At 47.0% G+C, this 288,358-nt stretch overlaps 1 protein-coding gene across 3 annotated transcripts; it reads left to right on the top strand.

Moving 5' to 3' along the window:
* The first annotated feature begins 14,430 nt into the window (after positions 1–14,430).
* mycn (MYCN proto-oncogene, bHLH transcription factor) lies at positions 14,431–21,211 on the top strand. Of its 3 annotated transcripts, none has more exons than XM_038800236.1 (3): positions 14,431–15,135; positions 16,006–16,790; positions 19,880–21,211. In XM_038800236.1, exons 2-3 carry the CDS (start codon positions 16,010–16,012, stop codon positions 20,521–20,523), a joined length of 1,425 nt encoding a protein of 474 aa, XP_038656164.1. In that variant the 5' UTR covers positions 14,431–15,135; positions 16,006–16,009; the 3' UTR covers positions 20,524–21,211. The 3 variants fall into 3 exon arrangements, with proteins under 3 accessions (XP_038656164.1, XP_038656163.1, XP_038656165.1); XM_038800235.1 differs by lacking the exon at positions 14,431–15,135 and adding an exon at positions 15,213–15,737; XM_038800237.1 differs by lacking the exon at positions 14,431–15,135 and adding an exon at positions 15,214–15,719.
* The last annotated feature ends 267,147 nt before the right edge of the window (positions 21,212–288,358 follow it).

The following is a 288,358-nucleotide window of genomic DNA, read 5'->3' as shown; positions in this document are numbered from 1 at the left end:
GGAACACCGCGGCACCTCGGACTCCCCTCCCTTCCGTCCCAGGTGCATCTGGTGGGCAACGGGCAGGACAGGCTGGCAGCTCGCCATCCCAGTCGCCCGAGCCGCAGCCTGGCCAATTTAGGCCAGGCCGCCCCAGGAAACGGACGCCAAAGGGATAATGAGTCACAGGGCAGGAATCACAGGAGTCCACACAGGGCACAGACGAGTTATAGGGGCGAGGGCACGTCTATGGACTGTTTGTAATTAAAATCACTTTCACACATACTAATCTGCCTTTGTGCTCTATCCGAAGCGTGCGGGGGTGTGGTATGAGGTGACCGCCAGTGTGTGTGTGAGGGGTGGTAATTACATCGGCCCCAGGTGAGTGTGCCCCCCCCCCTCTCCCCGGGTCGCCCTCGCCATACCCCTGGGCAGAGGACGGGACCGTGCGCTTCAGTGTCACGGCCACATGCAGGGATGGTCCAGGTGGAGGGTGGTACCGTGGCCATGGGTCAGATATTGTCCAACGATGTAGAGCCAGGAGCTCATCGCAGAGCGTGTCATCATCATCCTCCATGGCCTGCAATAGACACGTTTCCACCGGCGACCATGTGAGCCCGGCCTGTTGTGCCGCAGGTGGATGTGCAATGGAGGGGTGGTGTGCATGCGGATGGGGTGGGGGTGGTTGGTGGTGGGTGGGTGGTGGGAGGTGAGAGTGTTGGTGGTGGTCGGTGGGTAGGGAGGGTAGTCGGCTGGTGCTGTGGTGTGCGGTCTATGCCCATACTCGCCGATTCCCACGTCCCCTAGTTAGTGAACCGGGCGGCTATCAGCCTGTCCCGTGCCCGCTGGCCCAGCCGGTAACGGTGGGCAGCCTCCTGTCCATGTCCAGCCCATTGGTCCTGACCATTGCCCCCATCCTCCTCATCTAGGGGAGGACTGCGCCACGTCCTGCTGCTCCTCCACTCCCCCCTCCTCTGCCTGCGGCACATCGCCCCTCTGCTGGGCTATGTTGTGCAGGACGCAGCAGACCACAACGATGCGGCCGACCCTATCTGGCGGGTACTGGAGGACATGTCATCATTGCCCATACACCCCCCTCCCCCCCCCCCCCCCCCACCCCCGCCACAGTCAGCTGCCATGTGCAGCATGGGCGCAACTGTTGGAGGCTGGCACCTGGCCAGGCGGACGACCTCTTCCCCCTCCCCGGCACTCACCCTCTCCCCCCTCCCCGGCCCTCTCCACACCTCCCCGGCACTCACCCTCTTCCCCCTCCCCGGCACTCACCCTCTTCCCCCTCCCCGGCACTCACCCTCTCCCCCCCTCCCCGGCCCTCTCCCCCCCTCCTCGGCACTCACCCTCTTCCCCCTCCCCGGCACTCACCCTCTTCCCCCTCCCCGGCACTCACCCTGTCCCCCTCCCCGGCACTCACCCTCTCCCCCCCACCCCGGCACTCGCCTTCTCACCCCCTCCCCGGCACTCACCCTCTCCCCCCTCCCCGGTACTCACCCTCTTCCCCCTCCCCGCACTCACCCTCCTCCCCCCTCCCCGGCCCTCTCCACACCTCCCCGGCACTCACCCTCTTCCCCCTCCCCGGCACTCACCCTCTTCCCCCCCTTCCCGGCACTCACCCTCTCCCCCCTCCCCGGCCCTCTCCCCCCCTCCCCGGCACCACCCTCTTCCCCCTCCCCCACTCACCCTCTTCCCCCTCCCCGGCACTCACCCTGTCCCCCCTCCCCGGCACTCACCCTCTCCCCCCCACCCCGCACTCGCCTTCTCACCCCCTCCCCGGCCTCACCCTCTCCCCCTCCCCGTACTCACCCCCTCTTCCCCCTCCCTGGCACTCACCCTCTCCCCCCTCCCCCCTCCCCGGCACTCACCCTCTCCCCGGCACTCACCCTCTCCCCCCTCCCCCGGCACTCACCCCCCCCCCCGCACTCACCCCCTCCCCCCTCCCCAGCACTCACCCTCTCTCCCTGGCACTCACCCTCTCCCCTCTCCCCATCACTCACCCCTCCCCTCCTCCCCCCTCGCCCTCTCCCCCCTCCCCGGCACTCACCCTCTCTCCCCCCCCCGCCCTGGCACTCACCCCCCCTCCCCGGCACTCACCCTCTCCCCCCTCCCCGGCACTCACCCTCTCCCCCCTCCCCGGCACTCACCCTCTCCCCCCTCCCCGGCACTCACCCCCGTCCCCGGCACTCACCCACTCCCCCACTCCCTGGCACTCACCCCCCTCCCCGCACTCACCCTCTCCCCCCCTCCCGGCACTCACCCTCTCCCCCCCTCCCCGGCACTCACCCTCTCCCCCCTCCCCGGCACTCACCCCCGTCCCCGCCACTCACCCACTCCCCACTCCCCAGCACTCACCCTCTCTCCCCGGCACTCACCCTCTCCCCCCTCCCCCCTCCCCATCACTCACCTCTCCCCCCTCCCCGGCACTCGCCCTCTCCCCCCTCCCCGGCACTCACCCTCTCCCCCTCCCCGGCACTTACCCCCCTCCCCGGCACTCACCCTCTCCCCCCTCCCCGGCACTCACCCTCTCCCCCCTCCCCGCACTCGTCCCCCTCCCCGGCACTCACCCACTCCCCCCTCCCCGGCACTCACCCTCTCCCCCCTCCCCGGCACTCGCCCCCTCCCCGGCACTCACCCTCTCCCCCCTCCCCGCACTCACCCTCTCCCCGCACTCACCCTCCCCCCCACCCCGGCACTCACCCCCCTCCCCGGCACTCACCCCCCTCCCCTACTCTCCCCCCTCCCCCCTCACCGGCACTCACCCTCTCGCCCCTCCCCGGCACTCGCCCTCTCCCCCCTCCCCGGCACCCGACCCCCCTCCCCGGCACTCGCCCTCTCGCCCATCCCCGGCACTCACCCCCCTCCCCATCACTCACCCTCTCCCCCTTCCCCGGCACTCGCCCTCTCGCCCCTCCCCGGCACTCGCCCTCTCCCCCCTCCCCGGCACCCGGCCCCCCTCCCCGGCACTCGCCCTCTCGCCCATCCCCGGCACTCACCCTCTCCCCCCATCATTCACCCCCCTCCCCGGCAGTCCACCCTCTCCCCCCTCCCCGGCACTCACCCTCTCTCCCCGGCACTCACCCCCCTCCCCGGCACTCACCCTCTCCCCCCCTCCCTGGCACTTGCCCTCTCCCCCCCTCACCGGCCCTCACACTCTCACCCCCTCCCCGGCACTCACCCTCCTCCCCGGCACTCAGTCCCCCCTCCCCGCACTCACCCTCTCCCCCCTCCCCGGCACTCACCCTCTCCCCCCTCCTCGGCACTCACCCTCCCTCCCCGGCACTCACCCCTCTCCCCCCTCCCCAGCACTCACCCTCTCCCCCCTCCCTGGCACTCACCCTCTCTCCCCGGCACTCACCCCCCTCCCCGGCACTCACCCTCTCACCCTCTCCCCGGCACTCGCCCTCTCCCCCCCCCTCACCGGACCTCACCCTCTCACCCCCTCCCCGGCACTCACCCTCCTCCCCGGCACTCGCCCTCTCCCCCCCTCCCCGCACTCGCCTCTCCCCCTCCCCAGCACTCACCCTCTCCCCCCTCCCCAGCACTCACCCCTCCCCCCCTCCCCGGCACTCACCCCCCCTCCCCGGCACTCACCCACTCCCCCCTCCCCAGCACTCCCCCTCCTCCCCGGCACTCACCCCTCCCCCCCTCCCCAGCACTCTCCCCCTCCCATCACTCACCCTCTCCCCTCCTCCCCGGCACTCGCCCTCTCCCCCCCTCCCCGGCACCACCCTCTCCCCCCTCCCCGGCACTCACCCTCTCCCCCCTCCTCGGCACTGACCCTCCCTCCCCGGCACTCACCCTTTCCCCCCTCCCCGGCACTCACCCTCTCCCCCTCCCCAGCACTCACCCTCTCCCCCCTCCCCGGGCACTCACCCTCTCTCCCCGGCACTCACCCTCCCTCCCCGGCACTCACCCTTTCCCCCCTCCCCGGCACTCACCCTCTCCCCCCTCCCCAGCACTCACTATCTCCCCCCTCCCCGGCACTCACCCTCTCTCCCCGGCACTCACCCCCCTCCCCGGCACTCACACTCTCCCCCTCTCCCCGGCACTCGCCCTCTCCCCCCCCCTCACCGGTCCTCACCCTCTCACCCCCTCCCCGGCACTCAGTCCCCCCTCCCCGACACTCACCCTCTCCCCCCTCCTCGGCACTCACCCTCCCTCCCCGGCACTCACCCTCTCCCCCCTCCCCGGCACTCACCCTCTCCCCCCTCCCCAGCACTCCCCCTCCTCCCCCCTCCCCGGCACTCACCCTCCCTCCCCGGCACTCGCCCTCTCCCCCCTCCCCAGCACTCACCCTTTCCCCCTCCCCAAGCACTCGCCCTCTGCCCCCTCCCCGGCACTCGCCCCCCCTCCCCGGCACTCACCCTCTCCCCCCTCCCCGGCACTCACCCTCTTTCCCCCTCCCTGGCACTTACCCTCTCCCCCCTCCCCGGCCCTCACCCTCTCCCCCCCTCCCGGCACTCACCCCCTCCCCGGCACTCACCCTCTCCCTCCTCCCCGGCACTCACCATCTCTCCCCCCCCGGCACACCCTCTCCCACCTCCCCGGCACTCACCCCCCTCCCGGGCACTCACCCTCTCCCCCCCTCCCTGGCACTCACCCTCTCCCCCCCTCCCCGGCACTCACCCTCTCTCCCCGGCACTCACCCCCCTCCCTGGCACTCGCCCTCTCCCCCCTCCCCAGCACACCCCCCTCCCCGGCACTCACCCTCTCTCCCCGGCACTCACCCCCCTCCCCAGCACTCACCCTCTCCCCCCTCCCTGGCACTCACCCTCTCCCCCCCTCCCCGGCACTCACCCTCTCCCCCCTCCCCGGCACTCGCCCTCTCACCCCTCCCCGGCACTCGCCCCTCTCGCCCCTCCCCGGCACTCGCCCTCTCGACCATCCCCAGCACTCACCCTCACCCTCTCTCCACGGCACTCACTCATTCCCCCCTCCCCATCACTCACCCTCTCCCCGCTCCCCGGCACTCACCCTCTCCCCCCTTCCCGGCACTCGCCCTCTCGTCCCACCCCGGCACTCACCCTCACCCCCCTCCCCGGCACTCACCGGCTCTCCACGGCACTCACCCAATCCCCCCTCCCCGGCACACCCCCCTCCACGGCATTGACCCTCACCCCCTCCCCGGCACTCACCCTCTGCCCCTCCCCGGCACTCATCCTCTCTCCCCGGCACTCACCCCCCTCTCCGGCACACCCTCACCCCCCTCCCCGTCATTCGCCCTCTCCCCCCCACCCCCCCTTCCTCCCCCTGCCCCTCACCAGAACTTTCAACTTTGCTGGGGCATGTATCAAGTGATATTGTGTTGTTAGCCCATTATGCACCCTGCCTGGTTATCCTTTCCACTGCTATAGAGATCATTGTGGAGAGCTGAAAGAAAACCATTGCATAATGTGTTTTAAATAGTGATCTTAACTTTGCACTTCTTTATGTTCTTCCCATTCTGCTCTGGATGCTTGCTTCCAAGCCTCAACGAGGGCTAGAGTTCAACAGATTAAAACCTGTTCTCAATGTAGAAGATGGATTCATCTTCCTTTATAGTAATCCTTAATGAAGCTTTATTTGACTTCTGTGTCTCAGATGATTTTCACCTTTCTTTGTTCCAGAAAGTATTGTTTCACTTGTCCAGGTTATTTAGCTAAGAATTCCTGTTTATTTGGGGAATGAACAAACAACTCTCTTCCACTTACTTTGGGGGCGATTCTCCGCTGCGCGGACCAAGTGCCCGCGCCATCGTGAACGCCGTCACATTTCACGACGGCGCGAATAGGGCCTGGGCACGACCTATTCTGGCGCCCTCAGTTGGGGCAGCCCAATCCTGCGCATGCGCAGTTTGCCGCGCCACCCTGCGCATGCCCGGGGAACTTCTTACGCGCACCGGCCCTGACGCAATATGGCGTGGGTGTTCAGGGGCTGACCACTGCGGAATGTAGGCCCGGTGGGGGGGAAGAGGCGGGCCCGCCAATTGGTGGGCCTCGATTGCGGGCCAGACCCCTTCGAAGAACCCCCCTGGTGAAGGAGCTCCCCCCCCCCACAGACCAGCCCCCGAAACGTTCCCGCAGAGTTCCCGCCGGCAGCGACCAGGGGAGGACGGCACCGGCGGGACCCTATTGTGTCGGAGCAGCTGCTCAGCCCATTCGGGCCGGAGAATCACCGCTCGCTGTTTGCGGCGATACTCCGAGCGGCCCGGCGCGATTCACGCGGCGCTGGTTTCTGGGGGGTGGGAGAATCGCATGCGGGGGTCGGGGGCGGCATGGCACGATTCGCGCGGAGCCCTGGCTATTCTCCCAGCCCGCATTGGGGGAGGGGGGGGGGTGAATACCGCCCTTTAAATTTGGAGGATGGGCAGACAAAAGCAGCAGAATATCAGATGAGCTGAACGTTATGGAGGGAGGACGAGGATAGGAGGCCGGCTGAGGAGCATCGACAAAGTCAAGTTTAGAGGTGACAGTAGGAAAGGACATTAATGAATAAGGACATTAACAATAGTTGAGCTAAGGTAGAATGGGAGGTCAGAGATGTTATGGCGATAAAAGCAAACGGTCTTTGTGGTGGAGAGAATTTACTGTTGGATCTCAGCTTGAGGTCAAATAGGACATGAAGCTTGCAAGAAACCAGGTATGATGTGAAATGGGGTGCCAATTTGCTATTAGCCATTTTGTACTACCAATGATAACTAATTTCACCCCAATATATTTTATAGTCTTCTTCTTCAGTAATCACTCACTATGAGTATGATTGTCCACCTAAGAAACTCCGTGTCACTGGTCATGGCATCTGTGGGTCATTGCCTGGCTGGTGAGCCTGAGCCAAGAGTGCATCTTCGACCACGCACTTGGCAGGTGTTTCCAGAATGTGGGTCTGGTCCTTGGACTAAAGATCGCGGGTATTCCTTTCTCAGGCTGCTTTTCCAGACCTCCTCTTGCAGTTAGATTTGTGTCCCTTCAGTCAGGACATTCCTCCAAGTAGGTCTCATCTGAGCAAGGGTCTCTCAGGTGTTGCCTTTCTTGAGGTAAGCCTTCAGGGTGCCTTTGAAGCACTTCCTTTGTCCTCCTCTTGTTCGGGAGTCTTCCTTCAGCTGGGCGATGAAGATTTGCTTTGGAAGTCAAGACTCTTGACATCTTAAGCACATGGCTGGCCCAGTGGAGTTGGATTTGGATGATCATGACCTCAGTGCTGGTTGTCTTGGCTCCTTCAAGGCCACTGATGTTAGTATGCCTGTCCTTCCAGCATTGCTGGTACCTCTCCAGAACCTTAAGGTAGAATCTGTAAGTGTTGCATGTTTCTGAGCCATATAGAAGACTTGGGAAGATGATTGCCTTGTACAGCAGGATCTTTGTATTAGCACAGATGTGGCAGTTATCAAAGACTCTTGTCCTCAGGCACAGAAGACTGCACTCATGGATTGGATACCGATGCACTATCAATTACGACGAGAGTAGAGAGTAATCGAGGCTTTATTAAGCAGAGATGTGTTGCCTGCTGCAGCTGCTACTAGAAATGGTAGCAGCTCGGTGCGCACACACATTTATACTCCACCTACTGGGTGGAAGCAGCAGGCAGGGATCTACCCCCGTACCTGTAGTACAGGAGCCTTATTGTATTACCTCTAATACCCGTATTATACAAACAGTGGTGACTACCACAGATACGATGTTGAATTTCCTCATCGGTGTCTGTCTTAGATGAGAGGTGGCTCCCCGGTTGGGGAAATGTTCCACATCTGGGAGGGTTTCTCCATTGATCTTGATGGGGGCGCGGGACTGGATCTTGCCTTGGGGCGGGTTGGTAAAGGATTTGAGTCTTCTTGAGGTTGAGGCTGAGACCGATACTTCGGAATGCTTCGCGAAGGCATCAAGCATGGCTTGGACAGCCTCTTCTGAGAGATGGCGATGTCATCCGCACATGGAAGTTTTTATAGTACAGTATATATTAAGCATACCTAACTTATTGCAGCAAAAAATAATTAATTCACAACTGCTGTGGAATCTATTGATGTAAGTAATATTCTTATGTAGAGGTCTTTTTTAATATTATTTATTATTGTCACAAGTAGGCTTACATTAACACTGCAGTGAAGTTACTGTGAAAATCCCCAAGTCGCCACATTCCGCGCCTGTTCGGGTACACTGAGGGAGAATTCAGAATGTCCAATTCACCTAACAGCACATCTTTTGGGTCTTGTGGGAGGAAACCAGAGCACCCGGAGGAAACCCACGCAGACAAGGGAGAACGTGCAGACACGGCACAGACAGTGACCCAAACCGGGAATCGAACCTGGGACCCTGGCGCTGTGAAGCAACAGTGGTAATCATTGTGCTACCATCCCGCCCGTCCTTTTCGTCCTTTTCTTGCCATCTATGTGAAGCTGCCTGGCAAATGTTTCTTCAAAGCCTGCAGGCAGACTCTTGGATTTGAAGATAACACCTTCAAGGAAGCGACTGGAACCTGACAGATTTAAATAACTGTCTGTTAGATTCATAAAGTAATCAAACAAAGACATATCTGACAAATCTCAGATGAGGCTTGGATTTGAATCGAATAGCTTTGTCCCTCTCCCAGGCATCAAGCACAGTCAAACTGACTAACATCTTCAACAATTAAATCAGTTTAAACTGAGAAGGAAGCTGGGGTTTTAACCCTTTTGTTACTGCGATAAATTAAAGAAAAATGCTTCACTGTTACCAGACTCTCATTGCCATCATATGAATGGACTATATAATTCTCTAGGTTTTAAGAGAACACTACTCTGACAAATACAGCATGCAAACAGCCACCTTCCCCTATGGGCAGATGTCAGAAATATTCACCACAAAGAACAGTTGAGAGAGAGGAACTTTCAACAGTTTGCATTCCAAATATTCCTGCCCAAACAATCAGATTTGACCCGGTTGGGAAAATTCTTTTTAAAAAATGGATCTAGGTGATTTAGCCAAATGTAACAGTCAAATGGACAGAACTCTGGTACAGATCTCTGAAATAAGCAAAGATTCATTGAATCCCAGTTCACTCATGACTGAACATAGTGTTGTTGATCATTTGTGTACAAGTTTAGTTCCAACACATATTTTACCTTCACTTGCACTTAACAAGTGTCCAGTGAAATTCTAAGCACAGGGATTCAATGAGGAAATTGTTTTTTTCTCAATACGTTGTGATATTAAAGAAGTTTTACACACATTGCCAATGCCTAGTTTTCAGCAAGGCTTCGGTCATGGAATAACCAAGAAGAACCAAGTTAAGAACCTCTGCTGCTACACCACAATGTCAGCCATCAAAACACATTCCTGATGCAGCATTTAATGTAACAACAGCTGCACACAATTTTCAATGTGTCTTTTGAGTATGATGATACACTTTCATTACTGACACATCATCATGCTCTCCTCGATTGATGAACCGAGCTTTGCCAGAATCTTTACCTTTACATTTTTAAAATGTTTTAACAAGAATATTTGAAAACGAAACACTGACACATATTGAATACCTTCTTTTTTCAACGTTAGATATTAGAAATATGAAAATGTATATATTCAGTCTAAATGGTCTTACAAAATCAATGACTTACAGCATGCCTGACTATTACTTTTAGTGGTTAATTATGGAAGTGTGATATCATAGGCCCCTGGCTCATGTTGATAGCGTATCCGGTGCATTAGTAATTAAATATATGCTTTGTCACTTCTATTTTGTTTGCATTGTGACCTTAACTGCCTTCTGAAGGTAGATGATTCTGTACATGTGATTGGGAAGTGAGAGATTGATGTATGATTATGTTCATGTGGTTAGGTATCACTTACACTGGAGATGTCCCTTCCAGCTACAAAAGACAATGGTGCAAGCACTTCGAAAAATGTTATTAATGCCGGTCTGAATAGTTTGTGAAATATAATACACTGTGACTTCACCTGCTGTGAAAAATTGAGTTGATAGGAGCATCTAACATTCCTATGTAGGGGAACATTGAGTATAGTTTTTCTTTCTAATTTTCTAACTGGTGGTTTTGATGCGAGGCTTGACTTGGCGACTGTACAACTTCAAGATTTAAAATGAGATGGCGGGGAGGGAGATAATATAGCTCAGTAGAAAATGTCCAGCAACAAGGGTGGCAAGTGTTCTAAGCAGCTACCTCTTACCTAAACAAATGCACACCTCTCATAACCTACTGGTTAATCATCTCTCACTTGAAAAGCCAAAGATCAGATATACCTTTTGCTGGCTAGATACCAGAATGAAATTTTTTCTTATCTGATTGTTTGCAGATATACTACACTCAGCACGTTTAAAATGTTTACATTGCACAAGTTATTCCAATAAAACACCTCAGGTGGTTAGAAAAAGCTTTACCATCAGAACGAAGGTAGAGATAGGGAGATTGAGCAGTTCTGTCCAGTTGAATTGTGACTTCTGGTGCCTGGTGAGGGAGCAGTGTTAATAATGGGTCCAGACAAACTGCGGCCCGAACTGTTGAACAGAAAACAGCAGGAAGCAAGAATAAAATAGCTAAAGACAAACTTTGACATTTGGTAATGTTTAGTGCATAAAGCAATGAAACTGATTAATGACTAGTGTTGCAAAGCATTTCAACTGTGAAACATTAGCAAAACATCCTGCCCTGAATATCAGTAAATATAGTTTCTGGCGTACAGAGAAAAACTCAGACAATACATGTGAGACAGAAACAAAAACAACAGCCTACTGGTGAGCCATGAGCAGTGGGACAATGGCTCACATGTACTATTTTGGGCCATCAGGAGGAGCTGCTGAATGAAGGCCCGCTGCTTCTCTAGAGAAAGAAGGGCACAATCAAAGTAAGGACCAGCATGCGTTCTCCTCACACTACCTTTTTAACTGGACTGGCAGAGATCAAGAGCAGCTTGTTTGACTTCCTAGGTAAGACATTGTTGACGACAGGGAAACCTACAAATGACTAAAAAGTAAATACAACGTTGGAAATGAAAATTCACTGAAATACATTTGATATTAAAAGATCCGATGGCATTATTACAAAGAAGAGCAGGGGAATTATTCCCGGTGTCCTTACAAATTTCTTATACAAAACACAAAAACATTATCTATTCATTATCACAACGCTCTTTGTGGGAGCTTGCTGTACGCAAACTGGCTGCTGCATTTCCTACATTATGACTGAGTAACACTTCAAAAGTCCTTCAGTGGCTGTAAATGCTCCAGGTCATCCATTGTCATGAAAGGCGCTATAGAAATGCAAGTCTTTCATTGTTTATTTAAGTAATAACAGATATAGACACCGAGGGGGGAGTTTTCCGGTCCTGTTGTGCCCAGCACAAATCCCGCAATGTCAGGAAAATTGTGGCAGATCCCTGAAACGAGATTTGCACTGGGCGTCAAACAGTGGGTGATGTTCCCGTGTCCTCCCGGCAGGTGTACTCTGATTCACACTCTCGCTGGATGTGAACTAGGTTAGCATATTAAATATATAATTTAAATATGCAAAATTTGCTTTGAGTCGCATACTCCCAGTTATTCCAATCTCCAACCCGCTGGTGCAATGTGAAGCCGGCCAAATCACTACTGTCCTCTACAAACGGAGCCAAATGGGACGACCATGCTCAGGGGCTCAGAGACCATTGTAGCCCCTACATGGGGACATGACGGGTAGCACGGTAGCATGGTGGTTAGCATAAATGCTTCACAGCTCCAGGGTCCCAGGTTCGATTCCCAGCTGGGTTACTGTCTGTGCGGAGTCTGCACGTCCTCCCCGTGTGTGCGTGGGTTTTCTCCGGGTGCTCCGGTTTCCTCCCACAGTCCAAAGATGTGCGGGTTAGGTTGATTGGCTGTGCTAAATTGCCCTTAGTGTCCTAAAAAATAAGGTTAATGGGGGGGGGGGGGTTGTTGGGTTACGTGGATAGGTTGACTTGAGTAGGGTGATCATTGCTCGGCACAACATCGAGGGCCGAAGGGCCTGTTCTGTGCTGTACTGTTCTATCTATCTATCTATGACAGGGAAGAGCCCTGGCACAGCCCAATGGAACCCTGGCAGTGCTAATCTGGCACTGTCAGGCTGGCACTGATAGTTTTCCAGGGGGAAACACTGCCAAGGGGGAATCTGAAGGAGGGTCTTTGGTGACCCCATAGCAGGATGTCATTTACCTGGGGGAGGTGGAGGGAGGATTGTTCCTGGCGATTGGGGATTCGGGCAGATACCGACGATTGGGGGTGGGTGGCCTGATGCTGGTGATTGGGGTCCTTGCTGGCGAGAAGGAGGGCTCTTTGCCGGCGAGAAGGGAGGGTGCATGTCTGCAGCATTGTTCTGAAATTGGGGCACCATTTAAAAACGGCGAACTGATCTCTGTGGATCTGGGCTTGCCAGCGCATCTCGTTCATGGCGCAAATCACCCCATCTCCCAAAAAATGACTAAGTGCAAGATGTATGGTGTAATTCGTATCAATTTCCGTACCTGAACACTTTCTGGGAAAATTCCACTTCAAATTTGTAGAAACTTTTTTTTAATTTACAGATTCCAAACTGATTTGAAGCCGGACTGATATAGATTAGATTATAATATGAATGCTGCCAAAGCAGGTTTCTCATCAGAACTGGATTATCATTAAAGACCAGTTGAAACAATTGTATATGTCCACATGTTTCTGTTTTTCCAGTACATTCAGGAGACTACTCGGAATAGGCAACGGAGTGTGGCGGAGGGGATTTTCACAATAACTTCATTGCAGTATTAATGTAAGCCTACTCGTGACACTAATAAAGATTATTATAAACATTATTTTAAGAATATATATCCAAGAACAAAGTAGAGAGCAATCAAGCCATCTTTGTGAAAGGTAGTAAACATTTTTGGAAAAATTAGAAAGTAATGCATCATTTTAATACTATAATGTCCTCAGGACGATGTGTTTTACCTCAGCCCACCTAATTGTTTCCCACATTCAGAAACAAATTCAAAATGTCACCAACTTTTTTTCATGGTGACATCTGGATTAGTTTAATTAAGGCAGCTGTTCTACAACACGTCTAAGATGAACATGCATTTCAATCCATACCACTGGACTGACCATTCTACTGTCCCTCTGGCAAATTATAAACTATTCTGGTGTTGGTGAATTGCCACTGGTATGTGCCTGATGTATGTATCCTAACTACATGAACTACCATGCAACTTTGCACTAAAGTGGAGATAAACACAACCATATCCCAGCAGTAGATGGTGCGCAACAACAACTTACATTCATATTATGCCTTTAATGTAGTCAAAGTATTTCATAGGACTTAACAACATTTGGCACCAAGTCACATAAGGAGATATTGGCACAGGTGACCAAAAGCTATTTTAAGGAGTAGCGAGATGGCTGGACTTTGGAGACGGGTGGATATTAGAATTTAGCACCGAGACTGAAGGCGGGGCCACCAGTAATGGCGCGATTAAAATCGGGGGCCTGGCATTGATGCGATATTTTCTCGGCTTCATAATTACACCAAACTGTTGGAATGCAAATCAGGTGTCAACATCTGAACTGATTGAAGTGAAGCAGTGTGGTTACTTGGTGTCAGGTTAGACCTCACATTGAATTACAGATATCCTTTCCACTACAGCAGTGTCAGTCCAGAGTTCGAGTGTGAGTACCCTGAGGCAGACATCAGTTTGGCCACTGATTTCAGAGCTGTTGATAGTATCTCGTTATCATGGCTTCCATTGTTCCGCCGAGCACCTCAACACCGGCTGGCTGAAGTTAAACTGCAGTTTGAGCTCACTTTGACAACAATGCATTCCGAGGTCAGACTGGCTATTTAACTCCTGAACTGCATTGTACCAACTGAAATTACAAACATCAATGCAAAAGCTGTAGTAACCTAATTTGCTCAGAAAAGTGGAAGATAGCCATAAAAAATAGAAATAAGCGCACTGGACATATTTCGCGCGTGTTACAGCAGGGTACACGTCAAAGACAGTAAAGCTTTGAACTCATGAAAAGGCTGCATTTAAAGGCAAAGCCTTTCTTTTAAAAATAATTGATCTTAAACGATTGTTACCCCTTCCCGTCCGCCCAAATTCGGACATTTCAATTGAAACGTCTCTCCTGGCAACTGTCACTCAAATATTCTCCAAAATGTAACAACTGTATCTCATTATTTCTCTTTCGGTGTTAAAATAAATTAGCAATCTCATTTTACTGTCTCAAATCTAGTTCCTGCTGAGATCGTGCAAATCATGACAACGTTTGTGGGTTGTATCTGCCTCATAAAGAGCAGAATTTTGCAGAATTTAAAAAAAGATGGTAATGTAACATGTAACTGTTTTCCCCCCTTTTTCAAGGTGGGTTTGTTACGAAGCCTATTAAACAGAGCTGGATGGATGGAACATGCTGTTCTTTTATGCTGAATGTATCCAATGCACGTTTCCACTAGATGTCGCGGCGCTGCGCTATGTCCAGCTCAGTTTTCCCGCAAAGGGCTCAGTGTCCGATTGATTTTAGATTCTTGTTTTACCAATTGCATTTCTTATTTGCAACAATTTCACGTTGCAACCTTCTACTTTGCATCCGTAATTTAGTCACCGCCCCCCGCTCCTCTCCACCACCCCCAACTCTCTGTGTCTGCATGATTAATAACTTCCCTTTGAGCTCGGTGCGATAGTCCCTTGGAGCTATTCCTGTTGTAAATCAGAGTGATTGACAGTCAGCCTCCTGAACCACTCTACATGATACCGCCCTTCCACAAAACAAAACGGTATAAGGGAGGAGAGGGGAAGATATGTACGTGTCGGTGATCTGACTAACTGTAGTAATGCAAATTTATGAATATTGCAGGGTTAAATGAAACCCCACTGCAGAGCCTGAGAGTGTGCATTATCCATACATATATGGGAAATAATAACAATTATTTTCGCGCCAAATCGCGGCTCCTCCCCTATGTAAATTAGAGGGGTTGGGCACAGTGGTTTTTCTTTTCGGGTCCTTCCAGTTTTTTTTCCCGGATAATAATATCCAGCACTGCATCCAAGTTACACTGACAGACTTCTCTGTCTGCTCTGAGGGAATGATCAGCATCTAATGCGAGGCTCTTAACAGCTGGATCTGTCCAGAAACGTCCCCAATATTTCAGATCGTCGTGGAGCGCTTCAATTTCTCTCGAAACGCCAGTGAAAGGTGAGATTTCTTTCTCGCAGAATGATGAAAGGGCATGTGTAGATGTTTAACGTGTGTGTGTGTTTATATGTACATATTTGAATGGGAGCCGGATCACTCTATGCATTCATTAGAAATGCACAGAATGTAGGTCAAACCATTTCATGCAGCAGTGATCACAGCCCGCCCTGGAGGAATCTGCAGACTCCCCCACCCCCTAACCAATTTGGGCTTTAAATTCTAAAACCAGTCTTGTCTTTTCGATTTGGAGTGCCCTTTGTAATTTAAAATGACGGTTTAATTTCCGACTGCCCCTGCTTGTCGTTTGGGGACAGTCAAGTCAGTAGGTGTGTTACTGCCCTGTCCTCGATAAAGGCGTTAATCCCCACGGTGCTTCATTGTAAGTGGGTTGTAAAGTCCCAGCACCGGCAGCGCCTTTTGTTAATGCTGGAAGTCAGTCAGAGGCACAAGCAGGATCGTGCTCGGAGCACAGGGACCACTGTGTACAAATACAGGAGCCCACCTTCAAAATGCAAAACCCTCTCATTTCCGAAGCCTGGAGAAAACAATAATCTGTTGCATTTTACTGACAAGTCATTGTGAAGGTTCGAAGCCATGCGAGGGTGGGCGTCTTTTTGCCAGTATTGCTTTTTATTTTGATTCTCTTCCCCCCTCCGTCCCCGTTCCCCAGCGATATGATTTAAACGTTGTGTGGCGCCCAGCACTAACGTAGGGCTGATTTCCATGCTGAATGACTGCTATAGGCTTGTTATAATTGCTCTTTGCCTTATTGCTCATTGTTGACTTTATAATTATTATTTTTTTCTCCCTCCCCCTTTTGCCATAATTGCAGACTTATTCTTGTTTTTGTTTTCTTTTTGCAAATTAAAGAAAGATGCCTGGGATCATGTCATCCAGCAGCTCATCCTCGCCCAGCTCCTCTTCTTCCCCCTCCACCTCCTCTGCATCCTCTTCCATCCGCCCTCTCTGCAAGAACTACGATCTGGAGTATGACTCCTACCAGCCCTATTTCTACCCGGACGACTACGGCCCCGAGGCGGATTTCTACCCACCCAGCGAGGACATCTGGAAGAAGTTCGAGCTGCTGCCCACCCCCCCGCTGTCGCCCAGCCGGGCGGGCAGGTGCCGGGGGGGCAGCGAGGACTGGGTGTCCGAGCTGCTGCTGCTGGACGGGGATGGCGAGGCGGAGGAGCCGGGCGGCGGCGGCGGGGGGCTGCACTGCTGCCGGGCGGGGGGCCGGAGCCACCTGAGCGCCATCGTCCTGCAGGACTGCATGTGGAGCGGCTTCTCGGCCCGGGAGAAGCTGGAGAAGGTGGTGAGCGAGAAGCTGAGCGCGGCCCAGGCGGCTCAGCAGGGCAAGGCTGCGGCGGCGGCGGCAGCTCCCAGCGGCGGGGCTCCGGCTGGCGGCCCGGCCGGGGGGGAGAGCAGCGCCGCCAGCGGCAGAGGCTGCACCGCCCTGGGGGCAGAGGGCTCGGCCTCCGCCGGCAGTCTCCCCGGCCACGCCGAGCTCCGCCACCCCGCCAGCCAGTGCGTGGACCCTGCTGTCGTCTTCCCCTTTCCGCTGAACCAGGACGCGGCTTCTTCCCGGGGAGGAGCGGCCGCTGACGGCACCGCATCGCTGGGCAGCTCCGGCAACGAGACCCCCAGTGACTCTGGTAAGTGTCTGAACAACTGCTACAAAACACACCCGCCAACCTGGGGAGAGGGAGGAGGGGGGGGATCTTCCTGCATTGCACTTGTGACCAAACCCCCCCCCCCCCCCCAATCCCATCCCTTTCTGCCGTGCCTTTGTGAAACACCAACTTTTGGCCCTGTGCCAACTGCTGGGTGCAGTGCTCGGCTGCCCTGTAACACAAGCGGATCAAATGCAGTGTTTGGATCGTAGACAGCGGTAATTCCGTGCAAAACCCCGAATGCAATTTTAAAAATCAACTCTGTTCTATTCCCGACCTAATATCACATGCGAGAGACACTGGTGCTGGCAGACTCTGCAGTGTTTGTGTCCAAAAATAAACGTCCAACCCCCAGACAGTTCTCAAACAAGGTGCCAGTCTTGTTATTACCGCTGCTATCCACCCCTCCCCTCTCATCCCATATCAGCTGATGACTGTCTCTCTTGGAGGGGAGAGCGCAGGGAATGCAGCAGCACTGCAGATCACAAAGGCTTTAATCCACCAGCGTAATTAAATGGCAGAAACGTTAATGCATACAGATCCATTAAGGGTTTCAGCTGCCACCTTCTTGCGTTCATTTCATCAGCCTGTCTGAATGGTGTTGTCTGGCATTGGGGGTGTTCCTCAGTTTTGAACGATCAGACTGAAATTCAAAATTGAGAGATTGGCCTGGCAGTTCCCCAGCAGGCGGCAGTGTGCCTCAGTTATCTTTGGTCCAAGACACATTTGATTGCCATCATTTTTTTTTCACTGCTGTTCAAAAAAATGAAACAATTTGTTTTGTTTTTTCCAGGAATAAATGAAGGAAGGATTTTTTTTATGTAGGTTAATTTTATGATTAATAATTTTATTTTAACATTTGAGTTTGCAGCAAGATTTTTTCCCCCCAATGTGTATAGTATTTCCTTCCTGGAGATTGTTGAATAATGTGCCCTTGGCTATTGATTGCTGCAGAGAAAAGCTGCCAGATGTGATAGTTGCAGAACCTGGGCACTTTTGTACTGAAATAGCCCCATTAATCAAGAGTAATCTCAGAAGGCCATGGGGAATGGAGTTCCTGGAATTCCACGGCATGGCTTTGAAATTCTGAAGTTCCATAAACATGCAATCAGCAAACGTAACCCCTGAGAGTTTTACTTAACCTAGGGATTTAACATTTGAAAGTAGTAGCAGATTTAAAGAAAAGAGTAGATAGGAGGGGGCCACCCTGTAGCAAGTCCACAGGCTTTTCCTGGAAGCTTATCTCTGAAAATTGCTGAATCTCTGTAAGAACAATGAGAATGTTCTTCTTTGCCACCTTCTAATCATTAATTAATGAGCTGTATCAATGGTCCCGAGGCCTCTGTGTTTGAATAAGTGTGTATCATGTAACCTCACATATAATGTGTGAAGTTTAATTAATTTGCATCTATTTTAAGTTGTTGATATTAACTTATCTTAATGCTCTGATTTAGGATTCATCCAGCAATGAGACAAAACACTAACATTTCCAAACCTAAATGCCCACACAGTTCAAATAGGATAAACCAGCAATCAAGAATTAAAAGCAGATCTTGAGCTGAACTGCTTGGACTTCAAGGGCCAGATGGTCCTAGCTCAAGGGCTGTATATGCAGTTTTGATATCCCTAATCTATATTAATTATTTATTAGAGAAAGCCCAAATCTATTTATGTTGCAGGATAGGAATGATCCCAGGCTTTCTATGTTTAGTAATAGTGGTTTATATTAGTGGTTTGCCAGATGGCAAAATTGGCTCATATTATGGAATGATAAAGGAAATAAATGGGTCTGCTTTTATATGTCCTTGAACTTCATGATCTCATGTTAGTGTAGCTTATTTTGTTTTAACAAATAGCTCATTAAAATTGTTGTGGTGAGTATTGCTGATGTTCTTGGGTAAAACTACACATGCTTCTGCTTACAGCTTTCTGACAGCTTCTTCCCAACAGCTGTCTACTGAATAACTTGGCTCTAGGAAATGAAAGTGCTTTGTCCTGTCATCTCGGGCAAGTCCGTGAATTAGCCCTTGGTTTCTGCAGTAATTGTCTGAGGCAGATCTCTTTAATGCTGTACAGGATGTGGATGTGAATCAGCAATTATGATTAATGTGTTAATAAAATGGTTTTGATCTGTGTTGATCCCCACTTTCCTCCTTCATGTTACTGTGTTTTTACAGACAGTTCAGTCATGGCCTTCTATTTTAACTAACAGACAATTTGTCTGGAATAACAGAAATTCTTTCACAAAATATACAACTGAAACAACAGTTCCTAGAACTAATTGAACATATTTTTTAAAATGTTACATATATTGACCCAAGAAGTTTCTATATGTTACAAAACTTTTCAAAGTGAAGTTGGGGGAGTATGGAGTTATGGGTGTAATTAATAAATATTCTTTATTTTTCTTTAATTCATGCATGTAATCTCCACTTCACAAAAGTCAAATATTTTTGTCCTTCATTATTTGAAAGGAAAAAAAGTATTTACCACTAACAGTTATAGGAAAGAGACATTTTGATTGTGGCATTTGTTATCTGCCGATCACAGAATTCCTGCAGTGCAAAAGGAGGCCATTCAGTCCATCAAATCTGCACTGACCCTCTGAAAGAGCATCACACCCCAGGCCCACTCCCCTCACCCTATCCCTGTAACCCCAACAACCCTTTGAACACTTGGGGGCAATTTAGCATGGCCAATCCACCTAACCTGCACGTCTTTGGACTGTGGGAGGAAACTGGAACCTGGTGGAAACCTATGTAGACAGGAAAGAATGAAAACTCCACACAGTCACCCGAGGCCGGAATTGAACCCGGTCCATGAAGCTGTGAGGCAGCAGTGCTAGTCACTGTGCCGCCGTACCGCCAACATTGGTTGCCTTTTCCTCATTATATGGACAGGCTATTCTTGATTAAAAGGGATTTCCTTTGTTAGCCGTGTTTATCATATTGAGCTTATGTATATGTTTTCCTAAGGATTCATTTTGTCATATTACCTCCTTGTTTTTTCTATAGTAGTTGGAACGCTGAATCATTCTGTTTCTGACTTTATTTGCTTTCAAATGTTTACAGAGGAAGATGAGGATGACGATGAAGAGGAGGAGGAAGAAGAAGAAGATGAGGAGGAAGAAGAAGAAGAGGAGGAGGAAGAGGAAGAAATTGATGTGGTGACAGTTGAAAAGCGGCGGTCATCATCGAACAAACACGTGACCACCCTTACTGTGACTGTGCGCCCCCACAGCTTGAGCAGTGGGCCATCGAAGAACCACAATGCCTCTCTGCTGAAAAGGTGTGCCCCGATACACCAGCAGCACAACTATGCTGCGCCATCGCCCTACACAGAGTGTGATGAGATGCCGCCTCTGAAGAAAGTGAAAAGTGAGCCCGTGCGTCTCGCCAAGCAAGTGGCCCCTTCTAGATCCAAGAGCGTGAGCCCCCGTGGATCTGACTCCGAAGACAATGAGCGGCGGCGCACTCACAACATTCTTGAGCGCCAGCGGCGGAATGACCTACGCTCCAGCTTCCTTACCTTGCGGGACCAAATACCAGAACTTGTGAAAAACGACAAGGCAGCAAAAGTCATCATTCTGAAAAAGGCCACTGAATACGTGCGGGCTCTCCAGTCTGAAGAGCAGAAACTGTTGTCAGAAAAAGAGAAATTGAAAGCCAAGCAACAGCTGCTGGTAAAGAGACTGGAGGGAATAAGGACTCGCTAGGTTAAGGCTGTCCCAATTGATTGAATGCCACTTTTGCACATTTTAGACGTCAAGAATGTTTCGGAATTTTTTTCTGGTTTTCAATCCAGCCGCATTTAAACATGGACAACATACTTCTAAAACCTTAGAAGTACATGTGCTTGTGAATGGAGATCCTTTTTGAGAGGGCTTTAGTGATTGCCTATTTCAAAACCTATGTAAATACCAGTTTAGCAATCGCCTTTTTCATGTGATGGTCTGGGTTAAGAGAAATAAAGCCACAGCCTATGCTGCCGTTTTTTGGACTGGAATTTTATACAGAATAATACCTCAACGTTTGAGGAGCATGAAATTTTCCTATAAAGACTTCTTGTTAATCCTTGTTATGTACTGTACTAATTCTTACACTGCCTGTATCCTTAGTGTGATGCTGATACATGACTAAATTTGATACCTATATTTTCGTATGAAAATGAGTTGTGAAAGGTTTGAGTAGATATTACTTTATCACTTTTTTGACTAAAATTTCTTTTGTACAGAAATTACTATATATGCCTTTACCTAGCCTCTCTCTGTTTGTGTTGCTGTTGGGTTCATAGAACTGGGTAATTGGCTGAGTTACGTGTTTTTCATGATGTACATATAGTGCTGCAACTTATAGCACTTTTGAAATACCTCAAGTTTATCAAAATAAATCCTATGAAACTAACTATCTTGTGATTGTGTGTGTGTAGCTTTGGGACTGACTGGTTGTCTGGCTATGCTGTTTGAAGCTAAAGTACCTCCAAAATACAGTTAGTGGTCTTGACAAACTAATTGTACAATTCTGTTCATCATCTAAAGCAAGTCTTGTGTCAGTGCTCTTATTTAGTTGTGTGAAAGATTTAATTACTGCAGGTGAACGATCCCAATCTCTGGTACGTGAAGTTTCTGAGAATGAGAAATGGCATCTACTCCACTTTGGTGGAATGAGTGAGAATGCAATCCAGGGCCAGGTAGAATGCAGGCCACAACCTAATTTGTGAATGCTGCCTGTGCTTGAAAATGTTAACTTGTTGGCAGAATGAGAGTCTGTAGGTAACAGTGTACTTTAGGAAGCAAAGCTTTTTAAAAATCCGTTGAAAAGGCATGTTACAGCATTGTGTTTTTTGAACATAATTTTATTTCCCAATCCCGTTTAGGCCAGGGTGCCAGATCAGAGCTGTTTAAAAGACTCAGAATTGACCCTATATTTAAGAGAAAAAGAACATCTGCAGAAACTTGTGCTCACTGAACCATACACGCCTGGCAGTTTGTGTGAAAACTTTGTTCACAGGGCTCAGGTCATTACTGGAGTTGTTACTGATCACAAGTGCGAACAATAGATCATGGCATTTAATATGGTACATTGGTATAAATGGATTGGGGGTAAGGGTGCTAAATGGCTGCTCTTAAAACATCTCTATAGTCTATTGCTTATGTCTTGAGTGAAAGTGGTTTTCTGTTTGACCACAAGGAAGTTGCATTAATTGCATTTCCTGCTTTATATCAATGTTGCGCAAGCTTTGAACTTTCACTAACTTGCACTTCCTGAAAAGCAGATACATGCAAATCGCAACAGTAAGTTAGAACAGACATGAGGAGAAACACAACAGCATTCATCAGACTGCTTTTAGGCTAGGATTGTGCACAACAGGGCAGCACAATGGCGCAGTGGTTAGCATTGCTGCCTCACTGAGCCGAGGTCCCAGGTTCGATTCCAGCCCCGGGACACTGTCCGTGTGGAGTTTGCACACTCCCCGTGTTTGCGTGGGTTTCGCCCTCAACCCAAAGATGTCTAGGGTAGGTGGATTGGCCACGCTAAATTGCCCCTTAATTGGAAAAAATGAATTGGGTACTCGTAAATTTATTTAAAAAAAGGATTGTGCGCAACTACCATAATGTGTCCTTTATTTCACATAACCTTTATAAGCTTGTGTCCTCAAGCATCACAGTTTATCACCTGTATTAATGTAAAAAATCATACATGTATGACAGAATAGCATTACATCTCACAAAAACTCTGCCCGAGTCATACTGAAACGATTATGTTGATGGTTTTTCTTCCTGTTTGCTTTTAAGATTACATAACTGGCCACAGAAATATGCATTATTGAGTATTGTCTCCCTAATTGACCAGATATTGCAGGAAGCCACAGTTGCCTGTGAAATTACTAAGTTATGAACACATGAATCAAAAACATTCACCTCAGTTATCTGGGCATTGAGCCTGTGGGCAGAATCATGATAGGACCATTTTCTGGGAAGAACAACCTTTCCAACCGAGCAGGCCTGAATGGAAGTGAGTGAGGACATGCACAAGCAGCAGTGTGCCCCTCCAACCCTGGAGACTGCTCAAAGAGGATCTGAGACATCAGGAAGACTTAACAGGTATCAATGCCCACACTTCTACTTGCCCAGCATTCTCCTACATAGAACTCTGCGGTCAACCTGCCTAACAGCTGCACTCATTCTCTCCAGGCACCTAGCATTCCGATTTGAACAGCCAAGACTAACACTCCCTCTCCTATCCTTGCTTCACTGTCACCCTCCTCAAATAGTGTTCCTCCTCTGCACACAAACCATTATGAGTGCTCACACCTTCCTGGTTTTCTGTCTGCAACAGAAGAAAGCACACAACCTGGCAAGAGGCAGGTATCTAGTGATTACCACCTCGTTGAATTGGCAATACGTGCCCATCTGATCCACTGGGAAGGAGGCCTTGTTCAAGGAAGTTGCAGATGTCAACAGCAGCCTTCTATGAAAGCCTGAACTTCCTGAGGCATTCGTGGCACTTAAGGATGTAATTGTGTGAGATTGGGTTCAGGGCAGATATACAATTGGAAAATTGCAGTTATGAGGAAAGATTAGATAGGCTGGGGTTGTTCTTCCCAGAACAGGAAACTGAAGGAAGATTTGATCGAGATGAAACAATTGTGGAGGGCCTGGATAGAGTGAGTGGGTTAGGTTAATTAACTTAACAGTGAGGTCAATGACTAGGGGGCATGGATTTAAAGTGATTGTAGATGGGTTACATGGGAGATGAGGGGGAAAAAAATCACCCAGAGGATTTTAGGGATTTGGAACTCACTGCCCAAAGGGTAACAGGCAGAAACCCTCTACTCTTGAAAAAGTATCTGGATATCACCTGAAGTGCTTCGTTCCAAATACTGGAAAGTGGGATTAGGCTGGGTGGCTAATTTTGTGACTGGTAGATACGATGGGCCAAGTGGCCTCTTTCTGTACCTTAAACCTATTATAATTTATTGATTCTATGGCACTCATGTGGGCTGATTCTCTGCTTGGAGACCCTGTGTTGAGGGTCTCACCTTTCAGCTGGCTCTCCAGGTCTATTCCCTCTGCCCAGTGGAGGCTGATCAGGCCGAGGAAAGGGCAGAAAGTGCCACTGCTATTTTTGTTCCTGCTCTGTTACCTAGCTACTGATTGCACTCCTCAACCTGACAACAATCTAAGATTAAGGGGCAGCACGGTAGTATTGTGGATAGCACAATGGCTTCACAGCTCCAGGGTCCCAGGTTCGATTCCGGCTTGGGTCACTGTCTGTGCGGAGTCTGCACATCCTCCCCGTGTGTGCGTGGGTTTCCTCCGGGTGCTCCGGTTTCCTCCCACAGTCCAAATATGTGCAGGTTAGGTGGATTGGCCATGATAAATTGCCCTTAGTGTCCAAAATTGCCCTTAGTGTTGGGTGGGGTTACTGGGTTATTGGGATAGGGGGAGGTGTTGACCTTGGGTAGGGTGCTCTTTCCAAGAGCTGGTGCAGACTTGATGGGCCAAATGGCCTCCTTCTACACTGTAAATTCTATGATTAAGCCAGCCTGTTTGCAACCTAGATGTCACATTTGACCCCGAGATGAGCTTGCCATCTCTAAAACCGCTTATTTCGAACTCCATGGTATTCCCTGATTTCACCCGTCTCAGCTCATCTGTCTGTTGGCTGAACATTTGTGCCTTTGTTACCTCAAGTCTTGATTATTCAAATATCCTGCTGCTGGTCACCGACATTCTACTCTTCATAAACTTGACATCATCCATAAACTCTGCTGTCCGTGTCTTAACTCGCAGCAATTCTCACCCCCCTTTTACCCAGTGCATTGGCTCCAAGTCCAGCAATATCTTGATTTTAAAATTCTTATCCTTGTTTTCTAATTCTTCCACTGTCTTACCCTTCCCTCTCTCCAACCCCAACCCTGCAAGGTGTCTGTGCTCCCCTAGTTCTAGCCACATTGTGCATCCTCCATTGATGTACTATTGGTCATTGTGTCTTCAGTTGCCTGGGCCTCAAGCTCTTGAATTCTCTCCCAACAACTATTTCGCTTTTCTCCTTTAAGATTGTCTTTGAAAGCTACCTCTGACCAGGCTTTTGGTCATTTGACCTAATATCATTATCTGGCTCAGTGCAGTGCTTTGTTTTACAATGCTCCTGCTAATCAGCTTGGAACGTCTCATGTTTAAGGCGCTATCTAAATACAAATTGTTGTTGCTGCTGATGGAGGTGTTGGTGTTGGGAAGTCCCTGAGTATGACCCAAGCAGAGATGAAATTTCGAGCTGCATAAATTACCCTCATGTCATGCTGAAGGCTGGCAGCATGGACGTGCAACTGAATGTGAGGCAAATGCTGGACAGGCAAAGTGCCTTCGATGAAGCTGACAATCACCTGTCAATCAGTGAAAGCTTTGAACCACAGGCCTCTCACCTGGCTATGTAACTGACCATAACTTTCTCAGCCTGTTGAATTGATTGAGAAGTTTTTTCCACTCTGCCATCTCTGAGCTGCCGATTGGACCCACTGCTGGACAATTAAAAAGGAAGGAATCCATTCACAAAATTGTTTTGAATTCACTTCTCAAGTACCTTTGTTGGCGTCCCACCTCAGCTGCAAGGGATTCGGACATCCCTACCAACACGCCCCTGGAAAGACAGAAGGAGACAGCAAAAGGTCAGAATAGTGGTCCGATGACATTTTCTGTAGTCTTCTTCACCACCTCTCCCCCTTCTCTCCCACCCGGCCCTCCACACTGCCTTCCAAACCACCTCTCCCAGACTTGGGAAGCTGCCACCCAAACTATCTGCTTTTTAAATATATCCTGTCTGCCAGTAAGGGACATTTCTTTAAAATCATCCTCAAAGCTTTCAAAGCACCTTCGCTTATATGAACTACTTATGAAGATGTGCATCTAATATGCACACAAAAACAAAAGCACATTGTATCAATCAAGAAGGTTCATCCATAGTCTCTGCTGATATCTCTTGACATGTCGGGTGCTACAGTTAGCCTCAGTATTGCTTGGTGTAGGGAGTAAAAATGGGCTCAGATTCTTGTTTATTCCCCATTCATCTGCTAAAGATTGCAGCACTTATAACCAATCCGAGAGTTTCAGATGGATTTTACTACAAGGTGTTGATATCCAGGCATGCTACGGCCTCACCAATGACTTTAAGGAGTCACTGATAGCAAAACATTTGAGGAGTTTTGTCTGTCTGAGCTAAATTTACGCAACGGAGAGATACCATCTCCTGGGGGCAACTTCTTCATTCTTTTTACAGGCCCCAATAAGAGCAGATGGCAAGACAAATGGTGATAAAGGAAGAATGCTGTTGGCGAGTTTAAAGCACTTTAACACCAGATGGTTCAGAGACAGAAAGTTGCTAAAGGACACAAATGATCTTGTCCACAATTTGAAGAACTTTTGTTTATATTGTGGCAAGAAACAACAAGAACCCACAAAACAGTTGTTGCTCCTAAGTTGCTTTTATGCTGGTATTGTTTTGGTTTGGAGCCTAGGATTTCTACATCTGTTACCCTGCTTCTGGTATTTCCACTGTTGAGGCTGGTTCCTTATCCAATGGAAGACTGGATCCATGGCACACTGCCAGAAGAGCTGGATTTAGCAGCATTATGTCCAGGGAGCCTGCTCGCCGAATCCTTGAGCCTGAACAAAAACAGCTCCAGTATAAAATCAGCTTCATTGTAATACTTACCAAAGGTTAAAGTTTTGTTGAAGCATTCCTGAAAATGGCTCAGTTTCCAGCAGAGAACAGAATGAAAAAGGGGTAAAAACTTGTTCCTTTTGGGATCCATACTTTCTTCCTACCTGGTAATTCCCTGCGGACTGAAGTGGTTCCACCCACATCAGGGATAAGTAGGTACATCCCATGCAAGTGAGCAGGGAAGGATCTATGCAAGCCCAAGCCTCATTTTCCTCTTTGAACACTGGATGTGAATCCAACTGAAGAAGCCTTCAGATAAAGTTTGTCTTTCATCCAGGCTTCTTAGATCAGGGGATTTGAGGTGCACCGGGGTAACCCATACTGGAGTCAGGTACAAGGCAAATACTTCCTTTTGCAGGAGGCAGGGAAAGGATTGGGTCTGGAGGTCTTTATCCAAAAACAGCCATTCCCTGAAATGGCAATAAAAAAGGGGGCTTACCTTGGGTTCTGATGTCTTTGCTGTCCGTGGCATAAAATAATAAAACAAAAAGATTTTGAAGGGATGCTGTGTGAATAGTAGCTCAATGCTAACATTTTCTATCTTCATTTCAAGGATTAAGACATGAGCTAACACTTTCTGTCTTAATTTCAAGGTTAAAGACATATTTTCTATGGATGTGTCTATCAGCATGAAATTAGGACAAGCAGTCCAGGAAAATGATTTATGTTATAAGGTTCATCCTTCACTACCTTGTCTCTCATTCCTCATTCTGTCAGTGCCAGTTCAGCCTTTGCTACTACACTAACAGAGCAATTGCCAGCTCTGCTACCCACTCACCAGCTTGCCTTCGCACTGAAAATCATGGCCAGGGTGGGATTTACTATTAGTCTACTGCTGGTTCCTATTCAGTGAAAAGAGCCGATCGGGCAGCCCGTTCTTTTGATATTACAGTAATAGTAGCTTGCTGCTCTGCCAAAGTTTAAAGAAGTAGAGGAAGATAGGCTTCCCACCTGTCACCAGTACAAAGCAGAGCCATGTAAGCTGACCTGTTGGAGGCTGTCTCACTTACATTAACTGCAAAATCAGGCTAGCACCAACACTGTTAAACACTGCGCTGTTTCCATCTGTAAATACTTTCAGCACCTACCTATGTGTGACAGGTGTTTAATTATCCGATGAGTGCAGGTAAATGCATCTTTAAAGAGGAACAACTGAATGAAAAACTGTTGAACAAACCTTTTATTTGTTTGTTTGTAAACACTTGACGTGACGATGCATCACAATATACTGTTTCCACATAACACTGTCATAGTACATGGCATTTCTTTTAATTTAATTTTTTTTAAATTATAATTAGTGCTGGTCTATTATCTATTCTGCTTTTTTAAAATTACTTGGATCACCTTACTTTGTGCCAAATATTAGTGAAATATCAACAGTATAGCTAATTAGCTGTTAAGTTCCCAAATTGCAAATGTTGCTGGTGGACTTCCATTCTATATTTAGAAATGTAACTGCAGATGGGTTAAATTTATCAGCCTTAATCAGATCTTCCAACAGAATAATACAATAGTGTTTATCCAAAGAACACTTGTTTCCCTTTCGTGTTTGTAACAAGGATTCTGAATTGTGGTGTGGAAATTATTTTTAAAGTTAAAGAAATAAAGCCTTGGAAGTATGACAAGAAGTGAGCACATATATTCTTTTGGAAGTTAAAAACGCGTAACCCAAGGGTTTGTGAAAAAAAATGGCCTGCTCTCGCTGCAGTTTGCTAGCATATTGTTAGGCCCTGTCACCTTGGTAATGGCAGCTGTTGTTGAAGGACAGGAATTGGCTCAGTTCCCTCAGTCGCCTGTCTGTTTGTGTTCAATACACGTGATCTGCAAGATAATCACACTCTCTGCTGTAGCTGGTGCCATGCCAGACTATGTTAATAAAAGGAGCACGAGGATAGTGTTTACCAACATCGGCCACATGGCTCCTTCTGTAACTTGCCCCGGCCCATTCTGGAGGGTCATTGGCACATTCTGAATGAAGCCTCAGAGAACAGTCACTGCTCAGGCACTGCTGAAGATTCTGAGTAAAATTGACTATTAAATCAGAAATATGGATAACAAAGTATTATTTTTCACATATCTTGTGAAAATCTTTGTAGTTACATTATTGCATACATAGAATACAGATCACACAAGCATTTGTTCAGCTCTTTTTTGACTTGAAAGGTGGATTGAAATAATCTTCAAAATAATAATAACCACGAACACTGATGCAGAAGCCTTTTGGAATAGGCTTCTGAGAGCCTAAATGTAAACTTTCCCGATTAACTCTTTGAGCACAAGGATCATGTATTGGCAACATTTACTAAACCTGTTTCACAAATCAAATTTAGTTTATTTTTCACAGCACACCTGCAAAAAGAAACATTTGATACCTCTTCTTAAGGTAACATTGCAGATGTATTGTTTATTATGGATATTAAAAATTATTGCACAATTAATTTTAGTTCTTAAAGGGTTAATACTAATCTGTAAGGTCATGTCTTTTACTGTAGTTTCAATTTAATTGCACCAAGAAAAATACAGTGTGCACTTGTGATACTATTTCTAATGACTTTTCATTTGTGCCATAGTCTTGAGCTTTAACCCCTGCCTTCTATACCCCTGGTGTATAGTTCCTTCTGCACACATTACTATATAGGCTGTTTATCATCTGGAATTTTATTATTAAGTAATTTCATAATGCTATATTTTATAAACATTCACAGAAGCAACTTTATAGCCCTTTTTGTTATCATGGGATATGGACACTACTGGCAAAAGCCAGCATTTATTGCCTGTTCCTAATTGCTCCCAGGAAGGTAGATGTCTTATAGATTTAAGCACCACCTTAGTTATGGCCTTTGTACACTTCCAAGAGGGTTAAAACTTGGAGGAAAACATATCTTTTTGGTTTAAGCGACGCTTTAAATTGTTAATGAGGTGGCAAATGAGTCTCAGGACAGCTTAAAAGAAACCCATAGTAGGGAAAGACAACTGAACAAAACGTCATCAATAAATGAAGTGGCGAGGAACTCGGATGCTTTTCCATTTTTATTCAGCAAATCGCAAGATCTCCACAAAGGAAGGAGAATAAAAGCGGGAAATCAATCTGTTTTAAATCTATTGAGAGGCTTAAACAGTTATTTAAAAACCAACATCATAAAATAGAAACAGATTAAGAAGGTCAGACATCCCATCTTCGCTCCGTGCAAAAATAAATTCAGCTACAGCATTCGGTAGTTTCAAAAATAATTGTTGGGATTCTGCCTTCATCATGCTTCCAAGAAGTCAATTCCATCCTTTGATGGCTCTTTGTTTGAAGAGCTTCCGAGCACTCGTTCTAATTTTGAATCTGTGCCCCTTGTTTTACTGTGATAGTTGAAGTTCGCCTAGTGTCCGTGCTAACGCTCATCCCTCAATCCAACTCGAAATCCAGATTATCTGGCCACTTATCTCCTTACTTTCCTTACTTTCCTCAGGTCAGATCCCTCCGTAGCCTTGTCCTTCCCTAAACCTAATCTTCGACAGCACCAAAGCATTCCTAAAACCGTGGGCGGGATTTTCCAGCCCTCACAATCCCCAGTTGTAGTATTTTCCAGTGGTCGGCAATTGTTCAGCTATGGAAAGTTCCAGTCCTGCCGACGTCCACGGGAATTTGAGTGCCCCCACCCTCCGCTGCCGGGGAATGTACTGCGGAGGATTGCCATTGGCAGGACCGGATGATCCTGTCGGCGGGAAGGGCCGGAAAATTTCAGCCTGTGTTACATTGGTCTCTGAGCATCCCACACCTTCTTGCCCCATCATTGGTAGTTGCGCTTTCAGCCACCAAGGCCCTAAGCTCTGGAATCCCCTTCTAAATCTCTCCACCTCGCTATTTCTTTCCTTCTTCTTTAAGACACTTCGTAAAATCCTGTTCATGGACAAAGCTAGTCACCTATATTTTTTGGTTTAGCATGTTTTTTGCCTCTCACACCCGCGTGATGCACCTTGGGATGCTTTCCTAAATTAAAACAATATATAATTGCAAGTTGTTGATGAGAGTAAATTGGCAGCCTGTTTCACACCCCACTTGATTTTATTTCCCAAATTTGAATCCCCCCCCCCCCCCCCTGCCCCCCGCCCCACTGCTTCTGCTGCTGAACAGATACGAGACAATGTCATTTAGTCAGCACAGCCACTATAGAAGAAGCTGTGGGGCCATTTCAGGGCCTACAGCTCAAGAATGTACAGGAATACTTGAGTCCCAGGGATTTTGCGCTGGGACCCACGATGTAGCCACCACATTTATTCCTTCCATAGAGCAGTCACTTGGAGCAAGTCATGTTAACAGTGGAAAGGGTCACAAACGAAAGGGAAACATCAAGGGGGAAAAAACACTAAATTGATGTACATGTGACACAGAGTAGGGGAAATATATTTGCTCCACTTTACTTGACTTTTATCTGGAGAATTATTTTCTGAATGCGTGGATGATGGTAGTAATAGGTTAAAAATATGCATGGATGGTATTTGAGAAAGTGTAGTGTATATGTTATCTTCAAATCAACTTGCTGAGAAATACCAATTCATTGGGTTACAGGTTTTTAAATATAGGTTATACATTTTCTCACCAGAACTGACACATCCCAATTACCCAGGTCCAGAGTACTTAGGCTCATATTGTAAGCCTAAGCTTCGGAATCCTGAATTGTGTGCAGTAACGGTATAAGATATTGGAGTACATTGCACCATTCTCCTAATAGTGGCATTGATCCATACCCTTTCCTTTTTGATAGTGGTTCTTCAGAGATGGAGTTTCTGCAGTGATTGCTTGTCTTTCTGTGACCCAACCACGATATGCACTGAGCTCTAGATATATGAAAACTTGTTTATGCACCCAATATCTTACAGCAGCCACCATCCCATTTGTCACTGACCTTATGAAAGGCATCTGATTTGGTAAGATCTACAACTTGCAATATGCCAGTCACCTTAACATTCAAGGCTTTGTGTCCAATACCATTGGTTCAACTTATTGAAGAGCAACTGCCAACCCAGATCTTCATGTGAAAGGCTTTAGTAGAAAAATCTGTCTATTGTGCGGTTGTTTCCCCACCAGGGTGTTGAGTTACTAAATGGAACATTCTGGAGCCCCCCCCCCCCCCCCCCCCCCCCCCCCCCCCCCCCGGCAAGTGCTTTTCCTTTTCCTTGTTAATCCATTTAACAACTTGTTCTTGCATTGTTCACAGGTGATGGAAGAAGCATTTAGATTGCATGCCTAGAACTATTCGTTTTATACACCATAAATGCACCCTGTTTGGGATTTTGTTATTATTGGAGAAAGACAATGAGCAAAGCAGATATTTTCCCTTCTTGGCATAGTTTGGAAGGACTATGCTCAGACACTGAGATTGATCAAGAAGAGGGCATATAACATTTGCATTTTCTCCTCAACCCCTCAAGGTGTTATCTTCATCCATTCAAGGCTTTGCAGTGCTTGGCGGGGTCCAAAACTTTATATCCCACTGCTTCATTCAGAATGGTGCGACATGTACATGGGGCAGCACAGTAGCACAGTGGTTTGCATGGCTGCCTCACAGCTCCATGGTCCCAGGTTCAATTCCAGCCTCGGGTGACTGTGTGGAATCTCTATGTTCACCCATGTCTGCGTGGGTTTCCTCTGGGTGCTCCAGAGTTTCCTCCCACAGTCCAAAGAGGTGCAGGTTAGGTGGATTGCCTATGCTAAATTGCCCCATCGTGTCCAAAGGTTAGGTGGATTACGAGGATGGGGTGGAGGCGTGGGCTTAAGTATGGTGCTCTTTCCAAGGGCTGGTGCAGACTTGATGGGCCGAATGGCCTCCTTCTGCACTGTAAATCCTATGATACTTGGTGCACTTAATCCCTTGGTGATTCTTCCAGTAATACATTATCTGCAAAGGTAGAGGTGTAGTTTTTGAGAAATGCCTGAAGCAAAAGGCCGTCCTGCATGATACACTACATCAGTTACAATAAAATCAGCTGGTAAGCGGCGTTACCTCAATTTTCAGAGGTATGATTTGGAGCCCTATCCACCCTAACAGATCTCAGACAGAAGTACACACCCCAGGTGAATCCAAGACTTGGCCAGGTACTCACATTGCTTCCAGCTTCAACACGAGTTCCTCATGAGGCACAGGGTCCTCTGAAAATGGATGAAACTAATGTAGGTGCTAGTCTCTTCAGGCTTACAACCTACAGTCCCACAATAAGCCATAACCTATATGTTTCTTGGAAGAATGAATTCCTGCTGGCGCCTCTCTGGTTATTAACATCAACAACTCTATCTGCTTTAGATACGCTTTTGATTTTGGTGGCTTGATGCCTTACATTGAGGAATGCACTTGTACTGTCCATTATCAAATCACTGGTGAGTTTAACCTGGGAAGTGGGAACTCAATATTTACTATCCACTTGCATCCTGAAATGGATTGTTTCTGACATATGGACACCTCTCTAATACTTCAGGAAATGGATCACTGACACTTCAGTGAGACTTGATTCGATCAACATATTTGAGCTGCTTTAATTTGCAGAAAGTGAATGTGCAGAGTAACAGTTAAAATCAAATCGCATCCTAATCTAATTAACCTTTGTTCCAAGAGAGAGCGCTTTGTGAACAGAATGTCCCATGAACTGAGTCTTAAGTCGGGAATTTGGTGGAAATGGGATCTGTCTGGTGAGTATTTCTCAAACTGTAATTTAGATTCACAGTTCGAACCTGATTGAGAATTTTAAAACTGCAAGCTAGTTGAGATCCGAGTTCACAAACGTTGCCTGGGAGCTCGTGGCAGTTAACTGTCAATCAACTGGAAGGGGTTGACTGACTATGTGTTTAACTACTTAACAAATGTAACTTTAGAGTGAGCTATAAACTCTGAAGTTTTTCATGAAGGCCCCGCCTTCTCAACCTTGCCCCTCGCCTGAGGTGTGGTGATCCTCAGGTTGAATCACCACCAGTCAGCTCTCCCCCTCAAAGGGGAAAGCAGCCGATGGTCATCTGGGATTATGATGACTTTATTTTACTTTTATACAAGTAGGCAGTGTTTGCTGCTACCCAGAGTGTTGTGTGAACAGAGTGCCAAGTGGGGAATTTGGTGTCGAGAGGAAAGGAGGTGCTGCTGCTGTTGCTTTTTATTCTTTTATTTCACCTCCATTTGCTGAAGGGTGTTTTTCTTTTGTCATCAAGCTGGGAGACTGTAACTTGCTATTACTTTAGCATGCTAGTTACCAATTTAGTTAATTAATCAAATAACTAAACAAGATTGGACAGACATTGCAGGGCAGGTGGTGTAAGTACAGCGTGTGGGATTTTGTCGTGCATACTGCTGTGCTTGACAACCAAATCTGCGGCAATTGTCTGCAGCCGGGCAACTCCGGCTCAGAGTTATTGAGCTGGGGATTGAGCTGCAGACATTGTGGGGGAATCAGTGATGGAGAGCTACCTGGATGCTGTGTTCCAGGAGGTATTCCCACCCTTTTGGTTGAGTAGAACTTCCAAGGACAAGAGATTGTTGTAGTATAAAGGGTTAACAGATGGAACAGGCTGATACATAATGAAGCTGATGATGCACTACTGATACCAGTCAGTCATGTATAGACTATCTGTGCCTCTCTGTCGAGATGGGTTTGAATCATTCCTGGGAACAATGTGCCAACCATGTAACCTGCAGCACTACACTACATGTAGCACAAATAAGTATATGTTAAGCAGATACCAGAATATGTCTACAGTCTGTCCACTAACTAAATCTCATGCCTGGAGTCCAAGGTAGAAGGACACATCTCAGAACATAGAGGCAGTGGTGAGGCATTGAGGTGAAAAAAAAAACGATGTTATCGAAAGAACAACAAAGCGAAGGAACTTTTGAAAGCAGTTGGCAGAAGGTGAAGGCACACTGGAGAGGTAACAATGACCATACCTGGTGAGCAGGTCGCACGGAGAGACCAGCACCGGAAGTGGTGGAAATGCCATTTTCTCTAGTACCCAGCATAAAAGGGAGTCAGAGTTTTAAGTTAGTTCTTTTCTTTATGCAGTAGTTCCAGTAGCAGATGACATTCTCTTAAAGCAGGATATGCAGCAATGCACTGCGGATTTTGAGTCTGTTCTTAAAGCCTTAGAGACCTATCTCAGCCTGAAACTAAACATAGCAATGAAACAAGTATGTTTTTTTAAATAAATTTAGAGTACGCAATTCATTTTTTCCAATTAAGGGGCAATTTAGCGTGGCCAATCCACCTAACCTGCACATCTTTGGGTTGTGGAGGCGACACCAACGCTAACGCGGGGAGAATGTGCAAACTCCACACGGACAGCGACCCAGAGCCGGGATCATACCTGGGACCTCGGAGCCATGAGGCAGCAATGCTAACCACTGCGCCACCGTGCTGCCCCATGCAAGCATGTTTTAACCAATGGTCACAATGACTTGAGAAATTGATTGAATTATTTCTAATCAACCAATATTGCCTTGCTAGTTCTTGCAGATAGGGAATGCTGAAAGATGAGCCAACCGTGATGGCTTAGTTGTGGGTTTCTGGGATGAGAAACTCTTAACTTTCCGCAGATCAATGATGATCTTACTTTGGATCAAGTGGTCCAGAGAGACAGGCCGAGCGTTTAATCGGGCTATGCCTTGGGGTGACTCCGAGGCTTCACATGACTCCGTAGATTGGGCAGGCCCACGAGGCAGTGGCCCCACCCAGGAAAATCTGGCAAACGAGGTGACAGGCCAGGAAACTCATGGCGGCAGCCATTTTGACATGCTTGCGTTGTGGCATGTAAAACCAGCAGAGACGCAAGGTCTGCCCAGAAGCGGGTGCGGAATGATACCAGTGTGAGAAACGTGGACATTTGAAGCATTTCTGGGAACCCAATAATTTTATTTTTTTATGTTTTTATTCAGGATTTTAATTTTATATAGTACAAAAAAACAAGTCCGCGTAGACCAGATACAATTTACAAAAGCCAAACATTGGATCTAACCTCCAATTCCCCCTGTCATTTGTAATTGTATTTAAAAATAGTTTATTGAATTTTTACATCTGTACACTATACAATAGGCGAGCAAGATGGCTTGTATGTGCAATTCTGTGACTGTTGCTCCTATGGCTTTGTTGGGGCGGCCCTCTGGCCCCCTCCTCGGTCTTCTCCCGTGTCTCCTCCTGATGTTTCACTGGGTTCCTCCTTACTGCCCCCCTCCCTCCCTTATCCTATCTGGTATGTGTGGTCCTATCTGCCCTCACTGGCCCTCCTCCCTTCCTATCCGCTATTGGCCTCGAACAGGTCTTGGAACAGGCTGATGAATGGCCCCCACGCTTTGTGGACCTTTCTGGACCTCGGATGGCGTATTTGATCTCCAGGTGGAGAAATTCTGCCAGGTCTGCCAGCCAGTCTGCAGCTGTAGCTAGTGCTGCTGATCGCCAGCCGAGCAGGATTCTCCAGCATGCGATTAGGGAAGCAAAAGCAAGGCCATATGAAGTTCTGGTTGGTCCGATACGCCGAAGACTGCCACCCTCGGACCCGGTTCCACCTTCACCCTCACAAATGTGGACATCGCCTCGAAGAAAGTTGTCCAGAACCCGACAAGTCTGGGGCAGGCCCAGAAAATGTGGGCATGGTTGGCCGTACCTCCCTGGCATTGTTCATATTTGTCCTCTGCCTCCGAGACGAACCTGCTCATTTGGGTTCTGGTTAGGTGCACTGTGCACCACATGAGGCTTAGCCTTGCACAGGAGGAGATGGAGTTGGCCCTGCTCAGTGCTTTGCTCCAGAGTCTCCTCTGTACTTCCGTCCCTAGTTCGCTCTCCCATTTCTGTCTTCCTCCATCTAGTCCTCGCCCTTTCTAACAGTCATCCCGCACATGTCCCCATAGTTCCCCTTCTCCCTACTGTCCACGTCCAGCAGTTCCTCCAGCAATGTGTATCTCGGGACCCTAGCGTACCTCGTTTCCTTGCGGAGAAAGTTTTTAACTTGTAAATGTCGAAGCCCCTGTCCATTCAGTGGCTACAGCTTTTCCGTCAGCTCGTCCAGGGGTGCAAGTGTGTACCCCATGTACAAGTCCCTAATCACTCGGGTCCCACAGATGGGGGCCATGGAGGACATCTTGGTTCAGCCGAAGTGCTGTCTCATCTGGTTCCAAGTTTTTAACGTAGCTACCACCATTGGGCTGGTTGTGTACTTTGCCGGGCGGGGAATGGGAGTGCTTGGAGGGTCATTCCTGTGCAGGAGGACTCCTCTAGCCTTACCCATTGCTCTGCTCCTTTACCCGCCCCTTATTGTCTCGGCCGTGGCTGGTCAGTGGTAGTATTGCAGGTTTGGAAGGGTCAGGTCACCGGTGGTTTTCCTCCTCTGCAGTGTATTTTTGGGGATTCTAGGATTCTTCTCCCCGCCCCCACATACACAAACGCGATGATCATATTGCCTATCCCTTGGAAAAAGGCCTTGGGGATGAAGATCGGTATGACTCTGAACAGGAAGAGAAACCTTGGCAGCACATTCATCTTGATCGTCCACACCCTTCCCACCAGAGGAAGCGGGAGTACATTCCATCTCTGTAGGTCCTTTTTGACTTCCTCTGCCAGACTGGTCAGATTCTATTGGTGGATCTGTGTCCAGTCATGGGCTATCTGAATCCCCAGGTAGTGGAATTTGTTTTAGACTAGTTTGAATGATCGACCGTCCAGCTCCGTCCCTCCCCCGTTCGAGTTCACTGGGAACACCTCACTCTTGCCCAGCTTGGATTTGTAGCCTGCGAAGGTCCAGAACTCTTCCAGGAGCCTCATGATTTCCTTAAAGCCGTTCTGTGGGTCCGAGATGTAGAGGAGCCTGTCATCCCCATAGAGTGAGACTCTCGGCTCTCTGCCTCCTCTTCAGTCTTGCGGGGTGAACAGGAGCAGGGATAGTGGGCATTCTTGCCTTGTGCCTCTGTGAACTGGAAGTACACAGAGCTGGTGGTGTTGGTCCGAACGCTCGCCTTTGGTGTGTTACACAGGAGTTTTACCCATGAGGTGAACCCCGTCCATAGCACAAACCATTCCAGTACCTCTATGAGGTACTTCAATTTGACTTTGTCGAAGGCCTCTGGTATTCTCTCCCCAGATGGGGTTAGTATCACATTCAGCAGCCGACTGATGTTCACAGTTAGCTATCTACTCTTGACAAAGCCTGTCTGGTCGTCTGCGACCACATCCGATACACAGTCTTCCAGTCTCCTGGCCGGGACTTTGGCGAGTATTTTTGCTAAACAGCAAAATGGGATGCCAAGGCCCCAGGTTCGACCCCAGCTCTGGGTCACTGTCCGTGTGGAGTTTGCACATTCTCCCTGTGTTTGTGTGGGTTTCACACCGACAACCCAAAGATGTGCAGGGTAGGTGGAATGGCCACTCTAAATTGCCCCTTAATTGGAAAAAATGAATTGGATACTCTAAATTTTAATTTTACAAAATCAGCAAAATGGGTCTATATGCATTCTATCGTGGCAGCCAATCAACCCCGGGGGACCCAAGTGCTACGACTGCGGACAGACAAAACACCCCCGGCAGCGCTGCCCGGTGCGGAGCGCGCTCTGCAAGGCCTGCAGGAAGAAAGGACATTTCACTACTGTGTGCCAGGCCTGCTCGATCGCCGTTATTGTCCCTGCACCCCCCATGTACGACCCGTGGGTGCCGCCATCTTCCTCGCCTCAGGCCACGTGCGGCCCGTGGGCACCGCCATCTTTCATGCCACCCGCCGTGGGCACCACCATCTTCACCACCTAAGGGACCCCTGCTCGTTGGGCACCTCATCTGGCCACTCATCGCCTGCAACCGCCGTCGACCAGATGCGTCTTGCCTCCATCACGATCAACCAGTCCCGATCGCACAACGGGAAATGGACCGAATGGTTGACCTGGTGAGTGGACCAAATCATAGCCCTTGAGCTTCATCATCATCTGCTGTAAACGCGGAGACATCTCATCAACACCTTTTTTGATGATATTTATGAATGGTCTGTGATCCGTTTCGATACATAGTTTTGAAATTTCGTGATGCATATGACGAGGCCAAGGCACTCTTTTTTAATTTGCATGTATCTTTGCTCCATGGGAGTCATTGATCAAGACGCATACGCACTGGATTGCAAGATCTCGCGGTCATCCTTCTGTAGGAGGACTGCGCCAATAGCCTGTTTGCTGCTGTCAGTGGAGATCTTCATCTCTCTCATGGAGCAGTGGTCAGGACTGCCTTCATGTCCTGCCACTCCACTGCATGATCCGGCGTCCATTGAAAATCAACATTCTTTTTTATTAGGTTCCTTAGAACTAGTGTGCGACTTGATAAGTTGCGAATGAACTTTCCCATGAAGTTGACCACACCGAGCATTCACATAATTGCCTTCTTGTCCATTGGAACTGGCAATAGCCTTGATCTTGTATAACCCCAATAGCCTTGATCTTGTCTGGATCCAGTCGAATTCCTTCTTGCGATATTATGTCACCTAAGAACTTTAACTTGTGGATTCCAAACTTACACTTGTCACGACTCAATTTGAGACCATCGTGCTGAACTCTGTCACTCTCTTGAGCCTTTTTATATGCTGTTCTGGGGTGTTGGGCCAAATGATTATGTCATCCACATATACTCATACCCCTGGAATGCCCTCAATAACATGGCTCTATGAAATATCTCAGATGCCGATATTATACCAAGCGGTAGCCGATTAAAGCAGTACCTTCTGAAAGGCGTATTAAATGTGCATAGCTTACGGCTTGATGTATCCAATTTGAGTTGCCAAAAGCCTCTAGAGGCGTCCAACTTGGTAAATAGCTTAACATTAGCCATTTCGGAAATTATTTCTTCCCTCTTGGGTATTTGGTAGTATTTCCTCATAATGTTAGTGTTCATATCTTTTGGATCGCTACAGATCCTTAAGTCTCCGTTAGGCTTCCGGACGCAAACAATTGAACTGGCCCAGTCTGTCGGTTGCGTAACCTTGGAGATGATATCCTGCTGTTGCGTGCGATCAATCTCGGTCTTGAGCCACTCTCGTAATGGAGCCGACATTCGTCTTGGCGCATGTATCACCAGTTTGGCATCCTTTTTTAACTTAATCGAATAGGTAAAGGGTAAGGTGCCTATTCGAGAGAAGACATGAGCATACTTGTCCAAAGGTTGCCTGTGGCATGCCCTTCACCCTATCGGGTATACACATTTTAAGGTTCAATTTTTCGCAAGCATCCACCCCAATTAGCGATGACTTATCACCTTCCACTATCTCGAAGTCGATGGGTATCTCCATGTCCCCATTTCTAGCAACGAGATGTCAGGAACCTCTTGTGACTATAGTGTTACCACTGGAATCAGTGAGCCGACAAGTAGATTTCTTTATCAGAGGTGTCCTATAAACTTGTCTTAAAGTATTCTCTGCGCTCCTGTATCAATTTTGAGTGGTTTATCTTTGCCATTAATTACTAATGATACAATCCACTCCTTCATTTTCTCGGAGAGCTCCTGTACTGGTCTGTCCTTGTGATCCAGCACATTAATCCTAGTGACTGCTTCTATCATGAAAGTATCCTGGTGCATATACGATGAGCAATCGTCTCTATCAGGCAAGATATTGGATTTTTTTCTCTTCACTCTTAACACTTTGGATCCTTTTGAAGTCATTGTAGGAAATTTTAAATTTGGTTACTGTTTTCTTTGCATTAATGGCAGATTGGTAAAGATTAGCATAAGAAGATTGAAGAAACAATCAAGAAGCTACAAAACTCTGAAAATCTTCATCGAAGATGAATTGGAAGATAGAAGGTCTCATAAGCCTGACCACGTAAGGACAAACGGTAAACTAATCCAAAACGGGACATTCTTTAAACAGCAGTTTGAAGGTTTATTTTATGCCTCCTGCGTGAGAAAGTGCCTCTGATCAAAGAAAGATTGCACTCCTATTAAATTTGGCTGGACCGCAAGCATTAGAACTGTATAATTAATTTGAATTTACTGATGAGGACAAAACAAAATATCCTTTGGATCTCCTTTGGATCGCAGCATGCAACATGCAAAGCATCCTTTGGACACAGATCACATGATGTTCTTCAACCTCAGAGGGCCATGCACCCAGATCAATGATGCAGTGTCTGGGTCTATTGGGTAAGGCTGTTTCATACAAGGTGGAGGAGAATCCTTTTGCTATGCTGCACAGAACCATCTCATCATCCTCTCCCTGTTAATCTTGCAGGCAACATGAGCATACAACAGCCATAAGAGCAAAAATAATCTGTGGTGACACCCCATTGCTCCGGGCTATATGTGTTTTGCAGGAGAGGGCCATGGGGTTTCTAGGGCACCACCCAGAGAATATGTGGGTGATCGCAAATCCTCCATTGCTGGAGCACAGGGCTGTGGAGGTGATATTCTTGGGAATAGTTAGTGGTGGTGGATCTTGGGAATGGTCATGTTTGGGAGTGATGTTTGATTGTGAAAGGATGACACCCAATCCACTAAAGGGGCCTAGTCTGACAGCATGCTGAACATTGGATATAATGTTCAGAGAGTCAGTGAAGAATGATGAGAGACTTCATACCTTGCTCTCATAAGCGTCCCTTGTTTCCACAGGCCCCAGATCCCAACCAAGGAACAGAGCAGTACCTTGGGCAGCAGGAAGGGGAAACCTTGGGCTTGATTCTCTGCACCCCGACGCCAAAATCGCGTTTGGCGATGGGAGCGGAGAATCCGATTTCCCGCACGAAATCGGGACCGGCACCGATTCTGCTATTCTCCAGTCCCCCAAAAGCGGCGTACTCGGGGAGTACACCGCGCTGAGTATCCACCGCCTCAGGCTATTGCCTGAGGCCTGCCCTGCTATTCTCCGTCCCAGATGGGCCAAATTCCCGACGGCGTGTTTCGAATGTGGTCCTGTCATTCAGCAAATGGACAAAAGAAATAGGAGAGCATGACCATATCTCGGCGATCAAACGCATATGCTCCACCCATGCGAGAGTGGTTAAGCTCAATGAAAGACACATATTGAAGCACCTGGAGTGCATGGAGGAACAGCATCATACCCTGCGCAGTGTACATGCCAGTCTTTCTTTCTATAGCCTGGACCAGTTAATTCAGAACCTGAGTGCTAAAGCCTGTTGAGTATGTGAGTACCAAGATCAGGATTCTTGCACCGATGACCCAATGATGATTGATGGGGATGTCTGTGCCCCAGCAGCAGACATGTTCAAGCCAGCAGGTGAGCACACCAAGACCTGAGGTGATCTCAGGGAAGATGAGAGTTCCATGCAGATGGAGGGAATCTCACCATCCTCCGCTCTTTTGTCAGGGGGAGCATCTGTGAGTCAGGGCTAATTGTCTCAGATGCAGGCAACCCAGCTGTAGGATGACTACTACAGTCCTCACAACGGCATAACCAAATACATGAACAGGCTGCCTCCACCTCCTCCAAGGTAACAAGGGGGGCACTGTGTAGCAGTGCACATGTTCGCAGGACACTGCATCACCTAGAGCATGGAGTGGGTCACTGTGCTGTGTAATCCATGTGTGTAAATAGGAAAACTGTCTGATACAATACTATAGTAGCATAACTGGTTTATGCAATGGTTGGCATTCTAACAATTGCTTACTATTTAGATATAAATCATCACGTTCTCACCGACAGCAGTAGAGAGTGCAGCCAGGAGACCTATATGTGCCAACTGCATTGGGAAAGATGTTGGCATCGATGCTGGCCATGTGAATGCTCAGGCAGAATCCATTGCCAAGCATGTGTTCCATCATCAGCTACTCAAGGTGCTCTCAGATGAACTGAAGGCCCCTTGCAACTGGGACATCCCACATGGATTCCTCACTATGTTTACAAGCCTGTCCATTTCCATGCTCCATTTCATCACTGTGGTTCAGCCCCCATGACCTCTGAATCTGTGGGCCCTTCTTCTTCAACTTCCACCTGATCCTCTTTATCCTAGGATATGGGGCCTTCTTCATCCTCTACCTCCTTCAGCACCAAACTCTTCTGCTGCATCATGTTGCTGCAGCCAGCTGCTCTACCTGAATGGCCCGCAGGTTGGAGGGACCTGCAACCATATCCTGTGAATTACTTTCTTGGAGGATAGATTAGTCAAACCCATCTGAATGGACTGACACCACATTGGTGGCAGATTTGTCCAAGGCTCTGCGTGTTCAGGGTCCACAACCTGCTCCCCCCACCCCCCCGTCATATTAAAGGTGCATATGACAGGTGCGTCATATTAAAGACTGCTCTGCGATGACATAGTGTATACAAGCTCATACTCTGTTAAAGTTTCAAAATGGCTGCTTCAGCAGTCTTTAATATGACGCACCTGACATCCATCTCCATGTGTATAAAGACGTGGTCTGGGAGGGCAGCACGTGTGTTAGCCCTGCTGCCTCACGGCACTGAGATCCCAGGTTCAATCCGGAGTTTGCACATTGTTCCCGTGTCTGTGTGGGTTTCGCCCCCACAACCCAAAAGATGTGCCAGGTGGGTGGATTGGTCACACTAAAGTGGAAAAAATGAATTGGGTTCTCTGAATTTCGAAACAAAAAAAAGATGTGGTCCGCATAATCTTCGACACTGGTGAAAATGGCCAACGCCGGAAATGGGGGTGAGAATTCACTCTGCCTCCTTTTTGTCTGCCTGACATGTTTTGACCCCACTTGGGGACTGGAAAAATCAGGCCCACACTTACAAGGAGGACAAGGTAGGGAAATAAAGATACTTTCATTGAACTAGTTCATGAGGGCCTTGAACCTCTTAAGCAGATCCCATCGCCTTATCTCTCCATTCAGCTTGGCCATTACTACAGCCTCTTGGGACAAGGGATAATATAGTACAAGGTTCGCTCTGGACCTTGAGATGCTCTTGGGGTCTGCTAGAAAATGACAGATTTTTTTTTTTTTTTTTTTTAATTTAGATTACCCAATTATTTTTTCCAATTAAGGGGCAATTTAGCTTGGCCAATCCACCTACTCTGCACATTTTTGGGTTGTGGGGGCGAAACCCACGCAGACACGGGGAGAATGTGCAAACTCCACACGAACAGTGACCCAGAGTTGGGATCGAACCTGGGACCTCAGCGCCGTGAGGCAGCTGTGCTAACCACTAGGCCACCGTGCTGCCCGAAAATGACAGATTTGATTGTCATTGGCATTCGTCTATGTCCTTTTTGGCTGTGATCAACAACAAACCTCAGTAGTTGAAACAGGCACGTTGGATCATTTTTGTGCAATTGCACACACTTATGAATAAATACAACGCACTGATCCTTTTCCATCTCTAATAATCCTTATTACCCCACAACACGCTACATCATTATGCACATTTGCAGCAGCTCTTGGTTGCTCTGAAGAGGCTTCAAATACCATTTCAAAAGCCTCTGATTTTGCCTCACAGCACTTATTCTTTTTTGTAGTTACCTCTAAAGGTTGTTTCTTTGTGGATGAAAGGCCTGCACACTTTAACTTCAGTATGTTTATTACTGCTGTTACTGAGGCAAGAAAATCATTGGTTCTATTATCTGCTGTGGAGAGTGCACTATTGGCAGTCATTACAGACCCTATCCCAGGCTTTATGGTCAGAGTGTCTTGGTTAACATCACAAATCCTGTCAGCATCACGACTTGGCAATCATCCTCTGTTTTGGGGCCAGTATCCTACTCAAGGCAGAGAAGAGGCATATTCTTAATGAAGATAAGGAAATGGTGGGAAATTATAGGGTGTCTTTTGGGAATGTCGATTGCCTTGAGCATTCAAAGTTTCATCAAGCTTTGGAATTCACCTGCGGTTAAGGATCTATAAATCATGCGGGTATAGACAGCGTTTACTATATACCCATTTAATCAACTGATGTGTTTGCAATTTTATCAAATTATTAACACAACTTTAAATTATAAATGATAATGTATATACTTATTACCATTGTATTTATACTTAGAAAGCTACAATTAAACATTAAAAACGTGTTTGGACCAATCTGGGCTTTGTTTTGTGGGATTTCTGCATTCCTCCAAAGCTGTATACTTTTGACTCCAAAAGGAGCTTCAAGCTTGTAAGTACATCTTTAGATGGGCTTGCTCATTACTTCTCATCATTGACTGGAATTTGCCAGATAGTAAGTAGATTGGAGAAGATCTTGAAGCAGCAGTGTTCTTTACTGCTTTTCTACAATTCACCAGTCGCATAGAATCAGTTTAGCATCTAGAGAGGCACATAACTTGAGTATGTGTTTGTTAATAGGGTAGCTCATCTTTAGCTGCTTTTTCAAATTCTTCCCAAAAACCCCCAATAACCTGCTGCTCTTCCTTGGCCTTGACAATTTGCAAAACTTGAACTTAAGGACAAGCCACATAAAAATTCACAAGAAACACTCATTTCAGAGTCATATCATAATAGTCAAACATCTCATAATGTAGTTAGTGATGCGCATGACTGGATGAACAGGATCCTTACTGAGTACTATCTAGAAACCCAGTCAAGGAAATGACTTGGCAGAGTCAGCAGGGAAGGAAGACTTTGTTGAGCTGTGAAGGGACATGAGAAGTGTAGAATAAGTGTCAGGAACTTACCTTTGAACCAGTATCGCTAAAACAAATTAGTTAGTCATTCATCTCATTGTTGTTTGTGGGACCTTGAATGTATGCAAATTGACTGCAATGTTTCACTACATTTCCGCAGTGACTGCCCTTCAACAGGACCTCAAGTACTTTGGTATATTCTGAGATCTGAAAAGGTATTACACTTTCATGTCTATTGCAAGGTGCTGGGTCAAAGATCAGAAACATGACCTGGGCTCATTTACATCTCAATCCAAAGGCCCAGATTTTGGAATTCGGTCTCCAATGCCTTCCCATATCACTTTTTTTTTTAAAGGCTTTTTTAATGAATTGCTTTTATTTATCTTAACTATTTTATCTCATGATGTCTGAGGGTCATTTCTGCCCTTTTAATGGTTAAAAATGTATCTTTAAACCAGGTTTTATTCCCTCCTATGGGTCATATTTTTTACTTAAACATTATTTTCAGGATCATGAAATCATATCCATCTTAAAGATTCTATATACAGCAAAATTTACATTTGACGCAAAGTAACTTGTCGGCATTACAAATTATAGAATCCTTAAAGTGTAGCCTTGTCCAAAACTGAATGGCTGAATGTTGTCTTCATTTTCCCCGAGAGCAACACCATTCCAAATCTCATTATCATTTACATGGATGCACCTATATCTCAGTAAACATTTAACTGCAATTAATCCTGTATGGTCCGTGCTTTCATAGCTGTAGTATATCCATATACATAGGATGGTCAAGGAGGCATGTTTATCAATGTTATTGTTATTCTTTTTTTTAAATATAAATTTAGAGTTCCCAATTTTTTTTTCCAATTAAGGGGCAATTTAGAATGGCCAATCCACCTAACCTGCACATCGTTGGGTTATGGGGGTGAAACCCACCCAGACACGGGGAGAATGTGCAAACTCCACACAGACAGTGACCCAGGGCCGGGATTCAAACCCAAGTCCTCAGCGCAATGTTATTGTTATTCTAATTCTTTTGATTAATATTCATGGTCTGCTACAAAGCAGTCCTGTTCAAGCATTCATACAATGCAAATATGTAATTAATAATCAAAAATAGAAGGATCATTCTGATGTAAACAAAACCTTTGACAAATGACTTATAGTTGCTATTTCACATCAGTTCTTAAGAGTTACATGGCTCAGAATGTACAACAGACCAATGGCTGATTAGAGCATTCAATAGAATGATATCAAGAATTAGAGCAGAAATTATAAATGAAAGTTGGGAGACGCAGGTTAAAGGGGTATCAAACACAGGTTCTGAAAAAAGGTACGATTTCGAGACATTAAATAGCGAAGACGTATGTTTTTAAATGATAAATTTAGAGCACCCAATTATTTTGTTTTTCCAATTAAGGGGCAATTTAGTGTGGCCTAATCTGCTAATCACCTAATCACCTAATCTGCACATCTTTGGTTTGTGGGGGTGAAACCCGCGCAGACATGGGGAAAATGTGCAAACTCCACATGGACAGTGACCCAGGGCCGGGATTCAAACCCTGGTCCTCAGCGCCGCAGTCCCAGTGCTAATCACTGCGCCACATGCCGCCCATGTGAAGACGTATTTCTACTGTTTGGAAAATTGGTAACAAGCGGACATAAATTCAGAGTTATCACTAAAATAATGTTAAATGAAAAATATTCAAAAAGGTAGCTGGAATATGAAATGCATTGCAATAAGCTACTATTGATTCAAACATAATAAAATTGAAAAGGAAGAACATAAAATAATATAGGAAAGGTCGGAGAAGAGGAATAGAATTGATAGGTCGAGTTGATGGAGTGGAACCTGCACAAGCCTCGTGGGCTGAAGGTATCCTTTCTCTACTGTACTTCCAGTAGATCTGTAATTCTGACAACAATAATAATAATACACACTGTTTGTCTCTCTGCAATCATCCAATTGTTAAAGACATCTTCAGGTGTAATACCAATCAAAACATATGAGAAAGTCTCACATTTTACAGCTGGGAGTCAATATTAACTCTCCTCCTCTACTGATACCACCCCGACACACACACACACACACACACAGACACACTCCAGAATTACCAGCTCAAAGTTGCACTGTTCCTGCCCAGTATCATAGATACATAGAAGATAGTAGCAGGAGGATGCCTTTTGGCCCTTCGAGCCTGCTCTGCCATTCATCACGATCATGGCTAATCATCCAACTCAATAGCCTAATCCTGCTTTCTCTCTATAGCCTTCGAAGGGCCAAAAGGCCTCCTCCTGCTCCTATGTTCTATGTATCCCATTGTCCCCAAGTGCTATATCTAGCCGCCTCTTGAATATATTCAAAGTTTTAGCATCAACTACTTCCTGTGGTAATGAATTCCACAGGCTTACCACTCTTTGTGTGAAGAAATGTCTCCTCATCTCGGTCCGAAATGGTTTACCCTGAATCCTCAGACTGTGACCTCTGGTTCTGGACACACCCATCATTGGTAACATCTTCCTTGCATCTACCCTGTCTAGTCCCGTTAAAATTTTATAAGTCTCTATGAGTTCCCCCTTCATGTTTCTGAACTCCAGCGAGAATAATCCCAACCTAGTCAATCTCTCCTCATAAGAAAGTCCCGCCATCCCTGGAATTAGTCTGGTAAACCTTGACTGCACTGCCTCGAGTCCAAGAACATCCTTCCTCAGAGAAGGAGACCAAACTGCACACAATACTCCAGGTGTGGCCTCACCAAGGCCCTGTATAATTGCAGCAACATCCCTGCTTCTATACTCAAAACCCTCGCAATGAAGGCCAACATACCATTAGCCTTCTTTACCGTCTGCTGCACCTGCATGGTTACCAGGTGCACTGCTGCACAAGGAACCCATGTCCCACTGCACTCTACCCTCTCCCAATTTAAAACCATTCAGGTAGTAATCTGCCTTCCTGTTTTTGCTTCCAAAGTGAATAACCTCGCACTTATCCAAATTATACTGCATCTGCCATTGATTTGCCCACTGCCCAACCTGTCCAGATCATGCTGTAGGATCCTTGCATGTTCATCACAATTCACCCTCCCACCTAACTTGGTATTCTATTCATATTCCCTTCATTGAATTTCAGGTCAACCAATGCTTCTGTTATGGGCAGGCATGGAAAGGTGAAAGTTACAGCCCAATAATGTGAACTCCTCCACATCTATTTTTACTGCAACCTGTGGGGAGGCCTACACAGGAGAATGGCCAGTCGAGATCACAGTAATTTTTATGTTTCGTCTTGGGGAGGATTCTGTTGGGGCTATGAGAAGCAGGAATGCTACTCCAAGGAATTCTCTCCAAGGAGCAGACTGCGATGCTCTCCATGATCATTGTCCAAAACAACAATAGCGACAAGAACAACACTTCTATATTGTGTTTATACAATCCGTTTAATGCAGGAAAACATTCCATTGGAAGCTTGTTGATTGTCTAGCTACACAAAAGAGGAACGGTTCCTTGGGTGTATTATCAGGTGACTTCTGGTGCCTGAAGAGCTAGACCCCAGCAACCACTAATGTCTTCAACAACAACTTGCATTTTATGAAGTAATTTTAACATTGCAAAATGTTCCCGAAAGGCACATCATAAAAACATTATATTACTGACTCAGATGAAGAGACCAAGTGTAAATTATCTACATTTGCTGATGATCCAAACCGAACGAGAATGTAAATTGTGAGGAGGATACAAAGAGGCTGCAATGAGATGCAGAGAGGTTATTGAGTGGGTTGCAGGCGGAATATAATGTAGGATAATGTGAATTGACTCACTTTGATTGTAAGAATAGGAAGGCTGAATATTTGTTTAAAAGCTGTGAAACTTTTGCACGTTGATGTTCAAAGAGATTTAAATGTACTGGTACAAGGAACACAAAAAATTAGCATGTAGATATCAGGATGCAATTCGGAAGGTAAACAACATGTTTATTGCAAGGGGCTTTGAATACAAGAATACGGAAGTCTTTCTACAATTGTATTGGACTTTGGTGAAACCTCAGTTGGAGTACTGTGTCCAGTTATGGTTTCCATATCTAAGCAAGGATAAAATTACCTCAGAGGTATTTCAGCAAAGGTTCGCAAGATTGGATCTGAGTATCAGAGGGTTGTTATATGATGATATGCTGAGTAAATCGGGTCTGAACTCCCTGGAGTTTAGAAGAGTAAATGCTGATCTTATTGAAACACACAAGATTTTGCAAGGGCTTGACAGGGAAACAATGAGTGGTTATTTCCCCTGGCTGGGATATGGGAGCACTGTCTCAGGATGAGAGGGTTCAATAATTTAGTTCCAAGATGAGAAGAAATTTCTTGACTTAGAGGGTTGTCAGTCTATGGGATTGTCTATCCCAGAGAGTTATCAATGTTGCATTGTTGCTTATATTTAAGACTAAAATCAATAGATCTTTGATCCCTCATGGATCTAAAGAATATGGGGAGCGGGCAGGAAGTGGCATTGTGGCAGAAAATCAGTCATGATTTTCATAGTGCCAGGGACCCGGGTTCAAATCTAGCCTTGGATCTATGACTGTGTGCAGGTTACACTTTCTTCCCATGCCTGTGTGGGTTTCCTCCAGGTGCTCCACTTTCCTCCCACAGTCGAAAGATGCGCAGGTTAGGTGGATTGGCGATGCTAAATTTCCCCTTAGTGTCCAGGGATGTGTAGGTTGGGTGGGGTTACAGTGAGGGCGAGGGAATGGGCCTAGGTAGGGTGATCTTTCAGAGGGTCAGTGCAGACTCGATGGGCCGAATGGTCTCCTCCTGTACTGTAGGAATTCTACAATTTTATGGTTCTATGATTGTATTGAATGACGGAGCAGGTCTCAAGGGGCCGAATGATCGACTCCTGCTCCTATTTCCTAAGTTGTTTTTCTCATGGAATTAAGGGATATGGGGAACGGGTGGCAAAGTGGAGTTGAAGCCCAAGGTCAGCCAAGATTGTACTGAAACTAGATTGTTGACCAGATATATGGTGAGGTCCATCTAAATACAAGTTTTATCAGCTCTATGAGAATAGTGGTAAGACTAAGGTGGAGGGTGCTATTCTGTTCCTCAAACCCTTCTCTGCTAAGAGATGTTTGTAAAGTCAGAGACTCACAGCTGGTTAGCAGAACAGAAATGTAGGAATATTAATTAAGTTGTAGTGTTCTCTCCAGCAAGTTTTCCGCTCGAACACAGGGCACAAAGCTGATCAAAGCACAAGCCGAAAGCCAAGTACTTTAATTGGCTCTTTCCCCATTGTAGATAGAACCTGCTGGAGACTGAACTGCAGCTATTCGTAGATGGCGAAGTAAGCATTTCGAATTGAAGCTGCATCTTAGAACATGAAACCATACCAAGTCTGGCACCTGCTGCCTGTTAGCCAACCAATCAGAAAACACAAAACATACTAAACATGCTATCTATTAATCCAAGTAAACAATAAGTACACATATCCACAATCTAATGGTAATCATTAACTCAAAGGTAAGTATTCAACTGGATTTTGGCTCTCTCGCCTCTATGTTAGCAGTTGGTTTTACCTTGTGCCAAAATGGTCCCCAGTGTGCTTAAACCTATGATAAATGTGCACCTGTTCATTCATTGTCTGGTCTGAATGCCGCATTGTTTGATTTAATTGTGGTACTTACACCAACAAAGTTCTACATTCCTTGGACAGGTATAAAGGTACAATGACATCCACAAACACTTGAAACCGCAAAATAGATGTTCAATCTAAAGGGAAATTCCAGCTGTTTGATCAAAATATCTTATATTGCTGACATGCAAAGTACTTTGGTGGGATAAAGGAGTTAGAATGAAAACTTCTGGCAGATCTTTTTCTTTAAATCCATGTGTGGGAAGATCTCCTTTGTTCATTCGATGTGGTCAAATTATGAAGGTGCTTACCCAAGCATGGATGAGGATTTTAGCAGCAGATGGGCTGAGGCAGGAAATGATATGGGGAGGAAAGTAATAGTAAATGTAAAGAGAATATGTGGGGTCAGAATCTCAGAACAGGTCCAAATAGAACACTTAGGTTGTGAACCTTTGGTTCAGGCTGAACCTGTATCATCCATTGTTTTTTTAAAATTTAGTACCCAATTTTTTTTTTCCAATTAAGGGGCAATTTAGCGTGGCCAATCCACCTAGCTTGCACATCTTTGGGTTGTGGGGGCGAAACCCACACAAACACAGGGAGAATGTGCAAACTCCTCATGGACAGTGACCCAGAGCCAGGATTGAACCTGGGACCTCAGCGCCGTGAGGCCACAGTGCTAACCCACTGCGCCACTGTACCGCCCAGCTGTATCATCCATTGTTGAAAGAACAGAATTAGTGCTGTTGGGAGAAGCAAAGCCTGATTGGGCCTGATTCTAATTGGGCAAGTGAATGAGTCTGAACTAGTTCAAAAGCAGACCTATGGTTTTTCAATAATTAGCTGAAGGAAATGGAAGCTCATTCTGGATGGAAAGTTATCTAAGTGGACTGACAATGCAGAAGCAGTGGAAGGATCAGGTGAGGTGGTGGAGAAGCAGAGCTGGCCGTTATTGGTGTTGTAACTTCCGTGGAGAGGCAGCTAAGTCAGATTGCCACTCCGCTCATTCTTAGTCCCCCTGAAATGCAGCCACACCTTTCTCACTCAACCTTCTAACTCAGGCTGGGTGAGAAAGTTGCAATGCAGAGGGATCCTGAGGCCTTGATTCGAGGATGGCTAAGTTGGGGGTAAGGAAGCCAAGTCCCCTTCTTTACAGTACTAACTGTCATAAAGCATATAGGTTTAATGGTCCAGCCACTTTGTGAAGCCAGGTAGGTGTGTAGAAATTTTATTTATTCGTTCATGGGATGTGGGCGTCTCTGGCTGGGTCAGCCTTTATTGCCCATCCGTGAGGGCATTTAAGAGTTAACCACATTGCTGTGGGTCTGGAGTCACATAAATGCTAGACCGGGTAAGGACGACGGATTTCCTTCCTTAAAAGACATTAGTGAACCAGATGATTTTTTTTTTTATACACCACAATTGTTGCATGGTCATCTTTAGACTTTTAATTCCAGACTTTAAAAAAATTTTAATTCAAATTTCACCATTGTGTTGTTCCTCGTGTCTTAATAAAGCTCGCAGTCTCAAATGTGGAGAAGATGCTTTATTGTGAGTTTGTTCATTCTTCAGAGCTCTACGTACGGCTACCTTCAGTGCTATATCCTAGCTGCTGTGTGTCCAGCTATTAGCTCTGCTTGCTGTGTAGTGTGTCCTCACTTCCTGTCCTGATCTATTTATATGGCTCTCCCGTGCTCCCTCTAGTGGTCGCTCAGTTGTGTTGCATCTGGTTAACTTGTGATCACCACATCCCCCTTTTTCTCTTAACATATTTTCTGAACATCGTTAAAGAAAATTGTACATCCTGTCCCAGTGTATTTATAGCTCTCCCGCTCGTGTTTGCTCTGTTGTTTTTGTATCTGGTCAATCTACGATCACCACATCCCCCTCTTTCTCATTACATAGTTTCTGTACATCATTAAGGAAAATTATACAAAACAGTAACTTATGATATGCGTATCTACACAAGTGATGATGCTATTGCCTTAGTTAACAAAGCCAATGTATTTATATGTCCAAACTTAATAAACACATTTATGAGTCCAAACTTGATGAATTTGTTCAGAGCTGTTTTTTTTTTCTTTTTGTTGTTGATGACGTGGTGATATTGATATTGCAAGTCCGCTGTGAATGTTGTTGGTGTTCCTTGTTATCTTAAGTACCCAATGCGTCATCCCGAGGTGTTTGCATGGTCACATCACTGATGTTGACTGGCATGGACTTTTTTCTGTGCTTGTGGTGTTGATTTATTGTCTCATCCGCCTTGGATGCTGGTGTGCTTGCTTGTTCTGGAGCAGACGTGAGTTTGTGCGATTCGTTGTCATCCCATGACATGTTTGTAGTCTTGTTATCGTTTTGCAGTGTGCTGTGGCATCGTCCATCATGTGCCAAGTAGTGCCATTGTGTACAAGTCGTTGTTTCATTGCTGTTGTTTCTGTCGTTCCTGTTTTTGTTGTTTCCGTTGCCGTACTTGTCGCTGTTTTTGTCGTTTCCGTCTTTGTTGTTGTCGCTATCTTTGCTCCTGACTTTGTTGTGTTTGTTGCCATTCTTGTTGTTTCTGTCTCTGTCGTTGTCGCTATCTTTGTTCCTGACTTTGTTGTGTTTGTTGCCATTCTTGTTGTTTCTGCCTCTGTCGTTGTCGCTATCTTTGTGCCTGACGTTGTTGTTTGTCTTGTTGCGCTTCATGTTGCTTTTATTCTTGCTGTTGTCGTTCTCGTTTCTGCTGTGCTTCTTGCTATTGTTGTTTGTCTTGTCGCGCTTCATGTTGCTTTTCTTCTTGCTGTTGTCGTTCTCGTTTCTGCTGTGCTTCTTGCTATTGTTGTTGGTCTTGTCGCGCTTCATGTTGTTTTTGTTCTTGCTGTGTTTCTTTTGACTTTTGTTTTTCTTGTTATACTCTATGAGTGTCCCGAGTGGATAATTTGAGTCATTGAGCATTCCGTCTCGTGAGTGGTGCGAATGATCTGATGTTGCATCGGTGCAGGTGACATCAATCAGTTGTGGAGAATTGGATTCCGCATCTTTGCTTTCTTGGTGCTCGTCTTCTCGCGAGTGGTGCGAATGATCTGATGTTGCATCGGTGCAGGTGACATCAATCAGTTGTGGAGAATTGGATTCCGCATCTTTGCTTTCTTGGTGCTCGTCTTCCGGAGTCAAAGTCTTCTTGATTACATTTGACGCGGTGTCTGTGGACTCTCGGCGCTCCTCTTCTGGAGTCCAAATCTGCATGATTTCAGTTGACGTGGTTTCTCTAGACTCTTGGTGCTCCGCTTCTGGAGTTAAAATCTTCATGATTTCTGTTGATGTTATCTCACTGGACTCCAGGTGCTCCTCTTCTGGAGTCAAAATTTGCATGGTTTCTTTTTGTTTGATGTCTCTGGACTCCAGGTGCTCCTCTTCTGGAGTCAGAATCTGCATGGTTTCTTTTGGTGTTGTCTCTCTGGGCTCCAGGTGCTCCTCTTCTGGAGTCAAAATCTGCATGTTTTCTTTCGGCATCGTCTCTCTGGACTGTTGGGTGGCCCGACTCTGTGCTTCTGTACAGACAAGCTGAGAACTGTGAGTCTCACTGTGATCCTGTACGTCGAGTGCGAGCACCTTGTCACTGTTTTCGCTCTGTGCTTCGGTACAGACAAGCTGAGAACTGTCAGTCTCACTGTGATCCTGTACGTCGAGTGCGAGCACCTTGTCACTGTTTTCGCTCTGTGCTTCGGTACAGACAAGCTGAGAACTGTCAGTCTCACTGTGATCCTGTACGTCGAGTGCGAGCACCTTGTCACTGTTTTCGCTCTGTGCTTCGGTACAGACAAGCTGAGAACTGTCAGTCTCACTGTGATCCTGTACGTTGAGTGTGATCACCTTGTCACTGTCTTCGCATGCAGTGGGCAGAGGTGCATTGTCTTCTTCTTGTTCCTGTGAGCGTGTTGGACTTTCATAGTCCGCTCTTTCTTCTTGTTCCTGTGAGCGTGTTGGACTTTCATAGTCTGCTCTTTCTTCTTGTTCCTGTGAGCGTGTTGGACTTTCATAGTCTGCTTTTTCTTCTTGTTCCTGTGAGCGTGTTGGACTTTCATAGTCCGCTCTTTCTTCTTGTTCCTGTGAGCTTGGTAGACTTTCATAGTCTGCTTGCGGTTGCTCAGGTACAGCGGGTTTACCTTCATGGTCTTGTTCATGCTTGGTGTCCGCCCGGGAGTGTTTGCTTGCATCCCTGTTGGCGTCTTTCATCACTCGCACTGTGGAGCCTGTCATCGCTCGCTCCGTGGAGTCTTCCTGTGCTCTCTGTGTGGCGTCGTCTTCGTCTTGGGTATTGTTGTCATCCAATGTATCGACGAGCTGCCATGGCACCATGGTGTTGGATTCATCCACCATGAGTAGATTCGTGTTGAGCTTTGCAACGGTGTCGCTGATGCTGTGATCAGCATGTCCAAATAACTCCTCCATGTCTGAGTAGTATTCTTTGAAAGCCATTTCATCTTGGTTGGCTTCTTCTACCACGAGTTGGTTCGTGTTGAACTTTGCGACCGTGTCGCTGATGCTGTGATAAGCATATACAACTGACTCAGCTATGTCTGAGTAGTATTCTTCGAAAACCAAAGCATTTTGGTTGGATTCATCTACCACGAGTTGGTTCGTGTTGTAATTTGCGACCGTGTCGCTGATGCTGTGATAAGCATATCCGACTGACCCAGTCAGGTCTGAGAGGTAATCGTCGAAAAACAAATCATCTTTTGTTGTTTCGGAATTCTTTTTGTTCGCTTCACTGTGTGTGGTGAAGGCAGCTTTTTCCAAGATTTTGTGCAAGTTGTTTTTCACTGTTGGTTTAAGTTCAGGCGTTTTTCTGTGTTCTGAGGCAAGAAAATTTGGTTTTACCACTTTAAGTGTCTTGTTTTCAATTTTCGGGCATTTCCCTTTTAAGTGGGCGTGGTCAGGATTCTCAGACGTCATGAAGTCACGCGTAGGAACGACTTGCACATGCGCAAATCGGCTTTCTTTCCTTGTGCGGTTCGGTGTCCATTGCGCATGCGCGGCTTGCGCATGCCGGTCCGCAACGAAGACTTTTTTTGACTGCGCATGTGCGGCTTGCGCATGCGCAGAACGATCGGCGCCGCGATCTTTTGTAAACTGCGCATGCGCGACTTCCGGTTCCGGCGCATGCGCAGACGCGATTTGTAGTTCTTTGCTTACCATAGACTGCAAAATGTGCTCCGACGCCATTTTATCGCGGATTTCAGCGTTTTTTCTTTCTAAAAGTTGTAAGTTACCTTTTCTTTCCGATCTGGACTGGATTTCAGCGTTTTGGCTTTGTGAAAAATTCATGTTATTTCTTCTTTTTGATCTGTACTGTGCATTCGCGATTTCCTGATCTTTTTGTGATTTTTTAAGTCTTGCATCACTCAGTCTCTGTGCAGGTTGGACTGTGAGCATGCCTTGCTGTTCAAATTTCTCACAGTACTCTTCAAATTTGTTTAGTAACGTTTGTAAGCTGTTCCTGTCTTCACCTTTTGAGTATTTAAATCCATTATACACTTTCCTATTGACAGGCCCTTCGATGAGAATTGCTATTTTAATTTTGTCTGAGGCTTCTGCTACATCATTAGCTATGAGATAAAAATCGAACATTTGTTTAAACCTTTTCCAGACATTTCTTACATTACCAGTCGTGTCCAGCTGAGGTGGGTATCCATGCCACATCCTCGAATTAGCGATGTCTTCCCCAGTCAAATGTCCAGTAGGAGATTTCCATGCCATTTTGTGCTTTCTGTATCTGCAGCTGAGTTGTCCTGTAGTAAGCGTCTGAAATCACTGCTGGTACCATGTGTTGTTCCTCGTGTCTTAATAAAGCTCGCAGTCTCAAATGTGGAGAAGATGCTTTATTGTGAGTTCGTTCATTCTTCAGAGCTCTACGTACGGCTACCTTCAGTGCTATATCCTAGCTGCTGTGTGTCCAGCTATTAGCTCTGCTTGCTGTGTAGTGTGTCCTCACTTCCTGTCCTGATCTATTTATATGGCTCTCCCGTGCTCCCTCTAGTGGTCGCTCAGTTGTGTTGCATCTGGTTAACTTGTGATCACCACAACCATCTGCCATGGCGGGCTTCGAACCCAGATCTCCAGAGTATGACTCTGGGTCTCTGGATTACTAGTCCAGCAACAATACCACTACACCACTGCCTCCGTAGGGGTTAGAATGAGGGGAAGATGGTGGGTCGTGGGGGTCGGATGGTCAGTGGTGGGAGGGTTAAGCGGAAGGTCTCTATGGCCAATGGTAGGGGTGTTCAGTGGGAAGTGTTGGATAGTCAGTGGGGTGGCGGTCAATGGAGGGGGATTAGTTGGTGGCGGTTATTGGCCAGTAGATGGGCGGTCGGGGGGGGTGGCACTATGGTGGGGAGGGTAGTTAGGGTTTTGGGATGCAATTGGGGTGGGGAGGGTAGTCAGGAGGTAGGGAGGGTCTTGAGAGGGTGGATGAGTCCCATGGGTGGTCCGGATAGCTGGGGGTGGGGAGTATTCGGGGGGGAAAGTTAGGGGGGAGGGATGTAGTCAGGTATTTTGGTGGGATGTTGGGTGGGTAGTCAGTAGGCATTATGGGATAGTTCAGAAGTCTCGTGGCAGATAGGGGTGGGTCAGTACTATAGTTTACCAAAGTATGAAGTGGTTTTGATTTTTCTAACTTTTTCTGGGTCACTATTGTGACAAGACAATTAGAACCGAAGTTTGCAGTTTAAATAGCGATTCAGGTGGGTGCAGGACAATTGTTCAATGGATGTTTGAGCAATTGCCATGCAAAGCTTTGGTGCGAACCTCGGGGCGAGAATCCCCCAGCACATCTTTGGGGTCCCCCCCCTGGGTATGATGCCCTGGAACTCAGAGATTATGGGCTTATGTGTCAAACCTGACATCATATCTATGCATGTTGTTGTTGAAAGACCAAGTAAAACCCCTTAGGAGACTCCAGAATTATAGACATAGTGGTGGTAAAAATAATTCATTGCTGGAGACTCTTAGCTATGATTGGATAGATAAGAATGAAATCAGGCATATGCTGTCCCACTTGGCTGAACAATGGAGGAAAGGTATTCGAGGGCAGCACGGTAGCACAGTGAGTAGGGCAGCACGGTGGCCTAGTGGTTAGCACAACCGCCTCACGGCGCTGAGGTCCCAGGTTCGATCCCGGCTCTGGGTCACTGTCCGTGTGGAGTTTGCACATTCTCCCCATGTCTGCGTGGGTTTCGCCCCCACAACCCAAAAATGTGCAGAGTAGGTGGATTGGCCACACTAAATTGCCCCTTAATTGTAAAAAATAATTGGGTAATCTAAATTTATAAAAAAAAAAAAAAAAAAAGCACAGTGAGTAGCACAGTTACTTCATAGCTCCAGGGTCCCAAGTTCGATTCCCGGCTTGGGTTACTGTCTGTGCGGAGTCTGCACGCTCTCGTCATGTCTGCATGGGTTTGCTCCGGGTACTCTGGTTTCATTCCACAGTCCAAAGACGTGCACATTAGGTGGATTTGCATGCTAAATTGCCCTTAGTGTCCAAAATGGTTACATGGGGTTACTGGATTACGGAGATGGGCTGGAGGCATGGGTTTCAGTAGGGTGCTCTTTCCAAGGACTGGTGCAGACTAGTTGGTGCCGAATGGCCTCCTTCTGCACTGTAAACTCTATGAGGAGGATGTTTGACCATGTTAAAGGCTGCAGAGAGGTTGAAAAGGAAAGGATACATTAGTGACAGATAACATGAAAATTTGAATGTGCTGAGGTAAATGTGTGATTGGAGAGATTCAAATATGGAGTGGTGCAAAAGATGGGCAGGCAACAACATGATCACAGGCTTTTGAAAGCAAAGGAAAGTTGAAGGTGCTGGCAAGAACAGAGGTTATGAGGAGGTTTTGAGGAGTGGAGTGATGAGAACAACTTTTAAAGGGGAAAGTGACAGGACCTAAAGAGAGAGAATTGACTATGACGTCAGTTCACTTAGGAGCCAGGAGCCATGGCATCAGTTTGGTGGAAGTGTAGGAGATGGGTCTCATGGATAAGAAAAGCTCAGAGGGGGCTTAAGGCAGTGCTTCCCAACTTTTTCCTGATGTGGTCCCATTTCAATCCTTCAGACATTGTGTGATCCCAGAGTGGAAATTTGTGGGGTATGATTATTGGTGATTATTTATGCAGTAAGATCCAGATTGTTGATTTATCGGCACCAAAACATAAATATAATTACTAATATTCTGAATCTTAAAGTAAGAGAACTCTGATTGTAAGGTAACAGGACTTGCTATTGATGTAATAGAGCTCTGAGCATTGATGTAATAGGAACCTGGGGCAGGATTCCCATGAGCCTCTGTGCTGAAATTGCGATCGGAGCGGGGGCGGAGAATGGACGAATTGACAGAGACCCCCCCACCGCGATTCACCGAATGCAGCTGGCCGAATTCCTGATGGCGTGGTTCTCTCATGGTCCCACCTGTCGGGAACTCGGCCCGGCAGCTGTGGACTCAGTCCTGTGGCCGCCCTGGTGGGGGGTGGGGGATCCTTCACCGGAGGAGGGGGGGGGACCTCACAGCTGGGCAGGCCATCGATCGAAGGCCACCGATCCACAGGCGCCCACGATCGAGGGCGGGGTGGGGGGGCTATCTTTTTGGTGCCAGTCCGCAGTGTAGGTCGACGCAGGCCAGAGTGTCCAAAGCGATTCGCCCGCATTTTCACGCTGGAGTGGGGACATAGCCCCATTATTAGAGAATTGCGCCTCTTATTATTGATGCAATAGGATTCTGATCGCTAATGTAATAGAATAATGGTTATTAATGCATTTTGATCCTGATTATTGATGCATGATGATTTTGATCATTGAAGAAGTAGGCTTTCTACAGAAAAGATAAGAACCTTGTGACAGATTTTCTCTGCAGCAGCAATCGGATCTCTGAGACCAGTCGATTAAACCATACCCACCAACAACAACAGAAAGTTAGGATTGGAATGGGCTACGCAGTGATCAGAAATCAATCTGAACTCCCTGGCAGCTATTACTGCCTCGGAGCCCGGGACCCTGATATCACATCCTGCAACCCACAACTTGTGAAGCTCTGGCTTAAGAGGAGCTAGAAAGAGATGTGTGTTCAAAAATATTTCAAAACAATAATGTTTACAACAAAAGTCTTCTTTTGAGCATCATGTTATTCAAATCTGCCACCCATTACCCTAAAGCTATAAATCTGCATAAATTACCTAATGACAACAGAGATCAGGGGCTGGATTCTCCAAAAATGGGGCCATGTCCCCACGCCAGCTTAAAATGCAGGAGCTTTACTCTGGAGATTCCTTAAAAATATTAGCAGCTATTCTCCTCCCTGCTGGGGCTGCAGGACCCCGGAGTGCTTCTCGCAGCTTCAGCCCCTGCCCCTGATAGATTTCCATTCATTTAAATGCCTGCATTTAAATTTCCTTTATTGGAACAATTTAAAAAAAGAAACTAATTGCTTCCTCAAGAAAAAGTTTCTGTGTGCAAAGAAAGTCACTTGACTGAACATAACACACTCATGATTGTGTCACAAAGGCATCCGATGGAATGGATAAGGAACACACCTCATCTATAAGTGGCATCATTCTGTGATATGTTCTGTCCAGAAAACAATAGGCTCTTATGCAAATATTTATATTTAATTACTTAAAGTTCAAGAGGACCTTGATTGATTAAATCGGTGTATACTTTGTCACTAATTTACTGAAATGTAAATTTGCTCTCACTTTACAGTTGGAGGAATTCAGTGTCAAATTATTGCCATGATGCAATGTGTTATCTATTTTTGTGTCCCTGTTTTGACTGTGCCCTGCATTTTATTTTCCAACCACTCAGCAGGTCCCTGTGGTTCTGAGGTGAATAGATGACCACTCAATTCCACTCTTACACTGACCACTGAGAAACATGCTGAAGTACCCATTACGGCTCAAATCTGTCCTTGCTTTCAGTGTGTCTGGGCATTCATATCTGGTTCAACAGTGGCAGAGTTGGCAGCAGCCTTGTCTTTTTGTCAGAAGGTTCTGTGTTTAGGTCCTACTCCAGGATTTGAGCAAAATAATCAAAGCTGACACACCCCAGTGCGGTACTGAGGGAGCGCTGCACTGTTGGAGATGCCATATTTTAAATTAAGTATTTATTAAACTAAGGCTTTGCCCCTGCTCCCTCGGATGGATGTGCAAGATTCCATGGCACTATTTTGCAAAAGAAAATGAGGGGGCTTACATCTAGTGGCACATCCAATATCCATCCCCCAAAATCAACATCACAAAAATAAATGATCACAAATTGGTTGTGGGATCTTCCTGTGCGCAACTTGGCTGCTGTGTATCCCACCTCACAACAGTGACTGAACTTCGAAAGTACTTCATTGGTTCGGCAATATTTTAGGATGTCCTACGATCATGAAGGAAGCTAAACAAATGCACGTCTTTAATTTTTTTTACTGGGACTTGGAAGTGGGTTACGATTAGCACAGAGCCCCTGACATTCTGTGGCACCGTTTGTGCAGTGCCATCCATGGCCAAAGGTTTATGACAGATTTTTTGAAAAACGCACAGGCTTTTGAAGTAAAAGCAAGCCAGCCGAACCCAAACTAAATCTGTCAATTTCAAAGTTCACTTCAAAAATAGAAAACAGCAAGTAATATTTTGTTAAAAATCTGTGTGAGTAAGAGTTCACTTCCTGCTCATAAATAGGGTGAACTGTCTAAGGCAGTCACCAAACACTGCTCTTGTAAACAAGCAGCAGATTGCTTTTGTCTCTCTTGGCTGGCCACTGATAATCTAGTGATAATCTCTTCTGTGCTGTATACATATTAAGAAATAAAAGAAAGCAGATCCGAGTTTGCTGTATTGCAGCAGCAATTTGGAAAAGGAAAGTGTTGGGTGCCGCAGCCAAGTTTTGCCATCTGCTGCAAACTATTGCAGGTGTCAGAAGATCTAAACTTTGCACAAAGTGTAATAAAATAGCACAAAGAGCCAATGTGCTCTAATGATTGCTAAACAGAGAGAGAGGAGGTCGGCACATTTTATCAAAGTTTACTTAGTCTGCGGAGATTTGCATACAGATGGCAGGGTCATGCGATGTGTGTGCCGCTCCAGAAGCTGCGGATAGGCTTTCCCTTAAACAGCCTTTATACACACACAGCTTTCACCGAGGCAGCGTGGAGAGGTCTAAATCTAGAGGCGCTGAATAGTCATTGAAGTAGCTCGCTTTGTTTAAGGGGGAGAAAAACCCTCAGAGAAAGTCTTTGTGAGAGAGACAGGGAGTGTTTTGGGTAAATGGTCGGTAGAGCGAAAGAATGTGGGCTAGCAACTGGGAATGAGAATGAAGGGTCCGTGGGGACACTTATTGATTACTGCGGTATGCATCCTCATTCCTGAATTGGGAGGACAAATGGTTTAACGCCATCAGCTGTATTGTGCAAATAATGATCTTTCTCAATAATGTTGCTCGTGAAAACTGGGGGAAAAAAGACCTGTGATTATTTTCACAAATTCGATTAATTATTTGATAAAACTCAACTGCTACATACCTTGCATATGTGACCATCCAGTAAATTAAAAACAATGTGGTTGGTGATTAAAGTTAGAACTAAAATTCAGAATCTTCCTGTGCATTTTTCAGCGCATTTTTCAGGATTTTCTAGCTGAAGGCGGGAATCCTTACCCATTTGGGATTACCAAAGCTGTGCAACATCTAATTAACCAAATTAGCAGGGAGATTAAATCCATACTAATTCAGCTCTCGGTGCTACTTGTAATAACCTTATACTATGACCACAGACAGTAAACAAGATCATTCCAGTAAAACTCTACCAATAAACACATTTCAAATAATTCAATGTACAAACTTGGTGGCATAACAGCATCACCGCCAAGTAACAGTGACAGCACCCTGCCTTGTGCATATGTCAATAAGCCAAGCATCAAAGGAAGATGATTGCTCTGGGTGATTTAAAAGAACGCCGTTGCCACTGGCAACAGCTTGGACTGTTCAAGGCTGTGCTCGATTAGCAGATGAGTGCTCCATTTTGCAGCTGCGATGAAACTGGGGCTTTAATGTGGTGGTTCTGGTGGTTTAGAGAATGGCAGCAAACAAGTTTTGCCAATTTGAGTATAGTATTTGAAAAAAAAATGTTGCTTTTGTCAAAACTGGACATTGATCTTCAGACGTTGATTCTCTTCAAGATGAAATATATCTCAATTGTTGGATCAATTGACCAGGAAATTCCCGGATCATACCTAGATAGAAGTTGCTCTGAAATTTACACCAGTTTCTGTGGCGATCTGGCCGACGGGAACTTACATCCAAATTTCCTGAAATAACAGAAAGTTGAAAAACAAACGAAAATTAGGATAAACAAGTGGGAGCCTCGAAAGACCTTCAATCTTTAAGTTCCTCTTGACCTTGTTGATGATATGAAAATTAAATCAAATGCCTTAAAACTGTCTTTTATACCCAATAACCAAAGTAGGCCAAAATGACAATTCCAATGAAAGGTGTGTCCAAAATTGTGCCTGTTTTGAAAAGTGTTTCTCTTCTTCAAGTTTCTGCTCAACTACATTTTCATCCTTGAATGCAAAACCTGTTATCAATCAATTCAACTGCCTTTTAAAATGTAATTTCTAAAATCATTTTTCTATGGCGGCCATAGTGTGAATGGTCGCATAGGCTGGTTTAGCACAGTGGACTAAACAAGTGGCTTGTAATGCAGAAAAAGACCAGGATCAAGGGTTCAATTCCATACCGGCCTCCCCGAACAGGCGCCGGAATGTGGTGACTAGGGGCTTTTCACAGTAACTTCATTGAAGCCTACTGTGATAATAAATGATGATTATTATTATTATTGTTTGGCAGCTCCTCCTCAAGGCTGTTTTTTTGGACCTTTTTCCTGTTTTTAGGGTGAATATTTTACTGACAAAAGGTGCAGGAGTGACTGGAGAAAAGGTTAAATCCACTGATGTGACTGGTAGATGAATCCACGGACCAGAAGTGGGTCGAGAAGAAGGGAGCAGTTGGAGCAAGAGAATCTTCATGCACCACAGGTCAAGATGGCAGACGGTAAAGGGTCAGCTCTGCCTGCCCAATGGTCAATGGAGCAACTGGTAGACTTTTTAAATGAAACGTTTAGCCGACACTGGAGGGAGGCGCAAGAGGAACTAGCCAAGGCGGTGGAACCATTAAAGTGAGAATTGACCACGAGGAGCAGAGGCTGGAGTCCCAGGACCAGGCCATTCAGAAATTGGAGGAGGCGGTGGGGGAGCACGAGGAGCAACTTTCATTGTTGGCGGCTGTGACAGATGTGATGCGGAAGACCCAGCAGCGATTAAAGGAGAAGGTGGAGGACTTGGAGAACCACTCCCAGAGGCAGAACCTAAGAATCGCGGATATGCCTGAAGGCATCGAAGAAGCAGACGCTGGCATATATGTGGCCAAGATGCTGGAGAAGTTGATGGGGGAGGGGCCTTTGACCGGCCCCTGGAGGTCGACTGAGCGCACAGGGTGCTGATGAAGCCACAGGCGAATGAGCCACCGAGGGTGATGGTGGTGCATCTTCACTGGTTCCTGGACAAGGAGAAGATACTGAGATGGGCGAGCAGACGAGGAGATATGCCTGGGAGGGGAGCAAGCTTCAGGTGTACCAGGACCTCGGCACGGACCTGGCGAAAAGGAGAGCTGGGTTTAATCGGCTGAAGGCTGCCCTCTTTATAAAGGGATTGAAGTTTGGGATGTTGCACCCGGCCTGCCTCTGGGTGACTTTTAATAGCCGAGAACATTATTTTGGAACACCAGAGGAGGCAATGGAGTTTTTAAGAGACAATGGGCTGGCAGGATAAGGAGAACATTGAACTGTGGAGGAGGTGTGAGGAGATAGGTGCTTTTTCGGTCCGCTTTTTCTTGTATCTTTGTTTTTGTTGGTGGTTGGAGAACTTTTCTCCTTTGAAATGTTTTGTTGTGATTGAGGGTGAGTTCACTTTTTTTCCTTGGATCATTGTTGCTTCTGACGTGTGCGAGCGGAGAGGGGGAGGAAGTTTAGGCACCTTGGGTGGGGGCTGCCAGGCTAGCTGAGCCAGCTAGTTAACAGGATTGCAGTGGTGGGTGATCAGGTAGTTAGTGAAGCAGAGGGGGATGGGGTAGTTGTTTTGTTTAAAGGAAGGGGGGTTGCTGACAACAGCGTTGTTGCTGTGGTTTAGCATGGAAGGGAGTGGACATCCGAGGGTGGGCCTGAAGGGCCGCGTGGCATAGGCCGGGGGCTAACCTAAGAAGGAATATGGTTGATTGGCAGGGGAAGGGGGCTGGTGCCCTCTGACCAAGTTGGTCACCTGGAATGTGAGGGGGCTGAATGGGCCAGTTCAACGGTCGCATGTTTTTGCGCAGCTGAGGACCTTGAAGGTGGATGTAGCCTTTTTACAAGAAACACACTTGAAGATCAGGGATCATACAAGGCTAATGAAAGGGTAGGTAGGGCAAGTCTTCCATTCGGGATTAGACATGAAGACACGGATGGTGGCGGTGCACAAAAATAAACGGGTGGCGTTTATGGTGGGGAATATCGTGCCAGATTCGGGGGGAAGGTTCGTGTTGGTGAGTGGAAGCTGGAGAGGATGCCAGTGGTCCTTGTAAATGCTTATGCCCCAAATTGGGACGATGTGGAGTTTATGAGGCGAGTGCTGGGGATGGTCCCGGACGTGGACTTGCATCGGCTGATTAAGGGGGACACACTTTAACACGGTCATTGACCCAGGTTTGGACTGGTCGGGCCAGAGGTCGGGGAGGGTGTCTGCGGTGGCAAAGGAGCTGAAAGGATTCATGGAGCACTTGGTGAATGGACCCGTGGAGGTTTTGGAGGCCAAGGGCGAAGGAGTTTTCGTACTTCTCCCATGTGCACAGGGTGTACACTCGGATTTATATTTTTGTGGTGGGTAAGAAGTTATTGGCTGAGGAGGTCGACTCGGGGTACTCTGCAACCGTGGTTTCAGACCAGGTGGCGCATTGGGCGGACTTGCAAGTGGATTGGGGGTGGGGGGACAGTGCCTACAGTTGAGGCTAGACAAAAGGTTGTTAGCAGATGAGGAGGTGTGAGAGCGGGTGAGGGCCGCTAATCTGGGGTATGTGGAAATAAATGATACAGGTGAGGTCTCAGTCTCTACACTCTGGGAGGCACTCAATCTAGTGATTAGGGGGGAGTTCATATCAATCCGGGCGCATAGGAAGAAGGAGGAGCAAGCAGAGATGGCAAGGCTGGTGGACGTGATTCTGCAGGTGGACAGGAGGTATTCGGTAGCCCCAGATGCAGGATTGTTGAAGGAGAGGCAGAAGCTCCAGATGGAGTTTAGGCTGGTATCCACAGGGAAGGCAGTGGGGCAGTTGCGGAGGGCCAGAGGGGCAGTGTATGAGTATGGGGAGAAAGCTAGTAGGATGCTGGCCCACCAACTCAGGAAGCAGGAGGCAGCAAGGGAGATTGGAAGTGTGAAGGACGGGAGGGGTAGAGTGGTACTGGACCCGGTGGGGGTTACCGGAGTATTTGAGGAGTTTTATAGGAGGCTTTATAAATCGGAGCCCCCGGTGGGGGGGGGGGGGGGGGGGGGGGGGGGGGGGATTCCCTGGACAGGTTGGAGTTCCCCAAGGTGGAGGAGGACCTGGTAGAGGGGTTGGGAGCACTCATTGGACAGGTGATCACGGGGTTTGTGTGGACAGGAAAGCCCCCCCGGGGTGAAGAAAGCGCTGCTGGAGCGGGTACGTGGGAAAGGGGGGGGGGAGCTGGCCTTGCCAACTTAATGAACTATTACTGGGCAGCAAATATAGCCATGGTTAGGAAATGGGTAGTGAGGGAGGGGGTCGGTATGGGAGCAGATGGAAGCAGCCTCGTGTAAGGGCACTAGTTTGGGGGCATTATTGACGACGCCTCTGCCGCTCACCGGTCAGGTACTCCACAAGTCCAGTGGTGGTGGCGGTCCTGAGGATGTTGGGATAGTGGCAGCAGCACCTGAGGTGGGAGAGGGCCTCGGTTTGGGCTCCGATTATTGGGAATCACAGGTTTGTTCCACTGAGGCTGGACACGGGGTTCCAGGGGTGCTGGCGGGTGGGCATTGAGCAGTTTGGGGACATGTTTGTGGAAGGCAGCTTTTCAAGCTTAGAGGGGTTAAGACAAGGTCTTACACAGCAGGAGTATGAGTTACCCAGCGGGAATGGGTTCCGGTATTTACAGGTTTGGGACGATGTGAGGAAACAGATGCCTTTCCCGACCTGCCACCCCCGGGGTTGCAGGACAAGGTGGTGTTGAAAACAGGGGTCGGTGAGGGCAGGGGGTCAGAGATTTACAAAGAATTAATGGACTGAGGGCGCTCCAATAAGAGATGCTAAGCGGAAATGGGAGGCAGAGTTGGGGAGAGAGTTGGAGGCTGCGTTATGGGAAGAGACTCTGATGTGGGTGAATGCATCCTCTTCATGCATGAGGCTTAGCCTCATTCAATTTAAAGTAGTCCACAGGGCGCATTTGAAGGTGGTCTGAATGAGCTGGGGTTTTAGTGGAGGATCGGTGTGGGCGGTGCACGGGGGGGACCCGCGAACCATGTCCACATGTTTTGGGCCTGTCCGAAGCTGGAGGGATTTTGGCGGGGTTCTCTGACGTGATATCTGAGGTGCTGAGGGTGAAGGTGGTCCCGAATGGTGATTTTTGGAGTGTCGGAAGTTTCTGGAGTCCAGGAGTCGATGTTTTGGCCTTTGCCTCTCTGGTAGCCCAGAGACGATCCAGTTGGAATGGAGGGACTCAGTGAGGCAAAACCCGGGGATGTGGGTGAGCAACCTCGCGGAATTCCTCTGGGTGGAAAAAAAATCAAGTTCGGTTTGAGAGGGACCGTGGAGGGGTTTGCCCGGAGATGGAAACCGTTTATCGACTTCTTCAAGGATAGGTAAGTCGGGTGGGGGGCGACCCTTGCGACCCACGCCGGCCGGCCTTCACGACTCACGCTGGCCGAAATTCGCAACACATGTCACGTTCGCTTACCTTTAATGTGAAAGGGGAGCCTGCACAATCTCAGTGGATGTGGTTTATTTAGGCTTTCAGAAGGCTTTCGACAAGGTCTTACACAGCAGATTACTATGCACCACGGCACTCCCGACACCCCTCGTGACCCACAATTTGAAACACCCTTAGGTTGTACAGTCCACATCCGAACCACTTGCTGCATCAAATTTCTTTTCCTCTAGTTGCTTCTTTTGCCAATCTGTGCCCTCTTATTCTTGATCCTTCCACAAATGGGAACAGTGTTTTCCCAACCATCCTGTTCAGAACCCACACGGTTTTGAATATGTCTACCAAATCTCTTTTCAACCTTCTCCAAAGAAAACCATCCAAGCTTCCGGCCTATTGGTGTGACTGCAGTTCCTCTTCCCTGGAACCATTCTGATGAATCTTTATTGAACTCTCTCAAATGCTTTCACATCCTTCCTAAAGTGTGATGAACAGAACTGGACACAGTACACCAGCTGAGGCCAAACACGGTTTTCTATACAAATTTAACATAACGTCCTTGCTTTTTCACTCTCTACCCTGGTGAATAAAGCTGAGGATACTGTTTGCTTTATTAACTGCTCTCTCAAACTGTCCTGCTACCTTCAATAGTTTATGCACATAAACACCCACAACCCTCTGCTCCTACACCCCTTTTCGAAATGTACCTTTTCATTTCTTGTCTCTCTGTGTTCATCTGACCAAAGTAAATTACTTCACATTTCCCGCTATTAAATTTCACTTGCCACTTGTCTGTCAATTCCACCAACATGTCTATATCCTTTTGAAGTTCTACACTGTCCTCCTCAGTTTGCAAGACTTTCAAATTTTGCATTATCTGCAAATTTTGAAATTGTGCCCCCCTACACCGAGTTCCCAGGTCGTTAATGTATACCAGGGAGAGCAGGGGTCCTCATGCCCGTAGGGAACTCCACTATAAACCTTCCTCCAGTCCGAATGTTCCAGCATGTGAACTAATGTTTGTGGAAACTCCTAGTGCTGATTGATTCACACTGAGGACATGGTTAGTTATGTGGACAGAGCCTGCTTCCAACATGATGACTTTAAAACAAGTTCAAACGGTAGCACAATCTTTAGTTAGCCTGAAGGCAACTTTCACATAAGTTTCCAATCTTTTTCAGTCATTATGCTGATTTTTAAAATTATTTCATGGGACTTGGAGCTTGGTTGGCAAGGGCAGCATTTGTTGCCCATCCCTCATTGCAAGGTGGTGGTGAGCCACATTCTTGAACTGCTGCAGTCCACCTGGCAACAGTTCGTTGCAGCAGAGTGACTTGCTAGGTAATTTCAGAGTCGACCACATAATAATAATAATCTTTATTGGTGTCACAAGTAGGCTTACATTAACACTGCAATGAAGTTACTGTGAAAATCCCCTCGTCGCCACATTCTGACGCCTGTTCGGGTACACGGAGGGAGAATTCAAAATGTCCAAATTACCGAACAGCACGTCTTTTGGGACTTGTGGGAGGAAACCGGAGCACCCGGAGGAAACCCACGCAGACACGGGGAGAACGTGCAGAACCCACACAGACAGTGACCCAAGCTGGAATCGAACCTGGGACCCTAGCGCTGCTAAACAGTAGTGCTGACCACTGTGCTACCATGCCACCATTGCTGTGGGTCTGGCGTTATATGTAGGTCAGATCTAAGGGTGGCAGATTTCCTTCCTTAAATAACATTAGTGAACGGAATGGTTTTTTTTATGACAATTGATAGTTTCATTGTCCACCAGATGCCATGGTGGGATTTGAACTCATGAGCAATAGCATGGGCCTCTGGAAAACTAGTCCAGTGACAATTTACTACGCCAGCACATCCTTGCATATCTTAGGATGCTCCAGCCCCCAGCTGGGAGTCATGCTGGCGTACATTGGTGCGAGTCCTGATAAATGGGGATCTGGCACCTTGCACTCTGAGTGGGGGAGGGCAAGGGGGTGAGTACCCTCCCTTCACTTGCTTCAGGGTGCCAAGGAGGGTCCCATAGGGGAGGTGGGGGCTGGGGCATTTCTCAACAAAAATTAAAAGTTAGGCTGTAGGATTCTCCATTGGTGGGATCCTCCACCCCACTGGCAGCGCACCACGCCTGCGGATTTCCCAACGGCGTGGGGTGGCCACAATGGGAAACACCATTGGCCGGCTGCGGGAAAAGAGAATCCCACTGCCGGCGAGGATGCACCACGCAGGAAAGCGGGACTGGCAGGACAGAGAATCCCGCCCAGGATCTATCATCCTGTGTTCCAACTTGGCATCTAACTTGTCTAATAGAATCATCAACGGGGATCGTAACAGCACCTTGACTGGTTTTCCAATGGATCGGAAATATTCCTACAGGATGTTCAAGTAGAGTGAGGTTCATTCAGATTATTACATGAAACAAATATTTAAGCTTATATTGAAATTTCAAAGAAAAATGATAATTCTTTCGGGGGCTCAAGAATTTTGTAATAAGTTAGTTTATTGTCAATAATTATGACAAATAGTGTTTTTTGAAACTTATTCATAAAATATAGATTACATGCACCACTCATTGTTCACCTTACGCCCATGAACAAAATAACATTTTTTGCATTATTTCCAACAATTTGTATTTTTTAAAGCCTTTAATGTCTTCCCAATAAACTTCACAGAGGGATTATGGAAAAAAACAAGCAACATTATGAGGTATTAGGGCAAATGAGCAAAAATTAAGTCAAAGAGGGCGGTTGTGAGAAATGTCTCAAAGGAGAAAAGTGAGACAGAGAGGTGCAGGGAGATTACTCCACAGCTCAGGGCCAATGCAGCTGAACGCACCGTCACCAATGAAAGACAAATTGGCGATGCTCAGGAGGCCAGAATCAGAGTTCTGCAGATATCTTTGAGGGCTGTAGTGTCAGAAGAGATTACAAAGAGGGTTGAGGCTATGAAAGGATTTGAAAACATGGACGAGAATTTTGAAATTGAGGCGCTTCTTTACTGGGAGCCAATGTCGGTCAAGCAGCACAGTGGTGATGGGAGAAATGGATTCAGTGCAAGTTAAGACATGGGCAGCAGAGCCTTGGGTGACCTCAGGTTTATGGAGGGTAGACTGTGGAAAAGCGGGGGTTGCGGAGATGGGTGATATTATGGAGGTGGAAATAGATGGTCTTAGTGACGGAGTGGACGTGTGGTTGAAGCATCACCTCATAGCACATACAGTGCAGAAGGAGGCCATTCGGCTCATCAAGTCTGCACCGACCCTCTTAAGGCCTCATTTCCATCCTATCACCCACAACCCAAAAAACCCTCCAAACCTTTTTGGGCACTAAGGGCAATTTAGCATGGCCAATCCACCTAACCTGCACGTCTTTGAACTGTGGGAGGAAACCGGAGCATCCGATGGAAACCCACGCAGACACGAGGAAAATGTGCAGACTCTGCACAGAGAGTGACCCAGCGGGGAATCAAACCTGGGACCCTGGCGTGAGCCACAGTGCTAGCCACTTGTGCTGCCCAAAGGTTAAAAATGACACCAAGGCTGCGGACAGTTTTGTGTTCAGCCTCAGAGAGTTGGTGGGGAAAGGGATGGAGACAGCAGTGAGAGAGCTGACATTGAGGCTGGGACCCAAGACAGCCAGTTCAGTCTGCACAATATTTGATTCAAGGACATTTCTGCTCATCCGGTATTGAATATTGGATAAGCAATCTGACAATTTAAAGAGGGTGTGCAGAGAGAGGTGGTTGTGAAGTAAAGCTGGGTGGTGTCAGCATATATATGGAAACTGTTGCATTTTCAAGTGATGCTATTAAGGGGTAACACGTACATTGGAGGTAGGAGGGGTCCAAGGATAGATTCTTGGGAGCATCAAAGGAAATTTTGCGAGATTGGGAAGACAAGTAATTAATGGTGATTCTTTGCCTATGATATGATGAAATGAAAATTGCTTATTGTCTCAAGTAGGCTTCAAATGAAGTTACTGTGAAAAGCCCTAGTTGCCGCATTCCGGCACCTGCTCGGGAGGCTGGTACGGGAATTGAACCATGGTGCTGGCCTGCCTTGGTCTGCTTTAAAAGCCAGCTCTTTAGCCCTGTGCTAAACCAGCCCCTAATGATAGCTAAGAATAGAACTAGGCAAGTGCCGTCCCACCAAGATGGTGGAAAGACATTGGATGAGGATGGTGTGATCAACTGTATCAGAGGCTGTAGGCAGGTTGCGCAGGAGGAGAAAGTATAGTTTCCGTTTGTCACAGTCTCATAGAATGCAATTTGTATATTGTTTTTTTCAGCATCATGCGCAGCTAAGGAATGTCATATTCATAAATTTTTTTTTTTTTATTTTTATAAATTTAGTGTACCCAATTATTTTTTTCCAATTAAGGGGCAATTTAGTGTGGCCAATCCACCTATCTTGCACATCTTTGGGTTGTGGGGGTGAAACCCACGCAGACACGGGGAGAATGTGCAAACTCCTCACGGACAGTGACCCAGAGCCGGGATTCGAACCCGGGTCCTCAGCGCCGTAGGCAGCAATGCTAACCACTGTGCCACCGTGCTGCCCCCATATTCATAAATTTAACATGGACAGTTCCCATTTGGAAACTTATGGAACTGCCATTATTTATTTTAAAATGGACATGGTGAACTGTTAAGATGGCTGCAAAGGTGACTTTTGTAATTTTAACCCAGGCTATCAAACTTCCGGAAAGTTCCAAATTGAATCCTAGTAATTGAGAGTCTCTCCCTTGACTGGATATGGCTGGACACCACCATTGTTTTAAGTTTATTCTAAAACACAGAGTCAATCGATTCCTAGACTCTACCTCTCCAGGTTTGTAATGTAACGAAGGAAAGCTGATGTGATCAGTTATCCACAAATTAAGTGTAAAAGACCATGGGCTGAATTCTCCAAAATGGGCTACGTCAATGGCCCCCAGCCCCGTGGCACACTGCGCAGACACGCCGATTTTCAGGGCCCAGAGAATCGCCGGACCAGCATCGGGCCCGATTCCGTCGTGAAAGTGGATTCTCCGCATCCGGGCCGGCTGCGATTTCGGTGCACGGCTGCAGAGAATCCAGCCCCATGACTTTCCTTACATTTTATATGAATGGTAATTGGTCATGTGACTGAAACTGTTTATCTGACACTGAAATCCTTTTACCTCAAAACACAGGAGAGACCTCGTGACAGTTTACAGAATAACAGCAATAGATCAACAGATTCAGCATAGGTCTGTGCCACTTTTGCATTTTAACAGCCAAGAGACTTAAATGTTTAAAAAAATGGTTCCCAGCTTGATTCCAAAGCTCCACGTTCATTTGAATATATTGAACCTTTTGTCAACCACGAGTACCTGACCTCATGACCTACCGATCACTCTTCTCTCCAAGTAATCCTGACTTCCGACACCCAGCCATCTGATCTTACCTAAATTAGCATTCAATATTAGGAAAGGCTTCCTTCATCACTGGACTCTCAAAGACATGTAAACTATCAACAATTATTTTGATCCAATACTTGGGAAAATGCACTATCTTCTTTAATTGTATCTTCCTGGAGTGTGTGATATGTAACTTATGTAGTGTTTAGATCTTTTGGACTGAGTGTGCGAATAAATAATCCTCTTTGTTTAAACCCATGTAGTCCGCTGCTGATACTTTAAATTGACCACACACTAATGGGGTTCAGAAACACACACATCTATTTTTTCAAAAGTAAACCACGTTGGTTAGGGACAGAAAGGAAGGAGGGAAGGAAAATAGGGTTTCATTTTGTCTCTCCTTCCCTGCCCGTAACACAGCCCACAGCATGACTCCAGAATTTTCTGTTGGAATTGAGGCCGCCATTGAATATATCTGCCCAATATGGTATGGGGCGATTGGGCAAATAAAAGCAATATTCACTCCCCACTACATACAACATGGTAGGAAGTTCAAATTCACCATTGCTAATTTTAAAATTTAATTCAATTAAACCTATAATTTGTGTGCTGGCACCAGATTGTTTTATAAGCTCAATGATTCAATTATGTCCTTCAGGGAATTAAGCCAATAACCCCTATCCTATCTTGCCTACATGTGATCTCCCTTTTAAAGCTGAGTCTTCATGTCCTTTGAAGTGGCACGCTAACCTACCACTATTGCAAGACGTTGGCCAAGCAGCGCAAGGAATGCCAAAGTTAATTAGGTTGGTCAAAGTCGAGACAAAAGAATGGGATTAATAGCAACTCATCAGTGGGCGAAAATTCTCTATAATTGAGCTGCAATAATTCAAGGTGGAAAGTTGCTCAAAATCAAACCATGCCCACAATGCTGAGTGTGACACAACATCAGATGGCAAATCCTACACATGCTGTATGTTGCAGCATACATGAAGGTAAGGGATCTTGTATATAACTGTGCAACATTTGCTCTTTGAAAGAACTTCCACACCATCTATTCCTGCCAATGGTCCAGTTTCTGACGTGGGTACCACATGCAACATTTCTGACCTCCATAAACCTCTGCTTACTGTAAGAGGGAAAGTGTATGGGAATTTGAGCATGGCACTATTCATAATTCATCCAACCACCGAGTTTTGGCAGATAACTACCTAATTGCATAATATCTGTACCAGGTGGCAAGACAATGTCATCTCCAAGGCTGTGTCTTGAGAATCTATTCCACGCTATTAGTGGTTCAATAATGTACACTTTGATTAGGCATCAACAATAACAATTGTCCTACAGGGAATGCCCATGATGAGTCATCCATTCCAAGATTAGCTAACAGTTGGACAACATTTAGAGCTTTGACACTCAACTGACAAGTTAATGACGTCTCCTCCGAGGCATAAAAATTTCACCATTGGTGCCCTACCTCTCAAATGGGCCTTTCTGAAGGCCCGCTTGTTATTGGTGCTCAAGTAGCCCAACCATACTAAACCCTTACTACTTCTAAAGTCGTTCGCCTGAACTCCTATTCTAGCCTGTGCTTCCACCCTGGACTGAAAATCGGTACTTCTGACAGGCATTTTTAAAGGTCAGGTTCATGGAGCTGGGTTTCCGTCTCTGCGTACCTGGCCTGGGAGCAAAAGTCTGGGCCATACTATGGGCTATGGGTGTGATCTAACTATACAAAAATAGTCAGTTTGATTGGGATTAGCAGGTTTGTTCCTGGTTTATAGCGCCGGGAACGACCCTGCTATTGGACGGTACTCTTTTTATTAATAGTGCCATGGCGGGGAACGCTCCGCCCAAGGCTGCACTCAGCGTAATTTCCTGCACTGAAATGCTCTGACATGTGGAGCTCCTCCGTGGAGGAAGCGATTAGAATGCCACTTTTAAATGGTGTTCCAGCCTCTCGACCGCCCCCTGACGTAACGCCCTGGTCCCTCCAATGCCCCAACTCACCTTTAAGGGGGTCATTGGGCCCCCCACCACCCCCACACAGACCATAATCAGTAAAAATAAACAACAACACCTCCTCCACAATAGTCCTCAATACCGGGGCCCCTGTGTACTATACTCCCTGTATAGGCACTGCCTTGGCACTGCCAGCCTGGCACCCTGGAAGTGATCTCGCGATGAATAGTGGCCGTATGGAACCCGGGGGAGGCCTCTCGCAGCATCGACCGGCCGCATCGTGCCTCGGTTCCGGCGGGTCGCGGCCAGTAGATCGCACCCTTTATGTTTTTCGAGCCTAGAAGTCCATTCGAGTTTAATTCCTAATAGGTCTATACACTGCAGGGTTATGTGTTTAACCCTGGTATTCCAGTGGTGTTACACATATTAGCTTGTAGGTAATTTAGAGCATTTATCGGTTTCATTGTTTGGATCTCGAATCAGGGATCGGAATGTAAAGTCCAGATTTACAAAAATCTGCAGTGCGCATCTCGCAGTTGGAAACAGTAACCAAAAATAATTAAGCCTGTTGCCATGGTGATTGCAATTGAATGGCAACACATGCATCACCTGTCTCTGGTTCTTATGGTTTTACCGTTTAATGCAGAGACAGTAATTTTCTGAAGGAGCTGAAGCTGAAAGAATTCACCTTCAACGTTATCTGCTGTTTTTCACAATGATAGAAAAGAAAAGACAAAAGTTATTTCCAAAAGCGTCAACATAATGTTGTTAAAGTTGTGACTGGTTACTTGAATATATCTACTTGCTCAAAAGTAATTTACTAACTTGGATTTTCGGAAGACATTTGATTAAGTAGTGCAAGCCATTTAAAGAAGATTACGGCTTAAGGAATCAGTGGTAAATTAACTAGCTGGATTGCAAATTGGCTTACTGATAAAACGACAAAGGTAATGATAATTGGAAAATACTCAATCTGGGTCAGTGACTCCAGCAGTTCTCAGAGGTCTCTTCTGGGTCCTTTATTTGTACTGTTCAAAAATGATATCAAGTACAGAATATTATCAGCAGATTTGTTAATAACAGTAACCTACTTGGCCAAGTGATTAGTCTAAGGGATACAAATAGGTTCCATAAGGGATTTGGATAAATGAATGGCAGCTGGATATTAATAAAGATGAACGTAAAATAATACGCATTAGAACAGGAAACAAATGTACAGGTTGAAAGATATCTGTTGGCAGAAGTGGAAAAGGAAGACGATGTCCCCGAAATTACTGAACGATCACTGGAGGTAACCGGCTGACGTGAATCTGTCATAAACAATGCTATTCAAATGTTCTCAAATACCTTGGGAGCATTCAGTTACTAGTTGAAACATATTTTTCTGGTCTTAGAATCGAAGCTGACTGGAGCTTATTGAGGTTTGTGTATACCAAAATGTTGTAGGCCGATTCTCGGAGATGTTCTGAAGTGGGGCTCCCATTGGTAGAAACGTAAGGTGCATTATTATCAACCCTTAAAAAAAATTACAGACAAAAGGGAAGTGACTACTTGAAGGTAAGTTGAAAGAGGGCCTCAAAGCACCAATAGCCACAATCCCAGCAGTATCCCTTGATGCCTTGGCAGTTCCAAGGATTCCTGGCGTCAAAGTCATTGTTACATGGCCTAGATGTATAATATGTATTGAGAAAGAATGAGCCAAATGTGAGATGGAAAATCCAATGGACTCCATTATGTGTGTACGATTCCCTTATCTATTTTTCCTTCATTCACTTTGTCCAGCCAATTGCAAATAAGTAAAATATGCACGAAAATATCACACAGCAATTCTTTCCCTCACAAAATGTTTCTTTAGCATGGAGCTGCAGATTTGTGGAATAAACTGCCAACACAAGCATTTTCCTTAAAGAACTGGACATATTTCAGGTTAAAATAGGGTTCAGTATTAAAATAATAAATTTAGATTATTAAACACACTATAGAATTCAATTGTTTATTGTTGCTGGAAGGAAGGGACAGATGTTCAAGCAGGATCCACCTCTGCAGCATTGCCAGCATCTACTGCTCCCTCAAACCCTCCGCTAACGAAACTCTAGAGGGACGGAGGCTGAGGGGCGACCTGACAGAAGTTGATAACGTTATTAGGGGTATAGATCGGGTGAACAGTTGGAGGCTTTTTCCCAGGTGGAAATTAATATTACAAGGGGGCATAAGTTCAAGGTGAGGGGGGAAAGGTTCAGTGGAGATGTGCGGGGGAAGTTTTTTTACACAGAGGGTGGTAGTGGCCTGGAATGCGCTGCCAAGTGAGGTGGTTGAGGCAGATACGTTAGTGACCTTAAAGATTTATCTGGATAGTCACACGAACAGACGGGGTATAGAAGGATACAGGCGATTGGTCTAGATAGGACACGTGATCGGCGCAGGCTTGAAGGGCCAAAGATCCTGTTCCTGTGCTGTATTGTTCTTTGTTCTTGATATCTGGTATGAAGAACAGCGTGGATTGTAAAATTAGAATTACATTGCGGGGGGGAAGATTTTCTGGTCGTTCTCGCAAGCGGGATCTTCCTGTGCCGCGAACTGCTCCTGCGGGTTTCCTGGCGGTGGGGGGGGGAGTAGATTCAATGGGACCAGAAGATCCTGTTTCTGGTGAGCACCCTCCCGCGGCCGGGAAACCCACCACGGGGGAAGTGGAAAAGCCCATTTTTTATATTTGATTATCTCCTACAGTAGATTAGGTTGGACTGGATTAGTGCCTATAATATAGAGAGTGGTGCATGGAATGCGGACAATGGGAAGCTTAGTTTTGAGCGTGGTATTCAGAATTGTGTAGCAGTAGCAGCTCTTAAAAGTTTCAGCCGCTAATGTTTTAAAATAAAGTAGCTTGTGGTTTGGCAAAGCCAAATTTTATTGCTGGACCTCTTCCAATGTCATTAAACTGAATGTAGAAGAAGCAAGGAGTAATCAAACTTGAGGAGCCACTCAGTCATGTCCTAGTCGGGAAGGGGGCTCTCTCCTTTCAGGGAAGAAGAGTGCAATTAATTCAAAGAACAGTCCACATGGCATTGGAGGATACAGAAGAAAAAGTCAGCGCGACTTCCTCTGTGTCCAGCGGGAGCATTGGGGCGATTAGAATTCATGTGAAGGAAGGAGGTAATTCAGAGTTTCCATCCCAAATTATTGTTCGATAACTTGAAAGTGTGCTTGTATTAGTTGAGGGTAGAACTGAATGGGCTTCAGTTCTCCCCATGGTTGAATATCTGTCAGATGCTCATTATTGAGGTTGGCACTTAAGGTGCAGTCGCTTCAGTGAGGTAGCAAAGAGCTACTTGCATCAAATATGATTCAAATATTTCAGGAGGTCAGTTATTTGATATGATAAATACCTCCACCCTTCAGCCTATTCAGTAAACCTGTTATTCAAAAGATTCCCAGTCAGTTTTAGCTGCTGGTGTAAGTGTTGTGCTACTCCATCAAAATGGATACTTTTTTGTAGTCACCAAGAGAAGAGCTATGTTTGGTCATGAGCAACTTCTTGGAGTTCAGCTTTGTCGCGACAAGGATTTGCAAGAGGACATGAGGTGAGGGAGAGCAGCACTGGCTGTTCCATGACAGAAGGACAGGTGGGCGAAAAGATATCCTTTCTCTGGTCCGGGCACTGGACTTACCTCCTCCTCTGGACCTCCTTCACCTGGACCTCCAGTGATGCATCCAAGAAACTGTGTACCCTCTCCCTTGATCCCTGAGTCATACTGTAACCAGACAGTGTTTATCAGCCAGAGCATGCCGCACCTTCAGCGGAATTGGTGTAAGAACACTACATATACTGCCACAGAAAAATGGTGTCAAATCAGCACTTGAGTACTCAAGTTGTGAGGCATGGGGTGAAATTAATCTCCAGCAGCAATATGAAATAGGAGCAGAGTGAATCAGCAACTTGTTTTTCATAATACCCATGTTTCATTCTACTGCTAGTAAGGGTAGAAAAAGGAAGATAGAGCAGCTAAACACGTGGCTAAACAACTGGTGTAGGAGGGAGGGTTTCAGTTATCTGGACCACTGGGAGCACTTCCGGCGCAGGTGTGACCTGGATAAGAAGGACGGATTGCATCTAAACTGGAGACGCATAAATATCCTGGCCACGAGGTTTGCTAGTGTCACACGGGAGGGTTTAAACTAGTGTGGCAGGGGGGTGGGCACCGGAGCAATAGGTCAGAAGGTGAAAAAATTGAGGGAGAACTAGGGAATAGGGCCAGTATGACTCTGAGGAAGAGCAGACAGGGAGATGTTGCTGAAAACAGCGGGACTGGTGGCCTGAATTGCATATGTTTTAATGCAAGAAGTATAACAAATAAGGCAGATGAACTTAGAGGTTGGATTAGTACTTAGAACTATGATGTTGCTATTACAGAGACCTGGTTGAGGGAAGGACAGGGTTGGCAGGTAAACGTTCCAGGATTTAGATGTTTCAGGCGGGATGGAGGGGGATGTAAAAGGGGTGGAGGAGTTGCGCTACTGGTTAGGGAGAATATCACAGCTGTACTGCAGGAGGACACCTCAGAGGGAAGCGAGGCTACATGGGTAGAGATCAGGAATAAGAAGGGTGCAGTCACAATGTTGGGGTTTACTACAGGCCTCCCAACAGCCAGCGGGAGATAGAGGAACAGATAGGTAGACAGATTTTTGAAAGGAGTAAAAGCAACAGGGCTGTTGTGATGGGAGACTTTAGCTTCCCCAATATTGACTGGGACTCACAGTGCTAGGGTTTGGATGGGGATGAGTTTGTAAGGAGCATCCAGGAGGACTTCTTAAAACAATATGTAGATAGTCCAACAAGGGAAGAGGTTGTACTGGACCTGGTATGGGGGAATGAGCCCGGCCAGGTGGTAAAAGTTTCAGTAGGGGAGCATTTCGGGAACAGTGACTACAATTCAGTAAGTTTTAAAGTGCCGGTGGACAAGGACAAGAGTGGTCCTAGGGTGAATGTGCTAAATTGGGGGAAGGCTAATTATAACACTATTAGGAGGGAACTGAAGAACCTAGACTGGGGGCGGATGTTTGAGAGTAAATCAACATCTGACATGTGGGAGGCTTTCAAATGTCAGCTGAAAGGAATTCAGAATCGGCATGTTCCTGTGAGGAAGAAGGATAAATACGGCAAATTTCAAGAACCTTAGATAACGAGAGATATTGTAGGCCTCGTCAAAACGTAAAAGGAGTCATTTGTCAGGGCTAGAAGGCTGGGAACAGACGAAGCCTGTGTGGAATATAAGGAAAGTAGGAAGGAACTTAAAGAAGGAGACAGAAGAGCTAAAAGGGGTCACAAAAAGTCATTGGCAAATAGGGTTAATGAAAATCCCAAGGCTTTTTACACGTACATAAAATGCAAGAGGGTAGCCAGGGAAAGGATTGGCCCACTGAAGGACAGGGGAGGGAATCTATGTTTGGAGCCAGAGGAAATGGGCGAGGCACTAAATGAATACTTTGCATCAGTATTCACCAAAGAGAAGGAATTGGTGGATGTTGAGTCTAGAGAAAGTGTGTGTAGATAGCATGAGTCACATTGAGATCCAAAAAGACGAGGTGTTGGGCGTCTTGAAAAATATAAAGGTAGATAAGTCCCTCGGGCCTGATGGGATCTACCCCGAATACTGAAGGAGGCAAGAGAGGAAATTGCTGAGGCCTTGACAGAAATCTTTGGATCCTTACTGTCTTCAGGTGATGTCCCGGAGGACTGGAGAATAGCCAATGTTGTTCCATTGTTTAAGAAGGGTAGCAAGGATAATCCAGGGAACTACAGACAGGTGAGCCTTTTGTCAGTGGTAGGGAAATTACGGGAGAGAATTTTTCGAGACAGGATCTACTATTTGGAAGCAAGTGGACGTATTAGTGAGAGGCAGCATGGTTTTGTGAAGGGGAGGCCGTGTCTCACTGACTTGATAGAGTTTTTTGAGGAGGTCACAAAAATGATTGATACAGGTAGGGCAGTGGATGTTGTCCACATGGACTTCAGTAAGGCCTTTGACAAGGTCCCTCATGGCAGACTGGTACAAAAGGTGAAGTCACATGGGATCAGAGGTGAGCTGGCAAGATGGATGCAGAACTGGCTAGGTCATAGAAGACAGAGAGTAGCAATGGAAGGGTGCTTTTCTGATTGGAGGGCTGTGACTAGTGGTGGTCCGCAGGGATAAGTGCTGGGACCTTTGCTGTTCGTAGTATATATAAATGATTTGGAGCAAAATGTAACTGGTCTGATTGGTAAGTTTGCGGATGACACAAAGGTTGGCGGAATTGTGGATAGCGATGAGGACTGTCAGAGGATACTGCAGGATTTCGATCATCTGGAGACTTGAGCGGAGAGATGGCAGATGGAGTTTAATCTGGACAAATGTGAGGTAATGCAATTTAGAAGGTCTAATACAGGTAGGGAATATACAGTGAATTGTAGAACCCTCAAGAGTGTTGACAGTCAGAGAGATCTAGGTGTACAGGTCCACAGGTCATTGAAAGGGGCAACACAGGTGGAGAAGGTAGTCAGGAAGGCATACAGCATGCTTGCCTTCATTGGCCAGGGTATTGAGTATAAAAATTGGCAAGTCATGTTGCAGCTGTATAGAATCTTAGTTAGGCGACACTTGGAGTATAGTGTTCAATTCTGGTCGCCACACTACCAGAAGGATGTGGAGGCTTTCGAGAGGGTGCAGAAAAGATTTACCAGGATGTTTGTTCTCACTGGAACGATGGAGGTTGAGGGGCGACCTGATAAGAGATCTACAAAATTATGAGGGGCATAGACAGGGTGGATAGTCAGAGACAGTTTCCCTGGGTAGAGGGGTCAATTACTAGGGGGCATATGTTTAAGGGGCAAGGTTTAGAGGAGATGTCTGAGGCAAGTTTTTTATATAGAGGGTAGTGGGTGCCTGGAACTCGCTGCCGGAGGAGGTGGTGGAAACAGGGACGATAGTGACTTCTTGACAAATACATAAATAGGATGGGAATAGAGGGATATGGACACCGGAACTGTAGAAAATGTTAGTTTAGACGGGCAGCATGGTCGGCGCAGGTTTGGAGGGGCAAAAAGTCTGTTCCTGTGCTGTACTTTTCTTTGTGCTTTGTTCTTTGAAGTTCACGGATTGATGATTCAAACTCTTTCTGGAGCCTCATTTCCTACTTTCACTGTCATTTTTATTTGACTGAGCAATATTTTCCAAGTCAATAGAAAATAAAAGTAGGCATGGAGAAGAATTGGCTGCCGATTCTCTATGAGCCTGTTTTGCATCACTGATCAATTTCATGCCTCCCCAATGTCCCTCCAGTCACGTTCTCCTGATGATGTCCAGAAATTAGCATCAAAATTGTATGCTTTAACCCAGAGTCTCTAACAGGCTAGTTATTTTAACACTGCACCAATTTAATTCCTGTTTACGCCATTTGGCCAAAATAACCCCGTATTCTTTTTCATAGAATCATAGAATCATCAAATTTACAGTGCAGAAGGAGGCCATTTAGCCCATCGAGTCTGCATTGGCCCTTGGAAAGAGCACCCTACTTAAGCAAAGCCTTCAGAGACCTCCTAAATAGATTGTTGCTCAAGTATCATCTTAGTTTTGTTAAAGTGGACCCAGAAACACTGATGACGGCTCGCTGCCGTTTTCTCCAATGAGGTACTCTTCGAGCCAGTGGTGGTGTCCACTCTAAGGATATGGAAGCAATTTGACAGCATTTTAAGCTTGGATCCATGTCGATGTTGGCCCTTATTTGTGATAATCACTTATTGGAGCCATTGAGATTAGACAGCGTTTGGGGTGTGAGAAGGGGAGTGGCTTAAGAGATTTGGAGGGACGGTTTGCCAGCCTGCAGGAACTGTTGGTGAAGTTTGGACTTTCTGGGACGAATTTCTTCAGGTACCTCCAGAATTTTGTTCGAAGGGCCTTTCCATAATTTCCCATGGCTATGCTGTTGTCTCTGATGGGGAGGAACCTTTCTCTAGCAGGGTCCGAAGCGGGGTAGTATTTCTGGTATCCACGGGCAGATCCTGTTGGAGGTGTCGGTCCCGGAGAATGAGGTAAAAGCGAAGTCGGAGAGAGAGTTGGGACCTATTTTGGATGAGGAGGTGTAGAGTGAGGCCCTTCACAGTGAGAACTCCACGTCTTCCTGTACGTGGCTTGGCCTGATCCAGCTAAAGGTGGTACATTGGGCTTACCTGACCAAGGATAAGATGAGTAGTTTATTTCGAGGGGTAGAAGACAAGTGCGAGCGGTGTTCTCGGGGGTCGGCCAACCACCCATATTCAGGTCGTGTCCCAGACTTTTAGCACCACGTCAGCGATTCTTAATATTGATCTGGAGTCTTGTCCCTTGATGGCCATTTTCAGGGTGTTGGACTTACTGGGACTGCAAACGGGGATAAAGTCAGATGCCTCGCCGTCATCTCGTCGATAGTCCATGGGCGAGTTCTGTTGGGGTGGATGTCTCCTACTCTGCCCAGTGCCTCAGTTTGGTTGGGTGACATAATGAAATTTTTTGCATCTGGAGAAGGTCGAGAACACTGTCAGCGGATCGATTGAGGGGTTCTACCTGAGGTGGCAGCCATTCATTTCCTTCTTTAAGTAATTAGTCACTGTCAGTTAGGGGGGAGGGGGGTTGAGGTTACAGGTGGGATGAGGGTTTTTTTTGTTGTTCTTTTCTTTTTGGATGAGGTATGTACAGTTGGTTGTGCTATATTGTTATGTGTTACATCCGTTGTTTGTGATATTACTTTTGTTATAAATTTATTGGAAATGGAAAACCTTTAATAAAAATATGTTTTTAAAAAGTGTCCCAGAAAGTCACCCGATGTGTCTCAGAAGTCTTTTTCACAGATCCAGCAGCAATGAACATGGGATGGTGAGTATTCCATAAGTAGTACATTAAATAGTAAGCAAAACCCTGTTTACATCTAAACAGCTCGTTGCTGTAGGGTTAGGGTGTTAGCTAAGGCATTGGCCACTAATTACAGTGTAGCCTCTTTAAGGAGTGTTAACAATTTTAAGTGGCTATCAGCTGATTAAAAAACTTCTGGGTGGCCATTCCTACTGCTGACTTCAACTCCTTAGCCAAAGTGAGGCCTTGTAGTAAATATGGGCTAAACTGGTGTTTCAGCTTAAGATCCCACCTTGGCTACCTGAGAGGCACTTAAACACCTTCAGTATCTGGTGAAAATCAGCCTTCCCCTCCTGCCATCTGGTCATTATCTCACTGCTGTTTCTGAAACCTTGTGTTTCCTACATTGTAACAGTGATCACACTTCAAAAGTACTGAATTGCTGTAATGCACTTTGGGTCATCCTGAGGTTGGGGAAGTTGCTATATAAACACAAGTCTTTCTTTATAGGAAATGTTTTGTATTAGCCAGTGACTTTGCATGGTGGAACTGAGCACAGGCAGTAACATTGAAAACATATATTTATATACATTTTAAATGTGTTTATGTAAGATGTTCAATGGCCGTGTGAAGATGTTCCAATAATTGTAGTAGCTGGATTTTTCCACCCTGCCTGCCGCAAGATCGCCACGGTCGGGACACGGACCATGTAAAGGTCCATTGATCAGGGGCAGGAATTTCCGGCCGACAGGCGGGCGAGGCCGGAGAATCCCGCCCATGATCTAGGTTCCTTAAGAGATGAAGAGGTGAATCTTTCCAGGGAATGTCCCGATTATTTGCAGTACATTTGTTAGAAGAGCCATAGAAGCCTGGAAAAAAATTCCATTCATGCCATTTTCCCAGGGTTTCCATAAGCCTCTCCGTCAAAGTTAGGGCGATGGACCGGCAGAGAAATCTCCCACCCCTGGCTAACCTTGTGGGAAGTACACTCCGATGTGGTTGACTTGTATGGTCTGTCTGAAGGAACTAAAAACAACCAAAATCACCTAATTCAGTTTTCCAGTGTTAGTCATTACCTCCAGCGCATAAAGGATAAATCACCTCAGGAGGGAGTGATGACAATCGTAAACATAAACATAAACACCTCTGGCTGCGGCACTGTTATTGAAATATAGCATATATTAACTGATGAAAGGTCATTGACCTGAAATATTTCTCCATCCACAGATGCTGTCTAACCTGCTGAGTATTTCCAGCATTTTCAGTTTTTATTAACCGAATAGGCAGGTACAGAATGTGGTAAAATAGTTAAAAGGAATTGATGGTAATGCTGATCCTGCAGCCACTAAATAATCAACAGCAGTAAGCATGAAATCTCTTTGATCTCGGTGAGCCCCAGAGGTCAGAGCACCCTGACCCACTCAGTATGTTAGTTTTCTGCTATTCTTTCAATGCACTCCCACGTTAACTTCAAAACTAGGCACCAGTACCTCTGTCTACCTCACAAATCCAACTAATCTGCACAAAGGTGAAGGTCTATTGTTTCAGTAAAAAAAGCAGGTCAAATACCGACAGTTCAGTCAACAGCCTATTTCCTCACAGTTTAAGAGCTAAGGTTTCAAGAATTTTAAGGATTCCACAATCACCTTAGTTTTGCCGGTGCTGTTGGATTGCAAGAAAATCAGCTGCTGTCCAGTTCATGTCTCCCGTTTGCTGGTACAGTCCCATTCAACACATATTCCATCGCATGACAAACTTCTTGATTATCTCTATTTGTTTCCTTATACGGTAAAGAACTGAAAGTGCTGGTCAGTGATAATAGAAGTGCAAAACCACAAGCATAATGCAATCTTAGGAAAACAGTAGATGCTCAATGTATTAGTGACACTTCCCATTGTCTGTGTTTGTTCCTATCAACCATTTCTTCCCATGCAATTTCTGCCATAAATCCGCCAATATCATTTTAAAGACAATGTGATTGTGAGCTTCTCCCTTCTGTTCTTCCAATCGTGGGTTTCAGGACAGTGGGTTCAGGTAATCAAGAGAAAACTGAGAAATGATAATACAAAAAGAATCGAAGGTTTCTGGCAAGGCAGCCCTGCACGTTGTGCTTCCGTTTTATTCTGCAACTCTAAAGGGTGTGTAGGAGCAAAGGGACCTATAGTCATTAAAGGTGGCAGGACAGTTGGAGAGAACAGTTAATAAAGCAGACAGTATCTTAGGCTTTATTGATAGAGGCATAGAATACAAGAGCAAGGAAGTTATTCTGAATGCATAGGACACTAGGTAGACCTCAGCTGGAATATTGTGTACAGTTCTTGGTGCCACATTATAGGAAGGATGCGAATGCATTGGAGAGAGTGCCGAAGAGGTTTATAAGGATATTTCGAGGGATGAGAAACTTCAGTTATTAACTATCTTGGCTAGGAAAAGGCTGAGGGGAGATTTGATAAAGGAGATTAGAATAATGAGGGGGCAGGACAGAAGAGTTAGGCAGAAACTGTTTCTACTTGCAAAAGGATAGAGAATGAGAGGGCACAGCCTTACAGTGAGGAGGTGGGGGAAGGCAGGAAGGGGTGGGGGAAGGGATGGGAGAAGGGGTGGGGAAAAGGGGGAAGGGATGGTAGGAAGGGGAAAAGGGGTGGGTGAAGGGATTGGATGGAAGGAGGAAGGGTGGGATAAGGGTGGGGGAAAGAGGTAAGGGATGGGGGAAAGGGGGGGAAGGAGTGGGGGGGAAAAGGGGTGTGGATCCTGTTGTGGGTCCTGCTATTCTTAGCCCACCAGCATACTACAAAAATGTTTATTTGAACTTCCGTTCATATTTGCTGTTCTGGGTAGGATTAGCTGGAAAGCCACCATTACTCACACCCAGGTTTTAGGCTACAAATGAGAGATCCTGGCCAGAATTCTCCGAGCCTGCGCCGGGTCAGAGAATCGCCGGGGGGGGGGGGGGGGGGGGGGGGGGCAGGGGGCGATCGAATATCGCCACGCCCCTCCGAAGCCGGGCGGCCGATTCCCCGCCGACCAGAAAATCGGTGCCAATCGCACCGGTGCGGTCGCCGCGGCGCCAATCGGCGGCCGTTGAAAGCGGCCCACATGGCAATTCCGCGCGCTCAACGGGCCAAGTGCCCGCCGAGTTCCGGCGAGTCCCACCGGCGTTGTTTGCATATGGTCCTACCCGGCGGGACCTCAGCATACTGGCTGCGGGGCCCGTCCTGGTTGGGGGGGGGGCAGGCAGGGGAACCGACTGCGGGGGGGGCCTCCACAGTGGCCAGGCCCGCGATTGGGGGCAACCGATCGGCGGGCGCGCTAATTCTGGGGCAGGGGGGTCTATGTTCCTCCGCACCGGGCCCCTGTAGGGCTCTGCTATATTGCCCGGGGGGCGGCACAGAGATGGCCGTGGCGCGCATGCGCGGATCCACGCCGGCTATGGCGCACACGCACGGACCTGCGCCGGCCGTGCAGGGCCGGCTTTCGGGGGCGGAGCAGCGCACAGCACTCCGGCGCAGTTCTAGCCCCCGAGGAAGGGGTGAATGACTGGGCCTGGAGGCACATTGACGCCGGTGTCGCTCGCGCCGGTTTTGACGTCGCGTCAACACTTGACCGGGATTTCCGAGAATCCCGGCCCATGTCTTTATAATAATTTTTATTGTCAAGAGTAGGCTTACATTAACACTCTAATGAAGTTCTAATGAAAGCCCATAGTCTCCACATTCCAACGCCTGTTTGGGTACACAGAGGGAGAATTCTGAATGTCCAATTCACCTAACGGCACAACTTTCGTGACTTGTTGGAGGAAACCGGAGCACCTGGAGGAAACCCAGGCAGATACAGGGAGAATGTGCAGACTCCGCACAGACCATGACCCAAGCTGAGAATCGAACCTGGGACCCTGTTGCTGTGATTGGATGTAATCAGAGCTGTACGTTCATAGTACCCTACCTGCATTGGGTGATTGGCACCTCATAATTTACAATTGTGGTCAGTCAGACTGAAGCTGGAATGTAGAGAGTATGTCCCGCACTTCATTTTAACTGCCCTCACACCCCAGCCTGGTTTCCAGGGAAAGCTAAAATCCAGCCCAAATTGTTTTTATCTCAAATTCCCAGCTCTCTGTAATTTCCTTTTGCCTATAGTGCTGTTTAATGTTTTACTTCCTGCTGCTTAAAATAGACTTTTAAAAAAATACTCTATATTCTGCAAACACAGTCAAATTATTCAATACAGACAGACAGAGAATAACATCTGCAAACAACTAACAGCTGGAATGAGTTCTGATTATGTGGAACTACAAGCCTGAACATGTTCCTGAGTACCAGGTGACTGTGGTAAGCTGAAATACAGGTAGATTTGCAATAACTTTCAATTACATTATCAGGCTTCTTAAGCATAATTAGCCTTTACATAGAGGTAATTTTAAACTAATTTTAGTGGCGACTGGAATGCCAATGAGAACTCATGCTGATAGGTGTTACATTCACAGGAGAAGGTTTCTATCGTTTAGAGCAAATTCATAACCTTCATAAAAATAGTAGATTTCCAAGTTACTTTCGCTTGTCACCCCAGCCCCCAACCCCCTCATGGCAAAAACAAATCTGTTGATTCATTCATTAAGATGAAGGATAATAAGGTTACATAGCTTCAGGAAGGGGATTAGATTGTGCTGGGCAATATTACCTTGAAATGTATCAATTGGGCTGCATAGCGCTCATTGCTGGGAGCTCTGGGTCCTGATTGGGGAATAAAATGCACAGATTTTTCCAGTTTATAAAATTCTACTAGTGTTGTACTTTCCATATTTGTTTCAAATTGCAAATGTCTACAGAGAACAGTGTGGCAGGTGCTGAAGGATTTGAGGCTTCTACCCAAACCAGTTGCTTGTCTGAGATGATCAAGGCATTAGGCCTTCCTTTGGAATAGAACAAGACTGAGAGATTAACAGAGGCAACACAGAAGAGTACAGATTGCTGGAAGAAGGAGGGGGAAGGGATGAGGAAGAAGGAGGGAGGCGGGAAAAAAATAACTTCTTTCTGCCCAGGCTGAAGGTGATGAAGCACTTAGAGTGAGATACCAGTAAACACAAGTCCAATCCCCCATGCACAAACAGTTCCACAATCGATAGCCCATCACTTCCTGGTTCCCCAATATCGCATTTAAAGGGCACCCCAGTGATGCGGTGGGGGATCCCTCTAGGAAGTTCCCACGTGAGGGTTTACCCGGCAATTGCGCGGGGCTGGGAACCATCTGACAGAAGTGACTGAAATTGCTGACTTCGGATGGTTCTGCCAGTTTTACCCTGAGAGTAACTGTGAAAGAGTTAGAAGAAATAAAAACACTTTTATCTTCAGCAAAACAACTTTAAACAACCACACTAAGCTCCACATGGGACACCCCCACATACTCGATTCCTCAGGGGACACCCCCACACCACCCGCACCCCCCCCCCCCAACTAAGCAGCCCATTTCCCGACCCGACCTTCCCTGACTCCCATCCCTAATCAATCTGACCCTGACCTGACCCCCACCCACACCAATCCCCAATCCTGACCCAATCTGACCACCACCAACCCATAGCCCCCAGACACGACCGGCACCCATCAGACCTGACCTGACCTGACCCCATCTTCCCAATGTGACCCCCACCTCCATCTCCCCATCTGATCCCAGCCACATCCCCCCGACCTGACTTGGCTTCCCACCACCTGATGTCCACCCTTTGAATGTCCAAGCCCTGCTGAATGTCTAACATCCTCAAATTTCTGACCCCCATCCCCAATGTTCAACCAATGCCCTGATGTCCAACTCCCACCTTCAATGTCCGAACCCCAACCCATCCCACAATTGATCCACTTAGCTTCAGCATTTAACTTTTCCCAGGCCTGTTATTTTCACTTACCTGCTTTCTGGCAGCTAATGCCATAAAAAGGAGGTATGCCCTCCTTCGCTCGATTTCTTTTGGACTTAGATACAGGAGTTGGGAATGCGCTGCGGAATCTCATCTCGCCTTGTAGCCACCTGGGGTGGCCACGTCCCGATTCCAAAATGGATACTCGCAAAGAGTGCAGGGAAAAATGGACAGCACTAGAAAAACAAGCAGGTTCAAGGTTTCCTGTGGATTGGAACTTGCAGAACCCAGACAGAACTGAAACTACAAGCCATTAGCATAGTAATGAGCTATCTCCGGGGACAAAAAGAAACATTGAAACAATCGGTACCAGGACAGACTTTCCGGCGCCAGTGGAAGCTAAAACAAAGGCAGGCCAACGGTTACCTAGACCCCGCCTAACGATCGGGGAACGACCCCGTTATTGGAGAGAATCGATACAAACGATTGGGACATGGTCCAATTAATTGGGACCAAGTCCAGGGTCCGCCCAAAAGGGCACGAAACCCTGGGGGCAATAAAACAGAGTCCCCAAGGTCAGTTCACTCGCTTGAGAACTCTTACTTTCTCCATCGTCACCTTGGCATTTGGCTCTCAGCGACGAGAGGCCCGCCAAGCACCAGCCAAGTAAGTCTAAGGTCAATGCACACTACGAGATAGACGCTCCTTGTTTTTGCAAATTCACCACTCTTCTTAGAATTCCCCCTATACCAAAAAGGGCCAATATTCTAAATGGTGAACAGGGATTCTCACTCCCTGACTCCAATGCAGGCTTCGGTGGGTGCTATTCAGGTCAAACTATCTTTTCAAGTTATCCCCCGGTATAACCCATACCTTCACCGAAGAATTTTACCTACTTACCCCTTAATAGCATCGGTGTCCTGGGTCCTGCGTTATTAAGGAAGTGAAGTAAGCTAATAACCACTTTTTCAGGTTAAGTTATTTTATTATTATACTTTTTTTTAAAGTTGCAAACACTTTCTTTACAGAAAGGTAAAAAGATTAGTGATTCTGGATGCTGTCTGGTTGGTTGTAGGGGCCTTCAGACCCACCTTAACATTTTAACTTTAAATCCTAGCCTTCTTTAGATCTATTACAGTTTACACTCGGCTGCTTGCCTTGCCTTTCCCATGACCGAGTTCTCTCTCTCTCTCTCTCTCTCTCCTCCTCTTCTCTCCTGATGCTGGTTCTCTGTTTTCTGTCCTCCTTCCTCTGTGCTCCATTCTGACCTCTCCAGCTGCTGCTCCCTCGCGTTCTGCTCTCCTCGTTGCTGCTGCCTCGTGGGTGGGGGGGAAGGAGGAGCCCGCACTTGATACTTTTTTGGCGGGAAAGATCGGGACCTCCGATAGGGGATAGGCTACGGGGCTTAAAGGGGCATGGTGGGGGGAGGGCCTGAGCGCTGGTATTTTGACAGATCATCGTGTAAATCTGATCAATTTTCACTGAGATATGCTCAAAGCACTGGTTAAACAAACCATATCTTCTTCTTTTGACATATTCAAAATCCTGTCTGCTTATCCTAGCTTTCTTTCTGCTTGATTCAAATGCATACACTGACTCTTGAAACTTATCCCACACATTTTGCAGTTTTTCAACAGCTCTCAAATTTGGTGCAGCGGTTCTCTGTAAAATGGTCTCCTTTTCTTCCAATAATTTATTCAATCTATTCTCAAATATGTCTGTTGTGGCTTGGGTACTTTCCTCTTCTGTTAAAACCTGAGCGCTGGGGCGGGAGACAGACAGGCGCCAAGGGCAGGGAAAGTGTCTTATTTAAAATGTTTATTCTTTCCCTGTACCCTCTCAGACCAGATATTGCCAGACTTCAATGTTTCAAATGACACCTTTTCTGTATTTTCCAGAACACCTAGCTACTATTCTATACCAGTTCAAAGCCAGCAGTATCAGAACCGGACAACGGCCATTGTTCCTCTGACTGAGTGGGCCACTCGAAGCTAAGTACAGGCTTTTAGTAGTAGTTGAGTTTAGCGAGTAGAATTTGTGCATGAGTAATAATTGACTGTGTGTGTAAATAAATGTGCATTGATTTCAAACTTACTAACTGGTGTATCGAGTCATTGATCAGTATTCGGTTTGAACCTTGTGGTGGTATCAGAAAGGTACCTGGTGACTCTTGAGCAAAGGTAATTAAAACAGAGCAAATTAAGGGAAAGCATAACGAGCAACAGCCTGAATCAGGAAGGTCAAGCGAGACAGGCCCATAAAGGTTTTTGCACAGGTAAGTCGCTATGGAATGGCAATCGACCCTGATGGCCACTCCAAGGAAGTTACAGCCTCTTATCTTTCCTCTGTTACTCCATAGAACCATAGAACCAGAGAAGAGTACAGCACAGAAGGAGGCCATTTGGCCCATCTTGTCCATGCCAGAGAGGACACCCAGGTGCGCTTTCTAATCCCACCTCCCTGTACCCGGCCCATAGCCCTGTAGCTTACAGCACTTAAGGTGCAGATGCAGGTATTTTTTTTTAAAGTTTAGCGTCTCTGCCTGCACCACCAACTTGGGTAGCGAATTCCAGACACCCACTACCCTCTGCGTAAAAATGTTTTTCCTCATGTCCCCTTGGCTCTTTCTGCCACTTTTCTTTTAAGGGGCAATTTAGCGTGGCCAATCCTCCTACCCTGCACATATTTGGGTTGTGGGGGTGAGACCCACGCAGATAGGAGGAGAAAAGACAAACTCCACAAAGGCAGTGAACTGGGGCCGGGATCGAACCCGTATCCTTGGTGCAGTGAGGCAGCAGTGCTAACCACTGTCCCACCATGCTATTCCATTTTCTGCCACTTACCTTGAATCTAGATCCCCTGGTTCTAGAATTCTCTGCCTATTTTATCCACTCTACCTCTTCCCCTCATAATTTTGTACACCTCAATCAAGTCACCCCTCAGAAAAATAACCCCAACCTATCCAAGCTCTCCTTGTAGCTACACTTTTCTAGCTCTGGCAACATTCGTGTAAACCTCCTCTGCACTCTCTCCAGAGCAATTATGTCCTTCCTGTAATGTGGTGACCAGAACTGCACACAATTCCCCAGTTGTGGCCTCACCAGTGTTCTATACAATTCCAACATTACATCTGTACATTTCTATTCTATAATTGGAATTCTCCGGCCGTGTTCGCCTAGTAACTGGAGAATCCCGCCCAAGGTCAATGGAGTTCTCCATTGTATGGGGCTCGCCCGCAGCATCTTTGTGGCGGGCAGGGCGGGAGAATCCTGCTATATCTCTGTCAATAACGGAGAGCATTCCCTATGCCTTCTTTACATTATCCACTTGAACTGCTGACTTTAGGGACCTGTATACCTGTACGCCAAGATCTTTCACTTCATCTACCCCGTTAGTGTATTTCCATTTATTGTGACATTTTCAGTTTAACTCCAATGCAAAATGAAAAGTCACTACATGTGTTAGCATGGCCCTTTAAGAGGGCAGGCTCCAAGGACTACGCAAATTTCTCAGGGCCAATTGCACGGGAGCACATGAACACTGGCCATTGGTAAGTTTGTGCTGACCCCGGCCAGTGTGGACCAGGGAGCTGAATCGTAAAAATCCTTTGTATAGTATTCTGTGCCAGTTACTTTACTGACTTTGCCTTTCGTTAATAAACCCCTTGTGTTTACTTCCAGAAGCCTCCAGTGTATGTCTCAAGCCACCACATTGGCAACGAGGTAAAGATTTTCGATCGCAGCTGACAGTCATCGTGAATCAAGGGGGAAGGCAAGGAGTCGTTGAGAAAGTAGAGAAGTTCCAGCAAGAGTCGGAATTATTTAAACTGTGCGTGGGAATGCGTATTGATGGGGAACTAGACTTATTTGACCAAGGGGTTGAGTCAGGGAGTCAGTACATTGAGTGGCACCAGTTCTTCTTTACCGCAAACAAGAGCACAGGTGAGGTGATGCTTCTGATAGTTTGCCTGCCCCAAACAAAAAATTTGATTCCGAACCTCAAGTCCCTGGAGGCACCCGACTTGAAGACCTTTGACCAGATAGTGAAATTGGTTAAACAACATTGCAACCCAATACTCTCAATTATCCTCTGTTATCAGTTTAACTTTGCAGTGAGGGACCATGAAGAGCTGCCTCAGCTTTTATAGCCAATATGCGCCAGCTAGCTAAGCACTCGGTCACCGAGCAAGTTCGGGACCACGCTCAGCGATATGTTGTGTGACTGGCTGGTTTGTGGGATCCACAACATTAGTATCCAGAAGAGATTTCTGGCAGAGATCATAATTACATTGGAAAATGTGCTCAAGATGGTTCAGGTGCTTAAAAAAGGCGCCACTGAACTTCAAAGTGTGGCTGAAGGGGAGGTTAACCAGGTATGGGCAGCATGGTCAAGATGTCTGTGGTGGAATAAACAGACAGCGCTCAGAGCCAGCCCACGGGACAGGACTGTAATCTATGGCGTGGGAAGGAGCCAGGGCATAAAACCGAATGTGAAGTTGACTGCTATTATTGCGAGGCTTGGGGAGGAGGGGTTGGGGGGTGCGGGGAGACCACCCCAGGAGACCTGCCATGTTTGGACGTTTATGTGCTTCCCTTGCAATCAAATGGAACACATTCACGCATGTTGCCACATGAGGCAAAGCATACCAATGCAAAAAAAATCAGCAGCAACAGCATCACTGAACATAGTGGGAGCACAAGTGATTAGCACTGTGGCTTCACAGCGCCAGATCCCAGGTTCAATTCCCTGCTGGGTCACTGTCTGTGCCGAGTCTGTATGTTCTCCCCGTGTCTGCGTGGGTTTCCTCCGGGTGCTCCGGTTTCCTCCCACAGTCCAAAGATGTGCAGGTTAGGTGGATTGGCCATTGCTAGATTGCCCTTAGTGACCAAAAAAGGTTAGGAGGGGTTAGTGGGTTACCGGGATGGGGTGCGTGAGAGCTTAAGTGGGTCAGTGCAGACTCGATGGGCCGAATGGCCTCCTTCTGCACTCTATGTTCTATGTTCTAGGTCTGAAGAAAAGAAAGCCATGCAGTGCATCAGTTAAATGCAGTCTAATGGAATATGATGGCTCCAATTGAAATTGTCTTCAGGGTAAGTGGCAGGCCCCTTAAAATGAAAGTCAACACCAGGGCTTCAGTAACTGTAATGGGTGGGCAGACATTCCAATATCTGCGTGCAGGAATGCAGTCCTTAAGCTTGAAAAGTACTACACACCCATACCCACTATTACAGCCTCAGAGGTAAGAGCTTCTTGAAAGTGAATCCGCGGAAAGCGACGGGCCACGACGGAGTCCCAGGGCGGGCACTCTGAGCCTGCGCAGACCAACTGGTGAGTGTATTCGCAGACATCTTCACCACCTCACTCCTCCACTCTGAGGTCCCCACCTCCTTCAAGAAGACCACCATAATACCAGTACCAAAGAAGAACAAGGTAGCCTGCCTCAACGACTACCGACCGGTGCCCCTGTCATCTGTTATCATGAAATACTTTGAGCGGCTAGTCATGAGACGGATCAACACCAGTCTCCCAGACGGTCTCGATCCACTGCAGTTTGCCTATCACCGCAACCGGTCCACAGCAGATGCTATCTCCCTGGCCTTACAATCAACACTCAAACACCTTGACAACAAGGACATCTACATTAGACTGCTGTTCATAGACTACAGCTGCGCCTTCAACACCATTATCCCAACACGATTAATAACCAAACTCTGCAATCTTGGACTTGACCCCTCCCTGTGCAGCTGGATCCTTGACTTCCTCACCAACAGACCCCAATCTGACAGGATAGGCAACAGCATCTCCTCCACAATAGTCCTCAACACCGGGGCCCCGCAAGGATGTATGCTCAGTCCTCTACTGTACTCGCAATACACACACGACTGTGTGGCAAGATTCAACTCCAACTCAATCTATAAGTTTGCAGATGATACGACTGTGGTGGGCCGTATCTGAAACAAGGACGAATCAGACTACAGGAGGGAGATAAATCACTTGGTTACATGGTATACCCAAAACAACCTCTCTCTAGATGTTGGAAAGACCAAGGAACTGATCATCGACTTCAGGAAGCGTAGCACGATACCCCACCCCCACCCCCACCCTGTCTACATCAATGGCTCTGAAGTGGAGATGGTCGATAGCTTTAAGTTCCTGGGGTTCACCAGCACCAACAGTCTGTCCTGGTCCACTCACGTTGATGCAACAGTCAAGAAAGCCCAACAACGTCTCTACTTCCTATGGAAGCTAAAGAAATTTAGCATGTCTGCATCAACTCTCACAAACGTCTACAGATGTGCAATAGAGAGCATCCTATCCGGCTGCATCACAGCCTGGTACAGCTCGGTCCAAGATCGCAAGAAATTGCAGAGTGTGGTGAACTCAGCCCAACGCATCACAGAAATGTGCCACACACACATTGATTCTGTCAACACCTCCCGCTGCCTCAGGAAGGCAGACAGCATTATCAGAGACCCCTCCCACACTGGCATTGCCTTCTCCCAGACAATTCCAAAAGGCAGAAGGTACAAATGTCTGAAGACATGCACATCCAGACATAGGAACAGCTTCTTCCCCACAGCTACAAGAATCCTCAACGACTCCCCCTTGGACTGACCTGTTCCCTGTAAGAACACTATTCAGGACGCTCTATGCTGCTCTTGCTCATGTATTTGCTTTGTTTGGCCCACTCACTGACCAATCACTGTACCATTTGTCAATCATAGAAGCATAGAATTTACAGTGTAGAAAGGCAATTTGGCCCATCCAGTCTGCACCGACTCTTGGAAAGAGCACCCTACCTATGCCCACACCTCCACCCTATCCCAATAACCCAGTAACTCCACCCAACACTAAGGCAATTTTGGACACTGAGGGCAATTTAGCATGGCCAATCCACCTAACCTGCACATCTTTGGACTGTGAGAGGAAACCGGAACACCCAGAGGAATCCCAGGCAGACACGGGGAGAACGTACAGCCTCTGCACAGACAGTGACCCAAGCCGGGAATCGAACCTGGAACCCTGGAGCTGTGAAGCAGTTGTGCTAACCACTATACTACCGTGCTGCCTAATGTTCTCTGTTGATTATTCATTTGTCTACTATGTACGTTCTCTCGGTCACAGAAAAATACTTTTCACTGTACTTTGGTACATGTGACAATAAATCAAATCAAATCAGCCAAGCTTTCAACTTACACAGGGGAGATGTTGAAGTTCTTCAGAACAGCCAGGACCGGAGTGACCTGCAGAGGGCAGTAGGCCAATCTGCCTTTCGCTGTCGTGGAAAGACATGGTCCCAGTGTGTTGGGAAGAGACTGGTTACAGAAGATTAGGCTCAACTGGCTGGAATCTTCAAAATATTTGCCGGCATCCTCAAAGATGTCTTAAGGTGGTAAGAAAATGTCTTCCATCACGAATTGGGTCGGATTAGAGGTGTAAAAGCCAATTTATCTGTCAATCTGGATTCTCCACCCAGGTTCTTAAGAGACAGACCAGTGCCAAACCATTGCATCCGTAGGTTGAAGCAGAGATAACGAGATTGGAAGAGCTGGGTATAATCAAGTGGTTCAGGTTTCAGAGTGGGCAGTGTCGATAGTCGCTGTCCTTAAACCTGGTCGGTTGAAAAAGGATTGGTGGGGACTATAAGCTGGCAATGAATTGAGCTGCCAAGGTTGATTGATATCCGATTCCTCGATTTGAAGACCTCTATGCAAGCTGGTGGGAGCCTTGTCTATTCAAAATTGGACCTTAGTCACGCCTACCTGCAACTAACGTTGGATGAGGATTCTCAAAGGTTTGCTCCAATCAATATCCATAAAGGCCTCTTCCAGTATACCAGATACCATTCTGATTTTTTTCAGCCTGCACTACCTTACAATGGAAAGTCTCCTTCAGGGAATTCCCCAGGTAATGGTGATGGTTTACCTTGATGACGTGCTAGTCACCAGCTGTACACCAGAACACATGGCCAGACGAGAGGAAGTATTAGAGGGGCACAATGGTTAGCACTGCTACCTCATAGCGCCAGGGGCTCGGGTTCAATTCTAGTCTTGGGTAATATCAGTATGGAGTTTGCATGTTCTCCCTCTGCCTGCATAGGTTTCCTCCAGATGCTCTGGTTTTCTTCCACAGTCCAAGGCTGTGCAGGTTATGCGGATTGGCCATGCTAAATTGTCCCTGAGTGTCCAAAAGGTTCAGATGGGTTATTGGGTAACAGGGATAGGGTGGGGACATGGACCTCGGTCGAGTGCTCTTTCAGAGGGTCGGTGCAGACTTGATGGGCTGAATGGCCTCCTTCTGCACTGTAGTGATTGTGTGATTCTATGATTCTAACGAGGTGGTGTGATGAAGGGATTCGCCTAAAATGTAAATAATATTCTTTTTTTTTTATAAATTTAGAGTACCCAATTATTTTTTCCAATTAAGGGGCAATTTTAGCGTGGCCAATCCACCTACTCTGCACATTTTTGGGTTGTGGGGGTGAAACCCACGCAGACACGGGGAGAATGTGCAAACTCCACACGGACAGTGACCCAGAGCCGGGATCGAACCTGGGACCTCAGCGCCGTGAGGCGGTTGTGCTAACCACTAGGCCACCGTGCTGCCCTGTAAATAATATTCTTTCCAGGCCTGAGAAGTGACGTACCTAGGATTTTGCAGTGATGCGACAGGGTTACACCCATTGGAAGAAAAGGTCAGGCCATACAAGACGTCTCAGTGCCCAAACATGTGAGCAAGCTTGTGCCCTTCCTCGGTATGATCAATTACTGTATATTGAATTTTACCAAAACATTAGCACCATTACACCAGCCATTAAGGAAGAATCAGTGGTGACAATGGAGAGAGCCTCAAGAGGAAGTCTTCTGAGTTGTGAGGCAAGCATTAGAGTCTTCAAACCTCTTGATGCATTTTGATCCGGGGAAGCCAATCGTGCTGATGTGTTGACATGTCCCTCACGGTTTAGTGACCTTTTATCCCACAAAATGGTAGATGGTTCAGAACGCCCTATCGCCTTTGCCTCAGGGAACCTTCCTGAAGTAGAACAAAACTACACCTAGGTTGAGGAGGGCTTAGTGGTTATAATTGGTGTGAAGAAATTTCACCAGTATGTGTACGGTCGATGGTTTGATATAGTGGCTGACCACAAGCCATTAATGGGCCTGTTAAGGAAAGATAAGCCCACTCCGCTCATTATCTCGGCGGAGGTGCAGCATTGGGCCCTGCTATCGACAGCTTATGACTATGCCTTACAGCACCTGACTGGGATGCAAATTGCTAATGCGGATGCACTAAGTCGCCTGCCCCTACCCAAGAGCATTCCACCACCACCGATACCCTAGGAGACTATTCTAATCTTGAACTTCTTAGACACTCTGCAGTGTCCGCAGCTGGACACAAAGCGACTCTCGTCTTTCAAAGGTCAAATGAATCATGCATTCTGGCTACCGTTACGAGAAGTCAGAACAGCTGAGGTCCTACTTCACTCATCAAGACGTGAAGAGACATGATTCTATGGGGAGCACGGGTGGTCATCCCAATTTAGGCCAGGGGGCCTCTACTTCAAGAATTACACAATGGCCACCCAGGGCAGACAAAATTAAAGATGTTGGCGCGCAGTTACATCTGGTGGCCAGCATGACAAAGCCGTTGAAAAACTAGTACGACAGTGCCAACTTTCCAAATGCAGCAATCTTGTCGGCCTCCGCCACCTTTCACCCTTGAGCACGGCCAGGTCACCCATGGACCAGGGTTCACATTGATTATGTGGGCTCATTCTGGGCAAGATACTTTTGGTGCTGCTAGATACCCACTCGACGTGGCTATCAGTTAATGCCAGTAGCTACCTTGTGCTGAGTATTTACCATTCATGAACTTCCCTCGTCAATTGTTTTGGACAATGGCACTCCCTTTACCGGCAATAATTTCCAAAGTTTTGTGAGAGCAAATGTAATACGACACACGAGGATAGCCCCCTACCATCCAACTTATTGAACTTACGCAGTCCCACATCTATTTCTGACTTGGCTATCTGAGTATTTGTCTGAAGGCCCTTTTGGTCCCTGTAGCTGTTGGATGTCTCTTGTTTAAACCACCTCCACCAAGACCTCCAGTGCAGCATCTGAAAAGTTTGGAGACTGCTCTCAAAGTTGTGCTGTTCTTCACTCTTTCCAAAGTCAGATTCACTTCCTGCATGACTGGCAGCACCTGCTCCAACCAAAATGTACCACTCCTCTATGAGGTTAGATTTAAGCTTTGGACGCTAGCTTTAAATAGCAAATTCCTGATTTTGGGCTAGTGCTGGTGCATGCAGTGAATGAAAGGTGTAATTCAAATTAGCAGGTATCATGAGGCAGTCCAAAGATGTGCGGTTTAGGTGGATTGGCCATGCTAAATTGCCCGTAGTGTCCTAACAGTAAGGTTAAGGGGGGGGAGTTGTTGGGTTACGGGTATAGGGTGGATACGCGGGTTTGAGTAGGGTGATCATTGCTCGGCACAACATCGAGGGCCGAAGGGCCTGTTCTGTGCTGTACTGTTCTATGTTCTATGTTCTATGTTGACTGCATTGCAGTCAATAGGTGCAGATTAATCACACATTGTGACTTCTACAGCCATTTTCAGGGCTTTTTAATTTAGCCACCGGTATTTTCAAATTAAACGCCTTTGTCATTCTAAATAAGGAGTTAACCTATTAACAGGCTCTGACATTAAAATTAAAGATCATGACAACAACAACACCAAACTCATTTGAGTATTGCCCACTCTAATTGTTTCCCCGGCACCCAAATATATATTTACCTCCCCAGTCTCCACCCCCCACCCCCTCCCCCCACAAACAGTCGCCTACTAATGTGTTGTAAATAATTCTGCCAGTTGTACAGAGTTGCTGCTGTCGAGCTGGTGCACAATACCCTACCAGTTATTCTATTTTATTTTTTATTTTCATTTTTATTATTACTTTTTTTTTGGTATGTTTGGTTGTGCCCTTCTCTTCTGTATATGTATATATATACAGATTTCTTATTCTGTGCACATGACGGTAAATATACTTTGTTCAAAAGCCCAATAAAAAAAAGCATTTAGAAAAAAATTAAAGATTATGAGCGTAATTTTCCATATACTTTTCTAAATCCTGGACCAGATGAGAAAAGCGGTGTACAGCATGCTGGCTGTACAGACAGCTTTTCTCGCCATGTCGTCCACTACTTAGAAGGAAATAATCCTAGAGGCCGTCAGCATGCCCTACGCTGGCGGATCAGGTTTTGAAAGAGCTGGCAACATTGGCTTTCTGGAAATTGGGGTTCCCTTTCTCCGGTTAAGAACAAAATAAAGAAGTTCCCACGGACATGAGGAAACACCTGACATACATGGGGACCCCTCCTATCACACAGGGATCTTGTCCACACATATAGGAAACTCTTCCCTCCAACCCCACACACACAGGGAACCCCCTATCTATGGACACGGGGGCACCATCCCATGGAACGTCACTGGGGAACCCCTCCAGCACTGACTCCTGGCACTGCCCCATGGGCTTCCCCCTGGCACTGCCAGGAGGCACTGCCCGACAATGTCACGTCAGTAAGGGGTGAAGTATCAATGTGGGAGGACAATACGGGGGGGGGGGGGAAGCCCACTAATTAAATGAAAATGTATTTAAATAAGGTTCATGGGTGGGAACCTCTCTAATGGCAGGGGACGTTACGAATGTGCCGCAAAATCTTGGTGGTGAGAATCCCGTTGGCCTCTCCCAGGATTTTGTGCCCACGTCACCATTGATGCAAAATCCCGACCTGGGATTTCACCCCAACTTTTTATTATTGTGACACCTTTCCTGATTTTACATATTAGAAACAAATGTATGATCATTGCAAATTTCTACCAATTCTCAAATTCAAAGTACATTCAGTGACGTAGATGTCACATGAAGATTGGGTTATAAGTAATACTTCTCTCCATCCGGATATATTGACCGGAATCTTACTGGCTCGCCATGGTCTCAAAGACATGCCTCCCCAGGTGTACAGCAGGACTGTGGGGTAATGTCACACTTGATTTTAGTACTCGAATCTTGGAATAGGACTTGAACCCAAAGCTTTGTGAGTAAAGCGTAAGAGTGCTACACCTTGATCAATGGCTGGCCCCAGTAGTCCACAGAATTGAGCTTTCCATGTTGCCTTTGGCAATGTTGTGATAATCAACTGAGAGCTGCTTTAAGGAAATTCCAGGTCAAAATCTGATGTATAAACTGGAATAAAATACATTTGGCTCCTTTAGCAAATAGGAACAACCCTTTACCAAAACTGAACCTAACTCAGACAACAAAATGTAACATTGGATGGAATCGTTCCCTCCCACCCTAAATTCCGTGGTGGGACCAGGACGTCGGAGTGACTCCTGCCATGGAACGGAGCAGACTGTTAAACACCACCGTGTGCTTCCCAGCCTCATTCATTATGCACTTGCGCAGTTTGTGTTGAATCTAGTGACAGGACGCCGCACGTCATGAATGGGCCACTTTGTTTAAAAGACAGTCAGACAGCCAAGCATCAATGGTGCCAGTATCCTAGGACGAGGATGAGCAGCAAAACTCAGGAAGCTTCTGCGCCATGGTTTAGTAATGCCTCCCTGGATTAACTCCTCCAGGCTGTCGAGGAAAGGCTGAATGGCCTGCTCTCGAGGGATGGCAGTAAGAGGCCAACCTGGCTAACCGCGCTGGCCTGGGAGAAGGTGACCAGGGTTGTCATTGCCACTGAGATTCAGATGAGGACTTCCCTGCAGTGCAGGAAATCGATAAATGATCTCATCCACTCTGCTGGGATAAGAGAACCCTCTCCCCCCCCCCACCCCAACTCACACATCGCCATTCATTTTATATTTTTATCATGGGATGCGAGTGTCACTGTCAAGCATCATTCATGTCAATCCCTAAATAACCATGGTGGGCTGTCGCCTTATTGAACCACTGCAGTCCACATGGTGTGCTGTTCGGGAGGAAACTACAGGATTTGTGCTCAGCCACGGTGAAGGTACAGTTGGGGCATGGAATACAGGGCAACTTGCAGGTGGCGCTGTTTCCATTTGTCTGCTGCGCTTGTCCTTCTAGGTAGAGCTTGTGGGGTTACAGGGTGCTATTGATGGAGGCTGGGCTGATCTACTAGAGTGCATCTTGTAACATGGTACACGATGCTGCCACTGTCAGCAGTGGAGGGAGAGAATGTTGAGGGTTCTGGAAGGGGTGCCAGTCAAGCAAGCCTCGATGGTGTCCAGCTTCCTGAGAGTTGTTGGAACTGCACTCATTCAGGGAAGTATTCCAGGGAGAGTATTCCATCACACTCCTGACATGTGCCACATGGTGGTTGGGTTTTGGGGAGTGACAAGGTCAGTTATTAGCTGTACAATGTGAAGCCTACAACATGTTATTTCTTCATCCATGCTCACAATCCTTCTATATCTCTGTGCAGGAGTAGACAGCCCACAGCAGGAGGGAGGAAGATAAGATGGGAGGGGGGATGCTCAGGCCCTTCACTCAATTTGGGCAGCAGCTGCTGAGCTGGCAGGAGAGGATTGTGACCGTGCCAGTGTCGATGGCAAGATGGGTCTTTCTCAAATAATCTAGTGAAGAAGAATGCATAATTCCGAGAACCTCGGAAATCAAGTTGATTAATGAGTGCCAAGTTTGAACCAGCCTGAGGAGTCTCCCATTCTCTCTCCTCTCCATTCTAGGTGCTAGCAGGGAGCGGGCATGGCCAACTTCAGACCAGAAGTGAGCCCCAGTCTCCAGCACACCTCAGAGATAGATAAGGACTACTTCACACCTGCACAGGTATCCCAGCATTTACCTGCACCATCCACCAGCACCAAGACAGAATTTGTTGGGTCATTTATCTGATTTAGACTTGGGGTCACACTCTGGTGGTCATTCCACAGACACACGTCCACAGAAAGCAGAGGCAGTGACAGCCAAGTTCTTTGCCACTCAAGGGACTGCAAGGTCTGAGTGAGATGATGAACCTCTTTCAGTGGCCATGGAAAATATGCTGGAGTATCAAAGAGGTAGTCATCAGCCAGTGCTGTCAGAAGCCCTCAACAAAATGGCACAGGAGACTGAAGAGTGCATCTGCATGTTGTCTAATGTCATGCTCCGGCATGTGAGCGTATGCAAGTCTCCATGGGAAGATAGTGGATACCAAGGTGAGCAGAACGTACAGTTTCTGCCGGGTATGTGCTCAAACCTGCACACCACTCTAGCCATGGGTGAGCTACTGCAGTTTTAAAAAATTCATTCATGGCTAGGCCAGCATTTATTGTACATTCCTAATTGGCCTTGAGAAGGTGGCGATGATCTCGCTTTTTGAACCACTGCAATCCATGTGATGTAAGTACACCCACTGAGCTGTTGGGGAGGGTGTTCCAAATTGTTGACCAAGCAACAGTGAAGAAACCACAATATATTTCTAAACTAGGATGGTGAGTGACTTGGAGGAGAACCTCCAAGTGGTGGTGTTCCCATCCTCCTGCGGCTCTTGTTCTTCCAGATAGTAGTGGTCATGGGTTTGGAAGGGGCTGTATGAGAAGCATTGTTGGCTTCATGCAGTGCACATTGTAGGCGATACACACTACTAATGCCATTGTACATCGGTGGTGGAGGAAGTGAATATTTGTGGAAGTGGTGCCAGTCAAGGGGGCTGCTTTGTCCTGGATGCTGTCAAGCTTCCTGAGTGTTGTTGGAGCTGCACTCATTCAGGCAAGTGGGGAGTATTGCATCTGAGGTAATCGTAGCATGGAATTAGTTGGAACCTTCTAATTCTGAATGCCCAAGGACACACACCTGCAGGACAAGCTCAGGAGAAGGAATTTCCCTTAAAAAATAAATAAGAAATTGGGAAAGATAAAATGTTCAGCCAGAGTGTTCTCTGTACAGTTTAGACCATTTTAAATTAGACTGCTGGAGTGTTCAATGGGTCCTAAGTTACATATCCTCAGTGAGTGGTAAAGGTGAATTTTCTGCAGTGGTATATATTCAGATCCAATCACGAATCAATCATTAAGTATTTTAATAACCGTAAGATTACTCGCATTTCCTTTCCAGAAGTTCAGTATGTCAGGTCCCTGACGATTGCCTCTTTCTCCGAGACAGTGCTTCACTTATCTTTGCGCTGTGACGTAACGGAGCATTTGGGGTATAATGTCATTCGTTGGTTAAATACGTTATACAATGGAACGTCTGTGCCTGATAAACTGAACCGTTTGTTGTTTGGGAATTTTTCAGGTTCCCAGACAAAGGCTTTGGAATTTCTTATGCTTACAGGCGAAACAAGTTTGCTTATCTGTCAGATGGCTGGTCTGCTCCTGTTGTTTCAAAATGTTATTTTTTTTAATCTCAAGGAGATTTGTAGTAGACAGAAAAACAGTCTAACACAATAGCTGTTTTAAGCAATTTGCTCAGAAATGTTTTTTTTTAAAGAGATTGTTGTTTCGAGGCCGACTTTTTGTGCATATTTTTGAGTTTCTATACAGATATATTTTTCCTAAAAGAAAAAAAATGTATTCTTTAAAACAAGTGATTTGAGGAAATGATGTACCCTCCCCTTCCCTGCCCCTGGAGAATGCATATTCGTGATCCAGAGTTGCATCAAATTACAAGACTGGCCTTTCAACCCAACTGGTCTATACTGGTATTTATACACCTTCTCCCACTCAAATGATCTTCTCCTGCAATCCCCCATTGCCTTTTTCTCATGGGTACATCAAGCCTTCCCTCAAATAAATTAATGCTGCCTGATTCAATTATTCCACGTGGCAGCAAGTTCCACATTCTCATCAACCACTGTGTATAGAAATTCCTAAATTCTTTATTTGCTCTATTCGTGTCTGTCTTCTATTTCGAAGGTGGTGTGGGTGGTAATCCCAGTGAACGAGTAATCACGTTGCCCAGGCTAATGCTCTGGGGACCCAATGGGCAGCACGGTAGCATTGTGGATAGCACAACTGCTTCACAGCTCCAGGGTCCCAGGTTCGATTCTGGTTTGGGTCACTGTCTGTGCGGAGTCTGCACATCCTCCCCGTGTGTGCGTGGGTTTCCTCCGGGTGCTCCGTTTTCCTCCCACAGTCCAAAGATGTGCAGGTTAGATGAATTGGCCATGATAAATTGCCCTTAGTGTCCAAAATTTCCCTTAGTGTTGGGTGGGGTTACTGGGTTATGGGGATAGGGTGGTGGTGTTGACCTTGGGTAGGGTGCTCTTTTCAAGAGCCGATGCAGACTCAATGGGCCGAATGGCTTCCTTCTGCACTGTAAATTCTATGAAATGGAATTTAAATTCAATTCATGAAATCTGGAACTTAAAGCTAGTCTTAGTAATGGTGACCGTGAAACTATCATCAATTGTTGTAAAAACCCATCTGATTCACGAGTGTTCTTTCAGGAAAGAAGTTTGCCTCCTTACCTGGCCTGGCCACCTGGCGCACAGCAACCACTGTCTGAAATGGCCGAGCAAGTCACTCAGTTCGAGGACAAATAGGGGTCGACAACAAATGCTGTCCTTATCAGCGATGCCCACTTTCCATGAAATAATTAATTTATTCTTCCTTGTCCTGGACTCAGCCACATGGCAATAGTTTCCTCATATTTGTCCTTTCATAATTTCCAACCAATGTCTTACCCAATAGCTGTATCCTCTCAATCATTGTCTTTTTCTGCTCATTTCTGCATCATCCAACTCTGCACCTCCCCCCCTGTCATGATATGCAAACATGCAACTAATGAACACTTAGAATAGGACATGACCAATGAGCAGTCAGGACACTCAGGGGTGGTATCTCACTATAAAAGGGATGAGACACTCACGCCCCGCCTCTTTCCACAGACCAACATCAACAGAGTGAGACAGGGTGTATCCTCAGCATCACACCCCAGCACGTGGCTTAGAGCAAGGCTGGTTCAGTTAGACTGAGTTACTATAATTAGATTAGCAGAGAGTCAAACTCATGAAGAACTGTGCTATAGTTCAATAAACACATTGAACTAATTTCAAATTCTGGAGGATCTTTTACTTAAAACTGCACCAAGTGGCAGCAGCCTGTGTTACTCCAAACTACATAACACAACCCCCCCCCCCCCCCACCCCATTCCCACTAATTTTGGTATAACGTGCAAAATTTAATTCTGGAACTACAATATTCTGAGTATAAATGACTTACATGGGCTTAATGCCACTTGTTCAATCTCCTGAAATTACCTCCTTCAAGCCACTATAATTCCCATTGTGTTCCTCACGGTAAATTGGAGGTTGGACTTTTTGGGGTAGCATTCCAGCAACGTGAGGCATCCATCCACCCCTCCAGGTCCCACCCATTGTCTTTCTACTCTTGTACTTTAAAACAAATTCTGCACACCTTCTCTGGTTATCCTTTTTCTGTTTTATTGTTTGTTTCCATCTTTCTCTGTTTCCCTCTTGCTGTTTTAGGCCACTTCTATTTCTCTCTCCTGTCATGTGAGGGTCCCTTTTAAAATGTGTGTTATATCAAATGGCTGCAGGGATGTCATTGTGTGGGTGGAGCTGGACTGTGATTCTGTCTTTTACTTTTGTTTTGAACTGGAAGCTGCTTTGTGGCTCTGGGTTTTTTGGTTTCGTCTTCAGTTGGGAGCTGCATTCAAACAAAGAAGGTGTATTTTTGGTTTCTCTCTCTACATGCTAAAGAATATCTCCAGACCACTTGATAACTTCAAAGTAATACCTGTTTTCTGTAAGGAGTTCAAACCTGCTGTTTTGTAGAAAAAGTGTGTTTGGCTTATGGATGTTGTTAGGAAAGTTAATAAGAGTTATCTATAGAATACTATATCCTTGGGGGGGTATTTGTGTTGGTAGTTGGTAGGATGTTTACTGCGCGTTTATAAAATGTTTACTGGATTCATAGAATAAACATCGTTTTGTTGAAAAATTCTTAAGATCTCTGTTGCGTAACACCTGGAAAGTGGGTCCTTGTGCTCCTCATAACCAAAAGCTATTAAAAGTTGTAGGTCAGGTGAACTCCATGATATACTTTGGTGTTCTCTAAACATTGGCTGATAACACTCATAATATGATTCACTCTCCTGTTTCTTCTCTCTCTCCTGGCAATCGCATAAATTATAGGAATCTATATATGAAAGGATGCTGTTCGTCTGATCGATGAACCTGTTCTGTCACATTCAATGATTTTTGCACATATACTCCCAAGTCCCTCTCCCCATATTCCCTTTAGAATTGTACCTTTTGTTCTCCATTGCCTCTTATTCTTTCTAGCAAAGTAAATTACTTCACAATTATCTGCATTAAATTTTATTTGCCACTTGTCCGCCCATTCCACCAGTCTGTCTATTGTCTCAAAGTTTATCACTATCCTACTCACAGTATACAATACTTCGATCTTTTGCTCATCTGCAAACTTAGAAATTGTGCCCTGCACACTCAATCTAGGTCATTAATATATATCAAGAAAAGCAGAGGTCCTAACTTATAGCTCTTGCTATAGAGGGAATGTAGAGATTTACCAGACTGATTCCGGGGAAGGCATGACTGATTTATGAGGAGAGATATTTCTAAATTATAAATTTAGAGTACCCGATTATTTTTTTCAATGAAGGGGCAATTTTAGCATGGCCAATACATCTACCCTGTACATCTTTGGGTTGTAGGGGTGAGATACATGCCGATACGAGGAAAATGTATAAACTCTACACAGACAGTGACCCAGGGCCGGAATCGAACCTGGGTCCTTGGTATCGTGAGGCAGCAGTGCTAACCACTGCGCCACCGAGCACCCTCCATATAAGGAGAGATTGAGTCGGTTCGGATTATATTTGCTGGAGTTATATCAGTACTAAACTGGGGCCATAGCCTAAAAGTATGGGGAGCGCGATTTAACCAAATTGCAACAATTGTGATGAGCATGTTTAGTGCCGAGAACCACTATGCTCTCTATTGGGACTCTGCTGCAATTTGGGGCCTCAGCGGGGAATGCCCCTCTGTGGTTACATTTAATCCCTTTTCCTGCACTGAGGAGCTCCGCTTAAACTCTTCAGTGCAGCAAGAGATTGGGGTGCCATTTAAAAATGGAGTCCCAATCTCTCGACCTCCCTGATGCAACCCCAAATCCCCCAAAGCCTCAACCTACCGACAAGGGGATTCTCAGGACCACCCGCACCGCACCTCACACTGGTAGGGCACTCGCGGGCCTGATCCCGGCCGCAGAAAAAATGCTAGCCTGGCACCCAGGTGACACTGCTAGCGTGCCAGGCTGGCAGTGCCAAGGCACCCGGGTGGCACCAGAGTGTCAGAATGCCGCAGTTTGTGGGGACCAGGACTGAACGGCACTCGCCTGAGGTCTCCATGCTGAAGGGGTTCGTTCGCAATGCCTCGGTAAGATCAGGGAAGTGTATATTAGAGTGAAACTAGCTGTCTCACTCTAATATGCAGATTTGCCAGATAGTGATCCCACCCACAATGGGTAGGGTTCAGCTCATGATGTCTCATGAGATCTAATGGAAGAGGGATCTCTAAGCATCTACTGGCTGCGGGCTATGCTGCCCTTCGGCACAATGCGGCTACTAAATCATGCCTTTTATGTCAAAGATGAAGAGAAATTTCTTCACTCAGAAAGTGGTCAGCCTGTGGAATTCGCTACCGAGGAAGCATTTGAGGCCAAAACATTGTATGTCTTCAAGAAGGAGTTCGATATAGCATTTGGGGCTCAAGGGATCAAAGGATATGAGTAGTAAGTGGAAACAGGCTACTGAGTTGAATGATCAACCATGAGCATATTGAATCGCGGAGCAGACTAGAAGAGACAAATGGCCTACTCCTTCTCCTATTTTCTATGTTTCTATGTAACACTGACTCTTAGGATCTCCACTTTATACCTTCCTCCAGCCTGAGAATAATTGTTTGCTATTACCCTCTGTTTCCTGTCACTCAGCCAATTTTGTTGTGACTTCCCTTTTTTTGAGCTCTAACTTTGCTGACAAGCCTGTTATGTGACCCTTTATTATGTATTTTGGGAGCCCACGTTCACCTCATCAATGCACTGCTGCCATTAACATTCTCCGTTCCTTCATCAAAAACTCAAGAAAGTTAGTCGAACACAATTTTCCCTTAACAAACCTGTGCTGGTTTTCCTGAATAATAATAATAACAATAATAATAATCTTTAGTAGTCACAAGTAGGCTTAGATTAACATTGCAGTGAAGTTACTGTGAAAATCCCTAGTCGCCACACGGAGGGAGAATTCAGAATGTCCAATTCACCTAACTAACATGCCTTTCAGGACTTGTGGGGGGAAACCGGAGCACCCAGAGGAAACCCACACATACACAGGGGGAACGTGCACAGACAGTGACCCAAGCTGGGAATCGAGCCTGGGTCCTTGGTACGGTGAAGCAACAGTGGTAACCACTATGCTACCATGCTGCCCAATTAATCCACATGAGCTAAAGCTGTCCTGAATTATGATTTCTAAAAAAGCTTTCTCACCATTGAGATTAAATTGCCAGGACTGTAGATGCTGGGTTTATCCTTACACCCTTTTGGAATGAAGGATATAACATTTACAAATTGCCTGTCGTCTGGCACTGTCCTTAGGGGATTGGAAGAATAAGTTTTTCCTCCATTTCTACACCTGTTTTCCCTTCATATCCTTGAATGCATCTGATCTAGTCCTTTGAGTAAACAACTTTGAGTATAGCCAGCTTATCGAGTATTTCCCCTCCTCCTTCATGAACCTTGAGCTGCATCTCCTTCCTGAGTAAGCACAGATGTAAAGTATTGATTTTTGTACCTCAGCTATGTTCTCTCCGTCCAAACATAAATATTCTTTTGGGTTCCTAATCAGACCCAATCCTCCTTTTAACACCTTTTACTACTTATGTGTCAATGGAAAATTTTTGGATTCACTTTATGTTAGTTGGCAGTATCTTCTCACACTTCGATTTTATTTATTTTTTGTTTCTTCACTGGGGGTGACTTATCCACAAGTAGGGCGCGTTTTACCGGCGCAACCTGGCGGAATCGAGACGGTACATAGCCTGTGGATCCCGGGAGATGCCTCTTCTGGGATTCCCGATGGTCGTTCCGTGTGGTCCAGACTGGCATAGCTAAAAGAGCCCACCCAATGCACCAGCTCACCTGCTGGGGTGGGGGGGGGGGGGGGGGGGGTCCTTGAGCCCTCCCGCACCCTACCTCCTGTGGGCAGGACATCACCGGGCCCATTCTCTGACATGGGCAAAATTCCAGCTGGACATATTGGCACTGCCAGTTTAGCATCCTGGCAGTGCCACCTGGGCACCCTGGCAGTAACAGGCTGGTACCGGGGTGGCCTCTGATCACCTGAGATACCTCCCAAGTGCCATTCTGCCTGGTTCCCATTTTTGGGACCAGTGCTAAATGGCATCTGGCTGGGGTCTCCTTAGTGAGACTGGTAGATCCCGGGTGCTGGTCCGATCTGGCGTCGGCAAAGTTAAGTGAGCTACTCTGCAAGTCTGGGTCCTGCCCATTGTGGGCCGGATCCGGATTATGGCATCTTGCAAGATCTTGTTAGATCTCGCGAGGTGTAATGACCATTGCGAATCCCAGAAGAGGCCTCTCATGGGATCGACGAGCCATGTCCCGCCCCGATTCCGATGGGGTCTCCTTTTTCAAGGCCGCTCACTGTTCCATTAGAGTTTTGCCTGCCAGACGTTCATTCTAATTTTAATTGAGCCTGATCCATTTTCACCCCATTGATGTTGGCCCTTGCCTAATTAATTAATTTCATTTTGGATTTTTCCTTGTCCTTTTCCATAACCAATATAAATCTTACAATGCCATGATCACTGTCTGCTAAATATTCCAACACTGACACATGATCCACTTGACCCACCTTATTTCTCAGAACCAGATCCACCAATGCCTCCTTTCTCTTTGGACTGGAAACATAGGAATGGCAAAAAATCTCCTGCACATACTCCCGGAACTCATTCCCCTCTCTGCTCTTTACATTAATACTATGTCTGACTTATTTTTCTTCCTTTCTCTATCAGCTTTTCCCATGTTACATAGGGTGTAATTTCAACAGTCTTATTTTTGAATTGGGTGGATGCTTTTACAGCTGGATGCTCGTCTTGCCATTGACCCTCATGATTTATTTGGATTGGGAACTGGTACTATCCTATATTAAGATATTGTTTTAAAATTTAGAGTACCCAATTTTTTTTTTTCTCCAATTAAGGGGAAATTTAGTGTGGCCAATTCACCTACCCTGCTCATATTTGGGTGAAACCCACACCGACCATGGAGAATGTGCAAACTCCACATGAACAGTGACCCGGGCCGGGAACAAATCCGGGTTTTCGGCGCCGTGAGGCAGCAGTGCTAATCACTGCTCAACCGTGCCGCCCATTATATTGGGATAATTAATATTCCCTATTAATATATACTCTATTATTCTTGCATCTCTCTGTAATTTCCCAGCAAGTTTGTTCCTCAACATCTTTCTCACCGACTGGTGATCCATGGACTACACCCAGCAATGTAATGGCACCTTGATTGTTTCTTAGCTCTATCCTGACCAGTCTACAACATTCTCTCACTCCAGCACTGTAATGTTCTCCTTAATCAATTCTGGCACCCCTCCTGCTATCTTTCCTTCCTGATCTCTCCTGAACACCTTGTATCCAGGAATATTAGTACCCAGTCCTGCCCTCACCAATAATCTTTCCTGGTCCCTCCACGTCACAATAGCACCTATACTTCTTCAAGAAACTAAGGAAAGTCAGCTTGTCCACATGAACTCTAACCAACTTTTACAGATGCACCACAGAAAGCATCCTATCTGGCTGCATCACATCCTGGGGTGGCAACTGCTCGGCCCAGGACCGTAAGAAACTACAGAGAGTCGTGAACACAGCCCAGTCCATCATGCAAATCCACCTCCCATCCATTGACTCTCTACACCTCCCGCTGACTTGGGAAGGCAGGCAGCATAATCAAAGATCCCTCCCACCCAGGTTATTCTCTCTTCCAACCTCTTCCATTGGGCAGGAGATATAAAAGTCTGAGAACACACACCAACAGGTTCAAAAACAGCTTCTTCCCCTCAGACTCCTGAATGACCCTCGTATGGACTGAACTGATATCTTCACACATCTTCTCCACTGAGTAGCACTACACTCTGTATGCTTCACCCGATGTCTGTGTCTATGTATTTACTTTGTGTATTTATCGTATGGCTTATGTTTTCTTTTCATGTATGGAATGATCTGTCTGGACTGTACGCAGAACAATACTTTTCATTGTATCTCAGTACACATGACAATAAATCTAAATCCAAATCTTTATCTGAGGCAGGTCTTCATTATCAGCACAGCGTCATATTTCCATTTGGTTAGCTGAGGCTGCAATTCACCAACCTTGTTTACCCTTTTTTTTTTAATGGCTTCAATATAGGACAAAAGTATAAATATAATGTCAGCAAAAAGTTGAAAAGTCTTATATAGAGCTTAAAGCCTGACCTTTGCAAACTTCAGGTAGAACAGCACCATCTGCAGCTGAGAGATACATATCAGCAGTGGGAGAACCAAACCTGGAGTGAGTCAAATGGGAGATAGAACCAAAATTGAACAGAGTTAAAAGTGGGGGCGGCATGACAAATGGAGGTGGTGGGGATTTAATGATAGAAAAAGAGCTTACAAGAAAAATGGCAAAATAGTGAGAGAAAGAGTGGCCGCAATCTCACGGAATAAATTCTGTGTCATTTCGGGCACGATTGGTGACGCTGTTGCTCAATGGCCGGGTTGGCGATATCTCAACCTAACAGCACTTAGTGCCCAAAATGAGCCCCCACGAGTTTCTCGTCATTCCGGGCTCTTTCACTGTCTGATTCACCACACTCGCACCCCAGCTGCTCATCGCTAACAAGAGGGAGCTGCTTTTAAATGCTCCCTCACAACAGCCAACACAGAAGAAAGATGAATGTCAGCGCGTAGACCAGCCACTCGCTTCAATGATGCCGACCTGGACAGGCTGTTGGACACGGTGGATGTGAGCTGGGCCATCTGGTTCCCCCAAGGGGTTTGGAGGCCCAACAGCAGGGCCGGCAATGCTACCTGGGAGACAATGGCAGCTGCAGTGAGCGCGGGCAGCTAGTACATGAAGACCACCATCCAGTGTCGGAAGAAAACTAAAGACCTCCAACGGGCTGCAAGGGTAAGTCACCACCTCTCTCCTAGCATGAGTTCTGCCTGCCACCCCTCAAACTTACAACCGCCCCCACCCCCCCCACACAAATTGCTAGTTGACACCTCATGCCCTCCCTACAACCATCTTTATGCTTGTTCCTCAGAAACCCTTGGCGCCCATCAGCACAATCCCTTCATGTCCAGGTCCGCTGCTCTTCACATGCCACTTGCTATAGATCCCCCTGATCCATTGAGCGTGGAGCTCACAATGCCCCTCTCTCTCCCCATATGAGAAACTCGCCCTTCAAGCCTGCTCTGACATTCATTATAATCATGGCTGGTCATACTTTAAGACAGAGATAGATAGGTTCGTGATTAATAAGGGGATCAGGGGTTATGGGGAGAAGGCAGGAGAATGGGGATGAGAAAATATCAGCCATGATTGAATGGCGGAGCAGACTCGATGGGACAAGTGGCCTAAATCTGCTCCTATGTCTTATGGTCCAACTCAATAGCCTAATCCCGCTTTCCCCCTGATACCTTTGATCCCCTTCACCCGAAGTGCCACATCTAACTGCTTCTTGAAACCATACAATGTTTTGGATTCAACTACTTCCTGTGGTAACAAATTCCCAAGACTCTCCACTCTCTGGGTGAAGAAATTTCTCCTCATCTCTGTCCTAAATGGTCTATTCTCAGACTGTGACCCCTAGTTCTGGACACATTGGGAACATCCTTCCTGCATCTACTCTGTCTAGTCCTGTTAGAATTTTATAGGTTTCTATGAGATCCCCTCTCATTCTTCTGAACTCCAGCGAATACAATCCTAACCGATTCAATCTCTCCTCTGCCATCCCAGGAATCAGTCTGGCAAACCTTCACTGCAGTCGCTCTATAGCGAAAGCATCCTTCCTCAGATAAGGAGACAAAAACTGCACACCATGGGCGGGATTCTCCCCTACCCGGCGGGACGGGGGGACCTGGCGTAGGGGAGTGGCGCCAACCACTCCGGGGTCGGGCCTCCCAAAAGGTGCGGTATTCTCCGCACCTTTGGGAGCGGTTGGCACCACGCCGACTGGCGCAAAAACTGGCGCCAGCGGCCTTTCAGGCCCGCCGCCCGGCAGCGGGGTTGGCCGAAAGGCTTTCGCCGGTCGGCGCATGCGCAGGCGGTGACGTCAGCAGCCAGCTGCCGCTGACATCACCACCGGCGCATGCGCGCTGTGGGTTTCTCTTCCGCTTCTGCCATGGCTGTGGCGGCGGCGGAGGAGAAAGTGTGCCCCCAGGGCACTGGCCCGCACCCTGATCAGGAGGCCCCGATCATGGGCCATCGTAGGGGCACCCCCTCCCCCCCCCCGGGGTCCGATCGCCCCGCGCCCCTCCCCCCCCCCAGGACCCCGGGGGCCCGATCCCGCCGCCGATCCCGCTGCCACTAGAGGTGGTTCAAACCTCGGGGGCGGGAGAGGCCTCCCAGCGGCGGGACTCCGACCCATCGCGGGCCGGAGAATCGCCACAGGGGCCTCGCCGATCGGAGTGGCGTGATTCCCGCCCCCGCCACTTCCCGGGTGGCGGGATTTTCGGCGGCCCCAGGCGATTCTCCAACCCTTCTGGGGGTCGGAGTATTTCGCCCCATATTCCAGGTGTGGTCTCACCAAGGCCCTGTATAATAGCAGCAAGACATCTCTGCTCCTGTACGCAAATGCTCTCGCAATGAAGGCCAGCATACCATTTGCCTTCTTTACTGCCGGCTGTACCCGCATGCTTACCTTCAGCGATTGGTGTACAAGGACACCCAGATTGTGTTGCACATTCCCCTCTCCTTATTTATAGCCATTCAGAGAATAGTCTGCTTTCTTGTTTTTGCTACCGAATTAGATCACCCTGCATTTATCCAAATTATAATGCATCTGCCATTCATTTTCCCACTCACGCAACTTGTCCAAATCACACTGAAGGATCTCTGCATCCTCCTCAAGCCAAACAAAATGGTCTTTCGCTCTCACTGACCACATGTTCCATCTCTTGCAGGATCTCCACCTGATGGGGCTGGGCCACCAGTAATGCCCCTTACCCCCCATCATCCAAGAGACTACCTCAGAGGAAATTGCCGAGGAAATCGCCATTGATGTTTTCATCCGCACATTCCACCAGCGCAGGGTCGTACACCTTGGTGGGCAACATTAGTGGACAGGCCTCTGGGCTCAATCTGGTAAGGACCACACAGATGCTCTTGAACATCAGGTGGAGACAGGAACATCCAAGGGAGTCAGCAGTCAGAGATATAGGTCCCCATGATTCAGCTGAGTCCCAGTCAGATGCCAAGCCTCTGGCTAGGCTATCCCAGAGCTGATGCAGTCACTAGGGTGTGGCTGTGAGATTCAGAGGGGGATGTCAGCGATACTCCAGCGAGTCCATAACCGATTGGGGGAATCCCAAAGGCTACAAGCACAGGAAATTGTGCCGGCATTAAGTGGCACCACGGACAATACTGCTAGGATGGCGACTGCAATGGGACGCCTGGTGCATGATGTCCGCGCCATATATGGTGGTATCCAAGGCGTGGCTCAGTCAGTGACGGCCATGGCTGACCACCTTGACAGCATTGCTTTTGTCACTGAGGGATGTGTCCCAGACACAGATGGACATTGCTGAAGCACAGCAGCTTATGTCCCAGTTACCGAGGAGTATCGCTGAGAAAGTCGACAGTATGGTGCAGACAACGGGGAGCCACCAGGACTGGCAGCACCAAATGACCCAATGGCCTCCGGAAGTCACTCCAGCTACCCTTCCACTCCATGGAGTCCCCTAGGGCCCAGCAAGCACTGTCAGGGAGGAGGAGGAAGCACTGGAGGACAACCCGGGGCTTTCCATCAAGGAGACAGTTCTTCTGAATCCCCCATCCAGACAGCAGTGCATCTCACTGGCAGGGGGAAGAACAGGGTGGCACGACGATGCCAGTGACACCAGCAAGTAGGCCGGGGCCCTCCGGCTCAAGGCTCTCCAGAAGATGTCTGCCAAGGTATCAAAGGGCAGGGAAAGCAGCGGACCGCTTCCTCCACTGATGTGCATCCTGCAGACACACCTAGACACAACATTAGACCATGTAAGATCAAGAAGGTTGAGGAGCACTGAGTGGGCACCGGGAGCACTGATGGGGGAGGGCGGGTCACTATCTGTAATTAGAGGAAATGAAAATGCCTATTAGAACATAGAACATAGAAAAATACAGCACAGAACAGGCCCTTCGGCCCACGGGGTTGTGCACTATTAAAGCGTGTTACACCTGATGCTTGTGAGGCCTGTGTCATGTTAATTTTCACAGCGGCCTGCCTGCACCCACACCCCTTGTTGCCCTTCGTAACCTCCACACCCCCCCACCATCAACTCCCAACATGGAAGACTTCACACCCCTCGATCTTGGCCTTTCCCGCTATCTAACTGGCTCACCCCAATTTGCGCTGGTCGTGACATGGTTATTAGATCGCGATAATGCTTGCTAAAATTGCATTCTCAATGCAAGACTCATCTGCATGTATAGTAGTTGAAGTAAAGCCTTCCGGTGATGCAAGATCAGAGCAGAGGACAGAGTTTGAACATGTTACTTAGATGTAATTCTGCTAGTAAAGTAGGGGATATTTGAACTAGAGAATTGAGATATAATCCTGTTATCACTTCGAGTCGTACATTCTGTCCTTTTTTAAATTTCAATTCTAAATACCTATGTCAAATTTATAACAGAAACTGTCACTCTTTTAAAACACAGCCAATTCATAAATAAACTAATGAACATGGAAAACAACTCTTTAAACAGGCATTGTAACAAAAAGGATAGAATTTAATGGAAATTTAAAAAACTAAATATTGAAACTGTCCATGCACACTGCAATTAAACCCTCCTGTGGTGCTGCAGTGCCTCCACTGGCAAAAGGTTACAATTACAGTTTGACGAGTATGAGCGGAATGTGGAGTCAGACATATTTACACAGACTCTCAGCCCATTTGAGTAGCAGCTGGAATTTGGTGCTGAGAGGGGGGCAACCTTAACACCCAGGCCCGCCTTTTTGACCTCAGTGTCATCACTCCTATTGCCCACACCCCCTTGTCCAGACCAGAGACCCCACACAGTCTTAACCGACGGAATATCTCACGGGTCTTCCAGATTTCCACAACCACGTTCCACACTGGACTGGAAATTTATGCGGTTTACCCTTTCGAGGCATCGCTGAAATTAATTTATTACAACGTAAAATTCCTTTGGAAATTTTGTTAACTTGTCTAAAAATCTAAACAGTCGGGGAGAAAAGTTTTCGTTTTATCCCTTTTGGGACTTCCAGAGGCGGCTATGAGTTGAGCATGAAAGGTGGCTCTCTCTTGGGAACTTCACACTAGACCCATTTAACCTGCCATTCCGACACAGAAAGTGGTAAAAATCCCCATTCTCAACTCAAACTGGATTGGATTGGATTGGATTGGATTTGTTTATTGTCACGTGTACCGAGGTACAGTGAAAAGTATTTTTCTGCAAGCAGCTCAACAGATCATTCAGTACATTGGAAGAAAGGGAATTGAACAGAATTCAAGAAAGTACATGAGAATACATAATAGGGCTACACAATATATACAATGTAACTACATAAGCATTGGCATCGGATGAAGCAGACAGGGTGTAGTATTAATGAGGACAGTCCATAAAAGGGTCGTTTAGGAGTCTGGTGACAGTGGGGAAGAAGCTGTTTTTGAGTCTGTTCGTCCGTGTTCTCAGACTTCTGAATCTCCTGCCCGATGGAAGAAGTTGGAAAAGTGAGTAAGCCGGGTGGGAGGGATCCTTGATTATGCTGCCTGCTTTCCCCCGGCAGCGGGAGGTGTAGATGGAATCGATGGATGGGAGGCAGGTTCGTGTGATGGACTGGGCGGTATTCACGACTCTCTGAAGTTCCTTGCGGTCCTGGGCCGAGCAGTTGCCATACCAGGCTGTGATGCAGCCCGAGAGGATGCTCTCTATAGTGCATCTGTAAAAGTTGGTAAGGGTTAATGTGGACATGCCAAATTTCCTTAGTTTCCTGAGGAAGTAAAGGCGCTGTTGTGCTTTCTTGGTGATAGCGTCGACATGAGTGGACCAGGATAGATTTTTGGTGATGTGCACCCCTAGGAATTTGAAGCTGCTCACCATCTCTACCTCAGCTCCGTTGATGCTGACAGGGGTGTGTACAGTACTTTGCTTCCTGAAGTCGATGACCAGCTCTTTAGTTTTGCTGGCATTAAGGGAGAGATTGTTGTCATTGCACCACTCCACTAGGTTCTCTATCTCCCTCCTGTATTCAGACTCGTCGTTGTTCGAGATCCGGCCCACTATGGTCGTATCGTCAGCAAACTTGTAGATGGAGTTGGAACCAAGTTTTGCCATGCAGTCGTGTGTGTACAGGGAGTAGAGTAGGGGACTAAGTACGCAGCCTTGCGGGGCACCAGTATTGAGGACTATTGTGGAGGAGGTGTTGGTGTTCATTCTTACTGACTGTGGTCTGTTGGTCAGAAAGTCAAGGATCCAGTTGCAGAGTGGAGAGCCAAGTCCTAAGTTTTGGAGCTTTGATATGAGCTTGGCTGGGATTATGGTGTTGAAGGCGGAGCTGTAGTCAATAAATAGCAGTCTGATGTAGGAGTCCTTGTTTTCGAGATGCTCTAGGGATGAGTGTAAGGCCAGGGAAATGGCATCTGATGTGGACCGGTTGCGACGGTATGCGAATTGAAGTGGGTCAAGGCATTCCGGGAGTATGGAGGTGATGCGCTTCATGATCAGCCTCTCAAAGCACTTCATTACAACTGACGTCAGGGCCACCGGGCGGTAGTCATTGAGGCACGTTGCCTGGTTCTTCTTTGGTACCGGTATGATGGTGGTCTTCTTGAAGCAGGTGGGGACCTCGGAGTGGAGTAGGGATAGGTTAAAGATGTCTGTGAAAACCTCTGCCAGCTGGTCCGCGCAGGTTCTGAGTGCACGACCAGGGATCCCGTCCGGGCCCATCGCCTTCCGTGGGTTCACTTTCAGGAAGGCCGATCTGACTTCGGAAACTGTGATGGTGGGTATGGGTGAATTATGGGTTGCTGGGGCACTCGATAGCGGGTTGTTGGTTACCTGCTCAAACCGAGCATAGAATGCGTTAAGTTCATCGGGGAGGGGTGCACTGCTGCCAGAGATACTGCTCGGCTAACAACCAACCAAAGAAATGCTGTCGAGCCAGCCACGGAGCCGGAAAAATAGTAAAAATCGGGAGAGGAGGATCCCAACCTCTGAGCAAGGGGACATGCGTAGTGAAGCAGAATGAAGTGGAGCGAAGCATTGCAGACCGAGCAGGGTCGCCAACTCAAGTGCTGACCCACCCCATCGATGGAGCAGTTGACGGAGCTTCTTTTAATAGAGCTCCAGAAACAGAGTGACTCTATAAAGGAGGACCTCATGTCGGCCATGAAGTTGGCCATAGAAACCACTCTGTCCACCATTAAAAAGCTGTTGGACAGTATGGGGAGGAGACTGGAGACCCAGGAAACGATGATGAGGGACATGGAGAAAATGGCCACCCACCAGAGCGAGTGAATCGTCTCGCTCTATGCCATGCTGGCAAGGTTGGTAACAACCCAGAGAGCACTTAAGGGGAAGGTTGATGATCAGGAGAACAGTTCTCTGGAACCTGAGGATTGGTGGGCTACCGGAGGGCATGGCGTGAAGAATCCTGACAGATTGGGGATCGCGAGGATGCTCGGGAAGCTGGTCAGAGGGGAAGACTTCGCCAACCCCCCAGAGGTGGGCCAGCCCCATAGGTCACTCTAGGAAAGGCCCAAATCAGGAGAACAACTGCAGATGATAATAACAAAACCACATAAGTTTCAGGACAAAGAGCGGCGGCTGAACTGGGTGAGGGGCAGAATACTCCACAATTGTAATCTCTGACCACGCACCACACTACGGGCATGTGAGGTTGGAGATCGGCTGGGTCCAGTGTCCCCTATGTGGGCTGAATACAGCCCACCCTGCTGAGAAGTCATTCTGCAAAATAATGCCACAACCCATCGATGGATATGTAACCTGTAACCAGAATGGGGAAGACTCACCCTCCACATTCAGGGAGGCACTGAAGGTGGTGAGAAAAGGGAAATAATGGCATGCAGGGCATCAGGGGCAGGAAGGAAAGGGTGGCTAGGCAATGGCTGATCAATTCCACATTGGATGTGGATCAGCGGTATTCCGTGGCCCCGACCGTGGAACGACTGGTGGAGAGGAAAAGCTGCAAATGAAATTTGACCTACTCTCTACTAGGAAAGCAGTGCACCAACTCTGCCAGACATGGGGGAACTTTTATGAACATGGAGACAAGGCTAGCCACCTACTGGCTGACCAGCTGAGAAAGCAGGCAACCATGAGGGAAATAACACAGGAAAAGCAAGCTAGTCACAGCACCAGACAAGATCAATGAAGCCTTTGTGACCTTCTACCAGGAGCTGCACATCTCCAAACCCCCAGAGGGGGACTCAAAGATAAAACGGTTTTCAACAGGCTGGACAGACCAGCTGTGGGGAAGGAAAAGAGGCACGGACTGCAAGCATCACTAGAACTGGGGAAGTCATGGAGAGCATCAACTCCATGCAAGTCAGGTGGACGTCTATAAAAGATTAGTGGTAACACTGACCCCTTACCTGTGGGAGATGTTCAATGGCTCACTGTCAAGAGGAAACCTCCCACCCACACTGGCGTAGACCTCGATATTGCTGATCCCTAAAAAAGACAAAACCCCGATTGAGTGTGGGTCATACAGACCCATCTCACTTCTGAAGACAGAAGCCAAAATCTTGGCCAAGGACCTGGCTAGGTGACTGGAGTCGAGTGCCAGAGATAGTTGCGGAAGATCAGACGGGCTTTGTCAAACGAATATCAGACGCGTGCTGAACATAAAAATGACCCCACCCGGGAGGGGACACCAGAGGTGATCATCTCCCTCGACTCAGAGAAGGCCTTCGACAGAGTCGAATGGAGATAGTCAAACAGTTTGGGTTTGTGCCAGGGTTTACCTCATGGGTGAAGCTATTGCACAGTGCTGGCATGGTGAACGTACGGACAAACACCACCAGCTCGGAATACTTCCGGTTGCATAGAGGCATGAGGCAGGAATGCCCTTTATCCCAACTGCTATTTGCCCTGGCAATTGAGCCACTGGCCATCGCTCTCTAATCAGCGAGGGGATGGAGAGTCATCCAGAGGGGAGACAGGGAGCAGAGTCTCACTCTGTGTGGATATCTGCTCCTCTACTTCTCAAACCCCCTAGTCAGCATGGAGGAATAGGGGAACTCTTTTTTTTAAATAATTTTTATTCAAGTTTTCACAAATTTTTACCAACAAGAACAGAAAGAAATAAGAACAGTAACCACCCCCATACACAAATAATAAGTTTAAAAAAAATTTTTTTTTTTTTAAATAAATTTAGATTACCCAATTATTTTTTCCAATTAAGGGGCAAAAAACAAACAAACCTTCGCCCGCTCGCCCACCCAGATTCCGCACCCCCCCCCCCCCCCCCCGGGTTGCTGCTGTTGCTGACCATCACCTAACGCTCCGCCAGGAAGTCTAGAAGTGGTTGCTACCGCCGGAAGAACCCTTGCACCGACCCCCTTAAGGCAAATTTGACCCTCTTCAGTTTGATAAACCCAGCCATATCGTTGACCCAGGATTCTACGCCCGGGGGGCCTCGCATCCTTCCACTGTAGAAGAATCCTGCACCGGGCTACCAGGGATGCAAAGGCCAAAATACCGGCCTCTTTCGCCTCCTGCACTCCCGGCTCCACTGCCACCCCAAATATTGTGAGTCCTCAGCCCGGCTCAACCCTGGAACCAACCACCCTTGACAACGTCTCCGTAATGTCCCTCCAAAAGCCCAGGGCATGCCCAGAACATGTGGGTGTAGTTTGCTGGGCTCCCTGAACACCTGACACACCTGTCCTCTCTCCCAACGAACCGGCTCAGCCTTGCCCCAGTCATGTGTGCCCTATGCAGCACCTTAAATTGAATTAAGCTGAGCATTGTGCAAGCGGAGGAGGAATTCACCCTCCCCAGGGCATCCGCCCACGTCCCCTCATCGATCTCTTCTCCTAACTCCTCCTCCCACTTACCTTTCAGCTCTTCCACCGAGGCCTCCTCCCCCTCCTGCATCACTTGATAGGTTGCCGAAATCCTCCCCTCTCCAACCCACGTCCCCGAGAGCACCCTGTCCTGAACCCCCCTTGACGGCAACAGTGGGAACTCCGCCACCTGCCGCATGACAAACGTTCTTACCTGCATGTATCTGAAGGTGTTCCAAACCTCCCCTCCAGCTCCCCCAGGGTCGCAAACTTCCCATCTACAAATAGGTCCCCCAACCGCCTAATACCTGCCCTGTGCCAGCTCAGAAACCCTCCGTCCATTCTCCCTGGGACAAACCGGTGGTTCCCCCGTATCGGGGACCACACTGAAGCCCTCACCTCCCCCCTATGCCGCCTCCATTGCCCCCAAATTTTGAGGGTAGCTGCCACCACCACCGGGCTCGTAGTATACCTCGTTGGGGGAAGCGGTAGCGGCGCCATCACCAGCGCCTCCAGTCTCGTGCCCACACAGGATGCCATCTCCAACCTCTCCCATGCCGCCCCCTCCCCCTCCATTATCCTCCTACGTATCATCGCCACGTTGGCAGCCCAGTAGTACCCACAGAGGTTAGGCAGTGCCAACCCCCCCCTATCCCTGCCCCGCTCCAGGAAAACCCTTCTCACCCTCGGGGTCTTCTGCGCCTATACAAACCCCATAACACTCCTATTGACCCGCTTGAAAAAAGCCTTAGGAATCATGATAGGGAGGCACTGGAACAAGAACAAAAACCTCGGGAACACCGTCATTTTGACTGACTGGACCCTGCCCTCAAGGGAGAGTGGCAACACATCCCACCTTTTAAACTCCTCCTCCATCTGCTCCACCAGCCTTGTGAAGTTAAGCCTATGCAGGGCCCCCCAGCTCCTAGCTACCTGTACCCCCAGGTACCTAAAACTCCTCTCCGCCCTCTTCAGCGGGAGCTACCCAATCCCCCTCTCCTGGTCCCCTTGGTGCACTATGAACAGCTCACTCTTCCCGCATTGAGCTTATACCCGGAAAAATCCCCGAACTCCCTAAGGATCCTCATCACCTCCGGCATTCCCCCGACCGGGTCCGCCACGTACAACAGTAGGTCATCCGTGTATAACGACAGCCGATGCTCCTACCCCCCCCAACCCCCCCCCCCCCCCCCCCCCCCCCCCCCGCACTATCCCCCTCCAGTTCCTCGACTCCCTCAGTGCCATGGCCAGGGGTTCAATCACCAATGCAAAAAGCAGGGGAGACAGGCGGCACCCCTGCCTCGTCCCCCAGTGCAGTCGGAAATACTCTGACCTCCTTCCGTTCGTAGCCACACTCGCCACCGGGGCCTCGTATAGCAGCCTCACCCACCTAACGAACGCCTCTCCAAACCCGAACCTTTTCAACACCTCCCATAGGTATCCCCATTCCACCCTATCGAAGGCCTTCTCCGCATCCATCGTCGCCACTATCTTCGCCTCCCCTTCAACTGCCGGCATCATTATACCATTTAAGAGCCTCCGTACATTAGCATTCAACTGCCTCCCTTTCACAAAACCCATTTGATCCTCGTGTATGACCTGTGGCACGATGCCCTCAATCCTCATGGCCAATATCTTTGCCAGCAACTTTGCATCTACATTTAGGAGTGAAATCGGCCTATATGACCCACACTGTAGGGGATCCTTATCTCGCTTCAGGATCAGGGAGATCAGCGCCCTAGACATCATCGGGGGCAGAGCCCTCCTTCCCTTGCCTCGTTGAAGGTCCTAACTAGCAGCAGGCCCAGCAGGTCTGAATACTTCTTATAGAATTCAACCGGGAACCCGTCCGGCCCCGGTGCCTTCCCTGTCTGCATGTTCCCTATCGCTTTGACCAACTCCTCCAGTCCTACTGGCGCCCCCAACCCCGCCACCTGCTCCTCCTCCACTCTCGGAAACCTCAGTTTGTCTAGGAAGCAATCCATCCCGCCCTCCTCCACTGGGGGCTCTGACCGGTACAGTTCCTCGTAGAAGCTCCTAAAGACCCCGTTGATGCCCGCCACGCTTCGTATCACGCTCCCTCTTCCGTCCCTAACTCCCCAATCTCCCTAGCTGCCTCCCGCTTTCAAAGCTGATGCGCCAGCATCCGACTCGCCTTTTCTCCATATTCATATACACCCCCTGCGCCCTCCTCCACTGCGCCTCCGCTTTCCTGGTGGTCAATAAATCAAATTCAGCCTGGAGGCTACGTCGCTTCCTCAGCAATCCCTCCTCCGGGGCCTCCGCATACCTCCCATCTACCCTCACCATCTCCCCAACAAACCTCTCCCTCTCTCTCCTGTCCCCCCTCTCCTTGTGTGCCCTAATGGAGATCAGCTCCCCTCTAACCACCACCTTCAGCGCCTCCCAAACCACCCCAACTTGCACCTCCCCATTATCATTAGTCTCCAGGTACCTCTCTATACACCTCCGGACCCGCCCACTCGCCTCCTCGTCAGCCAGCAACCCCACCTCTAGTCGCCATATCGGACGTTAGTCCCTCTCCTCCCCCAACTCAAGGTCCACCCAATGCGGAGCGTGATCTGAAATGGCTATCGCTGAGTATTCCGCGTCCTCCACCCTCGGAATCAATGCCCTGCCCAAGACAAAAAAGTCAATCCGGGAGTAGGCCTTGTGGACATGGGAGAAGAACGAGAATTCCCTAACCCCTGACCTCATAAATCTCCAGGGGTCCACCCCTCCCATCTGGTCCATGAACCCCCTCAACACCTTGGCCGCCGCCGGCCTCCTACCCGTCCTGGACCTGAAGCGATCAAGTGCCGGGTCCAGCACCGTGTTGAAATCCCCCCCCATTATTAGACCCCCTGTCTCAAGATCTGGAATGCGGCCCAACATATGCCGCATGAAGCCCGCATCGTCCCAATTCGGGGCGTACACATTGACCAGCACCACCCGCTCCCCCTGAAGCTTGCCACTTCCAATCACGTACCGGCCGCCACTGTCCGCCACCATGCTCGACACCACGAAAGATACTCTCTTCCCTACCAAAATCGCCACCCCCCGGTTTTTCGCATCTAAGCCCAAATGGAACACTTGCCCTCCCCACCCCTTTCTCAACCTTACCTGATCCACCACCCTTAGGTGCGTCTCCTGGAGCATGGCCACATCCGCCCTCAGCCCCTTCAGACGCGCGAATACCCGGGCCCGTTTGACCGGCCCATTCAGTCCCCTTACATTCCAGGTTATCAGCCAGATCAGGGGGCTATCTCCCCCCCCCCCCCCCCCCCCCCCCCCCCCCGCCGATCAGCCATAGCCCTTCCTCGACCAGCCAGGTGCTCGCGTCCCCAGCACAGCCCGTTCCCCACAGCGGCAGATCCCCGTCTCGATCTCCTCTGTCAACTCCAGCTCCCCCCTGGCCCTTTCAGCAGCAACCCGGTACCCCCCACCCTTTCCCCCCCCCACCCTTTCCCCCCCCACCCTCCCCCCTTAGCTAGGTCCCCCCCTAGTTGCGTTGCTCCCCCCATTGCACTCCCGTGAGTCAGCTGACTCCTGCTGACCCCGGCCACTCCCGCCGCACCAATGACCCGCCCCAGTGTAACACTGCCCCTCCCCTCCCTGCCCACAAACAGGCTCACCTCCTTCCCCTTCCGGTCCCAGCGCGGGAAAAAGCCCGTGCTTCTCAGCTCCGGCCCCCGTCAGCCCTTAGCGCGGGAAAAAGCCCACGCTTCCCACTGGGTCGGCCCCACCTCCTCTGGCGCAGCTCCCTTTTCAGGCCCAATCTCACTAGCCCCATCCCAGGCCACCCTCCCCCCCCCCCCCCCATGGGGCCCCACCAACCCCCACTGACCATCGACCCACCAGGCTAAACGCCTACCCCCCCTTCACGAGCCCATCTGGCGGGCCTGAACAATGCCCCATCAACCCCCCAAAGAACAAAGGAACAAAGAAAGAACCCCCCTTGAAGCACAACACAACCATCCCCGACCATCCTCCAACCCTCAGTCTGAATCCAGTTTTTCGGCCTGAATAAAGGCCCAGGCCTCCTCCGGTACGCAAAATAGTGATGACGGTCTTTGTGGGTGACCCACAGCGTGCCTGCTGTAACATGCCAAACTTCACCCCTCTCCTGTGCAGCACTGCCTTCGCCCGATTATAACCAGCCCTCTTCCTCGCCACCTCTGCACTCCAATCCTGGTAGATTCGGACCTCCGCATTCTCCCATCTACTGCTCCGCTCCTTCTTGGCCCACCTCAGCACACCGGTGGAACCGCACCAGCACCGCCCTCGGCGGCTCGCTGGGCTTGGGCTTCCTCGCCAGCACTCGGTGGACCCCCTCCAGCTCCAAGGGCCCTTGGAAGGACCCCGCTCCCATCAGCGAATTCAAAATGGTGACCACATAGGCCCCCATGTCCGATCCCTCCAGCCCCTCCGGGAGGCCCAGGATCCACAGATTCTTCCGCCTCGACCGGTTCTCCATCTCCTCGAACCTCGCCTGCCACTTCTTGTGGAGCGCCTCGTGCGCCTCCAACTTCACCGCCAGGCCTAGGATCTCATCCTCATTCTCCGAGACCTTTCGCTGGACCTCCCGGATCGCATCCCCTTGGGCCGTCTGGGTCTCCAGGAGCTTGTCAAATGAGGCCTTTAGCGGTTCCAGCAGCTCTGCCTTAAGCTACCTAAAGCAGCGTTGGAGCAGCTCCTGCTGCTCCTGCGCCCACTGAGTCCACGCTGCCTGGTCCCCTCCCGCCGCCATCTTGGTCTTCCTCCCTCGCACCTTTCTCTGCTCCAATGCCGCTTTTTTGATCGCCCCGCTCCTGGTCCAATCCATACACCAGCAGGGAAATGTTGCTGTTCCCTTTCCACACCGGGAAAAGTCAAACAAGAGCCGTAGCGGTCCCTAAAAAGAGCCCAAAAGTCCTATGCTAGCGGGAGCTGCCGAACATGCGACTTAGCTCCGGATAGCCGCAACCGGAAATCTCGGAATAGGGGAACTCTTAAGGGAGTTTGGAGCCTTCTCAGCTTTCAAACTCAACTCGAGCAAGAAAAAAAATTATTCCCCGTAAACCCACAGGGATAGGGGGGGAATCAGAGCTGGGGGAGCTGCCATTCAAGTTGGCCCAAATCAGATTTCCAATACCTGAGAATCCAGATATCCCATGACTGGACAATGATCCATAAGTGGAACCTATTAAGTCTAGTGGAAGAGGTAAAGAGAGACCTGCGGAGGTGGGATTTGTTCCCACTCTTCCTGGTGGAAGAATGCAGTCAAACAAAATGAACGTGCTGCCAAGATTCCTCTTCCTGTTCAGATCCCTCCCTATCTTCATCCCCAAGGCCACCTTCACCAAAGTAGACAGATTAATCATGGCATTTGTGTGTGTGGGGGGCCAAGGATCCATAAAACTGTCCTTTGAGGACGTGGAAACAACTCTGGCACCACTTCAATCTGGGTGCAATGTCCACCATAGCTCCCATCTGCAAAAACCATCAATTCACTGCTGTAACAATAGACGGCTTCTTTAGAAAGTGGAGACAAATGAGTACTGACAGTGGGGCACCTATACATAAATGGCAGAGTAGCGATCATGGGGGAACTAAGGGACAAGCTCCAGTTCCCAAAAGGGAATATGCTCCGATGCATGCAAATAAGTAACTTCCTCTGCATGGAGACCACAACGTTCCCCCAGCTGCCCAGACACAACCTACTGGACAGACTTCTACCATTGGATGAACTAGTGGACGGGAACTGCGCTGACATGTACAGACGACTGCTAGAGGAGGTAAGGGCCCCGCTGGACGAGACATGGAAAAAGTGGGAGGAGGAGTTGGGCATAGAGGTGGTGGGAGAGGACTCTGGGTTGAAGCACTGCACAGGGCGAACTCCACCTCTTCATGCGCATGGCTGAGCCTAATGCAGCTAAACCAGAACATGCATGAACCAGTTCTTCCCGGGGGTGAAAGACAAATGTGAATGGTGCCAGGGAGGCCCGGCCAACCTCACCCACATCTTCTGGCTCTGTCCCAGGTTGTGGGGGTGAGGGTAAAGCCACGCCCACTAGTGGCAGTCTTAGGGGTCTCATAACAGCCAGAGCTCTCGACGGGGAGAGGGGCAGATGCCCTTGCCTTTGCTTCCCTGATCGCTTAGCAGAGAATCCTGCTCGGCTGGAGATCAGCAGTGCCACCCAAGGTCACAGACTTGCTCTCTGACCTAACAGAATTCCTCAAATTGGAAAAGGTAAAATTCGGCATCAGCGAATCGGAGGAAGAAGAAAAGAGAGAGGGGGAGGGATGGGATAGGAAAAGAGGGGAGGGAAGACACCAGCCAGCATTCAGGGGAAGTATGGTAGAGAAACGAAAAAGTATCAAGAGAAAGAATATCCCAGGGATACGGCCACAGCAACAACAACGGTCTGGGTGGCCTCAAATACGCCCCTGGTTTGTTTTGATACCAAGGGGAGCATTTTGAAGGAAGTTAAACAGACTGTTCTGGTAACTGTAAGAAGTCTTACAACACGAGGTTAAAGTCCAACAGGTTTGTTTCAAACACTAGCTTTCGGAGCACTGCTCCTTCCTCAGGTGAATGAAGAGGTATGTTCCAGAAACATATTTATAGACAAATTCAAAGATGCAAGACAATGCTTAGAATGCGAGCATTTGCAGGTAATTAAGTCTGTACAGATCCAGAGATAGGGGTAACCCCAGGTTAAAGAGGTGTGAATTGTCTCAAGTTCTGGTAACTGATTACTGGGAGCCCAATGTTAATATGCGTCATATGTGTATATATGTTTCCCATGTATTTATACCTGTTTTATTTTCTTCCCTTTTCTCCTTGCCATGTTTTTACAAATAAATGCAAAAGACAATAAAAATATTGCAAAATAATAATTTCAGTTTGACAAGTTTACTTCAGCATTATGAATATGGAAGTAGGAATATAGAACATATAGCTGAGCATAGAAAAAGCCAGGCAGACAAAGTCCAACTGGTCCATCAAGTCTATCATACTCAATCATGTTGTAACTAAGGTTTATGGTGATAAGGCAGAAAAATTAAGTTGGCGATTGTCATCAGGTCAGTCATCATCTCACAGAATGATAGAGCAGATTTAATGGGCTGAATAGCCTACTCCTGCTCCTACGTCTTATGATCTTATCGCTTATGGTCAATACTTCTCAGCTAAGAGCAGCCAAGAATATCTCATGGGAGTTTCAAGCAAACCTATGTTAAAAATCTGAGGCCAGCGCAATGGAAAATAAAATATCTAAATGTTCTCTCCTGAATTGATTAAAATGATTTCCTGGAGATAAAAATAACCATGACTTACATGGGTTCAAGTCCCATTCAAAAGATTTGTACATCATCTTGCTTGACACACTTGTGTGGTTATAACAATAAATTACATTTATATAAAATCATTAATATCATAAAACACTCCAAGGCACTTTGCAGGAGCATTATGAAACAAAAGGACGGCACGGTGGTTAGCATTGCTACCTCACAGCAACAGAGTCCAGGTTCAGTCCAAGACTTGGTTGACTTGGTGTGGAGTTTGAACGTTCTCCCTGTGTCTGTGTGGGTTTCTCCTAGGTCCTGCGGTTTATTCCCACAGTCCAAAGATGTCCAGGTGAGTTGGGGTTACGGGAATAGGGTGGGGGTCTGGGCCTAGGTAGGGTCCTCGTTCGGAGGGTCAGTACAGGATTGATGGGCCAAATGGCCTCCTTCTGCACTATAGGGTTCTATGAAATTGAGACACTAAGCCACATTAGGAGATATGTAAACATAGAAATTAGGAGAAGTAGATCATTCAGCAACTTGAGCCTTTGTCACTGGATAAGAGCAAGTGATAGGGCAGAACGGTGGCGCAGTGGTTAGCATTGCTGCCTCACCGAGGTCCCAAGATTGATCCCGGCTCTGGGTCACTGTCCGTGTGGAGTTTGCACATTCTCCCCATATCTGCATGTGTTTCATCCCTACAACCAAAAGATGTGCAGGCTAGGTGGATTAGCCGTGCTAAATTGGCCATTAATTGGAAAAAATTGAAGTGGACACTCTAATTTTTTTTTTAAAGAGCAAGTGATAAAAATTTGGATGTGTTGAAAGTGAGGTAGCGAGATGGAGGTGCAGGGAGAGAATTCCAGAGCTTAGGGCCTAGGCAACCAAAGGTGCAGCTACCAATGATGGAGCAATGTTCAAATCTGAATGCTCAAGAGGCTAGAAGTAGATAAGTACAGATATCTGGGAGGGCTGTGGTATTCAAGGTGATTACAGTGATAGGGCGGGGCAAGGTAATGAGGAGTTTGAAAATAAGAAGGGGAAGTACTGCACAAATACTGCACTATCAGAGGTATCTTTCTGATGATTTGTTACCCAACATTCCTGACATGGATCAGCAGGAATGCCGAGCCACCATCATCCCGCCATGAAAGTGGCAACTTGGTGGTTTCCCATGGTGGAAAATTGACAGCGTGTGGAACACAGGAAAAAGTAAGTCCTGTCAGTGGGGAAATTGATTGCTGTGGGTGTCACAGGAACAGTATAAAAGATTTCCATGGAGTCCCAAGTAGCAATCCTGCACCTCGTGGCCCCATAAAAAGCAAAAAGAGCCCAAGTGAACATTTTTCTAGGAAGGCACCTGGCAGTCCCTTTATGGCGTTTGGACCTCTCAACCACTGGGAAAATGGGAAATGCCTGCACAGTCCATTTCTCTTCAAAGGTTCACTCAGGGTTCTAGAACAGGTATTGGATCTGGATTTGCATAATTAATCAGCCTGCTTAATTAATTATTTAATTAGAGAACCTAGAAGGCCAGTTAAAGTCCTGCCTGAAAGCTGACTCAGGTGGGCAAATGGATAGTCAAGTTCCAGCCATCCTTTGTTCAGCCATCAGTTTAAAGTCTCTCCGAATGTACAAATTCAAGCAGTAATTTACCAACCAAAACTCTTCAACTTTGCCTCCTTTGAGTGAAAAATGGTCATTCATTTTTTCTGATTTTGAATGAACTAAAACATATATCACTAAATTATGGCCCGAGATTCTTTGCAGCTTTCACTGGATCCCAGAAAACATTCTGTACCCTGGTGTTAAAATCCCTCAGTTTGATGTAGACAATGACAAATGCACCAGAAGAAACATGTTGGCACAAAAGTTCAACTAAACTGCTTAACTTGTGAGAGGTGTCTTGTGTAAGGCCATATTCAATTGGATGACCATACATGAAAGCACTGAAGACCATAATGGTGAGCTCCAGAAAGTAGCTGATAACTGCAGGGAAGTCATTCTGTGCCCTGCAAACTGCATTTTAGTTAGATTTTCTTCAGGTTGAATCAACAAACAAGTCAGAACATTATTTCCTCCGAAGCATTCTTTGCCTTCTGCTCCAGTATTAATTACCTGATGACAAGATTCTGAAATCGCTGTTCTCAGGATGACGGCGAAACAGCTGGAAAGCAGAGATGAGAGAAACTTGAACCAAAACACAATGTGTGGTTTGGATGTGTTTTTTTTAAAGGGCATTATTAATCTGAAGCGAATTGAAATCTGTCAGCTGTTCCCTATAAATCCCAGGTGCTGTATGCTTGAACCAAGTGGGCTCTCCGGTGCAATAAAAGATTGTTGCACTCAGCCAAGTGCTGTTGCTTCCAGAATTGAGTGTGTTCTGCTGTTCATTGAACTGGAACTCAGGCTTTATGAGTCCGTCTACTTTCTTGTCAGTTACAAGTGGCAAATCAATGACTTTTTTAATTGAAAATGAAGCTAGAATGTAACTGACTTTACCTATTCTTGATGCTCTTTTAAATGGATCAAAGCCACAACCTGATGCAGAAAAGAGGTATTTCAAAAACAGCTGAATAACCTAATCAGTTATTATCAAAATGGATACAGTGTTTGAATACTGATGATCTATCTCATTCAATCATTGTAAAGGTGACTTTAAGGATGGCACACGGATAACTTCGGAAATGGATAAAATTTACACCTGTACAGTAAGAGGTAACAGCTGGAATATATTGGGAGCAGCCTTTGGAATGCTGTTCCGTTTTATTGGAATTGAGTAGACAGAAGGCAAAGTTTACTTTGGCTGCTGTGTGTAGCAGTGTCATAAGCACTGAAATAACCAACTCTGGTACGTCAGAGATACAATTGGAAGATTTCCTAACAAAGGGGACCTCAGGAAATCTTAACCCTAATGCATGGGAGTTCCTTTGACATTGTTAATACCAAAGTCATTATTCGCGATCTTTTCACAGATTCTCAAATCTCCTGAAGATGACACGCAATTCCATTGTCCTGGGATCCTCCAGTACGTCACTCAAATGGCATTTATTTTGTGTGAGCCTACAATGCAATCAAATACTTAACTGGTCTTTGAAGTAACATTGAGTACACAGAGTGGGAAATGTTAGGGGATGGTCGTGATGCGGTAACATTTAAAAAAAATTAAAGTACCTAATTATTTTTTTTTCCAATTAAGGGGCAATTTAACGTGGCCCATCCATCTACCTGCACACCTTTGGACTGTGGGGTTGAGACCCACACAGACACGGAGAGAATGTGTAAACTCCACACAGACAGTGACCCAGGGCATGATGCAATGGACTGGTTATCTAATGATCTAGTGTTGGAATTCAAGTCTCACCACAGCAGCTGCAGAACTTAAATTTGATGAATTAAATAAATCTGGAATAAAAATCTATAATCAGTCACGGTGAATTTGAAAGTAGTGATTGTTGTAAAAATCCAGATGCTTCACTAATGTTATTTTTTAACAATTTTGAGTACCCAATTATGTTTTTTCCAATTAAGGGGCAATTTGGCATGGCCAATCCACCTAACCAGCATATCTTTGGGTTGTGGGGGTGAAACCCATGCAGACATGGGGAGAATGTGCAAACTCCACACGGACAGTGACCCAGGGCCGGAATTTGAACCCGGGTCTTCAGCGCCGTAGGTGGCAATGCTAACCACTGTGCCACCGTGCTGCCCATGCTTCACTAATGTTGATTGGGGAAGGAAATCTGTTGCCCTTACCCTCTCTGGGCTTTATGCCTCCACATCCACAGCAATGTAGTCAACACTTAACTACCCTCTGACATGGCCTAATAAGTCATTCAGTTGTATTTATGAAGATGATGACTCACCACTGTCTTCTCAAGGGCAATTAAGGATGGTTGTGGTGGGGCAGCACGGTGGCACAGTGGTTAGCCCTGCTGCCTCACGGCACCAAGGACCCGGATCCCAGTCCCGGGATCTCACCCCCACAACCCAAAGATGTGCAGGGTATGTGGATTGGCCACGCTAAATTGCCCCTTAATTGGGGGGAAAAAAATTAAAAAGAAAGATTAGGGATAGGCAATAAATATTGACCTTATTCGTAAAAAGGTAACACTGAGGATGGGTGCACCAAAGCCAACGCTGAGCCTTTATTTACCCAAAAGTCACCCGCACAATGGAGATTCAGGCACTTTTAGAACCAGGCAGTCAAGCTGATTTTGTTTGAAAGAAAGTCACTTTTCTAATGTTGGAAATTGGCAGTCAATTTGCACATGAGAACCCACAAAAAGTAATGCAATAAAAGAAAAGAACTATTGTGCTGTGCTAGCTTAGATCAGCGAACACACCAGAGACCAGACAGCAAACCTATATAAAGCTGTGCCAGGTGAGCTACTGGAAGAGGTGAATGTCAAAATTTAACAACTGTTATTAATTATTCAGTGGAAGATTGCACTTCCCAATGCAATAAAATATTGAAATAATTTGTTGACCAAACTGAACATCCCGAGTGGGATTCTCTCATCCCTGGGCTGGGCCAGAGAATCGCCGGGATGGGCGCGAATCGCGCGACGCCGCCCCGACGGCGGTCTGCCGAGCCTCCGGAGAGCTGAGAATCGGCAACATTGGCGCCAGAGCGGACGGCGCGGTGCCAGTCGGGGGCTGCTCTACGCAGCTCCTCCCCCCCGGCGAATCTCCGCCCGGGTTGGGCCGAGCTCCCACACAAAAAAACCCAAGTCCCGCCGGCGCCGTTCACACCTTCTCTTACCCGACGGGACCTCGGCGTACCTGCATTTGGGGACGGCCTGTTGGGGAGGGATCTGACCCTGGGGGGGCCTCCGCTGTGGCCTGGCCCACGATTGGGGCAAACCGATCAACTAGCCGGCCTCTCGGGCTGGAAGCCTCTTTTATTCCATGCCAGCCCCTGTAGCCCTACGCCATGTTGTGTCGGGGCCAGCGCGGAGAAAGGAGCCACTGTGCATGCGTGCATTGGTGCCAGTCCCACTGTGCATGCGTGCATTGGCGCCAGTCCCACTGCGCATGCGCAGATCCGTGATGCCCATCTGACGCTGGAGATTGGCAGCTGGAGCAGCGTAGGTCCCTGTAGACATCAGAATCGCTGCTCCTGAGGCCATGTTGACACCGTCGAGAAATGTGACGGCGTTTACGATGGCGTCAACACTTAGCCCCAGGATCAGAGAATCCCTCCCCCCATTCTCGTGACTATTGGTCCACAACTTAAGCAGTGAATTCTAGTTGTCATGGGGATATGATCACATCAGGACACACGTTCATTATAACAGTTAACCTCCAAATTCTGCATGTCCAGGCCACAAAAAGTATGAAATGACTGCATCAGTCTCAGGCAAAAGATGGAGGGAGTCATAGATAATGTCACCGTGCAATCAAGTGGTACCTACTCACCAGTAACCTCACTCATCCCCTGACTCCCCAACGCCTGTCCACCATACACAAGGCACAGGTCAGGAATGTGAAGAAATCCTCTCTGCTTGCCTGGATGATTGCGGCTCCAACAAATACTCAAGAAACCCGACACCAGGTCAAAGAAGCCTGCTTGATCAATGCTTCACCTACCACCTTAAACATTAACTCACTCTACCAGCAGGACACAGTATCAACAGTGTGTAGCATGTACAAGATGTGCTGCATTAACTCACAAAGCTCCTTCAATAGTACCTTCCAAACAACACGGTAGCATTGTGGATAGCACAATTGCTTCACAGCTCCAGGGTCCCAGGTTCGATTCCGGCTTGGGTCACTGTCTGTGCGGAGTCTGCACATCCTCCCCGTGTGTGTATGGGTTTCCTCCGGGTGCTCCGGTTTCCTCCCACAGTCCAAAGATGTGCAGGTTAGGTGGATTGGCCATGATAAATTGCCCTTAGTGTCCAAAATTGCCCTTAGTGTTGGGTGAGGTTACTGAGTTATGGGGATAGGGTGAAGGTGTTAACTTTGGGTAGGGTGCTCTTTCCAAGAGCCGGTGCAGACTCGATGGGCCGAATGGCCTCCTTCTGCACTGTAAATTCTATGAAATATTCTATGAAACAACCTTTAACCTCTCTTCAGCAGTCCCCCAGCGTCGACGATGACTTACTTCCACTCTGGGAAGGTGGGTTCTGTGATGGTTGAATAGTCGAATCCTGGATCCGCAGACTCTGCCACAGGTTTGGCAGGTGATGCTTGGTGATGTGGGTGGGTGGACATTCTGGATTCTACGCTCTCCTTCCGCTGTTAACGTTTGGCTTCCGCGTGCTGCACTCTACGACGCACAAGGTGATCGGTGGCTCCACGGATGCTCTTTCTCGAAGACAAGTGATTCCCACATGTCGGTGAAGATGTTGCATTTATTTAGGGAGGCTTTCAAAGTAGCACTTCGTCTGCCCTCCTAGTGGTCGCTTGCCATTGCAGAGCTCGGAGTAGATCACTTGTTTTGGGAGTCTTGCGTCAGGCATGTGTACAATGAGGCCCACCCATCACATCTGCTCGAGCATGACCGGTGCCTTGGTACTGGGGATAGTGGCCTGGGAGAGTATACTCACCTATCGTGCCAGTGGATTTGTATGATTTTGCGGAGACAGCGTTGGTGATAGCTCTCCAAGGATTTGAGGTATCTGCTGTACATTGTCCATGTTTCTGATGCATGTAGCAGGGCAGGGACCAAGGTTGCTCTCTAGACCATGAGCTTGGTGCTGGGTTAGAGGTCTCGGCCTTCGAATATTCTGTTCCTCAGGCGTCCGAAGACTGCACTGGCATATTGGAGTCGATGCGGGATTTTGTTGTTGGTGTCTGCTCGCACCGAGAGGTAGCTCCCGAGGTATGGGAAATGATTCATATTGTCCAAGGGCTGACCGTGGATCTTGATGGTTGGGGGGCAGTTTTGTGTTGCAGGATGTTTGGTCTGAGGCCCGTTCTCTCATATACCTCGGTGAATGGTGAATGCATCGATGATGGTTTGTAGCTCGGCCTCCAAATGTGCACAGGCGTTGTCTGTGTACTGCAGCTCAATGACAGAGGTTGGGGTGGTCTTGGTTCTGGCCTGGAGGTGTTGGAAGTTGAACAATTTCCCGCTTGTCCGGTAGGTTAGCTTCACTCCAGCGGGGAGTTTCAGGTTGCTGCAAGGAAGATGGAGAAGAACATTGGTGTGATGATCCTGTTTGACCCCAGTTTGCACATGCCTTGGGTCTGTGGTGGTTCTGTTGGTGAGGATCACAGTTTGCATGTCATCGTGGAGCAGGCTAAGAATGGTGATGAATTTCTGTGGGCAGCTGAATTTGAGGAGGATGATCCACAATCCCTCACAGTAGACAGAGTCGAAGGCCTTTGCGAGATTGAAGAAGGCCATGTACAGAGGTTGATGCTGCTCCCTGCACTTTTCCTGGATTTGTCGCATGCTGAAGATCATGTCCATTCTGCCTCTTGATGGGCAGAAGACGCACTGAGATTCAGAGAGGAGCTCTTCCGCCTCTGGAAGGAGGTGGTTGAGGAGAATTCCTATGATGACCCTTCCCGTGGCGGAGAGTAGGGAAATTTCTCTGTAATTTACGTGGTCAGACCTGTCTCCTTTATTGAATATGGTCACAATTAAGGCATCTCTTTTTTTTAAATAAATTTAGAGTACCCAATTATTTTTTTACAATTAAGGGGCAATTTAGCGTGGCCAATCCACCTACCCTGCTCTTTTTTGAGTTGTGAGGGCGAAACCCACACAAACACGGGGAGAATGCGCAAACTCCACACGGACAGTGACCCAGAGCCGGGATCGAACCTGCGCCACCGTGATGCCCTAATCAAGGCATCTCTGAGGTCACCCGACATGCTCTCTTCCATCCAGACAAGGATGGTCAGGTTGTGGATTCGTGTCAAGAGTGTCTCTCTGCCGCATTTTAGTACTTCTGTGGGGATTCCATCTGAGTCAGAGGTCTTGTTGTTCTTCAGCTGACAGATGGCTTTTTCGACTTCATGTTGAGTTAGGGTTGTGCTGAGATGGTGCAGGGTAGTGTGTTGCGGGACGGTGTCGAGAACTCTACTAGAATGAGGAACAAAGCTCCTTAAATAGCATCTTCCAAACCACACGGGAGGACAAAGGCAGCAGATGTATGGGAAGATTCCCCCCCACCATGTTCCCCAACATTCTCACTTGAAACAATATTATCATTATTTCACAGTCATTGGGTTAAAATCCTGGAACTCGCTCCCTAACTGCATTGTGGTGTACTTATATCACAGGTACTTCAGAGGTTCAAGAAAGAGGTTCACCACCACCTTCTCAAGGGTAATTAGGGGTAAGTAATTAATACTGGACTTGCTGGTTATGCCCGCATCCCCTGAACAAATCTCAATACAGCATTGGCCCAAATAGGGACAAAAGAGTTGAATTCAAAAGGTGGGGTGAGAATGATTGTTCTTCATATCAAAGCAGCATTTGACTGAGTCTGTAGCCCTAGTGAAACTGAAGTGTATGGGAGTCATATCTAGCACAGGGGAAGATGGTTGTGGTTGTTGGAGTGTAATCACCACAGCTCCAAATGACTGCTGCAGGGGTTCCTCAGCAACGTGTCCTAGGCCCAACCATCTTTAGCTGTTTCATTATTGGCCTTCCTTCTATCATAAAGTCACGAGTAGGAACACTGTTCAGTAACATTCTCTTCAGCAACTCTTCAGATAATGAAACGGTTGGTGCTCCGCAGGTGAAGAAGGCGATGTTGGAGAGGAACCGCAGCGAGGGAGGGTTGGCTTTGCCGAGTCTGGTCAATTATTACTGGGCGGCCAACATCGCGATGATAAGGAAGTGGATGGTGGGTACGGGGTTTATTTGGGAGCGGGTGGAGGCGGCTTCGTGCAGGGGCTCCAGTTTGGAAGCCCTGGTCACGGCTCCTCTACCGCTGCCGCCGGCCAAGTACACCACCAGCCCGGTAGTGGTGGCGACCCTGCGGATATGGGGCCAGTGGAGGAGGCATGTGGGGGAGATGGGGGCGTCTGTCTGGGCGCCAATCTGCGACAACCATCGGTTTGCCCCCGGCAGTATGGATGGGGGGTTCCGAGTATGGCGGCGAGCAGGGGCGGGAAGGGTGGGGGATATGTTCCTGGAAGGGAGCTTCGCGAGTTTGAGGAGCTTGGAGGAGAAATTTGGGTTGGTAAGGGGAAATGATTTTAAATACCTACAGTTGTGGGACTTTGTTCGTAGACAGGTCCCATCTTTCCCGCGCCTCCCGCCAATGGGGATCCTCGACAGAATAGTCTCTAGGAGGGAAGAAGGGGAGGGCAGAGTCTCGGGTATATATAAGGTGCTCATGAGGGAGAAAGGGTCCCAGACAGAGGAACTGAAACTTAAATGGGAGGAGGAGCTAGGCGGGGAAATGGAGGATGGGCTGTGGGCAGAGGCCCTGAGTAGGGTAAATTCGACCGCGACATGTGCTAGGCTCGGGCTGATCCAATTTAAGGTCGTTCACCGGGCCCATATGACGGTGGCTCGGATGAGAAAATTTTTCGGGATAGAGGACAAATGCGCTAGGTGCGCGGGAGGACCAGCGAACCATGTTCACATGTTTTGGGCATGCCCTGAGCTGAGGGGGTACTGGGAGGGATTTGCGGGGGTCATGTCCCAGGTGCTAAAAACAAGGGTGGTGATGAGTCCAGGGGTGGCAATTTTTGGGGTTTCGGAAGACCCGGGCGTACAGGGGGAGAAAGAGGCCGATGTGTTGGCCTTTGCTTCCCTGATAGCCCGGCGACAAATATTATTGGCGTGGAGGGACTCAAAGCCCCCGAAGACTGAGTGGTGGCTTGCGGACATGTCGAGTTTCCTGGGGATGGAAAAAATTAAGTTCGCCTTGAGGGGATCTGTGCAGGGGTTCACCCGGAGGTGGCAACCATTTATTGACTTCTTTGCGGGAGAGTGAGCGTCAGCAGGGGGGTGGGGGGAGGGGGGGGGGGGTAGAGTAGAGTAGGAGGGAAAATATGGCGGGTAGTACCGGTGGGAGGGGAGCGGGCTTGTGCAATATGTTACGATGGAAGTATTGAAAGTACGTGGATGTTTGCACATTTTTGCCTTTTTTGCTTCCTTTCTGATGATGTCTGTAACTGTTCATAAAGCCAAGAACTACCTCAATAAAATTGTTTATTAATTTTTAAAAAATGAAACGGTTGGTGTCAGCATGCAGCAAGGTAGTTTAAGAAGACACTCACCATCTCTTTCTCGTGGGAAATTAGTCTGGGAAATAAATGTTGAACCTTCCGGCTAAAATGCTGCATGGTGCTATTTTGAAGAAGAGCATGAGAGTTATCTCTGGTCTCCTGACCAATATTTATCCCTGAATTAACATCGCAAAATCAGAATCTCTGGCCATTATCCTATTGATGCTTGTGGGAACTGCTTGTGTGAAAATTAGCTGCCATCCCAGTGTCTACAATTCAGAAGTACTTCATTGGCTGTGAGTTTTGGAATGTCCTGTTGGCATGAAAGACACTATACAAAAATGTGAGTCTTTCTTTTATGCTCCACAAGAACCTCCTCCCACTCTGTTTAATTAATCTTACCCCATCAGCATATTAATCTATCTGATTTTCATAGAATTATAGAATGGTTACAGGGTAGAAAGAGGCCATTTGGCCTGACTTGTCTATGCTTGCTCTCTGAAAGAGCAACTTAGTTAATCCCATTCCTCCATCTCCTTATCCACTCTACCCAGCCCTCTCAGGATTTTGAACACCTCTAGCAAGTTTCCACTCAACCTTCTCCAATGAGAACATCCCTAGATTCTCCAATCTACTCACTTAACTTACATCCTTGGGACCTTCCTCATGCATGCACACTAATGCCTTCATATCTGAATGCGTGGGGCCAGGATAGGATGCAGTACTCTAGTTGAGGCCACATCAGTGTTTTATAAATATTGACCATAACCTCTATACCTCTATATCTCAAGCCCGGGATCCTAAACCTTCCCTGCTAATTTCAATGATCTGTGCATATAAATTCTCAAGTCTCTCTTTCCCGTACCCACTTTAGAATTGTATCCTTCATTTTATGTCCTCATTCTTCCAACCAAAATGCATTACTTCATACTTCTCCACATTAAACACACTTTCCTGCATTAAATTTAATCTGTTACATCCGTATGCCATTTGTTCATCCATTTCACCAGCACGTCTGTGGCTTCTTCAAATCTCTGTACTCTTCACAGTAACAATATTTCCACATTTTGTGTCATCTTCAAATATTGAAATTTCCCCATGTACTTATCCAGCTTCCCTTAATTGCACCAGTACTATTCGCCTCCACTACTCCAACTGCTGGTGCAATAAAGGGTAAGTTTCTCATTCTCACTTCTCTGTTGAGTAGCTACTTACACGTGATCTATAAGGTAATTTCATAGAGTTGCTGGCAGCTCTGCCAGTTAAAGCAGTGGATAGTAAAATTCTACATAGAAACATACAGACCAGGCCAGTTCCAGATTCCATTCTTGGTTTATGTTAAGTGGACTGATCTGAGCTACAGTAGTATTGAGTGGGATGGCCTCAACATCCTGTGATAGGAAGAAGGAAATTGAATAGAATTCCCTTTACCAATTGCTATGCATCAAACCTTATTGTAAATATGGGAGGTCTAGAAGTTTGTCTCGTTCGGTATCAGATTTGCTGCCTATTATGTGGAGTGCCTGATACTTAGTTCCAGTGCAGTCAGTGGAATTAAATATCAGGCACTGCATTAATCCGATACCACTCATGTTGTGATACTAGCCAAGATGAATTTCGAGCCCAATACCAGATGCCAGATAGGTACATGATCAGAGTTGGTTACGAGACTAGCTGCAGTTGAACAGCATCCGATACTAAATGTCATAAGTTTATGAGTGAAGCATGGACAATCAAGTGAAATACCAGAGGACTTGCAAGGAGTCTTGTCTGAGTAAAGCATTGAAATCACCAGGAGAGGGAAGGCAGAGAAAAAAAAAGTAAGGCTTAGATCCCATGATGTTTGTAAAATGTTGTTCTAAAGGGCTCAGTAGCTCTTATAGCGCAATAAAATTGCCATAATGAGCTTATTAGCGGTGTTGCAGGTGGGGTGAGTTAGTTCCTCATTAAATGTGGGTGATAACAAACATTTTGGGTGATTACCCTTTTTTTGAAGTTGGTCAAAAAATGTCTTGGAAAGGATGATAAAATGTCTTTATTCTAGGTAGATGATCCAGTTTCTACGCAGCACTTTGATCACTGCAGTGCCTGTATTGTTTATTGTGTTACTTAAATTCCTAGGCAAGCGTAGAACCTCTTTACATTAAACAGGCTGTTACAGCTTCAGTTTGCTTTTAAGTTATATGCCACTGATACTAGTGGAATGTAAACAGGCCGCCGTCAATACCACCCAGTTAATTTAGTTTAGGAGCAGGCTTAAGAAGCTCCACTAACTTTTTATGACACTGTTTTCTGTTGCATTACCAGGCTACGCTTTCTTTTGCCATTGTTTTAGTTCCCACTGCTACTAAAAGCATTAATATTAACCGTCAAAGAACGTCTGCCATTTCCTTAAGCCATTTTAGTGAATAGCATTTGAGTGTAAACCAACCAATCACATTATTCGGGGTTTTATATCAAACCTTGGCATGTTCACATAGAGATTCAGGCATCATGCAGACACAGACCACACACAGATGCCACACATATTCTTGTCACTTATTCATATAGAAAATAATGGTAGATTCTAATAGCAAATTTAACCCCAACCATAAAGGGATCCGTCAGTCTAAAGTAAACTCCAACTGTATTGTTAACCCTATTCCTTTAACCCTATTCCAACCTTCTTTAAGCCTTTGTTCTGGAGTTGACAGAATAGGGTCTGATAGACAGTTGGTAACTAGACAATACACAATGGGGAACAGTAGGATGCACAGTTTGATTTGCTTGCAAATAAGACCATATAGCTCAAGTCTTACTCATCAACAGGATGAACTCAGTGTCCTACTGTTTTACAGTTTGTATTCAGTTTATGACATCAGTTGAGATTTCAAGTAGCTTTAAATACAAAAGAAATGAGGATTTGCCACGATAACATGGTAATAATAAAATGATTCTTTGATTCCAGGGGGGTGCAATTAAAAGCTTAAAAGATACAATATGAAAGAACATTTGGAAATGGAGAAACAAGGGAACCTGCAATGGACTGAACGGGTGTGCAAGTTAACACGCACCATATACAAGAAAGGGATTAATATAAATACCTAAAGCAAGTAGTGAGGTAAAAGTAAGAGAAATAAGCGGAGGAAAAATGTTATTGAAGGAGAGGAAGAGAGAAAATGAAAAACCTGGGGAATTATGTATATGTGTTAACAGGTCAATGCAGAATGAAAGGAGAAAAAGGGAAAGCAAATTATAAGGGACATTGGAGGAGACCTTTAAAAAATAGGTTAATGTAAAGTATTAAAAAACAAATATTACGATTAAAAATATGAAGTGATACATTGGTAGAGTGGAGAGATGTCTCAATATTTATTTTACAACAGTTTCTATGGTAAAGTTATTCCCAGGCATGGGGCCAGAACAATAGAGAATGCATCTGAATTCAGGCAGAAAATAAGATACGCTTTCAAAATATTAGTCAATCAGTTGAAGGACTCAAACCTTCACATTCTTTGTGAAGATTATCAAAACGTTAGTTAGAAGAATGAGTGCCGCGATAGAAATGACTCACAGCTCATTCAACGTGCTCAGAGGGTGGAACCCCATTGGTGAACTTGGTGGCAGGTGGCATTTAATTGGGTGGGAGTGTGTCCCGTGCGTTTGGGACCTGAGTCCTTTCAGCTCCACCTCAATTAAGTCCATGGCGAGAAGACCATTGCACAACCTTCCCGCTTAACAACCAAGTGAGGGCCTTACGTGGCCAATTAACAACCACTTAAGGACCTCATTCCACTGCCACTTGTATTAACACAGCCGCGGGAGAGAGGAAACCATGTGGCGAGCATGACCAGCAAAACTGAGCATGTTTGCTTGCAGACCTCCAGGGGAGCCCCTCGTTCAAAGGCACTCAATGCCTGATCGAGGTACCCAGCATTGGGAAGTCAGGGGCCTTGCAGCTGCTGCTGATCCTTTTCCTCTCCTCTCCTGGAACCCCACCCCAGGACCCCTTTCCTGCCATCATTCACTTGGTCCTGGGTCCATTCTCAACCTGAAGCCTCAGGTGGGTGTAGTACTGGCAGCAGCCACCATCTTCTCAGGTGATGCTGCTGAGTACAGAAGAGCTGCCAACCTCTGATTGGCCGGAAACTCTTGGCAGGCAGGACTTCTGCCTCCAGGGTCGTTGAACCTGGGGAAAGACCTGTCACTGGTTAAGTGCCTAAGTGACACAAAATACAGCCGATCGTCTCAAAAATAAACGATATTGATTTCTTGGCAGCTCTCCAGCTGGCAACCAAGACCCCCATTACCGACACGATTCCACCCATAGAGCAGAATTTTCTGTCATTTTTTCAAAGTATCGGTCCAGGCTGGCACGGGCCCACTCAGTCCCCCTGCCACAAACCCCCCCCCCCCATCCATGGAAGGTTCACCCCCTCCCCTCTACCCAACATCAATGCTCTACCCTCTCATGCCTGCAAGTATTCTCTCGATATGAGGATGCCAAGGGCTAAAGACATGTAGAGAGTTTGTGCACCTCATTACTGTAGTAGGTGGAAAGAAACACTGGGAGTCCTGCATCAGAGGAGGCATTAGCAGCTGAGAGGTGCCATTCAGCCTCCCTAGGCTCCCGAAGATAAACCTGTTCATTGTCTGGTCGTATTCAGCTGTCTGTCAGGCAGGAGTCAGACGTAACTCTAAGGAGAGCAGCATCGCCCTGTCCTCATCAAGTCATCAACATTCTCCTGCAGCATCTGACCAATCGCCTTAGCCCCTTTCCCATGAATGTAGTCACCATCATGATGACCTCCCGTAGGCACCATAATAGTGAGCGGATGTCAGACCTCATGGTGGGAGAGGTCATCACACCCTAGTCCTGGTCGTCACCAAACTATGAAGGTGTCCCTCGCCCTGCGCCCCTGCATGCCCTGAAAATTGCCCAAGGTCCTTCCTTCTCTCCTTCTGCAGGTTTCCCCTTGCTGCCCTCCTCAACATTCTCCTCATCTGAGGAGATGCAGCAGTCCTCCCTCTCCTCCTGGTCCAGCTGCAACGTCCTGCTGCAGTGCCAAGTTGTGGAGAGTGTGGAAGACCAATTTGATGCGGGCACCTTCTGGAGGCTGCATTGGAGGGCTCCTCCCAATTGATCCAGGCACTGGAACCGCATCTTGAGCACGCCAGCTGCCTGCCCTACCAGTGCACACGTTGGCACATGAGCCTTGACTATTACGGATGTTCCCCAGGAAACTAGTACACACCTGCATGATACAGGTTGTGTGGTCATAGATGATCTGGATATTGAGGCAATGGTATCCCTTGTGGTTCACAAATGGTGTCCATGCTGCCATGGAGAGTGCAGAGCCTCATGGGTGCTGTCGATGACACCCTGCACCTAGCGCATTTCTGCTGTTCAGGTGAAGTACATGACCCTGATGCCCTTGCTCTCCTGGTTCTGGCCCAAGTTGATGAACATGTGGGCCCTCACAAAAAAAAGCATTTGTGACTTTCCTGTATGCATTTGTGTGCAGCTTACTGGGAGATGCTGCATACGTCACCCGTGCTGCCCTGAAATGGGTCTCTGGGATAGAAGTTCAGGGTGGCAGTGATTTTAAGGCCACAGGCAATGGGTGACCTCCCATCACCTGGCACGGTGGCCCACCATCCCCTGGGACAGATGCGGTCTTCTTCGGCACTGGACCTCTGACAGCTTGAGGTAGTAAGTTCTATGCCAGAACACCCGAGACCAGTAGTGTCTCCTCCGTGGCTCTGCCATCTGTGGCTCTGCCCCCAGAAATACAGTAGGCCCTGGCTCCCCCTCCTCTGCAGGGTGCTGGTCATGGCCGGCTGCAGTGGAATGTTGATGTTGCTGCTGCTGCTCAATAGCAATCATTAGAATTGCCAGCTCGTCTAGCTCCATGATTCTCCTGAATCATAAAACGGAAAGTAAGGGACCATCAAAGGTAACGATGAGGAGTCCTGAAAACGCCCTGACTCACAGCCCTCCCACGCACATCACCCTATGTGAGCCCCTTTACAATGAGCCTCACTCCTTCCCCTGTCACACAATAGCTAATTTCCTGCAGTTACCCCTCTAAACTCCACCTGAATGAAGCACCATTACCTTTGTGAACCTCAGAGGACCACATATCTCTCCCAGGGGTGAGGGCAGTTGAGTGCATTCAATGGGAACGTGTTCTGACCTCACCAGGGAACACGATTCTGCCACCCGTCAACTCCTGAACAGGGTGACTGATGAGCACCTTCACCATAATGCCTAATAGTGGCGGCCACATCTGAGTGACCACGACGTGAGTATTAGCCTTAGAGTTCAATGCTTGGGCGCTAGGCTTCCAACTGTTTTGAGCTTTATATCAAGGCTTCCAACTATATTCCATATATAACTAAGTAAACAAAATCAACTTAACTGAGGGACAAGCTAAAGAGACAGGCTTTTGAAGGGAAACTGTCTTGAACAAAAAGAGAATACAAATGAAACCAAAATGAGATTCAAGTCACCCCAGCCAAGCGCAATGGACACAGAAGGTCTCGAGGGTGCCAGTGGACACTGCATGCTCCCTCTACAGGGACACCTGGCTGCAGTAGAGGGGCCAACAGTCAGGTCAGACGATCCCCTCGATCGCCCACTGCATGTTGATGGCAGGTTTTGCCAAATCCAGGAGCAGATCCATGAGGAGGTTCTGTTCCTTCCCCGTCCCTCTGCACCAGGTGCCAATGGACCAGGAGCATGGGGCTAAAGTGCAAACAAAACTGGAACAAAAGGTTTTTTAAGCAACTGAAAGGGGGTGTAGTCTAAAACAATTTACATATGCATGGTCAACGGACTCCGTAAGGCTAGGCCGACTTCCATAACAAGTGGCCTTGAACTTCCAGACATCCCACGCCTTCTGGCTTCAGAGTGCAGCTTGTATGTGGGGGTTCATTCTAACTGCACTTGTCCCACCCCTGTTTGAGGGTCTCCAGCCCTCATGAGGCTGGGAACCACCCTTGTCAGAGTCCTCCACTCTGCCCATGTAGCCTGTCAACTCATGGGACCCCACCTCGGAACTTCAAAGTTGCCCCCTGTACTGTCTTTGTAGATTCGCCTGTTCTCATCCACTTTCTGGCTGCCACTCTAGAAAGCAATCCCTCGTGTTTCCCAATATTTTGTTTCTACGTCGCCATTCTCGCTGCTGACTAATGTGGGCCAATGTGCCAGATGAAGGAAAGTATGTCACAGTACAGTCGTTAGCACTGCAGCCTCACAGCACCAGGGACTCGGGTTCAATTCCAGCCTCAGGTGAACAAAGAACAAATAACAATACAGCACAGGAACAGGGTCTTCAGCCCTCCAAGCCTGTACCAGTCATGATATCAACCTTTGCCAAAACCCTCAGCACTTCCTTGTGCTGTATCCCTCTATACCCATCCTATCCATGTGTTTGTCAAGATGCCTTAAAAACAATGAACAATATAGCATAGGAAATAGTGTGAGTTTGCACTATCTCCCCATGTTTGCGTGGATGTCCTCTGGGTGTTCCGTTTTCTCCTACAGTCCAAAGATGTGCAGATTAGATGGATTGGCGATGCAAAATTGCTCTTTAGTATCCAAAAGGTTAGGTGGGTTACTGGGCTACGGGGATAGGGTGGGCGTCTGACTCTAGATAGGGTGCTCTTTCAGAGGGTAGGTGCAGACTTGATGGACTGAATGGCCTTCTTCTACACTATAGGGATTCTATGATGCAATTTTGACCTTGGGTGATTGTGTAGAGTTTGCACATTCTCGCCGTGTCTGGTGGGTTCCCTCCCACAGTCCAAAGATGTGCAGGTTAGATGGATTGACCAGATAAATTGCCCCTTAGTATCCAAATGGTTTGGTGGGGTTATGGGGGTAGCGCAGCAGCGTGCACCTAGGTAGGGTGATCTTTTGGAGGGTTGGTGCAGACGCAATGGACCAAATGGCCTCCTTCTGCACTGTAATATCCTCATTGTCTCTATGTTGTCAGATCTCCAGTCCTTCATGAGGTGTAATTTCCTGTAATTAAACACTGGGAAGACTCCACCCATTATTTTTGGCACATGTGGCAATCTCTGTCTCTCACCCGTTTTCTAATCCTGAGTTCTTGCAGACATGAAGTCTTATTTGACCACAAACTAAGCTTCCAACTTTCTCATCTCTCCATCGCAAAGACCACCTAATTTTTTTTTTAAATTTAGAGCACCCAATTCATTTTTTCCAATTAAGGGGCAATTTAGCGTGGCCAATTCACCTACCCTACACATCTTTGGGTTGCGGAGGCGAAACACATGCAAACACAGGGAGAATGTGCAAACTCCACACGGACAGTGACCCAGAGCCGGGATCGAACCTGGGACCTCGGCGCCATGAGGTAGCCGTGCTACCCACTGTACCACCGTGCTGTCCAAAGACCACGTAATTCTACCTCCATAAGATCATTTTATGTCCACACTTGACTCAGGTGCTAATGAAACCCTGATCCATTCTTTTGTTTCTGACAGATTTGGCTATTCCAATCTTGCCCCACCTCCATCAACCTAAGGCCATCAAAACCCAACCTCTGTATCCTAACCAGCACCGTTCTGTTCACCCATCATCTATATGCTCCCTGACGTATATTGGTTCTCAGTCCACCAAAACACAGGGCGGGATTCTCCAATAAAGGGGCTATGTCCCCACGCCAGCGTGAGAATCGGCGCCAACCAGTCCGGGGTCAACGGCCCCCAAAAGTGAGGAATTCTCCACTTTCTAGGGGGCTAGGTTGACGCCGGAGTGGTTCCCGCAGCTCCAGCTGGATCTGAAGGGCCTGCGAGAGTTTGCATATGCGTGGAACGGGCGGCGTATTCCCCTCAAGCACAGAACGGCCGGCATACTTCCGTGCATGTGTGGGGGTTCCCTTCTCAGCGCCGTTCCCCGGGCAATTTAACGGAGCCCTACAGGGGCCCGGCGCAGTGGAAAGAAGGCCCCCACGGAACTTACCCGCCCGACGATCGGTAGGTGCCGATCGCGGGCCAGGCCACCGTGCCACCCCCCCCCCCCCCCGGGGTCGGATCTCCCCCACCCTCCTCCCCTCCACCAGGATGGCCCCCACACACTTACCTGCCATGTCCCGCCGTGTGTGAGGTGAATAATTCACGCCGGTGGGACTGGGCAAAACATGTCGGCCACTTTAATTTTCCATCCTCATGTCCAAATCCCTCCATGACCTTGTACGTCCCGAACTGGATAACCTCCTGCAGACCTACAACCCTCTGAGAGTTCTGTTTTCCTCCAATTCTGGCATCTAATGCATCTGGCATTCCCAATTGGCAGCTGTGCCTTCAGCTGTACAGGCCCAAAACACAATTTCCTATCTAAATGCCTCCACCACTTTACATCTGTCCCCTCCTTTAAGATCTATACAGTTATAGACTTAGTTTTGCACCCTATGTTAAACCTTTGGCCCATCTTGTCTGTGCAAGCTATCAAACACCTATCTATTCTTACCCCATTTTCCAATACTTAGTCTGTAGCATTCTATGCTGTGGTGTTTCGGTCCTTATCTAAATGCTTCTTAAATGTTGTGAGGGCTCCTACCTCTACCACCCTTTCAGGCAGTGAGTTCCAGATTCCCACCACCCTCTGGATGAAAAGAGTTTTCCTCAAATCCCCTCTAAATCTTCTGCCCGTTAACTTAAATCTATGCACCTTGGTTATTGACCCTTCTACTCAGGGGAAGGTTGCTTCCTATCTACCCTATTTATATCCCTCATTATTTTGTACATCTCAATAAGGTCCCCCCTCAACCTTCTCTGTTCTAAGGAAAACAAACCAAGCCTATCCCGACCCTCTTCATTGCTGAAATCCTCCAACCCAGGCAACATCCTGGTGAATCTCCTTTACACACTTTCAAGTGCAATCACATCCTTCCTATAGTGTGGTGACTAGAACTGCACACAGTACTCTAGCTGTGGTCTAACAAGCATTGTATACAGTTTATTCTTAACCTCCCTGCTCTTATTTCCTGTGCCATATACCTATGTCCCATAGGTATATTTTCTATATCCCATATACCTTTTTAATCACCTTATCCAGCAGTCCTGCTGCCTTCAGGAACCTATGGATATGCACCCCATGGCCTGCTGGTCCTCTGTACTTCCTAGCTTCCTACTATACATTGTATATTCCCTTGCCTTGTTAGGTGTCCCAAGATGCATCACCTCACACTGTTCAAGGTTAAATTCCATTTGCCACTGATGTGCCCATCTGACCAGCCCATCTATATCACCTTGGAGTCTAAGGCTTTCCTCCTCGCTGTTTACCACACCACCAATGTTTGTGCCATCTGCAAACTTACTGATCATACCACCCACATTCCCATCCATGTAGACTACAAAACAGCAAGGGAGCCAGCACACCAATCCCCACTGGACATAGCCTTCCAGTCACAAAAACAACTTTGGACCAACACCCTCTGCCTCTTGTCACAAAGCCAATTTGCCAAATTTCCCTGGAACATACAGTGCAGAAGGAGGCCATGTGGCCCATCGAGTCTGCACCTACCCACTTAAGCCCTCACTTCCACCATATCCCCGTAACCCAATAACCCCATCTAACCTTTTTTAGTCACTAAGGGCAATTTATCACGGCCAATCCACCTAACCTGCATGATTTTGGACTGTGGGAGGAAACTGGAGCACCCGGAGGAAACCCACGCAGACACGGGGAGAACGTGCAGACTCCACATAGACAGTGACCCAGCAGGGAATTGAACCTGGGACCCTGGCGCTGTGAAGCCACAGTGCTATCCACTTGTGCTACCATGTTGCCCGTAAATTTAGAGTACCCAATTATTCTTTGTTTTTTTTCCAATTAAGGGGCAATTTAGCGTGGCCATCCACCTAGGCTGCACATCTTTGGGTTGTGGGAGGAAACCCACGCAGACATGGGGAGAACATGCAAACTCCACACGGACAGTGACCCAGGGCCGGGATTCAAACCCGGGTCCTCAGCACTGCAGTCCCAGTGCTAACCACTGCGCCACATGCCACATTACCTTCTTGATCAGTCTCCAACCCACCCTACCATCTCATTCTTTAGCTCTGTGTCAATTTTTGTTGAGCTACACATAATGAAGCACCTTGGGACATCTTGCTATGTTAAAGGCAATGTACAAATTTAACTTTGTTGCTTCCAGTAGACATGGCAGCTTGCAGATGAAGCCCAAGATGGTGATTTCTGACCGTGGAAATGTTTCCTACTTCCCCTGTCTCTGCCTGACAGAAATCCAGTTGGGGTTAAAATTGATTTTGAGACAAAGTCACAACAATATGTCACAAATCAGTATGAAAATTTAATATGAACAATTAACAGCCAAATTCAGTAAAGAAATGGAGAGAGCTAAAACAACACTTTTTAAAAAGGTAAGCCATAAAATAGGAGTTGAAATTCTAGCTCCAATATTGTTGAGGTTTCTTGCCAATGCTACTATACTATAGATGCTGTGTCAGTTATACTGATTAACAACTTTGCTGTGAAATAATTTTATAAAATCAGTTGGAGGCAAAATAATCTTTCACAGCGTGGGAATGCACAGCAGTAATAACATCATAAACACATCACATTAAAAAAGCCGTATGTTTGTGGACAAACTCAAACATTTCAGAGAATCACTTGTGACGGAAGTAAGATTTTACACTTGCATCTGCAATAAGTTGACTCTGAGATTTTCGCTCACAGCTTTGATTCAAAACTCAAAACTTTAAAGGTCTCGGAATATTTTGTGGGCTGCAAACATGGCAACTCCTGCACTGCGACGATGGCAACAAAGCTTGATTTAAGCTCATTGTCATCTCCATGGTGGTACGGTAAGTGAATGTGAGGCTTTGATGCTGATTGGCATTTGAATTCAGATGCATTGAGGACTCATGAATTTCACTTAACACTTCTCCCCATTTATTGGCTATTCCTTAATCAGAGTGATGGATTGCCAGGGTGCTTGATGAAGTGGAACAGTTTCTTTTTCTCTTCTGCTCTTGCTCTCCCCTTCTATCCCTCCTCCTCCCATTAGAGCTGCTCTGACCCAGGGCATCTCCTCCCCACTCGGAGATGTGTTTTGTTTTGTGCCTGCGTGCTGTACCTTTTATTTTGGTCACATGATGACAGTCGCATGCTAGGCCTCCGAGGAGCCTGGGAAACAAGGCGAGCAGACAACTGCAGCACAGCAAGGGTGTGCCAACCTATTGATGTTTTTCTTCACTTCAGCTCAGGACGGTTCTGCCAAATATCACAAGCTTCAGCAATTCAAGTTGACAATCTGGAGTGATTAAATAAATTGTCGCTCCAGCTGATTTTTCTTGGTTCGATCCAGGTGTCAAACTAGATTAAGGGACTTGGTTGCAAACCGTTCAAGTGTAATCCTTTGGAGTCTTCTTCAGCTCATATTTGAAGCAGCGAAGCAGTTTCCAGCTCCTGCTGCCTTTCCCCTCGCTTGTCAGTCAAACAAACATCGGGACGTGGGTTTTATTTTGTGTGATTGATAGCATGAATAATCAACCCAAGTTCTCAAGTCCAATTACTGCAGTGAGAGGGCTGGCTACCCACTGGAGAATACTTTGTTGTCAAACTGTAAATGCGGTTGGCTCCACAAGTATTGGGTACTTAATCTTAGCGACGGAACAGGTATCTTCTAGGCTTGGGCTGCAGTTAACATCAGTCACCACAGAGAAAGCGGATGAAAATGTCATAAATGATATAAGAGATTGTCACATCTATAAACCTGCTGAGAGATGAACACTGCACTGATAGATAGCATTGATAAAAATTACATCATAAACACAGCACATTAAAAAAGTGGTATGCTTGTGAAAAGCTGCTGGATGTATGTTTTGATTGCAAACATAAATTTCCTCCAGTCACTTTGTGCTTAGCGACATTACATCACAAATATGATGGGGAGATTTCCGATGTTCATTGTTTACTGTGGGAACTGTTAGGATCTTGCTAATAAAAGCAATTAGAGGGTATTTTCTCTTCATCATTACAGTGCCAGAAGAGGAGATCTTCCTCCACTGATGTAAATCATCTGAAGTGCATTAGTGACATAGTGACATAGAACATACAGTGCAGAAGGAGGCCATTCGGCCAATCGAGTCTGCACCGACCCACTTAAGTCCTCACCTCTACCCTATCCCCATAACCCAGGAACCTCTCCTAACCTTTTTTCGTCACTGCGGGCAATTTATCATAGCCAATCCACCTAACCTGCACGTCTTTGGATTGTGGGAGGAAACCGGAGCACCCGGAGGAAACCCTTGCAGACATGGGGAAAACGTGCAGATTCCATTGACACATCCCTGCATCACAAATTTCCCAATTTTAACAATGCAGCAAGTGCATAGCTCAGCAGTGTGCTGCATGCGGAGCCTCAGAAAAACCACGCTGTACTGTCATCATGACGACCCATTTGTACTTCACCATCACCTTTTTCAATCCTTCCACTATCCCTGATTGGGCAGCCTGCTTTTCTGATATCAAATGTGCAGAACTTTACTCTGAATAAATATTGAAAAGTTTTGGGGCTGGATTCTCCGGTCCCCGACACTGAAATCACATTCAGCGATCTCGAGGAGTACGCTGCATGCTATATCCATGACCTCAGGCCATTGCCTGAGGCCCGCCCCCGACCCTCCGCCCCTGACCGGCTGAGTTCCCAACGGCGCGGGGAACTCAGCATGATGGCTGTGGACTCAGTCCAGCGCCGCCACAGTCAGGGGACGGCTGATCCATGGACAGCGGTGGACATATTTGGGGCTGGGGCACTGTGATGGGGTGGTTCGGGGCACGCGGGCCGGCCGAAGGGTGGGACTATTTTGTGGGCTACATCCGTGAGCGGCATCCGCCATGAAGCACGGCGCAGCCGCTGCAGGCCACCGCTGTGTGTATGCGCAGCCATGGACCCGGCAATTCTCCAGGCCGTATCAGCAGCTGGAGCTGGGTGTTCTCTGCTTCTGGAATTCTGAGAGGTCACTCACCCACACCCCCGGTTTTGGCAACCCCAAGTCGGAGTCCAACAAGATCCGTCTTTGGGCTACCAGGGAGGCAAAGGCCAAGGCATTGGCTTCTCTCACCCCCCCTGTACTCTTGGGTCTTCCGACACCGAAAATCGCCCCTTCTAGACTTGGGACAACCTTCACCTTCAGTACCTCAGACATAACGTCGGTGAGAATCCCTCCAGTTTTGGACAAGCCCAAAACAAGTAGACATGGTTCGCGAGCCCCCCACGCAATACCCACACTTATCCTCCACCACCTCAAAGAACCTGCTATTCTGCCACCGTTATATGTGCACTATGAATCACTTTAAATTGAATGAGGCTAAGCCTAGCACATGAAGAAGATGCATTCATTCTCCTCAGAGCCTCCTCCCATATCTCAGCCTCCAAAAGCCTCCCAAGCTCTTCCTCCCACTTCTGCTTAACTTCTCCTATTGGGACTGCCTTGCAGTCTATTACTTGCTTATAAATCTCCAATACATTCACCAACTCCTGTTTTGACACCACCTTGTCCTGCAGCTCCAGGGACGGCAGGTCGGGAAAGGATGGCACCTGCTTCCTATCATAATCCCGTACCTGTAAATATCGGAACCCATTCCCACTGGGAATCTCATACTCCTCTTCCAGTTCCTCTAGGCTTGAGAGTTAGCCCCCACGAAGAGGTCTCCAAACTGCTCAATCCCCGCCCATCGCCACCCCTGGAACCACGCTTCCAGCCCCCCACTGGAGCAAATCTATAATTCCCACAGATCAGTGCCCAAACCGAAGCACCCTCCAACCTCAGGTGCTGCCACCACTGTCCACACACCCTCAGGGCCACCACCACCGGGTTTGTGGAATACCTGCCCAGGGAGAATTGCAGAGGCGTCGTCAACAGGGCTTTAATTTTATTTATTAATCTCCTGTGTGGGACTTTATCAAAGCCTTCTGAAAATCTGAATACACCGCATCTACTGGTTCTCTCTTATCTATGCTACAGGTAACATTCTCAAAAAACTCCAACATGTTTGCCAAACTTGACTCTGCCCAATCAGGTCATTATTTTCTAATTGCCAGTCATCACGTCCTTTCTAATAGATTCCAACATTTTCCCGACAATTGACATCAAACTAACAGGTCTGTAGTTCCCTGTTTCCTCTCCCCCTCCCTTCTTTAATAATAATGCTACATTTTCAGTTTTTGGACTTTAACTCTAGTTAATCAGATTTCCCAAGTGACGGGAAACCGAGCAGTTTCATGGTGAGGACATGTTGGTTACAGAAGGGGGGGGTGAATTATTGGATTTGAAAGAGCCTCCACGATTCAGTAGCACTACCTACCAACCTTCTCTGCGAGGCCTCTGATCCCACCCCGAGGTCTCCAATCCAACCCCTGCAAGTCCCCAATTCCCACCAAAACCATGCCCCAGATTCCTCTCCCACCTATTTTCCCTGCAACCAGGGATTGGCAGCTGGCCTGGTCTCCCAACTTCTGGGTTTTTCATGCTAGTTGGACTGTCCTGCACCTGGTTGGTCAGGTCAGTAAAAGTTTAACTGTCTCTGCATCCCTGGGGTCACAAAGGCATTTGGGGAGTAATCAGAGCATTACCAGTACCTAAATAACCTTGCAGCAATAAAATATATTTTATGTATGTCAGAAAAGAGGAATGAAAACCAAAAAAAAGCAATAAAACAAAAACAATTCCTTCAACCGAAAAACACTTTTCTGTGATTTTAGCACAGATTTCAACATATTTTGCATATCTTAAAGGGTCAAATCATTTAGGAGCAGGCAGGGGAGGAGAGCTGTGAACGTCATTGACAATTTGCATCAACATCAACATGTCGAGTGCCTTTAATATACTGGCTTGGCTCAAGCCACTCCACAGAACTGGTTTCAAATGTTCAACCTCAAAAGACCATATTAGGAGAGATAATTAAGACATGGGAGATTTAGGTTTAGTGGTATTTTCACTGGATTAGTAACCAGAGACTGGGGTAATGATCTGTTTGAACCCCACCGTCACAGATGGTGAAATTTGTACTCAGCATAAATCTGGAACTAAAAGTCGAATGATGAGAATGAAAGCATTGCTGATTGTCATAAAATCCCATTTGGTTCACTAATGCCCTTTAGCGAAGTAAATCTGCTGTCCTTACCTTGTTTGGCCTACCTGTAGCTCCCGACACACAGTAACGTGGTGACTCTTAAATGTCCCCTGAAATGGCCGAGCAAGCCATTCACTTGTATCAAACTGCTAAAAAGTAAAAAAAAAGAAATGAAACTGAACAGACAACTCGGCATCGACCGATGGCAACCTGCTGAAGCTACAACACAGGAATACCTGCATGCTAAACAGCATAAGAATTAAATGATAGACAGAGCTAAGCAATTCCACACCCAATGGATCATATCTCAACTTTGCAGTCATTTGCAGCCCTGCTACGTTCAGTCGTGAATGGTGGTGGACAATAAAACAACTCACTGGAGGAGGAAGCTGCACAAATATCCCGCTCCTCAATCATGGGGAAGTCCAGCAGATCAGTTCAAAAGATAAGACATTTGGATGGCACAGTGGTTAGCACTGCTGCCTCAGAGCATCAGGGCCCAGGTTCGATTCTGACATTGGGTGACTGTCTCTGTGGAGTTTGCCGTTTTCCCCATGTCTGCGTGCGTTTCCTCCGGGTGCTCCGATTTGCTCCCACAGTCCAAACAATCAAGGTTAGGTGGATTGGCCTCGCTAAATTTCCCCTAAGTGCTCAGAGTTGCGCAGATAAGGTGGATTGGCCATTCTACAGTGTCCCTAAGTGTCCAAATGTTAGATGGGGTGACAGGGATCGGATGGGGGATTGACCTTAGGTAGGGTGCTCTTTCAGGGCAGATTCGATGCAGGTTTGATGGGCCAAATGGCTTCCTTCTGCACTGTAGGGATTCTATGGTATTCAATGAAATAATCCTTAGGCAGAAATGCCGAGTGGATGATCCATCTTGGCCTCATCCGGAGGTCCCCATCATCACAGATGCCAGTCTTCCATCAATTCAATTCACTCAACATAATATGAAGAAACAGATGAAGCACAGGAAACTGTAAAGGCGATGGACCCTGACAACATTCTGGCAATAGCACTGAAGATTTAGCTCCAGAATTTGCAATGCTCCGAGCCAAGCTCATCCAGTAGAGCTACAACACTGGCATCTGGCCTGCAAAGTGGAAAATTGCCCACGTATGTTCTTTGATAATTAAATAAGAAAAGAGTTAACAAAGTGAGCATTGGCCCTGTAGAAAGTACATCTAGGGAATTGGTAATGGGAAGTAGGGCTATGGCGGATGAATTAAACACATATTTTACATTTGACTTCACAAGTAACACCTCAAAAATAACTGTAAATCAGGAAGTGAGTGAGGAACTTAGGAAAATTACAATCACTAAGGAAGTGACATTGAGTGAATTGTTGGGTCTTCGAACTGACAAGTCCCCAGGCCTAGATGGACTTCACACTAAGGTCCTGAAATAAGTAGCCTCTGAAATTGTTGATGCATTGGTTTTAATTATCCAAAATTCCCTAGATTCAGGGAAGGTTCCATTAGCTTGGAAGGTAGCAATTGTTTATTCCCTTTATTCAAAAAGGGAGGGAAACAGAAATCAGGAAACGATTGGCCAAGTAGTCTAACATCTGTCATAGGAAAAATGTTAGAAACCATTATTAAACACATCATTCCAGGGCACTAGGAAACGTTTAAGGCAATCAGGCAGAGTCAACATGGTTTTGTGAAAGGGAAGGGAAAATTCCAATTTAATGGAGTTCTTTACGGGCAGCACGGTAGCATGGTGGTTAGCATAAATGCTTCACAGATCCAGGGTCCCAGGTTCAGTTCCCGGCTGGGTCACTGTCTGTGCAGAGTCTGCACATCCTCCCTGTGTGTGCGTGGGTTTCCTCTGGGTGCTCCGGTTTCCTCCCACAGTCCAAAGATGTGCGGGTTAGGTGGATTGGCCATGCTAAATTGCCCTTAGTGTCCTAAAAAAATAAGGTCAATGGGGGGGTTACTGGTATAGGGTGGATACGTTGGCTTGAGTAGGGTGATCATTGCTCGGCACAACATCGAGGGCCGAAGGGCCTGTTCTGTGCTGTACTGTTCTATGTTCTATGTTCTATGTTCTTTGAAGCAGTCACATGTGCTATGGATAAAGGAGAACAGTGGGTATACTGTACTTGCATTTCCAGAAGGCATTTGATAAGGTGCGATATCAAAGGTTAATGTATAAAATAAAAGCTCATGGAGTAGGAGGTAACATATTGGCATGGATTGAAGATTAGCTGGCTAACAGGAAACAGAGTTGACATAAATGTTTATTTTTCTAGTTGGCAGGATGTAATGAGTGACGTGCCATAGGGCTAAGTGCTGGGGCCCCAACATTTTACAATTTATATAAATATCTTTGATGAAGGGATTGAAGGTTGGTTGCTAAATTTTCTGATGAGACAAAAATAGGTAGAAACATAAATTGTGAAGAGGACATTAGAAGGCTACAAAAGGAGATAGGTAGTGTTATAACCTGCCTGCTTGCCATTGACTGGGGACAAATGACAATCCCACAATCCTATGGGAGTATGAGCTTCCCCAATGAGGGGGGCGGAGAAATCATTGGCAGACTCCCTGCATAAATTGAGCTGGCCAGTTTGGAACCAGCAGAGAGAGAGAGGAGTGAGCAGCAAGAGAAGTTGCTGTTAAGTCATTGGGAAAAAGTCTGGCAAATTGAGTATAATGTGTACAAATATTAAATTGTCCATTTTGGATGGAAGAATAAAAAATAAGTTTATTATCCAAATGGTGAGAGATTACAGAGCTCTAAGGTGCAGAGGGATCTGGGTGTCCTAGTGCGCAACTCACAGAAGGCTAGTAGAACGTTTTTATTTATTGTGAGGGAATTGATTACATAAGAAGGGAGGTTATGCTTCAGCTGTACAGGTAATTGCTGAGGCCACATCTGGAGTATTATGTATAGTATTGGTCTCCTTATTTAAGGAAAGATGTTAATGATTAGGAAAAGTTTAGAGAAGGCTTACTAGATGAATGTCCGGAATGGGTGGGTTGCCTTATGAGGAAAGGTTGGAGAGGTAAGTTTGTAATCATTAGAGTTTAGAAGAGTAAGAGGCGACTTGATCAAAACCTTTAAGATCCTGAGGTGTATTGATGGTGGGTGTGGAGATGATTCTCTTGACGGAGAATCTGGAACTAGGTGTCACTGTTTCAACATAAGGAGTCGTCATTTGAGACAGAGAAGTGTTTTTTCTCAGAGGGTTGTGACTTCTGGAATTTTATTCCTCAAAAGACAATGGAAGCGTTGTCTGGGTCACTCTCTGTGTGGAGTTTGCACATTCTCCCCATGTTTGCGTGCGTGGGTTTCGCCCCACAGCCCAAAGATCTGCAGGGTATGTGGATTGGCCACGCTCAATTGTCCCTTAATTGGAAAAAATGAATCTGGTACTCCAAATTTATTTTGTTTAAAAGATTCAAGGTTGTTGGGACTTCTGGTGACGGGGATGTGCTGAGAAGTCGCACATCAGGAGGCTCTCCTCCCGCAAACCTGGAAAAAGGCAGTTTTTGCCCGAAACCCCCACAAATAAGAACATAAGAACATAAGAATCAGGAGCAGGAGTAGGCCATCTGGCCCCTCGAACCTGCTCCGCCATTCAATGAGATCATGGCTGATCTTTTGTGGACTCAGTCCACTTTCCAGCCCGAACACCATAACCCTTAATCCCTATTTTCTTCAAAAAACTATCTATCTTTACCTTAAAAACATGTAATGAAGGAGCCTCAACTGCTTCACTGGGCAAGGAATTCCATAGATTCACAACCCTTTGGGTGAAGAAGTTCCTCCTAAACTCAGTCCTAAATCTACTTCCCCTTATTTTGAGGCTATGCCCCTAGTTCTGCTTTCACCCGCCAGTGGAAACAACCTGCCCGCATCTATCCTATCTATTCCCTTCATAATTTTAAATGTTTCTATAAGATTCCCCCCTCATCCTTCTAAAGTCCAACGATTACAGTCCCAGTGTACTCAACCTCTCCTCATAATCCAACCCCTTCAACTCTGGGATTAACCTAGTGAATCTCCTCTGCACACCCTCCAGTGCCAGTATGTCCTTTCTCAAGTAAGGAGACCAAAACTGAACACAATACTCCAAGTGTGGCCTCACTAACACCTTATACAATTGTAACATAACCTCCCTAGTCTTAAACTCCATCCCTCTAGCAATGAAGGACAAAATTCCATTTGCCTTCTTAATCACCTGTTGCACCTGTAAACCAACTTTCTGTGACTCGTGCACTAGCACACCCAGTCCAGAGGACGATTGGAGATGAGGAGTAGGAAGAGCCTAGGGAAATAACAATTGGCTGAACCGACCAGCGCATGAGGGGGTGAAACTCGGACTTCGCCAGAGCAAGAGGAACCGACTCACCGCACGAGAAGCTCCCCTAATACGAGGGGATGGATGGAGGACGTTCCTGTCACGAGAGTTGAAGGAATACCGAGAAGAAACAAAATCGGACATACAAGCTGTGGTGAAGGGTGGGGTGGCCGAAGGGCTGGTGAACATGCAGGTGGCCCTGGACAAAGCCGAAAAGCGACTGGAGGCCCAGGAGGCAACGATTAAAGATCAGGAGGGGGCTGCAATGGACCAGAGTGACCGGATTGTCGCCCTGGATAAGGAGGTGGCAAGGCTGGTCGCGACACAAGGCAACCCGAGAGGTTGAGAGTCAGGAGAACCTGTCGAGGCGGCAGAAACTACGAATCATGGGCCTATCGGGGGGATCGAAGGTAGGAACCCCGCAGACTATATGGCCCAAATGCTGGGTAAACTGGTGGGATGGGACAGCTTCCCCAAACCACCAGTAATCAACAGAGCGCACCGGTCATTCCAACCAAAGCCCAAAACTGGGGAACAGCCGAGGGCGATAATTGCAAAAATGCACTGGTACCAGGTCTGGGAGAGAATCCTGTGCTGGGCCTGGCAGTCCACAAACTGCAGCTGGGAAGCTCACAAGATCCGGATCTATCAGGACATTGGGGTTGACCTGGCCAAGCACCGGGCTGAATTTAACAAAGTGAAGGCCGGGCTGTACAGAAACGGTGTGAGATTCAGAATGTTGTACCCAGCCAAACTCTGGGTCACATGTCAAGGCAGGGAACACTTTTTCATGGTCTTTGCAGATCGCAGAGAACGGACTGGAGAAGCGGCAGCAGGGGCAGCGATGAAGAGCCTGCAGAATGAAACTCTTATAACGCAATGTTTTAACAAAACAAATGTTCTCTTCCTGTTACAATCTGTACAGCCAACAGTAGACCATTGCCACAGTGTCTACTTCACACAGAACACTGCCTCGTTTTGGAGATGAGAGCGGGAAGAGAGGGACAGAGAATCAAGTACAGCTAGGCATAGGGTAAGGTGGGGGAAATAGCGGACAGGGAGCCTGGAGATCGGGCAATGGGAGGAAGTGCCACAAGCCCAGGAGGGGGCCAGCACACTAGCAAGGTAGCTACCACCAGGGTTCATGAAGAAGAAAGAAGACACAGCGTGTGCCCAGCAAGGGGGAAGGTGCCTGGCGTGGGGGTAGGGGAGATCAGATAACAGGAAAGGAGGGTTAATCAGGGGAAGAAGCAGGGGGAAAGGAGAAGGGGGGTTAGCCAACATGGCGAAGGAACTCAGCCTGTTCATGGAGCAGATGGGGGCAGGAGACCCATGGGGGTTCACCCAACCAGGGGAGAAGGAGTTCTCCTTCTTCTCCCAAATACATAATGTCTATTTCTTTGTAGTGGGGAAATCGTCAGTTCCTGGGTGGTAAGGGCGGAATACTCTGCCATCGTTGTCTCCAACCACGCTCCCCGTTACAGGGATGTGAGGCTGAAGACGGGCCTTACCCACACCCGCCCCCCTCCATGGAGGTTGGACATGGCCCTCCTGGCCGACAAGGCTTTTTGCGAGAAAATATCACAGGCCATAGATGAGCATATTATTAATAACCCAGAACGGGAAGGTCTCACCCTTCATGTTCTGGGATGCACTGAAGGCTGTGATCAGGGATAAAGCACAAAGAGACAGGGAAGAGTCAGCTGCAAAGCAACAACTAGTTGACTCCATACTGGAAGTAGACAGGCAATACTCCGAGGCCCCGACAGTAGAGTTCCTGGAGAAGAGGGAAAAGCTACAGATGGACTTTGACCTGCTCTCCATGTGGAAAACAGTGTACCAACTCCGCCAGGCATGGGGGACCCTGTACGAGTACAGAGACAAAGCCTAGCTGCCTGCTGGCTCACCAACTACGAAAGCAAGCCCCCACGAGGGAAATCGCACAGGTCAGAGACAGTAGAGGTAACTTAGTAGCGGATCTGGACAAGGTCAACAAAGCGTTTGAGGTCTTCTACCAGGGGCTATACACCTTGGAGCCCCCAGCAGGGCACTCAGGAATGAAGCAGTTCCTTGATGGACTGGACATGCCATTTGTGAGGGAGGACAGAAAGCGGGGCCTAGAAGCACTGCTAGAATTCGAGATGTCATGGAGAGTATTCGCTCCATGCAGACGGGGAATGCACCGGGACCAGACGGTTTCTGGCAGACGTCTACAAAAGATTCGCGACAGCACTGGCCCCACACCTGCGGGAGATGTTCACAGACTTGCCGGTAAGGAATGCACTGCCGCCTACGCCAATCCAAGCCTCAATCTTGCTGATACCTAAAAAAAGACAAAGACCCAAATTAATGAGGTTCCTGCAGACCCATCTCGCTACTAAATGTAGATGCAAAAATACTGACCAAGATCTTAGCCAAAAGGCTGGAGGCTAACATACCAGAGGTGGGTGCAGAAGACCAAATGGGCTTTGCTAAGGGTAGACAGCTAACATCGAACATCAGGCACCTGCTGAACATGGGGAGGGAACACCTGAGTTGATCATCTCACTGGACGCTGAAAAGGCCTTTGACAGAATGGAAGTACCTCATAGAGGCACTGGAGCGGTTCTGTCTAAGGACCGGGTTCATTGCCTGGGTGAAACTCCGGTTCAACACTTCCACGACGAGCAAACGGATAAATACCACCAGTTCTAAGTACTTGCAGCTGCATAGAGACACAAGCCAGGGATGCCCATCATTCCTCTGAATCATTAATGATCGTGCTTAGGGCAGCAAAGAATTGGAAAGGGATCCGGTGAGGAGACAGAGAGCACAGATATATCTCCTCTACATCTCAGACCCATGAAGCAGCTTGGAAGGAATTATGGCATGCTTAAAAGTGTTTGAAACCTTCTCAGGCTACAAACTTAACTTGAGCAAAAGAGAGATCTTACCGGTGAACTCGTAAGGTGGAGGGGCAGCACTGGAGGGAATGTCATTTAAACAGGCCAGTCACAAAATCCATTACTGGGGATCCAAACTGCTCATGACTGGACAGGGATCCATAAGTGGAACCTGACCAACCTGACGGAGGATGTTAAGAAGGACATACAGATATGAAGCACATTCCCACTCTCCCTGGCGGGGAGGGTGTAGACGATCAAAATGAATGTGCTGCCCAGATTCCTCTTCCTGTTTAGATACATCCATAATGAAACTAATAAGGCTGGTTTAGCAGTGGGCTAAACAGCTGGCATCAGCGCCGGCCCTAGGGTTGCTGGCGCCCCGGACAGGATGGACTTCGGCGCCCTTCGGGGGGGGGCCGGGGGGGGGTAGGGGTGGCGGGGCCAGGGGGGGGGTAGGGGGGGCGGGGCCTGGGGGGGGTACGGGGGGATGGGGGGCGGGGCCGGGGGGCCGGGGGGCCGGGGGGCGGGGGGGTGGGCCCGAGGCGGGGGGGGCGGGCCTGAGGCGGGGGGCGGGCCCGAGGTGGGGGGGCGGGCACGAGGTGGGGGGGGCGGGCCCGAGGTGGGGGGGGCGGGCCCGAGGTGGGGGGGCGGGCCCGAGGCGGGGGGGCGGGCCTGGCCCGAGGCGGGGGGGCAGGCCCGAGGGGGGGGGCGGACGGAGGGGGGGGGGGGCGGGAGAGGGGGTGGCGGAGGGGGCCGCCCTGGGGGAGGGCGGCCACCGCGCATGCGCTGGTTGGCACCGGCCCAACTGCGCATGCGCGGGACCCGAATCTCTGGCGCCCCCTAGCACATGGCGCCCCGGGCGACTGCCCGAGTTGCCGATGCCTTGGGCCGGCCCTGGCTGGCATGTAATGCAGAACAATGCCAGCAGCGCGGGTTAAATATCCGTACCGGACTCCCCGAACAGGCGGCGGAATGTGGCGACTAGGGGCTTTCCACAGTAACTTCATTGAAGCCTACTTGTGACAATAAGCGATTATTAGGTTCAGTCAGTAGTTAAGAAGGCAATGTTCGCATTCATGTCAAGAGGGCTAGAATACAAGACCAGGGATGTACTTCTGAGGCTGTATAAGGCTCTGGTCAGACCCCATTTGGAGTATTATGAGCTGTTTTGGGACCCGTATCTAAGGAAAGATATGCTGGCCTTGGAAAAGGTCCAAAGGAGGTTCACAAGATCCTGGAATGAAGAACTTGTCGTATGAGGAACGGTTGAGGACTCTGGGTCTGTACTCTTTTGAGTTTAGAAGGATGTGGGGTGGCCTAATTCTGTTCCGATGTCTTCTGATCTTATGATCTGTAAGGATGGCACAGCAGGCTCAATGGGCTGAATGGCCTACTCCTGTTCCTATGAATGGCAATGAGCCTTGCTTTAAGTTCCAATCTGCTTTCTAGGAACAGGAAGGTCACCCTCCCACTTTGTAGCCTCAGTTAAAGCTCGAAATAGGTGGATTTGAAGTATTTTCGGGATGAAACAGACTTTGCAGACTTAAACCTCTAACCAACGCCACTTCCCGCAGGCCCCACAGCCCCACCACAATGCCCATCTCCACCCACACGCCCAGCCAAACACCCACCCACACAGAGACATGCATGCACACATGTACATATGCTCGCAGACACACATACACACAACACCCTGACCCAAATCTGCCTGCATATTTGAGGATAAAGTTCAGCCCAGAGTGTCTTCTGGCTTTTCAATCATGGTAATGTTCTTGCCAAGTTTAATCATGAGACAAGAAATTTAGGCGAGGAACTCAGTTTGATATTTTTCTTAGGATTAGCCTCACGGCTGCCTAGTCCCTAACAACTAACCTATCAAATGACTGTGAGGCGCGGTTAAACAAATTTAACAGAACAAGTAGATGCTGTTGTTTCCTTTAAATGTACATCAAAAGCTGTCATATTAAAACTGCTGTGACCTGGGCAGACTATACATTGAGTACTGCAATCAGTTTTGATAATCAAGGCATAAGGAAAGCATTGAAACTGTGGGAGGTGGTGCATAGAGGAAAAGCAAAACCCATCCTGGTGTCAAAGGACTGAATTCTGCAGAAAGATGGTAGAAAATGTTTTTTGTTCAGCCTTGAAGGAAAGAAGATGATTGAGAGGGGATTTTATGGAATTAAGGAACATACTTAAGAGCGCAGATAAGATCGCCAGATTATTACTTTATTTTCAAAAATATACTTTATTTGTAAAATATCTGAAAGAACATTACAATCTTTCAACATGGTCATCACACAAAGTGCAATAATGTTCAGATTTTCTACATAGATCATGTTGAACTCAGGTGCTTCAATACATTCCAAGAAACATTACAGGCATTTCAAAACTTTGCAGTCAGGCATCCCGCATTTGGGGACATCGCAGGAGTCAGCACACCCGAATTGCAATGGGCTCACCTCATCCTGGGCGAACCACCTTTGTTTTTGTGCTGAGAATATTACTTCAAGACATGCTAGATTAGCAGAACAAGGAGCACAGACTACAAGGGCAAGTTAGGACACATGTTACGCAGAACCTCTTCATGGTAAATCTAATGAACATCTGGATGGTCTTCTCAGTGTAGCAAGTAGAGCTGATGACCTTCAGTGCGTTATAAAGCCAGACAGATGATGAGATTGGTGTAGCTCTTTTGTCTGGATGGGTGAGGTGACCAAATAGTCTTTCCCATCCGTATCTATCTTGTGAACTGCTGTATGCATTGAGATCAGGCACCTTCACAGACTGCCTGTATGCCTTAGAACTGCAGTGGGTGTTTTTTCTGCCCAATTATCCGTGGGGAGAATTTTACTGATTGTTTAATTACAATTCTCAGTTCAACGGGAGTTCCACTGTACACAGAAAAGTAAACATACACTATACCCATCATCTAACTAAAGTTGTTCCAACTGTGGCAGGGTGAGACCAACTGCTCGGCAACAAATTGAACTCTCAATGACTTGTGCGACTTTAGTATTACACATGAGTTGCTAGTCCAGTCTCGGTAGCTTTATTCACCAAACTGAAGCTGCCAGCTCATCAGTGTGCCTGACTGGTACTATCACTTCATGGAAATTCTCACGTCTCATAACCATAACTATCATCTCTTGTTTTTCCCTGAAAACTATTTCTGCTCTTAATAGCACCTTCATGTGCTGTGATAAAATCTATTCTTTAATTGGTATGGTCGCCCTCTCTTTTGAAATAGTCACAAAGCACATTGACTGTCAAGAAAATAATTAGTTGCATTGATATTCTTGAAAACAATATTTTTTTCAAGTACCAAATTCACTTTTTTTCCAATTAAGGGACAATTTAACGTGACCAATCCACCTACCAAGCACATCCTTGAGTTTTGGGGGTGAGACCCACGTAGACACGGGGAGAATGTGAAAACCCTACACGGACAGTGACCCGGGGCCGGTCCTCGGCATTTTGTGTTGCATCGATATTCTTGTCAGAAATATTGTTTTCCCCGTACTAATTTTTTCTCCTGATAATGCTGGCATTTGACAGGGGCAAGTTCCTGGTAGCCTCTGTACATTGCCCTAGAAACCATTCTTCATGTGTGACGGTAGACAATGAATGTCAGCAGGTTATTCGGTGTGGGACCCACATCACAGCTGAGAGGGATCTCCCCCTGATCTATTTCCATGTATTTGCAGACTCCCACGAGGGCCACTGGAGTGCAATTAGCAGCCGAAACCCAAATTGTAAATACGCTGTTTAAAATTACTGATAAACATATTAAATATGCAAAGGCATCCCTCAGCATAATTTCAGGGCCTGAATCTTTGAAGATCCACAATGGTGAATGAAGAGAAAAGTCAACACGCAACCATGGATAGATTTGAATCCTCATTTATCAATGAGACTAAAATATGAAATAAAAATCTCTGGATGTTTTAAACTTTTTTTCTCAGATAACATTGGGCTAGTCGTTGTTAGAAATAACATTTTTGAACATTAACCTTTGGTGAGGCAAGAAAATTTGAAATGATAAGGAAAGAGCATTTTACAGAGAGAAAGAAGTAATATCTTACTGGAAAGCTGGTAGGATCTGTGACTGAATCATTGTCTTTATGATGTGGGATGCGAGGGCTTTATCTGTGTTTCGGAGTTTGCATTCCATGATTCCATCTGTTTCTTCATGAGAATGACAAAGGGGCGATCTTGCACATAGAGAATTGACTAACAAAAAAAAACAGGATCAACTATTTACCACTGAGGCTTTCTTTAAGTAAATATAAATGGGATGGATTCCTTACCACCAGGAACCCAAGAGTATTACCGGGGACATAAGAGGGAGGTAATGTTCCTCTGGATTTTGTTTTCTGTTTATTGACCTTTTATCTTTGATTTTGCTGGCTGGCTGAGCGTTCATTCAGCTCACAGTTTGAATGAGAAAAACTGCTGACAAAAGCTTAGGGTTAAAGGTTACAAAAGGATGTCGTGGGGGAGGAGGGAAACTAAGCATCTCCTCATCACAAATTCCTCCTCAGTCACTGTTTGATCTCAAATGGAAAGCATTTTGAGTTTGAAAAATGCTACTGTTAATAAATGTTCCATTCTTTGATGCTTCTGATTGAGGTGTGGGCCTGAAAAACATACTGAAAAGCAAGTAAATTTACAAAGTCCTTTGCTGCTTCAGCTCAGCAATGATTTCTCTTCTTATCCCTGCACTGACAACACAAGCATCTGTGATAAAATTATAGTATCATAGAATTTACAGTGCAGATGGAGGCCATTCGGCCCATCAGCCCTTGGAAAGAGCACCCTACTTAAGCCCACGCCACCACCCTATCCCCGTAACCCAGTAACCCCCACTTAACCTTTTTGGACACAAAGGGCAATTTAGCATGGCCAATCCACTTAACCTGCACATTTTTGAATCGTGGGAGGAAACCAGAGCACCCGGAGGAAACCCACGCAGACACGGGAAGAATGTGCAGACTCGACACAGCCAGTGACCCAATCCAGGAATTGAACCTGGGACCCTGGAGCTGTGAAACAACTGTGCTAACTACTGTGCTAACATGCTGTCCCTGTTCTACCCTTAGTTCCCCTTCTTTCTTATGTATTGATATGCACACACACATATATAGTTACTTGACAACATCATTCAAAAACATGGGGTCAGCTTCTACACTTATGCTAACAACACCCAAGCCGACCTTGTCCACCACCTCTTTCAATCTCTTAAATGCCAGATGTGTGCTTAGATGCATACAGTCTTGGATTAACCATTATTTCTTCCAGCTAAACATTGAGAATATCAAAGTCCTGTTTATGGCCCATGCCATAACCTTCGTAACTTTGCCACCAACTTCAAATCACTCCTTGGCACGATCTCATGCTGAACCAGAACATTCAGTGACATCAGTGACCTATTCCTCTAGAAAATTCTGTTTTATAACAAAAGGTGTTTGGCATCTAAAAGGTAGCAGCTAAAATGTGGTATGTGGCAAGTGATCTTCTTTCAGGACGTCCACATGATATACAAGACTTTTAATAGGTTTTGAACATATGCACTAGGAACAGGGGTAGGCCATTTAGGTCCTGGTGACTGCCCCACCATTTCACAAGGTTATGGCTGATCTGATTGTGGACTCGCCTTCCCTGTCCGTCCTCTTATAACCTTTGAATCCCTTGTCAATCAAGAATCTGTCTAACTCAACCTTAAAAATATTCAACGAGATCGCCTCCACTGCTCTCTGGGGAAAATAATTTTACAGACCATTCCCATGTATTACTCCTCATTGGTTGTAAAGCGCTATGGAGCATTGTTTCTTGTGAACAGTGCTGTATAAATGCAAATCTTTTCTGCTTCTTTCTTTATAAATGGGCCAATTTTAATGCTGCCTGCTGCCAGTGACCAAACTGACAGGCAATTCAAATCACCCATACAACTTACCTGTTGACATTCCTATCCCTTATTTCCCACACTCTTCCATGTTACCTGAGCCGGATTGTCAAACACCCATCAGAATGCAGAGTGGTTCTTTAAATAGAGAGGTTGGGGCTTAATATTGTCTGTGAGTGAATTGAAGTTCAAGGTTAAGAGATATTTGGACCACAGTACTCAGAGTAATTCAGTCCTATTTGAAAATCGTACATTCTGGTCTTATTATAACTGTTAATGTTTAAATTTATAATGGAGGCTGCCTATGAAAGCTTATCATATGCCTCAGCTGGGGTGAAAATTACATTGTTGCAAGTTTACAAAGGCATTTTCCATTATAAATATGGATGTATTATTCATTGTAAAAACCCTTGAAATGAATCATGTGCAGGTTTTTAATACATTATTTGTAGATGTTTGCATGGTAAACGTGCTATTGGTGAATTAACACCTGTGGCAAGTTATTATGAACAGACTTTGAGAATTGTCACTACTTGGTATCTTGATCCATGACCAAATGTTAATGTGTGTTTCTGATCCAGCCTATACTATGCTTAACTTAGTGAAACCTGATGCTGAAATATGCTACTTGCAGTGAGAAATTTTCCATCGCCTCATCCTAACATTGTTCACTTTCATGAGCAGAGTGGAATTCTCAATTTTTCAGACTAAGTGCGGTGACTCTGGGGGTGCCTTTCCTGCTGACTCCAATGGCAGGAACCCATGCCAAATTCTGCACTTGGAAGCTCATTAGATATGTCCAATTCAGTTCCTGTCTGAATCACCTGGTGGGTTGGCAGCTGATTCGTCAACCGCCTTCAGCCAATGGGCTTGAAGGTCTGGGCTCCAGATGTAAGCATACGTCCAGCGCACTCACATCCCTTTCTCCAGCCCACCTGTCCTCACAAGACCATGCAGGATGTCCAGAACCCAGAGGCAAAAGGCTAACAGCCTCAGGAATAAGTCTGTACCTCGATTCAACCAACTTCCCCCTTAATCCATCACTTGAAGAGCGCTGATGCCCAGGTGGACCTCTACCCGCCCCACCTGGAGTCTTTGTGCATCCTGTTCCAATAAAAAATGCAATGTCCTTGTGACCCCCTTGTTTGTGGGTGTTTCCTGCAGCCTTTTAGGGGTCCAGCTTCCCTCCCATCAGTCTTTCCTTTTAAATGAAATGAAAATCGCTTATTGTCACAAGTAGGCTTCAAATTAAGTTCCTGTGAAAAGTCCCTAGTCGCTATATTCCGGCACCTGTTCGGGGAGGCTGGTACGGGAATTGAACCGTGCTGCTGGCCTGCCTTGGTCTGCTTTCAAAGCCAGCGATTTAGCCCTGTGCTAAATTTGTTTGTCATCCTCATCCACCTCCTTGTATCTCTGCCTGCCATCATGCCCTCTTGCCCTTTCACTCTCCCCCTTGCACAGCCCTCCTTCCATATTTCCCCTTGTCTTCATCGTGGAGGGTCCATGAGCCCTGCAGTACAGTGCTATCCATAAAGACCAGCTCAACATGGGGCTGGAGGGCACGAACTGGTCTGCGTTCTGTGCAATGGGTGCTGCATGGCACTCTAGCAGCTAGGCTATGTTTGTTGAACTCATCTCAAAGTCTCGAGCGAAATGAGTTCTGCGTTGTGCATGTCACACTTTTTCAAATGAGTTTGACGGCAATGTGATTTCCCGCTGTCGTGATGCAAGATTGGAAGGCTTGAATAGATTTTGGTGATTAGCTGTTTTAACAAGCATCCATGGGATGCAAATGGCATTCATGCCACCAGCAATGGGAGAACTGACCTGCCACTAACCCGCCATTGGAAGAACTGCAAACTGTTTTTATGCCGGTGGATGTCCGACTTTTTTTGCATCATGCTGGATTCTCTACTCCAACCCGGATGGGACAATTCCACCCTCTGTCAATGTGCTAATTGTCTCTTTATGACCCCACATCTCCTCGAAGATTTCCCTAAACTATACCTCTGGGCTCGTGTTCATCTCTCCTAATTTCTCCTTCTTTGGTTGTCTATGTGCCCCTTTAAGCTTCTGCAAAACACCTTTTCTATAGAAGAGGTGCTCTATAAACACCTGGGGCTAGATTCTCCGCAGCCCGCGCTGAAATTGCATTCGGCACGGGGGGGGGGGGGGGGAATCCCCGTTTACACGCGAATCGTAGCCGGCGCCGCTCCCGCGATTCTCCGTCTGTACACAGATGCAGCTGACACAATCCATTGACAGAGGCGCCCCCTGCGATTCTTTGGGCAAAACTGGCCGAGTTCCCAATCGCGTGATTCTAACCATGTATTGCCCATCGGGAACCTTGGGTGGCAGCTGCGGACCCTGGTGGTGGTGGGGGGGGGGGGGGGGGGTGCATCAAGTACTGGGGGGGGCCTTAGGGGCGGCCAGGGTGGTGATCGGGCGTGTAATATGTAGTGGCACAGTGTTGATCATTGGAACCATCATTCCTCGTCCAAGTCCGCCGGCTGAGTCCGCCATCGCGTTCGGCCCGGCCACTTGAGGCCGCCACCATGTTCATGCGCAGACTCGGAACTGGAAGTGCAAGGGCCCATATCCGCAGCTGAAGCAGCGGGTAGCACTCCGGGGCCCTGCCAGCCCCCAGCAGGTAGGAGAATAGCTGGTAATATTTTTGAGGAATCTCCAGAGTAAAACTCCAGCGTTTTTACGCTGACGTGGGGACATAGCCCCATTTTTGGAGAATCCAACCCATGTTGTTTTTGCTGCTAATATCATTAGAGAAAACCTTTTGCTTTAGGTTATGTGGTTATTCCTGGTAATGGATAAAGGAAAATTGCACTGTAATATTCAGTACCATTAATCATGAAAGGTGCAATAGTAAATGGCAGAATCAGTGGGCATGGAAGTATTGAACTCTCATGGTAAAATCGGACTGACAAGTCAACCATCGTTGACTCAGGAAAAAGTGTTAACCTTGACAGGACTTACATGTCTGAACTTCATTCTTTTCTTGCTCTATTTACTAGCATATCATGAACATTTTACTATTATTTTTCACTTGAAATTTGTTGAACTTCAGCCTCCTGCTACATTGCCATCCACAAGTACACATACTTTAGGCTTTTAAAGTGTGACTACTTACCTCTGAATCGCTAATTCCATTTTCCCTTGTTATCCATAGTCTAAATCCAGGTGGTAAAACATTAAAAAGGTTCAGTATTTACATAAAATAATACTTTTAAGTTGCCAATTCTGCATTGTTTATGATCATTTTACATCCTGCAGAAAGTGTTTCATCCACCCGTACCTCCTTGGTGCTTATAATTTGAAGGAATTTCTTTCCAATTTGACAAATTCCCTGAAGGATAATTTTAACCTTTCTACTTTTTTAGTAATTGAAAAAATACTGTTTAGAATAGTCGACCCTCATTAATCATTGTCAAAGGGGCCTGGCTTTGGGGAAAATTGAAAGTAATGATGTGAGATAAAATCCCAGGGCAATCGCACCTCGGGTTTGTTAATCATTGCAGCAGTCACCCTGCCGAATTTGAGACTAGAGTCTTTGGCAATGCTATCTATTTGGAGCTGAACAAATGAAATTTCACCCAAAAATGCCATTTTGGTTGTCCAAAGCCTTGAGAGTGCAGTGTTCAGGACCAATTTTATAACATCAATGACAGAGTAAATTTAGATAGCTCCTTTAACCTAGCAAAATGCCCAAAGGCCCTGAACAGGAGAGATTACCAGACAAATATTTGACATTTTAATGAGCTTGTAGTAAAGATGTGCACCAAAAAGCAGATTTCGCTGTGGCACAAATCTGGACAACTATTTTCCTCACTCAACAGCAATACCAATTTTATTTGGCAATGCGCTGTGAAGTAGGGCAGGGAATCTAAACTCAAGGCCAGCTGTTACTTCCGATTGGGAATTTTACATAATTAAGCTTGTATAATTGCTTTGTCTACTGTGCGGAGTAATATATAGAAGCAGATTGCAGCACTTGCAAGAGAATGTGTCTTTAATTTAAAGTCCCTTGCTTTTAAAAACACAGTTCTTACCTTTTGACCAAGGTTAGGAACGTCGTTAGCAGGATATTACTAATTCAGAAGCATTTCCACCCCATTGCTTATCCAAATTGCCAGCCTGTTGCCATGGAAACCCACTAACAATAGATTTAAATAGACTAATTAATGTTTATTTTGTGATGTACATGTAGCAAGAAGTTACCACAAAAGCTTGCTCATTCATGTTATGTTTCTTCTGCCATAGCTTGGCCTACCTTTGATGTTGACACATAAATGCAGCATCAGCCAATGCTTCACACACTATAGCACTCTTTGTGTATGGGCATTTGAAAGTTAATTATAATTCTTTGTGAAAGTTATTATGCAAAAGGGCATATTACTGGTGAGACTATCCCTTTAACTCTACAGCTTATTCCACTCTAAAGGGAGGGGCTGATTGAGGAAAGAAGATATTGCAGACTTAAATTGAAACCCAAGAAGGCAGCGATCTATGTTGGAAAAAAAACTTTGTGGGAGAGTTATATTTAAAATCGAGCTTTATAGATCACGCTGGGAGCAGCAGATTTTCACTGCTGTCAAATTACTACCAGCATTTTGATAGAACAATCGTTATGAAACAAGATACTCAATACCTGACCTTTCTCCATCCATTGTGCCCCACCCCCAAGTCATTTTGGAGTCTGATATCACACAAATAGCTAGTAACAATGTTCGAGTTCTCTGGATTGAAATAATCCATGCATCCCGAGTGGCCAAAGGAAAGGGCATTTATCGAACAGGACCTTGCATTTTCATCCCTCTGTAAGCACTTTAAGCCTATGGAGATTTGCCACCGATGCCACTTATAAAGACATCCACTAGCTCCTCCAATTACTGCTGAGGTCCAGAAACAGCTGTGCACTGTATTGTCCTCTTATCCACATGAGAGGCACTGGATGTCGTGGCTTTTTTGTTTAAACCTATTTTTTTTGCAATTGGTCATCATGCGCGCAGCATTTCCCGCACTATTTACAAGCAGTAGTGAAGCCAGATGGCAAAATGAATGTGAAACCAAAACCAACAACTCGCTTTGCGATGAGAATTAATAATACCCCTTGGGGAAGAGACCTGTTGCTGTTGTGTGTTGTATTGTTTAGTCTAGCGCTAATGAAAATTTCAGCTTTGACCTAATTCTGGAGCTGGATGACAGATAGTTAGATCGCCAGCAGTGAGTAGCTTTAATTTCAGCCCATCCAAGTTTTCATTGCAACAGCTTGGTGCTCAGTGAACCTCAAAATGTATGTGTAAATCAAAACCTTGGGTCCCACCGGGAGAACAAATTCGACGCAAACAGTTTGATTCTTTATATCAAATGAATTGTCACCTCACAGAGAATTAAAAAAAAAAAATTTAGAGTACCCAATACATTTTTTCCAATTAAGGGACAATTTAGCATGGCCAATCCACCTACCCTGCACATCTTTGGCTTTTAGGGGCGAAATCCACGCAAACATGGGGAGAATGTGCAAACTCCACACGGACAGTGACCCAGAGCCAGGATCGAACCTGGGACCTCGGCGCCGTGAGGCAACATTGCTAACCACTGCGACACCGTGCTGCCCTACCTCACAGAGAATAAACACGCAGTTTAATCTTTCCCTCCATCAATTGGAGGAGTAGATTTCCACAGGGCCCATTGTTCTTTCAGTCAATAGATGTTGATTGGTAGCATTGTAACTCCCTTATTGCCTTCAATGTTAAGAATAGCTGGCAAGGGCAGCACGGTGGCCTAGTGGTTAGCACAACCGCCTCACGGTGCTGAGGTCCCAGGTTCGATCCTGGCTCTGGGTCACTGTCCGTGTGGTTTCCACATTCTCCCCGTGTCTGCGTGGGTTTCACCCCCACAACCCAAAAATGTGCAGAGTAGGTGGATTGGCCACGCTAAATTGCCCCTTAATTGGAAAAAATAATTGGGTAATCTAAATTTAAAAAAAAAAATAGCTGGCAGCTATGTCACTCAATAAACCTCATTTGTTTATTTTTCTTCATCCAAAGAACACTTCAGAACAGGCATCTCGAGTTCACCTGCAGCAACCTGCTTCCATCTCTGTTATTTCCCTTGTCTGAAAGATAGATCATAATACAAACTGCATTCCGCTGTCATTAAAATGTTCCAATCTTTTAACATTGTAAATGTTATAACCCGCAAGAGACCCATGGGGTTGGAGCAATCAGTCTCCCCGTGAGTCTCACTGAATATGAACTCCCCCAATAAGAGTGCAGGGAACCCTGGATCATTCATGATTAAGATCTGTATAAAGTCGGCCACGTATGGAACTGACAGCAGACCCGGCTGGGATCTGATGTATATTGTAAATATAATCGCTTTGCAATAAACCAAGTTTTCTTTTTACCAACTCGGTTTGGACTCGTTTGTAGCCGACAAAACTGGCGACGAGGCTAAGATTGGATCACTGGTGTTGCTGCTACACTCTCTGGTGAACCACCTCCTTCACTCTGCTGGACCGAGATTGGAGAATTTTCTTTGCAAATAGCCTCTGTTCGGAAGATTGGACATGTTCGATGCAAGCTTAGAGGATTGGATACTGTACGCAGAATGCATGCATTACCTTTCCCAGCAAACGCTATCATGGATGTTGATCAACAAACAGTAACATTGCTGACTGCCTGTGGAGCACATACTCATGGAGTGATAAAAAACCTTCCATATCCTGCAGCTCCGGACACTAAAACTTTTGAACAATTAGTAACCCTCGTGGCGCGACACTTCAAACTTAAACTATACATGATGGTGCAGAGATACCATTTTCATACAGAGAGAAGGAACCCTGTAGAGCCATAACTGGGTTTCTGACAATGCTACAAAAGCTAGATGGATATTGTGAACTTCCCTTCCAAAATGCTGTGTGATCGTTTGGCCTGCAGCGTAAATAATGTGACTGCTCAGAGGGTGTTGCTAGCCGAACCATCCCTAGATCTTCAACAGGCTGTACAAATGTTGCTTTTCAGTGAAAACTCAGAGAGAGGAATGCAAGAGATCCAGGGCATGGAGTTAAACATCCTAGGACATGCCCTCTCCTGGGCTAAACCCCGCCCAGGACTGAGTACCGTTGGGGCCAGGTCCATCGGTCAAGGAACTAGTCATCCGACAGGATATCTCCCGGAGTCTGTAAAGGGTGAGCCCAGACATTGTGGAGCATGTGGATATTCAAGGGAGTGCAAGGCACAAGTAAGCCAGAGATCCAGGTGCTAGCCAAGGGCTCGTACTTTCCACCTGGACCAATCAGAGGAGGAGTATATGCAGCTGAATTATATTGCAGTACCCCGAGTGGCCCCCATCAAGATGTGTCAGTTAATGGGCAGACATTAGACATGGGAGCTGCGATTTCCATTATTGGACAGCAGACTTTCGACAGGATAAAGTCGGGGGTGTAGCAGTTGGATCTGCGAGATACCAAGGCAAGATTAGTGATGTATACCAGTGAAACATTAACCATTGCAGGAACCACAATGACTTTATGGAGAATAGCAGGTGAATCTCCCATTGATCATAGTCAAGGGATAAGGTCCCAGCCTGCTAGACCGCGATTGGCCAAACATCTGCAACTGGCATGGTGGCGAATTTTCCAAATAGGATCCAGGAGCCTGTACGAGGTTCTAGGAAAATACCCTGAGGTTTTCCAACCCGGTCTGGGGAAAATAAAGGAGTCATAACAAAAATTCAGGTTGACTCAGATGCACAACCAAGGTATTTCAGAGTTCGCCCTAGTCCCTTGTGCTTTGCGAGTGAAAGTTGAGTCCAAACTCAGCCGGCTTGAAGGCCTTGGGATCACTAGGTCGGTACGTTTTGCCGATTGTGCAGTGCTGGTGGTCCCGGTGCTCAAACCTGATAAAATGGTCAGATTGATGAGGGGGGGGGAAACTATAAGTTAACCGCCAACAGGGCCTTTCAGTTGGGATTGTTAACCGATGCCTTGCATCAAGGAGCTATACACAAAACTGGCCGGTGGACCCTCATTTATCAAACATTTAGAACCATGCGTATTTGCAGTTAGAATTGGACCCTGCCTCCCATAAGTGCGTAACTATTAACACACATAGGGGCCTGTACGAGTACACCAGCCTACCCTTTGGAGTGTAGTCGGCATGTGTCACATTCCAAAGGGTAATGGAAAACATACTATGAGGTTTGTCGCAAGTGACGGTATGTCTGGATGATGTGTTGGTCACAGGGCAACTGAATAGGAACATTTAGATAAGTTGGAAGTGGTGTTCCAGCATTTCTTGGAGACAGGTGTTCACCTGTGGAGAGAAAAATGCATTTTCAGTGGTGTACCTGGGCTACCGAGTGAACCGTGAGGGGTTACACCCGGTTGCGGAGAACGTACAGGCTATTCAGCAAGCTCCTACACCTGGAAACACCACAGAAGTGCAGTCTATTTTGGGATTGGTGAACTATTACAGAGCGTTCAATCCCGGCCTCACGACCTTTTGAAAAAGAACCAGGAATGGGCGTGGAGAAAGCAACAGGAAGCAGTGTTCACGCAAGTAAAAAAAACAATTGACCGCCTCCGGCTTGTTAACATATTATGATCCCACCAATTAGCTAATTGTCACATGTAATGCGTCATTGTATGGCACTGGCTCCATTTTATCACAGCACAAGGAAGATGGCAGCGAGAGGCCAATCGCTTTCGCTTCCCGGACACTGGAAATGGCCTTGAGTAATTAAGCGCAAATCAAGAAAGAAGGTTTAACAGTTGTCTTCGTCGAGAAGAAATTCCATCAATATTTGTGTGATCAACGTTTCACTCTCATCATGGACCACAAACCACTGCTCAGTCTTTTTAAAGAAGACAAGGCAATTCCGCCGATTGCCTCCGCCAGAATCCAGCGTTGGGCCTTCCTGCAGCCCACGTGTCTGGTACCCAGATCGTAAAGACGGATGCATTCAGCTGACTGCCTTTGCGATGCGCCTCCTTCATCTCCCAGGATGGACGAGGTAGTGGCCACGCTCAACTTTATGGATTTGTTACCTGTTACAGCATCCCAAATCCGTGAGCGGACATAGACCGAACCAGTCCTTTCTAAAGTTTGACACATAGTCCCATATGGGGGTCAGCGTAGGTGGCTATCAGATGAGTTGCGAGTATTCTCGAGTTTAGCATGGAAGATAGCATCCTGTTGTGGGGTACATATGTTGTCATCCTGGCCCAGGGCCAGTACCTGATCCTGAGGCATCTGCACAACAGGGGTGCCCAAAATGAAAATGCTAGCACATAGCTAGGTTTGGTGGCCGGGCCTGGACTCTGAGATAGAGAGAGTAGCCCAGCAGTGCGGCATATGTCAGCAGCATCAGAAGCTTCCATCAGCCATGCCAATTGACCCATGGGAATGGCCGGGGAAACCGTGAGTGTGGCTATACACTGTCTTTGCTGGCCCCTTTCAAGGCTCAATGTTCTTACTCCTGATAGATGGCCTTATCTTACATAGAACATAGAATAGTACAGCACAGAACAGGCCCTTCGGCCCTCGATGTTGTGCCGAGCATTGTCCAAAACCAAGGTCAAGCTATCCCACTCCCCTGTGCTCCATGTGCCCATCCAATAACCGCTGGAAATTTCCTAAAGTGTCCGACTCCACTATCACAGCCTTAAGTGATTGGAAGTCCATAGGATGTCACCGACTGACTCCAGAGTGACCATTGAAAAACAGCGCTTGTTCTTCAGTACACACGTTATCCTAAAGGTGTTGGGTACCGACAACGAAACGCCTTTTACAAGTGAGGATTTCTCAGGATTCCTGAAGGCTAATAGGATGTGGCACATCCTTACAGGCCCATATCACCCGGCTCCAAACGGGCTGGCAGAAATGGCGGTACAAATGTTCAAATGAGGACTAAAAAAGCAAACTTTGGGGTCGATGGACACAAGACTTGCCAGGTTCTTGTTCTGCTACAGGACCACTCTACATGTCACGGCTGGGGTGGCGCTGGGTGAATTGCTAATGGCCCCAAGGCTTTGAACCCGTCTTCGACTAATTTTCCTTAATATAGGCGGGGAAATACGCCGCAGTCAGGAGTTTGAAGGGTATTGCCTTGTTCGGCGAAAACCGTCAAGTCTATTTGTACCAGGCGACGCAGTCTATGTTCAAAACGTTGCAGATGGTGCTCAGTGGATCTCCAGGACAATAGGACAATCGTCTGCCAGACAGGGCTGGTATCTTATCAAGTTCAGACACAATATCACGTCATGAAAAAGAACCTCGATCACATCCAGATGACCAGTTTTACTTAAAATTCCTTGGGAGAGGATAGCTAGAGCAGTACCTCAAGCGGGTCAAGATGCCAAAATGAGAGAAGTCGTAGATAGGATTCTGAAATGGAGACCTCGGCGTTGGAAGTCTCTGATGGGGAGCAAGCAGTGTAACAGCCTCAGACAGTACATCAATCGAAAGCAGTGTTCAGATACACATCACCAGATCCAGCATCATGAGTGCAGGAAGAGTCTTTGGACTTTTTGGGGGTGGGGATATTATAACCCACACGAGACCCACGGGATTGGAGCAATTAGTCTCCCCCTGAGTCTCGCCGAGTGCGAAATCCCCCGCTAAGGGGGCGGGGAGCCCGAGGATATTCACGATTAAGATCTGTATCAAGTCGGCCAGGTATGGAATCGACAGATCAGACCCAGCTGAGATCTGGGGCGCGATTCTCCCCTACCCGGCGGGGTGGGGGGCCCCGGCGGGATTGAGTAGCATGAACCACTCCGGCGTCGGGCCGCCGCAAAGGTGCGGAAGTCTCCGCACCTTTAGGGGCCAATTCCTAACATTGAGGGGCTAGGCCCGCGGCGGAGTGGTTGGCGCCCCGCCGGCTGGCGGCAATGGCCTTTGGCGCCACACCAGCCGGAGCCAAAGGGACTTCGCCGGCCGGTGGAAGTCCGCGCATGCGCCGGAGCATCAGCGGCTGCTGACGTCATCCCCGCGCATGCGCAGTGGAGGTGGTCACTTCCGCCTCCGCCATTGTGAAGACTATGGCGAAGGCGGAAGGAAAAGAGTGCCCCCACGGCACAGGCCCACCCGCCGATCGGTGGGCCCGGATTGCGGGCCAGGCCACCGTGGGGGCACCCTCTGGGGCCAGATCGCCCTGCGCGCCCCCCCCCCCCAGGACCCCGGAGCCCGCCTGCGCCGCCTGGTCCCGCTGGTAAGGTAGGTGGTTTGATCCCCGCTGACGGGACCGGCATGACAGCGGTGGGACTTCGGCCCATGCATTTTATGAAATGCATATTACCAGCCAGCATTGCTAACTGGCCGGAGAATAGTCGGGGAAGGGCCCGCCGAGAGGCGCGGCACGATTCCTGCACCCGCCGAATCTCTGGTGCCTGAGACTTCGGGACACGGCGGGGGTGGGATTTACGCCGGCCCCCTGCAATTCTCCGGCCCGGCGGGGGGTCGGAGAATCCCGCCCCGATGTATATTGTAAACATAATGCTTTGCAATGAACCAAATTTTCTTTTTACTAACTTGGTTTGGACTCATTTGTGGCCTACAAAAGTAAATTCGCTGTGTACTTCAGGGGCTGGAACTTTAATCCGGGGTCTTGAATCCAATGACTGGGTCATTTCTAGATCCTGTCAGGATGCAGTTTTTAAAAGAAAAGGCCCTAATTGGGAGGCAATTCACGCAGCCTGCAGCCTGTGAATCTAAGCTGCACTTTGGCTACCTTAGCCATATTAATGGAGATACTAAAGTTTTGGGGACGGTATCCATACCAGTATCATCCCAACAGCAGTCAACCCAGATGCTTTTAATCGTCGTGAAAGGACAAAGTCCAAGCCTCATGGGAATGGTTTGGCCAAAGAAAATCAAATTGAATTGGTGAGAAACATTCAGCATCACTGCCGTGTTTTTCCTGGAACTTCTAAGGAAACACAACAAGGTCTTCGAGACTAGGATGCATCAAAGGAGCGAAAGCAAAGATCTATGTAGAGTCTGAACCAACACCAACATTTTTTTAATGCCAGGCCAGAGCCTTATGCTCTACAGCAGAAAGTAGAGGTGAAATTGAAGTATCTGGAAGACCTGGGGGTAATTGCACCTGTACAGTTTTCAGAATGGGCAGCACCCATCATCCCAGCGTTGAAGCTGGACCATACAGTCTGAATCTGCCGTGATTAGAGGATGAGGGCGAATAAGGCAGTGAAAGTAGATAAATATCCTATTCCTAGGATGGAAGATTTATATGAATTATTTTTTTTAAATTTAGACTACCCAGTTCTTTTTTTTCAATTAATGGGCAATTTAGCATCACCAATTCACCTACCCTGCAAATCTTTTGGGTACATACACGGGGAGAATGTGCAAACTCCACACGGACAAAGACCCGAAGCTGGGATCGAATCTGGGTCCTCGGCACTGTGAGGCAGTAGTGCTAACCACTGCGCCACCTTGCCACCCTATTGAAATGCAAAGTTGGCAAGTGGTGTCAATTACGTCAAATTGGATTTAAGCCATGTGCACCAGCAGCTTGAGCTGGAAGATGAGGCTTGTTCTACTGTACGAGGTTGCCCTTTGGTATTTCATTGGTTTGCGCTACATTTCAACACACAATGGAGAGCTTATTTGCAGGGAATTCTGGAAGCTGCTGTGCACCTGGACGATGTCCTAATGAAGGGGACAACACCAGACACCAGAGGAACGCAGAGAGAATTTGGAAGAAGTCCTCAAGAGATTTATAAAAGTCAATATTTGGCTCAAGTGGGAAAAGTTTCAGACTGATGAGGTCAGGTATTTAGGTTTAAGAGTTGATGCAATGGAATTGCATCCACTTGAAGATAAGATAAGGGAGTAACTGAGCCAAGCAATACATCAGAATTGAAGTCCTTTCTGTTGATGGTCAATTATGACGGCCATTTTACACAATCTGTCTACCATTTTGGCATCACTGCAACCAAAAGCTGAAGAAGCACCAATGGTGGAAGTGGGAAGATTCACAGAGGAAATTTTACAATCAAGTCAAAAAGGCCCTGCAGTCGTCGTCCTTGCTGGTTCACTTCAACATCGTATTCACTTGCGATGCATAACCATATGGTATCTGTGTGGTACTCTCGCACAAAATAGAAGATGGTGTGGAAAGGCTTGTCACTATTGCAGCCAGAGCAATCTCAGGTGCTGAACGAAAATATTTCAGGTTGATAAAGAAAGTCTGGTGGTCATTCATGCCATAAAAAGATTTCACCAATATGTTTATGGCCACGATTTCACATTATCTTGGACTATAAACCATTACTTGGCAGTTTTGTGAAGATAAACCACCCCACCAATACCAGCGGCCTGAGTGCAAAGGTGAGCACTGCTCTTGGCTGCCCATTCATATACCTTTCAGCCTAGATGTGGAACCCAGATATCAAGTGCGGTTTTGAGCATGTTTCCACTGTGATAAACAATATCCGAGCCCCCCACTCCGCAGGAGATAGTCCAGACATGAACCAACAGAAGCCCTGTGTTGTCAGTAGTTAAAAGGATGGTTCTCACGGGCTGGCATTTCATAGAATCCCTACAGTGCAGAAGAAAGCTATTCGGCCCATCAACTCTGCACCAACCTCCAAAAGAGCACTCCATCTAGGCCCACTCCCCCACCCTATCCCTGTAACCCCAGCTAACCTTTGGACACTAAGGGACAATTTAGAATGGTCAATCAACCTACCCTGCACACCTTTGGACTGTGGGAGGAAACCAGAGCACCCGGAGGAAAACCATGCAGACAAGGTAAGAATATGTAAGCTCCTCAAAGACAGTCACCCTAAGTCAGAATCGAACCAGGTCCCTGGCGCTGTGAGCAGCAGTGCTAACCACTGTGCCCGTATCTAAGAAGTCAGAACAGATTAGGTCCTATATGCAACGTAGGGACGAAATCAATTATGAAGACAGGGTTCCCCTGTGGGGTTGCAGAATGATACTGGCACCCCCGGGTAGCAGCCTCTTCTCCAAGAATTACACGGTTATCATCCTGGTCATCCAAGATGAAGGTGCTGGCTAGGAGTTACATGTGATGACTAGGGACCGACAAGGAAATTGAAAATATGATCAGCCATTGCGAACAGTGTCAGGCTCAACACAACTTTCTGTCTGTAGCAGATTTGGACCCTTGAAAGTGCCGCGGACTCCATGGACAAAGCTCCACTTAGTCTTTGCAGGTCCCTTGTTGGGTATGATGTTTTTCATTCTCATAAATGCCCACTCAAAGTAGCTAGATGTTCAGCTTATGCATTCGACCACTGCGGACAAGCTGCGTTAGGTCGTTGTCATTCACGCCCTTTGTCTCAGACTGCCTTCACAGCTGAAGAGTTCAACTCTTCATTAAGTCCAATGTGATCCAGCAAGTAAGGGCAGCCACCTACCACCCCGCATCAAATGGACTTGTTCACAGAGCTGTCCAAACATTCATAGCGCCAATAAAAAAGCAAGCTAATCGGCAACTGCTGCTTCGTTTAGCAGACTTCTTGCCCTCGTACAATTCAACCCCACATACCACCACTGGGGTTACACTGGTTCATTTGTTAATGGGCAGATGTGTCAGGATCTGACTTGGCCTCAGTTTTCCAAATTTGTTGGGGAGTATGAGACTAAGCAGGCCTCATAGGACTGCCAGGGTGGGCACTGCCAGGCGTTCCAATTGTCCATGCCAGGGATCGAACCTGGGGATGAGGGAGGGTGGGGGGCTCGAGGACCCCCTGACAGGTAAGTTGGGGCATGGTGAAAAATTTCTGCTGCCAAAATTATGCCAAACGGTATTCTCAGAAAGCAATACCATCCAAATGGAGTATTAAAAGTGCAGTACTTTGTACTTTGTTCCTCTAGCTTCAGCTTTAGCTTGAGATGCATCAAGTGTTGTAAAGAATTGTGCACCAGCTATCTCAGATGTGTTTCCCTCATACTTTGGGATTTGGTAGTATTTTCTTTGATACTCTTGTTAAGATCTTTGGAACCATACATATAGGATATCTCCATTCATTTTCTTTGCACAAACCATGGAATTTACTCCATCGTTTCTTCTATCTTTCTGATTACTTTTAATTTTATCATTCTGTCCAGCTCTGTTTTGAGGTGATCCCGAAGTAGAGCATTTACTCTTCTTGGTGCATGTATCACAGGTTTTGCATCCTCTTTGAGTTGTATCTTGTAGGTGAATGATATTGCACCATGATCTGTGAATTTGCTGGTAATGTTCTCAAAATCCTGGGAGTGTTGGTCCAATCCTTTGTGAATGCTATATACCAACTGCACTAAACCTAATTCTTCACATGACTGATCACCTAATAATGAATCCAAGTCGGATACAACACAGAATGTGATGGAGTAAACTGTGTTCTTCACCACCAGTCAGGTCACAAGCACCAGAACATTTAAGCTTGAACCATTATAATCTCTCAGAGATATTTGGTGATTTCTTCTAATCGGTTGAATTTTTAGGTTTATTAAATCAGTCATGCTGATTAAATTGGATTTAGCACCAATCTTGGTCCCGAATCATGGAGGATTCCACCACAGAAAAATTACAGGTTTTAGCTTTTAACATTAAATCAGTGATGAAATGATCTATGGACTCTTTTGTCTTCTGTAAACGTAATGCAAACACATAGCATTCATAAATTTCACTCTTTCTGGGGTTGCAATATTCATCAAAGCTTCAAATTACTTCATTAAATGGAGGCAGCACACTGGCGCAGTGATTAGCACTGCTACCTAAGACGCTGAGGACCCGGGTTCGACCCCAGCCCCGGGTCACTGTCTGTGTGGAATTTGTACATTCTCCCCATTTTTGAGTGGATTTCACCCCCACAACCCAAAGATGTGCAGGGTAGGTGGGTTGGCCATGCTAAATTGCCCCTTAATTGGAAAGGAAAATAATTGGGTACTCTAAATTATTTTTTAAAAAATAACTTTATTAAATTTTTTACTATCTTCATCGTTTGAAAATTTAAAAGTATTAAACACAGCAATTGCTTCGGGCCCTGCCACTGTTATGAGCATTACTAATGATAAATTACGCAAATCTGGTTCATCTCCTAAATTTACTGCAGTGATCAATAGATTAAATTGTTGTTTAAACACACGCTGGTTGCTGTCCACATTACCATGAAATCTGGGACACATTTGTGGCTTCAATGACTCCATGTTGTTAATTCTTGCAGTCTGCAAAATCTTCAAATCTCTGCGGACCTCGTGGCAGGCTAATACTGTTTTCTAAGTATTTAATACCAATAACCCTGGTACCATGTAATGTTCTTATCGGAAATGATTTATTAACATTAACTGTGAGTCAAATATATACAAAACAACAGATGAATAATAATAATCTTTATTAGTGTCACAAGTAGTCTTACATTAACACTGAAATAAAGCTACTGTGAAAATCCCCTAGTCAACCCACTCCAGTGCCTGTGGGTACACTGAGGGAGAATTCAGAATGTCCATTTCACCTAACAAGCATGTTGTTCAAACTTGTGGGAGGAAAGCAGAGCACCAGGAGGAAACACACGCAGACACACAGGGAGAAAAGGCAGACGCTGCATAGTCAGTGACCTAAGCAAGGAATTGAAACCGGGTCCCTGGCACTGTGAAACAACAGTGCTAACCACTGTGCTACCGTGCCACCCATACCAATAGCATAAAGATGCACAAGCAACGTCTCTACTGGCTCCCTCGTCAGTCTGAGGTAACATGACTCTAACATTCACTTGTGGGGGGGGGGGGGGGGGTTCCTCGCGAGGCCAAAGAAGAGTCCCGTTTGATAGCAGGGTCATTCTCGGTGCAGCAGACCCGTGTAAAAACCCCACTAAACGTGCCCAAAATGGGACTCTTTTTTTCCAGTTAAATCACACCCATTGTTTCTAAAATTACTACGTGAGATGCAGGGTGGAGGGAGCTTACCATATTAGGAGAGTCTATTTTGTTTTCTTGGTTTTCATTTTACTTGCATTACTTTCAAACATGAGCTGTTTGTAATTTGGAGTACTTAGAAAATGAAATAAAAGTTCATCAAAACATTTGCTGGCATATGAAATGAAGATATTCAGAATTAATATATGAACGAATGCAGCACCCTCATTGTTTTCTGGTTGTGTGGCATCCTGATGAGCTACATTGGCTTGTAAAATACTAGGTCCCAATTCCTGCCTGTGTTCAATTTGCTTTTCGCAAGATAGGATGGAAGTAGAAGTCTGTAATTGGGTTTGTCATCTATGGACTTGAAAGGGGGAAAAATATCAGTCAGCTTATGATCCCCATCCGGCAGAATGTGCAATAACAGGTAGGAGCAAATTCACGTTCAGCTGCAATGACCTCCATAATGAAAGAGCCTGCCAATACTAACGTCCAACCACGAAGATTAGGCACTTATGGTACATACTGGAGGGCTTTTAGCCTTGTGGAACTGTGCCACAGTCTGAGCTGATTCTTCAAGGAGAGGAGAACCATAGAAAGAAAGAAGTTGCCTTCAATTTGAAACTCAGGAAGTGGATCTCCCTAATCAGGAGGGCTCCACAGCTCATAAATTGGTTCAATAAAAGCTCAACTGTCACAGGTTGTGATTGTAGCTCTTAAAAAAATTACCTCCTGAAATTGTACTTGCTTTTTGGGTGACTGGAATGCAGTGCCTCTATAAAGTCCAAGCAAGTCAGACTAACATGCAAATATGTAATTTGCGTCCTGCCTATACATTCCTGCAATATGTAATTTGTTGTTTCCATGTGGCAAAGAACTTCTCCTATACTGTCCACTCTTTAAAAGACAAACCATATAAACTGCAAACAATGAATATTTTTTTTCCCTTTCACGAAAGAAACCCAAGATGAATTACTATTGATACTTGACCTATTGTTTTCCATGATATGAAAGAGAAGAAAAATCGGCACAGCAACAATTTTATTTATTGTTTTACAAAACAGTCCAAAATCACTGGGCGTTTGGCTAAGTTAAATGAATATTACACATGAGATCGTTCCAGGAAATGAAAATGAAAACTTTTTTTTTAAGATTAATTTTATCAACAATTTACAACTGTTTACATGGTGCAGCTTTGGCACATTTTCTACATACAGTAAAGTCTTTATTATCTGGCATGCTCGGGGAATAGGTGGTGCCGGTTAATCAAAATTGCTGGTTAACGGGTGGTTATATTACTCTGGACACAAGACAAGGTGCGGTATATATTTGTTCTGGCACAATAACCAAAACTGACCCAATAATTTAATAGTTTCTATGCAAAGACCAGCTAAGAACAGCTTCTGCAGGTTTACAATCTACTGTCATTATTTTTTTGAAGAATGCATTATCAGTGCACTGAGAGCGATCAGCTTTTAAACAAAAGGGTTGTCCGAAATTTTGGTAACTAGAGAACTCCATTTGGTAGAGCGCTGGATAACCCAGTTACCATAAGTAATTTTTCCTAGGGTAGTAGGGTCATTCGAGACCTCAGGGGTGGCTGTCCCTGCCCTATTGTGAGTCACCCCAGGGCCAGGAAAAGGTTCCAATGTCAGGGTTACGAGTTATGGCCAACAGTAACCAGGACATTCCTGGTGGTGATGGTGGGTTTTGTTGGAGATGGCCAATGTGGAAGGACCTATTTCTTTCCAACGTATGTGCTGCATGTTAAGGCTTGATATGCAATATGCTGCTGCTGAAAACTTGGTCAGACTCATGTTAGAACCTACAGTTCCCCACATTAGTCTAGATGATTTACTGTTTGTTATTTTTAATGAACTGGTTGACATAATTGGCATGTGTGATTTTAACCTAGTCATTACCTCATTTAATGAGGGACCGAAAAAGCAGGATAATATGCAAAATTAATATCAGGAAATAGATATGGGCTTATGTTTAGCCTTGTGGACCTTGAGTTCAGAATTGCTGAGCTGCTATGTGCAGCAATGAAGAAGCCATTTGGCTTTTTGGCATTTGGCATAAAAATGTGTGCAAAAGCTGTTACCGACATTGCACGGAGGAGTGGGGGGGGGGGGGGGGGGGGGGGGGACACCTACCATTGGAGGCTAAAGGCTCTATCACAAACTGGTTTTACAACTTTGTAAAACCGACTTTCACACCTTCAAAATATTTTCCGCTTCTCCCATGCCGGGGACTGGAGCGAATAATCCCGGCTTCGGTTTCTACTTGTGCTGAAATGTTCTAACTTTTAATTTTCATTGGGCGGGTTCTCAATTGAGAGATCAACAAAACTGCAGTGGTATTTCCCCAGCAATCCAAAACCCTGGAGATATTCAGAAAATATTCTTTTTTGTTCACTCACAGGATGTGAGGGGAGGAGGTGGGTGTGGCACTGACAAGGCTGGCATCTATTATGCATCGGTAGTTTCCCTGATAAGGTGACCCAGGCCTTCATTTTGAATTGCTGCACTGCAACTGAGTTGCTTATGAGGCCACCTCTGAGGGCAGTTAAACGTTCAATCATGTTGGCGTGCGACAGGAGTTACTTAAGGGCCAGAGCAGGGAGACAACAGGCTTCTTTCCTAAAAGGACATTAGCAAGCCAGCTAAGTTTATGTGTCAATCAGCAACATAATGGTTACTTTAACTGATTTCCTCCTGTTTATTTCTGTAGTAGAAGGGCCTGGTACGTAAAGGGTTAATGCGGGACTGAGTACTGTACTGCCCACATATTAATGTAAGAAGACACCTGACCCAGAGCCAAGATTAGTCTGGGGAGGACACACAGTTGGGTTAAGACCTACAATAGGGTCACCTGTACCTTCTCAATTGAACATTAATTGGCAGCAAGCAGGAGCTGTCAGATATGTCTCAGCAAATTTGAATCAGCTCAGAATATTTGGAGATGCCTTAAAGTGAACTTGATATGCCCTGATGTCGTCCAGAGCAGGTGAGGACTGCAGATTATCATATTAGTGAACCAATATGATGGTACCAGATTAGACCCCAATTTATATCAGGAAACCAGACGAAATCCCAACAAGTTTTCAATTTGAAATAGTGGGGAAAGGGTACTTCGCTCCAGGAGTGATTACAAAGAACAAAGAAAATTACAGCACAGGAACAGGCCCTTCGGCCCTCCCAGCCTGCGCCGATCCAGATCCTTTATCTAAACCTGTCTCCTATTTTCCAAGGTCTACTTCCCTCTGATCCCGCCCGTTCATATACCTGTCTAGATGCTTCTTAAATGATGCTATCGTGCCCACCTCTACGACCTCCGCTGGTAAAGCGTTCCAGGCACCCACCACCCTCTGCGTAAAAAACTTTCCACGCACATCTCCCTTAAACTTTCCCCCTCTCACCTTGAAATCGTGACCCCTTGTAACTGACACCCCCAGTCTTGGGAAAAGCTTGTTGCTATCCACCCTGTCCATACCTCTCATAATTTTGTAGACCTCAATCAGGTTCCCCCTCAACCTCCGTCTTTCCAACGAAAACAATCCTAATGTACTCAACCTTTCTTCATAGCTAGCACCCTCCATACCAGGCAACATCCTGGTGAACCTCCTCTGCACCCTCTCCAAGGCATCCACATCCTTCTGACAATGTGGCGACCAGAACTGCATGCAGTATTCCAAATGTGGCCGAACCACAGTCCTATACAACTGTAACATGACCTGTCAACTCTTGTACTCAATACCCCGTCCGATGAAGGCAAGCATGCTGTATGCCTTCTTGACCACTCTATCAACCTGCGTTGCCACCTTCAGGGTACAATGGACCTGAACGCCGAGATCTCTCTGCACATCAATTTTCCCCAGGACCCTTCCATTGACCATATAGTCTGCTCTTGAATTTAATCTTCCAAAATGCATCACCTCGCATTTGCCTGGATTGAACTCCATCTGCCATTTCTCTGCCCAACTCTCCAATCTATCTATATTTTGTTGTTACACTGACAAATAGGGGTCTCTAATATTAAAACAAACTTTATTATTAACACACTATTAAACACATTAGCATCACAGACAATAAAAAACATGTCTATATTCATCCTACCAGATTTTACAACATTGGTTTCATATTCATTTACTTTTAACTCCAGATTTTTATAGAATTCAAATTCCTCCATCCGTAGTGTGATTTGAACCCAGGTACCCAGAACATAACCCCCTCCTCCTCCGTCTCTGGATTACTAGTCCAATGACAATACTACTACGTCACCACCTCGCTCAGTGAAAAGTTTTGAATTATTGAACCTTTCCTCATTCTAACAACATAATCTTTTTTTAAATGAATTTAGAGTACCCAATTATTATTTTTTCCCAATTAAGGGGCAATTTAGCATGGTCAATCCACCTAACCTGCACATCTTTGAGTTGTGGGGGCGAAACCCACGCAGACACGGGGACTAACAACATAATCTTGCATTTATTGAGACACTTTTGAGTCACTGCAGTCAGCAATTTATAATTGTTTTAATTGCAGAATCAATTTGAATATCCGGCAGAGGCACATGTCTTAATGCAGTTTATAAATGCTTTCAGTGCATTTCAAGATTTATTTTAAGCAGTAGATAACTGAATCTAGCTTCTATTAAAAAAACATATCTTATCTACATAGTAATGATATTCCAATTAATTTTCACATACCTTTCAGTAAATTTGAACCAGCGCAGAATATTTAGAGATGCTGTAAAGTGACTTTGAGATGTACCAGTGTAGCAGTTTGCTGTGTGACAGTCCTGTACCTAACAAGAGGCAGCTGCCTAAATCACAGATACACATAAATATATATGTCATATGTATCTCCTGTAACTCTAGGAGTTGAGTACCTAGTTGTACAGTGTTGCACTCGTTTGAAATGCAGACAGTGTAGATCCGCCAATGGCTCAGCAGGTTTTTCCAGTCAGTAACCCCGCTGCACAGACCAGTTATACTCAGAGATCTGATCCCCAGTCTCCCCTGGGAAGCTAATCTCAGCTGTGATATTAGTGGTAGAAGTGTTACAAATAGCCTTGGTGCATCTGGGAATAATTTTTGGCTCTGGCCAGTGATGTAAGATGAGCAAAAACATGAAATGATAGTGCAAAAATAGGTCATTCAGCTCATTGTGCTTACCCTTTGAAAGACCTATCCAGTTGGTCCCACTCCTCATAGCTCTAAAAGTGTTGCCTTTTAAAGTTTATAGTATATCCAATTCTCGTTCCAAGTTGCTATGGAACCAGCTTCCCTTTCAGATAATGCATTCCCGATCATAACAACTCACTGTGCAAATAGATTCTCCTCATCTCTTTTTTTCTGCCAATTTTTGGATCAACTGCCGCACTTTCTACATCTCTGTTGGTTTTCATGAAACAACGCCATCGACGTGGCTGTTGCTGGCTTAATGTTGTTGCTCATTCTGGGTGAGTGTGCTTTACACTCAATTGGCTCTGTTTTATTCCTTAGCTCTAGAGTCGCCAGGTATCTTTATGATACCGCCATGAGGTTCAAGTTCAAGTTCAGATCAATGACTCAATACACCAGTTAGTAAGTTCAAAACAACACGTTTATTATTACACAGTTATTTACTATTCATGCATATAATACTAAGACTAAACTATTCCTACCACTACTAGGCCAATACTTATCTGGAATAAGGGAACTGCCGGATCAGGGAACAATGGCCTCTGGCTCTGCCCTGGATCCGCAGGCTTCTAGTTGGTGTGGACTAAAGGGGTCAGGAGTGTCTATTCTCGTAGCGGGCATTGTATGACACTTACTTGTCGGTGTAGCAATTGGCCAGGCCTCTCCTTCTCACGTTCAAGTTCTTAGAGAGCTGCTGCAAAGGTGTTCTGCTAGGAGGGCCGGCTAAGAGATCGAATTCGTCTTGGGACCTTACTTTTAGAGGTCCTAGGGGCTTCGCGCCCTTTTGGGTGGACCCCTAACTCACTGGCAATCGATTGGGTCGCATCCCAATCGATTGATACGAATCCCCCAATACTGAGGCTGTCCCTCGATCGCGGGGCGGTTCTTTCTAACTTGTTTGTGTCCTTTTGTTTCAGACTCCATTGGCGCCGGGAAATCTGACCTGCCATAGAGTGTTTCTATTGCAGCTAATTGTTGTGTTCATTGTGCCCGGGAATCACCGGGAATCGCTCAATTAGTATGCAAACTTGCTAGTTTATATGCTGTCTGGTTTCTTCACAGACAGAATACAAAGAGAGGTCCTGCAACCTGCTTGCCTTTCTGATATTGTCCAATTTTCCCTGCATGCATTTCAATTCTCCATTTTATGTCGGGAAGTGGCCAGCTTCGGTGGCTGCAATGTGTTAGGAATGAGAAAAATCTGCCAGGGTTTCTTCTGCTGATTACCATCCAACAAGCCATCATAGAAGTGCATAGAAAACAGGTAAGAATTGAATTTAGCATGGCATATCATCATCCTGGCTATCAAACAGCCTGTGAAAGTTCAAATATGAGCTTGTCAAGACTCGCTCCTAAGAATCAGTTGGTCTACCAATTTATTTCCCAAGGAAATCTGATAGTTCTAACATTAATTCGTTGATGATTAATTTCATGGTCATAATTTCAGATAACCTCAAGTCTCTTTTAAAAAAGTCTTCAGTGTACAATAATGAGTCACACATAATCCAATTGGGAAAAAGAATGGTGCTAAAATCAGTTTGCAGTTCATGGCATTCTCCCTATGGGCTTCGCTTAAGGAACAGATGTTGGGTTTAAACCTTTACTAACAGCACTTCAGGCTATTCCTCTGCAGTGTTCTCAACTGCAACCAGGTTCAGTCTCTGCAAATAGATAGGTCAAAACTTAGAATTAACAAGTCAGTGGAGCAGTTCCATCCCGTACCATCCTGTATCAGAGTTCTGAATGATTTTGTGATAAGGTTGATGAACTATATGCTGATCAGACCTCTGAGCCAATTCACAAGATCTGTCTCAGTTTAATTTGTCATTTCATATAAAATTTATAGTTTAAATTGATCACCATTTTCCTGTTAACTCATGTTTAAGTTACGTTAATTCTGCGTTGTAGAGTATAGGTGGTTATTTAAAATATTATTTAGTATTTGCTTTGTTTGACTCTCAGGCAGTAAAACATCTTTTGCATCAAACTTTGGAATCCTGTGGCTTCATCCCTGCCAAAAAATAAATGAGATTTCAGATATTGGGCTGAATTTTCTCATTTTTTTGATGAAGTGAGAAAGCACGGTGTTGCCCATCAGCTCCACCGGCGGCTTTTTCCGTCATGTCTTTTGACATTTAGCAAAAAAAAATCAATAAGGTGGATCTCATGATATCACGCTGGTGGGGTGGGTTCAGAATGAGCTTGTCCTGCCAGCAACCTCAACACTTAACAGCCCTTGAGATAATAATATAATGGGGGAATAATAATAATAATCTTTACTATTGTCACAAGTAAGCTAATTGCAATGAAGTTACTGTGAAAATCCCCTAGTTGCCACATTCCGGTACCTGTTCAGGTACACAGAGGGAGAATTCAGAATGTCCAATTCACCTAACAAGCACGTCTTTCGGGATTTGTGGGAGGAAACCGGAGCACCCAGAGGAAACCCACGCAGATACTGGGAGAACATGCAGACTGCACATACAGTGACCCAAGTCGGGAATTAAACCTTGGACCCTGGCGCTGTAAAGCAACAGTGCTATCCACACGCCCGCCACGGAATTTCCCCCCTCCCCCAACAACAGTTTTCTCCCCTACATGGAATCCCCACCATCACAGAACAATCCCAAAGACAAGGACCTCCCTCCCCCCATCAGGAGCACGGAGCCCCTGGTACTTCCCACACAGATCCCCTATTGTACTGCCCTGGCACTGTTCCCTGGCACTGCCAGGAGGGAGGACTGCGCAGGTAGTTCCCGCAAAGTGGCAGAAGGCAGTGCCAGAGTGCCAGGGACAGTGCCAGCCTTGAACATCAATCCAGGGGTTTTCAGGCACTTCTACAGCCCTGCCATGGCCATCACAACTGGCTTTCATTTTCAAAAATGAGTCGTGAGACACGCCAGTGTGACGTCAAGCCCTGGGAGAGAGGCCCATTCCATGGGGCCAGACACTACGGCAAAAGCTGTTCAATTATATTTAAGTGCATGTGCATGTATGGAAATCAGGTTCGCATCATTTCTGGGTGTGAATCTGATCACGTCACCGGGAGGGAACGTGGAAGATCTTAAACCGCGATCTCACCGGCACAAATCCCTTTATGGCGGTCTTGCAAGATTTCGTGGCCATAACAAGGTTTTCACCTGCAGATATCAGACTTGAAAATTTAGTCAAATTGTGTCGAATTCTGCTCATGGCGGGCAATTATTCAAAGGAATAATTTCTATTAATTTATTTTTAAAGATTTTTTTGGATCTGGGTGCACAGAACAAAAGAACAAAGAACAATACAGCACAGGAACAGGCCCTTTGGCCCTCCAAGTCTGTACGGGTCATGAAACCAACCTTGGCCAAAACCCTCAGCAATTCCTTGTGCCGTATTAAGAACAAAGAACAATACATTTGCCATTGGCAAAATGCTTTAGTACTTTTTGCTGAGGGCTAGAGAGCCTAAAATGTTGCAATATAACTGGGGCAAAGTCTCAGTGAACCAAATTCCGCCTTTTAGCCAGATTACCCCAGCCCTTGGCCTGTGGCCACCTACACTTCACTTCAAGGGGTTCATCCTTCACCCACTCTCCCAGAATGGATATCGCAAAGTTCGAAGGCCTACCTACTGAAGTGGGTACGTGAGTCGGAAAATTTTCCAATTTGAGCTATCCACCTTGGTAGTAAAAATCCAGATTATTTTAAAACTAGCTCAGGTTTTACATCTGATCATCAGAAGTCAGAAATGGCAGATGTCTTAAATCAACCAGTTGGTATTAACTGTGAGATATGATTGCATTTCTGTAATATATTGAAACTGCACTAAGAGACATGCATCCTCACCCAATTCACTATAATTAATGAATTCTAGGGACTAAAGACACAGATTATACTATCACCAAAACCTTCTCCCAAAGAAATCATTCTAAATTTAATGTGATGCCAATGATTTATTATTTTAGTCAGAATTTTATTCTCTTCCCCCATTATTTATTTATTTTTCAAAATTAATTTACAGGATGTTAGGTATCGCTGGTTAGGCCAGCATTTATTGCCCGTCCCTCGTTGCCCTTCAGAAGACGGTGGTGAGTTGCCTTCTTGAACTGCTGCAGTCCCTGATGTGGAGGTACACCCACTGTGCTGTTAGGGGGGGAGTTCCAGGATGTTGGCCCAGCGACAGCGAAGGAACGACGATATATTTCTAAGTCAGGGTGGTGAGTGACTTGGAGGAGATCCTCCAGGTGGTGGGGTTCTCGGGTATCATTTTATTTTTTTCATTATAAGAACGGACAGTATATAAGTTGTTGAGTTTCCTGATGGAAATGGAAATTGGCAGCAACCTGCCTCAATTAGGATTAGCTGTTCTTTTCTTCTTAATATATTAAGTAAGTAAGTAATCCGCCGCAGTCCCAGGTTCGATCCCAACTCTGGGTCACTGTCCGTGTGGAGTTTGCACATTCTCCCCGTGTCTGCGTGGGTTTCGCCCCCACAACCCAAAGATGTGCAGGGTAAGTGGGTTGGCCATGCTAAATTGCCCCTTAATTGGAAAAAAAATTAATTGGATACACTAAATTTATTTTAAAAAAGTAAGTAAGTAATCTTTGTTGTCACGAGTAGGTTTACATTAACACTGCAATGACGTTACTGTGAAAAGCCCCTAGTCGCCACATTACAGCGCCTGTTCGGGTACATAGAGGAAGAATTCAGAATTCTCAGCTGGTTGGGGAATTGAATCCATGCTGCCTTGTTCTGCATCACAAACCAGCTGTCTAGCCCACTGAGCTATTAGTTTCATTAAGCTGTGAATGTCTTTTTAAAAAATAGAGTATCCAATCCCTTTTTTTCCTATTAAGGAGCAATTGAAGTGCTTTGAGAGGTAGGTCATGAAGTGCATGACAGTCATACTCCCAGAATGCCTTGATCCACTGCAATTCGCATACTGGTGCAACCGGTCCACAGCAGATGCCATCTCCTTGGCCTTACACTCATCCCTAGAGCATCTCGACAACAATGAAAATGAAAATCGCTTATTGTCACGAGTAGGCTTCAATGAAGTTACTGTGAAAAGCCCCTAGTCGCCCCATTCCGGCGCCTGTCCGGGGAGGCTGGTACGGGAATCGAACCGTGCTGCTGGCCTGCTTGGTCTGCTTTAAAAGCCAGCGATTTAGCCGAGTGAGCTAAACCAGCCCCTAGGCTGGTTTAAGGACTCATACATCAGATTCCTATTTATTGACTGCAGCTCCGCCTTCAACACCATAATCCCAGCCAAGCTCATATCAAACTCAAAAACAGCATCTTGCCCGCTGTTACCAGACTCCTAAATGACCCTCTTATGGACTGATCTGATTAACACTACACCCCTGTGTGCTTCACCCGATGCCGGTGTTATGTACTTACATTGTGTACCTTGTGTTGCCCTATTACGTATTTTCTTTTCATGTACTTAATGATCTGTTGAGCTGCTCGCAGAAAAATTCTTTTCACTGTACCTCGGTACATTGACAATAAACAAAATCCAAAATCCAAATTTAGTGTGGCCAATTCACCTACCGTGCACCTTCTTGGGTTGTGAGGGTGAGGCCCACACAGACACATGGAGAATGTGCAAACCCCATACAAAATTGTGAATGCCAAGGGTAATTTTCCCCACAATGGTCCACCAGTTCTAGTGAGCATACTATAACTGCAACAACCATTGCTTATTTTGGGCTGGTGTTCTCCACTGTGATCCTGTTCACAATTAAATGAAATTGTGGTAAAGAACGAGGGATGTGACTTACCACTGCCTCACTGCCCAAAAAGCATCGCAGTTTCCACTGCAGGATTGCTGCCTTTCCTTCCCTGCCCACTGTGCACGAAATCGGACCACCTTTGTTACTAACATGTTCGCAGGTGATCATGGAGAGATGGATGGTAGGATTGGGAAGTGGAAGTAATCTCACTCCTGTCCAGCCCTTATCTGTCGAAGGCCCTGAACTTGGCCAAGGCTTTCAGGGATATAGCTGGCCTGATCTCGCTTAAATCCCTTCAATGTCTCTTGCCATCTCATTGCCGCTGTAGTGGCATTCCCAGGATTCCATGATACGTACTGGTGGGTTCTCTTCAGGTGGTGTAATCCAGAATATTGTACATCTTTGATGAGAACCTACCCAAAGAAATAGGTCGATGTCAGTGTGTTTCCTGTCCTTAATCTTCAGTGAAGTGAATTCATGTCAGAAACTTTTGTTTAGTGCATGCGCAGAACACACCAAAAGATGTGTGTTGCTACAAACTCAAATACCAATGCAAATTGGAAGGGATAAATATTTCCTGCATGTTAATAACACAGTAACATAGTGGGGAGGTTACTTTTGATCATTACTTCTATTAGTAGCATATGCATATTACAAAAGTCTGAGAACACGCTCTAACAGATAAAAAAAACAGCTTCTGGATGACCTGTTATGTTCCTTGCCTTTTCCCCCAAGATAGCCAGATATGAGGGCGGGATTCTCTCAGCCCGGGGCCAGGCCGAAGAATCCCCGCGACCGGTGCAAATCGCGCCACGCCGCCGGCACACGATTCTCCGCAAAGCGGAGAATCAACACCATTGGCGCCGGCGTGGTTGGCGGGATGGGCCGAGCGGCCCTCGTAAAAACGGCGAGTCCCGCCGGCGCCGTCCACACCTGCTCTCAGCCGGCGGGAACTCGGCATGGAAGGGTGCCGGGGGGGAGGGGGGTCCAACCCCGGGGGGGACCCTCCGATGTGTCCTGGGTCACGATCGGGGCCCAAGATCGGCGGGCCGGCCTCTCTGGCTGAGGGCCTCCTTTCTTCTGCGCCAGCCCCTGTAGTCCTGCGCCGTGCTGCATCGGGCTGGCGCGTTGAAGGAAGCCACTGCGCGGTTCCATTGCGCATGCACAGATCCCGCAGCGCCCAGTTCGCGTCGGAATCAGCAGCTGGAACGGCGTGAACTGCTCCAGTGCCGTGCTGGCCCTCTGTAGGGGATTGAATTGCTGAACCTGAGGCCATGTTGACACCGTCGAGAAATGCAACGGCATTTCCGACGGCGTCAACACTTAGCCTCAGGATATCAGAAGCCCGCCTGTAGTGTTGACAAAGAGTATAAAAGAAGTTTGAATCAAAACAAATTTATTTTACACTACTAAACTTGATTAGGCTCGCACACTTTACTGAGTAACTGATACTAAACTAATAATACTGAATCTGTAGTATAGTAATCAATATTCTATCTATCTATAACACTACACTATGACATGACCTCGTGCTAAATCTCTACAATGAATTCTCACTCTACTCTCATCAGCTTCTCATCACGTTCTCCCAGAATTCCTAGACATGCCACCTTATTTACAATAACTTAGTAACGCCATCTAGTGCTTGATTTATACATAGTTTCTGATGTTAACCCTTTACCACACTTGCAATATACATATCATTACATGACCCTCTTATGGACTGAACTGATCTCTCCACGCATCTTCTCTACTGAGTAGTACTACACTCCGTATGCTTCACCCGATGTCTATGTATTTACATTGTGTATCTATTGTATGTTCTTTGTTTTTTCATGTATGGAATGATCTGTCTGGACAGTATGCACTGTACCTCCAAATCCAAATATTACCTTGCCAGATTTTGAAAGAAGCAGCGAATCAAGAAATCTTTCATTTTACATTGTTACTATATACACATAGCGACCAGAGGAAATCTTGGCCAAGGACCATAGCATTATTTGAGAAAAACGTCAAATAACAAGATTTTGTTGGTGCAAGTGTTTTTTTCAGAACTCCCTCATTCCCCTCCCGCATATCTGAATACCTGAATATCTGAATACAGTGCATTGCACAATTCAAAGCTGGTTTTTACAAAAAATATCATTAAAATTGCACATTGCCTTTTTAAAGTGCATGTGAACCAATTGTGGAATTATTTTACTGTACAATTGAGGGTATAAACGTGCAAAGTTCATTTCAAACTCTGGCAGGTGTTGCTTTCACTTTGCCCCGATATTCAGGTTTTGCAAAGTGACTATATACATAATTATATACCACAGGGCATAACAAGAGAGCCTACTCTACCCATCATGCCAGATTGTATAACAGAAGAGGGAATTTACAGGGTGTATGTGAAGTATAGCTCCGGTGATTATGGACAAAGGGAGTCTTTTACAAGGTTTGTGGAAATGAGGACTTGCAACCACTGACAGATCTGATTGAAATAAAAGAGCTGGTCCTGTGGGGGTCCTATGTCGCCCAGGTTCAATGAAACCATCAATTGTTTGACTGGTCCTGATTATCCTACAGGTAAGATGAGATCAATAAATTGCTATGATCGTTTGAAGGTAAAAAATATTCTAACTGCGGGCTCAGGTGACAGCACACATTATCTGCATTCCTCTGTGCTCTGACTCAGATGATGCTCTAGTTGTGGCTATGGCTATTGCACAGCCTGTGCTGCCAAAGTATGAACTCATTCATCCCTCAGAGCGAGGGATTGCAAGAGAATTCTTCTGCAAAAGTTGCAGAAGATCAACTGGGTGTAGTGACTTAGAACGCTGACCTTTCACCCCGGGAAGCTACAGTTGCTTCACAGCTATTTAACCTTTTAATTTTGCTGCTGGGGGGGAAGATTAGAATTTTGAATGGAAGTGCTTGCCACTTGGGGAAAGAAAAATCCAGTACTATCCAGCATGGAGGAAGTTGCACTATGCAGCCACTCACTTAATTTAGAGGTAACAGCTGTGTTTCTCAACTATTCAGATCAGGGAAGTCCCAGTTAGACTGTCTCAGTTCAGGCAGCTGTTGGGGTACCATAAATAGCTTCACTGCCCCTGGATTAGGGATGGGATAATTGGCTCGGGGTTCTATTCCTCACTGTTGTACAAAACGCACGACTGGGGCTGGCCAACAGCAAGGGCAGAATCCGTTGTAGATAGCCTAGATGGAATAGGATGGGAAAAGGCTTGTGTGGAGCACCAGCACAGACCCAACTGGGCTGTAAATTGTGTGCAATTCTCAAGCCAGCTGTGATGCTCCACACAGCTGTAGAGCCTGACAACATTCATTGTCACGTCCGAATAATAGCAGCTTAGATGAAATTGAAGTGCTTGACTGCTGCCTACTTAAACTGTACCTTGCGTTGGGGAGCCCTCACCTTCAGGAAAAGGTGGTCTGGCAGAAATCGGAGACAAATAGTGCAAACAAATTATGCCTCCATTCCAGTTTACATGGTTATTTGAGATCTCATATATTTGATTTATTCCTTCTTGGGATATGGACATCACTGGTAAGGCTAGCATTTATTTCCTGTATCGAGTTCCTCCACAGAAGGTACAGACAAGCCAACTTCTTGAATCATGTGATGACAATACTCCCACCATGCTGTCAGGTAGAGAGTTCCAGGATATTCAACCAGTAATGATAAAGGAATGGCATTAGTCTAGAAGTCAGGAAGGCGTATACCTTGGAGGGGTGGTTTGGGGTGATGATGGTCCCATGCTCCTGCTGCCCTTGACTTTCAAGATGGTGCAGATTTCTGGTTTGGGAGGTGTTGTCTGAGAGATTTCATGATGGATGTGGATTTTCAAAGAACAAAGAGAACAAAGAACAATACAGCACAGGAACAGGGCCTTCGCCCCTCCAAGCCTGTACCGGTCATGATACCACCATTGGCCAAAACTCTCAGCACTTCCCTGTACCATATCACTCTATACCCATCCTATCCATGTATTTGTCGAGATGCCTTTTGAATGCCGTTAATGTATCTGCTTCCATAACCTCCCCTGGCAATATGTTCCAGTCACTCACCCTAACAAAACCCTAACCACCCTCTGTGTAAAAAGCCTGCCTCACACGTCTCCTCTAAACGTTTCCCCACCGACCATAAACCTATACCCCCTGGTGATTGACCCTGCACCCTGGGAAAGAGTGCCTGCCCATCCACTCAATCCATGCCCCTCATAATCTTGTAGACCTCTATCAGGTCACCCCTCAACCTCTATCATTCTAATGAAAACAGTTAAGCCTATTCAGCCTCTCCACAGAGCCAACACCTTCCAGAACAGGCAACATCCTGGTAAGCCTCCTCTGCACCCTCTCCAAAGCCTCCACATCCTTCTGGCAGTGTGGCGACCAGAATTGTGTGCAATATTCCAAGTGCGGCCATCCCAAGTTCTATACAACTGTAGCATGACTTGCCAGTTTTTATACTTGATGCCTCGTCCAATGAAGGCCAGCATTCCGTATGCTTTCTTGACTACCTTGTCCACTTGTGTTTTCCTCCTCCTGTTAGTTGTTTAATTGTCCACCTTCACTGACATCTGAATGAAGAAAGACTGCAGAGCTTGTCCTGATCCATTGGTTAGGGGAATCACTAAACTCTATTTACAGCACATTTGATCTTCTGTTTAACATGCACCGCTTAGCATCCTGAGCTCTAGCAGCAGGTTGGCACCCATTGAGATATATCTGCTGCAGCTGCTGGCATGCTCTCCTACGCTCATCCACGGATGGTTCAATTTTATGAGAACACAGTGGAGTTGATTATGCCTGATGAACTCAAATCCAGTCTTCTATCATTGGGTAGGAGATCAAAAGGAACAAATCAGTCATTGGAAATAGCAGAAGCAGCAGATGCACTTCTTCTGTTAGGCTTTAGATGTGAGGGAAGGTAACCAAAAAAAAAGCTCTGTCCGTTGGATTGCTAAACTAATAAGTTTTTTATTTTTTATTTTTCAGTAGTTGGGAAGTTAGTTCAGTGGGAATGGAGGCTAGGGCAGTTGAATGTTCCTCCTGCAGAATGTGGGAGGAAAGGGTCACCTCTCGTGTCCCTTCTGACTACATCTGCGGGAAGTGCACCCAACTCCAGCTCCTCGAGAGCCGCATTAGGGACCTAGAGCTGGAGCTGGATGAACTTCGGATCATTCGGGAGGCGGAGGAGGTTATTGAGAGGAGTTATAGGGAGGTAGTCACACCTCAGGTAAAAGAAGAAAGTAGATGGGTTACCGTCAGGGGAGGCAGAGGGAACCGGCAGGCAGTGCAGGGATCCCCTGTGGTCGTTCCCCTCTATAACAAGTATACCGTTTTGGATACTGTTGAGGGGGACGACTTACCAGGGGTAAGCAATAGGGCGCAGGTCTCTGGCACAGAGTCTGTCCCTGTTGCTCAGAAGGGAAGGGAGAAGAGGAACAGAGCACTTGTCATTGGGGACTCCATAGTTAGAGGAACAGACAGGAGGTTCTGTGGGAACGAAAGAGACTCACGGTTGGTGTGTTGCCTCCCAGGTGCCAGGGTTCGTGATGTCTCTGATCGTGTTTTTGGGATCCTTAAGGGGGAGGGGGAGCAGCCCCAAGTCGTGGTCCACATAGGTACCAACGACATAGGTAGGAAGAGAGATGGGGATTTGAGACAGAAATTCAGGGAGCTAGGGTGGAAGCTGAGAGCTAGAACAAACAGAGTTGTTATCTCTGGGTTGTTACCCGTGCCACGTGCTAGCGAAGTAAGAAATAAGGAGAGAGAGGAGTTGAACACGTGGCTACAGGGATGGTGCAGGAGGGAGGGTTTTGGTTTCCTGGATAATTGGGGCTCATTCTGGGGTAGGTGGGACCTCTACAAACAGGATGGTCTTCACCTGAACCAGAGGGGTACCAATATCCTGGGAGGGAGATTTGCTAGTGCTCTTCGGGGGGGTTTAAACTAATTCAGCAGGGGGATGGGAACCTAAATTGTAGTCCCAGTGTACAGGATGTTGAGAGTAGTGAGGTCAGGGATAGGGTTAAAAGTTCGAAAGAGGGCACCGGCAAGCAGGACGCTGGTTTGAAGTGTGTCTACTTCAACGCCAGGAGCATCCGGAATAAGGTGGGTGAGCTTGCAGCATGGGTTGGTACCTGGGATCTCGATGTTGTGGCGATTTCGGAGACATGGGTAGAGCAGGGACAGGAATGGTTGTTGCAGGTTCCAGGATTTAGATGTTTCTGTAAGAACAGAGAAGATGGTAAAAGAGGGGGGGGTGTGGCATTGTTAATCAAGGAAAGTATTACGGCGGTAGAAAGGACGCTTGAGGACTCGTCTACTGAGGCAGTATGGGCCGAGGTTAGGAACAGTAGAGGAGAGGTCACCCTGTTGGGAGTTGTCTATAGACCTCCGAATAGTCCCAGAGATGTAGAGGAAAGGATTGCAAAGATGATTCTTGACAGGAGCGAGAGTAACAGGGTAGTTGTTATGGGGGACTTTAACTTTCCAAATATTGACTGGAAATACTATAGTTCGAGTACTATAGATGGGTCAGTTTTTGTGCAGTGTGTGCAGGAGGGTTTTCTGACACAGTATGTAGACAGGCCAACAAGGGGCGAGGCCACATTGGATTTGGTACTGGGTAATGAACCCGGCCAGGTGTTAGATTTAGATGTAGGTGAGCACTTTGGTGATAGTGATCACAACTCGGTTATGTTTACTTTAGCAATGGGCAGGGATAGGTATATACCGCAAGGCAAGAATTATATCTGGGGGAAAGGCAATTATGATGCTATTCGGCAAGATTTAGGAGGTATAGGATGGGGAAGGAAACTGCAGGGGATGGGTACAATCGAAATGTGGAGCTTTTTCAAGGAACAGCTACTGCGTGTCCTTGATAAGTATGTACCAGTCAGGCAGGGTGGAAGTTGTCGATCAAGGGAGCCGTGGTTTACTAAGGAAGTTGAAGCACTTGTCAAGAGGAAGAAGAAGGCTTATGTTAGGATGAGACATGAAGGCTCAGTTAGGGCACTTGAGAGTTACAAGTTAGCCAGGAAGGACCTAAAGGGAGAGTTAAGAAGAGCGAGGAGAGGACACGAAAAGTCGTTGGCGGATAGGATCAAGGAAAACCCTAAGGCTTTCTATAGGTATATCAGGAACAAAAGAATGACTAGAGTAAGATTAGGGCCAATCAAGGATAGTAGTGGAAAGTTGTGTGTGGAATCAGAGGAGATAGGGGAAGCATTAAATGGATATTTTTCGTCAGTGTTTACACTGGAGAAAGACAATGTTGTCGAGGAGAACACTCAGGTTCAGTCGACCAGGCTAGATGGAATTGAGGTTCAAAAGGAGGAGGTGTTAGCAATTTTAGAAAATGTCAAAATAGATAAGTCCCCTGGGCCAGATGGGATTTATCCTAGGATTCTCTGGGAAGCCAGGGAGGAGATTGCTGAGCCTTTGTCCTTGATCTTTATGTCGTCTTTGTCGACAGGAATAGTGCCGGAAGACTGGAGGATAGCAAATGTTGTCCCCTTGTTCAAGAAGGGGAGTAGAGACAACCCTGGTAATTATAGACCTGTGAGCCTTACTTCGGTTGTGGGTAAAATGTTGGAAAAGCTTATAAGAGATAGGGTTTATAATCATCTTGAAAAGAACAAGTTGATTAGCGATACTCAACACGGTTTTGTGAAGGGTAGGTCATGTCTCACAAACCTTATTGAGTTTTTTGAGAAGGTGACCAAACAGGTGGATCAGGGTAAAGCTGTTGATGTGGTGTATATGGATTTCAGTAAGGCGTTTGATAAGGTTCCCCACGGTAGGCTATTGCAGAAAATAAGGAAGTATGGAATTGAAGGTGATTTAGCGGTTTGGATCAGTAATTGGCTAGCTGAAAGAAGACAGAGGGTGGTGGTTGATGGCAAATGTTCATCCTGGAGTTCAGTTACTAGTGGTGTACCGCAAGGATCTGTTTTGGGGCCACTGCTGTTTGTCATTTTTATAAATGACCTGGAAGAGGGTGTAGAAGGATGGGTTAGTAAATTTGCAGATGACACGAAGGTCGGTGGAGTTGTGGATAGTGCTGAAGGATGTTATAGGATACAGAGGGACATAGATAAGCTGCAGAGCTGGGCTGAGAGGTGGCAGATGGAGTTTAATGCGGAAAAGTGTGAGGTGGTTCACTTTGGAAGGAGTAACAGGAATGCAGAGTACTGGGCTAATGGCAAGATTCTTGGTAGTGTAGATGAACAGAGAGATCTCGGCATCCAGGTACATAAATCCCTGAAAGTTGCCACCCAGGTTAATAGGGCTGTTAAGAAGGCATATGGTGTGCTAGCCTTTATAAGCAGGGGGATTGAGTTTCGGAACCACAAGGTCATGCTGCAGCTGTACATAACTCTGGTGCGGCCACACCTGGAGTACTGCGTGCAGTTCTGGTCACCACATTATAGGAAGGATGTGGAAGCTTTGGAAAGGGTTCAGAGGAGATTTACTAGGATGTTGCCTGGTATGGAGGGAAGGTCTTACGAGGAAAGGCTCAGGGAATTGAGGTTGTTTTCGTTAGAGAGGAGAAGGCTGAGAGGTGACTTAATAGAGACATATAAGATAGTCAGAGGGTTAGATAGGGTGGACAGTGAGAGTCTTTTTCCTCGGATGGTGATGACCAACACGAGGGGACATAGCTTTAAATTGAGGGGTGAGAGATATAGGACAGATGTCAGAGGCAGTTTCTTTACTCAGAGAGTAGTAGGGGTGTGGAACGCCCTGCCTGCAATAGTAGTAGACTCGCCAACTTTAAGGGTATTTAAGTGGTCACTGGATAGACATATGGATGAATATGGAATAGTGTAGGTCAGATAGGCTTCAGATGGTTTCACAGGTCGGCGCAACATCGAGGGCCGAAGGGCCCGTACTGCGCTGTAGTGTTCTATGTTCTAAGCAGAATGGATGGAGACTCAAGACTCTGCGCAGAAACAGTTTAAGAGTGTTGTCGTGTTTTATTGATTATAAAAGCACCTTTTTATTTTTTGGGATCAGCAATAGTGCCATTGGATCCCAACGTGTAGGTCTTATATACAAGCATGCAAATTAGGATTAGGAGTAGGCCACTTGGCCCATCGAGTTTACTCCACTATTCAATAAGATCATGACTGATCTGATTGTAACCTCGACCCCACATTTCTGCCTAGCCCCGATAACCTTTCACCCCCTTGTATAATGAGAGCCTATCTATCTCTACCTTAAAACTGGTCAAAGACTCTGCTTCCACCACCTTTGAGCCAAATGTGAAACCACCAGGATTTACTAAGACCCAGCTGCCAAGAAGACCTGCTTTTACAGCATTGTAAAGAGACAGACAGTACACTAGGTTGCAGTGAACTTTGGCAAATCTTTCCGCCAGAGGCCCTATTGAGAAAAGTGAAACTGGAACTCAGGAAACATCTCAGCTGCTTATAGCTGAGAATGGTACAGTAAAGCAAAGTGAGGTGACGTGAATGAAATGAATAATATATTTCATGTTAAGTCATTTGTTATACAACACTAGTGTTGGAGAACTTAAGTTTATCAACACATACCAGACGTGGGTCTCACCCCCACAACCCAAAGATGTGCAGGGTAGGTGGATTGGCCACCCTAAATTGCCACTTGATTGGGAAAAAAAGAATTAGATACTTTAAAAAGAAAAGGAAAAGAAAACACAATCCAGATGTATTTGTTAATCAGACTGAAATTGTTCCAGGTTTAACTATTGTTTCTGTGCTGAGTTGCCAAATCACAGCCAGAACACCCAAAAATGTCTACAATTGATTTTAGCAGCTTCAGATTAGACCTAGCAGGGAGAATTAGCTAAGATTCCTGCTCTCAATTACCAGTCAAAACGTCCTTCTGCCTGAAAGTTCAGATGCACAATGAATGATAAGGTGCAGTTGGGTTTGACTGTGATTAAATAGCCTGTTGACATTCACTTTCTGGGCTCATTCAAGAAGAATGGCCACTTGAACAAGTGGCCAGAGGGCTGCTGATGCCACTGGGACATTCTTCTAAAGGTGAATCAAGAGAGGAGAAAACTAAGTGAGAGCACAATGAAATAAAAAAAGATTTTGTGAGAAAAAGAAATTTGCAGTGCACCAGCCAAAAGCACACTATGTGCAAAAAAGAATAAGGATTTGGTGCAGATCAGAATGATAAGACTGAAACTCTATTACTGCACTTTTACTCTAGCCAATGGACTAAAACCTCTTTGATTTACTGCATCTATGGTTTTCTTTAAATCAAGAAAAATGGTCCTTCCAAGTCAGACCTTATCAGCAGCATGATCTATATGTTCAATAAATTCAGTAAGTACTGCTTGGGTGAATTGAAAGGATTGCAATGCCGACTGGTGCTGAGTTATCTGATTGTTATTCATCCAAAAATTCATATGTTTGATTAGGAACAATGCAGTCCAGTTATTTGGAGGATGCTGGAAATATGGAAATAGGATAAGAATTTCATAATTCACCATGTTCTGACTTATAAAAAGAGATGCAGATGGGCAAGCACCTATTCCCTTAGCACAGAGCGGCGCGCAAATGACGGATGAATGGTGTACGGTTTCGGAGGAATATGGAGCCATTTGATTTGAAACAATTTGCCGGTGTGCGGAATTTAAGTAATCAACATAAGGAGTGGCGGTTGAAGCTCAGAGACGCTACAGCCTTATTAACTAGGCTATTAAAAGCAGCGTTTGAAGCTGCATGCTGCCAGTATTTTAAACCTACGGTGCTCCACAAAAAGTAAAGTGGTGGGTGGGGCAAGGGTAAGAATCACAGCTTGACTCTGTGAGCTACCTTTACCCAATAACATACAGTGTTATGGGGTGTATGTTCAACAAGGGAGTGAGTTTTACAAGAGACTTCGCTGTGTTTATACACAGGCGCAGTGCAATGGTAAGATTAGAAAATGTTTTAAAATGAGAATTCTGCAGTTTATTCTACAGCAATAACCCTTATGTGACACATACCTTGGCAGCTCCAGAGAAGAATGTATGAAACAAGCATTTCTTGGTTACATGAAGAACCAATCCAACATGACAATATGGCTTGAAAATGTGCAAGAATGATAACTTGCATTTACCTGGTGCTTCATAATTGTATTGTAATTGTTTTAATTTGTGTTCAGGTGGTGGGCATAAACTGAGTATTCACTTGGGCTACAATATTTATATAGAAGTAGACTGAAACTGTGAGTGTCAGATTAGGAGTTGCATATCTTTAATGTGTACCTTTGCAAACAAAACCTTCTCAAGTATTTTAAAGGTCTCCCCTTCAACACCTCGCTTTTTCGATGAGAGCACCGCAAAATAGAAAAGTGTCAGAAGTATTTCTACAGATGAACAACCAAAAATAAATGAAGCTCAAACCTGTGAACGAGCTAGGATTGATTCAATGGGTTGAATGGCCTCCTCCTGTACTGTACTATGCTATGATTTGATGAAAAATCAAAAATAAAGAGTTGGGTGTACATATCACCTTTTACACCCGCCAGATGCATCAAACACAAAAGATAATTTGCACAAAGTAAGCTCCTACAAACAGCAATGTGATAATAATCAGATAATCTGTTTTGTTGATTGAGGATTAATTATTGACTAGGTTACTTGTCAAAATAATGCCATGGGAGCTTTTGCATCCGCTGTCGAGGAGCACCAGGGCTTTGGTTTAATGTATCATTTGAAAGATTGGACCTCTGGACCAGGGCACCATAGAACATAGAACACTACAGCGCAGTACGGGCCCTTCGGCCCTCGATGTTGCGCCGACCTGTGAAACCATCTGAAGCCTATCTGACCTACACTATTCCATTTTCATCCATATGTCTATCCAGTGACCACTTAAATGCCCTTAAAGTTGGCGAGTCTACTACTGTTGCAGGCAGGGCGTTCCACACCCCTACTACTCTCTGAGTAAAGAAACTGCCTCTGACATCTGTCCTATATCTACCACCCCTCAATTTAAAGCTATGTCCCCTCGTGTTGGTCATCACCATCCGAGGAAAAAGACTCTCACTGTCCACCCTACCTAACTCTCTGACTATCTTATATGTCTCTATTAAGTCACCTCTCAGCCTTCTCCTCTCTAACGAAAACAACCTCAATTCCCTGAGCCTTTCCTCGTAAGACCTTCCCTCCATACCAGGCAACATCTTAGTAAATCTCCTCTGAACCCTTTCCAAAGCTTCCACATCCTTCCTATAACGTGGTGACCAGAACTGCATGCAGTACTCCAGGAGCGGCTGCACCAGAGTTATGTACAGCTGCAGCGTGACCTCGTGGCTCCGAAACTCAATCCCCCTACTGATAAAGGCTAGCACACCATATGCCTTCTTAACAGCCCTATTAACCTGGGTGGCAACTTTCAGGGATTTATGTACATGGACACCGAGATCTCTCTGCTTATCCACACTACCAAGAATCTTCCCATTAGCCCAGTACTCTGTCTTCCTGTTACTCCTTCCAAAGTGAACCATCTCACACTTTTCCGCATTAAACTCCATCTGCCACCTCTCAGCCCAGCTCTGCAGCTTATCTATGTCCCTCTGTATCCTATAACATCCTTCAGCACTATCCACAACTCCACCGACCTTCGTGTCATCTGCAAATTTACTAACCCATCCTTCTACACCCTCTTCCAGGTCATTTATAAAAATGACAAACAGCAGTGGCCCCAAAACAGATCCTTGCGGTACGCCACTAGTAACTGAACTCCAGGATGAACATTTGCCATCAACCACCACCCTCTGTCTTCTTTCAGCTAGCCAATTACTGATCCAAACCGCTAAATCACCTTCAATCCCATACTTCCTTATTTTCTGCAATAGCTTACCGTGGGGAACCTTATCAAACGCCTTACTGAAATCCATATACACCACATCAACCGCTTTACCCTCATCCACCTGTTTGGTCACCTTCTCAAAAAACTCAATAAGGTTTGTGAGGCATGACCTACCCTTCACAAAACCGTGTTGACTATCGCTAATCAACTTGTTCTTTTCAAGATGATTATAAACCCTATCTCTGATAACCTTTTCCAACATTTTACCCACAACCGAAGTAAGGCTCACAGGTCTATAATTACCAGGTTTGTCTCTACTCCGCTTCTTGAACAAGGGGACAACATTTGCTATCCTCCAGTCTTCCGGCACTATTCCTGTCGACAAAGACGACATAAAAATCAAGGACAAAGGCTCTGCAATCTCCTCCCTGGCTTCCCAGAGAATACTAGGATAAATCCCATCTGGCCCAGGGGAATTATCTATTTTTACATTTTCCAAAATTGCTAACACGTCCTCCTTGTGAACCTCAATCCCATCTAGCCTGGTCGACTGTACCTGAGTATTCTCCTCGACAACATTGTCTTTCTCCAGTGTAAACACTGACGAAAAATATCCATTTAACGCTTCCCCTATCTCCTCTGATTCCACACACAACTTTCCACTACTAGTCCTCAAGTCCTCGAGGAGTGGGACCTTAAACTTGAACCTTGTGAATCAGAGGCTGAACCACAGCTGACACCATGGAACAGGTATTTGGAGGGGTGACCAAAAACTTGGTCAAAGAATTGAATTTTAACAGCAAAATCTGGGACATATGAAATAAGAATAAAAATGCTGGAAATGTTCAGCAGGTCAGGCAGCGCCCGTGGAGGGGCAACAGGTCTGTGACCTTTCAGTGGTAAGTTTGTAGGGCTGGGAGAAGTTGTAGAGTAGGGAAGGGTGGTGACATGAAGGCATTTAAACAGATTTTAAACAAATTTTAAATATTCGGAGATGGAGAAGACAGGTTAGTAAGACATGGGTGGTAGATAAGCAGGATTTACTAGTGTTGATGAGCAGCAGGGTTTTGGAGAATCTGAATTTTATAGAGGCTGGTAGATTAGTAGGAACATATTGCGGTAGTCAAGTGTGGAAGAGGAAAAGGCGTGAATGAGGGTTTCAGCAGCAGATGTGTTAAAGGGAAGGCAGGCAATGGTCCAGAGACGATAGTAGGTGGCAATTAGAAAGGAAAGGCTCAGGTCAGGGTAAGCTAGAATGCTGAAGTTGCAAGAACTTTGAAATCCATAGAATCTCTACAGTCAGAAGGAGGTTATTTGACCCATCGAGTCTGCACTGACCTCCGAATGAGCGCCCTACCTCGGGCCAATCTCCTGCCCTATCTCTGGCACCACAAATAACCTGCACATTTTTGGACACATCTAGCGTGGCAAATCCGGCATATCTGCCCATTTTAGGATTGTGGGAGGAACCCACACAGACACGGGTAGAATGAGCAAACTCCACAATGACAGTCACCCTAGGCCTGAATTGAACTTCGGTCCCTGGTGCAGTGAGGCAGCAGTGCCAACCACTGTGCTACCGTGCCGCCTGATGTGGTTTAACCTGAGTCAGTGCACTGTTGGGGGATTGAATTGCTGGTTAGGCTATGGAGTTTGTAACCGGGGCTGAAAAAGAGGTTTCACTCAGTATAAAAGTAATGTGAAATGAGCATCTGTACTTTAAACTATATAACTGTACATAATTCTCATACCTGCAATTTGAGATCTGTATTGTGGAATGCTCACAGTATAAAGCAAATCCTAAGGATGCATGCCAACGTCTTATATAACTTGACTACAATGAAAAATTAAAATGACTACAAATTCATCTTATCCAAAGATTCACAGTTGTTTTTAATCATTTAAATGTTTATTCTTTGAATATTTTAAGAATACAAAAGGTATTTGATTCGCACAACATGTTGCTTCAAATATCCAGCACCAATTTACAGCCCAAATTAATTCCCACTTGGCACTTTCCATGGTTTAGTATTGATGCCCTTTAAAACTTCCATTTCCGTACAGCATAATAAGGTGCTGACGCCTCAGTTCTAATCTTATCCTTTTGGATGGCTTGCCTCCTTATTCTATTCTACTTTATAATTTCCTGCTCTTGTATCTTCCTCTCTTTAACATTCTCCCACATCTTGCCTGTCCATTATTGAAAATCTCTTGAGAATGTTTGGTAATTTGTTGTCACTTCATGTGGATTCTGCCTGAAAAAAGGAAAAAAGTCTTGCAGTCCCCGAGAATCTTTCATGGCCTGAGGATATCCCAAAGTGCTTTATAGCCAATGATGTACTGTTAAAGTGTAGTCACTATTGCAATATAGGAAACATAGTTGTCAATGTACACACAATCAACTCCAACAAACAGTAATTAAATGACTCAGCAATGTAAAAGGGGAGATATCAGAACAACTTCTTATTGTATGGGAATGAAAATCAGGAGCAATGCATAATGGGTGACTGATTCAATATTGGCCCTTCTACAAGTTTATCATCCAAAGTTAAAATGACTCCTCACTTTGCTTGCTAATCTAACAGTTATTAAGGCATTACTATATTAAAAAAAAGTGGATTAGTATGAATTCTTTTTTTTTCCAATTAAGGGGTAATTTAGCGTGGCTAATCCACCTAACCTGCACATCTTTGGGTTGTGGGGGTGAGACCCACACAGACACGGGGAGAATGTGCAAACTCCACACAGTGACTCGGGGCCAGAATCGATCCTGGGTCTTCAGCGCCGTAGGCAGCAGTGCTAACCACTGCACCACCGTGCCGCCCTGCCATTACAAATAAACACATTTATGCCTCAGTTTCAACAATAGCTGCAAGGACTGTGGCGGGATTCTCCGTTGCTGAGACTAAGTGTTGACGCCAGCACAAGATTCGTGGACTTCCACTACCAGTGCCATGTGGAAGACATCAATTCTAATGAGAAACGGTGCGGGGTTTGCCGGTTCTGTAATTGACACTCTGCAGGCTGACAAGATGAAGCCGCAGATACAGACTTAATTCTCCACACATACCATCCGAGGCAGCAAGATGGCCCTGGTTGCACTGGAACTCGCCCATCCTGGTTGGCTGGGGCCAGTGGATACCTCAGGGAGTGCCCTGGGTGGGGGGGGGGGGGACATATACGACCCTTGGCACTAAGTTCACGGTGGACAGTCTGCGGTATGTGCAGCTGCATGGATGTCCTTGCAGGCTGCGACACTGGTGTTCCTTGCCAGTCCACCCCGACCCCACAACCCATTTCCTGGCCAACTCCCGCTAGTCCCCAGCAAACAGCACAACTGTCGGCAAACTATGGTGATGTTGGACACTTTCCGTACCCCCTTTCTCCCACTCAGCAGCCACATCGCCTGTTTCACGATTTTTAAAAGCACAAGTTAACCTCGCCGTTGGAAATTCGACCAATTGGAGGCGGAGAATCACGGAAGCCCTGGACAATATTGGGTCTGGCCGGCTAATGATATGCCACCGGCGTTTACTGTACATGCGTTCTGGAAAGCATTGATGCAGCTGTTGAGGCGACAGATAATTGCGATTTGGCATGAAATCGGTGCCCATCACGATTTTGCCGCTGGAACCGATTCTCCGCCTAATCGTGTTTCCCGATTCCGACTTTGGCAGATGGACAATCCGGCCCCTGACATTCCTCTAGCTCTCTAGATTGCTTGTCCATGGTGGCAGGGCGGCACAGGGGTTAGCACTGCTGTCTCACAGCGCCAGCGACCAGGGTTTGACTCTGACCTTGGGCAACTCTCTGTGCAGAGTTTGTACCTTCTCCCCATGTCTGCGTGGGTTTCCTCTGGGTGCTCTGGATTTTGCCCACAGTCCATAGATGTGCAGGTTAGGTGGATTAACCATGTTAAATTGCCCCTCGTGTCCAAAAATGGCAGTTGGGGTTACGGGGATAGGGTGGGTGTATGGGTCTAGGTAGGGTAGGGTGCTCCTTCGGAGGGTCAGTGCAGACTCGATGGGCTGAATGGCCTCCTTCTGCACTGTAGAGATTCTATTACTTCTACAATTATGACTTGTATGACTATGGCGTATGGTTCAAGCGCAATTTGAAGTAACGATGCCACTCTACCCATGAAAAAGAATGAATTTAGATTTGTTTCTAATTGTTTTTGAGGTTTATTTTTATCTGAACACAATCTTCAATTTGTATGGGCATAATTTATATCTGCGAAGCCCCATAAACCAGGTGTAACCTGAGATTTCAGTGCCTGCTGCGACCCCCCCCCCCCTCCCCCACCCTCCCCAGCTGTGTGAGTTCAGCTGTACGCTTTCACACATTACCTCATGTTTCCATTATGTGTTACTGTAAAAATGATATAATGGTCTGCTTTCACACTGCACATCAGAGTAGCAAGCAGGCTGTTTCAAGCAGAGGAGAGGGCTGCTTTTCTAATACACGCTGACTAACCCTTTATGAGGACTTTCAAATACTCGCAGCCATTATGTCTGATGACAATCCTAATGCTGGTCATTCTCAGCAGAAAGAGGCTATTGTCCCGTCTTGCATATCTGCCGACTACAGCAGCTGAAATGAGCACTGTATAAGGCTCCCTAAGCCTAGCCTGAGGGAGCAGCTCAATAGAGTTTGTGTATGAATTTCCCATCTGACTGAATCTGAACTGCTGTTCTGGTGCAGGGGGTGTGTGGAGATTGGCTGGGGGGAGGGGGTAGTGAGGAAGAAAGGCCTACCAGTGTCCGAGCTGACAGAGGCATACTTTGACAGAAAATCTCATGAGAGTCGCAGACATTAGCAATAATACTCTGTTCCATTTCCAGAGTAAATACTGCTTTCTGTTAGCATTTCTCAGAAATCTCCATTGTTGATAAAACAGCTGATAGGAAAAAGGTACCCAAGGGGGCGGCACGGTGGCACAGTGGCTAGTACTGCTGCCTCACAGCTCCAGGGACCTGGGTTCAATTCCGGCCTCAGGTGACTGTATGGAGTTTGCACTTTCTCCCCGTGTCTGCGTGGGTTTCCTCTCGGTGCTTCGGTTTCCTCCCACAGTCCAAAGATGTGCAGGTTAGGTGGATTGGCCATGCTAAATTTCCCCTTAGTGTCCAAAAGGTTAGGTGGGGTTGCTGGGTTACGATGATGGGGTGAAGACTTGAGCTTAAGTAGGGTGCTCTTTACAAGGGCCGGTGCAGACTCGATGGACCAAATGGCCTTATTTTGCACTGTAAATTCTATTATTCTAAATTGTGCAAGAGCTGGAAGGTCTGTAAATTCAAAGTGACATTAGCACATATTGACAAGAATAGCAAATCTGAAATGAAAAGTGAAAATGTTAGAAACACACAGCATGCGAGGCAGCATCTGTGAAGAGAAAATGAGAGTTAACATTTCAGGTGTTGATGAAAGATCATTGAACTGAAACTATGATGTATTTCTCTCCTCCCACATGCAGCCTGCCCTGATTAATTAATTCTAGTTTTTATGCATCTGGGAATACATTTTTGCTGGCTCTGCATCATGTGATGTGTAGTGACATCAGCAGAGCGTTGGCACAGGCTCTGAGCAGATTATTATCTTCATAGAATTTACACTACAGAAGGAGGCCATTCGGCCCATCGAGTCTGCACTGACTCTTAGAAAGATCACCCTACCCAGGCCTACATCTCCACCCTATTCCCATAACCCAATAACCCCACCCCACACTAAGGACAATTTTGGACACTAAGGGCAATTTAGCATGGCCAATCCACCTAACCTGCACATGTTTGGACTGTGGGAGGAAACTGGAGCACCTGGAGTAAACCCACGGACACACAGGGAGAACGTGCAGACTCCGCACAGACAGTGACCCAAGCCGGGAATCGAACCTGGGACCCTGGAGCTGTGAAGCAATTTTGCTGACCACTATGCTACCGTGCTGCCCTTGAAAGTATAAGTAATACCCTAAATAAACATCTCATCATGTTTTAAAAGAATCCAGAGTGTGGGCATCTCAATACCTTTTCCCTTTGCGGCAACAAAGAAATATAACAGGGGAGAAAGCAGGCGTTGAGGATTTGGGGCCAGAGACAACTGGCGATGAGGATTGAGACATCATTGAGCCAATCGGTGCAGACTCAATGGGCCGAATGGCCTCCTTCTGTAGTGTAAATTCTATGAAGATAATAATCTGCTCAGAGCCTGTGCCAACGCCCTGCTGATGTCACTACACATCACATGATGCAGAGCCAGCAAAAATGTATTCCCAGATGCATAAAAACTAGAATTAATTAATCAGGTCAGACTGCATGTGGGAGGAGAGAAATACATCATAGTTTCAGTTCAATGATCTTTCATCAACACCTGAAATGTTAACTCTCATTTTCTCTTCACAAATGCTGCCTCGCATGCTGTGTGTTTCTAACATTTTCACTTTTCATTTCAGATTTGCTATTCTTGTCAATATGTGCTAATGTCACTTTGAATTTACAGACCTTCCAGCTCTTGCGCAATTTAGAATAATAGGTGGAATAATAGGCAACATCGCTGGAAAGAAGCTTTTCGTGAATGAAATGTGGGACGGCATCAGAACCAAGGAAAGATTCTCAGGACCAGACACTGGGCCAAGCACTGCTGCCGATGCAAAGGTCTGGACTGTGCACATGGCAAATCTAGATGGCCTGCGGGGAATGGGGATTTTGAAGTCTGCCGAATCTTCATGGACCACTACGCGGTAGAAAAGTCAAAATACTCAGGCACAAAAGGGAAATAAATCCTTCTTGCATGTTCATAGGATTATTTATGCCATACTATCCAACACAATCATAAGGGAGGAGGTGTAGACCCTAGGAGCTGGGATCCAAAAATGGTGAATGGTGGGACAAATGGCGCAAAGGACACATTTGATGAGGATTAGGAAATATGGGATTCATTTGAAGAAAGATTCTAATGCTAATCAGACCCTGGAGGACCTGAACCTGGGTAGGCCTGGGTAGGGTGAGCAACATTTCTCAGCTCAGTTGCCAGTAAAACGTTTATACTGTTACAGAATCTTGTTCACACAGCAACCAGGAGACACGTTTTTCAGTGAAAACTTAGAGGCTATTTCTCTCCTAACCTGTTATTGATTGCAGAAGGGTTCTAATTTCACTGCCGGAGTCAGGAAGAAGGTGAAACCGTTTCACAGTTTATAGCGTCTTTAAGAAGATTAGCTAGATATTGTGAATTTGTATAACTCTTGTTATTTGTATACTCTTCGAGGCAGGCTGGTTTGTGGGTTAAGCAGTGAGGCAATTCAGAGAAAGCTGCTTGCACTAAGAACCAAAAAAAATGTCAGCAAACTTAGAAGCGCCACGTCCTCAAAATGTTACACAATTAAGCTAATTTGTAGGATTGATCAAATACTATGGTAAATTTGTGCTGAATTTAGCAACACCATTGGAGCCTTTACATACTTTGCTATGTATCAATTAGGTATGGCGTCGGTCAGACGAATGTGAAATTGCATACAATGAAGTGAAAGTAGCTTCGTTGAAGCCAGAGCTGTGGTTCGTTATAATTCAAAAATGAAGTTGCAATTAGCTTGCGATGCCTCACTCTCTGGAGTTGGTACAGTTGTCTCACACATTTTGCCTTCAGGAGAGGAACAGCTATAGCATTTGCTTTACGTACTCTTACTAGCGTAGAAACAAATTACACTCAGTTAGAAAAAGAAGCTTTGAGCATCATTTTTGGTGTAAGAAAATTCCACCATTACCTTTATGGGTGTGTTTTACCCTTTTGACAGAGCTTCAACCCTTGACTACAATCTTTGGACTGATAAAGGTATACCTTCTTTGGCAGCTAGTAGTTTGCAAAGATGGTGATATCCAGTATCGCAAGTCCGAACAGCATGCAAATGCAAATGCTAATGCTTTATCACGATTCCCAGAAGAACATTTTGCTAATATTTTGTATGTCTCGCTCATGAATAATTAAGGTCACTTCAAGTCCAAAGATATACAAAAACCAGTGATGGGGACGGTGATGGACATGGTCCAAAAAGGAACGCTGTCAGATATATAAGAAAAATCCAGATCTCAAGCCCTGCGTCACATGAAGACTTGAGTTGACGGTGCAGGATGGAGTCCTTTTGAACCCGTGTGATTATTCCTCCGTGCTTACATAGTAGAATCCTTGACCAACCGCATGATCGACATCCTGGTGTGGTAAGAGTGAAGGCATTGGCATGCAGTTATTTTTGGTGGCCAGAATTAGATGCTCAAATTGAAGAGAAAGTAGGGAAATGTCAATCTTGTGTGAAACTAAGGAACATTCCACCATTACAACCATTACATCCGTAGGAATGGCAGAATTCAGCGTTCTGCCATGACACAGCCATGGCAGAGAATATGCATTGATTATGCTGGTCCCCTGGCTGGACACATGTTTTTAGTGATTGTAAACGTGAATTCAAAATGGCCAGAAGTCACGATGATGAAGTCAACGGCGACTGAGCAGACCATTGAGAAACTAGACAGAATATTCGCAAGATTTAGAACATCGGAACAGATTGTCAATGATAATGGTACGCAGTTTACATTGAAGGAGTTTGAAGACAGCTTGAAAGGGAATGATATGCACCATATCAAGTCATCCAACAATAAATGGATTGGTCGACCGTTTTGTGCAATCATTAAAGCATTCTATCAATTTATTGAGTGACCAGGGATATTATCAAGCAGAAGAAACAAATTTATAATATCTTATCAGAACACTGTACATGCTGCCAGCCAAAGTTCACCGGTAATGCTGTTGCTTAAGAGGAAACTACGAACACAGTCTGATTTGATAACTCCACCTGATGCTTCAGAGATTGTCAAACTGTCAAACGGCAACAACGAACACGAATTGAAAGGAGAAAATCTCTAAAAGACAAGTATTTAAACAGAGAGAAAGTGTTAGCTAGGAATTACATCACCAATGTGAAATGGGTACAAGCTATGATTCCAGCAAAGACATGTCCAATATCTTACACCGCACAGACGGATAATGAAAGAGTTTGGTGACATCATGGTGATCAGTTACTTGCTGCACAAAGTGAGTTTGCAGAAACATCTCAAGGAATTCTATCTTTAGAATAGCTGGAGTGCTAAACTTTGGAATGGAGACCACAGACAGTAACAAGATCATATTCTGTTTCTGTGGAATTTTCAATGCCTATTGTCTCAGATACCGAAGTGACTTCTCAAGAAGCACCATCTACAGAAAGGAATGAGAACACTTCTGAGGTTGCAAGTGGCCAAGTTCAAGAACACTGAATTCTACCGAAAAGGAATAGACGTCCACCACAGAGACTGTCTTATTGAATTGTACATATGTGTAGAAATAACATATCAAGGGATCTGTTGTATATATTGTTGTAATAACAATAATCTTTATTGTCACAAGTAGATTTACATTAACACTGCAATGAAGTTACTGTGAAAAGCCCCTAGTCGCCACATTCCGGCGCCTGTTCTGGTACAGGGAGGGAGAATTCAGAATATCCAATTCACCTAACAGCACGTCTTTTAGGACATGTGGGAGGAAACCAGAGCACCCGGAGGAAACCTACTCCAACACAGGGAGAACATGCAGACTCCACACAGAGAGTAACCCAAGCCAGAATCAAACCTGTGACTATGGAGCTGTGAAGCAACAGTGCTACCCACTGTGCTACTGTGTTGCATTAATGAAATAAAAAGGAAGGGATGTTATGTATCTGGGAATACATTCTTGCTGGTTTTACATTATGTGCAATGTGGTCACATCAGCCGAAGCTTTGAGAAGATCACCGTCATGATTGTTTGAGCACCCTTAATAAACCTCTCATCGTGTTTTACAAGAATGCAGAGTGTGGTCACCTCCATACCATTTCTCTTTGCGGCAATAAAGAAATATAACATTAGCATTTTCTGTAATTACCAACAGGACTGTGTTATTAAAACAGCTATCTGAGTAGTTAGCACTGCTGCCTCACGGCGCCAACGACCCAGATTTGATCCTGGCCCAGAGTCACGGTCCGTGTGGTGTTTGCACCTTCTCCCCATGTCTGTGTGGGTCTCACCCTCACAACCCAAAGATGTGCAGGTTAGGTGGATTGGTCACGCTAAATTGCCCCTTAATTGGAAAAAAAATAATTGGGCATTCTAAATTAGTAAAAAAAAACAGCTATCTGGGTGAATTCTGATGGAAGGTTGGTGACCTGAAATATTGATTTGATTTCTCCCTATGTTTCCTGTCCTTGTGAATATTTCCAGCATGTTCTCAATTCAGATTTTCAGCACTTGCTGAATTTTGAGTTTGCATCTTTAGCTCTCCAAATGGATTTGGGGTGGGGTAACAAGATGACAGGTAGAAACCCCAAGTAGGGATGTGGGAGCACCATTCTGCATGGCCAAAGAATAAATAAAACAATTGCATTGATTTGCTGAAATTTCTTCAAATGCGCAGTACAGAGCCAAAGTGTCAAGCTGAGCCTGGGTTTGTGAAATGCTGCAATATTAGATTTAAAATCAATGATATTCTTGGAATAGAATGATAGTGAAACAAATTATAACTCATGTCCTGAACATAATATTCAGCCCAGTACGATACTGGCCAGTGTGATACATGCTGACCTACCAGATGTTTAGTGAGTTAAAATTCCAGTCTGTATTGACAAACAACCCATTGTTTCCCAAGAGATAAGGCTTACCATCTTTCTGGCAGCCCACCAATTAGAGTAATCCCAGTAGCTGAATGTTCCATTTTGGGAAGGACTTGGAAATTGTCAGAACCAGTTGCACCTCATGGAAACATATCTGTTGCCTGTCAGTCATTGAATTTCAACACGGAGGATTCCAGGGCACAGTATCACACTTTTCTGAGTGAGTGAGGAGATAATATTGGGCCAGAACCTGCCCAAAAAATGGCAAATTGTAATTTCCGGTAGGAAAATGAGTGCGATTCCCGTCGGCTCCAACAGCGCGACCCTGTTTGCAATTTTCAGGCATTTTGAAAAATTATTTCCCCTACATGAAAACTCTACCCCTGAAGCACCAGGTCATCTAAGCACTTCAATGAAGCTGTATTTAAATGGCTCAAGAACACCTGATCTCATTCAAGCCGGGAGGATGACAGTGAGGAAACCAGTTCCTTGATTACCGGAGGGGGCCTTCACCCATATCCTGGATCCCATGGAGGGGAAGCGGGCAACAAGATATCCTCAGTCTGGCAGGAGGCCCTCCATGAAGGTGACGAATCATGCCTGAGCGACAGTGGCAACGCCGGTCACTTCCAGCAGCCTGACCCAGCGGACGGGCGTGCAATGTAGGAAAAAGATGAATGATCTAAGATCAACCAGGGTAAGTGATCCTGGCTCCTCTCTGCACTCCACACTTCTGTGTCCGCCCCCCCCCCCCCCCCCCCCACCCCGGAAAGTGACCTGGATCCCATATGCAGGCACCTTGCAGAGCCCCAGTAGCCGACCTCCCACCAGCATCCTCAAACCCTTCAGGCCATAAGACTATAAGAAATAGAAGCAGAATTAGGCCACTCAGCCCATCGAGTCTGCTCCGCCATTCAATCATGGCTGATATTTTTCTCATCCCCATTCTCCTGCCTTCTCTCCATACCCCCGATCCCCTTATTGATCAAAAACCTATCAAACTCTGTCTTAAAGACACTCAGTGATTTGGCCCCCACAGCCTTCTGCGGCAAAAAGTTCCACAGATTCACCACCCTCTGGCTGAAGAAATTCCTCCTCATTTCTGTTTTAAAGAATCTTCCCGTTAGTCTGAGATGGTGCCCCCTGGTTCTAGTTTTTTCTACATGTGGAAACATCCTCTCCATGTCCACTCTGTCCAGGCCTCGCAGTATCCTGTAAGTTTTAATAAGATCCACCTCATCCTTCTAAACTCCAATGGGTACAGACCAAGAGTCCTCAACCGTTCCTCATACGACAAGTTCTTCATTCCAGGGATCATTCTGTGAACCTCCTCTGGACCCTTTCCAAGGCCAGCACATCCTTCCTTAGATACGGGGCCCAAAACTGCTCACAGTACTCCAAATGGAGTCTGACCAGCCCCTTATACAGCGTCGGAAGAACATCCCTGGTCTTGTATTTTCAGGCATTCCTCATCAGAATGCCAAGGCCCAATGCCCACACATGCCAGGTGTCCAGCTTTGACCTTTGACCTGCCAGGCATTCAGCTCACATAATCCCCATTTGTGTTCCTGCAAGAGAAGATTGGCCACAACTACCGAGGGCAAGAGAAAGCCGGCGGTGGGATTTTGCTTCTGAGGATTGTGACTCCGTATGAGGAGAAGGCCATGGAGCTCGCAGGGAAGGAGCAGGAGCGGGCCTGCACTGAGAGTAAGGTTGAACTGTGACAGAAAAGTGAGGAGCCAATGCACCTTCATCCAGATGACCAATCTCAAGTGAGTTCTTTGTAATCAAAACCCTTGACCAGGCCATATATTAAAAACATCTTTTTAAATTTCTCACAGGCCCTCAATGTCAGTTAGACATTGAGGCACTCTGATAGGGAATGTTTCATTCATTGTGAAAGGACTCAGACATGAAACAATTAACCCTAGCTCCTCACCCCTAATACTCCTCTATCTCTAAGGGACAAAGGAATTTAGGACCAAACCTCACTCGCTCATGAATCAGCATGCTGGCAGCAGACAGACTAGGTGGCAGATATAAGAAATGGCTGAGGAGAATCACAGACCATTCCTTACAGCAAATTGTCATCACCTTTCTGCATTTACCGGTCAACTGGTTAAGACTCCCCAGCCCCAGCACCCTGTTGATTAAGGTTTCTACAACCCTCACCCCATGGCGGTGGAGGAGTCATGACGGACTGGGGTGGTTGTGCGGGGGATGGGTTGTGGGGTGCTTGTTGAGCTGTTGGACATCAAGCTCAATGAGTTGGGAAGCAATGAAGGAGATCTTAGCCCTCCTGCCCATGCAAACCCTCATCCCTGTCTGACCTCCATCCTCTAGCTCCTCATGGGCTTCTTGCTCTACTCCCTCCAGGACTTCCTCCTCATCTGAACAAACATGATGTTCCTCTAGGTTTACATCAGTATGTTCGTTACCCACTGCTGAGTTAGATTATTTAGGGCTTAGCAGACTACCACAATGCGTGAGACACTCCAGGGACTGTATTGAAGGGGCCCACAGGACCTGCCGAGGCAGCAGAAGTCCATCATGAGGAGGTTGATACACTGCATTATCACAGACTGAGTGGCACCATGAGCCTCATTGTATTGGGCCTACGCTTCCGTTTCAGGCCTTTGCATTGACATCATCAGGCAAGACCTCAGGGGATATCGCCTTTTCCCTCTAAGCCATCCCTGCAGCCTGATGTGATCATTGAAAATTCCATGGATTTGCGACTGCCCGAGGATATAACTCTCACGCATGTTTCCTGGAAAATGGACATACAGGTGTATGAACCTTTAACTGGTGAACATTGAGGGAGTGGAATCTCTTTCTGTTGGTGTAGTCAGTTGTGAAACTAACCACAATGTTTATAAACATCCAGCCATTATTGATAGCTCCTGGACCATGTCAAAGAGACTAACTTTCTGTTAGTTTCACAGCTGACCACATCAAAACTACTCCAGCATGACGGGAGATGAATATAACAATGCAGCTGGGTGTATGTGGAAGCTGTCAGTCATAGCTAGTAAAACCAATATTACAGAGAAATGAATGAATGGCTTGCAGATCAAAGACCTGAGGTGGTTTAAACACAACTGATTTATTTTCTCCTTCCTGGAATTAACAGGTGTTGCTTCCTGTGTCTCAGCTGGCAGGTGTATTGCCCAGGTGAGTTTTAAAGCAGTGATTTATTTTCACTGCCTCTGTCTGGACTGCTCTCTAGCTTCCAGACAGGTGTCTGTCTTCTGGGAGACTTTCAGACAGTGGTCTCTCTTCTGGGGTGTCTCTGGTGGGAGTCTTCACACTGAGGATACCCTCCATCGTGTTGTGTGGCACCACCACTGTGCTAAATGAAATAGACTTCGAACAGATCTAGCAACTCAAGACTGGGCATTCATGAGGTGCTGTCGGCCATCAGCAGCAGCAGAATTGTATTCAACCACAATCTACAACCTCAAGGCCTGGCATATCCTCCACTCTACCATTACTAAGCCAGGGGATCAACCCTGGTTCATTGGAGAGTGCAGGAGAGCATGCCAGGAGCAACATCCCTAAAAATGAGGTGTCAACCTGGTGAAGTTACAACACAGGACTACTTGTGTGCCAAACAGCACAAGCAGCAATTAATAGACAAAGCTAAGCGATTGCACAATGAACGCATCAGAACTAAGCTCTGTAGTCCTGCCACATCCAGCCGTGAATGGTGATGGACAATTAAACAACTCACTGGACAAGGAGGCTCCACAAATATCCCCATCCTCAATGATGGAGGAGCCCAGCATGTACGTACAAAAGACAAGGCTGAGGCATTCGCAATAATCTTCAGCCAGAAGTGCCGAGTGGACGATCCATCTCGGTCTCCTCCGGAGGTCCCCAATATCACTGATGTCAGTCTTCAGCCAATACGATTAACTCCACATGATATCAAGAAGGCAATGAATACTGCAAAGGCTATGGGCCCTGACAATATCCCAGCAATACTACTGAAGACTTGTGCTCCAGCACTTTCTGCATTCCTAGCCAAGCAATTCCAGTACAGCTGCAACACTGGCATCTACCCAGCAATGTGGAAAATTGCCAGGTATGTCCTGTACACACGAAACAGGAAAAATCCAACCCAACCAATTACTGCCCTATCAGTCTACTCTCCATTATCAGCAAAGAGATGGAAGGAGTCATCAACAGTGCTATGAAGCGGCACTTACTCGGCAATAACCTGCTCACGGACGTTCAGTTTGGTTCCGCCAGTATCACTCAGCTCCTGACCTCCTTACAGCCTTGGTTCAAACATGGACAAAAGAGCTGAATGCCAGCGGTCAGGTGAGAGTGACTGCCCTTGACGTCAATGCAGCATTTGACCTAGTATGGCATCAAGGAGCCCTAGCTAAACTGGAGTCAATGGGAATCGGGGGGAAGCTCTCCACTGGTTGGAGTCATACCTGGCACAAAGGAAGATGGTTGTGGTGGTTGGAGGTCAATCATCTCAACCCTAGACATCACTGCAGGAGTTCCTCAGGGTAGTGTCCTAGACCCAAACATCCTCAGGTGCTTCATCAATGAGGTCAGAAGTGGGGATGTTTGTGGCTGACTGTACAAAGTTCAGCACCATTTGCCACGCCCCAGATAATGAAGCAGTCCATGTCAAAATGCAACAGGACCTGGACAATATCCAGGTTTGGACTAACAAGTGGCAAGTTACAATTGCACGCCACAAGTGCCAGGCAATGACCAGCCCCGACAAGAGAGGGTCTAACCACCGCCCTTTGACATTCAGTGGCATTACCATCGCTGAATCCCCCACAATCAATATACTGGGAGTTACCATTGATCAAAAACTGAACTGGACAAGTCACATTAATGCTGTGGCTACCAGGGCAGGTCAAAGGCTAGGAATCTTAAGGCGAGAAATTCATTTCCTGACTCCCCACAAAGCCTGTCCACCATCTACAAGGCACAAGACAGGAGTGTAATGGAATACTCTCCACTTGCCTGGATGAGTGCAGCTCCAACAACACTCAAGAAGCTCGACACCACCAGGACAAAGCAGCTCGCTTGATTGCTCCCCCTTCCACAAACATGCAAACCCTCCACCACTGTGTACACCATCTACAAGTGGCACTGCAGTAACTCACCAAGGTTCCTTAGACAACACCTTCCAAACCCACAACCACTACCATCTGGAAAGACAAGAGCAGCAGCTACCTGGGAACCCTGCCACCTGTAGGTTCCACTCCAAGTCACTCACCAGCCTGACTTGGAAATATATCGCCGCTCTTCCACTGTTGCTGGGGCAACATCCTGGAACTCCCTCCCTAACAGTACAATGGGTGTACCGGCACTTCAGGGACTGCAGCAGTTCAAGAAGGTAACTCACCACTGCCTTCTGAAGGGCAACTAGGATTGGGCAATAAATGCTGGCCAGCCAGCGACGCCCACATCCCGTAAATGAATAAAATAAAGTCTCTTTAATTCGGGGTTTCTGGTGGGGCGGCATGGGATGTGTGGTGGGGATGGGATGGGCAGGTCTTGCATGCGAGGGTGACCCTTGAGGGACTTTATGGGAAATTCCCACCTCGAGGTCCACCGTGTCAGGACCTTGTCAAGACCTGCAACAATTATTACCATTGTGATTCCCAGCCCAGAGGACCGGCGAATCACGAAGACTGGAGAATATAGTGCCCGGCCCGTTAATAGGCTTTTTAGTGACCCATTTGCATCCTTCCACTGGGATTGGAGGCCGCCAATCCATTTTCTGCCTGACACTGGATTCTCTACCACCTGTTGCCAGCAGCAGAATTCCCAATGCGACTGAGAATCCATCTTACTCACATCACAGGTGCCATCCCAGCTCCATTGCATAATTGGCCTCAGCCTCTGTCCTCACCAATCTGAGTTGTTCCCCCCCCCCCCCCCCAAATCTGGTTCTCCCCTCCTCTTTTCCCAATATCACTGGGGGTTCTGACAGGGGATTTATACAGTTGCCCATTCCTCATGGGCTGGGTCCACTGGACATGATATGGATCCTCAAGTGCAGGCACTGGGGCATGGCACATAAGCCAACACAGTCCCTCTGGACCCCATGTACCCAAGAACCAATCCTTTAACCCTGTGTTTTCAGCCCATTTCTTGACGTTGGAACTGTGGGCAGCTGACATTATTACGGATTAATTCTTGGTGGCTAATTAGCTTAAGTAGCATGAGTCTCTGGAACGTTGGAGGGCACAATTACTCTGTGCTTCAGGGACAGGCAATGTTAATAGGCACCCTTCTTACACAAGCTGCATCATTCGGAGGCCTCGAAGGGAGGGTGAATTTACCACCCCCCCTTGCCCCCCCCCCTCTTGGCATGTTTCTCGGCGGTGGGAAGTGGCCCGCTGTTAGCCGGCACCGAGATCTTCTAGTCTTGCTGCTGTCAATGGGATTTCCCATTTAATCCATCCCACATCGCCAGGAAACCCAAGGCCGTGGTGCGCCATCAGCCGGAAGATCCCGTCGCCGGTCTGTGCCCGCTTATTCTTGATCCTTCCACAAATGGGAACAGTTGCCTCGCAGCGATGGTTAACCGTCGGCACGGCCAGAATATCCCGCTGGCGAGAACAGTCAGAAAATTACCCCCTCATTGCTGTCAGACTTTAACACTTAAGATTCCTGGATGGCAACTTCCATATTTTAATTTCCAGCTGGGAACCATGTTGGCTTCTCTTTCGGGATCCATCCACCCAGCACATTAGGCCCACATCCTTCACTCTCATCACATGTTACCCCTCGCCCCATGTTGCCTGCACCCACTACCGCCCATACCCCCATGCCATAGGTAGCAGACTCACACAGGCCTGTAGGAACCTTTTAAGCAAGACAGGCAGCAGGCTTCAGGACCACCCACACCAGCTGCGACCCCAATTCCAGTTATCCCCGGTATTCCCCCCCCCCCCCCCCCTCCCCGACACCCATGAAACCACCCCCTCTCTCTGGACAGTGGGCCTTGTCCCCTTAGACCCCCTGATAGTGCTAGGTGGAGACAGTAGTGCTCAGTTCCTTCCTCTCTCTCAGAGGTCCTAGTGCCTTGTTCCCATTTTTAAAAATCAGTGACGTCACGCTGGGTGGCTGGGAAGATTCAATGAGGTCTGAAGATGTGATCCTCGCTGAATATATTAGAATGGATTCAAATTGATGTAAATCAGCTTTGTGCCCTTCATGGGTGTAAACCTGATTGCATCATCAGGGAAGGCCATGGAAGATTGCGTTCTGAAATCTCACCTGCGCAAGACCTGTTTTTGGCCACAAGTGATATTTTGCAGCCATTACAGAATTTGCAACCATGGCTAACGGGGTGATTAAATCCCACCCATGCTGTGGGGCAGAACAATAGAAGAAACAAGGTGGTGTCTAAGAACAAATGACAAAACGGCACGGTAGCACTGTTGCTTCACAGTGCCAGGATCCCAGGTTCAATTCCCGGCTTGGGTCATGTCTGTGCGGAGTCTGCATGTTCTCCCCGTGTCTGCATGGGTTTCCTCCAGGCCCTCTGGTTTCCACCCATAAGTCCCGAAAGACGTGCTGTTAGGTGATTTGGATTTTCACAGTAACTTCACTGCAGTGTTCAGTGTTCATTCTTCCTGTAGTAAATTGCTAAGTACTAGGTGTGGAATTATTAAAAAGCCATACTCCCCACTGAATGGCTTTAGTGCTAAAGAAGACCAAATTATGTTCTTAATGAGTGGGTTGTGGGGGTGAAATCCACGCAAACACGGGGAGAATGTGCAAATTCCACACAGACAGTGACCCGGGGCCGGGATCGAACCCGGGTCCTCAGCACCATAGGTAGCAGTGCTAACCGTTGCGCCACGTGCCACCTCCCCTGGATTAATAAAGATAATAATTTTTATAAAGGCCACATAGAGTCCTCACCGAGTTTGTAGAAACAAAAATTCTCATTATTTTCTATTTACTATGATACACAGCTCCAATAGCTCCCTCCTGGGTCTTCACTGCTCGGTGCCGTTACTGGCTGATCCAATTTATACATAGCCAGACATTGTTAGAAGTCCCCCTCCCCCTCATTGGTGGAGCTCGTATTCTGCAAGGTCCACGGGGTAGTTAACCATTCCCACCCCGTAAGAACCGTGCAAGTTATAACATCCCTCCCCCGCAAAGTCCGAAGAATCCTCTAAAACCGTGGTGAAGGAGGGCGCCGGACGCTCTCGATGTCTGGCTGGGTGTTGTGACCCAAGGTGCTGGGTCAGGCGGTGTGTATCTGGAAGGCGAACGTCACTTCCGACACGAATGTTGCGATGGCTGCAATTCCTGAGGTTGCAGTTCCGAAGACTCCCATCGGAGACTTCCTGCATTTCCATCTCTGAGTCCGAATTAACAATCTCAGTCATATCAGAGTCTTGACGCTCCGCTGTGGCCTGAACAGGTAGAAAATGCGATTTGGGAAGAAGTTTCCAAGGACGAGGGATTTTACAAAGAAGTGGTCGCCTAGACCGAATGTGATCAAGATGTTTTTGCATGATCTGACCTTGGGCTGGCACCTCCCTTTTTGGCGAGGATAATGCCGGAGACCCACTAAGCGCCGTCAGCAAAGTTTCGAACAAACACCGAGTCACCTGGTACAAAGTACCTGCATGGTCGACATCCAAGTGGGGCAACGCCCTTGCTGCTCCTGGTTGTGGAGCATTTTTGCACCTATGACTGGAAAATTCATACTCGGTAGGTATGGGGCTGGATTCTCCATTTGGGAGACTAAGTCCCCACGCCAGCTTGAAAATGGTGGTGTTTTACGCCACCAGGAAAACTGGTGTAAAACGACCACCGATTCCCTGCTCATGGGGGGCTAGCAGGCTCCCAGCTCTAGCTGCCGATACGGTCTGCAGAATTGCCGGGTCTGTGACCCCGCATGAGCACGGTGGCGGCCTGCAGCGGCTGTGCCATGCTTCATGGAGGACACAGCCCGCAGACCCGGACCGCAAAAATAGTACCCCCCTTCAGCCGCTCGCGCACCCCAGCCCACCCCCCCCCCCCCCGCAGTGCCCCCAGCCCCGATTGAAGCCCCTCCTGCCCGCAGATCAGCCCTCCCCCCAACTGTGGCGCCGCTGGACTGAGACAGCAGCCGCCATGCTGAGTTTGCCGCTTTTCAGGGGGTGGAGCACTGCGAAAGTGGCGCCACCCCCGATTTGGCCGCCTTCAGGGATTCTCCGCCCCCCTCGCCGAACGCGACTTCGGAGTCGGGGATCGGAGAATTCAGCCCATGAGGTCTCCGGCTCATCAGCATTTCAGCAGAGTCCACTCTAGTTACAGTGTAGTCCTGTAGAAAAACAAGATGCGAGCTAGCCTAGTATCCATTGATCCAGAAAACTGTTTCTTAAGACCCCAATTAAATGTTTGCACCACACGCTCTGCTAAGCCATAAGAAGCCAGGTGGTATAGGGGCGGTACGAATATGCCACACCCCGTTCGCTTTCAGAAACCCGGTGAACTCCGCACTCATTAACGGAGTGCCATTATCTGCGACAAGCACTTCAGGGATGCCGTGCGTGAAAAGCTCTGTACGTAACTTCTCAATGGTTGCATGGGATGTAATCGCCGCCATCGTGCACCTCTAACCACATTTAATATGTGTTAATCAACAAGAGGAACATGGATCCTTGAAACGGACCATGAAAGTCGGCATGCAACCACGCCCATGGCCATTCCCAATGATGTAGGGGTGCAGCGGTGGGAGCTGCTGATGCTCTGGGCAAACAGAACATCGTTGGATCATTTTCTCAATGTCCGCATCTAGACCCGGCCACCGTACATAACTTTGTGCCAGCATTTTCATCTTGGACATGCCTGGATGTCAGTTGTGGAGTTCTTTCAAGATCAATTCCTGATCTCTGTCTGGGATGACGACGCGCGAACCCCACAGCAGGCTACAATCCTCCACGCCGAACACGGACATCTTGGACGAAAATGCTGGTAACTTGCCTGGAAAATGTTGATGCTGCCCATCGTAAAGTACCAGGTACCGAATGTTTGATAGGATCAGATCTGACTGCGTCCATTCACTGCTGTGGGATGCCTTGACAAGCAAGGAGTCCATGAAATTCAGAGTTGCGACGACCTTGACATCCTGGAGGTTATTGAGGGGCCAGTGGGTAAAGGCAAACGGCTCAGCGTGTCGGCATTCGCGATTTGAGTGCCCAGCCTATAAACGGCTGATAACAGGGCCCAGCCCTGTACGGAGGCAATGGATCGGATTGCCATATCCTCTTTGAATTGTATGAGCAAAGGTTTATGGTACGTAATAATAGTGAAGAGGCAGCAATAGACGTATTGGTGCATTTTACTGCAAAGACAACCACTAGACCTTCCTTCTCAATCTGTGTGTACATCTGTTCCGACGCAACTAATGGACAAGAAGCAAAGGTGATTGGACATTCCCTCCAGTGGGACAGAACAGCCTCAACTCATAGAGGGAAGCATTGCATGTGATGAACAAGGGATTGATGACGACCCTGCTTCTTCACCTGACGATAATCTGCTTCCTGCACGTGATGCCTGTTCAGAAGGAGGTGCAAGAGGGCCAATGTAATCACCAGATTCAAGATAAACTTGCCGTGATAGTTAACGAGTCTAAGAAAAGAGCAAAGTTCCATGGCGTCCGGCGGGGTTGGGGCCTACTGGATGGCGCGTGCCTTCTCCATGATGGGGTGCAAACCGACAGCCGAGGTAGATCACATCCTTCACATGAAAAACGCACTTCACCTGTCGTAGGCAGGTACCAGCCTCAGAAAACCGTTTCAACACTGCTTCCAGGTTGTCCAAGTGCTCCTGCTCTGAGGCTCCAGTGACCAGCACATCATCCAAGTATACCATTACAGGCAGCAGCTCTCGCAGCATGTTCTCCGTTATATGCTGAAATATTGCACAGGCGGAGGACACTCCAAAGGCAACCGCATATACGCGTATAAGCCCCTGTGCGTATTGATGGTAATATATTTGCAGGAGGCCGGATCCAAATTGAGCTGCAGATATGCGTGGCCCATATCGAGCATCATGAATGAATGCCCACCACAAGCTTTTCGTAGAGATCCTCAATGCGGGGAATGGAATAACGGTCGAACGGCAAAGCCGTGTTTACTATCAATTTGTAATCCCTGCACAAATGGACCGTTTTGTCCAGCTTTCACCGGCGTTGCCCAATCAGGGAACCATACAGGTCGGATGATACACAAGGTCTCCAAGCGGCCAAGTTCAGTTTCTAGCTTTTCCATAAGGCATAGGGGACTGGGCTGGCCACGAAATACCATGGTGGGGCTTTCCGGTCAACCTCTATGTGGGCTATGGCCCCCTTTCCCAGTCTGAGTTGAAACACTTGGGGGTACTTGCTCAGCATCTCTCCCAGGCCTCTGGACCTCATCTGGAGGAGGGGCAGCCAATGTAGCTGCAGATGGCGCAACCAATCCCGGCCCAACAGGCTGGGACATTGGCCCTTTACCACAGAGGCCCACCAACTGGTGCCCATTAACCACCGGAGTCACAGTAGTACCAGTGATATCAAATGGTTCTTCCATGAGGTGGCCAACCTTGCCTGGGTGTCCATTAAATCCAAGATCTGAATACCCTGCTTAATTCGGTCAAACGTCTTCTGTCCAACCACAGAGACCGCTGTGCCAGTGTTCAAATCCATATTGAGCACATGCCAGTTGACTTGCATTGCAATCTTTATGGGGGCCACTCGGAGGGCTGCCACACAATGCAACTGCATGCAGTCATCTTCCTCTTCCGGTTCATTCAAATGGAAGGTCCGGGCCCTGGGCTGACCTCTATCTCTACCAGGCCATCTGGACCTCTGGGTCACTTGCAGCCTGCGCTCACTTTGGGGCCAGTGACCACAACGCCCACATTGACCAGGCTCCCCTTCTACGGACTCCAGGGAAGTCTCCCGCTGGCTCTTCCTTCAGCCAACGGGTCTGGCCTTTATGCCACTCATTCCAAGGCAGGATGGCAGTACAGGGAGGGGTCGCGAAGAGGGAGTGGGCACGCCCAGGGTGTTCATCTCTATTTCCTACATCTCCAGTGGCGCTTGCTCTGCGCTTTCCCAGGACAGCGCAATCTGAATGGCTTGCTGCAGGGTCAAGGAAAGTTCAGCGAGCAGTTTTTTCTGAGGCCGCATTGGTAATACCGCAAACCAAGCGGTTGCACAACATTTCAGATATGGCAGTGCCGTATTTACAGAACTTCACAATTTTACTTAACCTCAACAAAAACGCGGTGACGGACTCACCTTTCTGCAGTGTTAAAATAATACCGCTGTTCTATAACGGACGGGGTGGGTTTAATGTGCTGGCCTCCTACGGCTACAAGCTCATTGAAGTTTGAGTGTCTGGGGACGTTGGGTATGTAAGGCTCCGCATCACTCCGAATGTGTGCATGCCGCAGGCAGTGAGCAATATAACTATCTGGCTTTTGTTCGCTGCGATATTGTTGGCCGAGATAAAGTAACACATCCTCTCTGTGCGTACTGATTCCGATCTTCCAGTCCGGCATCAAACACGTCCAAATGTCCATAATTGAAGGAAGATGTGGAGGCCAAATCACTGAGTGTCTTTAAGACAGAGATAGATGGGTTCTTGATTAATAAGTGAATCAGGGGTTATGGGGAGAAGGCAGGAGGATGGGAATGAGAAAATATCAGCCATGATTGAATGGTGGAGCAGACTCGATGGGCTGAGTGGCCTAATTCTGCTCCTATGTCTTATGGTCTTATGATATCCAACCTGTGTGCGATAGAGATGAGGAGATGGCTCAGCAGTGTCGATAGTAATCCAGTTTCTATCATCGTCGCCAGTTTTATAAAGGCCATGAAGTGACCACACCAGGTTTTTAGAAGCAAAACTTACTTGGGGTGACATGGTGGTGCTGTGGTTAGCACTGCTGCCTAACAACGCCGAGGACCCGGGACACTGTCCATGTGGAGTTTGCACATTTTCACCGTGTCCGCATGGGTCTCACCCCCACAACCCAAAGATGTGCAGGTTAGGTGCATTGACCATGCTAAATTGCCCCTTGATTGAAAAAAAGATAATTGGGAACTCTAAATGTAGTAACAAAAACTTACTTTATTTCACAACTTCTATTATATATAGCTCCAGTAGTTCCTACTGGGTCTTCACTAGTTGGTGCCTTACTGGACGGCTCTATTTATACATTGTTAAAGATTGTTTGAGGTCCCCCTTATCGGGGGAGCTCGTATTCTGCAAAGTCCACAGGGAGTTAATCATTCCCATACCATAAGACCTGTGCGGGTTATAACAGTAACCTTGTAAAATAAGCATCTCCTCTATTTTTATTCAGTACATAATTCGACACAAAGAGCTCCTGTGACTCCTTTGTGCATCTCACCTTGTTCAATCCCTTGCCTTTGAAGTCAGTATTTAACCATCCACCCAAGTACCAGCACCAGAAATATTTTCTTACCAAGATACCTTCACTGTTTCATTCCCTCAGTCCCTGCACTGTGTAAATTATCATCCTTGGCGTTTTCAACCTGCAACACAGTTCCATCATATTCCCCCTCCTCTGAGTTCACCTCCTTTCCTCCCTTAATCTCTCCCTGCTAGGGAGAATGTGCAGACTCCGCCGGACAGTGAGCCAGCGGGGAATCGAACCTGGTACCCTGGCACTGTGAAGCCACAGTACTATCCACTTGTGCTACCGTGCTGCCCAGGCTTGTGGTTCCTTTACACTATCCTTTAAAACTTGAAGGACAAATTGATTTTGCAGTTTAAAAAAAACGAGGAGTTCTCTATTTAAATGGAAGTACAGAGTACGAAAGCGACAATGGATTCTACTTCCACCATTGGGAGGGAATTACATGTCCTAAAAGTCCTCTGCTTTAATAAATGGTGCTAATCCTTCTGTTCCAAGAATGCAGAAAAACACTGGTGGCTGGGTAGTACAATGAGTCAAGCAAAACATTCCTGTAAACCCTGGTATCAGATCCAGTCCAGACAGATGGGCAGAAAGTCTTATATGTTAGTTCTGAATTCAAAAAATCCTGTGGGTTCCTAATTTTACATGTGGGCACAACTCTATCCATAATGCTACAACTGCTGTCATTCTCATGCAGAAAGTATTAAGATCATACGATACTAACAGATGAGGAAAACAACGTAACCGTCTTAATTTATCCAACAAGACCAACCCATTGCTGCACCCATGTCTTTCCAAATTGACTCCAGAGTATTTGCCTCCTCTATTCCGCTCAGAAGTCCATTCCATGTAATAATTGCTCTCTGCATAAAGGAGAACTGGCATCACTGCTAAATATACTGGCCGGGATTCTCCGTTTTCCCGCCAGGACCGAAAGCGTGCAATTTGCATTTCTGTCTGGGGCGCTATTCATTCTGAAATTCAGGACAAGCGACAAATGGAAGCAATTCCCAGCACAGCAGATGGTGTAACCACTGGGGCTAGAATTAACGCTGAAGACCCTGAAGCTGGAGCTGTTTTTAGGTGTTCCAGTTACTGCACACTCATTGCAGCCACGAAGGTGGCTCGCAGAAGTCCTGCATCCCCCAATGGTTTTACATGTCCCTGTTGGCGAGGATGAAAACTTTGATTAGTAACACCACCAGTGAGGGACGGGAGCACAGCAATGGAATTTACACCAGGCGCAAACTGTGATTTTACCATTGCACGCTATTCTCTGCCTGATTAAAATCCCCATTGTCAGCAAGTCGGATTATTCAGTTCACTGTTTATTGATTTGATCCTCTGTGCTCTGGCTCTGCCTGCACTGTTTAAAGCAGATAGTCTCTGCAGGTGCAGAATTCTAATGATTTACTGGACTCTGAACTCAGCTTCTTCCCTAAATCTGATCTGTCAAAAATCTCTGATCTTTCATCTCCTCGGTCATTGCCCATCTCCACCCCTCTTTTCTGGATCCAATCTCGGGCAGCACGGTAGCATTGTGGATAGCTCAATTGCTTCACAGCTCCAGGGTCCTAGGTTCAATTCCGGCTTGGGTCACTGTCTGTGCAGAGTCTGCACATCCTCCCCGTGTGTGCGTGGTGCTCACCTCCGGGTGCTCCGGTTTCCTCCCACAGTCCAAAGATGTGCAGGTTAGGTGGATTGGCCATGATAAATTGCCCTTAGTGTCCAAAATTGCCCTTAGTGTTGGGTGGGGTTACTGGGTTATGGGGATATGGTGGAGGTGTTGACCTTGGGTAGGGTGCTCTTTCCAAGAGCCGATGCAGACTTGATGGGCTGAATGGCCTCCGTCTGCACTGTAAATTCTATGATCTATGATAAACTTTGATTCGTGACTGGGTTTCTCTAACTCCTTGCCAGGATAATCCACAAATCATCCAGCCTGCCAACATGCACAGTCTGGTTCATGGTAAAACCCTCATCCCCCCCTCACCCCTTCAGGTTTGTATCCTGCTTGGTTCTGTATTCAACCCAGCCCTGCATTACTGCCTATCCTGTCATGCACCCACTGATCCTCCCAACATGGACCTGCTTCTTCTACTGTATGATCAGCAGAAACTCCTTCAGCTTACATTCGATGGAATTCCCTTAGCATTTCTGCCTTGTCACATAGAAACATAGAAAATAGGAGCAGGAGGAGGACATCCAGCCTTTCGAGCCTGCTCAGCCATTCATTATAATCATGGTTGATCATCCAATTCAATAATCGAATCCCGCTTTCTCCCCATATCTTCTGATCCCCTTTGCCCTAAATGCTATATCTAACTGCTTCTTGAAAACAGGCAATGTTTTGGCCTCAACTACTTCTTGTGGTGATGAATTCCTCAGGACGACCACTCTCCGGGTGAAGAAATTTCTCCTCATCTCGGTCATAAATGGTCTACCCCGCATCCTCAGACTGTGACCCCTGGTTCTGGACACACACAATCGGGAACATCTTTCCTGCATCTACCCTGTCTAGTTCTGTTAGAATGTTATAGGTTTCTATGAGATCCCCACTCATTCTTCTGAACTCCAGTGAATATAATCCTAATCAATTCAATTTCTCCTTGTACGTCAGTCCCGCCATACCAGGAATGGGTCCCGCCATCCCAGGTAAACCTTTGCTGCACTCCCTCTCGAGCAAGAACATGCTTCCTCCGATGAGGGCACCACTGCTGTACACAATATTTCAGGTGCTGGTTTAGGGGCGATTTTCATTTCATTTTTCAGGTGTGGTCTCTCCAAGGCCCTGTATAATTGCAGCAAAACCCCTGCTCCTGTACTCGAATCCTCTCGCAATGAAAGCCAACATACCATTTGCCTTCTTTACCGCCTGCTTTATCTGCATGCTTACCTTCAATGACTGGTGTACGAGGATACCCAGGCCCTGCTGTACATTCACTTCGCTAACTTTGATACCTCCTGAAAACTTTGGTGTTCAAGTGTGCTTTTGCCTCCTTCCTCTTCCCCGCCTCCTAGCTCGGTGTACAAGCTTGCTATCAAAATTGGTGGTGTAAGGAATAAAGGTAACCATTCTGGGTTTGAACCGGGTATTCTTCTGAAGGGATGTTCTCAGGAGAGTAGAAAACTCTAATCCCACGCTTTCCCTGATCACGGCTGATACATTTTATCTTTTCTAACTAGCCTTCAACAAGGTAAAAATAATCATCATAAAAAGAAAAAGATGAAGAGATGGAGCTGAGCTATGAGATGAATGTTCAGGGAGGATGCTTTCCATTTCCGGACTGGTGGGTTTTAGAAAAATGCAAACAAATCAGATATGTAATTTTTCCAAGTGACTGACTGTCAGTCTGATCAAACTGGTGCACAATGCCAGCTGAGCAAATAGCAAATTGGTGCCAGGACAATTGTTATTGCTCCTTCAGATTGAATAAAGCAGATGTAAAATATGGAAGTGCCATCTGCTTAAAAATAGCAAGATAGCTGTTTATTTTAATAAATAAGTAACTTACAGTAGCCTCTCCCTTGGCCCAAGCTGACAACATAATATCATTCACTCAGTTTTACTTTAATGTTTTTCCTCTAAATTTGACGCTTGTCATTACTTCTTTAGGCCATCATCGTCACCTCTCTGTTCCAGTTATTAACCATTCCCCAGTCAATTAGCAGTTGCCCATTCCCCAGCAAATCTGCTACGTAACTGACTCCTTCCAGGAACTTGGTACAATAATTGCTTGAAGTGATTGATATAAGCTCAAATTTTCATAGTGCATAATGGCAAAGCAAGTTGAATGTGTATCAGTTATGAAAATAGGCTGGCGCTAGGCATGTTTTCTTGACACTAATTTATAATTGGAAAATTGACCCCATATTTGTATTTACGATTGAGAAGGGCCATATTGTTGGAGAGGACAGTGTGAAACAGACTGGTAAGCTCGAGGAGATACTTGTTAGGAAGGAAGATGTGTTGGGCATATTGAAAAACTTGAGGATAGACAAGTCCCCCCCCCGTGCCTGACGGGATATATCCAAGGATTCTATGGGAAGCAAGAGATGAAATTGCAGAGCCGTTGACAATGATCTTTTCGTCCTCACTGTCAACAGGAATGGTACCAGGGGATTGGAGAGTGGCGAATGTCGTGCCCCAGTTCAAAAAATGGAATAGGGATAACCCTGGGAATTACTGGCCAGTTAGTCTTACTTCGGTGGTCAGCAAAGTAATGGAAAGAGTACTGAGGGATAGGATTTCTGAGCATCTGGAAACTCACTGCTTGATTAGGGATAGTCAGCATGGATTTGTGAGGGGTAGGTTTTGCCTTACAAGTCTTATTGAATTCTTTGAGGAGGTGACCAAGCATGTGGATGAAGGTAACGCAGTGGATGTAGTGTACATAGATTTTAGTAAGGCATTTGATAAGGTTCCCCATGGTAGGCTTAGGCTTATCCCATGGTAGGGGATAGGGTGGAGGTTAAGCGGGGTGCTCTTTCCAAGGGCCGGTGCAGACTAGATGGGCCGAATGACCTTCTTCTGCACTGTAAATTCCATGATTCTATGAACATTGCCTGAAAAAAGGGAAGAAAAAAACATGAATAAGTAAGTAACATTAATGGATATTAACATTGGGCTGCCAGTAGTCGGTTATCATAAACATACTGTTTAACTACCTAAATAATGCCCCATGGTATTAAAACATACCAAGAGTGTATCTGAGGCCACCAAGGTTTACTCTATTGTTGTTAGCCGTGGCCGTATCCCTTGGCTTTTCTTTCCCTCGGTACCCTTTGCTTCTCCTACCCTACTTTGCTTGTACTCTGGGTGGTGTCTCCCCTCCCGCCTTTTGCTATTACCCTCCTCTCTTTTTTCTTCTCCTTTTGTCTGTTTTTGTCCCTCCCTTCCCCTTCCTGCTCTTCCCCCTCCTCCCTAATTGGTTGATGGTCATGAGGGGGGCCTGGTCCATCTCTAACCTCACTTCCACATAGTGTGGTGCATAGAATTCCACCCCTACTGCTCCTGGAAGCACGGATTTACCCATTACAAAGAAGCCAATGCGATTAACTTTATGAACACGGGAGGAGAACTCCTTCTCTCTCGGATGGCTGAACTTCCACACGTACTTCCCTCCCATCTGCTCCATAAAGAAGAAAAGCAAATTACTGCGGATGCTGGAATCTGAAATGAAAGGGAAAATGCTGAAAATTTTCAGCAAGTCTGGCAGCATCTGTAGGGAGAGAAAAGAGCTAACGTTTCGAGTCCGATGACTCTTTGTCAAAGCTAACAGACAGAGAGAGCGGGAAATATTTATACTGTGGCGTGAGAATGAAAGATGAGTCATCGCCACAGAAACCCAGGGAAACTTGGTGCTAATGGCCACAGATACCAAGAGGAAAGAGTGTTAATGGCAGTCCCCAGAGAGGACAAAAGATGTGAAAGGTCAAACAGCAGGGAAACTAACATCAGAGGATGAACTGTAGGTGTGGGGGAGGGGAAGGGGGAAGCAAAGAGGAGAAAGGTGCAGGAAAGAAAGAAATGGTAAAAGACAGTTAAAATGAAATGAAAACAAATGGGTCGAGGTGGGGCTGATCATCTGAAGTTGTTGAATTCGATGTTCAGGCTGGAAGGCTGTAACGTGCCTAACCGGAAGATGAGATGTTGTTCCTCCAGTTTGCGTTGCGCTTCACTGGAACATTGCAGCAGGCCAAGAACAGACATGTGGGCATGGGAGCAGGGTCTTTTGTTAAAATGGCAAGCAACAGGAAGGTCAGGATTCTGAATGCGCACAGACCGAAGATGCTCAGCAAAGCGATCACCCAGTCTGCGTTTGGTCTCTCTGATATAGATCTGATTTGCTCCATAAAGATGTTCAGTTCCTTTGCCATCGCCGATTGTTTCCCTGATTAGGGCTGGATGGTCCTGCACACAGTTGAATAGTCTCCCCATGTTGAGTTGGTGGGAGTTCAAGTTGGGGATCTCCGCCAAGGTTTTTTTAATGAAGTCTGCGTCATCTCAGTTAGGAACATATATATTTACAACAACCACTGTTGTCCCTTCCAGGACAGTGCTAGTCCAGGACACAGTCACTGTTCCAGGACACAGTCACTGTGTTTGACACTGTGAAGGTCATCCTTTTGCTAAACAGTATGACTTCCCCCTCGCACCGAAGCACGCTTGGTACATCTGCCCTATCCAACTCTTCCTTACGCTCAGTCGGTCCTTCTCCCGACCATATCGGCCCTCAGGTTTTTAGATGCCGATGGCTCTGGATCTTTTCACCGGCCACTTGAGTCCCCTGGCATTCCAGGTGACTATTCTGATGGTGTCTTTCTGTCCCTCCCCCCCCTCCCCCCCCCCCCCCCCCCACGCCCTGCGGGGTTAGCCATTCTTACCAAGTGGCATAGCCTTGTTTGTGAGCAAAGATGGCCAACCCTTGTCTTTTTTGTTCTAGCCATCCCCATGTGCGACCTGTTATGACCAGCCTTCTACCCCCAAACCCGAACGCCCCCCAGCCCATCTGCCCTTGCCACCTCTTCTTCCCTTTTCCCGTACCCGTATTGCCTCGCCCCCACCCTGCCCCATCTGCCTCCCCTTTACCTGTCATCTCCCTTCGCCCTGGTTTATTATCTTGTCCCCCCGATAAGGCTCCCTTTCAGGAGCTGCACCATGCCCCCTCACTTTTTATTCCCGCGTACTCGCCAGTGTGGTGGCTGCCGCCTAGGAGCAGCTCTTTTTGCACTTGGCCCGTTTCATCCCCCTCCTCCTTCCTCCCTTCTCGCTTCCATGTACCTCTCCCCCGCCCCCAGATCATGTAAGCATCAGCACCAAAATGAAGTCTTATTTACTATCTTCCCAGCCCGTTCTACCGGATGAACTCATTCGCTTCCTCCGGCTTGTTAAAATAATGTTCTTTACTGTCGTACATTACCCAAAGTTTTGCCACGCCCAACTAGCCAAATCGCACTTTGTTTTTAAATAAAACCACTTTTGCCCCAATAAACTCTGCTCGGCACTTGTCCAAGTTGGCTCCAATGTCCTGGTATATGTGGATTGAATGTCCCTCCCATCTACATGACTGAATGCTCCTCATCCAGTTCAGCACCTACTCTTTGTTCTGTAACTTATGTAGTTTGGCTATTATAGCCCTTGGTGGTTCTCCTGATTTGGGCCTTTGCTGGAGTGACCGATTGGTCTGGCCCACCTCTGGGGGTTTGGCAAAGCCCTCCCCTCCGACCAACTTCGCAAGCATCCCCGCGACATACTCGTCGGATTTCTGCCCTCTTTTCCCTGTATAGCGCGACAATCCTCAGGTTCTGGTGGCGGGTCCTGTTCTACTGATCATCAACCTTCCCCTTGAGTGCTCTCTGGGTTGTTACCACTGCAGCCTCGATCGGGGCGATCTGCTCGTTCTGGGGTGAGTGGGTGGGAGCGCCTATCCGGCCTTAGACACTCTGTAGAACCAGGGCCCACGGTGGGTGTCAGTGGGGTGCACAGAAAGGTGGCTGCCTTGCAGGTCGCGGCATGGATCCCGTCGACCACCCCTTGGACCCGAGGCACCTCGGCAATGGCAGCGAACCCTGCTGCCTGGGCACCATGGTAGGGCTCGGTTCACATTGAAATGGATGCATTGTTCCGACTGGGCATATAAGGCCTCCATGACGGCACAGATGCACCTAATAATCTTAGTGGCACAAATAGGCTTATATTAACATACTGCAATGAAGTTACTGTGAAAATCCCCTAGTCGCCACACTCTGGTGCCTGTTCGGGGACACTGAGGGAGAATTCAGAATGTCCAATTCACCTAACAGCACGCCTTTTGGGACTTGTGGGAGGAAACTTGAGCACCCGGAAGAAACCCATGCAGACACGGGAGAACATGCAGACTTTACACAAACAGTGACCCAAGCCGGGAATCAAACCCAGGTCCCTGTGTTGCTCGTTTTGATCCCAACAGCGCCGCCAATACTGTTGCTAATGTTAATGATGTTGGTGAACCACAAGCCTTCACTTATATCGATCAAATGACCACACAACCAGTGAGTGAGTTCAAAAGATGGTTTGTTTACATACACAAGAGTTACCTCGACATGCAAACACAATCTACTACGAGTTAAACTACACCTATCGGCTACAATAACCCATACTTAACTTCAGGGTGACTGGAACTGTGCAAATAAAAAGCCTTTATCTTGATTTCACTTGGCTGGTTTGAAGAAAGTGGCTCTGTCTCTGCTGGGCTCATCCGTCAGGTAGCGATCGTTGGTCTTGAACTTGGCTGGCTGTTCCTGCTATGATTGGATTGGCACAGGCCGGATCCAAAAGAGACAGAACACATAGCTGTGCTCTCTTTTATCCCTCTGGGATTTCGCGCTCTTTAGGGTGGTCCTTAACCTTGGACCCAATAGTTCGACAGGGCTCTGATCACTGTCTTCGATTTCAGCCAATAAAGGGGCGGGTGCCTTGGTAGCTGGGTGGGTCCTTAGCGGTCATTGACCTTGGCAGTTGGGCTTTCTGAGTAAAGGGAGTGGCGCCGATCAGTCTGTGGCTGTACCGGGTGCTTGTTTGGAGTTCTATTGTCCTGGGAAAATGGGTCATTAAAATGAAACGAGCGGGGGGTTTCGATCAGGCCTGGTTACCTCTGTTTCAAATGCAGATAGGCTCTGTATCTGTCTGAGTCCTGGGTTGGCCATAATTCCCATGGTCCTTTGCAGGTGGCCATCTTAGATGGCTACACCAGACACTGTGAAGCAACAGTGCTAACCACTATGCTGCCGTGCCGCCCATTGTGAAGAAATAGAAGGATATCTACCGAGTAAAGGCAGAAGGTTTTTTTTTTGTTGAGGCATCATGATCGGCACTGGCACCTGTGCCCCGAATCTGTGAAATTCCGGACAGATCCCCACTCGGCACCTGGAAGGATCCCATGGCGTAAAGTGCCAGGGTGACCGTCACCTTGCCGGCCACCGGGAGGGGATTTCCTCCCCCCATACCCCAACGGTGTCAAGTGCGCCATGATCTGGCAGATATGTCGCACTGTCCCCCTGCTCAGCCGGTGTCTTTGATGGCATGCCCAGTCTGGCAGGCCCTCGAATGACAGACAGGGCCAGTACACAAGAGACCTCATGCGGCGCCTCCTTCCCACCTCCTCCTCCTCAGCCTGTTGGGCAGCCAGCTCTTCATCCTCACTGGCTGCCTCCCGTTCCTCTGCTGCATGCTGCACTGCTGCAGCATCCTCCTCGAGCAGCTCCAGCTCATACCGCCACAAGGCATCCCCCAGGGCTGCAGCAACCAGGAGGAAGGCCACCGTTGCTGGTGTATTCCAATATCCATTGTCTGCAGGGGTGAAGGGATGACATGTTAGAATGGTGCGTACCCCCTTGCCCAACTAGGTCCAATGAGCTACACAGTGGCCCCTGTACTGCTCCAGCAATTCCCCCCTCCCCATCCACGCACCCCTAGCACTGTGGGGACCTATGGCCCTGGCATCCATCCCTGCTGCCAAGGGTATTGTAGGCTGGCGATGCCCGTGCCAGGGGTACGCACCATGGCCCTCATCTGGCACCCCTCTGTCGGGGCTACTGTGGGCGTTGCCCCTGGGTGGGTTGCATCCTGCCCCGCCGGCGGGTGGCAAGCGGTTGGGTTGGTAGGGCAGGGGTGGGGTGCAGGGTGGGGGCTGGGGTGCTGGGTGGAGTGTGGGGAGGGGTGCAGGAGTAGTGGCACCCATATGGCCGGTGGCACTCTGTAGAACCACGGTCCAAGGTGGGTGGTCAGTGAGGTGTGTAGCAAGATGTAGCACGGGCCTTGGCAATGGCGATCCGTGCATGAACACCGCCCCAGTCCCCTGGAGGTCCTCCTGGCCCCACTGCCCATCCCTCCATTTCCCTCACCCCCGCACCCCAGCAAGCCCGGCCAGTGTCTGGCCCGCCACCTCTCTGTGTCTGACCTCCTCTCTCTCTCTCCCTCATCAACCACGATGCCTTTTACACAATTTTTAAAAGCACAAGTGAACCTTGCCATCAGGCATTGCCCCCAATGGAGGTAGAGCATCACGGAGGCCCCAGAGAATACTGGGTCAGGCCCGCTAATGATATGCCAACTGCGTTTACTGAGCTTGCGGAGTGGAACGCTTCAACGCTGCTGTTGAGGCACCGGAGAATTGCTATTCGGCATAAACCCAGCACCCACCACGATTTCGGCATCATAACCGATTCTCCGCCCAATTGCCTTTCCCGATTTCGGCATCGGCCGACCGGGAATCCTGCTCCATGTTTTTTTCTTTACTTGTGTCATTACCGTAACTCTTCCCCATCATTCTTGCTGTTATTTAATCTCTGCTACCTTCCACCCTATCACAGATCCTCCCTTACCTTCTCTCCTTACCAATGTACCTGCTTCAAACTTGTTACATATTTAACTTTTCGAATTCTGATGAAAGCTACCAACCTGAAATGTTACTTATTTTTCTCTCTCCACAGAAGTGAGGCTGATCTGCTGACTATTTCAAACATCTTCTGTTTTTATTTGGATCAATTTGAACACTAGAGCTGAAATCAGGCCCGGGATTCACTGCAGTCCAGGCTGTGATGTGGAGATGTGTAGGTGCTGGTATGAATTGCGGAGGTGGGTTTACATTGCCACTGGCTTGGCTCCTGCATCTACTTCATACTTGGCAACACAATTGTGAATTCCTTTGGCTGTCAAGCGATTTTAAGTTTTCCCATCCAGGTGTACGTAGGGACAAAGAAAAGCATCAATGCTTTGTGTACTGCTGCCTTGTGCAGTACATGCGGTATTATATGAGCAGCTTCACAAAGCTGCCCTCTGCAATGTCACATAATATGCTTGGATAAGAAGTAAAACTGATATATCAGCATCACAGCTCACTTTCGACAAAAGTACAGCACAGTAGTTCAGTCAAAAAAAACGTGTGTAAAGTGGTTTCAGACACCGCAGTATAATTTTCATCTGCCTGAATTTGAATGTTAATGGCATTCTACTCTGATTTGTAAATGGAGTGGGAGATTGACATCTGAGCCTCTCAGGTAACAATGAAAGCAGAGTTCCGAGACCAGATCAAAGAAACAGACTGAAAGGAGATTTGACACGTTTCCCTCCTGCTGTTTAATAAGTGGTATCTGCCTCCTTCCACAACCTTCACAGAATGATGTTACTGCTGGCAAGCATTGCCCGTTTATGGTGCAGCTCATTAACCTTTCCGATTCCAAGAATATTTGATCACACAACGAGGCACATGATGTTTCCCGTTACAATTTGACAAACACTCGCCTGAGCTTGCTTAGATGCTTCTGTTCTTTCTTCTTTGAAGGTGGCCCTGTTTACAGACTTCCTTTAAGATTTAACTGTCACTGTTGCAGACGCAATCGCAGCTCATTGCAATTCAATTGCGGATTGGTTCTGTTGCCCCAATGGCCATTGTATGAACAAGAATAGGTTTATTCCAGAGGACATGGTCCAACATTTCAGCCAGAATTGAAAAGGAAAGGCTATTTATCCACATTTGTTTATAGATATGCATTACTCGTAAATAGCAAAATCTAATTGAGCTAAATGATTGGGCTGGATATAAGCTGTTAATAGCAGGCTGTGGAAAAATCACTGTAAAAGCCTTAATGATAGATATTGTTTTCTTTTAAACATGACCAGATGACCTGACCAGTAATGCAATATGCTATATAAGACTATTGCGTCTTTAATATAATAAATGATCCCAAAGCAATTCACAGTTGGGGCCTCACGGTAGCATGGTGGTTAGCATCAATGCTTCACAGCTCCAGGGTCCCAGGTTCGATTCCCGGCTGGGTCACTGTCTGTGCGGAGTCTGCACGTCCTCCCCGTGTGTGCGTGGGTTTCCTCCGGGTGCTCCGGTTTCCTCCCACAGTCCAAAGATGTGCGGTTTAGGTGGATTGGCCATGCTAAATTGCCCGTAGTGTAAGGTTAATGGGGGGATTGTTGGGTTACGGGTATGCGGGTTACGTGGGTTTAAGTGGGGTGATCATGGCTCGGCACAACATTGAGGGCCGAAGGGCCTGTTCTGTGCTGTACTGTTCTATGTTCTATGTTCTATGTTCTACAGTCGTATCATGAAAAACAATTTAATACCAAACAACATAAGGTGGTATTGGGGCAAATAGCCAAACGTTTGCTCAAAAAGATAGGCTTTCAGGAATAGTGTAAAGAACAAAATTTACACTCCCAGACGAGGAGGAAGAAACTGTCTCCCCTTTCCAGCCTCCTTGCTTGGTCGCAACAAAGATTTGTTTAAAATCTTTTCCTTGTGGATACCTTTTGCCAATCCAATCATTTAAAAAATTTTTTTTTAGAGTATCCAATAATTTTTTTCCAATTAAGGATCAATTTAGCGTGGCCAATCCGCCTACCTTGCACATCTTTGGGTTGTGGGGGTGAGACCAATGCAAACACGGGGAGAATGTGCAAACTCCACATGGACAGTGACCCAGGACTGTGGAAAGCCCAGGTCCTCAGTGACATCAGGCAGCGATGCTAACCACTGCGCCACCGTGCGGCCCTGTCAATCCAACCATGCTTACGTTTTAGAAAGAGCCAATCTCACACACACACACGTCTTTACCAAAGGGGTTCAAATTTGATAAGGAACAAGTGTTGAATGGACTGTCAGTGCTGAAAGTTAACAAGGACCGGATGAGATGCATCCAAGGATATTGAAAATCGCTAATTGTCACAAGTAGGCTTCAAATTAAATTACTGTGAAAAGCCTCGAGTCGCCACATTCCGGCGTCTGTTCGGGGAGGCTGGAACAGGAATTGAACCTGCGCTGATGGCCTTGTTTTGCTTTACAAGCCAGCTGTTTAGCCCACTGTGCTCGACCAGCCCCAGTGCTATCCACTGCGCCACATGCTGCCCCGGTAGAGTTTACTTTGGCAGAATCTGTTGGAGACAATTGTTGATTTTCCCAGAGGGAGAGATTACCTGTTTGTCTCTGTGGGGTTAACTGAAGAGGCTATCCTATTTCTTCATGTTTATTGCCTGTCTGCTAAAACATAGAACATAGAACAGTACAGCAAAGTACAGGCCCTTCAGCCCACGATGTTGTGCTGACCACTTATCCTAATCTAAGATCAACCTAACCTACACCCCTTCAATTTACTGCTGTTCATGTGACTGTCCAAGAGTCGCTTAAATGTCCCTAATGACTCGGACTCCACCACCTCCAGTGCATTCCACGCACCCATCACTCGCTGTGCAAAGAACTGACCTCTGACATCTTCCCTACACCTTCCTCCAATCACCTTAAAATTATGTCTCCTCATGACAGCCATTTCCGCCCTGGGGAAATGTCTCTGGCTATCCATTCTATCCATGCCTCTCATAACACTGTACACCTCTAACAAGTCACCTCTCTTCCTTCTTCGCTCCAGTGAAAAAAGCCCTAGCTCCCTCAACCTTTCTTCAAAAGACATTCCCTCCAGTCCAGGCAGCATCCTGGTAAATCTCCTCTGCACCCTCTCCAAAGCATCCACATCCTTCCTATAATGAGGAGACCAGAACTGGACACAATATTCCAAGTGTGATATTACCAGGGTTTTATAAAGCTGCAGCAAAACCTTGCTGCTCTTAAACTCAATCCCCCTGTTAATGACAGCCAACACACCATACGCCTTCTTTAAAAAAAAATAAACTTAAGAGTACCCAATTAATTTTATCCAATTAAGGGGCAATTTAGCGTGGCCAATCCACCTGCCCTGCACATCTTTGGGTTGTGGGGGGCAAAACCCACGCAAACACGGGGAGAATGTGCAAACTCCACACAGACAGTGACCCAGAGCCGGGATCGAACCTGGGACCTCGACGCCGTGAGGCAGCAGTGCTAACCACTGCACCACTGTGCTGCCCTCCATATGCCATCTTAACAACCCTATCAACCTGGGTGGCAACTTTGAGGGATTTATGTACATGGACCCCAAGATCCCTCTGTTCCTCCACATTCTAAGATTCCTGCATTTTACCCTGTATTCAGCATTCAAATTCGACCTTCCAAAATCAATCACTTCACATTTATCTAGGTTGAACTCCATCTGCCACTTCTCAGCCCAGCTCTGCATTCTGTCAATGCCCTGTTGTAACCTGCAATAGCCCTCGACACTATCTACAACTCCACTAACCTTTGTGTCATTGGCAAACGTACTAACCCAGCCTTCCACTTCCTCATCCAAGTCATTTATAAAAACCACAAAGAGCAGAGGTCCTAGAACAGATCCCTGCGGGACACCACTGGTCACCGACCTCCAGGCGGAATACTTTCCATCCACTACCAAATTTCCCGGTATACATGCCCCTTCTGAATGAGCCTACCATAAGGAACCTTATCAAATGCCTTACTGAAATGCATATACACCACATCCACTGCCCGCCCTCCATCAATGTGTCTCGTCACATCTTCAAAGAATTCAATGAGGCTTGTGAGGGAAGACCTGCCCCTCCCAAAGCCATGCTTTAATCAAACTATATTTTTATAAATAATCATAAATCCTGGGCGGGATTCTGCTTTCCAGGGACTAAGTCCCCAGGCCGGCGGGAGAACCGGCGCCAACCATTCCGTGTTAACAGCCCCCAAAGTGCGGAATTCTCCGCTCTACCGGGGGCTAGGTGGACGCCGGTGGGGTTGGTGCCACTCCAACCGGCGCCGACGGGACGGCACGGGTTCACTCATGCGCCGAAGGGCCGGCGTGATCTCGTGCATGCGCGGAACCTCCAGCGTGGTTCTGCGCATGTGCAGACCGGTTGGCGTATTCTTGCGCAGGGGGTTGTCTTCTCTGCGCCGGCCATGGCGGAGTCCTACAGAGGCCGCGTGGAAGGAAGGAGTGCCCCCACGGCACAGGCCCGCCTGCGGATCGGTGGGCCCCGATCGCGGGCCAGGCCACCGTGGCCCCCCCCCGGGGTTGGATCCCCTCACGCCACCCCCGAGGACCGCCCAGCCGATTTACCTGCCAGGTCCCACTGTGTGGGACCATGTTTAACATACGCTGGTGGGACTGGCCAAAAATGGACGGCCGCTCATCCCATCAGGGTCCGGAGGATTGCCAGGGAGGGCGCTGCCAACGGCCCCCGACCAGCGTGGCATGAAACCCCCCCACCACACAAAAAATGGTGCCGGAGAATACGGCAGCCGCCGTTGGGGTAGGATTCACGCTGCCCCCCGCGGGGATTCTCCGACCCGGCGGGGATCGGAGAATCACTCTGCCTATCTCTCAGAATCCTTTCCAGTATTTTGCTCACCACAGACATAAGACTGGTTGGTCTGTAATTCCCAGGGATTTCCCTATTCCCTTTCTTGAACTGGGGAACAACATTCGCTTCCCTCCAATCATCCGGTAGTACTCCAATGGAGAGTTAGGACGCAAAGATCATCGCCAATGGTGCAGAAATCTACTCCCTTGCTTCCCGTAGTAACTTGCGTCTGGCCCAGGGGACTTATTTATCCTGATGCTTTTCAAATTTTTCAGCACATCCTCCTTCTTAATATCAACCTGTTCAAGCCTATTAACCTGGTTCACGCTGTTGTCGCGAGCAACAAGGTCCTCTCTCTAGTGAATACTGATGCAAAATATTCATTTAGGGCCTCCCCTATGTCCTCAGACTCTCAGCACAAGTTCCCTCCACTACCCCTTATCGGCTCTGCTCTCACTCTGGTCATCCTCTTATTTCACACATAAATGTAGAACGCCTTGGGGTCTTCCGCAATCCTTTCCGCCAGGGCTTTTTCATGCCCTCTTCTAGCTCTCCTAAGTCCTTTTTCGAGTTCCTTCCTGGCTACCTTTTAACTCTTTAGAGCCGTGCCAGATCCTTGCTCCCTCAACCTTACGTAAGCTTCCTTCTTCCTCTTGACTAGAAGCTCCACTTCTCGTGTCATCCAAGGCTCCTTCGCCTTGCCATTTCTTCCTCGTCTCAGGGGGACAAAACTATTCAGCACTCGCAGAAAGTGCTCCTTAAACAAACCCCACATTACTGTTGTGCATTTCCCTGAGAACATCTGTTCAGAATTTAGGCTCCTCAGCTCCTGTTCAATAGCAGTATAATTTCCCCTCCCCAAATTAAATACCTTCCCATACTGTCTGTTCCTATCCCTCTCCATGACTATGGTAAATGTCAAGGAGTTGTGGTCACTGTCATCGAAATGCTCTCCTACCGAGAAATCTGACACCTGGCCTGGTTCGTTGCCAAGCACCAAATCCAATATGGCTTCCCCCTTAGTCGGTCTATCTGCATATTGAGTCAGGAATCCTTCCTGGACACACCTGACAAAATCTGCTCCATCCAAACCATTTGCATTAAGGAGGTTCCAGTCAATATTAGGGAAGTTGGAGTCACCCATGACAACAACTCTGTTACTTCTGCACCTTTCCAAGATCTGCCGCCCAATCTGTTCTTCCATCTCTCTGCTGCTATTGGGGGGTCTATAGAAAACTCCCAATAAAGTGACTGCTCCTTTCTGATTTCTGACTTCCACCCATACTGACTCAGTAGACAACCCCTCCTTGACTACCTTCTTTTCTGCAGCTGTGATGCACTCTCTAATTAACAGTATCACTCTCCCTCCTCTTTTACCTCCCTCCCTATTCTTCTTAAAACATCTAAACCCCTGGACCTTGGGCAGCACGGTAGCACAGTGCTTAGCACAGTTGCTTCACAGCTCTGCTGGTTAGCGCTGCTGCCTCAAGGCCCCGAGGACCCTGGTTTGATGCCGGCCCCGGGTGACTGTCCGTGTGGAGTTTGCACATTCTCCCAGTGTCGCGTGGGTCTCACCCCTACAACCCAAAGAACATAGATCACAGATCATAGAATTTACAGTGCAGAAGGAAGCTATTTGGCCCATCGAGCCTGCACTGGCCCTGGGAAAGAACACCCCACCTGAGCTCACACCTCCACCCTTTCCCTATAACCCAGTAACCCCACCTAACCTTTTTGGACACTAACTGGCAATTTAGAATGGCCAATCCGCCTAACCCGCACATCTTTGGACTGTGGAAGGAAACCGGAGCATTCAGAGGAAAGCCACGCACACACGGAGAGAACATACAGACTCCGCACAGAGTGACCCACGATGGAATCGAACCTGAAACCCTGGAGCTGTGAAGCAACTGTGCTAACCACTGTGCTACCATGCCGCCCTATGATGGTCCTGCCGGCTGATTCGCCGGACTGCGCCCGCCAGCTCCCCAAGGGGGAGCAGCACTTAAACCGATCCCACAGAGCAAACCCTACACAGCTCGCAGCCATGACACCGAGACCAGCCTCATGATTTAGGGCTGACAACATGGCCAGATTGTTGGACGTCGTCGAGTGCAACAACCTCCACCGGGCCGCATAGATGGATTGGCATCAGGCCCCTAGCACTGGCCCCGATGACCATGTGCTTGGCACAGCCCTCTCCCAGCACCATACTGTACCCCGGCCCAACCATGTCCTGCAGTGCTATCCACACCTGCCCACCGACCTCCCCCTCCCCCAATCTATTCCGTGATGAACGATGTGGGCAGCTCACGATGCCCTTTGTTTACGCACAGGAGAATTTGGCCCACAGACACAACAGACGGGAGAGGGCCCAGGCAGGCGGCAGGGTGCCAGACATCTGAGTCCTCAGCCCCAGAAAGAATGGCTCTGGAGGTTGTGTGGGTGGCCGAGGACAGGTTGGCCATGAATAGAGGTTGATTTATGGCGCAGAGGTGAGGATCAACCAGCTGCCATTCAGATGACCTGTCACACGTAAGTTGTTAATGCCGTATAGAATGATCCTTCCCCTCCACTGACCACATGTCCATTATCCCACAGGATCACCATCCGACGGTGCCGGCCCATCTAAGATAGACAACCCCCCTGCCTCCCAAGGAGACCACCATATTCGTAGCACAGCTGCCATCCCCACTCGCGCAGAGACACACATCTCTGTGGGCGACAGTAGTGGACAAACTTCTGGGGCACAATCTGGTGAGCACAACACAGTGGCTGATGCATATCAGGTGGAGGCAGGGACGCCCAAGTGAGAAAGCAGTCCGTGGTCTGCTGGATCCCAGAACCCAACTGGGTCCCAGTCAGATGCTAAGCCTCCTGACCAGGTTTACCCGGAGCTGATGCAGTCGATAAGGTGCAGCTGTGGTATTCAGAGAATGATGTCAGCGACAATGCAGCAGATGTGCAGGATAGGTGGATTGGCCATGCTAAATTGCCCCTTAATTGGAAAAAAGAATTAGAACATAGAACATAGAACGATACAGCGCAGTACAGGCCCTTCGGCCCACGATGTTGCACCGACATGGGAAGTCAAAAACTAAAGGTCATCTAACCTACACTATGCCATTATCATCCATATGCTTATCCAATAAACTTTTAAATGCCCTCAATGTTGGCGAGTTCACTACTGTTGCAGGTAGGGCATTCCACGGCCTCACCACTCTTTGCGTAAAAAACCTACCTCTGACGTCTGTCCTATATCTATTACCCCTCAATTTAAGGCTATGTCCCCTCGTGCTAGCCACCTCCATCCGCGGGAGAAGGCTCTCACTGTCCACCCTATCTAACCCTCTGATCATTTTGTATGCCTCTATTAAGTCACCTCTCAACCTTCTTCTCTCTAACGAAAACAACCTCAAGTCCATCAGCCTTTCCTCATAAGATTTTCCCTCCATACCAGGCAATTGGCCACTTTAAATTAAAAATAAGACCACTCGGGGCAGCACAGTGGAGCAGTGGGTTAGCACTGCTGCCTCATGGCACCGAGGTCCCAGGTTCGATCCCTGCTCTGGGTCACTGTCCGTGTGGAGTTTGTACAATCTCCCCGTGGTTGTGTGGGTTTCGCCCCCACGACCCAAAGATGAGCAGATTAGGTGGATTGAACACGCTAAATTGCCCCTTAATTGAAAAAAATGAATTGAGTACACTAAATAAAAAAAATAAGACCACTGATTCTGCTTATTATAGGAAGAATAAATATATCTCTATGTATCCATTGTCATTATTTTGATACTTTGTTCAAGGGAGTTCCTGAGTTGTTTTTCATTTATTTTCGTCACATTTTCTAGTAAAACAACAAAGGGTGATTTTATTGCTAGTTAGCTGCCACATTTGGAGGCTGTTTGTTAAGTAGTTCATTGAGTTAGAACCATGTTCCCGTTCCAGCCTTCCCGAACAGGCGCCGGAATGTGGTGACTAGGGGCTTTTCACAGTAACTTCATTGAAGCCTACTCGTGACAATAAGCGATTATTATTATTATGTGTGTTCAAAACCTGCCCAAGAGATTTGAGCACAGATTCCAGGCTGACACTTCACTGAGAGACTGAGGTGTCACTGCAGTCGGAGGTGCAGTCTTTCAGATGCAATAGCAGAAAATACTGGTAAGTCTCAGCAGGTCTGACAGCGTCTGTGGAGAGAAAACGGAGCGAACATTTCCCATCTGAATGACCCTTTGTCAGAGATTTGTTAAACTGAAACCCTGACCGCCCTCTGAGAGATTTGATGGCATTATATTGAAGAAGAAGCAGGGAGTTATCCTCAGTGTCCTGGCAGTCAGCATCACAATGCAGATTATGCAACTATTATTACATTACTGCTTGTGGGACCTTGCACACAAATCAGCTGCCCTATTCTCTTACAACAGCCACTACACATCAAAAGTACTTACTGACGGGGCAGCACAGTGGCGCAGGTGGTTAGCACAGTTGCCTCACCGCGCCGAGGTCCCAGGTTCGATCCCGGCTCTGGGTCACTGTCTGTGTGGAGTTTGCACATTCTCCCCGTGTTTGCGTGGATTTCGCCCTCACAACCTAAAAGATGTGCAGTGTAGGTGGATTGGCCACGCTAAATTGCCCCTTAATTGGAAAAAAATGAATTGGGTACTCTAATTTATAAAAAGAAATAAGTACTTACTGACTGTAAAATACTTTGAGACAACTTGCGGTTGTGACTGGTGCAAGTTTTTTTAATTATTGGTAGAAGATTTGAATAATGACCATTCGCAAGAGGTATGGAAGATGGATTGTCACTCTTGGAATTGTACCTCCAACTCAGTAGAGGAGAGGAGGGAGAATATTGGAAAGAAATCTAGGTTTCAGCTCTTGAATTTTTTTGGAAGTGCATATCCAAATTTTATTTGTGTTCTTCAGTAATATTACCCAGACTCTACCTGTAACATGTGCTACCGTGTGCGGCACAGTAGCACAGTGGTTAGCACTATTGATTCACAGCGGCAGGGTCCCAGGTTCGATTCCCGGGTTGGCTCACGGTCTTTGTGGAGTCTGCACGTTATCCCTGTGTCTGCGTGGGTTTCCTCCGGGTGCTCAGGTTTTCTCCCACAAGTCCCGAAAGACATTAGGTAAATTGGACATTCTGAATTCTCCCTCTGTGTACCTGAACAGGCGCTGGAATGTGGCGACTAGGGGCTTTTCACAGTAACTTCATTGCGGTGTTAATGTAAGCCTACTTGTGACAATAAAAAGTATTATTATAATGCCCGAGAAACATGAATACTTTCAGAAACACTGATAAACTCACAAAGTACATTCAGGAGGTGGACGAAAAATAACAGCATCTAGATTCATTCATCCAGTTAAAACACTGTCATGACATTTTTATTTTTTCCCGTTCATTGCAAGCAGTCACCTGAAAGCACTGGTAACGTAATAGCTGCGCACAAGTAATTAAAAACCACTTTCACTTTGGAGTTTTGCTTTCCAGAGTGTGGTTCTACACTAACCTCCCTACAACGTCCTCCGTTTACATTTCAACCTCACACCATTCCTGTCAGATGCTGACCTCAAGTGAAGTCTGGAAAACTGGCAACAGTTCTCAAGAACCATGAGAAAGTGTTGCCGCTGGAATGAGTTATCACTTTTCTATTTCCTAATCCAGCTGAACTTCACCAAGCCCCGTGCCCCGTAACAAAATCCACCAGCACCCAACCAGCTGTCTCAGAAATGAGGCATCTGCTGAGGACTTTTTACATTGTCCGTGCTGGAGTTTGTGGATTGCTAAGAATTCCCCTAGCTTGAAATGAGCCTGTGAGTACCTAAGTCACGAGCGGCAAATGTGGGCACCTACCTTACCTCAAGATATGGGGGAACATTTATCTGTGCTTATTTTTGGGCCACGTCGTGCCTGAACGGGAGCGGGATGCGGCCGGTAGCTGCTGGAGAAACCTGCCTGCAGCCAGTGTGCCTCATTAGATCTCCCCATACCTCACGAGGTGTCGCGATCAGGATGCCGTCCACAATAGGCGTAACCAAGCCTCTTGCACCTATCCCGGCTTTAAATCCACTTAGACATACTCACCCGGGATCTACCGGGCTCCCGGCATCTAATGGCCTCCTCAGGGATTCTCCAGCCGGGCACAAACGTGGACGAGGGGGAACGGTACTCGCGGGGGGGGGGGGGGGGGGGGGGGAGAGGGAATCCCGGGCCATCGGAAGCCTCTGGGTGGTCAGAGACAGGGCAGGATGGCCCCCTGGCCCTCCCCTGGAATACAGGCGAGCAGGTTGGCCCGCAGCCCTCTCCCTGGAACGTGGGCTCCTTGGCACTGGCAGGCTGACAACTTGGCACTGCTAAACTGGCTGTGCCAAGGTGCCTGGGTGGCACTGCAAGGCCAGCAGGAGTACTGCCAGGTGGCAGTGCCAAGGTGCTTGGGTGCCAGAAAGGAGGGTGGAGGGGAGTATGAAGGATGGGGGGGGGGGGAATGCAAGGCGGGTATGATTGGGCTTCTGGGAGGTTGGGGGGTGGTGGGGGGTTCCTGGAAGGAGAACGTGAAATGGGGGGTGAGTAGGCCTGAAAAGGGGGACCCTCAGCAACCCGATAGCAGGGTGTCATCACTTGGGCGGAGTGTGGGGTAACGCGTAGGTTCCGGGGGTGACATTGCCCATGCTGGAGGTGTGGGGGACCCACAAGCCCTCTTAGCAATAGGGGCACCCTTTCAAAATGATACCCAATCCCTGAAGGGCCGGTCTGGCCAGTAAGTTCAGACCCCTCGTGAAGAAAATAATTCTAAGGGTGGGTTTGACCGAAGAAAAGCTCACCTCCCCAGGGCCCAAGAAAGTGACTGGGCAGGATTCCCAGATTCAGAGACTAAATGCTGACACCGGGACTGAATTGGTGGTGTTCTACGACCACGAAAGTGGCACCGGCCCCAGAGCAATTCAGGATCCATTAATGGGCTCGCACCGGCACCACGTTGAACCAGTGCAATTTCAATGCAAAACAGCATCCAAACCGTTGAGGTTGGGTTTGGCAGTCGTGCGGCTGACAAGCTGCAGCTGTATGGAAGCACTCCACGCCCCACAAACACTCATTCCAGCCAAACAGCGACACCCCGTTTCGCAGATGCGGAGCTCGAGACCCTGCTGGATGCCGTGGAGGAGAGACGGGACACCCTGTTTCCCACGATGGGAGGGAGGCTGCCACACGCTGCAGTACACTGGGCCTGGGTGCAGATGGTGTGATTATCAATTTTATTTCCAGGCCCCCTATTTGGTGAACCTGGAGGCGATTAGACTGTCCATGCACAGCAGCCCTGGCATACACCTTGTGCGACTTCCTGTGGCTGCCCATCCTGCCCCTCCTCCACGTCCTCCTCATCGGACAAGGCCTAGCGATCATCCCCCTCCTCCAGCACGTCGCCCCTCTGCTGCGCGGTGATGAAAATATTTCTAAGGGTGGGTTTGACTGGGGAAAAACCCCCCTCTCCAGGGCCCCAAAAAGTGACTTGGCAGGATTCCCAGATTCAGAGACAGCCCCTCAACCGGGGGTGCACCTTGAAGTTGATGAGAACTGTAGAGTGTGCCAGGATAAAGGCATTGTATACACTGCCTGGGTATTGGGTGTCAGCGACAATCCAGCGACTGCAAGGTTCATTGGCAGAGTCCCAAAGCCTTCAGGCACAGGAGATGGTGCTGGGAATGCGTGGCACCGAGGCCAATACTGCTAAGATGGTGACCGCCGTGGTAAACCTGGAGCATGTAGTCTGCATCTTGATTGGTAGTGTCCAAGGCATGGTTCAGTCTGTGATAACCATGGCTGAGGTTCTCGATATTATGTCCCAGTCAATAAGGGACTTGTCCCAGGCACAGTTGAACATTACTGAGTGACTCCAGCAGAGGACCATTGATGAGTGCATCGACACCCTGGTGCAGACAATGGGGAGCCACCTGGACTGGCAGGGCCAGATGACTTGGAGGCTTCTGGAGCTCACTCCAGCTGCTTCTCCATCTCATGGAGTCACCAGGGCACACAGGCACCCTCTGGGAGGAGGAAGCACTGGGGTATAACCCAGGGCCTGCTACCAAGGAGACTGGCGGTCTCGGGTTCTTCTGACTCCCCCCCCCCCCCCCCCCACCCCCTGTCGTGTCCCCCCCCCCCCCCTCTCCTGACACCGGTGCATCTCAAGGGAAGGTGGGCAGAACAGGGTGGCACTCCGACGCTTGTAGCCGGGTCCATCAAGCCCCACGCCCCATGGAGGATGTCCGCCCCTGTATCAAAGGCCACAGGCTGCCTCCATCTTTGATGTGCATCCTGGGAACATAGTACTAGACCTCATAATTTCAAGAAAAGTGAGGAACACTGAATGTGCACTGGTGAAATCCCTAACTGCAGCTCGGGGGAATCAAAATCTGTCACATCAAAATGTTCACCATTAAACCATTTCACACCTGAAACATGTGAAGCCTCTGTCACATTAATCTTCACAGTGGGCCTATCCGCACCCCAAACCCCTGCACTACCCCCCACTCGCCCCGAGCACAATGGTCCCAGAATGAAAGCCCTGATGCAGACCCCATTCAGAGGATAAGCGTTGTAAGCAGAAGGACAGGAATCAGTCTTAATCAGAACCTGAAGAGCACCAGAGCTTTCCTCACAGTGAGTTATCATCACTCTTGTGCCTTATACTGTGGACCACTGACAGTGCTGACACAGGGCCATGGGGGTTGCATGGAGGGGGGAGGGGAAAGGTGGGGGAGCAAATGGGGCTTGGAGTTGAGCTGACGGACGCAACGTCGTCCGAGGAGAATCTGGAGACGATGAGGGCTTCCTGGTTCTCCCCACCTGTTGGATCCTTGCCGCAGCCCGTCCTCCATCCTCCAGCTCCTCCTCAAGCATGTCCTTCAGCCACTCCTAGTCGTCCTTCTCCTCCTCTTCCACCTCCTCAGATGAGGCCACGTGTCCTTCCGTCACCTCCTCCTTTAGCATGTTGCCCCACTGCTGTTAGAATGTGGAGGGGTCAGCAGATCACCATAAAGTGGGAGACCCTCAGGGTGGGTGTACTGCAAGGATGCGCCAATGGTCCAGGCATCAGAACCATATTTTGAGCAGCCCGATGCAGAGTGCAATGGCAGCACAGCTTGCAACGTGAGCCTCACTGTCACTTGTCTCCACCTCAGACACAGGGCTCTGCTCCAGGGTCACCAGCCATGACCTCAGTGGTTATCCCTTGTCCCGCACAAGCCAACCCATCATCCTGGGGCGGTCCTCAAAGACACCAGGGATTTCTGAGTGCCCCAGGAAGCAGCTGTCATGTACGCTCCCAGAGTAGTGGCACACACGTGCGTGACTCTGAGGTAGTGGTTGCACATAATCTGAACATTCAGGGAGTGGAACCCCTTCCTGTTAATATACAGAACTCCCTGATGCCCCGTCGGCATGCATGCCATCAATCACCCCATTGCACATGGGCATCCCGGTGATGGTGCCAAATCCTGCAACCTGGTCATCTTGGTGGGCCTGGACGAGCTAGAAATGATGTAGTTAGATGCCTGGGTATACAGAGAATCGGTCACCTGCCGGATGCACCTGAGGGTGGGATATTGGGAAATGGCACACAGGTCCCAACTCGAGCCCTGGAATGACCCAGTGACGTAAACATTTAAGGCTGCGATGACCTTCACAGCCATCGGAAGCGGGTGTCCTCCTCCTCCACAGGGTGCCTTGTCCGCGAGGACGTGGCATAGGTGCCACCCTATCCCTCTGTTGAGATGGAGTCTTCTGCAGCACATGGCACATTCGTCAGCTCATGGAATGATCAACAGCGCCTGTACACCTTGGGCTGTCGCTGGCCTCCCCTTCTGGGCTCCTCCTCAGCCTGATGGGCAGTCGGGTCTTCAGGGTGTGCAGTGGCCACCTGCACATAGGGCGCCGCTCCGAGATTGTGTTGGTGTTGCTGCCTTCTACGGCGTCTGTCCACCTCTGCTGTCACAGCATAATGAGGGCAGCCTCCACGGGATCAACACCACCAAACATTGTTTTATCTGCAAGGAATTGGAGAAGGTGAGAGACTAACAATCAGGTAGGGATTCAACCCTGGGACCCTCAAATGACTCAAACTTCCCACCCTTGCCCTGACAGTCTCGCCTTCTCTCAGAGTGCCAACCAGTGAGCCAGTTGCGCTGGCTAACCTTGCTCTGCACATTCACCCTTGGCCACATCAGGTGCCCCGAGACCCCAGGCCTCTGCTAGAGGCATTAGGGAGGCTGTGCTCGGCTGCCTGCTGCTTATCCACACACCGCTCCTGGGATGCAGTCTGCTCTTTACTGTTCGATTGTTGGCAGCTGCCTCTCTGGTGCTGACGCTCCTGGAGTTCAGGCATTAAGATTTGCTCTAATCATCCTCTGAGACATGGCACATGTGCTCTCAAGGAGGCACTTGAGAGTTCAGGAGTGGGAAGTGCTCTCACAACTAACAAGGCTAATTCCTCATTTGAAATAGCCTTCAGCTGTGAAGCTAGAGGCTGCTCACAGTCAAAGGGAGTGAAATTGACTTTCAGAAGAGAAGCATCAGCAGAGTTTGGTAGGACAGACAGGCTGAAGCTATGGTTGCCCCTGTTGTGGATCTCCTCAATATTTAAAGATTGCTTGAAGGCCTCACAGATGCAAAGCCCCTCACCTCGCCCCCTCCCACCGCCCCCTCCCCCCCCACCCCCCACCCCCCACCCCCCACCCCCAACCCCGCTTCCCAGTTCAGTGGCGACCCCTGACCTGGAACGATTCAGTACCTGAAACCAAGCCCAACTCTCCTGAAGGGTTCCCCATCCCGCCCTGAGCCCTGGGCAGCAGCTCTGGTGCCCTTGCGCTGCATGCCAGCAAATGGAAATGGCTACTCACCTCCTCAGTTCCCTTCAGAAGCCATTGCACCAGCTTCACATTTTTGAGAAGGGGACTAAATGACATCCTCATGACTTCCTGCAGGGGTGTCAGGTAATTCCCACAAGGCCGCTGCATTCGGCTTCATTCTCGTTAATGAGATTGAAATTAATGCAGATTAGGGTTTATGATATTCTTGCCATATTTGGGCAAGATCCGGAACTCACCATCGCAAGTGGGCCGGATGAATCACAAAATAAAATCTCGATTTTGCCCTCTCCCGCTATTCACCGGCACACCCGGATCCACGCTAGGCGCAGCATGGTGGCTGATTCACGCCCTAACTGGTTGAAGATCCACACCTGAAATGGTAACCTACCTCTCTCTTATTAAACATTTTAACCAACCTCCTCTGCTCTCACAATATTGTTTCTTCTTATTTTATGTGCGTCGTTCTAAAGAGAGTTAAAAATAGCAGAACTGCGTTATTTGCTGGATAATTCGCAGGATGCAAATATGCACCAGTTAAAAATTTATGAGCATCTGAACCACAGACAATGTCTATTCACCATCACGTGTTTTCTTTCCAAAGATGGTTGTGTCGTTGCCGGATATCAACAGCTGATGTGTTTCTGTGGTGAATGAGCTGATGGTACATTGAAGAGAAACAACTGGGATTTATATCGTTTCTTACACAATCCCTGAATGTCCCATTGAGTTTTATTTCATTGTCTGTCACAAGGGATTAACAAATCCTGTGCATTTATACTTTTTGTACTTATTTTTCTTTTTTTTTGCACCTTGACTGGTGATTAATTAGAACTGCCGTTTTAAGTTAGTATCTGAGGATACAAAGATCTATATTTCCAAAACGGATAACAGTTTGTTGCAGTCAGCTAGACACCAACAAAGGGAGAAATAAACTAGTAAACTTTACTTGGGAAATATTTTCCTGTCCTACCCCACTTCCAAACACCCCCTCCCCCTGCAGCTCCTCCACCCCCTACCACTTCTTGCACTCCCCTCCCCCGGTGCAAATGCGGAGCTGTATTAGATTCCATACTTTTTGTATTATTTTATTAAAACACGCACTAAAACCACTAAAGTATCAATCATGCAATTTGCATCACCTTCAGTTTTCTTGCATTCAATAAAGTCTTCATGCATTCCTATTATAAATTACATTATTGGTAGGTACATATAATCTAGGTGTTACAAAGTTAGATACAATTTGTTAACACTTAGTATTGAGGAGTGAAAGGCTGGGTTAAAATCTTCACTGTTTATTCGTAGCAGAAAAATAATGTTTTTGTCTACTCCAGGCTGAACATCAAAAGAGCTCGCACCTCATTGACAGAAGCCTTTGTGAGAGGTGTCTCTCTCTGCCATTTGACATCACCTATTCTATTCACCTCATTCCCTTTTATTGCCTATAGCCTGCAATAAAGTGCCTTGTCTTTACTGTCTGTCACAATAATGCTCCAGTGTTGTGCTCCGCACTGAATGGCAGCAATTGTCACAACTGGATAGTCAGCAAACAAAATTCAAGGAAGTTCATTTGCATCTTATTTGCATGATGGCCCTCTTTTGGAGAAGTTATAGCTGCAGTAAATGATAACAGTGTTCCACTTAATTACATTTTATAGTGCTTACTCTTAATGGCTCCTAGCAGCTCAAGTGGCTCTTTATACCATAGAGGTATACAACAAATATATTTTAACCCTCGTAACCTTGTTGGAGATGAACATTTTCACAAATATGGGTAGAAATATGAGGATGAATTGGGTAAAAGTAGAGGGAATGTTGATCTCAGTAACAATGCAATAGATAGGTGTATCCACCCAAGTGAAGCAGTATCTTATCGGAGATCATGTTGAAAGAGCCCCAGTCTTCTTTCTGTTTGAGTGTTTATTTGTTTTAGAGAGGAAGTTTAATTAACTGAATTACCACATAATCCCAAATTTCAAAGGGGGAGATAATCAATGGCCTTCCTTCTTCCTGTTTCTTCTGCAACTGTTTCTTCAGCAACATGGGCATGGCATTCAATGGAATAGAGAGGACAAATCTGGAACACTGCTTAAAACTAAACAGTGAGGAGGAGTTGCAGTTCAGACTGGTCACAGTGGAATTGAGGACTCATGTCAGGAACTCTACACAAAGAAAAATAAACAGATTGAATGAACTTCCAGGTGAGGAAGTGGAAACAAATTCCTGAGGTTTACTGAGCTGTTATGTATTTTCTAGATGGACCAGCTGCCGTGAATTGAGTGACTTTCCCCACCATATTTAGTTTGTCATCTTGTAAAGATTTTGTAGTTAGGTCTCATTTGGAATATTGTGTACTATTCTGGTTGCCACACTACCAGAAGGATGTGGATGCTTTGGAGAGGATGCAGAAGTGGTTTACTAGAATGTTGCCTGATATGGAGGGCATTAACTATGAGGAGAGGTTAGTTAAACTCGGTCTGTTCTCACTGGAACAACGGAGGTTGAGAGGCGACCTGATAGAGGTCTACAAGATTATGAGTGGCAAGGACAGAGTGGATAGTCAGATGCTCTTTCCTAGAGTAGGAGAGTCAAGTACCAGGGGACATAAGTTTAAGGTGCGTGGGGAAAAGTGTACGAGGCAGGTCTTTTACACAAAGGGTAAATATATGGAACGTGCTGCCTGGGGAGGTGGTAGGAGCAGGTACGATAGCAGCATTTAAGGGGCATCTAGACAAATATATGAATAGGGTGGGAATGGAAGGATACGGACTCTGTAAATGCATACGGTTTTAGTTCAGGCAAGTCCCATGGCCGGTGCAGGCTTGGAGGGCCGAAGGGCCTGTTCCTGTGCTGTATTTCTCTTTGTTCTTTTCTTTTGTTCTAGTCGCTGGAGGTTTACTATCACCAAATCCAAGTAATACCGAGGCTGACAAGGTGAATTGGAGGGTTATTGTTGAGTACAGAGTGAGTTTCATAGAATCATTGAATTTACAGTGCAGAAGGAGGCTATTTGGCCCATCGAGTCTGCACGGCCCCTGGAAAGAGCACGCCACTTAAGCCAACCCCTCCACTCTATACCTGTAGCCCAGTAACCCCACCTACCCTTCTGGATGCTAAGTGACAATTTAGCATGGCCAATCCACCTAACCTGCACATCTTGTGGACTGTGGGAGGAAACCGGAGCACCCGGAGGAAACCCTCGCAGACACGGGGAGAACGTGCAGACTCCACATAATCACCCGAGGATGTAATTGAACCCGGGTCCCTGGAGCTGTGAGGCAGTGGTGCTAACCACTGTGCCGCCCCGCCGTGCTGTTCCTGTTTCTATGAACAGGTATGGTTTTGGAGACATCTGATGCTGCTTGTGTGTTTGAGCTTTTAGTGGTCATTATAAATCATCCATTTGAATTTCCAGTGGCGACGTGTAGATGGAGGTCTCACATTGGGTGGCCGCCAGAGTTCTCGTTGTTTTGGCCCTTTTCACCCAGTTTTGGGGGACCTTTTATGTGAGCTGCCTTCAAGAAAGTTGTGGGTATTAGAATATGTCGAAATCCCAATGAAAGAAGAAGCTGCGAAAAGGATCAAGCGCTAGTCCACCAGCGGGCCTGGGCACAGTGCAGAGTTCTGTGGGAGGAAAGATGGCGAGAGCAAGCACGCCTGGCGGGGCCATGCCCATTATAGTGAACATGCTGGCCAAGGTGATGGCAGTGGAGTTTGAGCAGCTGTTTGCCAAGCATTTTGAGCGGTATCAAAAGGAGATGTTGGGAACGCTCAAACAGTTGGTGGAAGATACAGTGGCCCCGATAAAGGAGGCTATTGGGAAGCCGTCGGTGATGGTGGGGGAGCATAGTGAGGTGTTGAAGGGGATGGAGGAGGCCTTATCACGGCACAGCGACCAGCTGGCCTCGTTGGGAGAGGAACTGCTGAAGTTGGAGGAAAGTAATAAAGGACTGAGAGCAAAAGCGAGAATCCGGAGAACAGGTCACGGCAGCAGAATCTTCGCATTGTGGGGCTGCCCGAGGGGGTCGAAGGCCCGAGGCCGACAGAGTACTTTTCATGGGATGTTTGCCAAATTGTTGGAGGAGAAGGAGAACGCCTTCCTCTTTGAACTGGATATGGCTCATTGGTCACTCTGGCCGAAGCCAAAGGTGAACGATCCACCAAGAGATGAGATAGTCTGATTTCACAGCTAACAGATTAAGGAGAAGGGCTTGAGGTGGGCCAAGCGGAATTGGGAGGTGAGATGGGAAGGAATTGGTATTTGTATGTATCAGTATGTCATGGTGGAGTTGGCAGGAAGGCACGTTGTCTTTAACAGGGTGAAGGCAGTGCTTTACAAGAGTGATGTACGGTTCGGGGTGGTCGAGCCGGCGATGCTGAGAGGTACGTATAACTCCAAGGGCAATTTCCGGCACCGAAGATCCAGGTTTGATACCAGCCACGGATCACTGTCTGTGTGGGTCTCACCCTCACAACCCAAAGATGTGCAGGGTAGGTGGATTGGCCACGCTAAATTGCCCCTTAATTGGAACCAAAATGATTTGGGTCCTCTAAATTTATAACAAAAAAGACCCTCCAAGGAACATTTCTTTGAGATGGCAGAGGAGGTGGAGGCATTCATGAGGGCTGAAGGAATGAAACTGAACTGAGTTTGGAATTTGATTTTCTATGTTGTGGTTGGTAGGGATGGTTTGGGGACAGTGGGGTAATGCGTGGGGCTTTCCCCCCTTTGTTTTATGTTTAACATGTTTGGCTGTTTAGAAGGGCTGGGTGTGGAGGAGGTTTCTTTGTTGGCTTTTGTGTTAGGTATGTGGGGGGTTTCTGGTGGGGGCCATCTCTCTAGCAAACTTAAGTTGGCTGGTTAAAGGGGGCGAGGGGCTGTGGCCAGCCAAGCCTGTGTGGACAGGTTTCGACTGGCCAAGGAGGTGTGAATGGTGGCGGGATGGGGAGTATGCAGAGAGGAGCGGTTTCAAGAGGAACTGGTTGGTGGTGTTCGGGGATGGGGGGAGGCGTAGTTGCTTGACGGTGACTGGGGGCAGCGATTGGCCCCGTTCATGGGGCGAGGCTAGGGGCCATTTTGCGTGGTTGGTGGGCTTAAGAAGTTGACATGGGCAGGTATGCCACGTCGGGTGGCCATGGCTAATAGGAGAGGGTGGGATGGGGTGGTGAGGGACCCCCAATCCAAATGGTAACATAGAAAATGTGGGGTTTGGATGGACCAGTGAAGTGTGTGAAAGTCTTTTCACATTTAAAGAGCTTAAGCGCCGATGTGGTGCTGCTGCAGGAGACACATTTGAGGGTGAAGGGTCAGGTAAGGCTTTGGAAGGCTTGGGATGACCCAGGTATTTCACTCGGGCTTTAATAGGAGGGCCTGGGGTTAGCAGTACTGGTGGGTATGAGAGACACAGTTTGGTCAGGTAAGCGGTACATTAGTTGAGGCGGGCAAAGGGTGTGGTGCATGAGTACAGGGGGAAGGCCAGTCGTTTGCTAGCGGGACAGCTCTGCCGGAAGGTGCCCCCCCCCCCCCCCCCCCCCCCCCCCCAGGAGATTATTCAGGTCCGGTATGGGGCGAGGAGCTGGTGACTGCGCCGGAGCGGGTGAATAAGGCATTTGAGGAGTTTTATAAGAGAAAAATGAAATGAAAATGAAAAGAAATGAAAATCGCTTATTGTCACAAGTAGGCTTCAAATGAAGTTACTGTGAAAAGCCGCTAATCGCCACATTCCAGCACCTGTTCGGGGAGGCTTGTCCGGGAATTGAATCATGCTGCTGGCCTGCCTTGGTCTGCTTTCAAAGCCAGCGATTTAGCCCTGTGCTAAACCAGCCCCGTTCTACGAGATTGTACAGGTTCGAGCCCCCGGGGATGAGTCGGATTTAAGGAATTTTTTGAGGGCTGGAGTGTCCCACAGTGGAAGAGGAGCATAGGGCAGGTTGGAGGAACCAGTGGGGATTGAGGAGGTTCGGACGGCGATAGAAAAAATGCAAAGAGATAAAGCACCGCGCCGGGTGCGTTCTCTGTGGAATTTTCCAAGATGTTTGCGGACAGGCTGGCGCAGCTGTTGATGGAGATGCTTGAGGACGTGGTAGCTATGGGGGGCGCTTCCGGAGACAATGTGGCAGTCATCTATTTCACTTTTGTTAAACAAGGACAATGGACCCAGTGGAGAGTGGGTCATATTGGATAATATCCCTGTTAAATATGGATGCAAAGACCCTTGCTTAGGCTGGAGGTGTGCCTCCCGCAGGTAGTTGGGGAGGATAAGGCGGGGTATGAAAATGGTAGGCAGTTGTCCTCGAATGTGCAAAGCTTGTTAAAAGTGGTGCTCTCCCCATCAGAAGAGGGGTAGCAGGAGGTGGTGGTGGCGCTGGATGAGGAGAAGTCATTTAATCGAGTGGAGTGGTTATTTGTTTGTGGTGTTGGAATGGTTTGGGATTGGGCCTAAATTTGAGGCGTCGGTCAAATTGTTGTATATGGAACCGAATGCGAGTGTTCGTACAAATGAGTTGAACTCGGAATATTTTCATCTGCATAGGGGAATGAGACAGGAGTGTCCCATGTCCCCACCCATTTGTTTGCACAGGTGATAGAGCCCTTGACAATTGCGCTGAGGAACTTGGATAAGTGGAGAGGGATAATGAGGTGAGGGGGTGGTGGTGGATTAGTGTCACTGTATGCCGATGACCTTTTGTTGTATATTTCCAACCCTATTCCCACGATGGGGGATGTAATGGGGCTGTTCAGGTGATTTGGGGCTTTTTCAGGATATAAATTCAATTTGGAGAAGAGCGAGTGCTTTTTGGTCATCCACCAATGACGGGAGCTGGTTTGGGGAGATTGCCGTTTGGTGTGACGCCCACTCACTTCAGGTATCTGGGGTGGAGGTGGCTCAAAATTGGGTCTGGCTATGTAAACTGTATTTCATGAGCCTAGTGGCAGGGTCAAGTTGGATCTGTGGAGGTGGGACAGGCTACCCCTATCATTGGTAGGCCAGGTGCAGGCAGTAAATATATATATTTTTTAATTTAGAATACCCAATTCATTTTTTCCAATTAAGGGGCAATTTAGCCTGGCCAATTCACCTACCCTGTGCATCTTTGGGTTGTGGGAGCGAAACCCACACAAACACGGGGAGAATGTGAAAACTCCACATGGACAGTGACGCAGAACCGGGATCGAACCTGGGACCTCGGCGCGTGAGGCAACAGGGCTAACCCACTGCGCCACCGTGCTGCCCCACAGGCGGTAAAGATTGATGTTTTGCCGCGGTTTTAATTTTGATTTCAGTGTTTACGGTCTTCTTGCTGAAAGTGTTTTTTCTGGGGGTGGAACCGTTGATTTCATCATTTGTCTGAGCAGGTAACGCAGTGAGGATTTGGAAAACCATGCTTCAGAGAGGGCAACAATCAGGGATTTGGCTCTGCCAAATCTGTGATATTACCATTGGGCGGTAAATGCCGAGAAGGTGTTGGGCCGGGGTAGGCAGCCGAAGGCAATGTAGATGAGGATGGAGGCAGGCTCTTGTTTTGATCCGGTTTACAAGCGCTGGCAACCCGTTTGCCCCAGGGAAATATGCAGGCAGTCCGGTGGTGGGGGCCACACTGAAGATATGGAGTCAATTTCAGCAGCATTTTAAGTTAGGGGTGGGGTCGGAGCTAATGTCGATCTGAGAGAATCATTTGTGATAGCCAGCGAGATTGGATGCTAACGACACACCATGGGCGAGATTCTCCTAAAACGGGAGAAATCGTAAGGCTGGCGTCAAACCCGGGCGGGTTTGACGCCAGCGCGCCCCTTCCCGACCGGGAACCGATTCTGGTCCCCGGTCGGGGCTAGCAGCCCGACGCCGTAGGCTCTGGCATGACGGGCTTAACGAATATCGTTAAGCCCGCTTGCCGGAGTTAGCGCCGGCTGACGCGTCATATGACGTCAGCCGCGCATGCGCGGATTGGAAGACTCAAACCCGCGCATGCGCGGATGACGTCATCGCGTATTTGCGCGAAACCCGCGCATGCGCGGGCCGGGTTGCCCCTCAGCCGCCCCGCGAATGGATACTGCGGGGCGGCGGAAGGAGAAAGAGTGCGCGGGCATCGGGCCCACTGCCCGCGATCGGTGCCCACCGATCGCGGGCCCATGACACCCTTGGCACGGCCGTGGTACTGCGGGAGGGCGGGAAAAATGTCGGGAAGGCCCTCCCGCTATTCTCCGACCCGTCGTGGGGGTCGGAGAATTTCGCCCCATGTTTTAGCCTTCGCCTCGCTGATCGCAGGCAGGTCCTATTGGGGGGGGGGGGGAGGTCAGCTTCTCTACCCTGTGCCTCAGTGTGGCTGGAAGATCTGATGGCGTTTCTGTATCTTCAGAAGGTTATGTTCACCTTGAGAGGGGCGATTGAGGGGATCCAGGAGAGATAGGGTCTGTTTATTCTTCACTTCAAAGAGTTGTTCACCGTGAGCAACAAAGGAGAGGGGAAGTTTGGTGGGGCAGGGATGGGGGGTTATTTTTCAAGTCCTATATGCATTGGTCGAGTGGGGGAATCTTCTGTTATTCCTTTTGCTTTGTGTTTTGTTTTATGTATAAAATGTTAAAAAACGAATAAAACCATTTTCAAGAAAAGTAAACCAAGTATCCCTCTCCCCAGAGCCCCCATAATGGACCATGTTGGTATTGATGGTGTACAGGTTCCCCTGCAGGTCAAATGGAAGCGATTGCCGGTGCAAAAACTGACCTCTCTCAGTTTTGTCTTTCAAGTAGATGGGAATTTAATGATTCTGAACATTAAACACTACAAATATGATCCTGGGCTCCAAATTTAACTAATGTCAAGCATCTAATCCTATTTAAAGCATTTTCATCCACACTGTTCCTGTTGTCTTAAGATACATCTATATATATAATGGAGTGCAGACAGGCAGTGATTGACACACAGGATGACCAGTAAGCACACAGGACAGAGCAGCCAATCACCAGAGAGGACACGACCACTATAAAGCCAGAGGGCACCAGTTTTCCCACTCACTCGGGATCCAGCCTCTGAGACAGTCAGAGTTCGTGAGCTAGTCAGTGCAAACACCATGCGGTAGCTAGTAAGTCTGGTCAGGCTAGCACTAGGTCTTCAGTCAAGTCAGTATAGTGTCAACCCACAGCTGAACATGTATAGTAGTTAAGACGTTAAATAAAATTGTGTTGCATCTTATCAAGTGTTGGAGGTGTGTCTCTCGCTACACTGCATCAAGTGCAGTCCACGTCGACCCAGCCTGCCTAACACATCATGGTAGCAGTGAGTGATACTGCAATTTGACGGACCTACCTTGAGTGAATCACGTTGACCAGCAAACAGCCATCCGATGACATGGAAAACGTCCACCCTCCTCCGCAACTCTGCATCGCCGGCAACCTCGGTGCAAATTGGAAGATCTTCAAACAAAAGTTTCTACTATATATCAAAGCCACCGACCTCGGGGCCGCATCGGATGCCAGGAAGATAGCACTATTCCTCTCCACAGCCGGGGACCACGCCATCCACATCTACAACTCCCTTACACTCGCTGAAGGCGAAGACAAGACGAAATTTAAAACAGTCCTGCTGAAGTTCGACAGCCACTGGGACATTGAGGTGAATGAGAGCTTTGAACGGTACGTTTTCCAGCAGAGGCTTCAGGGTAAGGATGAACCTTTTCAGTCCTTTTTGACCCATCTCCGCATCCTCGCTCAGTCATGTAACTATGACTCGACAACTGATTCCATGATCCGGGATCAGATCGTTTTCAGGGTCCACTCTGATTCCCTTCGCCAGCAGCTCCTGAAAGTCAAGCAGCTCACCCTCACCATCGCCATTGAAACATGCGTTCTCCATGAACATGCTAACAACCGGTACTCCCACATCAGGGCGGCAGAAACGTCAAAGCTAGCCTCCCACGAGGCGGAACGGGTGCAGGCCATCACACAAATGCAAGGCCTAAGCATCGATGAGACTGGCCATTTCGGATGCTTTTCCCGGACCCCTGCACATGCGCGCCATGACCAAGGGGACGGCAAGGCAGACGACCAGGCTGTGCAGGTGCGTACATCGTTCGACCGCACTGCGCATGCGCGATGGCGCACGGAGCGTGCTGACGTTGGAGCATGACGTTTCCGAATTGTGGCTCCGCCCATTTAAAGCGGTAATGTCCGACAAAATCATGATGGTGTCTACAGTGTGGCAAGCTTGGCCACTACGCAGCCCTTTGCTCGTGAAGCTCGATAGAATTGTAATTCCGCAGAGCATGCAAGCCATGGTGCTCGGCCAACTCCATGAGGGTCACCTGGGGGTCGAGAAATGCCGACGCAGAGCTCGGGAGGCAGTTTATTGGCCTCAGCCAGGACGTTGCCAACATGGTCCTCAACTGCCCTACATGTCAGAAATTTCAGCCAGCTCAACCCAAAGAAACTTTGCAGCAACATGAGATAGTGACCTCCCCATGGTCCAAAGTCGGTGTCGACCTTTTCCACACCAAGGGGCGTGACTATGTCCTCCTGGTCGACTACTTCTCTGTTACCCAGAAGTGGTGAAACTGTCCGACCTTACGCCGAAGGCAGTGATTAAAGCCTGCAAAGAAACGTTCGCCAGGCATGGGATACCGCTCAAGGTGATGAGTGACAATGGTCCCTGTTTGTACAGCCAAGAATGGTCTGATTTTGCAGTCATACAACTTCCGTCACGTAACCTCCAGTCCCCACTACCCGCAGTCAAACGGGAAGGCCGAAAAAGGGGTCCATATTGTTAAGAGGTTGCTATGCAACGCTGCAGACTCAGGCTCCGACTTCAATATGGCACTGCTGACATACCGGGTGCGTTGTCTCCAGCGCAGATGCTCATGAATCACACTCTGAGGACCACGGTTCCAGCCATCCATGTTCCAGACCTTGACCACCTCACTGTCATACAAAAATGCAGCAGTCTCGGGCCCAACAGAAATCAGCAAATGATACTCATGCCACGGATCTACCCGAGCTGCTCCCAACAGATCGTGTTTGTGTACAGCTGCCTGACGGCAGCTGGTCAGCCACAGCTGTGGTGGTCAAGCAAGTGGCCCCGAGATCGTTCCTCGTCCGCATGGCTGATGGTTCCTTCCTACGACGCAACAGATGGGCACTGCGTAGAGTTCCACGCCCACCACCTGACTGAAGTGCCCCACCACCCACAATGTTTCCCCTGGACGTGCCCTACCATGTGGCCACCGATCTATCAGCGATCCTGCCGACCCCTGCGACCACCGCATTGGCGGCAGTCCTGCCTATCCGAGTGCAGGCGGCCCCTGATCCACCCCTGCGGCGATCAATGAGAATTCTTCACCCGCCACAAAGACTCAATTTATAGACTGAACTTTTGTACATCTTGTTACCTCATCGTTTTGACCTCTGTAAATATCATTTTACCGTTTCATCGGCCCTATATCTGCACTAGCGACACCTTCCTATGTATATAAGTTCATTTGAGCACATTCTGTATATAGTCAGGCACATATACATATCCACATGCACGCACATGCACCTTAATATTTATTATCTAAAAACAAAAGGGGGGAGATGTCATAATATACATATGGATATAATGGAGTGCAGACAGGCAGTGATTGACACACAGGATGACCAGTGAACACACAGAACAGAACAGCCAATCACCAGACAGGACACAACCACTATAAAGCCAGAAGGCACTAGTTTTCCCGCTCTCTCGGGACCCAGTCTCTGAGACAGTCAGGGTTCGTGAGCATTAGCCAGTGCAAACACCATGTGGTAGCTAGTAAGTCTGATCAGGCTAGTACTCGGTCTCCAGTCAAGTCAGTATAGTATCAACCCACAGTTGAACATGTATAGTAATTAAGACGTTAAATAAAATTGTGTTGCATCTTATCAAGTGTTGGAGGTCTGTTTCTCGCTACACTGAATCAAGTGCAGTCCATGTCAACCCAGCCTGCCCAACACATCACCTGTCTCCCAAAATATTGATAGATGTGAGCTATCATTTTACATCATCTCCAGGGAAACTAAGTGCAATCTCTATGGCAACTGAAAGCGGTCTCTATAGAAACTGATTACAATCTCTGTGGGACTGTAATATAAACATTAACTCTAAAGTTAAATGTTTTTTGATGTGAAGCTATTACACGCACTGCGTATCATCTCTGATTTTGTACTGCTACAGTATCTCCACGGCCATTCTGATCTCACTTGATTGACTGCATTTGTATTCTGCGTGGTGTTTTGTATTATGTTTTATATTATTCCTTAAGCAGTAATCATGCAGTGATAATGTTTCGAGATTACATAAGTAGTTGTCACTATACCATCCCTATTTAAATTGATAAGTGTCCTGTTTGCTTTGGAATAGAAACATTTAGACTGGGAAAGTTCCTGACCTGTTGCAGAGGAACTAATCGCCGCTGAAGGCAAATCAATTGTCCACTTTTTGAATTGAAGGGTGTCCAAATTGTTCTCTGCACCTTTAAGATAGACACTACGGGCAGCACGGTCGCGCAGTGGGTTAGCCCTGCTGCCTCACAGCGCCAAGGTCCCATGTTCGATCCCAGCTCTGGGTCACTGTCCGTGTGGAGTTTACACATTCTCCCCGTGTTTGCGTGGTTTCCACCCTCACAACCCAAAGATGTGCAGGGTAGATGGATTGGCCACACTAAATTGCCCCTTAATTGGAAAAATTGAATTGGGTATCTCAAAATTTAAAAAAAGAAAGAAAAAAAAAGATAGACACTACAACCATTACCTACTTTCATGTCCACAATGTTGCCCACCCCTGAGACTGTCTCAGTTTATCGACTGCCGAATTCCTCATGCATACATTTGTTACCTCCAGAATCATAAGGTAGAAGTCTCCTGGAGCCACTGTGTGGGGATGCCAACATTTCAATGGAGGCAGTCTCCGTTTTGCAGGCTTTGAGGGAACCCGAGGCTCCATGAATTGGGCACAGAAGAAAATGCTGCCTGCTCAGCTTCAGTGGGATGGGAGAGGGGGAGAGCTTTCCCCTCTTTCATGGGACTCTCTCCCCACTGCAAAATGTAATTAGGTTTACCCTTGTGACGGTACCCATTTAAACATTTTTTAGAGTACCCAATTCATTTTTTTCCAATGAAGGGACAATTTAGCGTGACCAATCCACCTGCCCTGCACATCTTTGGGTTGTGGGGGTGAAACCCACGCACACACGGGGAGAATGTGCAAACTCCACGCGGACAGTGACCCAGCGCTGTCTGCAGATCGAACCTGGGACCTTGATGCCGTGAGGCAGCAGTGCTAACCACTGCGCCACAGTGCTGCTTTCGAGGGCACCCATGTTTGAAGTGCCCTGGCAGTTCCCTTACCTGTGCAGAAGCACCTACCTCTTTCGGATGAGCTGTTCATAGAATCTACAATGCGGAAGGAGGCCACTCAGGCCATTGGATCTGCACCGGCCCTTGGAAAAAGCACCGTACTTGAGCCCACACCACCACCCCACCCCCATAACCCCACCTAACCTTTTGGACACAAAGGAGCAATTTAGCATGGCCAATCCACCTAACCTGCACATCTTTGAACTGTGGGAGGAAACCAGAGCAGCCGGAGGAAACCCACACTCACACGGGGAGAAAGTGCAAACGCCACACACAGTCACCCAAGACCGGAATTGAACCCGGGTTCCTGGAGCTGCCAAGGTGGGATTTGAACCCGTGTCCCCAGTGCATTAGTTGAGTCTACTAGGTGGATTACTAGTCCAGTGATATTGCCACTACACCACGATTTACCAACGGAAGAGGCTCTCGAGCTGTTAGCCTAGTGATTGGGTCAACATTGTTGGGAGACAGAAGGACAATGAACACAGACTCACAGGAGTAAAATCAACTGCACAATTAGGGTAGGATGGGTGGGTGGAGGAGTGACGATTTAGAGGTCAGGGATGAGGGTTAAAAGGACTATATGATTATGCAAAGGGTCTTCCGATGGGCACAGTGGACATCCCCAAAGAAGAGGATTCTGGGAGAAGTTAACTCAGTCACCTCGACTGTGCTGTGGGTAGCTGATGAACTGGGGTTGGATTCTCCATCGGCGGGGATCCTCTGCTTCGCTGCCAGTGCACTCATGCCCGCAAATTGCCTGATGGCGTGGGGGCACCCACAATGGGAAACCCCATTTGCCGGCTGCCGGGCGGAGGATCCTGCTGCCGTGGGGGCGGGTCACATCATAAAATGGCTGCAGCGGAATGGAGAATCCCACTCTGGTGCCAAGGAATGGTTAAGCCCGAAACACTATATCACTGTTTCCCTCTCTCCCTCCTTTAACCAAAAAAAAGGCACTGTGAGGAGGACAAGCAAGGTGAGGGCTGGATTGGCTGCAGCCCCGCGCTGAAATCGCGTTTGGCGCGGGGCCAGAGAATCCACTTTTACGCCTGAATCGGGCCCGGCACCTTCCCGCGCGATTTACGCAGCATGGCTGGGGGGCCATTGCCAGGGGCCCTCCGAGCGATGGTCCGGTCCCGACCGGCCGAATTCCCGACGGCATGTTTCTAACCATGTCTGGCCGGTCGGGACTCACGCGCGGTGGCTGCGGACACCATCCGTGGTGGCAGGCAGGGGGATCAAGTACCGGGGGGGGCCTTGTGGGTGGCCGGGGCGGTGACCGGACGGGCTAGATGGAATGTCGTGGGGCAGATCGTTGGGACCCTCTTTGCCGGTCTAGGTACACCGGTTGAGTCCGCCATTGCATTCGGCGCGGTCGCTGGGAGATAAGGGAGCTTTCTAGCATTCCGGACAACTATGTCTGCACAAAGTGTGACCAGCTGCATCTCCTCACATACCACATAGTTCGGTCGGAGCAGCAGCTGGACATATTGCAGAGCAAACAGGGGGCAGAGTGTGATAGACACTAACCTCAGTGAGGTCATACCACAGGTTCAGACAAATTGAAAGAAGCAGGTAGATAAGGCTCATGTGGTTATTCCCCTCTCACACAGGTATAGCATTTTGGATACCGTTGAGGGTGGGGGGGTCACCTCTCAGGGTAAGATACCAGCAGCAGCCAGGCCTGTGGCACAACAACTGGTTCTGCTGTAGAGCAGGGTCAAGCTAAGTCCAGTCAAATGATAGTAGTAGGAGATTGATAGTCAGAGGCACAGAAATATGATAGAAATGATAGAAACATGACAGAAACTTGGTCGCAAACTGGACTCCAGGATGGTGTGTTGCCTCCCCGGTGCCAGGGTCCTGGATGTCTCTAAATGGCTACAGGGCACCCTGAAACAGGAGGGTAAATAAATAGTTGTTATTGTCCACATTGATACTAATGACATAGGCAGGAAGAGGGAAGATGTCCTGCAAAGACAATTCACAGAGTTAGGCTGGGAGCTAAAAAGCAGGACCTCTAGGATAGTAATTTCAGGATTACTCCCCATGCCATGTGTTTTGAGGCTTGGAACAGGGAAATAGTAGTTAAACACGTGGCTAAAGAGCTGGTGTTGGAGGGAGCGCGCTTAGCTATATGGATCAATGGGATATCTTTAGTTGGGACCTGTACAAGAAGGACGGGTTGCACCTGAACTGAAGAGGCACCAATATCCTGGATGGGAGTTTGACTAGTGGAGTTTGGGAGGGTTTAAACTAATGTGGCAGGGGGTTGGGAACCGGAACAGCAGGCCAGTACTTGTAGAGACTGTGGAAAAAAGTGAGACTGAGAGAAACAAAGATGCATCCTCTTTGACCACACGCGAGGTTCCAGAGGACTGTAGATCGCCAATGTTGTTCCCTTGTTTAAGAAAGGAAGCAGGGATAATCCAGTATTATATAGGCCGGTGAGTCTAACATCTGAAGTGGGAAAGCTTTTGGAAAACATACCGAGGGACAGGATATATACACATTTGGAGGAAAATGGACTAGTTAGTGATAGGCAGCATGGATTTTGTACAGGGATGGTTATGTCTCACCAACTTGATTGAGTTTTTTGAAGAGGTGACAAAGAAAATTGATGACTGAAGAGCTGTGGATGTAGTTTATATGAACTTTAGTAAGGCATTTGACAAGGCAGACTGTTACAAAAACTAAAATCACATGGGATTCGGAATGGGCTGGCTAGCTGGATACTGAACTGGCTTGGTTATAGAAGACACAGAGTAGTGGTGGAAGGGTGTTTTTCAGAATGGAGATCTGTACCTTGTGGTGTTCTGCAGGGATCAGTGCTGGGACCTTTGTTGTTTGTAGTGAATACAAATGATCTGGAGGTTAACGTGGGTGGTCTGATAAGTTTGCGGATGACACAAAGATTGATGGAAATGCTGATAGTATCAAGGATTGTCAGAGGATACAACAGGATAAAGATAGATTGGAGGTTTGGGCACAAAATTGGCAGATGGAGTTTAACCCGGACAAATGCGAGGTGATGCATTTTGGAGGATCAAATCGAGGTATGAGTTATACTGTAAATGGCAGCACCCTTAGGGACATTAACCTACAGGGAGATCTGGGCATGCAGGCTCACAGTTCTTTAACAGTGGCAACACAGATGGCCAAGGTCATTAAGAAGGCATATGACATGCTTGCACTCATCAGCCAGGGCACGGAGTACACAAGTTGGGAAATTGTGTTGCAGCTATATAAAACATTGGTTCGGCCGCATTTGGAGTATTGCGTGCAGTTCTAGTCACCACATTATGAGAAGGACGTGGAAAGTTTGGAGAGAGTGCAAAGAAGGTTTACCAGGATGTTGCCTGGTCTTGAGGGTGTTGGCTATGAGCAGAGGTTGAATAAACTAGGATTGTTTTCACTGGAAAAACAGAGGCTGAGGGGAGACCTGTTAGAGGTCTACACAATAATAAGAGGCATAGTCAGAGGTTTTTTCCAAGGGTAGAAGTTTCAACTACAAGGAGGCACTGGTTCAAGGTGAGAGGGGGATAGTTTAAGGGAGATGTGCGGGGTACGTCTTTGATGCATAGAGTAGCTGGATCACGCTGCCAGCAAATGTCATGGAAGCAGGCACAGTAGCAACACTTAAGAAGCATCTGGATGGGTACATGAGTAGGGAGGAAATAGAGGGATACGGACCGAGTAAGGGAGAACATTTTTTTTAGTTTGGGCATAGTATACAATTACAGTAAAACATCCATATTCTTACCTAAATCCTCTCACTATGATGACCAACATATTATTTGCCTTCTTTACTGCCTGCTGTACCTGCGCACTTACTTTCAGCAACTGATGCACAAGGACACCAAGGTCTCACTGAGTATCCACCTTTGTTAGTTAAGATGCAGGCTTGGAGTGCCGAAGGGCCTATTCCTGTGCTGTACTTTTCTTAGTTCTTTGTTCTTTATTTCAAATTCTCATCCTCGTGTTTGCATCCTTCCATCACCTTGCCCTCTTTTATCTCTGTAAACTCCTCCAGCCCAACAAGACTTAGATCTCCACAGTTCATTAACTTTGGCCTCTTGTACATCCCTCTACTTCCTTTAACACACCATTAACAGCTGTACATTCAGCTACCCAGCCTAAGCTCTGAAATTTATTTCCAAGGACTCTTCACCTCTCATTTTTGTCTTTAAGATGCCACTTAAAACTGCCTCTTTGACCAAGTATTTTTCTAGTGTCTCCATTTTTGGCTCATAAATATAAACATACATGGAAAATAGAAACAGAAGGAGGCCATTCGGCCTTTTGAACCTGCCCCGCCATTCATTACAATTGTGGCTAATCATCAAATTCAATACCCAGATCCTGTCTTCTCCCCAAAATTCCTTGATCCTTTTAGCCCCAAGAGCTATATCTAATTTCTTCCTGAAATTACACAACATTTTCACCTCAACTACTTATTGTGGTAGCAAATTCCACAGATTCACCGCTCTCTGGCTGAAGAAATTTCTCCTCACCTCAGTCCTAAAACATTTATCCCTTACCTTCAAACTATGACCCCTAGTTCTGGACTCCCCCACCAATGGGAACATTCTTTCTGAACCTATTCTATCTAATCCTGTTAGAATTTCATACGTTTCTATGAGATTCTCTCTCACTCTTCCAAACACCAATGAATATAATCCTAACCGATTCAGTCTCTCCTCATATGACAGTCCCACCATCCCAGGAATCTGCCTGGTAAAGCTTTGCTGCACTCCCTTCATAGCAAGAACATCCTTCCTCAGATAAGGACACCAAAAGTGCACACAAAACTCCAGGTGTGATCTCACAATGCCCTATACAATTGCAGTAAAACATTCATATTCCTACTCAAATCCTCTCACTATGATGACCAACATACCATTTGCCTTCTTTACTGCCTGCTGTACCTGCGCACTTACTTTCAGCGACTGATGCACAAGGACACCAAAATCTCACTGAGTATCCACCTATCGCAATTTACGTCCATTCAAATAATAATCTGCTTTCCTATTTTTGCTACCGAAGTGGATAACCTCACATTTATACACATTATACTGCATTGTCCATGTATCTTTCCACTCACTCAGCCTGTCCAAATCCTGCTGAAGCATCTCTGCATCCTCCTCACAGTTCACCCTCCCATCCAACTTTGCAAATTTGGAGATAGTACATTTAGTACCCTCGTCCAAATCATTAACATATAATGTGGACAGTTGGGGTCCTGTTGGGGTTCTAGCATAGATCCCTGCGGTGCCCCATTAGTCACTGTGTGCCAATCGGAAAAAGAAAACTTTTTGCTTTCTGTCTGCTAACCAGCTTTCTGTGTTAATTCTTCTCTGACTACAATCCTGATCAGTGCCTTGTGCCATTTTATTGTATTAAAGGTACTGTATCAATAAAACTGCTGTTGCTGAAAAGGAAAAGATGGCTTGGGTTCCCAATCCAGATTTCTGTTTGGTAACTATTGTTTTTAACTGTATACAACAAAAGCAACAAGCAATAACTATAAATACAATATTGTCACTGTTAACAAAACTGAAAGCTTAATACGTTATAAAGAGATTAAATAGAGAAAAGAAGAAATTGGTTAATTAGTTTGATAAATTGATCGGAGTTTGTCTAATCTTGTGTTTTTTCTTCCATTTTTCTAAAGTTAAAGAAACTACATGATAGACAATGATCCAAGCTAAAAGATATTTAAGAGATTTCTGGTTAACCCTGAATTTGCTACAATTACCTATTTTCTGTACAAATCGAAATACACTCTGGTTTATATGGAGTGAGTGTTCAACTTTGGGAGCAGAGTCTAATGCAGAACCCAAGGAAAATATCTGGAAACCTTAACACACATGTGGATATCCACACAGCTCTCCCGCTGGAGAGTTGATGACACTCCTACAACTCATTACCTTCAAAATAATTTTTTTTAAAGAGTTAAGAATGAATATTCAGGAAGGTTGAAAACTTCCTTTGCTTTTACCTTTTCCACCTAGACTTGCATCAGTGATAATTCACCAAGTGAGAATTTGAAGATATATCTGGACTTGAGCCTAGAATGTAGGCCAACACTTTAGTGCAGTGCTGTAGGAATATTGTGGTGTCAGAAAAGTCATCTTTTGGACCAGTTGTTAGACCTGTTTACCTTCTCAAGCACTCTTTGCAATCTTTCGAGGGAGATCAAGAGTTGGCCCGATGTCCTCATCAATTTTCATCCATCAACTAGCACCATAAACAGATGAAACGTTTATTCATATCTTTGCTGCTAGTGGTGCATTGTCATGCACAAATTGGCTGCTGTTCATGATTGCACTTCAAAAGTAGTTTATTGGCTGTGAAGCATTTTGGGAAGTTGCAAGGACTCGTGTTGCGCCGTATGCTTTTCATTTTTACACAGTGCTGAAGAGAGCTGAAACTTTTCCTTGCTGCCTAGCTGCAGTACACATATGCACATGGCTCTTCATCTGCAACACTATCACTTATTAATTCCTGAAGAAGTCTATCTATACGATGGATAGATTTTTATTTTATGATAAATAAAAGCAAATGAGCCATTTTTTTCTCATGTGAACTGGCTCCAATAGAGGTCAATTAAGTTCAAACTTGGTCCAAATTCAGCTTAGTGAGTTGTGCAAGTTCGAGACCAAAGGTTCACATAATGCTCTGAAATAATTTCTCCATCTAGAGATGGAAATTGGGGCATTAATTTAAAACTATGTTAAGTACTTTCATTTTGGAACTGAAAAGTCCAACATTTGACAGTACATTATATGGTTACTAAATTCTGGCAAACATTGCTATTGACATTTTTAAAGGATCATAAACATCTCTTTTCTTTGCCTGCTGTACTTGGCTCTCCTTAACACATACTATATTTAATTATGTACATTCCAGTTGTATACACTTCAGCCAGTAATTTGGAAATTGGGCTGCTTGTAATGGATTATGGGGTGTGAAAGGCTCAGTGAAAGTAAATTATGAACTCTCTGACATGAGTGAAATAAAACCTTTAATTTACCATGGCTAGGATAATGTTCTTTTCCTCTTCTGCGTTAATAACATCTTTCACTGAACGGCTATTAATCTGACTGAATTTCCATTTTGCACAGAGTCTTTCATTGAGCTCACCTCATGCAGGTTTTTAAAAAATGTTTTGGTGTTATTTCCCATGTGTAAATTGTCAACGTTATTTTACTGCAGTGAAATAACACTTCCACGAATGGTGAGAATACCAGCTGGAAGCACAGAATAATAAACTGTGAACCTTGCTCCGATTCATCACTGCCTGGAGGCATGATGAGCATTCCCAGTCCACGTTAGGGAAGGGTCCAATGACACTGAAGCATGAGTTGGTGCTGCAAACTACCTGTGTGGCTGAATAGGACATGTACTCGGAGACCGTGTCAAGTATGTATTTGGGCCTGTTTTTTTTAAAATTTAGAGTACCCAATTATTTTTTCCAATTAAGGGGCAATTTAACGTGGCCAATCCACCTAACCTGCACATCTTTGGGTTGTGGGGGCAAAACCCACGCAGACACGGGGAGAATGTGCAAACTCCTCACAGACAGTGACCCAGGGACGCGATTCGAACCCAGGTCCTCAGTGCCATAGGCAGCAATGCTAACCACTGTGCCGCCGTGCTTATTTGGGCCTGTTTAATGCATTGTTGATTGAAGGCGAACTACTGTAAACAGCAAGGAACAGATTTTACTCAGATCAATGTGTTCTACTGGGTTACGGCATCACAAGAAGAGTTGAAATAAATTGCAAATTTGTCTTGAGTGTTAAATATCCCATTATCACTGTGGAAAATGTCCAAGTCTCTCTGCTGGAAGCAGTGTTATTGTTTACTATTGTGCCAAATTATCATCCAAGGGTTGCTTACCTCATCGCTGCAGTATTTTATCACCCTCATACAAAGTGATTTAAAGTGAAATCAATTCCCTCAGTGTTGTTTTTGTTCTCAAACATGACATGGGTCAAGCTGTCCCATGTATATGCTGTCCAATGTCAGGAGACTGGAAGAATGTCAGGATTGTAATTGTTTAGTCAAATTGCTGAGGAGTTTTTATTAAACTAGCTTTTTACGTGGTTGAATTTATCTTTGTCTGAGCAATACCATTACTGTTACTCAGAATGACTCCAGAGGAGACAAGTTGGAAGAAATCTATTGTCTGTGGGACTTGCATATTGTAGGATCTGTAAAGCTTTGATTATACTGAGATTCGATTCATGTTGGATTCAGGGCCACCGCCTCTCCCAAAGTAGGCCCAAGCTGGGTGACTGTCAAGGTAGGCAGGCCTGCCTCCATTCATTCGGAATTTGACCCAGTTCTGTACATAAGGGTAAGGTATCCTAACCCTCACCCTCCAACCTCCCATTCTCCCCTATTCCCTCTCCATGCCATCCACCCAGTATTCACTATGAACACAATTCATGAGTCCTATAATGATATTGGGAAATCTTTGAGATGCTCATGAAATTATCAAAATAAGGAAACAGCCGTTTAAACGCCACTTGAAAGAATCCTCTGAGAAGCTCATGAAACTGTAAATCAGATACACAGCCACTCAAATGCCACTCAAACTGAACCTTTCGAACAATGAAAAGATCAAAGCAAAGGGCACAATTAACAGAGTAAAATTTGAAACTCCATACTGTTCAAAGGAGAAGAGCATTTTATCCACTGGATAAAGTAATCTATTGCATTTGAAGAATTTTCACTTTTACAATGTTAAATGGTCAGGTTTTTAAAAAAAATAGTCCTATTATTAATCATTATTCAAAACATACATAACTGATTCAGAATTATATTATGACATGCAAAATTTTCAACACCTTTTAAACTCACCTATCAAAAGATTCCTGATTACCAAACACCTCGGACCTGGTGTGAACCACATTCCTTTCAGAAGACGTCAGAAGCTGGCTCAACTCCATGAAAATAATAGGAAACCTGAAATCAAACCCCCACAATGGAGCTGCCAGTGTTGAGATTTCTGTATGCAGGTTTAATGCCCTTAAAAATATCAGACAACAGGAATGTGGGTGGAATCAGGTCTTACCTTGCCCCGTCACATTCCCCGCCATGTCAGCAGCCTTCCCCACTCCCAGCACGTTCGCAAACTCAAAATTACTAAAACTGAGGCTCAATTTTCTTAACAGCAATTATAGAGTACAATATTACGGAGTTAGTACCCAAATGTCTGGTATCCTCCTTTTTGGTCGCACACTCCATTATGAGTTGGAAGGTCATGGGTTCAAGTCTCATTCTGGAAACTAGAGAGGATAATATAGACTGACATGACAGTACAGCGCTGCATTGTTTTTTTTTTTATAAATTTAGATTAGCCAATTATTTTTTCCAATTAAGGGGGCAATTTAGCGTGGCCAATCCACCTACTCTGCACATTTTTGGGTTGTGGGGGCGAAACCCACGCAGACACGGGGAGAATGTGCAAACTCCACACGGACAGTGACCCAGAGCCGGGATCGAACCTGGGACCTCAGCGCCGTGAGGCGGTTGTGCTAACCACTAGGCCACCGTGCTGCCCTCAGCGCTGCATTGTTAAAGATGTTATCTTTCAGATGAGTTGTTAACCACAGTCCTATCTGCCTTCTCAGACAGACATAATAGATGTCATGACACACATTCAAATAAAGCAAAGGAGTTCTCCTGGTGATTGGCCAACATTTACCATTCACTCAGCATCAATAGAAGAGATTGTCTAATCATTTCCTTTACTGCTCTTAATGGGCCGTTGATCTGCACATATTGACTGCTGTGTTTTCCCAACAACTGTGTCCTTATTTAAAAAGTATCTATTTGGCTGTTAACTGTTTTTGCATGTGTTGAAGTCTGAAAGGGTGATGCATATTCTGAGGCCACAAAATGTGCTACACACATTTAAGTTTTTTCTTGTTACATCACAATCCCATTTATTTACACAATTCTGGCAAGAACATACGCAAAGAAATCTATCATTGAAGTATTTGTACATGATTGACATTTGACAGTGAGGGTTGGAATCTGTGGAATTTGTATGGGTTGTAATAAGTTTGATGTTTGCCTTCTGGCTGCTGTTCTTGCTTCAGGTGCAAGTTGGGGAAATCCTATTCCTATGAGTGTCACTTTAATCTGGAGAACTTGCATGTTTTTTTAATTTAGAGTATCCAATTCTTTTTTTTTCCAATTAAGGGGCAATTTAGTACGGCCAATCCATCTATCCAGCACATCTTTGGGTTGTGGGGGTGAGACCCATGCAGACACGGGGAGAATGTCCAAACTCCACATTGACAATGACTCGGGCCGGGATTGAGCCCGGGTCCTCGGTGCCGTGAGGCAGCAGGTAACTACTGCGCCATCGTGCTGCCGAGCTCGCATGTTTGGTATTGGTCAGTGGGGGGACGGGGGTACGGAGGGCAGTTTGCAACTAACAACTTATATATTATATATATAAAGCCTATAATGTCATGAAATATTCCAAGGTATTTCACAGGAGTGTTAAAACAACATAAGGTGGGCAGCACGGTGGCACAGTGGTTAGCATTTCTGCCTATGGCGCTGAGGACCCGGGTTCGAATCCCAACCCTGGGTCACTGTCTGTGTGGAGTTTGCACATTCTCCCTGTGTCTGCGTGGGTTTCGCCCCCACAACCCAAAGATGTGCAGGGTAGATGGATTGGCCATGCTAAATTATCCCTTAATAGTAAAAAATAATTGGGTACTCTAAATTTATAAAAAAAAAGGTACCTAGTCATATCAGACGATATCAGTTCAGATGACCAAAATCTTGGTCAAAAAGAGTCACATTATAAGGAACGTCTTTAAGGAAGGACATGACATAAACAGTTCAGGATGGATTTCGAGAACGTGGAGACAAGGCAACTAAAGGCACAGCCACCATTGGTGGACCAATATAAAATTGGGGCTGTTGAAGAGACCAGAATTGGACATGTGCCGATATCTCAGAAGATTATGAGGTTGGAGGAGATTACAGAGATAGGGAAATGGGGAGAGCGAGGTCATGGAGGGTTTCAAAACAAGGACGAGGATTTTAAAATTAAGAAATTACTTGACTGGGTACTCATGTAGGTTGGTGAGCACAGGGGTGATAGATGAATGGGATTGCTGCAAGTCAAGATGCAGGCAGCAGAGTTTTAGATGACCTGAAGTTTACAGAGGGTAGAATGTGGGAGACCAGCCAAGGGGATTGGAATTGTGGAGCATAGAGGTAATGAAGGCATAAATGAAGGTTTTAGCAGCAGATAAACTGAGACAGGATGAAGTTGAACAATGTCACAGGGATGGAAATAGGTGGTCTCAATAACAACATGGATATGAGTTTGAAGTTCATTTCAGGATAAAATATGACTCCAAGGTTGCAAACAGACTGGCTTAATCTCAGGCTATTGCCTTGGAGAAAGATAGAATCAATAGTTATGGAATGGAGCATGGAGCAGGAACTAAACACAAATGCCTTATGTCTTCCTCACAGTTAATTGGAGGAAATTTCTGTCCATTCAGTACTGGATGCCGGTTACAAAGTCTAATAGTTTTGCAACACTGGAGAGGTCGAGAGTGGGTGTGCTGCAGTAGATCTGAGTATTGTTGGCGTACATGTGAAGACTAATGCTGTGCCTTCAGATGATGTCATCCAGGTGTAGGATGGAGTTGAGAAAGAGGAGCGGGCCAAGGATAGATCCTTGGGGGTCACCAGAAGTGATGGTGTGGGAGAAGGAAGAGAAGCCATTGCAGTGATTCTCTGACTGTTTTCAGATAGATAAGAATGGAATCAAGTAAGAACTGAGTCAAATGACAATGGAGAGGAGTTGGAAGGGGATAGCCCGGTCATTATATCAATGGCTGCAGATGGATCAAAAAGAAGGAGGAAATGTTTATCATTCATTGTCACATTCATATAGGATGTCACTGGTGACTTTGGAAAGAGCTGTTTCGGTTCTGTAGCAGATGTGGAACAATAATAGGGGGGATTCAAACATGGAGGGCCCAATCTAACCAAAAACAAACAGAGTCCATTCTGGGTGGGATTGGCAGGGTTTTTCTTGGTGTTCGTAGTGCCTGGAACAAACCTGTTATCTAACGGCACTGTTTTATTTTCGGGCCTCAGCGGAACACCCCGCTGATGCTGCACATAGCATCATTTCCTGCACTGAGGAGCTCCGACGATGGGGCCAGTTAGATCTTTCTTCTGTCCAGGCCTCCTGTTGGGCACATTGCTTTCAGTCTGTAATGGGTTTCACTATAGATTCAGCAGGGTCTCACGACTTCTCTGCAGACTCAAAACAGCAGGCAGTAAATATCTGAAAGAGAGAGAAAGAGGGCAACACATAGCCTCACCTCTCAGCGTCCAGCAGCTTTCTGCTGTGTTCTCTAAAAAACACCCCACCTGGCATGACCCAATTGCTATCTGTTGCCGGGCAGAATACGGTTTTTGACCAAACCATTGGCCACCAGCCAATCAATCGAACAGATAACATCCAATCTCTTGGGTGTCTTAAGGTCTGAATTCTTCTGTTCAAATGCTAAAATATCATAGCACAGTGTACTATTTTGAAACTTTTGAGTACCACAATTCCTCTGTCCGACTTAAAGGTTTATGTCCATTAAAGATTCAGGGATCAGAAATGATAATGACAAAGTAAAAGAAATAGCAAATAAGGCAATCAACAGATTGTACAAATCAGCTGGTAATCTCGAAGAACAGAGCTCATCATTATTGATGAAATTAATTAATTGTTTCACTTTATTTTCCAAAATATTTGTGTCTATGTCCCCCTTGTAGAATTCACTTAATTTCTTACTGCAGTGGTTTTTACCATTGTTATCCAAACTACTGTTAAAAAGCATGCAAAATCATAAAATCATAGAATCCCTACAGTGCAGGAGAAGGCCATTCGGCCCATCGAGTCTGCACCAACCCTTCAAATGAACACTCCACCCATACCCAGTTCCCCCTTTCCCCGTAACCTAATTGCTCCTTAGTGTCACTAGACACCAAGGGGCAATTTAGCTTAGCCAATCCACCTAACCCGCACATCTTTGGACTGTGGGTGGAAACCGGAGCACCCGGAGGAAACCCACGCAGGCACGGGGAGAACGTGCAAAACTTCACATGGACAGTGACCTGGGGCCAGATTGTACCTGGGTCCTCGATGTTATAAGGCAGCAGTGCTAACTGCTGCGCCACCATGCCACCCCTACAGTCTGAACAAAGATCTTCTCCATCCATTTAAAACTGATTTATATAATTTACATATTTGAATGAATGCACATAGCTTTAATAAGTGCTTTAATATGAGTTTCATGATAAACAATATGATCAGCAATATGTCTTCCAACATTTCTCCAGCTCAAGTATCCATCAACGAATGCTTGTTTCCCTTTACTATGGTTATGGTATAATTTGCAAATATAACACCAGACTGCCTTAGAGGTGTCTGAAAAAAATCAACCAATTTCTAGTTTTCGTCATTCCATTGTACTTCATCCTCAGAAGATGGGACTTATGAAGAGATCTAACCTGTTTTCGGCATACAACCACAAACTCTCAAAATATTTTTATTTGGATTTAAATTTTATGTAATATACAATAGTGCAAAACAACAAGACAGAGTAAAACACCGATACAAACATAAAACCCTGAAAGATAGCCTATGCTCTCCCACAACCTATCCCCTCCCACCCCCCCTCCTCCCCCTCCCCCCTTTTTACAAATTATTTTCTGTTGGCTATTTACATTTGCCTGGTAGTAGCATTGTTATATTAGTGCTTAAACGTACAAGAAGCATATATTTTGAAAAAAGAAATTTAGAGTATCCAATTCTTTTGAGAGGGGAGGCTATCTCTCGATGTTTTTTCTTTTCTTTTCAATTGAGGGGCAATTTAGCATAGCCAAATCACTTAACCTGTACATTTCTTCAGGATGTGAGGGTGAGACCCACGGGGAGAATGTGCAAACATTCCGGGGCCGGAGTCGAACCCAGGTCTTAGCGCTGTAAGAAGTAAGTAGAAATAACAAGGGATGTGGGTTAGCCATGTTGCCTCATGGCTCTGAAGTCCAAGGTTCGATCCCGGCTCTGGGTCACTGTCCGTATGGAGTTTGCACATTCTCCCCGTGTTTGCGTGGGTTTCGCCCCCACAACCCAAAGGTGTGCAGAGTAGGTGAATTGGCCACGCTAAATTGCCCCTTAATTGGAAAAAATGAATTGGGTACTCTAAATTTTTAAAAAAATAACAAGGGATCTATTGAGAGTGTTTAGTACAAACTCTAGTGCAAGCTGGTAGTTAATGTAGTATGTTGCCAATACCCGGAGAACATCTGTGCAGGTTTGGGTGGGTCTGTTTGCTTTCGGACCCCGGTGGTCAGGTACCCAACCTCACTGTTCTGCTATTTACGGGTGGCTCCCTGGTATTGAAATGTACCAGAGGCATGCTTGCAGTCCCTCAGGCGTGCCCTTCCTGCTCATGTTCTGGGCATCCTTCCTGGGCTGTCCTCCGTTCCTCTGCACCCTTTTGGCC

Source organism: Scyliorhinus canicula, chromosome 6, assembly GCF_902713615.1.
Source record: "Scyliorhinus canicula chromosome 6, sScyCan1.1, whole genome shotgun sequence".
NCBI classification, from domain to species: Eukaryota; Metazoa; Chordata; class Chondrichthyes; order Carcharhiniformes; family Scyliorhinidae; genus Scyliorhinus; species Scyliorhinus canicula.
This window is presented reverse-complemented; position numbering and strand designations above follow the sequence as displayed.

Bases quoted from the DNA above. Each gene is read 5' to 3' on its own strand.
- mycn (XM_038800235.1), top strand. The intron at 16,791-19,879 runs GTAAGTGTCTGA...AAATGTTTACAG, and splicing joins CGAGACCCCCAGTGACTCTG to AGGAAGATGAGGATGACGAT.